This window comes from Suillus subalutaceus (genome assembly GCF_016647625.1).
Source record: "Suillus subalutaceus strain FC151 chromosome Unknown DFJ58scaffold_8, whole genome shotgun sequence".
Taxonomy (NCBI): Eukaryota; Fungi; Basidiomycota; class Agaricomycetes; order Boletales; family Suillaceae; genus Suillus; species Suillus subalutaceus.
Window position 1 is genome coordinate 150,216 of NW_024540257.1, and position 270,468 is coordinate 420,683.

The 270,468-nt window shown below is 46.0% G+C and overlaps 63 protein-coding genes and 4 non-coding genes across 67 annotated transcripts; 33 read left to right on the plus strand and 34 right to left on the minus strand.

Moving 5' to 3' along the window:
- Positions 1-11,134: 11,134 nt before the first annotated feature.
- On the minus strand, positions 11,135-11,206 carry DFJ58DRAFT_t32. Its single transcript has one exon. It is a non-coding gene; the product is annotated as a tRNA-Ser (tRNA).
- A 171-nt stretch (positions 11,207-11,377) lies between these two features.
- DFJ58DRAFT_t31 lies at positions 11,378-11,449 on the minus strand. Its single transcript has one exon. It is a non-coding gene; the product is annotated as a tRNA-Ser (tRNA).
- A 626-nt stretch (positions 11,450-12,075) lies between these two features.
- On the minus strand, positions 12,076-13,118 carry DFJ58DRAFT_762266 (uncharacterized protein). Its single transcript, XM_041388536.1, has 3 exons — positions 12,988-13,118; positions 12,574-12,628; positions 12,076-12,524 (listed from the first exon to the last, which is right to left on the minus strand). The coding sequence occupies exons 1-3, from the start codon at positions 13,009-13,011 to the stop codon at positions 12,193-12,195; spliced, it is 411 nt and encodes a 136-aa protein (XP_041249295.1). The 5' UTR covers positions 13,012-13,118; the 3' UTR covers positions 12,076-12,192.
- Positions 13,119-13,693: 575 nt separating this feature from the next.
- Positions 13,694-16,189, plus strand: DFJ58DRAFT_762267 (histidine phosphatase superfamily; the record flags this gene model as incomplete). Its single annotated transcript, XM_041388537.1, has 11 exons — positions 13,694-14,064; positions 14,119-14,420; positions 14,477-14,570; positions 14,677-14,727; positions 14,807-14,923; positions 14,974-15,040; positions 15,128-15,396; positions 15,444-15,461; positions 15,518-15,714; positions 15,772-15,901; positions 16,051-16,189. The coding sequence occupies 11 exons, from the start codon at positions 13,694-13,696 to the stop codon at positions 16,184-16,186; spliced, it is 1,752 nt and encodes a 583-aa protein (XP_041249296.1).
- A 1,311-nt stretch (positions 16,190-17,500) lies between these two features.
- On the plus strand, positions 17,501-18,319 carry DFJ58DRAFT_837078 (uncharacterized protein; the record flags this gene model as incomplete). The annotated part of the gene is made up of 2 exons (XM_041392336.1): positions 17,501-17,929; positions 17,993-18,319. 2 exons carry the CDS (start codon positions 17,501-17,503, stop codon positions 18,317-18,319), a joined length of 756 nt encoding a protein of 251 aa, XP_041249297.1.
- An 11,874-nt stretch (positions 18,320-30,193) lies between these two features.
- Positions 30,194-31,558, plus strand: DFJ58DRAFT_837080 (uncharacterized protein; the record flags this gene model as incomplete). The annotated part of the gene is made up of 5 exons (XM_041392337.1): positions 30,194-30,421; positions 30,483-30,631; positions 30,708-30,962; positions 31,086-31,321; positions 31,479-31,558. The coding sequence occupies 5 exons, from the start codon at positions 30,194-30,196 to the stop codon at positions 31,556-31,558; spliced, it is 948 nt and encodes a 315-aa protein (XP_041249298.1).
- A 15,394-nt stretch (positions 31,559-46,952) lies between these two features.
- Positions 46,953-47,317, plus strand: DFJ58DRAFT_722505 (uncharacterized protein; the record flags this gene model as incomplete). Its single annotated transcript, XM_041384892.1, has 2 exons — positions 46,953-47,150; positions 47,210-47,317. The coding sequence occupies 2 exons, from the start codon at positions 46,953-46,955 to the stop codon at positions 47,315-47,317; spliced, it is 306 nt and encodes a 101-aa protein (XP_041249299.1).
- Positions 47,318-47,817: 500 nt separating this feature from the next.
- DFJ58DRAFT_762270 (uncharacterized protein) lies at positions 47,818-50,358 on the minus strand. The gene is made up of 3 exons (XM_041388538.1): positions 50,228-50,358; positions 49,867-50,156; positions 47,818-49,813 (listed from the first exon to the last, which is right to left on the minus strand). The coding sequence occupies exons 2-3, from the start codon at positions 49,872-49,874 to the stop codon at positions 48,028-48,030; spliced, it is 1,794 nt and encodes a 597-aa protein (XP_041249300.1). The 5' UTR covers positions 49,875-50,156; positions 50,228-50,358; the 3' UTR covers positions 47,818-48,027.
- Positions 50,359-50,877: 519 nt separating this feature from the next.
- Positions 50,878-52,870, plus strand: DFJ58DRAFT_469446 (uncharacterized protein). Its single transcript, XM_041380529.1, has 3 exons — positions 50,878-51,374; positions 51,441-52,357; positions 52,412-52,870. The coding sequence occupies exons 1-3, from the start codon at positions 51,002-51,004 to the stop codon at positions 52,775-52,777; spliced, it is 1,656 nt and encodes a 551-aa protein (XP_041249301.1). The 5' UTR covers positions 50,878-51,001; the 3' UTR covers positions 52,778-52,870.
- A 1-nt stretch (position 52,871) lies between these two features.
- On the minus strand, positions 52,872-54,048 carry DFJ58DRAFT_469452 (peroxiredoxin). Its single transcript, XM_041380530.1, has 5 exons — positions 53,916-54,048; positions 53,830-53,853; positions 53,684-53,769; positions 53,433-53,631; positions 52,872-53,375 (listed from the first exon to the last, which is right to left on the minus strand). The coding sequence occupies exons 1-5, from the start codon at positions 54,014-54,016 to the stop codon at positions 53,087-53,089; spliced, it is 699 nt and encodes a 232-aa protein (XP_041249302.1). The 5' UTR covers positions 54,017-54,048; the 3' UTR covers positions 52,872-53,086.
- A 614-nt stretch (positions 54,049-54,662) lies between these two features.
- DFJ58DRAFT_762287 (uncharacterized protein) lies at positions 54,663-56,918 on the plus strand. Its single transcript, XM_041388539.1, is given in 15 exon segments — positions 54,663-54,685; positions 54,799-54,826; positions 54,839-54,952; positions 54,963-55,078; positions 55,132-55,153; positions 55,179-55,329; positions 55,383-55,443; positions 55,486-55,570; positions 55,617-55,871; positions 55,924-55,941; positions 55,992-56,165; positions 56,220-56,309; positions 56,363-56,413; positions 56,465-56,480; positions 56,602-56,918. The coding sequence occupies 12 exon segments, from the start codon at positions 55,035-55,037 to the stop codon at positions 56,811-56,813; spliced, it is 1,179 nt and encodes a 392-aa protein (XP_041249303.1). The 5' UTR covers positions 54,663-54,685; positions 54,799-54,826; positions 54,839-54,952; positions 54,963-55,034; the 3' UTR covers positions 56,814-56,918.
- A 1,591-nt stretch (positions 56,919-58,509) lies between these two features.
- Positions 58,510-60,180, plus strand: DFJ58DRAFT_652377 (uncharacterized protein; the record flags this gene model as incomplete). The annotated part of the gene is made up of 6 exons (XM_041381680.1): positions 58,510-58,726; positions 58,876-59,264; positions 59,367-59,547; positions 59,593-59,681; positions 59,734-59,784; positions 59,836-60,180. Coding segments are annotated over 6 exons (1,272 nt in total), but the record flags the coding sequence as incomplete, so codon positions are not given.
- A 6,246-nt stretch (positions 60,181-66,426) lies between these two features.
- Positions 66,427-66,980, plus strand: DFJ58DRAFT_722514 (uncharacterized protein; the record flags this gene model as incomplete). The annotated part of the gene is made up of 4 exons (XM_041384893.1): positions 66,427-66,449; positions 66,502-66,645; positions 66,707-66,828; positions 66,892-66,980. The coding sequence occupies 4 exons, from the start codon at positions 66,427-66,429 to the stop codon at positions 66,978-66,980; spliced, it is 378 nt and encodes a 125-aa protein (XP_041249305.1).
- Positions 66,981-67,132: 152 nt separating this feature from the next.
- DFJ58DRAFT_713747 (uncharacterized protein) lies at positions 67,133-71,262 on the minus strand (the record flags this gene model as incomplete). Its single annotated transcript, XM_041383944.1, has 11 exons — positions 67,133-67,473; positions 67,541-68,072; positions 68,103-68,470; positions 68,520-68,780; positions 68,808-68,916; positions 68,945-69,120; positions 69,383-69,387; positions 70,639-70,736; positions 70,802-70,902; positions 70,940-71,123; positions 71,176-71,262. 11 exons carry the CDS (start codon positions 71,260-71,262, stop codon positions 67,133-67,135), a joined length of 2,262 nt encoding a protein of 753 aa, XP_041249306.1.
- Positions 71,263-72,817: 1,555 nt separating this feature from the next.
- DFJ58DRAFT_762305 (uncharacterized protein) lies at positions 72,818-74,174 on the plus strand. Its single transcript, XM_041388540.1, has 6 exons — positions 72,818-72,852; positions 72,903-73,217; positions 73,268-73,432; positions 73,485-73,652; positions 73,719-73,894; positions 73,949-74,174. Exons 1-6 carry the CDS (start codon positions 72,838-72,840, stop codon positions 74,082-74,084), a joined length of 975 nt encoding a protein of 324 aa, XP_041249307.1. The 5' UTR covers positions 72,818-72,837; the 3' UTR covers positions 74,085-74,174.
- Positions 74,175-75,679: 1,505 nt separating this feature from the next.
- DFJ58DRAFT_903909 (FAD binding domain-containing protein) lies at positions 75,680-77,898 on the minus strand (the record flags this gene model as incomplete). Its single annotated transcript, XM_041394887.1, has 12 exons — positions 75,680-75,921; positions 75,960-76,371; positions 76,420-76,446; positions 76,497-76,521; positions 76,635-76,694; positions 76,747-76,923; positions 76,970-77,004; positions 77,059-77,165; positions 77,219-77,420; positions 77,473-77,628; positions 77,694-77,813; positions 77,869-77,898. 12 exons carry the CDS (start codon positions 77,896-77,898, stop codon positions 75,680-75,682), a joined length of 1,593 nt encoding a protein of 530 aa, XP_041249308.1.
- A 560-nt stretch (positions 77,899-78,458) lies between these two features.
- Positions 78,459-80,353, minus strand: DFJ58DRAFT_762326 (peptidase family M48-domain-containing protein). The gene is made up of 9 exons (XM_041388541.1): positions 79,993-80,353; positions 79,874-79,940; positions 79,515-79,821; positions 79,387-79,461; positions 79,323-79,337; positions 79,115-79,270; positions 79,005-79,065; positions 78,861-78,954; positions 78,459-78,810 (listed from the first exon to the last, which is right to left on the minus strand). Exons 1-9 carry the CDS (start codon positions 80,274-80,276, stop codon positions 78,697-78,699), a joined length of 1,173 nt encoding a protein of 390 aa, XP_041249309.1. The 5' UTR covers positions 80,277-80,353; the 3' UTR covers positions 78,459-78,696.
- A 331-nt stretch (positions 80,354-80,684) lies between these two features.
- Positions 80,685-80,775, plus strand: DFJ58DRAFT_t28. Its single transcript has one exon. It is a non-coding gene; the product is annotated as a tRNA-Glu (tRNA).
- Positions 80,776-81,603: 828 nt separating this feature from the next.
- On the plus strand, positions 81,604-82,678 carry DFJ58DRAFT_762342 (uncharacterized protein). The gene is made up of 5 exons (XM_041388542.1): positions 81,604-81,635; positions 81,694-81,806; positions 81,873-82,052; positions 82,102-82,196; positions 82,257-82,678. Exons 2-5 carry the CDS (start codon positions 81,770-81,772, stop codon positions 82,398-82,400), a joined length of 456 nt encoding a protein of 151 aa, XP_041249310.1. The 5' UTR covers positions 81,604-81,635; positions 81,694-81,769; the 3' UTR covers positions 82,401-82,678.
- Positions 82,679-84,572: 1,894 nt separating this feature from the next.
- On the plus strand, positions 84,573-89,031 carry DFJ58DRAFT_741943 (WD40-repeat-containing domain protein). Its single transcript, XM_041387167.1, has 12 exons — positions 84,573-85,286; positions 85,338-85,416; positions 85,466-85,580; positions 85,626-85,920; positions 85,970-85,991; positions 86,047-86,490; positions 86,540-87,313; positions 87,368-87,854; positions 87,910-88,084; positions 88,138-88,477; positions 88,532-88,589; positions 88,639-89,031. The coding sequence occupies exons 1-11, from the start codon at positions 84,744-84,746 to the stop codon at positions 88,546-88,548; spliced, it is 3,291 nt and encodes a 1,096-aa protein (XP_041249311.1). The 5' UTR covers positions 84,573-84,743; the 3' UTR covers positions 88,549-88,589; positions 88,639-89,031.
- Positions 89,032-96,482: 7,451 nt separating this feature from the next.
- Positions 96,483-98,623, minus strand: DFJ58DRAFT_722522 (uncharacterized protein; the record flags this gene model as incomplete). Its single annotated transcript, XM_041384894.1, has 5 exons — positions 96,483-96,575; positions 96,627-97,283; positions 97,334-97,667; positions 97,991-98,292; positions 98,348-98,623. The coding sequence occupies 5 exons, from the start codon at positions 98,621-98,623 to the stop codon at positions 96,483-96,485; spliced, it is 1,662 nt and encodes a 553-aa protein (XP_041249312.1).
- Positions 98,624-101,078: 2,455 nt separating this feature from the next.
- Positions 101,079-101,270, minus strand: DFJ58DRAFT_608796 (uncharacterized protein; the record flags this gene model as incomplete). The annotated part of the gene is made up of 1 exon (XM_041380853.1): positions 101,079-101,270. A coding segment is annotated over one exon (192 nt), but the record flags the coding sequence as incomplete, so codon positions are not given.
- Positions 101,271-101,894: 624 nt separating this feature from the next.
- On the minus strand, positions 101,895-102,405 carry DFJ58DRAFT_722524 (uncharacterized protein; the record flags this gene model as incomplete). Its single annotated transcript, XM_041384895.1, has 2 exons — positions 101,895-102,124; positions 102,192-102,405. 2 exons carry the CDS (start codon positions 102,403-102,405, stop codon positions 101,895-101,897), a joined length of 444 nt encoding a protein of 147 aa, XP_041249314.1.
- A 2,357-nt stretch (positions 102,406-104,762) lies between these two features.
- DFJ58DRAFT_762353 (uncharacterized protein) lies at positions 104,763-106,301 on the minus strand (the record flags this gene model as incomplete). Its single annotated transcript, XM_041388543.1, has 6 exons — positions 104,763-104,920; positions 104,942-105,338; positions 105,360-105,537; positions 105,625-105,693; positions 105,721-105,749; positions 106,113-106,301. Coding segments are annotated over 6 exons (888 nt in total), but the record flags the coding sequence as incomplete, so codon positions are not given.
- A 1,735-nt stretch (positions 106,302-108,036) lies between these two features.
- Positions 108,037-109,116, plus strand: DFJ58DRAFT_722527 (uncharacterized protein; the record flags this gene model as incomplete). Its single annotated transcript, XM_041384896.1, has 3 exons — positions 108,037-108,382; positions 108,433-108,496; positions 108,567-109,116. 3 exons carry the CDS (start codon positions 108,037-108,039, stop codon positions 109,114-109,116), a joined length of 960 nt encoding a protein of 319 aa, XP_041249316.1.
- A 7,562-nt stretch (positions 109,117-116,678) lies between these two features.
- On the plus strand, positions 116,679-118,005 carry DFJ58DRAFT_713751 (farnesyl-pyrophosphate synthetase; the record flags this gene model as incomplete). The annotated part of the gene is made up of 4 exons (XM_041383945.1): positions 116,679-116,798; positions 116,872-117,015; positions 117,077-117,298; positions 117,358-118,005. The coding sequence occupies 4 exons, from the start codon at positions 116,679-116,681 to the stop codon at positions 118,003-118,005; spliced, it is 1,134 nt and encodes a 377-aa protein (XP_041249317.1).
- A 160-nt stretch (positions 118,006-118,165) lies between these two features.
- DFJ58DRAFT_469801 (uncharacterized protein) lies at positions 118,166-119,699 on the minus strand. The gene is made up of 5 exons (XM_041380531.1): positions 119,415-119,699; positions 119,213-119,356; positions 118,632-119,073; positions 118,501-118,578; positions 118,166-118,440 (listed from the first exon to the last, which is right to left on the minus strand). Exons 1-5 carry the CDS (start codon positions 119,650-119,652, stop codon positions 118,326-118,328), a joined length of 1,017 nt encoding a protein of 338 aa, XP_041249318.1. The 5' UTR covers positions 119,653-119,699; the 3' UTR covers positions 118,166-118,325.
- Positions 119,700-123,125: 3,426 nt separating this feature from the next.
- On the minus strand, positions 123,126-124,401 carry DFJ58DRAFT_762392 (NAD(P)-binding protein). The gene is made up of 7 exons (XM_041388544.1): positions 124,327-124,401; positions 124,294-124,295; positions 123,825-124,269; positions 123,764-123,771; positions 123,655-123,713; positions 123,288-123,600; positions 123,126-123,243 (listed from the first exon to the last, which is right to left on the minus strand). Exons 1-6 carry the CDS (start codon positions 124,347-124,349, stop codon positions 123,289-123,291), a joined length of 849 nt encoding a protein of 282 aa, XP_041249319.1. The 5' UTR covers positions 124,350-124,401; the 3' UTR covers positions 123,126-123,243; position 123,288.
- Positions 124,402-126,258: 1,857 nt separating this feature from the next.
- Positions 126,259-126,329, plus strand: DFJ58DRAFT_t29. The gene has a single exon. It is a non-coding gene; the product is annotated as a tRNA-Gly (tRNA).
- Positions 126,330-126,355: 26 nt separating this feature from the next.
- DFJ58DRAFT_762397 (uncharacterized protein) lies at positions 126,356-127,142 on the plus strand. The gene is made up of 4 exons (XM_041388545.1): positions 126,356-126,689; positions 126,725-126,784; positions 126,852-126,938; positions 126,993-127,142. Exons 1-4 carry the CDS (start codon positions 126,648-126,650, stop codon positions 127,044-127,046), a joined length of 243 nt encoding a protein of 80 aa, XP_041249320.1. The 5' UTR covers positions 126,356-126,647; the 3' UTR covers positions 127,047-127,142.
- A 414-nt stretch (positions 127,143-127,556) lies between these two features.
- On the minus strand, positions 127,557-130,478 carry DFJ58DRAFT_890428 (permease for cytosine/purines, uracil, thiamine, allantoin-domain-containing protein; the record flags this gene model as incomplete). Its single annotated transcript, XM_041394733.1, has 16 exons — positions 127,557-127,831; positions 127,892-128,034; positions 128,081-128,183; positions 128,234-128,358; positions 128,478-128,561; positions 128,624-128,689; positions 128,742-128,861; positions 128,914-128,944; positions 128,997-129,049; positions 129,114-129,152; positions 129,205-129,300; positions 129,358-129,396; positions 129,505-129,558; positions 129,753-129,896; positions 130,054-130,101; positions 130,156-130,478. 16 exons carry the CDS (start codon positions 130,476-130,478, stop codon positions 127,686-127,688), a joined length of 1,614 nt encoding a protein of 537 aa, XP_041249321.1. The 3' UTR covers positions 127,557-127,685.
- Positions 130,479-131,856: 1,378 nt separating this feature from the next.
- DFJ58DRAFT_722534 (permease for cytosine/purines, uracil, thiamine, allantoin-domain-containing protein) lies at positions 131,857-134,651 on the minus strand (the record flags this gene model as incomplete). Its single annotated transcript, XM_041384897.1, has 22 exons — positions 131,857-132,002; positions 132,063-132,205; positions 132,252-132,354; positions 132,405-132,529; positions 132,589-132,600; positions 132,648-132,731; positions 132,781-132,793; positions 132,849-132,865; positions 132,914-133,033; positions 133,086-133,116; positions 133,209-133,324; positions 133,377-133,472; positions 133,530-133,622; positions 133,676-133,729; positions 133,784-133,796; positions 133,847-133,871; positions 133,923-133,930; positions 133,993-134,027; positions 134,079-134,087; positions 134,141-134,176; positions 134,227-134,274; positions 134,329-134,651. 22 exons carry the CDS (start codon positions 134,649-134,651, stop codon positions 131,857-131,859), a joined length of 1,650 nt encoding a protein of 549 aa, XP_041249322.1.
- A 522-nt stretch (positions 134,652-135,173) lies between these two features.
- Positions 135,174-138,291, minus strand: DFJ58DRAFT_713755 (isoprenoid synthase domain-containing protein; the record flags this gene model as incomplete). Its single annotated transcript, XM_041383946.1, has 5 exons — positions 135,174-135,829; positions 135,890-136,093; positions 136,151-136,289; positions 138,104-138,154; positions 138,247-138,291. 5 exons carry the CDS (start codon positions 138,289-138,291, stop codon positions 135,174-135,176), a joined length of 1,095 nt encoding a protein of 364 aa, XP_041249323.1.
- Positions 138,292-138,784: 493 nt separating this feature from the next.
- DFJ58DRAFT_762435 (uncharacterized protein) lies at positions 138,785-140,159 on the minus strand (the record flags this gene model as incomplete). Its single annotated transcript, XM_041388546.1, has 6 exons — positions 140,053-140,159; positions 139,907-139,953; positions 139,735-139,845; positions 139,289-139,680; positions 139,109-139,235; positions 138,785-139,056 (listed from the first exon to the last, which is right to left on the minus strand). Coding segments are annotated over exons 3-6 (863 nt in total), but the record flags the coding sequence as incomplete, so codon positions are not given.
- Positions 140,160-140,862: 703 nt separating this feature from the next.
- Positions 140,863-141,936, plus strand: DFJ58DRAFT_837105 (uncharacterized protein; the record flags this gene model as incomplete). The annotated part of the gene is made up of 5 exons (XM_041392338.1): positions 140,863-140,894; positions 140,971-141,105; positions 141,379-141,565; positions 141,621-141,716; positions 141,811-141,936. The coding sequence occupies 5 exons, from the start codon at positions 140,863-140,865 to the stop codon at positions 141,934-141,936; spliced, it is 576 nt and encodes a 191-aa protein (XP_041249325.1).
- Positions 141,937-142,247: 311 nt separating this feature from the next.
- On the minus strand, positions 142,248-143,421 carry DFJ58DRAFT_741954 (uncharacterized protein; the record flags this gene model as incomplete). The annotated part of the gene is made up of 4 exons (XM_041387168.1): positions 142,248-143,073; positions 143,129-143,206; positions 143,261-143,349; positions 143,413-143,421. The coding sequence occupies 4 exons, from the start codon at positions 143,419-143,421 to the stop codon at positions 142,248-142,250; spliced, it is 1,002 nt and encodes a 333-aa protein (XP_041249326.1).
- Positions 143,422-144,497: 1,076 nt separating this feature from the next.
- DFJ58DRAFT_696765 (uncharacterized protein) lies at positions 144,498-146,022 on the minus strand (the record flags this gene model as incomplete). The annotated part of the gene is made up of 4 exons (XM_041383488.1): positions 145,801-146,022; positions 145,538-145,747; positions 145,088-145,477; positions 144,498-145,037 (listed from the first exon to the last, which is right to left on the minus strand). The coding sequence occupies exons 2-4, from the start codon at positions 145,556-145,558 to the stop codon at positions 144,498-144,500; spliced, it is 951 nt and encodes a 316-aa protein (XP_041249327.1). The 5' UTR covers positions 145,559-145,747; positions 145,801-146,022.
- Positions 146,023-147,923: 1,901 nt separating this feature from the next.
- On the minus strand, positions 147,924-149,585 carry DFJ58DRAFT_762454 (uncharacterized protein; the record flags this gene model as incomplete). The annotated part of the gene is made up of 2 exons (XM_041388547.1): positions 148,247-149,585; positions 147,924-148,195 (listed from the first exon to the last, which is right to left on the minus strand). Coding segments are annotated over exons 1-2 (1,111 nt in total), but the record flags the coding sequence as incomplete, so codon positions are not given.
- Positions 149,586-151,155: 1,570 nt separating this feature from the next.
- On the plus strand, positions 151,156-152,378 carry DFJ58DRAFT_762457 (proteasome endopeptidase complex beta subunit). The gene is made up of 6 exons (XM_041388548.1): positions 151,156-151,224; positions 151,277-151,374; positions 151,434-151,510; positions 151,563-151,839; positions 151,890-152,091; positions 152,146-152,378. Exons 1-6 carry the CDS (start codon positions 151,192-151,194, stop codon positions 152,257-152,259), a joined length of 801 nt encoding a protein of 266 aa, XP_041249329.1. The 5' UTR covers positions 151,156-151,191; the 3' UTR covers positions 152,260-152,378.
- A 1,014-nt stretch (positions 152,379-153,392) lies between these two features.
- On the minus strand, positions 153,393-155,625 carry DFJ58DRAFT_762462 (uncharacterized protein). The gene is made up of 6 exons (XM_041388549.1): positions 155,386-155,625; positions 155,150-155,333; positions 155,020-155,097; positions 154,723-154,965; positions 154,636-154,651; positions 153,393-154,567 (listed from the first exon to the last, which is right to left on the minus strand). Exons 1-6 carry the CDS (start codon positions 155,488-155,490, stop codon positions 153,583-153,585), a joined length of 1,611 nt encoding a protein of 536 aa, XP_041249330.1. The 5' UTR covers positions 155,491-155,625; the 3' UTR covers positions 153,393-153,582.
- Positions 155,626-156,576: 951 nt separating this feature from the next.
- DFJ58DRAFT_762475 (Redoxin-domain-containing protein) lies at positions 156,577-157,564 on the minus strand. The gene is made up of 5 exons (XM_041388550.1): positions 157,301-157,564; positions 157,143-157,246; positions 157,023-157,057; positions 156,865-156,959; positions 156,577-156,814 (listed from the first exon to the last, which is right to left on the minus strand). The coding sequence occupies exons 1-5, from the start codon at positions 157,463-157,465 to the stop codon at positions 156,707-156,709; spliced, it is 507 nt and encodes a 168-aa protein (XP_041249331.1). The 5' UTR covers positions 157,466-157,564; the 3' UTR covers positions 156,577-156,706.
- A 562-nt stretch (positions 157,565-158,126) lies between these two features.
- On the minus strand, positions 158,127-159,059 carry DFJ58DRAFT_762476 (emp24/gp25L/p24 family/GOLD-domain-containing protein). Its single transcript, XM_041388551.1, has 6 exons — positions 158,881-159,059; positions 158,817-158,828; positions 158,454-158,770; positions 158,347-158,397; positions 158,241-158,294; positions 158,127-158,193 (listed from the first exon to the last, which is right to left on the minus strand). Exons 1-6 carry the CDS (start codon positions 159,025-159,027, stop codon positions 158,133-158,135), a joined length of 642 nt encoding a protein of 213 aa, XP_041249332.1. The 5' UTR covers positions 159,028-159,059; the 3' UTR covers positions 158,127-158,132.
- Positions 159,060-159,631: 572 nt separating this feature from the next.
- Positions 159,632-160,629, plus strand: DFJ58DRAFT_470279 (uncharacterized protein). The gene has a single exon (XM_041380532.1). The coding sequence runs from the start codon at positions 159,888-159,890 to the stop codon at positions 160,518-160,520; it is 633 nt and encodes a 210-aa protein (XP_041249333.1). The 5' UTR covers positions 159,632-159,887; the 3' UTR covers positions 160,521-160,629.
- On the plus strand, positions 160,604-161,330 carry DFJ58DRAFT_652299 (uncharacterized protein; the record flags this gene model as incomplete). The annotated part of the gene is made up of 5 exons (XM_041381674.1): positions 160,604-160,770; positions 160,869-160,891; positions 160,945-161,108; positions 161,158-161,174; positions 161,225-161,330. Coding segments are annotated over 5 exons (477 nt in total), but the record flags the coding sequence as incomplete, so codon positions are not given.
- A 1,844-nt stretch (positions 161,331-163,174) lies between these two features.
- On the plus strand, positions 163,175-164,080 carry DFJ58DRAFT_677477 (transcription factor e(y)2-domain-containing protein). The gene is made up of 4 exons (XM_041383144.1): positions 163,175-163,566; positions 163,622-163,692; positions 163,756-163,824; positions 163,883-164,080. Exons 1-4 carry the CDS (start codon positions 163,487-163,489, stop codon positions 163,957-163,959), a joined length of 297 nt encoding a protein of 98 aa, XP_041249335.1. The 5' UTR covers positions 163,175-163,486; the 3' UTR covers positions 163,960-164,080.
- A 1,522-nt stretch (positions 164,081-165,602) lies between these two features.
- On the plus strand, positions 165,603-166,829 carry DFJ58DRAFT_652409 (kinase-like domain-containing protein; the record flags this gene model as incomplete). Its single annotated transcript, XM_041381685.1, has 4 exons — positions 165,603-165,663; positions 165,728-166,002; positions 166,182-166,413; positions 166,468-166,829. The coding sequence occupies 4 exons, from the start codon at positions 165,603-165,605 to the stop codon at positions 166,827-166,829; spliced, it is 930 nt and encodes a 309-aa protein (XP_041249336.1).
- Positions 166,830-167,455: 626 nt separating this feature from the next.
- DFJ58DRAFT_762492 (MRG-domain-containing protein) lies at positions 167,456-169,030 on the plus strand. The gene is made up of 7 exons (XM_041388552.1): positions 167,456-167,679; positions 167,734-167,956; positions 168,029-168,127; positions 168,178-168,263; positions 168,326-168,537; positions 168,594-168,678; positions 168,729-169,030. Exons 1-7 carry the CDS (start codon positions 167,519-167,521, stop codon positions 168,811-168,813), a joined length of 951 nt encoding a protein of 316 aa, XP_041249337.1. The 5' UTR covers positions 167,456-167,518; the 3' UTR covers positions 168,814-169,030.
- Positions 169,031-171,282: 2,252 nt separating this feature from the next.
- On the plus strand, positions 171,283-172,165 carry DFJ58DRAFT_470410 (HSP20-like chaperone). The gene is made up of 3 exons (XM_041380533.1): positions 171,283-171,564; positions 171,620-171,842; positions 171,895-172,165. Exons 1-3 carry the CDS (start codon positions 171,443-171,445, stop codon positions 172,021-172,023), a joined length of 474 nt encoding a protein of 157 aa, XP_041249338.1. The 5' UTR covers positions 171,283-171,442; the 3' UTR covers positions 172,024-172,165.
- DFJ58DRAFT_890462 (uncharacterized protein) lies at positions 172,057-173,272 on the plus strand (the record flags this gene model as incomplete). The annotated part of the gene is made up of 5 exons (XM_041394734.1): positions 172,057-172,423; positions 172,483-172,561; positions 172,611-172,699; positions 172,758-172,963; positions 173,023-173,272. Exons 1-5 carry the CDS (start codon positions 172,265-172,267, stop codon positions 173,270-173,272), a joined length of 783 nt encoding a protein of 260 aa, XP_041249339.1. The 5' UTR covers positions 172,057-172,264.
- Positions 173,273-174,398: 1,126 nt separating this feature from the next.
- On the minus strand, positions 174,399-176,978 carry DFJ58DRAFT_762503 (Aldehyde/histidinol dehydrogenase). Its single transcript, XM_041388553.1, has 16 exons — positions 176,726-176,978; positions 176,567-176,670; positions 176,338-176,511; positions 175,994-176,291; positions 175,872-175,944; positions 175,781-175,821; positions 175,660-175,722; positions 175,511-175,610; positions 175,410-175,464; positions 175,317-175,363; positions 175,247-175,263; positions 175,165-175,200; positions 174,980-175,116; positions 174,844-174,920; positions 174,621-174,793; positions 174,399-174,439 (listed from the first exon to the last, which is right to left on the minus strand). The coding sequence occupies exons 1-15, from the start codon at positions 176,909-176,911 to the stop codon at positions 174,738-174,740; spliced, it is 1,464 nt and encodes a 487-aa protein (XP_041249340.1). The 5' UTR covers positions 176,912-176,978; the 3' UTR covers positions 174,399-174,439; positions 174,621-174,737.
- A 131-nt stretch (positions 176,979-177,109) lies between these two features.
- Positions 177,110-180,028, plus strand: DFJ58DRAFT_677493 (glycogen synthase). Its single transcript, XM_041383145.1, has 6 exons — positions 177,110-177,632; positions 177,685-178,164; positions 178,214-178,816; positions 178,865-179,299; positions 179,352-179,428; positions 179,480-180,028. The coding sequence occupies exons 1-6, from the start codon at positions 177,129-177,131 to the stop codon at positions 179,640-179,642; spliced, it is 2,262 nt and encodes a 753-aa protein (XP_041249341.1). The 5' UTR covers positions 177,110-177,128; the 3' UTR covers positions 179,643-180,028.
- Positions 179,982-181,609, plus strand: DFJ58DRAFT_762514 (integral membrane protein DUF92-domain-containing protein). The gene is made up of 5 exons (XM_041388554.1): positions 179,982-180,337; positions 180,393-180,672; positions 180,736-181,015; positions 181,067-181,216; positions 181,264-181,609. The coding sequence occupies exons 1-5, from the start codon at positions 180,145-180,147 to the stop codon at positions 181,330-181,332; spliced, it is 972 nt and encodes a 323-aa protein (XP_041249342.1). The 5' UTR covers positions 179,982-180,144; the 3' UTR covers positions 181,333-181,609.
- Positions 181,610-182,877: 1,268 nt separating this feature from the next.
- On the plus strand, positions 182,878-184,642 carry DFJ58DRAFT_762523 (uncharacterized protein). Its single transcript, XM_041388555.1, has 9 exons — positions 182,878-183,052; positions 183,103-183,166; positions 183,218-183,334; positions 183,387-183,490; positions 183,549-183,707; positions 183,834-184,034; positions 184,118-184,137; positions 184,199-184,265; positions 184,397-184,642. Exons 1-9 carry the CDS (start codon positions 183,049-183,051, stop codon positions 184,525-184,527), a joined length of 867 nt encoding a protein of 288 aa, XP_041249343.1. The 5' UTR covers positions 182,878-183,048; the 3' UTR covers positions 184,528-184,642.
- Positions 184,643-185,272: 630 nt separating this feature from the next.
- DFJ58DRAFT_837119 (uncharacterized protein) lies at positions 185,273-186,774 on the minus strand (the record flags this gene model as incomplete). Its single annotated transcript, XM_041392339.1, has 9 exons — positions 185,273-185,691; positions 185,854-185,988; positions 186,019-186,043; positions 186,093-186,301; positions 186,350-186,489; positions 186,529-186,533; positions 186,568-186,584; positions 186,633-186,659; positions 186,753-186,774. 9 exons carry the CDS (start codon positions 186,772-186,774, stop codon positions 185,273-185,275), a joined length of 999 nt encoding a protein of 332 aa, XP_041249344.1.
- Positions 186,775-187,884: 1,110 nt separating this feature from the next.
- On the minus strand, positions 187,885-188,575 carry DFJ58DRAFT_837120 (uncharacterized protein; the record flags this gene model as incomplete). Its single annotated transcript, XM_041392340.1, has 2 exons — positions 187,885-188,062; positions 188,094-188,575. 2 exons carry the CDS (start codon positions 188,573-188,575, stop codon positions 187,885-187,887), a joined length of 660 nt encoding a protein of 219 aa, XP_041249345.1.
- An 891-nt stretch (positions 188,576-189,466) lies between these two features.
- On the minus strand, positions 189,467-190,181 carry DFJ58DRAFT_722554 (uncharacterized protein; the record flags this gene model as incomplete). Its single annotated transcript, XM_041384898.1, has 3 exons — positions 189,467-189,544; positions 189,605-190,032; positions 190,079-190,181. 3 exons carry the CDS (start codon positions 190,179-190,181, stop codon positions 189,467-189,469), a joined length of 609 nt encoding a protein of 202 aa, XP_041249346.1.
- An 898-nt stretch (positions 190,182-191,079) lies between these two features.
- On the plus strand, positions 191,080-191,451 carry DFJ58DRAFT_652397 (uncharacterized protein; the record flags this gene model as incomplete). Its single annotated transcript, XM_041381684.1, has 1 exon — positions 191,080-191,451. A coding segment is annotated over one exon (372 nt), but the record flags the coding sequence as incomplete, so codon positions are not given.
- Positions 191,452-192,216: 765 nt separating this feature from the next.
- DFJ58DRAFT_722556 (uncharacterized protein) lies at positions 192,217-193,258 on the minus strand (the record flags this gene model as incomplete). The annotated part of the gene is made up of 5 exons (XM_041384899.1): positions 192,217-192,361; positions 192,454-192,763; positions 192,813-192,905; positions 193,045-193,174; positions 193,220-193,258. 5 exons carry the CDS (start codon positions 193,256-193,258, stop codon positions 192,217-192,219), a joined length of 717 nt encoding a protein of 238 aa, XP_041249348.1.
- Positions 193,259-193,306: 48 nt separating this feature from the next.
- Positions 193,307-197,126, plus strand: DFJ58DRAFT_713769 (uncharacterized protein; the record flags this gene model as incomplete). The annotated part of the gene is made up of 9 exons (XM_041383947.1): positions 193,307-193,385; positions 193,768-193,973; positions 194,023-194,247; positions 194,448-194,614; positions 194,665-195,041; positions 195,093-195,248; positions 195,439-195,690; positions 195,746-195,820; positions 196,816-197,126. The coding sequence occupies 9 exons, from the start codon at positions 193,307-193,309 to the stop codon at positions 197,124-197,126; spliced, it is 1,848 nt and encodes a 615-aa protein (XP_041249349.1).
- A 1,213-nt stretch (positions 197,127-198,339) lies between these two features.
- On the minus strand, positions 198,340-199,868 carry DFJ58DRAFT_837125 (uncharacterized protein; the record flags this gene model as incomplete). The annotated part of the gene is made up of 6 exons (XM_041392341.1): positions 198,340-198,446; positions 198,582-198,609; positions 199,036-199,228; positions 199,465-199,636; positions 199,729-199,788; positions 199,835-199,868. 6 exons carry the CDS (start codon positions 199,866-199,868, stop codon positions 198,340-198,342), a joined length of 594 nt encoding a protein of 197 aa, XP_041249350.1.
- A 464-nt stretch (positions 199,869-200,332) lies between these two features.
- DFJ58DRAFT_722558 (uncharacterized protein) lies at positions 200,333-201,103 on the minus strand (the record flags this gene model as incomplete). The annotated part of the gene is made up of 2 exons (XM_041384900.1): positions 200,333-200,680; positions 200,741-201,103. The coding sequence occupies 2 exons, from the start codon at positions 201,101-201,103 to the stop codon at positions 200,333-200,335; spliced, it is 711 nt and encodes a 236-aa protein (XP_041249351.1).
- Positions 201,104-203,393: 2,290 nt separating this feature from the next.
- Positions 203,394-206,888, minus strand: DFJ58DRAFT_837127 (uncharacterized protein; the record flags this gene model as incomplete). Its single annotated transcript, XM_041392342.1, has 12 exons — positions 203,394-203,874; positions 203,947-204,248; positions 204,307-204,535; positions 204,583-204,796; positions 205,051-205,181; positions 205,748-205,913; positions 205,974-205,995; positions 206,089-206,279; positions 206,350-206,371; positions 206,409-206,551; positions 206,612-206,677; positions 206,732-206,888. The coding sequence occupies 12 exons, from the start codon at positions 206,886-206,888 to the stop codon at positions 203,394-203,396; spliced, it is 2,124 nt and encodes a 707-aa protein (XP_041249352.1).
- A 2,572-nt stretch (positions 206,889-209,460) lies between these two features.
- On the minus strand, positions 209,461-210,779 carry DFJ58DRAFT_722561 (uncharacterized protein; the record flags this gene model as incomplete). The annotated part of the gene is made up of 2 exons (XM_041384901.1): positions 209,461-209,946; positions 210,447-210,779. The coding sequence occupies 2 exons, from the start codon at positions 210,777-210,779 to the stop codon at positions 209,461-209,463; spliced, it is 819 nt and encodes a 272-aa protein (XP_041249353.1).
- Positions 210,780-224,310: 13,531 nt separating this feature from the next.
- DFJ58DRAFT_652380 (uncharacterized protein) lies at positions 224,311-224,717 on the minus strand (the record flags this gene model as incomplete). The annotated part of the gene is made up of 2 exons (XM_041381681.1): positions 224,311-224,514; positions 224,565-224,717. 2 exons carry the CDS (start codon positions 224,715-224,717, stop codon positions 224,311-224,313), a joined length of 357 nt encoding a protein of 118 aa, XP_041249354.1.
- Positions 224,718-231,908: 7,191 nt separating this feature from the next.
- Positions 231,909-233,661, plus strand: DFJ58DRAFT_837130 (uncharacterized protein; the record flags this gene model as incomplete). Its single annotated transcript, XM_041392343.1, has 6 exons — positions 231,909-231,950; positions 232,083-232,615; positions 232,646-232,892; positions 232,996-233,278; positions 233,338-233,354; positions 233,431-233,661. The coding sequence occupies 6 exons, from the start codon at positions 231,909-231,911 to the stop codon at positions 233,659-233,661; spliced, it is 1,353 nt and encodes a 450-aa protein (XP_041249355.1).
- Positions 233,662-250,333: 16,672 nt separating this feature from the next.
- DFJ58DRAFT_652329 (uncharacterized protein) lies at positions 250,334-250,606 on the plus strand (the record flags this gene model as incomplete). Its single annotated transcript, XM_041381676.1, has 2 exons — positions 250,334-250,426; positions 250,475-250,606. Coding segments are annotated over 2 exons (225 nt in total), but the record flags the coding sequence as incomplete, so codon positions are not given.
- A 2,511-nt stretch (positions 250,607-253,117) lies between these two features.
- DFJ58DRAFT_837134 (uncharacterized protein) lies at positions 253,118-255,577 on the plus strand (the record flags this gene model as incomplete). Its single annotated transcript, XM_041392344.1, has 10 exons — positions 253,118-253,169; positions 253,375-253,418; positions 253,444-253,674; positions 253,795-253,930; positions 254,006-254,076; positions 254,296-254,442; positions 254,847-255,012; positions 255,152-255,204; positions 255,253-255,351; positions 255,398-255,577. 10 exons carry the CDS (start codon positions 253,118-253,120, stop codon positions 255,575-255,577), a joined length of 1,179 nt encoding a protein of 392 aa, XP_041249357.1.
- Between the last annotated feature and the right edge of the window lie 14,891 nt (positions 255,578-270,468).

Below are 270,468 nucleotides of genomic sequence, written 5' to 3' on the forward strand. Positions count from 1 at the left end.
ACTGAGAACACACCTGTGCAAGTTTCTGCCCTTCGGATAACGCAAGGAGGCAAGACCGCAAGCCTTTTAAGCACCATTGCCTTTCAAGCCAGGAGAGAAGGTGGCGATCCCAAAAGACCTTGAATGCACGGTTAAGCCTGTCGTCCGTTGGACTTGGAGCTCGCGAGAGATGGAAGACCCAGTTTGGCATGCGTACTTCAGGGCGTCAGAAGATGATCGACTTTTATCCCGTGCTTCGTTTGTGAAAATCGTGAACGCAGTCATAGCGTGAATGACCTCCATATCTGGTACAGTACTTACACTTTTTCATAATGTATAGCGACGGGAGCTGCCTTTTCGCTATACAATATGAGAGATATACACTACCAAATAATTCCCACGGCAGAGGGGTCAACCAAGATTGGGGGTGTCGATGTGCGCTACTTGGCAACACATGTCCAGAAATCAATACATTCAGTGAGAGCCAGTTCGGCAACTCGATGTTGGGGTGTATTTGCCATGTTGCACATCTGGCGCAATGTGAGTTGCACCGGCATGCTTCCGGCATATAGTCGGAGCTTGAATGTAATCCTAGGTTAGACGACTGTATCCCTGGGCTCGTGAATCCTTCATAGTACTATGGAGTCCCTACCCGAAGTCTTTCCAGGGCTTCGTCTTCAAAACCGGTCTCAGGTTCATCATAAAATCATACAGTATGTAGTACTTCTACTCAGCATTCTCATCCATGCCTCCGGCAGTCTTGTAGCATCTATGTACCCAAGGGACCCACAACCCTACCATACATCAGCGCTTTCTGGTGAAGCATGGGTGGTCGAATTACTCACTGGTCATCCGGAGCGCATTCGTTGTGAGCTTGGAGTGCATGCCCATGTCTTTGCAGAGCTCATATCAGAACTCTGTACCCTTGGGTATTCCGACTCCAAGTTTGTCTCTCTAGAGGAGCAACTCGCCATTTTCCTGTATGCCGCTGTCACAGGCCTGTCAATCAGGCATATTGGTGAAAGATTTCAGCGTTCCAATGAGACAATATCTCGGTAAGTGTCATATTTTCATGGACTGGACTCATTTGTCACGCTATATCTAGATACTTTCGAAGGATGCTCGTAATTCTATCAACCCCGCCATTCTATTCAAAATACGTCCACCTCCCATCAGATGAAGCAGTTTCTCGCAAAATTCGCCAGAATCCCAAATTCTGGCCGTTTTTTAAGGACGCCATTGGGGCGCTTGATGGGAGCCATATCCATGCTACACCTCCTGCACTTGAACGTGCTGCCTACCGCGATCGCAAAGGTCTCGTCTCTCAAAACTGCCTGTTCGCATGCGACTTCGACATGAATTTTACCTATGTCCTTACCGGTTGGGAGGGATCCGCCACAGATGCATGTGTTTTTGAGGACGCGTCTACCAAAGTCCTTAAGATCTCCCAAGAAAAATACTTTCTAGCTGATGCTGGTTACCCTCTACGCCGTGGACTCCTGATACCATACCGTAATGTCCGCTACCATCTCGCTGAGTGGGGATGAGCGAGTGTAAGGTAAGACAGTCCATATTCTTTGGAACGCACACTAACATTGATAGTAGGCCGTGCAATAAAGAGGAGCTATTCAATCTTCGCCATGCCATGGCAAGGAACGTCATTGAACGTGTCTTCGGCGTCTTAAAGCATCGCTTCCGCATCCTCATCCTCGCACCAAGGTATAACTTAAACATTCAAGCGCAGATTCCAGCTGCTCTATGTACAATTCACAACTTTATACGCCTGCACGACCCACAGGAGGGTCCTATCCCAGATACTAACTCAGATGGGGATCCGGCTGAGGATGAGACTGACCCACATGAGGCAGTGGTACCAGAGGAAGAAACGGCGGATATTGAAATGAGCCGCTTGCGTGACAACATCGCTGAAGACATGTGGGCTCAATATGGGCAAGTTTTGCATGAACAAGTACTAGCAGATGGTGATGACTTAGATGAAGAGGACTTACTTGGCCTGGATGGTGATGACAACGCAGACGAGGATGAGGGCGCAGATGCAAACAATGATATTCATGTATAGTTCTTACACGTGTATTAGAACCCAATGCTACATGATTGTGGACTCGAAAATGATGGTGGGACAACAAACAACAAAGCAGACAGAAAACAGCGCGACAATCACAGAACATACAGCCTAAGATACATTGTACAAGTAAGGGACGAGATGTGAAAGTGATACCTACTTCGCTGCATGAGCCTCAAGAAGCGCCTTGATATAAGAGCGGCGTGGTCCCAGTGGGCTTTGCACATAAATCTCCATCGCCCGCTCATTGCTTGTAAAAATTAGTAACAGTCGGCCTAAGTCCTCTGCAGGCACCTCCGCATCTTCGGTTTGCATAAGGATCATGGCGCGATCAAGAGCGGTTGCAACCAAGGGGGGAGGGGGTGGAGGAGGTGGTAGTGGTGGTGCAGGCGCAGGCGCTGCAGTGACGGCTTTTTCGAGAATGTCACCAATGCGGTTGATGGAACCCTGCATGCCAACAACAGCAGTGGCAGGTGAAACCTTCAACCCTCGTGCTGCACTGGTCATCATTGCGACCGCACTGTCACCGTGACGTCCAGATCGCGATTTTTTTGCAGGAGGGGGTGCTGATACCAAGGTAGAGGACGGCAAGGGACCAGAAAATGACGGATAGCTGGATAGGTGAGTTGATGATTCTATGTTGCACGATGCATCATCATGAGTGCGTTTTCCAGTGCCAATACTGGATGCAACAGTGGAAGGAGGCAAGATGGGAAGACGAGAAGCATTGAAGTTGGTATCGCGAGGCAGTTCCATGGTAGCAGCAACAGGGTCATTACTGGCACTGGCAGCTGATGCGATGATGGTTGCAGCAGCAGCAGTAGTGATGACATGCTCTGCACCAGGCTCAACATCATCGTCAGCCAGTACTGGAGCTGCAGCAGCAGCCGGATGAAATGCGTGAGTTCCCTGAGCGCCAGTGCCATTTGGGAAGATCTCAGCTAGTTTGTCGTAGTATATCCACCCGCTGTTGGCAAATGGCCGCATTGAAGCGCGGGACGTCTATTTAATATATTAGATTACAGTAGATAGCTTTGAACAGGGGACGTACACTTGATGTGACGTGAATAAACTAGCTTGCGGAGGTGAGGGTCGAGCCAGTCCATTGTGGTGCTAGTCAGAGCCAGTTCGGCAACTCGATGTTGGGGCATATTTGCCATGTTGCACATCTGGCGCAATGTGAGTTGCACCGGCATGCTCCCAGCATATACCTTTGGTCAGTCGGAGCTCGAACCTTCCCTATCTACTGACTAGCACCACAATGGACTGGCTCGACCCTCACCTCCGCAAGCTAGTTTATTCACGTCACATCAAGTGTACGTCCCCTGTTCAAAGCTATCTACTGTAATCTAATATATTAAATAGACGTCCCGCGCTTCAATGCGGCCATTTGCCAACAGCGGGTGGATATACTACGACAAACTAGCTGAGATCTTCCCAAATGGCACTGGCGCTCAGGGAACTCACGCATTTCATCCGGCTGCTGCTGCAGCTCCAGTACTGGCTGACGATGATGTTGAGCCTGGTGCAGAGCATGTCATCACTACTGCTGCTGCTGCAACCATCATCGCATCAGCTGCCAGTGCCAGTAATGACCCTGTTGCTGCTACCATGGAACTGCCTCGCGATACCAACTTCAATGCTTCTCGTCTTCCCATCTTGCCTCCTTCCACTGTTGCATCCAGTATTGGCACTGGAAAACGCACTCATGATGATGCATCGTGCAACATAGAATCATCAACTCACCTATCCAGCTATCCGTCATTTTTCTGGTCCCTTGCCGTCCTCTACCTTGGTATCAGCACCCCCTCCTGCAAAAAAATCGCGATCTGGACGTCACGGTGACAGTGCGGTCGCAATGATGACCAGTGCAGCACGAGGGTTGAAGGTTTCACCTGCCACTGCTGTTGTTGGCATGCAGGGTTCCATCAACCGCATTGGTGACATTCTCGAAAAAGCCGTCACTGCAGCGCCTGCGCCTGCACCACCACTACCACCTCCTCCACCCCCTCCCCCCTTGGTTGCAACCGCTCTTGATCGCGCCATGATCCTTATGCAAACCGAAGATGCGGAGGTGCCTGCAGAGGACTTAGGCCGACTGTTACTAATTTTTACAAGCAATGAGCGGGCGATGGAGATTTATGTGCAAAGCCCACTGGGACCACGCCGCTCTTATATCAAGGCGCTTCTTGAGGCTCATGCAGCGAAGTAGGTATCACTTTCACATCTCGTCCCTTACTTGTACAATGTATCTTAGGCTGTATGTTCTGTGATTGTCGCGCTGTTTTCTGTCTGCTTTGTTGTTTGTTGTCCCACCATCATTTTCGAGTCCACAATCATGTAGCATTGGGTTCTAATACACGTGTAAGAACTATACATGAATATCATTGTTTGCATCTGCGCCCTCATCCTCGTCTGCGTTGTCATCACCATCCAGGCCAAGTAAGTCCTCTTCATCTAAGTCATCACCATCTGCTAGTACTTGTTCATGCAAAACTTGCCCATATTGAGCCCACATGTCTTCAGCGATGTTGTCACGCAAGCGGCTCATTTCAATATCCGCCGTTTCTTCCTCTGGTACCACTGCCTCATGTGGGTCAGTCTCATCCTCAGCCGGATCCCCATCTGAGTTAGTATCTGGGATAGGACCCTCCTGTGGGTCGTGCAGGCGTATAAAGTTGTGAATTGTACATAGAGCAGCTGGAATCTGCGCTTGAATGTTTAAGTTATACCTTGGTGCGAGGATGAGGATGCGGAAGCGATGCTTTAAGACGCCGAAGACACGTTCAATGACGTTCCTTGCCATGGCATGGCGAAGATTGAATAGCTCCTCTTTATTGCACGGCCTACTATCAATGTTAGTGTGCGTTCCAAAGAATATGGACTGTCTTACCTTACACTCGCTCATCCCCACTCAGCGAGATGGTAGCGGACATTACGGTATGGTATCAGGAGTCCACGGCGTAGAGGGTAACCAGCATCAGCTAGAAAGTATTTTTCTTGGGAGATCTTAAGGACTTTGGTAGACGCGTCCTCAAAAACACATGCATCTGTGGCGGATCCCTCCCAACCGGTAAGGACATAGGTAAAATTCATGTCGAAGTCGCATGCGAACAGGCAGTTTTGAGAGACGAGACCTTTGCGATCGCGGTAGGCAGCACGTTCAAGTGCAGGAGGTGTAGCATGGATATGGCTCCCATCAAGCGCCCCAATGGCGTCCTTAAAAAACGGCCAGAATTTGGGATTCTGGCGAATTTTGCGAGAAACTGCTTCATCTGATGGGAGGTGGACGTATTTTGAATAGAATGGCGGGGTTGATAGAATTACGAGCATCCTTCGAAAGTATCTAGATATAGCGTGACAAATGAGTCCAGTCCATGAAAATATGACACTTACCGAGATATTGTCTCATTGGAACGCTGAAATCTTTCACCAATATGCCTGATTGACAGGCCTGTGACAGCGGCATACAGGAAAATGGCGAGTTGCTCCTCTAGAGAGACAAACTTGGAGTCGGAATACCCAAGGGTACAGAGTTCTGATATGAGCTCTGCAAAGACATGGGCATGCACTCCAAGCTCACAACGAATGCGCTCCGGATGACCAGTGAGTAATTCGACCACCCATGCTTCACCAGAAAGCGCTGATGTATGGTAGGGTTGTGGGTCCCTTGGGTACATAGATGCTACAAGACTGCCGGAGGCATGGATGAGAATGCTGAGTAGAAGTACTACATACTGTATGATTTTATGATGAACCTGAGACCGGTTTTGAAGACGAAGCCCTGGAAAGACTTCGGGTAGGGACTCCATAGTACTATGAAGGATTCACGAGCCCAGGGATACAGTCGTCTAACCTAGGATTACATTCAAGCTCCGACTATATGCCGGAAGCATGCCGGTGCAACTCACATTGCGCCAGATGTGCAACATGGCAAATACACCCCAACATCGAGTTGCCGAACTGGCTCTAACTAACTACTCTCGTAACTCTGATCTCGTAGCCTCGATCCTAAGAGCTTGTCATTCCAGAATTAATCTAATGTAGCCTGCTTTGGATTCTGCAATTCCTCACACCGTAGTGTTGCTCAGAATGTACGGAGTTTGTGAATAAGATCAAGTGAAAATTCAGCGCCAGCTTGCGCAATACATGCAACCTCGAGCTACTTAATATTACGATCGTGCTGCATGGGTGAGTCTGAATGTTCATCGATGTATGCAAGACCCATCAGCCAGTCAATCAAGGTAAGATTCTTGCACCCACTAGTATCAGAAAGCTTCGTGGATATTGCCACAGGACCATCTTTCTGGTGAAGTGTATTTGGTTTCTACTTGTATGGGTGGGTTTTAGACGTGGCTGGCGTTTCTTAGGGCTGCGCACCATTGGAACTAGAATGTCTATAAAATTGTTCATCTTACAACTTTGTTATGAATCAGCTTCCGGCAACTCAGTAGTAGTCCTACTCGGTACAAACCATATCTCATAGTGTATATCGGACCTCCAAAGGTTATACATTATACATTATACAATTTTTTGGGCGTCTACCCGCATACCACGATGGGAGCTGCCAAAACTCGATACAAGATGAGATTTATACATTACTAACGTATGCATTATGAAAAAGTGTACTGTAGCAGCCGATCTTGTGGGAATGCAGAGGTAGAATGGTCCTGGGGCCTTAACGCCAGAAACACCGGAAACATCAAGAACTCTGGTAAGCTCTGAAACTCCTGGATTGCTTGAAAAGCTGGCGGTAAAGGCAATTGTGGGATGATTGCGCACTCGCTGATTGTTTCCAGCGTATTCGAGAAGTCTTCCACTGCAAGCCAGACAGACGCCGCAGGGGTCAACTGCCATGCTTGTCCATGTGATGTCTTGAGCCACCCTCGTCCACTCTGGGTCTGCAACCACTCTCGTCCACCCATGGTCTGCAGCCACTCTCGCCCACTCTGGGTCAGCAGCCACTCTTGCCCACTCTTGGTCTGCAGCCACTCTCGCCCACTCTGGGTCAGCAGCCACTCTTGCCCACTCTTGGTCTGCAACCATTCTTGGCCACGCTTGGTCTGCAGCCCATCTGGGGTCCGCAGCCACTCTCGTCCGCCCGGAGCATGCAGCCATTCTCGCCCTCCTGGGGTCAGGAACCACTCTTCCGCACTCAGGGTCAGTAACCACTCTTGCCCACTCTGGGTCAGTAGCCACTCTTGCCCATGAAAGGTGTGCAACCATGCATGCCCGATCGGAGTCTGCAGTCCATTTAGGGTCTGCAGGCGGTCGCGCTCACTCTGGGTCTCCAGCTACTCCTGCCCACCCTGTGTCTCCAGCCACTTCCTCCCGCCCTGTGTCTTCAACCACTCCACTCGGCTCTGTGTCCCCAGCCATTCCCTTCCGCTCTGTGTCTGCAACCAGTTCCTCCCACCCTGTGTCTGCAACCACTCCCTCCCGCCCTGTGTCTGCAACCACACCCTCCCGCTCTGTATCTCCAACCACTTCCTCCCGCTCTGCATCTCCAACCACTCCCACCCGCTCTGTGTCTCCAACCACTCCCACCCGGTCAGCGTCTCCAACCACTCCCTCCCATTCTGCGTCTCCAGCTACTTCCTCCCGTTCTGTGTCTCCAACCACTCCCTCCAGTTCTGTGTCTCCAGCAACCCCTCCCTGCTCTGAGTCTGTGCCAGCTCTTGCCCGCTCTGAGTTTCCGACGAACCAACTGGAATGTTAAGCATCCGCTGCCGAATCTTCTGAGTCTTCTGCTGAATCTTCCGAGTCCGCAACCATCTTAGCCCCCAATGGCTCTGCCGCCATTTCTGCCCACTTGTGGTCTGCCGCCACTCTCGCCCACTCTTGGTGCCCAACCATTTTCGTCCGCTCCTGGTGTCCAGCCATTCTCTGCCGCTCTGGGTCTCCAGCCACTCTCGCCCACTCTTGGTGTCCAACCATTGTCGTCCGCTCCAGGTGCCCAGCCATTCTCGGCTGCTCTGGGTCTCCAGCTACTCTCGCCCATTTCTCTTCAGCCACTTTCACCCAGGCATGGTCTGCAGCCATTCACGGCTACTCGGGGTCTGCAGCCATTCACAGCCACTCTGGCTCTGCAGCCACTCTTGTCCCCTCTGTGTCTGCAGCCATTTTCGGCCACTCAGTGTCTGTTGCAGCCACACACGTCCAGTAGAGGTCCGGAGCCACTCCTCCCCGCGTCGGCTCTGCAACCACTCTCCTCCAGTCTTGGTATGCAGCCACTTTCCACCGGTCTGGGTCTGCAACCATTCTCGCCCCCTCGGAGTCTCCAGCCAGCCTTGCTCGCTGATCGTCTCCAGCCAGTCTCGCCCGTTCCAGGTCTCCAATGGCATGTGCTCGCCAGGGCCATCAGTAACTTGTCGTTGTCTCTGAGTCCACAGCCACCCTCGCCCACTCTGCAGCCAACCTTTCCCTCTCTCAGTCTCCAACCAAGTGTCCCCTGAGTGAGTCTCCAACCAATGCCTCCCGCCACAGGTCTCCAACCAGTCTTCTCCCTTCTGTGTCCGCAGATAGTCTTCCCCACCTTGGGTCTGCAGCCATGCACGTCCATCCAAAGTCTCTAACCAGGACCGCAAACCCGACCCGCGAGCTCCCCGAAGCCATAACAGGCCCGTAAGAACATGCAGCGGCTCCGGTGGCTCAACTATGAAGGCCAACGATTGTTGCAAGTTCTGGGGGGCGTGGAGTTCCATAGGCTGATTCTGTGACTTCAATTCTAAGAGCGCATCTATGAGGGCAGTGCATTCTGGAATGTCTTGGATCATCAAGCGGAAAGAGGAATGAGCGAGTAGGGAATGTGGTGCTGTCATGGGTTGTAATCCAAGGAGGTTGCAGTTTGAGAAGTCTGAAACATAGTCTCGCATGGACGAGTGGTAGATATTCACGGGCTGGCTGCTGTTGGCGGGAATATACATGAAGGATCGTAGCTGTACCAGTGTGGTCGCGACATCGCTGCCTTGACCAGGGCCAAGGAGTTTTGAAATCTGTGAGATCGGCAGAGGATCTGCAAGGGTAGCAACAACTGACAAGTGCTGGTATGCCCGGTTGAGGTCCGAACAGGTGGAGAGGATACAGTTGTATAACTTGTACACTTCCGTTCCAGGTAGCAGATCATTTGTTAGCTCGAGCATGAGCTCAAGGCCATCCTGGGGGTCATCATATCCATCATCGACAAACTTCATCATCGTAGATGCCACGATGAAACGTCTGCCAGCTCGATTCGCCAGCCGCGCAAGTTTATCCGCTGTGGGCTGCGGGAAATCAGGATGGCGACTTCGCAACTCTATGAAGGAGTGCCGTAAGAATATACAGATATCATTGTCAACATCTTCGCCGTCTAACGAGATGGTACCAGCAACGCCCTCCCCAGAAGTGATCACCGGTATCTCATGCACCAGTGCGCGCATCTCTTCTTTTGAATGGCTTTACGGATATGCTCTTCCAAGCGACTTGTGAGTAGAATGTGGATCACGGGAAGCTCAGGATCACGAAGAGCTTCTCCGAGAAGGGAGATGAGATCGGCGACGGTTTCAGGTTTGCATTCATCGAGGGCATCGACAACAAACACCGGAGGCGGACACTCGCGCAGCCTGGATTTCAGGTGAGAGAGAGGTTGGCGACATAACGCATTCATCTGGTCGCGAAGAGACTTGCTGGGGTCTAGAACCGCAGGATTCTCGCGGATAGCTCTGTTCACGTCCTTCTTGATGCTGGGAAAATTGGTCGCAAGCTGGTAAGCAAGGGTCGCAAAGAAATGACCGATCGTGCTGCGGTTCCTGTGCTTGCGCGAGAAAAAGAATGTCCCCGCGAGCCTTGTTTCGATTTTCGTCTCCTCTGTCATTTTCAGACCTTTCATCCTCTCAGCTACAGTGAATGCCACAGCAGACTTTCCAACGCCTGCCGTGCCGTGCAGCCAAATGATTTGACTCTGTTTTGCTCGTCCAATGATCCGTGGATAAATTTAAGAAGGTCTACTCGGTCCCTTCAAAACATTTTGGATGAGGCTGGCGTTCAAGGGAGTCATATTCAGCACATAGGACAGCGATCTGAGACAGGTTCTCCCAAGTTCCTTCGGCCATTGCTAGAAGCTCGCCAGGCACTGTCAGTTAGGTCAGAGTGAGAGTTGATAAGGGAAGGAGATATTTACGTTGAACCCAGTCACTTATTTACAGAGGTTGATGATAGAATGTGACGCAAAATGTGAGTTAGGATGGAGCAAGTCGGGGAAGCACTAGTCAAGTTCAACGGTGTAATTAGAAATCATGATTGGTGATGGCTATCTCGGAGTGGACGACATACGGCGATGTTAATTGGACAATCAAATCCTAAGCTCAAACTTCGATCTTTCAAGTCCGGAGGAAGTCGTGAAACGATACTTGGGTATCAGCCTGCTCAGCAAGTGCGTTCACAGTTCAACTGGGCGGCAGCAAAAAGACCGAGTAATGGAGATAGCAACGTAAAAAGAATGTTTGAGATAGAATGGATAATCAACTGCGGTGCTATTCCAACTTGCTGGATGGTGGTTGAATGCAGTCGAGTTGAAAGGCTGAGCAGGCGCTTGTCTCAATTCAAGGTTGCTGTGCAAGGTTACCTTTGCACCACGGGTTATTTAAGTAACCAAAATTTGACAAGGTTATAGTTGAACGTACCAGTATCACTCTACCATATACGAACTATCGCTGTTGAATACTTCCAGGATATCTATAACCTCGGATGCGGCTGAAGCTGAAGTTGCACCTTGACCGGTGACCTCTCTCACTGTGCAACGCAAGTGTCACCACACGCCGCCACCTGCCAGGATAGTTTTCTGACCCAGTCAGCTCGATGATCATTGATCAGTGCTTATATTTGCCCATCATGAGAACGATCGAAATGAACACAATGAGATTGGTGGGTAAAACTGTGTCGGCTATGTATACAAGTTGAAGCGAACATGTCAAGCAGTTGTCTGCCATGGTCAGGGGTCTTTGAATGTCGTCACTCGTGTGACACATGTCACAGACGTACTAGTTCGAAGTTATTTGAAATTGAAGGAGCCGAATATATTAAACACCAAAATCATGGCAGGACCAGGATTTGAACCTAGGCCTTCCCAACTCCGGGGGGACGTCTTAACCACTAGACTATCCAGCCATTACAGTTTCCCTCACTGCATCCAATGTGTGGATTACATCATATTCCAACACACCCCCTTAATCCACACAGGGATTACAAGGTACCATTTTTTGGGTTCAGCGGAAGTTGTGCCTATTTCTAAGGTCACATCCGTCAACAGGGCTCATAACCTATTAAACACCAAAATCATGGCAGGACCAGGATTTGAACCTAGGCCTTCCCAACTCCAGGGGGATGTCTTAACCACTAGACTATCCAGCCGTTACAGTTTCCCTCACTGCATCCAATGTGTGGATTACATCATATTCCAACATATTAATGCTAGACACTAGACACTGCGTTAGCCCTCAGTCGTGATGGAACAGACTGTATTATAATATACCTAGACACTGCGTTAGCCTAGCATAAGTGTCCATTAGTGTCTAGGTATGGTTCGGATATGCGAAGAGCTCACCCTCAGTTGTGATGGAACAGACTGAGGGGAGAAGACGAAGCAAGAAGGTCTATATACAATGGTTCGTATTCCAGTCGTTCAACTCCGCTGCCGTAGGCTTATCATGTCGGCACTAACAGAATAAGGCCCGACTGATCATGATCAGTGCTGTCCAAATATGAATAAAATAATCTCGACGGCGTATTTTATTCTAATCATATTATATTCTCTATCCGCCCCGAGATATTTAATGATAGCATTATTGTATTCATATTGTATTCATATGTATTCGTATCTAATCATATTTAATGGATAGAAACATCATCGAGGTACTGAATTCCGTCGCCGAGGCCAAGCTTCAACAACTCCTTCATAATGACAGCGGCGGAAGCAGTCTCTGCAGTCATTGAAGAGCATGAATCGGAAAGTGTGTGTTTGCTACTAGAAAACAGGCGCTCGACAGCGACACTGACGGTGGGAATAGCAAGAACATCACGAGCAATGCACGACAGGATAGGAAATGTCGTCTCGTGTTGCTGCGAAGACAACAGTCAGACATTTTTGTTAGGAATTATGTGAGAAGGTTACTCACCTTCCACCACTGAAGCGGATTGGTCATTTGTTCAGGTGAACAAGGGTAGAGACCACTTAAATAGATGTCTACTTCTTTCTGCGCTGTAGAGGAACCACCACTAGACATGGTCAAAGCTGCAATGAGGGCAGACTTCGATGGTGAGGCTGGGGCTGATGCAGGAGTAGCGGCTGATTTTCTTATAGTGCCGTCGTCGGTCTCATAAGTCCCATAAAGGTGTTCGAGCAAGATCTGAGCACGACTGCCGAGATTCCCAGTAGGCCATAAGTTCTTGTCTTCGAAGTATGCAACTCGTATGCATGGATGCAAAACTAGTACTAGGATGAGCTTGATGACACGTAAGACAATAAAAACACTTACCGGCACCTAGCAAAGGGTAATCAGATTCCAAGGCTTTGTCCATGTGGTGCCAAAGCTTCTCAAGGCCAGCTTGCAAAGCCTGTGCGAGTCCATATGCTCGCCACTTCTTCAGAACTGAACCCTGATAGGACAACTATAAATGATCCAGTCCAAGTGAACGATGGTAGTAAACATACACTTCATAGATTAGACTTAACAATGCTTCTACCCAAGCTTGTACAAGAGTCAGGCCATTGTTTGCTTCAATCCCAGGAACTCGAGCAAAATGTGACGTAAAGCTGTGGGCAAGTTGTAAGCCGTACTTGCCACATACAATGAGCTTCTTTTTCTCGTCATCATTACGTTGAAAGGCTCATTCCCATGAGCGATTGAAAGAGTAAAATGGCCCCTCTTCCTCATCAACTCCAAAATCACAAAGATGCATAGCAAGAGGGCCATCTTCTGTTCCTTCTGGCATAGTCAATGGCAGGCCTGTAATTGCATGTTGAAGGTCAAGAAGTAACCGTGAAAGCTGATCCACGCTGCCAAATATGGCCATGTTTGTGATTCGAAGCGCAGTCAGACTCACAGCATTCCACTTACAGATTTTGGTGGGTGGGAAATCTTTAGATAAACTGTACAGTTCATCCCCGACACTTATGCATAATGCATTTCGTTCATGGGCTATCCAATACATATGTTAGTACCGTATTCAGAATATGGATAAATACACCAACCATAATGTATTGTATTCATAATATATTGTAACATATTCACTCGTATTCCTCAGGACCGAGAATACAGGGCCAAGGTATTATATTCAGAGTATTCGAATATATTCATAATAATATTCAATCATATTCTATATTGTGGCCAGCACTGATCATGATAGCCTAACCCAGAAACCGTGTTTGAAACTGAAGACTTTTCCAAATCCTACAGAATGTCATGCACTAGAACGGTACCGTACAAATGAATTATTTCACGCATAATAGTACTAACTTCATAAAGAAGCAAAACGAGGAAGGAAGCGAGGAGATGGCGTGAGGCTGTCCCAACCAATTGGCAAAATAGTTCACTACTTCATAGAAGAAGATGGTCAAACACCTCATAAAACCATCCGCCAAGTTGAAGGAGGAATATGGCCTTCTTCATAACTGAGCACATACAGGCGCAGGATTCCGAGTTACGATGCGACCTGACTCTCCCAGTGTTTACACCCGAAGTTAAGAGAATGGGCGGCCAGAGTCGAGTTTACCTCGGCGATCCGACATCGACTTTCTCATACCCTGGCAGTGCACGGTGGTCACTGTTCTTGCGCGTTGGTGCTGCCTTCTTTGCAGGATTCTTTGTATGTCTGGCTGTGGTTGCGCAATATGTCTCATCAAACCAATCATGCTTGTCATTTTCACTTTTCACTGCTTTACTGCCTACGCACGTGGGAGCACCCGAATGGCATGAATACCCTCTGGCCGAGCCCACCAACGTGTTTCCCTCCATGTTTCCCTCCAAGTATGTTTCTCTCCAGCTGCCGTTGTTTTCAAGATTGGAGCTGTAGTTGTGTAGTGTTGGCCATCCAGGTCCAACACAAGCAGGTGCCGAGCCTGGTGTAGCTGCTACAGCTCCTTCCTATCCTTTGCATTCTGGTGTAGTGCACCTTGTATCCCCTACACGTTTTTCTCAGGACAATGCGAAGGCCAGAACGAAGGACTTCAATATTTTCCGTAGCTGGGGAAGCTTATCTCCATGGTACTCCATCCAACGTGGAAAATTTGGTATTGATTCTGGTCCAGAAGCCCCCGATACCTGCAATATCACTGGCGTCCATCTTCTACATCGTCACGGTGCACGATACCCAGCTGACTACTGTGAGTCGATCACATCTAGATTTTAAGTAGCTTCTGAGAGAGGGTTTGTGCAATAGCTAGCGGTACTGGGCCGGGTAGGTTTGCCTCGAAGTTAAACAGGAATGCAGAAAATGTCACAGCTACTGGGCTTCTTTCATTTTTGGACGACTGGTGAGGTAGCCTAGAAAATGAACAAGGTAGCTGATGTCTGATCCCATTTCCACAGGACATACAAGTTAGTAAGCGAAGGTAATGGCTGTACGTTAACAGACAGCAGCTCCAATGCTCAATTATTGTCAGGATTGACGCCTTTTGGGAGGTCTCAGTTGTGTAAGAGAATTATTATGTCTTATAGCAGCAGATTGTGATATTCATATAGATGATCTTGGCGTGTCGATGCGCATGAGATACGGGTTTCTTCTAAAGGTTTATTTTATGTCTCCCTGCTTTGTTCTTCGATTTGACTATATCATTCAGAATTTCAGCGAAACAAATACGTTGCCTGTGTTCAGAACGGCATCCAAGTAAGTATTTCAAGAGTCAATAATTCGCATCCTGAAGATGACGTATGAAGAACTCGGGTGTTAAACTCTGCGCAAAATTTTGCTCTTGGATTTTTTTGGTTACCCTCTCGAGGGCCAGTATCAACAACAGATCATGATCAAGGCCAAAGGTGTAAGTCATCTGAACTATTCTAAGATACCTGACTAACAATGCGTGCATGTCAGTTAAACAATACTCTTGCCCCTCAACGATCTTGTACCAATAGTGACAATCCCAATCGGGGCTACCGCAGCCAACCACATGTTAATGCGTGGAAAGCAGTGTATCTCAGGGATACCGTTCTGCATTTGCAGCAATACTTCGATGGGTTTGTATTGGATGTTGAAGATGTTTATGCCATGCAAGAATTGTGCGCGTATGAGTCGGTCGCTCTTGGTTATTCCAAGTTCTGCGAACTCTTCACAGAGAAGGAGTGGGAAGGCTTCGATTATTCGTGAGAGATCTTTTCTATACTGTTTGCACGCCGCTGATCTTGACCAGACATGATCTTAACTTTTGGTGCATCCTTTCCTTCGCTTGCCACTGAAAGTCGAAAATTCTGACAAAATATATAGGTACAATGTGGCTTGGGGCTCACCTGTTGGTAGGGCAGAAGGAATTGGCTATGTGCAAGAGCTCGTGTCTCGTCTCACTCAGACGCCGATTGAAACGCACAATAGTTCCACCAATGCGACACTTCATAACACTGTCACTTTCCCCTTTGGACACAGCCTTTATGTGGATGCAACACATAAAACTGTGGTATTAAGTGGTCAGCTTGTTGTTAGTTTTGAGCTTGGGAAACGTCCTGATCTTCGTTCATTGACAGTCCTTACCGCATTGAACCTTTCGAGCTTTGCGGCAATGCGACCATTGCCCAGCGATCATATTCCAGAATATCGCATGTTTAGGACAAGAGAGCTTGCTCCATTCGCAAACAATGTACAGTTCCAGCATAAGTAATCCCACGATCCTTCTAAATTACTTCTGATTTTTTTTTCATCCTCAGTCCTATCGTGCTCTACGGAACACGACCCACAAATTCGTGTGATCGTTAATGACGGTGTTGCACCGCTGACGAATCTAAAAGGGTGTCAAGATCATCCAGATGGGATGTGCTCGATCCATGCTTTGTTGACGCGCAGAAAGAGAACATTCGGAATACGGACTGGGACTTTGCTTGTAATGCCGATTTGACGATCCCTGATGGATGGGAAACTACCACGGGCTACCCTCCTCTTTAGATTGTTGGGGCAACTCAACCTCGCGTTAGGGTGCACCCCATGCAGCCTGCGTTGGGTCAAATTTATTACTCAGGTCACTGTCTCGCGAGGTATAATCTGCATAGAGAATTTTCCATCTCCATCTTGTGTCTGTACCTGCTAGTATGTTTTACTAAATGTTGGCGTCTAAATCATGTTGTCTGTGCATGGTACCTGTGTTAGTTATCCCATTTTGATTTATCTCTATCCACATGTCTGACTCACTGAGACTCCTCGGAGACTTGCAGAGATGAAATGGATTGAACAATTTGAACATATTGCAGGCTCCGCGACTGACAATCAAAAGTAAATGGTGTAACTCTGGTACCTCAGTATCTGGTGTGGTTGAGGGTATCTTAATTAAGCTCCGTGTTCCGCTCTCCCCATGGCGCGGGATACACAATACAAGGCATGTATTTGTGGCTAATTCATGTTGTGTACTGATGAGAAATGACACAAGAAGTACTGTGGTTGGCCAGCAGTGTACATAAAAGAAGTGATGAATCTGGATTCCAAAGAGTGCCAAAATTTCAGGCCAGACTGGAATTTATATTTTGTGGGTGTACAAATGACATCATAGTGACTCGGAGTCTGTACACTTGTTCAATAACTTGGAATGCATGAATCGAAGTGAACTTGCATTTCTGCTGTATACCTAAGCCTTCTCAATGTATCATGCTGCTCCTGAAAGCTGAAAAACCTTGCAACACTGCCAACACACTGCTTAAATAGCTAGATAATGTGGGCACCAATCAGTAAAACTAAAACAGCCTGTACAGAGCCTCTAGTGTTGCCATGGCTCTGGCTTATTACTGGTTTGAGCCGTGGACCGAACCATGAGATAACACATGACTTTAGCTTATATAATTTACAGTTCGGCTTGGCTCAAATGCCGACAGTTAATTGGGTTTAATTTTATTTATACTAAGCTAATGGGTCGCGTGATTCTCAGTGTCATTGCGAACGACATGAACCTTGTTTGAGTTTGACTCAAATATTCTCCACTTAGTGGGCATGATTTGAGCTGGTTGTTGGCAGCCGCGACCAGTGTGTTTTCACATGTTGGGGATTTGTTAATCCCTGTTTCATGCTCCATTACTCCTATAGTGGAGTAGGGCTTGCTTAGCGGGCGACTCAGGTTAGCTTTGGTTTGTCCTCTTTCTAACCTTTCCTGTTGCTTCGCTAGGTGAGCTATTTGTTAGATTGTGTTGTATACCTCTTTCTAACCTTTCATGTCACTTTGCCAGTTAGTTTTTGAGCAATCTCACAACTTCGTTATCATCAGAATTCTTCTTCATGTCTGAAAATGGAGAAACCTCTCAAACAGCTACCTCAACAGAACAAACCACAGAATGTTCCACAGATCTCAACTGCATTGAACAATGCAACGAGCTCATTAATCAACATCGACTTGGACACAGTGGCAAAGCCATCACCATACTTGATATCAGAGAAAGTCTTCTCCAGTCCCCCGCTGTTAGGAGTGGACGGAACATTAATGAAGCCCTTGATGTCTTCATTGGAATGCTCGACAGTATCAATGCTTCCAGAGCACAAGCTTCAGAACAAGGACACCAAAGTAGCGGGACTTTCGAGGAAGAGGAAACTCATCGAGAGGATAGGGGAAGCGACAATGTTGAAGAAACAGAAGTGGGACGAAAGCAGACCAGAGTTGTCACTGATTCAGAGGATGAAGATGAACCCAGTTCAAAGCAAGCCAAGACTGTTGATTCCAGCAAATTTCCCTAGACTGAAAGACGGACAACAGCGCTTGCCTCTTTACCTCAGGATATCAGAGAAACCTATCAACAACTCGAAAACTTTGCCACTGATCCAAAAGGTGTTGTCAATGACATCCTGTCAACTCCAGGGTGCCCACCCTTCCCACCTAGTGAATGGCTCAACATTGTTCATTGGAAGTATGTTGACCTCGCCAAAGTCCTCGACTCAGCTCACATGACTGAGCTGGATCCAAAAAAGACCCATGTCATTGACAACAAGATTGAGCTTGCCTTGCGAGTCTTGAAGTCATCAGCAGGAATCAAAACATCCTCTGACCATAATATCGCCTTCTCCATGTATATTGAAGCAATCTCCTTTGTCTTCCCTCAGTGAAGGGATGAATTCACACAATATAACACCTACCTTAGTCGGCTCTTCCATGCCATGGAAATCCACCTCCACTCCTGCGTCATTGAATTTGACTGATCCATTAGAAACCAAGTGGCCATGCAAAGAAACCTACGCCTCACTGATTATTCCCAATTTGAGCACCTCAGAACGACCTTCCTCACCTCCTTTGGCATTGGTGCCAATTCCACCTCATCTGCATCTAGTTCCAGGGGAAGATCAAATTGGAGGGATGGATATGGAGGAAGGGATGATCCCTGTCATAAATGGAATAGAAGAACCTGCCAGAAATCAGATGGTGAATGTAGGTTCTCTCACTACTATGATTGGAGAGGATGTTGTGGCCCCCATTGAAAATCGGAATGCCCGGATAAAGGAGGGGCTAAATGAGAGTATCGTGCAGGGACAAAGATTTAGGCACAAAGGAGTTTGGGGAAGTGGAATCTCCTGCTGTAGCCATACTGCCCTCTGGACAGAGACTGTGGTTCCAATGCCTCAGCCACCTGCATGTGAGTTCTTGAACCATGGAGCTTTGGATACCATCCAGCGCCATCCCTCTTTGTTTAGAGTCTCTACGCCTATTAAAGTTGACGTTTTCGAATCTCTACTCTTGGACCATCCAAACCAACCTTTTGTTTGTTCGGTCTGCACTGGACTTAGAGAAGGTTTTTGGCCTTTTGCCGATTCTCATCCTGAGGAATGGCCGCTCATCTATGACAACTCTGATCGACCTCCCAAGACTGAGGATGAAAAAGAGTTTCTATGCGCGCAGATTGAGAAGGAGGTTGAAGTTGGACATTACTCTCAGGCATTTGGACCAGATCTGCTTCCTGGCATGTATAGCATGCCTATCCATGCTGTACCAAAACCAGGAACTAACAAGCATTGACTGGTTACCGATCATAGTGCTGGGAAACATGCCCTTAATGCCATGATCTCTCATGATGACATTGCTGGCGTCACTTTGGATAATGTGCATGATTTGGCTAATGGTCTGCAGGTGTTTAAACACTGGAGACCTCATGCTAAACTTAATCTTTGGAAGGTAGACGTGTTGGAAGCTTACTGACATATGCCTATGCACCCATTGTGGCAGATAAAGCAAATCGTGAGTTTTCAAGGTCGTCGATATGTTGATCAAAGAAACATGTTTGGAGGTCGAGCTTCTCAGCGGATCTATCACATGTTCATGTCTCTAGTCATATGGATCGTGATCTTCAAGATTCTTATTAATTTCCTGTACATCTACGTCGACGACTCTTTCTTGTTTGAAGATAAACGCAGTCTTGAGCTTTATGCTCTGTACAGGAAACTCCTTCCATCGAATCTTGTCAAGCTTCTTCGACTCTGGGATGCTATCAGTCTACCTCATGAAGAGCGAAAACAGATCTTTGGCCTCAAACTTCCTATTATCAGTTTTGATGTTGACCCTAACTTAATGTGCGCCCGCATGTCGGTTGACTCTTGTACTCGTCTTATTCAAGAGTTGGTTGATTTTGCACAATGAGGGTCATGAAGGTCTCTTCATGATTTTTCAGCATTTAGCCAGCTGGCTGAACTGGGCTCTCAATGTCTATCCACTGCTTAGGCCTGGATTATTGGCTCTCTACGCTAAGACCTTGGGCAAACCAGTTTCAAAAGCTCTTATTTGGGTTAATTGGGATGTCATTTGAGGATTAACTTGGGTCATACATCATCTTCATTCTGCCGAAGGCGTCTTCTTCTTCAAATCTGTCTCATGGAACTTTGCGTATCTTCCAGATGATGTGTTGAAAGTTTACACCGATTCATCCGGGGTTGGCTTTGTATTGATTCCCTTCCCTCAATATAGGTTTCCAGTCACCCTTGCCTGGGTCAGCACTGATTGGAACTATTTTTTATCATGAAGCCTTAGCTGTTACAGGAGCTTTACTTGATTCTGTTGTGCATCTTCGTCCTAATTAGCAAGTCGCTATATTCACCGACAATCTTAACACAGTGTCCATGTTCAATTCTCTCGCAGCCTTACCTCCTTATAACTGGCTCCTTATGGCTTCTGTAGATGCCATCCTTGCGGCTCAGGTCGATTTTCGAGTGTTCTTCATCTCTGGCATTGACAACGTGGTGGCTGATCACTTGTCTTGTTGGAAAAACACTGAAGTGCAGTCTGCCTCTCCTGGATTGATAATCCATCCTTTTTCACCCCCTCAGAATACACTGGGGGCAGCTGAAAAATGATTACTATATCATCTCAGGCCAGGCAGCCTTTACGGGATGCTTGGTCGTTGGAGCACTTTATCCATGAGTGCACAATCTTGTTAGGTTTGGTCTTGGATAACAGTACTTGCCGGGCATATTCCTCGCACTGAAACTCCTATCTCACCTTCTGTAATCAACATCATCTACCAATCGATCCTACTCCTGACATGCTTTCATACTATGTGACATTTATGTTGCATCATAGTCAGCCTCGCTCTGTCAAAGCCTACCTCTCGGGAATAGTCAACCAACTCGAGTCCCATTTCCCTCATGTGCATCAGTCTCGGCACTCTACCCTTGTAAAACATACTTTGCAAGGAGCACTTCGAAGTCTTGGCCGCCCCATCATATGCAAACAGCCTATTATTCGTGATGATTTAGCTCGCGTATTGCACATTTTACCACATCCTTTGACTCACAATGACTTATTGTGGGTTACTCAACTTCATTGTGGTTTCTACAGTCTTCTTTGTTTAGGAGAATTAGTAGCGGCTGACAACCGTTTGATGAGAGACTTTATGAAGTTCTCTCTTCGTACCTCAGTCTGTGTTTCAGACACTGACTTTGGTTTTCTGATTCAGCAGGACAAGATGGACATGTGGTACAAAGGAAATAAGGTGTTGATCCAACAGGTGCTAGTTGGTTCTGACCCTCTTCCTCTCTTTATGCATTTCCTTGCCTCTTGTGACTCAAAATTTCCATTACATCCTTACCTTTGGTTGAGGAGTGATGGCAGTCCGCCTACATGTTCTTGGTTCATCCAAAAGCTTCGGATGTTTTTTCCCGACTTAATTTCAAGGCATTCTATGCAGGCAGGAGGTGCAACTTCTCTGGCGGCAGCTGGAGTTTCTCCAGAACATATCCATGCTGTAGGACACTGGAATTTGGGGATGTGGGAGCACTATGTGTGTAAAAAATCCGACGCTGTTGCAAGCATTCTTTTTTCATGGTCATACCATGCACGACCCACCTTTTGCAAATGTGTAGTTCTGTTCCATGCATATCGAGCCCCTTCAGTGACAAATCCCGTATTATACGGGTCACCCGACCTACATAATATCCCGTGTAATACGGGCCAGCGGATTATGGGCCGATGTTATGTATATACCCGATGTTGACGGGTGGGCCGGGAGGAATATTATTTCCGATGGAGACGGGTGGGCCCATCTATGCTGATGTTATATATATCATCGATGATAGCAGATGGGCCGGGAGAAATATTATTATGGAGATGGGTGGGCCCATGTGGGTAATATGTAGAGTAGGATTGACATATATTATAGACCTGAGGAGAGATGTATAGCAAATAGTATTATATAGACGGGTGGGCCGACGTATCAGTATTATTTTGTAGACAGATGGGCCGAGGGAGCGGTGAAATATTTATTAGATAGACGGGTGGGCCGACGTAGGGAAATATTAGATAGACGGGTGAGCCAAGGGTGGGGTGAATTATTTGTTACATAGACGGGTGGGCCGATGTGGGGTAATATTAGATAGACGGGTGGGCCGAGGGTGAGGTGAATTATTTATTACATAGACAGGTGGGCCGACGTGGGGTCATATTAGATAGACGGGTGGGCCGAAGTGCAGAATTTTACATAGACGGGTGGGCCGACATCGGGTAATATCAAGTACCAAGTACTAAAACCCAAAACCCAAAACCCAAAACCTGAAACCTGAAACCCGAGCCCTGAACACCCAGACTCGGGACTCAAGAGACTCAAAACTCAAAATTCAAAACCCAACTGGAAAGTCATACATTTTTACGAGTTAAGAAAATTCAAATTTAAGATGATATACATTTTTGTCATCTGGAAATACCGAGTACCGAGTACCGAGACCTGATACCCAAGACCCGAGATTCGGCACTCGGTAGTCAGTGAAATGAGTACAGAAATACATAAGATACTACACATTAGTTTCAAATTTTGACTTGTGAATCACAAGTCTTGAGTCTCAAGACTCGAATCACTGAGTACTGACTACCAAGTACCAAGTACCGAGTGCTGAGTGCCGAGTGCTGAGTGCTGAGTGCCGAGTGCCGAGTGCTGAGTGCTGAGTGCCGAGTGCCGAGTGCTGAGTGCCGAGTGCCGAGTGCCGAGTGCCGAGTGCCGAGTGCCGAGTGCCAAGTGCCAAGTGCCGAGTGCCAAGTGCCAAGTGCCCTGAGGCTTCCGGGTATTAAAACACAGATAGCCCTCGCTCTCAGGGGGTCATCAGAATTTAGATCACCTCAAACAGATGTGATTTGGGTGAGATATGAGCAAAATACTATATACCGGGTGAATTTCAGCATTGGAAGTTTGATGCTTTCGATGTTTTTGATGTCGGGTCTTGATGCTTTCGGGCATTAACATGTAGATAGCCCTCAATCTCAGGGGTGTGGCAAAATTTAGATTGTCTGAAACAGATATAATTTGAGTGAGATATATGCAAAATACCACACACTGACTACCGAGAGCTGAGTACCAAGTGCCGAGTGCCGAGTGCTGAGTGCCGAGTTCCGAGTTCCGAGTTCCGAGTGCCAAGTACCCCCGATGCTTTCGGGTATTAACACCCAGATAGCCCACGCTCTCAGGTGCCTGTCAGAATTTAGATCATCTCAAATGGATGTGATTTGAGTGAGATATGAGCAAAATACTATATACCAGTTGAATTTTGGCATCAGAAGTTCGATGCTTTCGATGTTTTTGATGTCGGCTCTCGATGCTTTCAGGCATTGACATGCAGATAGCCCTAGATCTCAGGGATTCATCAGAATTTAGATAGTCTTAAATAGATATGATTTGAGTGAGATATATGCACAATCCAAGATACAGGGTGAATGAGTCCCAAGTGTTGAGTGCCAAGTGCTCAGTTCTGAGTTCCGAGTGCCGAGTGCTGAGTGCCGAGTGCTGAGTGCCCCGATGCGTTCGGGCATTCAATCACTGTCAGGAGGTGTTCCCTCATCCACCTCAGTGCCATCAGTGTTGCAATCAAGCTTTCTGCCGTGTGCTGAGTGCCGAGTGCCAAGTTCTGAGTTTCGAGTGCCCCGATGCTTTCGGGTATTAACACCCAGATAGCCCTCGCTCTCAGGGGCCTGTCAGAATTTAGATCATCTCAAACAGATGTGATTTGAGTGAGATATGAGCAAAATACTATATACCGGGTGAATTTCAGCATTGGAAGTTTGATGCTTTCGATGTTTTTGATGTCGGGTCTTGATGCTTTCGGGCATTAACATGTAGATAGCCCTCGATCTCAGGGGTGTGGCAAAATTTAGATTGTCTGAAACAGATATAATTTGAGTGAGATATATGCAAAATACCACACACTGACTACCGAGTGCTGAGTACCAAGTGCCAAGTGCAGAGAACTGAGTTCCGAGTTCCGAGTGCTGAGTGCTGAGTGCCGAGTGACCCGATGCTTTCGGGTATTAAAAGCCCTCGCTCTCATGGGCCCGTCAGAATTTAGATCATCTCAAACGGATGTGATTTGAGTGAGATATGAACAAAATACTATATACCGGGTGAATTTTGGCATCAGAAGTTCAATGCTTTCGATGTTTTTGATGTCTGGTCTTGATGCTTTCGAGCATTAATATGTAGATAGCCCTTGATTTCAGGGGTGTGGCAGAACTCACATTGTCTCAAACAGATATAATTTGAGTGAGATATTTGCAAAATACTATGTATATACTGACTACCGAGTGCTGAGTGCCGAGTTCTGAGTTCTGAGTTCCGAGTGCCAAGTGCCGAGTGCCGAGTTCCGAGTGCCCCGATGCTTTCGGGTATTAACACCCAGATCGCCCTCACTCTCAAGGGCCTGTCAGAATTTAGATCATCTCAAACGGATGTGATTTGAGCAAGATATGAACAAAATACTATATACCGGTGTAGAGACTCGATCCTGAGTAGCCTCACAATGGCATATATTGCACTGTAGGTCGAGTCTACAATACTATGCATGCAACGCGACACTAGCGCGATAAACGCGACGTTCGCACGACGCGTGCGACATAGGCGACACTTTCGCGACATAGGCGACACTTGCGCGACTTGCGCGCGCTTTAGGCGAATTTTCCTGCGCCTAAGCGCTATAGGGCGCCTGACTTCCCACTGTGTTTTCCCATGTCCAACCAAGTTCCCAGGTATGCATTTCTCCATTTATCATTTATTTCAACATCGTACCATGTTTATTTTCACTTGGTACACATTTTTCATTACACATTTTTTTTACTTTACACAACACACATTACCACGGACCACCATGATCATAGACAGTCACCATCTCCGAGTTTTTATTATGTTTTGAATAAATCATCGCAAGCCCTAGTAGCAGTTAGCTCTAGTGGCCATATCCGCATCAGTTGTCTTATCAGCGTCTCAGTACACGTCTTAACATCTCACTATCGCTCGCATACCGCTTTCACCCAGTTCCGCTTTTCGACGCGCGACTATCCCGCGCTTCGCGCGCCTATAGCGCCTTTGTTCCCGCGCTTTCGCCTTATCACGCGCTTTGCGCATTCCCCCTAGAGTTGACCAGTGGATATTTGCTTTCTCCGCTTCCCCTAAGGGACGAACATATCGCACTCATATTTTCCTCCCTTCAACAATTATATCAGCTGCACCCTCAGCTGAGTTGAAGATCCTTCATCGGTAGTCGGGACTCAATGGTCGATTGTCGGGATTTGATAGTCAGGGCTCGGATATTGGTACACTTCACTTGATTTTCGGTAGTTGGAACTTGGCATTTGGCATTTGGTAGGCTTGGATGATGTTGGCTTTCAAAGATCTATTATCATATATTGCTCAATGAAATACCAGACGATCAGAAGTGTGCTGGACATCACATATTCATTTGTCGAGACCCAAGTCTCAGAACTCGGTACACTTCGCTCGAGTTTCCACTTCACCCCTTTGCAAGGCTCCATGCCATACTACATCATTAGATGACTTTGAATTATTACCTCCATGATATACAACTAGCTGAGCTCCATCATGTCTACAATTATCATTCTCCTGGGCCCACCCGTTTATATTATATACCCCTACGTCGGCCTACCCGTCTATGCAATATATGTCTACCATTGGCCCACCCGTATATAATAAATCTTTCACCGCTCCCTCGGCCCACTCGTCTACAAAATAATACCAATACGTCGGCCCACCCGTCTACAAAATAATATTAATTCGTCGGCCCACCCGTCTAATATGATATATATCTGGGCCCACCTGTCTATGTGATAACAAGCACCCTTGATATACCCGGCTATTTGATACATATCTACCTTGGTATACCCATCTACATAATATCCAACTACCTCGGCCGATCCGTCTATTGAAAATTCATGTCCATCGGCCCACCCATCTACTTTACATATTCCCCACCTGGGCCAACCCGTCTCCATCGGGAATAATAACACTCCCAGCCCATCCGTCACAGTCGAGGATATATCTACCTTCGGCCCATGGTCCGCTGGCCCGTATCATACGGGATATTATGCACGTCCGTTCACTCGTATAATACGGAGATATGTTACTGCAATATGTGGCATATCTGTATTTATATCTCTTTATTTTTCTTTCTTTTCTTTTCTGTTATCCCTCCCATATCCCTCCCCATTTAATAGTCATTATAGCGGCCGTTCCTTCCATTTCCTTTAGTTTTTCGTTTGTCTGGGGCTCAGATATGTACTTATCTGTGACATCATACTATTAGTCATCATTAACAGCTGGCTCCTCGGCATGTTGAGGAGCCAATTTTGGCTTCACCGGTGTTTGTATGCCTCCCTAAATCCTGCGAGGCCCGTCAGGTCAATTTAAGGCTTAGAACCAGCTTAAATATATATTGACAAAAATGTATTAGAAATTAGAGTTATCACTCAAGAGCCAAAAATGGTGTTCATTGCACAAACTCTGCATCTACAACTAATGGACAACTAGTAATAATTCCCCAAGATGATGTGAGTGATTCTTTTAACATTTGATGAAAACTAAAATAAAGGTTAGCTATACGTCAGTGCTATTCATGCACAAAATTGCGAGAGCAAGCCAGGTTACAGAAGGCTGAGGAGTGCTGCATGCAAAGAATCCAAAGAGAAGCTGAGGGACAACGAAGAGCTGAGATGGCTGCTCAAAGGCAAACAGGAGGGGAAAGAGTGCAAACACCAAGGAGATCGAGGTGGCCATGTTGGTTATTGAAAATGCTAGGTCACGATGGGCAGGAGTAGATGTCGAAATTGCATGGATGATTGAACTGTTACATTACATTTTATCAATAAGTGTTAAACTTATGTGCAGGGTATGTACTATGGATGCCTATGGGGGTGAGTGTGTTCACATGCTGTGAACAAACGGTGGCCAATGCCGGGTGGGCAATGACTTTGAGCAGCATGGCTTGAACTCAAAGAAGGGTCGACACACTTGCACCTGTAGACGGTGGGGAACAATTTCGATCAACATGACTATTAACATACTCACAGCTGTGAACAATGGGAAATGACTTCAAGCAGCATGGCTCGAAGTCAAAGGAGGATCGATACACCCACAGACTGTGAACGGTGGGCAATGACTTCTATCAGTATGGCTCAAGCACAAAGTAGGATCGACACACTTGCACCTGCAGACAGTCGGGAATGATTTTGATCGACATAGAAGGAGGATTGACACTTGCATCTGTGGACAGTGGGGAATGACTTCAATCAGCATAGCTCAAAGTTAAAGGAGGATCAACACACCCACAGACTGCAAATGGTAGGCAATGACTTCTATCAGTATGGTTTGAGCATGAAGTAGGATCGACACACTCACAGCTGCAAAGGCAGATAATGACTTCGAGCAGCATGGCTCGAGCTCAAAGACACTCAGCTACAAAAACTCCTTGTTGGTATTAGTGGAAGCAGGTACATTGACATAAACTTCAATCTGCAGGAAAGGACATTAGTATGTGTGTTCAGATGATATAGGTGCAAATTAGCTGATACTTAATCCATCTCAATGGTCACACATCCTCACCATCCTCGATGCTATCTGCAACCTGTTTTGTTTAGAGACGACAACCAAAGAGTACCTTGGGAAATGGACTATGTCATGTCAGCTGTATGGGATACATCAGGAAGATGCATTCAAGAGAAGAAATAATTTAAAAATTGAAGTCAATCTAATGATGAACACGATGCTGGAAAGATAATAAAAAGGACAACCACTAAGACAAGGTAGTGGTAAGCAAGAAGCAAGAAACAAAAGACCAGAACCGACAAAGATGAGAATGATCAATGTAATATGCCATAGATGATAGCAGTATCTTCAATGTCATCACACTCCTGGACTGCAATAGCATTGAGAAGAGCATCATGTACAGAACTGTCGTGTTAAGAGTGAAAAACCCATTGGAGTTGGATGCTGTATCATGTAACAGTATATATTCCATGTCTTGCTGTGAGGCCGCCCATCCTTTGATAAAGTTAAGTCTCTCCTTTTTCAGGATCAACTTAATGATCTGCAATGCTTCCATCAGGACTGGGCTGAGGCGATTCCTTTTCTTGGTGTACATCTCGCTACTCAATGAGAACACCCATTCGCATGGAACAGTGGATGCCTATATCAGGAGGTAGTCCATAGCAACAGTGTAGACAGTTGGAAACATGCTCTGAGATGCCTGGTTAAAAAGCAGTCAAAAGGTATTATGTGAAGTATAAAAGAGGAAGGTGGATAATGATGAAAAAAATGTTATGAGTGAAAACAGGATAGGAAAAGCAAATACAACAGTATGACGAAATGGGTGCACAACATGGATGCATTCAACATTGGAAAGACACCAGGAGGCAGCAGCATGGAAATAGTTTGAGTATAAAACAAACTTGCTACAAAGGTGGCAGCAGGACATTGCTCAGAAGGGGTATCACAACTAGCAATTTGTCAAGACTTACAAGTGTAGTCACCATGAGTTGACCAGGGCCTTGTTCAACACTATCTTATCAGAAACAGCTCAGTGACTCAGATGAAATGAGATTTTGAGATACATATTAAATGTAAGCACCATCAATCAGGTGCAATAAGCAAGTTGATGTGTTTTGATGGCTCAGTGCATTGATGACTGAAATAAAAACAAACAAGCATTGAGAGCTGGTATTAAATGAGAATGGTAACAGCAGATGAGAATAAGCAGGCAAAAACAGATGAGAATGAGAACAATGATGAGTAAGCTAGATCACTAGTGAGTGCAGTGATATGAATCAGAAATTCAACCAAGGCAGTTGAGGGTGAGGCAAGTATAGAGTGCTAGTTGTGGACAATATTGTCAAACTATGAAAATTTACAATGTCATATGCAAAAACAGTGACCATGATTATTGTATCTTGAGAATTTTGTCCAAGTCCAAAACTCAGCATGAGTTAATGTTTAATGTTCAACATCAATGTCTAATGCTAATTCAATTATCTCACATCAAACCTTACTCCTCTCCTCTTCTTTTCAGGACCACACTAGCAATCTCCACTGACATAATCTTACTGTGCAGTATCTGTGCAGGCAGTGCTGTTTGATACTGCTGCTTCTACACTCCACAGATTCCTTATATAGTTTCACTTACCTTGTTACTATAGGCACTGGTTTGGACACTTTTTCATGATTTGAATCTCTGAGCCTGGGACTGCAGATATTAGTGCTTTGATGTCAGCAGTACTGAAGAGCATTTTATATGGTGAATATCACAATGGTTTTGTCTGTTTCATACTCGCCAAATTAGGCTCACCTCTCCAGACTTTCAGTACTTGTGTTCATAGGTACAATCTGGGCTTTGACTAATCTTCCTGTCTCTATCTTCAGTCCCTATCAATTCATATGCATTACAATGAAACGCATCTGTTGAAAATGAATTAGTATGCATGTGCTAGTCTGCATCACCATTCTTCATCATAGATTCTTGCAGCAGCAGTGAGTGTGGTCTCAAATTGTTGATTTACAAGGTAAAACAATAGCATATCTTCACATTATCTTCATCTGAGTCAGAAAGGCCTTTGTTTATGGAGGCCAGAACAATGTGAACAACCTCCATTGCATAGGCAGATTTTTTTGTCTAAAGCTTCTATATTGTTTTTGCCTACAGCAGTCATGGGAATCAATAGCTCTGGTAATGAAGCAACAAAAGTTATCACATGCAAGAGCCTAACTTGGACTGAAATTATATGCAGGCCAAATGAATGAATTGAAGATTACTCATGTACATTTTGGCTGTTCTTTGATCAGTAGGACTCTTGATCATAAGGTGCAGTATTGCTTCCTTAAGAATGTTAAATGATTCCCTAGAAATGTAGCTATTGTTAGCAGGAGTTGGACTTTTTGTGGCCTTGACTATGATAAGTCAAGTTTTGATAGTCAATTTAAGCAAGATGCACTGGCAGCAAATGGTACTCACATAAGAGCCCGTTCAGCAACTGGTGTTTGAGCAAAGTTTGTGTTTATGTATGGGAATGCGTTGGAGCGGCACAGAAGCTGTTTGCAACGGAGTTTCAATAACTATTACCTCCCAATTATGACGACTCCTTGCAAGGTCCAAGGTCGAATCAGCCCTTATCGGTGAAGGCAGATTGTCTCAGCTGCAGCTTCTATTGTCCTTTATACCCAGCTCCAACTCTTCTTGATGACTCAGAAGAAAAGCACGAAACCCAAAGCCCAGTGGAGTGAGGAGGAGGTTGATGTCCTCCTGACCTACCTTCAATCACAGGTGGCAAAGATCGCTGTGACAACTTTCAAAGATGAGACCTTCAATGAAGCAGCACAGAAGATCACAGAACATCATGCTAAAAAGGGACTTCAGAATCAAGGTGCAGCAAAGGACATGGCACAGTGCAGGGGAAAATGGCGATCAGTGCGTCTTTTGTATCATACTCCCTAGTTGAATCACTAACTGATTATTAATACCCCTACAGCTGAAGGAAGTCTACACCGCCATTGACACATATCGCAGGAGTCAATCTGGATGTCACTGGGACAATATCAATGGCGCTAATATTCGGGGGACTCAGAAGCAGAGGAACTCCAGTGGAACCAGTATATCAAAGCTAGCAATTCAAACAAGGTATGTTTGTGGCTCGGGGGGTAGCTGCCTACAACCCAGCTTCCTTGGCCACAACTGCTGCTAATGCCAAGGCCAGTGGATCCTCATCGTTAGCGATACAGCCATCAGAGAGTCTTAGCGCCTCTGGACTTGAAGCCGCTGTTGTGCCGCAAGTCGGATGGGACCAGATCAAGTCAGCTGCTGGAAGTTCCATGAATATGCCCCCTCCCCCCTCTTCTGTCACACCCTCTACTACCAGTAAACGCACACATTCTGATATGGTCTCGTCCGCCAGTGCCACTCAAAGTATGGCATCGCCCATGGCTCCACCCAATGTCGACAAAAAGCCGAGGTTGTCGACGCACAGTAGCAGTAATATCACAAGGAGTCGCAAGAGTTCCAAGGCTGCAAAGGATGCTGCCAGCACTGCCATCTTCATGAACCTCTAAGGTTCCCTCAACCGCCTCACTGACAGCCTTCACATGTCAGCATCCAACACAGATGAAAATGAAACTCGGGTGTCGGAGGAAAGGGTGCAGGCAATGAACTTCATGCAGGAAGAGGATGACATCTCAGATGATGAGCAGATCACACTCATGAATGTATTCTCCAGGAGCCCGTCAATATGTAGCATCTATTTGGCTGCAAAGCCTGAGAAACGGGTCCGCTACTTAAAGCCTGTTCTTGCTCAGGCTGCCAGGGGGGAATTTGGTGTGTTTTAAATTGTTGTTTTTACTCTTGCATGTTACTTTTTTGTCTTCTTACTTGTCCATTTCTCACTTCTTGCATCACGTTACATAGCCGTCACTATTCAATATGCAGTGCATCTTCGTTTGTAGCTCTATGTACATTACAAGTGTTATTCTAGAGATCTGCGTCATTGTCGTCCTTGCTCCCATAATACTCGTCGATGTCCTTGATATCCTCAGGATCCTCGTCAAGGTCTAATGAGTGAGCTACGTCTACTAAATCGTGCTCGTATAGTATGTTCTGATAATCATCCCACATCGCAGTTGCCATGCGATCACGAAACACATTTGCATCTACGTCATCACCGACAATTTCATCGTCATCAGGAACAACATCACTGGGTTGTCCCTGATGGGTAGGATTGTTGTTGAATATAGCCCTGTGAGGGAGAGGTGCTTCATGCGGGTCGTGAATGCGGATATAATTGTGGAGGGTGCATAATGCTGCGGGAATGCGAGCCTGAATTGTTATCTTGTACTCTGGAGATACTAAGAGAATGCGAAAGCACCGCTTCACGACACCAAAACTACACTCGATAACATTATGAGCAGACACGTGACGAAGGTTAAAGAGTCCTTCCTTATTAACAGGTCTAAAAATTGTATTATTAGAGCCACACTACATAGAGAATAAAAGTCGTACCTGACGCTAGCACAACCCCACTCAGCTAGATGGTACCAAACACCATGGTAAGGAACTAAAAGTTGTTGGGATGAGGGGAAACCAAGGTCCGCAAGAAGGTATTTCCCAGGTGGAAGATCCAAGCCATCATGTTTGGCTACACCCCAGAGCCGTGCATCTGTTGCAGACCCTTCCCATCCAGTTAGCATGAAGATAAACTCAAGGTCGAAGTTACAGGCAAAGAGGCAGTTTTGCGATACAAAGCCTTTGCGGTTATAGTATAGATGGCGAGTGGCTGAGGGAGGAAATGTGTGGATGTGGCTCCCGTCGATCACTCCAACAGCATCACAGAAGTACGGCCAACATTTAGGGTTGTCACAAATTGCACTTGAGACTGGTGCATCAGCAGTGGGAAGGTAGACGTACTCCGTGTAAAAAGGGTGGGATGAAAGTATGTCTAGCATCTTGCGGAAGTATCTACAAAAGTGTTAGTATCAGACCGAGTGGGAAATATACTAAGATCGAAATATGTACTTAGAAATTGTGGCATTTGACCACTGGAATCGTTCAGCGACATGCCTGACAGTCAATCCTGTCACACATGTGTAGAGGAATATAGATAGTTAATCTTCAAGTGAGACGTAATGTGAATCACCATGACCAAGGGCGTGAAGGTCTTGTACCAAGTTCTCAAAGACATGGAGATTGATGCCAAGTTCACACTGAATGCAATCTGGGTGGCCGAGAATAAGTTCCATCACCCACTCTTGCCCTGTCAGGGCTGAGGTGTGATATGGCTCAGGATCATCGGGAGTATTGTCCATGAAGACCTGCATTGTAGCAGTAAATAGTACACTGAGGATAAGTGCAACATAACAAATAATGCACTGGTGAAGTGCAACATGGTGAAATTGTGTGGAGTGCGTCTGTGTCTATGGTTGAATGAGCGGAACTACAAGTTGCTGCTGTAGGGCATTCATAGCTTGTTATCACAATCAATGTAATCGCTCACCGATTACTTTCAGACTCAGCTTGAATCTTGGTTACACCGTGCTGATTCGCAAATGCAAACTTTGCTCAAACACTGGTTGCTGAATGGGCTCTAAGTGTGTGGAGTAGTCATAAATAAATCTGGCCAGGCTGATAAGCCCCAGATCACTGGCACATCTGTTAATATCCCTTGCAACAGCATGACAACCAGCCTAAGTGCCACTTGACATACATATATATTAAGATATAACCCAAAATATGTGTAGATACAAGGGCTGATGGGCTTGGTGGTGGGTCCAGCTGCAAGAGATGAAATTTAGAGATGGGAGGGATTGTAGTAGGCAGGATAGGGGGAATAGATGCAGAAATTTCCATGGCAGCAAACCAGTTGATTGATCTTATTGCACTGAGTATAGCAGCTATAATATTTGGTTTGAACTTCTGACACTTTAATATCACCATGTCCATAGAAGGGCCTCATAGGTTCCAGCCAGCAATTTCTCTGTGACTAAGGAGGTTTTTGGCATCAACAATTTCTCAATGAGATTGATCTGCAGTCTGCGGGGTCTTGATGCAGAGTATGAGTTGCTGAAAGACTTGGACCCTGTATGCAACTTGAGGATAGTAATATCATATTGGAAGGCTCCTGGGCTGTCCCTTAATCAGGCCCTTTATGATCATCAGCATGCTATTATTCTCTGACCATGACTTCTCTAACAAGTGGGCCAAAGATATACATAGATTTGCCACTTTCTACTCTTCTGGCTATTGGCCTTGAAGTATCTGAGTCAGAACTGCAGATATGGTAGGAAATTAATGAGATATTTACAGCTGATCCTTGAGAAGTACCCATGTGATTACACAATGTCACGATTAATATCTATTATATCAATATCATCCAATGAAGCCACTAACTCCTGACTTATTACATCAGTAATTCACTGATTACTTATTGAGCATTATTTTACTTAATTGCTCCTGATTTTAATCAACAAGATTTTTGAGTCAACTTAAACATTGCTTTTTCTACTTGTGAGAAAGTGGTTCAAGCATGTAAATAAGTTCATGTGTGAAATTCAAAAAGTTGAATTTAAGTGTTATGAGCAAATACAAAGTCTGAAATGTGATTTCAAAGGAGTGATGACCTATATATTTGTTAACATAAAAATGGCAGAGAACATCATAGGTCTGATGGTGCTGATGTTGTGGAGGAACAAGTTGAGCACCATATACAGGAATAAGGTGTACAGCACGGTAGATTGAATCAATATGAATAATGGAAATATAAGGTGTGTTATTGGCATTATGAGCGGGCTGTACAATCCACATTTCAGTGTCATTGTTTGGCAAGTCTCTGATGGTATCAAACCACCACACAACTGCACATGAGTATACTCTAGCCTTGTAAGTAAATGAAAAAAGACAGTACTTATGCAACATTCATACTCCTCATACCATCAAGATCCGGATTTTTGTTGACAAAGATGCAATAAAACCAAGGGTGCTTGTTTCTCCATATCAGACATGTATGAATATACTCATGGTGCATGCCCCCAATACCACTAGGATCACTTGGTGCAAAAAATCATAAAGTTGATGATGGACTCACTAATGTTGAAGCACCTATGGAGTTAGCTAAAACACCTCATGAATAATATAACACCTGTCTCTGTAAAACCACACTAACACATGCTTTAGAATGTAACCATGCTTACACTGTTGCTGCATTAGCACTTGAATTGACAATCCCACATCTCCTGAATATTCTGCAACACTTTCTCTTTAGTCAACTCAACCCCAATGATTTCTGTGACTCCTCACTTTTTGTCACCAATTTAACAGCAAAATCAATGTTTTCAACTCAGCATATTTGTTATCATTGTCATCCACCATGGTATTGACAGCCTAAGCATTGGCAACCAGACAAACTTGTTCATCTGGTGCTGTGAGATTAAGTGTGTGCAGTCATTTTATTTGAGTATCAGCAAGAGTGCAATGATAGTATAGTATTATACTTACCTACTTTGAGGGTGGCTGCAGAAAGGCATGTACTATTGAGCATCATGCATTGAGTAAAATCAGCATACAATGCTGCAAGTTTGTTGAGGCATTGATTTATGACCAATATCTGGCTAAGTGCCTTATACCAGCTGAAGCACCTCCACAGCTCCTTCACCACTTTGATATGCTTAGCTTCAGTGATTGAAGAGTACAGATCATTTGGGGCCCCAAAAGGTCAAATAAGGAGTAGGTAGTATTAAAGGAAATACTGGCAAGGGAGTGAGAATGTAGGAACCACATTGAGTGTTTGAAAATTTTTCTGGTACTGATAAAATTGGTCAAGTGCCTCTTGTATTTGCTCAAGAGTATTCTCTGTGATTACACTATATCAGACAAGATAACAAACTCAAGAATGTCTAAATTATATCTGCAGGGATATACCCCTTAATGGTGGATAAGTATACTTATAACAATATGTCAGTAAGATATTAGTAGTCTGATACATGAAAAATACCTTAATCAGGGCTTTTGAGTCATCGCATGCCCACTGCTTAAAGCCTCAGCCTTGTGAGAAGTGCCAAAGACCAACAAAGGCTGGAACAGTCATGATTCTAGACAAAACTAATTAGATAGGTATACCTATGACTAAAATGAACCACTTACCTTCAATTGATATGGTCTCTGATGTGATTAGCATCTTTCTTCAAGTGTATCTAGTATAGGTACTTCTCAATCCAATCCACCAGATGATCTTTGAACATCCCTTTAATGAGCTGGTGAAGGTTATTGGGGACAATTAGTTCATGGATATTAGCCCAAGTAAAATTATTTATAAAGGGCTGATATAAAGTGTTAAGGTGTTGTGAAAACATAGTGCAAAAGATAGGGCTTACAATGAGTTCACCAATAATGCCATATTCATTCCATAAGGCATTAAGATACCCTCCTTGACAAGTGCACCTGTATGGTGATGACAGCGCCAAGCAGCTGGCTCATCTAGATTGACACATGAAACAAACATCTGTATCATAATCAGTTTAGGTAGTTGACTAAAAAGATGAACAAGTACATACTTTGGATGTCAACCACATACAATGCACATCAATAAGACTTGCTCCTCATAGTCAGCAATATATGGTCCAAGACCATAGATAGCATGGTGGAAATGTCCATCACTGAAATGTGCAACTTTGTACTTGGTGATACCAGAATGAAGTGTTTCAAGAAATTTGGAGAGCAAGCAGCAAGACAATTGCTAGTAAAACTTTTGGAACCTCACATCACTAGTCACATGCTCCTTTATTGCTATCTCAGATAAGCAAACAGTGCATTTAGGCTCTGTTTGGACAGTGAAATTCAACCTAGAATTCAAAAAGAAATTCAAAATCAGAATTCAACTCAGGTATCATGTGACCTGCTCACATGACCTTCGGCACAGAAAGCTTACATGATGGATCACACTATGAGGAAATGCTTACGTGGCATAGGCCATATCATGATAACAGAGATCTATTGAGAATCCACAGTGTTGCCCTCATCAATATGGAGGGCTATGAGTACTCAGTGCAGAATTGGCACAAAGAAGACCTCCATTGACGCTGAATCTCATTCATCATCACCTGCATTGTTGCACAAGTATACAATCTGTTATTTCTAACTTCCACTCCCTGTATCCCACATCATACATCAATTTTGACCAGTGAAGCATGGATTTATGAGCTCAGTGCAGGTCACCCCAACAGAATCTGTGTCATATCCCATATTCCGGACCTACGTCCAATGATGTTCCCACGCCTTCCGGATGCACGTTCAGACCTCCATACCCTTATTCATGACTCCATATCCTTATCCATGTCTTCAGTCCTCCAGTCCACTATCGGTTCAGATCCATACACCTTTGTACATCCATATATCCATACCTCTGGACCTCTGCAGCTAAGCCTGCTTCATCCACCCTTGATCCTATCGGATCCGAGCTCATTCCATCTCGGACTTTACCTTCCCTAGACTACCAGTGTCATGCATGGTATGGGAACCATACCATGACATACATAGACAGGAAGTAATCACAGGAGAGTATACTAAAGGTATACTTCATTGTATTACAGGCTTGGTTTCATTTATGACAAATTTACTTGTACTTATATTTTCAGTTTGTTGGTTTCCTTCAGTTTCTTTCTCTTTCTTTTCTAAGGCTTATTCAGCCATCAATTTACTCAGTGAGCCACAAATATGTTACTTAGTGTGCCATGTGACTGGCAATATGCTGATTTGTAAGGATCCTTCATGATTTGTCATGCAGTTTCCATATGTTTCTGTCTGTTTCCATGTCTTTCAGACACAGATCCTTCAGTGAGCCATCAGATATGTTTGTAAGCATGTCATGTGACTGGCAATAGGCTGATTTGTAAGGATTTGTCATGATTTGTCATGCTTTGTAATAGTATTTACTATTTATGTATATTAGATTGATAAGCAGCTGATTCAGCACTGCCAAATGGCATGGTTAGTAAGCCAGTGACTTACTAATGCTGTGATGAGTCATGCTTAGTAAGGGGGGCCTCAAAAGGGTATAAAAGGAGCCCATCTTGCACCTAGTAATGATAACTTCCCACTTTCCACTCTTCTCTCAAACCGTGTGAGACCCAGTAAGATTCTGAAAGTGCAGGCCAAATAGGTTGCCTTGAAGTAAGATCTAAGACATTTCTACTACTAGTTATATACTACCTAAACTAGAGGTTGACTATATAACACTGAGAAACTTCATATCACTGAAACCATGAGAAAGACAAGAAGAGGACACGTCAGTAAATCCTCCCAAGAACTCACACATTATCTACCACGAAAACTAGAAAAGTCATAGACCGTGTACTTAAGGACTGGCAAGTAGTCTTATCCCTGTATAGTTGTGTTGTCACTATATACGCATTCCATATAAGACCCTTAAGTAGTAAGACACCGGTCTATATCCATGATCCTTATCCTAGTTCCGTCTTTACCTAGATCTCCGGATCCACTCATCTGACATCCAGACACTTCATCCAATATCTCTAGACCTCCGGATCTGACCTATACTCATATCCAAAGCTCAAACCTTAAATCAGCGTCTATCTCCTTATGGTAATCCCCTTGACTCCAGACTTCGGTTATCTGTGTTTCCGTCTTGCTTATTGATCCTTGTACTCTGTTCATCTCCGAGTTCATTTACTTATGTTCCGCTCATACTTACCAATATGTTTCCACATGCTCATACATAGCATTTGTGTTCAGCTTACTGATCCTCTCGGATCCCTTCCAGTATATAAACCTCTGTACAACTCCTGTAAAGTTTCCTTAGTTCGAATATCATATTAGACTTCACTCATTCTTGTCTTGGACTTTGGTCTGTCTTAGTGTCCTTAGGCCTAGGGAATCCTTCCCTAGGCCGACTTTCTGGTCCTCCAGATTTATCCTTCCATCTACATCCATGCTTAGGGATTGACTCCCTAAGCCAGAGTTTTGCCTTTCCAGCACTTCCTGTCTTTCTGAGACTTCTGTCTACTTCCTGTCAACTCCGTCTCTACTTAAGTGTAGTCTACCTCTGTTTGTTTCTACTCCGGACCTTGTCCATAGTAGCCTTTCTCCTCCTGTCCTAATCCTATCCGCTCCTCCGGTCCTCCTAACCTTTGGACCTTCGGACATCGTAACCTTCGGACGTCATAACCTTTGGACAACGAAACCTTTGGACAACGAAACCTTCGGACAATGTAACCTTCAGATGTTGTACCCTCTGGACGTCTTAACCTTCGGACCTCTGGATGTCCTGTCCTTCGGACCACTCCTCCTATCCTATCCTGCTTTAGACTCTGTCCCTTGCAGCCTATCCTCTATGTGTTTCTATCTAGGGAACTTACCTTGGGAAGTCTTACCTTTGGATCTAATACAGTGGATGAAACTCCTCCAGAGTCTCCTATACTCCTCCGGAAGTTTTTCACACTCATCCGGAAGTCCTCTAGCACTCTACTAGAGTAGCCAGCCTCTGGAAGTCCTTCGGACTTCGTCAGATTCCATCTGGACTCCATTCTGAAATTAAGGGCACGAACTCGGGTAAGGGGCACAGCGCATGAGCTGAGGCCAAGCCCTTCGGATCTGTCAACCCTTGAGCTACGGTCTTAACAATCTGCCACAACCTCAGCATTAATTTAGAAGTATTTGAAGCCTTGGTCTGTATTCTCAAGCAATACGGTATACATCAGTCTCATAATGGTGTCTCTATAGAAGAACAGCTGGGGATATTTTTGTACACTTGTGTGACAGGACTTTCGACTCGCCATCTTGGTGAGCAGTGTGACAATCATATTGGTGCTAGGCATGTATACCTGCATAAGTGTTCAATGGGTGGACCAAAGTTATCCCTCATATTATTCACCACTCCCCTATCAGCAGTCTTCACTTGTCTCAGCCATAACCCTTGTCCGACGCTATTCTGCACTTTCCCGCACTATGTGCGCACATTCCTGCAGCACTACTCATGTTCCCACGACTTATCCTACACTATTCCCGCACTTATAGCACTGTCAGAACTACCAGCAATGTGTTTTAGGCCCATTAGCACATGTCCGCTCTATCTAGCACTTGTTCCTGCGCTTAGCGCTTATCCAGCACACTGTTCTCATGCTCTAGTATCCACTTGGAACGTCGGAATCCATCCATTGTCCATCCTACCTCATTGGTATGTAATTTGCCTTGCCTTGAGTTTGTAACAAGTGCTACAGTCTTATTACATGTACATCCTATTCCTTCTGAGTCTGAGATGGTATAGTTTACTAGTATAAGAAGCCTATGGTGACTACTTTGACATTACTTCCCTTCTACTGTAATTCCTTTCCCTTAGGTTTTACTAGAAGTAGTCACCTGTCACAACCCTTTTAACGAATTAACGCAGGGGCGGAGACTAGGACTCAAACAAAGGTTATCTAACAAAGAAGAAAGGATAGCAGGGACGTCTTAGGATTGCTAGCAGTAAGCTAATACAAAAGAGGTTTGAACTGGAGAACTACTGACTACAATGAGCTACCTATATACATATATTGAAGCGGAGACTGAATCTGAATCTGAACTAACTAGCCAATCATTAAATAGGAAAGGGAATCGTACGATGTTCTAAATATAATTACACTATGATGTCATAGAACGTGTGATAGCAGTGCAAGGGTTCTTGAAGGTTCTAGAGTCATGTGACTTGATTGCTTGAGTAAGGAAGTCGAAATCAGGGATATCGGATATAGAAGTAGTAGGCGCTAACGGAATAGAGAAGTTCGGGTTAGGGTTTGGAAAGGTTATAGGTACAGACGCTGACTGAGCGCTAACAACAGGCGCTTGTGACGGGTGCTTAATGGGTGTCTTACGAGTATTTAGGAAAGAATAATGGTTTGTATTTGGAACTCGTGACATTACCCCCTCTCTAGGATGAGCATCATCGCGAATGTAGGATGGTCGGATGTTTTTCTCTCTCCACTGTTTGAATGCATCCGTATCTAGAATAGATCCAAGAATTCGTTTGGATTTGGCAGCCGTGGGATTCTTCTTATGGAATTCCGCAATGAGAATCGGGGAGTTTTTAACGTTTTCTTCTGGCTCCCATGTCGACTCTTCTATCGGATATCCTTCCCATTTTACTCGGTATTGCACTTTTCCTCGGAACTGTCGGCTATCTAGTACTTCTTCTACGACAAATTCTTCCTGATCGTCAACAATGTCTGGAGGTGGTCGGGTGGGTTGAGAATGAGGGATCATTTGAGATGCGTAATATGGAGTAAGCAATTCTACATGGAAAACCGGGTGAATCTTATAGCTTTCTGGTAATTTCAATTTATAGTTCACTTCGCCGGTCTTCTCTAGTATTTCAAAGGGCCCAAGACGACGATCTGACAGTTTTTGACTTGGACGACGTTGTTTAATATTCTTTGCGTCTAGCCAGACTTTGTCTCCCTTTTGATACTGAGGTGCGTCTTTAACTCCTCGGTCATAGAAGTGTTTCATGCGTTCATTAACCATCTTTAGAGTGTTTTCCGCATCATCTCTTGCTTCTCTCATTTGATCGGCTCTCTCATCGGCAGCGGGAATAAGGGATGTAGAGTTCGGTGATACTGTGAATTCGGGATTATATCCATAAAGGACTTTGAACGGACTATGACCGGTTACTGTGACTGCATTGTTATGTGAAAACTCTGCTATTGGCAGCCAAGATACCCAATCATTTTGTCTATACGAGGTAAACATGCGCAAGTACTGTTCGACTTCTTGGTTTACGCGTTCTGTTTGTCCGTCTGTTCTGGGATGATAGGAGGTCGAGGCAGACCATTTCGTTCCTAATCTTTTCGATACTTGTCCCATAAACTTCGAGATAAACTGTGTTCCTCTATCCGAAATCACTTTCTTTGGTGTACCGTGATGTTTCCATACGTTCTTTAGAAATAGCTCGGCAATTCCTTTCGAGTCTACATCTTTGGTGGTGGGAATGAAATGTGATTGTTTCGAAAATCGATCAACGACAACGAATATACTGTCACATCCTTCACTCTTCGGCAAGTCCACTATCAGGTCACATGAGATCGTTTGCCAAGGTCCTTCTGGAACTTCATTTGGCTGTAAAGGTCCCGTTGGTTTACTGGGGAACACTTTTGTCTGTTTGCATCGATCGCAACCGTCTACGTAATCATGGACATACTTCGTCATTAAAGGCCACCAATAGTTTCTGGAAATTAATTCTAAGGTTTTGGCACGTCCAGGGTGTCCAGCCGGTGGAGAGTCGTGAAACAACTCCAATATCTCTCGGCGGATCTCTTTATCATTTGGAACGTATACCAGTCCTCGGAACAACACCAATCCGTCCTCAACATTCCATTCTTCGATTCCTCTGCGCAATTGTACCGGTGCTACTTTTAGCGTTTCTAGCGCTTTCATTACTTCGGGCTCTCGTTCTGTGCTCTTTCTTATCTTTTTCATGAGCGAACTTTCTCCTTCTATGAGAATTTGGCCTCGTTTAGCAGCTTTGATCTTGAAAAATTCCGGTTTTAACAAAATGCGGTCAGAATTATCGTTTTCTACCCCCCCTCTGTGGTCTTCTCTCCGAGATAGATGGTCGGCTTTGTCATTGACTACACCAGGCTTGTGTTGGAGCGTAAATTCGTACTCCGCCAGGAACAAACTCCATCTGGCTTGCCTTCTTGTCAATTTTTGACTCGTCATAAAGTACTCGAGGTTCTTGTGATCTGTCCAGATCTCCACATGTTGGGGTTTTCCCTGCACATAGTGCCTCCACTCTTCTAACGCACGAATGATTGCTAATAACTCTTTGTCGTGGATGTCGTAATTTCTTTCTGCATCATTCATCGACTTTGAGTAATAAGCCACTGGGTGCCATAGGCCATCTTCCATCAGTTGAGATAGAACTGCTCCTGTTGCGTAATCTGAAGCATCGGTTTCTATTTTCATTTTCTTCTCAACATCTGGCATTACTAAGACGGGAGCTTCTGTAAAACGCTTCTTTAACTCATCGAAGGCGTTTTGCTGTCTCTCTGTCCAATCCCATTTGGCATCTTTTCTTAGCAAATCATTCATTGGTCTGGCAATGTCTGAGAACCCAAGTATAAATCTTCGATAGAAGTTGGCAAAACCCATGAATGCTTGTATTTCTTTTACGCATTTGGGAACAGGCCATTTCAATACTCCTTCTACCTTGACGGGGGTCCATGGACACACTGCCTTTTTCCACAATCAACCCAAGGAACTCGACTTTAGACTGCTCGAAGCTACATTTCTCAGGCTTCAAGAACAGGTCGTTCTCTTTTAATCGTTTGAGTACTTCTCGCACGACTTTCTGGTGTTGCTCTCTACTTCCATTCGTAAAGACCAAGATGTCATCGATATAAACGACCACTGTTTTGCCGTCTATTAAATCTCTGAATATTTCATTCATCATGGTCTGGAAGGTTGCTGGAGAGTTCGTCAACCCAAAATACATTACAGTTGGTTCGTGGTGACCAAAAGGCGTTTTGAAAGCTGCCTTCCATTCGTCTCCTTCTTTCATCCGAATATTATTATACCCCCATTGTACATCCATCTTGGAGTACATCGTGGCACCAGTAAGGGCATCAATCAGGTCTTGAGATCTCGGTAGCGGATACGCGTTTTTAACCGTCTTCTCATTAAGCCTTCTATAGTCCATAACAGGTCTTAGTTTGCCATCTTTTTTGGCCACAAAGAAGAAAGGTGCTGCAACTGGAGATTGTGAATCTCTAATACGTCCTAGTGCAGTCTCGGCTTTTAACCAATCTTTCAAAGTGTCCATTTCCTTCGGTGACAAGGGGTAAGGTTTCGCGTTCGGAGGAAGATCATTGTCGTCCTTAAGATCCACAGCATGATCCCATTTCTTTCTTTCAGGGAATCGTTTGGACTCTTCTTCTGAGAACACTCCCAGGTAATCGTGAAGCCAGTCTGGAACCATTTCTTCCACAGACTTCTTTTTCTTCGTAGCTTCTTCTGCTACCTTCTGCTCCGTGGCAACCGAGGCTTTATATCTAATCCATCTTTCAGGACTATCCTCGTCTTCTACCTCTTCACAGGTCGCCTTCTTCATCTCCATGTCTTCATCGTCATCCTCTTCTGTGGGAATCAGATCCGGAACTACATCTGTCTGTTTTTGTGTTTTTCTGTTTTCTCTATTTTTTTGTCTTTGTTCTTTTTTCGTAATACATTTAAGCGGACATCTAGATAGTGAAAACTGTCCTGCATTCCAGTCTATTTCTGGATTGTGATATCTTAACCAGTCAATGCCGATAATAACGTCATCGTTTCCTAAGTCTGTAACCATGAAGGCTGCTTTGTCTTCTACATGATCACCGATCTTTAGACTTAGTTCGGCGAAATGAGTCATTGATCCAGCGGCATTTAAAGAACCATCTATGTTCTTTACCGGAATAGGCCTTAATAATTTACGGCATATTACATCATTCTTCTTTACAAACTTTTCGTTGATAAATAATGTTGATGCACCGCAGTCCACAAGTGCTTTTACGTCTGCTTGTCGATTCTTTCCTTTCAAGGTAATCGGAATGTAAAAATGCTCTGATTTCGATCGCAAATATACTTCTGTTACATCCGAGAACGTAGATAAGATGGAGAAACGATTGTTCGGGTCCAAGTCCGCAGACTCTAACTCAGACCTCTCTAAAAACCCTTATCTCCTTTGGCTTTCACATAGTCTTTAAACCATTGGGGCATCGAGTCTTCTTTTGGCACTTCAGTAGCCTTCACTTGCGCTTTTGGAGCGCCTTTGCAGTTTCTTGCCATATGGCCTTCTTCACCACAACGGTAGCAGTTGAAAGAACCAGTCTTTCCTTGAGGTTTGGGAGCTCCTCTCTGCTTGTTGGCGTCGACGTCCATGGCGTTACTGTCTCTGGGACCAGCCCTTGGTTCGAAGTTTCTTGCGGCCCTGTTAGGGGTCCAAAAAGAAGTTTTCTTCTTCTCCGCATCTAACTCCTCGAAGTTTCGTCCTATTTGGATCGCATGCTCTATCAATTTCTGCATGTTATCTTTGTCCTTGTAGGCGATATGAGCGAGTTGCAATTTGACACGGTCTTGCAGTCCTGCTCTATACTTCTGTCGTAAGTCATAGTCAGAGAATCTGGTGTGTGCAGCTTTTTGTTTGAAAGTAGCTGTATACTCTGGGACGGTAGAGGATCCTTGTCTTAAGGAATCCAATTCCCGAACTGCCTTGCCTTCAAGGTCTTCTTGTGCCCACATGGCGGTGAAGTCTTCATCTAACTTCTTCATAGTGAGAGTTCCAGTGGCATGTTCTTCAATGTAGGACTGCGCCCATTTAGCAGCAGATCCCTTCATGAACGAAAGCATGTCACAACCCTTTTAACGAATTAACGCAGGGGCGGAGACTAGGACTCAAACAAAGGTTATCTAACAAAGAAGAAAGGATAGCAGGGACGTCTTAGGATTGCTAGCAGTAAGCTAATACAAAAGAGGTTTGAACTGGAGAACTACTGACTACAATGAGCTACCTATATACATATATTGAAGCGGAGACTGAATCTGAATCTGAACTAACTAGCCAATCATTAAATAGGAAAGGGAATCGTACGATGTTCTAAATATAATTACACTATGATGTCATAGAACGTGTGATAGCAGTGCAAGGGTTCTTGAAGGTTCTAGAGTCACGTGACTTGATTGCTTGAGTAAGGAAGTCGAAATCAGGGATATCGGATATAGAAGTAGTAGGCGCTAACGGAATAGAGAAGTTCGGGTTAGGGTTTGGAAAGGTTATAGGTACAGACGCTGACTGAGCGCTAACAACAGGCGCTTGTGACGGGCGCTTAATGGGTGTCTTACGAGTATTTAGGAAAGAATAATGGTTTGTATTTGGAACTCGTGACATCACCCCTTTAGTTGCGCTCTATAGCCCCTATTGACTTTCCTTACCCTTGCAATCAATACCTTTGATCTCACTCACTATCCATTACCCCCCTTTGACTCAGTGTCCGCTTTCTTGACTTCTGCTCTTTCCCGCACATTAGCGCTCTATCTTGCGATGCGCTATTCCCACGCTTTAGCACTCTTTCGATCTTGAGTTGTCCTTAGTAGCATTTCCCTCAGGTCGAATGTTCTTGCTTTATTGTTTGCAAGTATAGCAGCATAGGCAGAGCCTAGACATATACTGGCTAAGTATTTTTACAAGTGCCTAGTCAGGTTGTGTTTTTCACAGTGGTTCCAGCGCTCCCCCAATACCATTGCCAAGTGAATACTCAGTATGTCAGCTCATTGGTATCCCTCTCAAATGTTTCATGTAGGTACTTCAACCATCATGGGAGTAAACTTAAGGAACAGAAGAATGTAAAACTTACGAACACCAGCTTCAATGTTAGATGGCATGCATGCAAAGCATCATACAGCCTGACCCAAGAAGTCAGTATGCCTGTTTTACTCAAAGAGTCCAACAAACATTACCTGGGGGATCTATGCTGCAGATAATGAGATCTCTCAAGTCCACACAGTCTCTCCATTCTGGAATCGCTGCACTCTCAGTGCGGGACACCCCATTGCTCGCCTTCTGGTGGCAACCAGTCCAGAATCGCCTTTCCAAAGAGCCTATATGACACCTCAAACTCTAACAAGAGACTCTCTTGCTCAGTCTCTTTGCTTTCTGCCTTTCCAAGTGTACAAACAAAGTGACCGTCCGGGTAACAAGGAGTAATTCCCCTACGGTCGATATTTTGTTTCCAACGAGTGACAGTGCTTGGCACGCATGTAGCCAGATGTCAAGGCTGGAGTAGCAAACAATGTTTGAAGCCCGATTGATGTAGCATTACTTGAGGTGAGACTTGTAGTAGATATGACAAACACATCTATGTCAAAAGCACATATGAACCTGCTAAATATAAAAGTAGGATAGGAACATATGCTCTCCAGTTGTGCTTAACAATGCCGACCACTCATGTATACTAACTAACTAACCCTAACAGGATGTATACTAACCACTAACCCTAATTCAAAGTCCAACAATTATCTAAGGTTACCGTTTTGGGTAGAGGTGCATGTGCGAGGGGGTCATGTGCATGTGCATGTGCAGTGTGCAGTGTGCAGTGTGCAGTGTGCGGTGTGCGGTGTGCGGTGTGCGGTGTGCAATGTGTGCACCCAACTTTGAGTGTCCCTATTAATTGATTTTGCAATGAAAAGGAATTTACTTTCATGCCCCACGATGGCTTCAGCTTTTCCTTGGAAAGTTTTTACACCTCAGGTGTATTGACTCATCCTGATGATACTCAGTTGAAGCTGCTAGTCGTGTCTACTAATAGACTTGTGACCAGTCTGATGTATGTCCTTTGAGAGTGGGAAATCTTGACATAGTCAGACTGGTCAATCTCAGAGAAATTTGGCAGGCGAAGCACGGAGTTTGAAAATTGCAGGTGCCGTTTGTGCCGACACCATGTCGTTGTCCATACAGTTCCAGCAAGTACTCAAAGCCTTCACAAACCTTGATTTCATCTTGAAAGAGTCCAAACATGTGATTCTCCGAGCAGCAACAGGCTCTGGAAAGACACTCTGCATGATTTTACCATTGCTTCTCTCCTCCAAGATGATGGCTATCATGGTTACACCTCTAAAATCACTTCAAAAAGATCATGTACGCTGAATATTTGAATACTACTCTCATCACATGGAATTTGCACTTCTGGATTACAGGTCAAGGAGTTTGAGGAGTATGGGATTTGTTCGATCACAATTTGTTTTGTCAACCGCATCGGTTTTTTCTTCATTGATGAAGCACACTTCATTTCCACTGCTGGATAAACTCAACCAGGCAAGAAGGTTCCATTCCGTGCAGCCATGCTAGGCTTGTCTGAGATGGTGTTCAGCAGGAGGTCCATGGCTGTCATCCGCATGCCACGGAGTATCTTCAGCAATGAGAGAATTTTTTCCTCTGTGTCGAGGGCCGTGAGGGTCCACTGTCCATGCTAAAGATTCAGATGGTGGAGCATACTGCAGTGGTGGTGGATAATATGGAGCAAATGGTATCATTTGCAGGATCCTATTTCAATTTTAGTGCTGCAGCACAAATCGAGAAAGATGCGGTACTCTACGAACAAAAGTTTCTGTGCGATTGATAGTCAACTGTAAAGTCTATGTCACAGACTATGTGGCACGCCGCACTATTACTTCGACCGGCACAACCGGCACTTGCACATTTTCAAACTCCGTGCTTCGCCTGCCAAATCTCTCCGAGATCGACCAGCCTGGCTACGCCACTCGACTTGTCCGTGGTTATATAAGCCAGGCTGGTATCGAGCCTAGGTCTACTAGTAGGTAGGTGAACCGGTGTTCGCTCCTTTCCTAAGCATGCGAATCCTCACCGGTGCCTCCGGTCCATGCTTGGTCCTGGACTCGAAGGCGGTGCTGTCACTCTTTTTCAAACCCTGTAGATATATATTATTTCTAGCAAATACTCCAAAGCGCAGCACTCTACACTATGATCTACACAGTAGTAGTAGTTTATATTTTCACTACCGAATACTAAATCTCTTTCGTGCGATCGAGCCAGTCTTAACTTCGTGGCTGATAGCTATTCCGAATCTTCTCCATGTCTTTCCTTCATCATCGCTTGCCAATAAAAGCCAGAACCACCAGTTGGGAACTTCATCAAACGACCAACTCTGCTCCCCAAAGGTTGCTAATACAACTTCGCCCCGTCTCTCTTTCGCTTTCTGATTCAAAAACGCCAATCTTTCCTTGCGCTCCTTATCTGCGATCTGCTGTCGAAAGGTAGGCGGACCAAAGTGGGAAGGTTCGCGCCCGCTATTGGAAGGTTCCAATATCCCCCCGACAATATATATTCCGGTTTGAGGCGGCCTTTGGCGGAAGAGCTCAGCATAGCGTGGCATGAGGTGGATATCGATATTGAGATCATCGTGCTCTACAGCAATCGACGCGAAACTCAAGTTTATGGCAACTTTCTCCACTTCGAGATAGTGCATAGACATGTGAAGTATGCCCTCAGGGTCAACATGAGGCGAGATTTCGGCATGCGGCGTAACGCCAAAGATATCCTTTGGCTGCCAGCCAAAGCCCGCAGGCAGCCACGAGATGCCGAGACCGGGTTCATCCCTCTCGTAGATTTCATGCTGGAGCGTAAGTAAAGCAGATAAATCCCCGTCTCGAACTCTCAAGTAGGCAAATATGGCGAGAATGATTCCTGGTGAAAGTTGATAATCCACCGGAAGCGAGTGGCGAATTTTTGGGGGGAATAGGCCGAGAATACCGTAGACGTTGTCATGAAGGAATGCGCAGTCTCGCTTGCGACAGTACTGCAAACAGAGTTCAGGTGACATTGGGCGATCCCAATCTGATATTGGGAGAGAAATGGGAAATTCATCGCTCGTTATGCTGAGAAGGAGACGTGAGCGTGACGAAACCGAGTCGCTAGTCTTGAACATTTCGTTGGCGTCGATTCGGATGTTTCTAGCGCGGACTACAACTTTTCTGGCCAAGTACGTCTCCTGGAAGACCCAGACCCGTTTGGCATGATACCCCTTCATCCAAGTTATAATCCTGCGCCAAGCTTGTTCACTTCTGGATTCTGACCCTGTGTCATCTTCGGGAGGGTCTTTGGCGGTAGCATAGCGCCGGCGTAGCGCTTCGGATACAGCAACGCAGCAAGCTGCATTGCTGTAGTAGTCGCTCATCCTTGGTATCTCGTGCGCGACATCTTCTGGATCTGCTTGGTTGACGCAAATGCTGTCCATCCAGACATACTCAAGACCCATCAACAAAGCTTCCCTGGCAGCAAGGAAAAATATCTCTTGTAGATATTCCCGAGATAGCCCTGCCGGCACTTCCGACGGACAATGCAAACGATCCAACTCCCTTTCCTCTGCATCAACTGCCTGAACGATGTTTGGATGCATGAGACAAGTCAGACGGAACCAATTGTCGAATGTGGGTGCCTGGGGTATGTCATCCCACAAACCACAATAGTGTTCTGGACTCGGAGCGTCCGAAAATCTGTCTGGATTCCAAAGGTAGGATGCAATGACATAGCGCTTCGTGGTATCATTCTGGATGGTTTCAACTTGTCCCGTGAAGATGTTGATCAACCTTGTGGGGACATGCCTAGGGGCTGATAATGCATCTGTATTCTGATCTAGTGTATCGAACTTTTGCATCGCGTTGACCCAGGCTACCCGAGCCCGGTCGGGTTTAGCAATGGATGACGGGCCATCCGAGTTCCTTGATGATCTGAGTATAACTTGAAAGAGGGTTCGTAACCAGCGAAATGCTGCCAACAAGTAGCTAGAAGCAGGATGAGTTGACTCGACTCTCCCGGACGGGTTCATATGATATACCTTAGCATTTGGGAAGTAAGCTCATCCAAATGCGTACTAGTGGGTTCAAGTTGAAGCCAAAACGATCGAATCGAGAGACTGAGATTGCCGGAGGATAATATAAATTGGGGTAGTAGAAGTAGTACGGTATTGCTCACTGCAGCTAGTCAGCTTCAAGTTGGCCACGAGTTGGTGTTCCGCCGGCAGGCCACATCATACAACGTGGCTACTGGTTGGCAGTCCCAGATTGGCAGGAAGGTTTGATTACTACGTCACGGTCTACGTCGACGACTTGAGTGTAGACTGTCTGACTCATGTACGGAGTTTTGAGTAAAGAAGGTTAATTTATTGATGTTGCTTCTCCAAGTCATCTAACGCTTACTTCAAGTATTGCAGGCGCAAGGACGCCCACCCGTAGCCGATGCGGAGAGAACAAGATTAAGTTAAAATAATTGGACCAGCCAAACGATGTCTAAAGGAAGGAACTAGAAGCAATTTCAAAGCAAATGATTACGTCGGACCTCACATTGACCTAAGTATTTGTTTACATAAATATCCGAATTTTGATCCATTTTCCTCTGGATGACGCAGTGTTGGTAAAAATATCCCAGGCTGTCCCAGAAGTAATTTAATAAAATAACAGAAGAAGAATTCGAGTCTTCGTACACATACTATGTGAAATCCATTGCTTGACCATCCAATATAATCCTGACAAGAAGGAAGGAATGGTACATGATATGTCGAAAGACTTGTGCAATTCGGACCAAAGTTGCACCCGTCTCCAGCTGGTGCGGTGATCATCCGAGAACGTATCGTAAATGATGTCATGGAAAGCAAGTAGTACTATTGAACAGCTAGTCGAACTGGAGTTATGACCGTGAAAGCGTGCTACTAGCCGGCTCTGAGTTTAAGCTTGATTCAAGGTTCTCGACATCAACGTTGTCAACGTTCGCATACATACATAGTATGATTTATGAGCAATATATGACTCTTGTATACGGCAGCACCTGAGAACGACTTTATACTTTTCCCGCAGCTTCTTTGTTCTGGACAGGATGAAGGTTTTTTCAAAATACTCTAGTATGGCTATCAACCTTCCATCAACAAGTCCCACTTTTTTTCGTTTGATAAGCTCTTCAGGTCTCAACGTTCAATCATGTACTTCCTCTCTCGACGCTCTGCGGAGCCATCAAGGCCATCTTCTGATCTGGACATAGCTGGAGGGAGAAGCGCTGCAGCAGATACTAGTACTGTTCCCCAGGAGAAATCTCCAAGTCGTGTTCTTAAACGCGTCACCACCCTCTTCAACCCTCGCAAACGAACTTTGTCCAAAAACACCAGCCCCGCGGGCGCCCATGGAGCAGTTGGATTCATTCATGATGCCGCTGCAGCATATCCCCGATCCTCTAGTGATTCCTCCATTCCATCACCAGACGAAATTAGGAGACCCAGCGGCCTGGGACGCAGGGCCAGTTTAATGGAGTCTTTACAATCACCCAGCGATCTAGACCGGTCAAATGAAAATGGAGGTGAGGCAAGAGTGTTCAAGTCTTTGCCCGTTTTATTGAAGAATCTATCACAATCATTTCGTGCAGAATTGTTTGCAGAACACGCAACATATACAGGCGTTGCTATCCAGAGCCTTCCTGTGGAGCTATTGGAGGCAATTCTGTCTTTCTTGCCCAAGTTCGATTTACCCCGTATTGCCCTGGTTTCGGCTCAACTCTGCGACGTGTCACGTAACACATTATATCGGATACTCGACTTCCAATCGATATCAGAGCCACAAGTTGAAAAGCTTTGTCGAACCCTTGCCACCCATCCGTCTCTCGCTGCAAGGGTCCAATCTTTCTCATGTCACTTTTGGCCAGCGACGACGTCATCTGACGGACATCTTATACCCTCTCTTGATCTCACGACCGCATTGCATAATATGTCGAACTTGGAATCTCTTACCCTACGGACATTTGTTCCAGTATTTTCCCAGTCGCCTTCTCTTTCTTTCCGATTGAAGACACTCGTCATCCTGGATGACACAATCTCTGTGGAACAAATCATCGACATTCTACATTTCCTCAGAAATCAATCCTCCCTACAATATCTAGCCTTCCCTAACGTCGTCGAGAACCCATTCTTACCCGAATCTTCCTTCCATCAACACATATTCGCATCTGGTCTCGCACGAGAAACTATATTGCCATCACTCTCTCAACTACATGCTCCTCCACGACTCATGATGGCAATATGCTCCTTACTGGGACAAGCACTCCAAACTGTTGTTTTGGATATCACCACCACGCTGTATACGGGGTTGCGGCCTGCCGCCCTCCTCCGTGCAATTCAGGGTGTCTCCAAACTGGATGTGGTCTTCACTCACGAGGTGGACAAACGAACAGTTGAAAAATTCCTAGGTGCTGCCGGTGGAATACTGTCAGGTAGTGGTGCTGCCAACAGCCGCGGCCTCACCGTTTTAGAGGTGGAAGTGCTTTGGATGGATGATGACACCGCCGAAGTCAGTAATATTTTCTAAATTCAAGAATCGTTGATTTTGACGCTTTGCTCGAAGATACTATATGGCATTATTGATGCAGTCATCTCGCGGTTTAATGGCTTGCGCACGCTCAAGCTCACTACACCATTTCGTTCTAGGCAGTCACAATTGTTGACGCCCCCATTGTCTGCGTCCCTTCAGCTGTCCGTGTCATCTCATAGTCCCACAACGCCCTCATTTGGCCTTTCTTCGATGCTGATTACTTCACCTGTGGGCGTTGTCCTATCAAGCGAGTTTGTGAGCTCGGGCACGGAGAGGACACATGCCAAAATGTGGACGAAAGCTTGCTCTACGCTGAGTGATATTCAATTTTGTTTTCCGGATCCATCGTCGGAGGCAGACGTTGGGTTGTGTGGAATCTGGTTTAACAGGAAAGAATGACAGTCGAGCATTGGCCCTCTCCCAGGATACAGTAGAGTAGAAGTTTATCTATCCGCCCTTGCCCAGCGCTTCCGCCCCTCTGTTGATATGTTTTATATCTAATTTTCATTTCGTCGAGCTTAATGAACTTTTGGACTTTGAAAGTCAAGTGTTACCACGACAGGATATAAGTATGTATAGTGATGGTGATATGCAAGATATATGTATGCAAAAAATTATATGGCTAGATATCAAGAGTCTACCTTGGTGTTCTAATAGCACGAGAAGTGTTGACCGTAATCACATCTAGCTGTCATGTAAACCCATCTATCAATCCGTGCGAAGACGTTTCTTGGCACTTCCGTTCGCATGACCATTGATGGCCGAATCATCCACTGTCGAGAAGTAATCCATAGATCCTTTGGGGTCCGGCTTGATGGTTTTATCACCCTCAGTCCAGCCCAAAGGGCAAACCTCTCCATTTGCCTCCTGCAAAAGATGTAATGAAACGTTACGACATCCAAAGAAAGAAAAACATACCACAAATTGGAAGGCCTGGAGAAGACGGATAGTTTCTTCCACAGATCGACCGACAGGCAGATCATTAATGGTGATTTGCCTGTTTAAAAACCGCCGGTTACCAAACTAGTCCCCTCAGGGTTTACAGAGAACCCACCTAACGATACCCTTGGGGTCAATGATGAACAAACCACGCAGAGCAATGCCTTCCTCCTCGATGAGGACACCATAGTCCTTGGATATAGTCATGTTCCTGTCCGCAATCAAAGGTAGCCTGAGGTCAGGCCCAATGCCGCCCTGCTTCCTCGGTTGCTGCGCCCATGCAAAATGGGAATACTGGGAATCCGTGGAAACACCTATAAAACCATCAGAACGCGTCTAATAGACCAAAAAAAAACCCGAACTAACCGAGAACGGATGCATTCAGCGCTTTGAATTGAGGAAGCGCATCATTGAAAGCCAATATCTCAGTTGGGCAAACGAATGTGAAATCCCTGTTAGTGTTTGACAGCAATGGTGAGAATGTGACGCTTGAGGAGAAAGATGATCCTTACATGGGATAGAAGAAAAGAATTACCCTTGCAGGTGATACTAATGTTAGCCACTCCTCTCACGGATGTCTGGTGCATGAGACGCGTACCATTGGCCTAGGTATTCGGACAAGGAGGTCTCCTTGAATTCACCCTCTACAACTGCGGTAGCTGTGAAGGCTGGTGCTGGGCGCTGAACGAAGACGGCCATTGTTGTGAGGCTGGGTTGTGAATTCAGAAAAGAGGCGAATTGTTCAAGTGATGTGTGAAGATTTTAAATCCACTTAACCGACGCGTTATGTGTCTTTGTTTGGCTAGTCCATGGACCCATTAAACGCGTCCGGACTCGTCTAAGGTCTGCTGCGTGTACCTGCACATGCTTGCACACCACTCAACAAGACTATTGTGAATCTGTCATACGTCAGGAAAGCTTCGTCGAAACGACGACGAAGTGCGAAGTTCCTACTGACGAGTTCTGATCATGGTACCCCTGTTATCATTCGTATCTTTCTCGGTTCCACTTCAAACCCTAAGCAAACAAAGTCCGGACACCCTCACGTCATTCATAATTCATAATGAAAAGACCCCAGATTCCATCTTCGCTTCAAGTTAACGTTGCAGTCATCCCGCACTCCCGCTACTTCGTTGACGTCTCTTGAGATGGTGCTGAAGTTTGTCTTTGTTAGTAGATTCCTGTTGCACACTGCAAAATACTCACCGTGATCGATCAACAGGCAGTACAATATCCACGATTAAAGGACTATGGCCATGGCATGTATCCGTGATGTCCGTTATCTTCCGTTCTGGTATGTGTTTACAGCATTTCTCTTTATGCGCACTCGAGCAAGGACATCGAGGCGACGCAGGTATTTTGCAGGCATGATTTACATAGGCAAGCACACTCTTGAATCGATATTGAGTACAATCGCATTTATGTGTCTGATAAGTCCAGTTCAAATAGGGCCCTGGCAATGTGCCTGCATCACATGCGCCCATCACGCGATGAGGGCAATTGGAATCTGATTCAGAAACCGAGAAGTATATAAAGCAATCGGACTATGTACTAACCACTTAAGTAGCAAGGTCATTTACCGTCGCACCGAAGACCCGCAAGGAGAACTTACATAACTCAAGTAGCGCGACCGGGCGGCATCACTGTTCAGGACCGGGGTGATGGGAGTTGCGTAGCTACTCAGCTATGCTACTCCAATTCGACTAACGCACGTCCAATGTTGCTCTCATCCTCCACTCCCAAGTTTCGAGTAGCAATCTGGTGAATCGGATAATCTTCTCACAAACGGAATGCAGACTAAACTCCCTATGCAGTGGTGCAGGCATAGGAGGGCTTGTCCTTCGCTATCACGATTGGCAAGTTTGCTGGGCGTGATATCCACATAGACTTATACGAAGCGCATGATGCCATCACTACCGCTGGTGCTGGGATTTCAGTCTCGCGACGCACGGCGGAGGTCATGGTGGAACTCGGATTGTATGAAAAATTCCCCCACACTTCCTCTAGTTATGGTCCGTTTCGAGAACCTATGTCGCAATCGCGTTTAACCTGATCGTTTCAACAGATATGAGATTAAGGAAGTCTAATGCCCCAAACGGTGGTTTTGATGTCTTCAGAACATGTTTGTAAACTCCATTATTTCGAATTGGGGGTAGGAAGATGACAAGACTCTCCACAGTTGGACAGGGATCCAAAATGCATCGCAGGGATCTCCTTGACATTCTCAAGCAAAGCATCCCGTCCTCATGCACTGTCCACCTTAATAAACGACTTACTAAATATGAAAAGCAATCACCAGGATCCACTCATCCTCTACTTCGCTGATGACAGCACCTCGACCGCCGACGTGTTAGTAGGGGCAGACGGTATCCGCTCATCAGTGCGGAAGACATTCTTCGAAGCACTAGGCCCAGACACCGTAGACCCAAGCAAGATAAGACACTACAGTCATCCATCTTGGACCGGAACAGCTTGTCTATCGCTAGCGTCTTTCCAGCGGAGAAGCTCTCGAAATTGGATCCAAAGTAACGTAGCTTTGAATAATTTCATTATAGTAAGTCCTCAGAAAGCGGTCACGATTGTCAGGAATAACCTTCATTTCGCAGTTCTGCGGGAAGGGAAAGGTAATTTATCACAATCAACTGGTCACTGCTCGCTGACGAACGCTTACAAGCACATCGCCTCGTATCCGGTTTCGCAAGGAACGCAGATCAATGTCGCAGCATATGCTTCTGATGAACAGAAAGCTGGCACACCTTTTGAAGGCCGTTGGGTTTCAGATGTATCGCTAGAAGAGGTTGAGGAAGCATTTCAGGACTTCGAGCCTGATGCTAAGCGCCTTCTGAACGTAATTTGGGCCGAGTCGTTTATGCTATCTTCGACTTATGAGTATTTTTCGCAGTGTTTCGAAAAACCCTCAAGATGGGCGCTTCACGTGGTAAATGAATTGCCGTTAGTCACTTGCGACAGAGTTGCGCTGATAGGTGACGCGGTGGGTTTCTGTTTAGCTGCCACGACAATCCTTTGACTAGATCGCGTACATAGGCCCATGCCATGACGCCCTCCTGTGGCGCTGGAGCTGGTCAGGCAATCGAGGTATGGCATGTTCATTCAGCAGACCATGCAAACTCATCTATTTGTATGAAGGATGCTTTTGTGCTTGGTCGCCTTCTTGCACACCCACTCACAACTATTGAATAACGTGCCCGTCGCGCTGAAAGCATACCAGGACGTTCCGTCCTCCCGTTCGCTCAATTCGTAGCACGTGAATCGGAACGTAACAGGAAAGATGTTCGATTTTCACGCACCTGGTTATTATGATGGGACAGATCGAGGCAACGAACGAGAGGAGATGGAGATTCTGAAAGAGAAGATCGTAGACCAGTGGAATTGGGAAAGTAAAGGTGAAGGTGGTGCTGTTGCTGAATGGGAAAAGGCAGAAAGGCAGCTGCAGGAGGGTTCGTACAATGGAGGGTATGAGAACGGTACATCATGATCACTGTATACTAGCAATGAGTTTTTTGCATGCGAGTTGCATAAACGCACATTCGACCGAGGAAGGTTAGTAGACCAGTAAGCTTGTTTGATGATCAACTTGTCATGTCAACATCTGTAGCATCAGCAAGTCACCGGATTCCTTAATGACCCCTTATCCCGCCTTATCGGCCTTAATGTGCATAATAAGAAACATTTAAGAAAGCTTGCCAGGCTGCAAATGGTACTTGACCTTTTTCCTGATGATACTGAAGCTTCCAGCAGTGGCAAAAGGATTGTCTAAGAATCTAGTTAGAAGTTAGATGATATTCCCAAGTACTAACATACCTCTACACATGTCTATATACACCCAGTTTTGCGCGGTGCGAGGACAGAGGAGGACGAGCTGCACGACGGGAAAATGTCACACTTTGGCGGGGGTCACGGGCGTGTCACACCACGTGACCACTGACCCTATCCGACTTAACATTTTTGACGCTCAAAAAGCTGCGTCGTTTTGAGGGTTCCGGACGGACAGACCTTATAGGGAGCTTCAGCGTGCCTATAGTGACCTTGTTGGTACAAGGTAATCTTCTGATCATGATACCCTCTCATCATTCGTATCTTTCTCGGTTCCACTTCAAAACCTGAGCACACAATTGAAGTCCGGACACCCTCCGTAGTACGTCATTCATAATGCAAAGACCCCATATTCCATCTTCGCCATCTTCGCTTCAAGTTATTAAATACATCATAAGATTATATATTGTGGATTAATGTTGCAATCATCCCCCACCCCCGCTACTGTCTTTTCGTTAACGTCTCTCCTTCGTTACTTGAGATGGTGCTGAAGTGTGTCTTTTTTTTTTTTTTTTGTTCCGATTTCTGTCCTATTGAGAGTTATACTCTATGGAGGACAATACTGTCTAGTCTAAGGGACTCCCTGCGTCCCTGTCGCAACTCTGAGCACGCGAATGCCCTGGTGTGGAGCGTGCCCCCACCAGTCCGCCGTTCCCGCCGGCCGTTTTAGACGCGCTGCTCGTTGGAGGTGAGATGACTCTAAGTTCGTACGTGATAATGACTATCGATATAAAAACAGAAGCGCGTACTGAAGTGTGTCTTTGTCAGTAGATTCCTGGTGCACACTGCAAATGCTCACCGTGATCGATCAACAGGGAAAACAATCTCCACGATTAAAGAACCATGACCATGGCATGTATCCGTGATGTCCGTTATCTTCCATTCTGGTATGTGTTTGCAGCATTTCTCTTTATGCGCACTCGAGCAAGGACATCGAGGCGACGCAGGTATTTTGCAGGCATGATTTACATAGGCAGGCACGGGCACAATCGCATTTATGTGTCTGATAAGTCCAGTTCAAATAGGACCCAGGCAATGTGCCTGCATATGCGCCCATCACGCGATGAGGGCATTTGGAATCTGATTCAGAAACCGAGAAGTATATAAAGCAACCGGACTATGTACTACTAACCACTTAAGTAGCAAGGTTATTTACCCTCGCAACGAAGACCCGCGAGGAGCAAGTTCAGGACCGGGGTGACAGGAGTCGCGTAGCTACTCAGCCATGCTAATCCAATTCGACTAACGCACGTCCAATGTTGCTCTCATCCTCCACTCCCAAACTTCAAGTAGCAATCTGGTGAGTCGGGACTCGGGATAATCTCTCACAAACGGAACGCAGACTAAACTTTCTATGCAGTGGTGCAGGCATAGGAGGGCTTATCCTCGCTATCACGATTGGCAAGTTTGCTGGGCGTGATATCCACATAGACTTATACGAAGCGCATGATGTCATCACGACCGTTGGGGCTGGGATTGTAGTCTCGCAACGTACGGCGGAGGTTATGGTAGAACTCGGATTGTATGAAAAATTCCCCCACCCTCCTCTAGTTATGGTCTGTTTCGAGAACCTATGTCGCAACCGCGTTTAACCTGATCCGTTCCAACAGGTCTCTGATTAAGGAAGTCTAATGCCCCAAACGGTGGTTTTGATGTCTTCAAAACGTGTCTGTGAACGCCATTATTTCGAACTGGGTGTAGGAAGATGACAAGACCTCTCACAGTGAGACCGGGATCCAATATGCATCGCAAGGATCTCCTTGACATTCTCACGCAAAGCATTCCGTCCTCGTGCACTGTCCAATTTAATAAACGGCTTACCAAATATGAAAAGCAATCACCAGGATCACTCATCCTCTACTTCGCTGACGACAGCACCTCGACCGCCGACGTGTTAGTAGGGGCAGACGGTATCCGCTCATCAGTGCGGAAGACATTCTTCGAAGCACTAAGCCCAGACACCGTAGACCCAAGCAAGATAAGACACTACAGTCATCCATCTTGGACCGGAACACTTGTCTATCGTAGCGTCTTTCCAGCGGAGAAGCTCTCGAAATTGGATCCAAATAACGTAGCTTTGAAGAATTTCATTATAGTAAGTCCTCAGAAAGCGGTCACGATTGTCGGGAATAACTTTCAATTCGCAGTTCTGCGGGAAGGGAAAGGTAATTTATCACAATCAACTGGTCCCTGCTTGCTGACGAACACTTAAAAGCACATGGTCTCATATCCGGTTTCGCAAGGAACGCAGATCAATGTCGCAGCATATGCTTCTGATGAACAGAAAGCTGGCACACCTTTTGAAGGCCGTTGGGTTTCAGATGTATCGCTAGAAGAGGTTGAGGAAGCATTTCAGGACTTCGAGCCTGATGCTAAGTGCCTTCTGAACGTAATTTGTGCCCACGTTTATGCTATCCTCGACCTATGTGTATTTTTTGCAGTGTTTCGAAAACCCTCAAGATGGGCGCTTCACGTGGTAAATGAATTGCCGTTAGTCACTTGCGACAGAGTTGCGCTGATAGGTGACGCGGTGGGTTTCTCTTTACTGCCACGACAATCCTTTGACTATATCGCGTACATAGGCCCATGCCATGATGCCCCACTGTGGCGCTGGAGCTGGTCAGGCAATCGAGGTATGGCATGTTCATTCAGCAGACCATGCAAACTCATCTCTTTGTATGAAGGATGCTTTTGTACTTGGTCGCCTTCTTGCACACCCACTCACAACATCGGATAACGTGCCCGTCGCGCTGAAAGCATACCAGGACGTCCGCCTCCCGTTCGCTCAATTCGCAGCACGTGAATCGAAACGTGCAGGAAAGATGTTCGATTTTCGTGCACCTGGTTATTATGATGGGACAGATCGAGGCAACGAACGAGAGGAGATGGAGATTCTGAAAGAGAAGATCGTAGACCTATGGGATTGGGAAAGTAAAGGTGAAGGTGGTGCTGTTGCTGAATGGGAAAAGGCAGAAAGGCAACTGCGGGAGGGTTCGTACAATGTAGGATATGAGCTCATCCTTTTATGATGTCACCTAGAAGTATCAAATTTACACCGTCACGGTTGACATTGCGGTAAGCCTGCTCATTGCCGTTCATGGTAGCCGGACATGCAAGCCATATATCTTCGGGTATAAAGCTTGCAGGACGGTATAAGGCCGGCAGCGCGAATTTATTAGTGGAAGCTGCAATGGATGTTTGCAGTGAGCGTGTTGCGGGCCCACATCCTAACCTGTTCGGACGACGAAGAGGATCTTTGTCTTTTGTCTGCCGGCATTTCCCGTGTTGTCGATCGATCGTTGCCTTTTCCGTTTTGTGTGATTGGTACACTTTCTTCCATTGGTATACCTCCCAGCGCACTAGGATTCGGAGGATAGCTGGGATTGTTGGAGTATGGGTTTCCGTTCTCGTATTGATTAACATTACATTAGGGTATTAGACAACCTCGCCATCTCGTACCACATGCGACGCGCTTGGCGCCTGCATGGTAGCATCCTTCTCCGGTCATTCTTGCTCCGTCTCTTGCACAGTACAAATATCTTGTCGTCTCACTGTTAGCGTCCCTCAGTTGTTGTCCCCAACACTGAGGTACGCGTCTCACTTATCTTGCTAGTTTCACACTTACTTAGATCTATCTCAGCGTGTTCTTCCAACAGGTATATAGATCGTCAATATAGTTGTTGTCCCCAACACTGAGCGTGTTCTTCCAACAGGTTATGAGCCACGTGTTCTAAACGACACGAAATCTGGAAGACTACTGAAGTCCCTCTCGTTGAAACAACTCAAATATTCAGTTCTACTCCTTCTCTGACGCGTCGTCCTAATAATGGGGAAATACGACCACATCCCAGAGTTGACCGGAGCGGACAATTACATTCCCTGGGAGATGCAGGCGCAGCTCGTCTTAACGAACGATGACCTCTGGTGTCACATAACTGAAAATGCAAATCCGGGCGACATCCTTGGAACGGCCTTGTTCTTGCCTGTCGCAGCTACTCCAGCTACTCCTACTGATGCCGAGAAGGCAGCTATGCGAGCCTGGCTTATCAATGACTCTAAGGCTAAGACAATCATCCTCTGTAAACTCGCACCGAGCATTCATCTTCTCATTCCTCGCAACACTTCTGTCACAGCGCGTGAAGCCTGGAAAATTCTTAAGGATCACTTCCATCGTAACGACGTCAGTTCTCAATTTGTCATTCGAAGACACATTGAGGCACTTCGCATGAAAGATGCGCAGGATGCAAACAACTACGTCGGTCAACACACCAGTTGCCGTGATCGTCTTATCAGCATGGGTGCTTCCTATTCTGATGAGGAAGCGGTATTCAATATCCTTACTGGGCTGCCTTCATCCTTCAGCGTGGCAACTGTTCCGCACGCAACTCGAGCAACGCATGCATGACAGCTTCTCTGCTACTGTCGTCAGTTCTGCTGCTCACTGGCAGTGGGAACCCCATTACTGCTTCATTCCAAACGAGCGCACTCACGTTCGAAAGCTGCACAGCACGCATCACTGCAGAAGCCTCACTGCATGGTCAACATCCATCCTACAAACGCATCTGGTCCTGGATCCGAGTACGCCAACTCTGCATCAACTACATCCGCCTCCAATGTCAATTCTATCACAGGGCTGAGGAAGCACAAGAACAACCCCCAGGGAGTCTTTTGCTTGACGACCGGGTGTGGACGCAGGAGATCATGACAAGGAGCATTGCTATCGTGAGGGTGGAGGTATGGCAGGACAGGCGCCCTGGCAGAAGAAGAACGAGAAGAAGAAGGAAACTACAGCAGTTGCGACGAGCACACCTCCCACTCCTTCTACGACATCGTCAGTCTCACCTCCTCCCATTGCTGCATACGCCACACATACGCGTGACCTATCCTGCGCGAGCATTGAAGAGTTGCTCGATGAGGTCCCTGATGATGATGTCTCTGCAACCGCTCGTGCGCTATCCACCATTCTTGACTCCGGCACCACCAGCACTCTCATCAGCGATCAAGCCATGTTCTGGACTTACTCCACCCAGGATCCCATCATTGTCAAGACAGTGAATCATGGGTCTCTTCACACATCTGGTCGCGGTGACTGTGTCGCATGGCTCAAGATAGGTGGTACTCGTCATTGAGTACGGTTCACTAACTGTCTTCATGCACCTGGGGTGATATTGAACCTTCTCTCAGTGGGGTGGATGCTAGCTAAGGGATGGGACTGTAACTTCCGGGGTGACCCTGCTCGCTGTGACCTTGTGTACAAAGGAATGGCCCTCGGCACTGTTCCAATGTCAGGTCGACTCTTCTATGTAGACCTTGAGTTAATTCCCCCTCCCCAGTCAACCCCTCTGCTATCTGAACCGTCTGAACTCTCTGCATTTGCGCAGTGTTCCGCTAACCTATGATCTCTGGCACGCTCGCATGGGTCACACAGGTGGACAGTCGGTCCGTTGCCCTCCCTCACATTGCTGAAGGTTTCTCCCTCGACTCTGATGCAGCCATGACACGCTGCGAGTCGTGCATCATTGGCAAACATCCCAGGCAGCCGCATCCACCTTCACAATTGCCTCCAGCCTCTCGTTTCCTTGAGCTAATTCACTCAGACGTCTGTGGCCCCATCCCCAGTTGTCACTCCGCATCACAAACACTATTTCATCATATTCCTCGAACGACCACACTGGGCTTCTGGCACTTCAACTTCTCGTCACCAAGGACCAGGCTTCTGGACGCATGGCAGAGTGTTCGTGCAAAGTGGGAAACACATTCTGGTTTGCGGGTCGTCGCATTCCGCTCAGACAACGGTGGTGAATTTCTCAACGAGGCGTTTACAGCAGAACTCAAGGCAGCTGGGATCGAGCGTCAACTCTCCGCACCTTATGCTCACCAGCAGAACGGAAAGGCTGAACGTGTGCTCCGCACAATTGAAGGGCGAATGTATGCGATGCTGAATCATGCACGGCTTCCAAGGAATCTTTGGGGAGAGGCAGCGCTAACAGCAGCATATCTATTTAATCGCACTGAGTCTCGTGCACTACCTGCTGGTAAAACACCATACGAAATGCTACACAAAGTAAAGCCCGACCTTTCGCATATTCGCGTCTTTGGTGCGCGATGCTTCGCTCGTATCCCCACTGAACTCCAGCAGAAACTGGGTCCTAAATCCCTGCGAGGCCATCTTCATGGGCTATGCACCAGATGGACGTGCCTGGCGTTGTCGTGACAAGGCGACCGGGAGCTTCTTCAACTCACGCGATGTCATCTTTGATGAGACGTTCACCGGTCACCCATTTCCAACTGCCGGTGAGGACTCAGATGATGAAGACACAGCAGTGGTTCCTGCTGTGCCTCCTGCACCTTCCACCACTCCAACGCAATCCTCAACCTCTCCAACTCCTCCATTGCCCATTAAGGCACGTCGTTCGGAGCGTGTTCGCTTACCAACTGCGCGTGGGCAGATATTCCAGGAGCAGCTGGCATCAGACCGAGAGAGATTGGCGCGCCAACGTGAGGTGCGTCAAGCACGCATTCAGGGGGTGCCTCTCGAGGGGGTGAATGCTGAGCGTGACGCTGACGTGGTTGATGACATGGCCACTAACCCTGACACCATTGTCCCTGACGAAGATGAAGTCAACTATCCCCGTGTGCTTGCCAGCCTTATTGCCACTGAATTCGCGTGTGTTACCATCCGCAGTGACACTCGAAGGAATCCACTCACTCCAGACTACAACATGAGGATCCCGCCCTCCACATTCGACGAAGCCATGCAACGTTCGGACTGCAACGACTGGCTCAATGCCATGCGCAAGGAGATTAACCTCATGTCGGAGATGGAATGTTTACGAGTTGGTGGAGCTTCCAGCGGGACGAAAGGCGATTGGGTGTAGATGGGTTCTGGAGTTTAAGGAGGACGGAAAGGGTGGGCCTGTGCACAAGGCACATCTCGTTGTGCAAGGTTTTTCGCAGGTGCCTGGCATCGACTTCGGCAAAACTGTTTGCACCAGTCGCACGACCATCTTCCATTCGTCTCCTTTCCGCACATGCAGCAGCTCATGACTGGGAAATCGACAGCTTTGATGCGAAGCATGCCTTCCTGTGGGGGAAGCTGCGTGAAGACGTTTACATGCGCCAGCCACCCGGCTTTGAGAATGGGGCAAGTCTGGTGTGCCACCTTCTCTCTTCGCTCTACGGGCTGAAACAAGCTGCATACGATTGGTATGAGCGTTTACGGGCGGTGCTCATCCGTTTGGGGTTCCTCCGATGCGACGCTGACTATGCCGTCTTCGTGTATGACCACAGTCAACGATGAGGGGGTGCATGTCATATGCATTATTGCATGGCACGTTGATGACGGCCTTGCTGGGCTGCAACAACCGCAAATTCCTTGATTGGATCAAGGGTTGCATTGCTGAGCATTTCGGAATTGCTGACTTGGGTCCCGTTGTCAAGCACTTAGGTGTTCAGTACGTCCGTTCGCGTGCTACTCGAGAGCTATGGATGCACCAGCAGGAATATATCACTTACCTTCTTCGAAGAACACGGCCTTCATCAGTGTAACCCCGTCTCACTTCCTATGGACCCTGCATTCCCTTTTGGACTGCGACACTGACGTTCATCCTCACATCGACAATCTCCCGTCAGAATATCGCAAACTCATTGGGGAATTACTCTACCTTGTGATGTACACCCTGCCCAGACATCGCCCATGCCGTTATGAAGCTGTCACAACACAATTCCTCCCCTGAACTTCGTCACTATGCAGCCGCAAAGCGAGTCCTTCGCTATCTCTCTGGCACACTGTCCTATCGCAGTACACTACGGCGAGAAAGAATGCAGACACCACCATTCACGGGTTTAGCGACGCAGACTGGGCCACATGCCCTGATGATCGCATCTCCATCACCGGCTACGTCTGGTATTACCATGGTGGCCCCATCTCACATGCTGCGAAGAAGCAGTCAACGCAGGCATTGTCGTCCGTGGAGTCAGAGTACATGGCGTTAACAGCGGCCATCCAGGATGGTCTCTGGATCAAGTCATTCTGTGAATGCGTAAAGATCACCTTCACGCTGCCTCTCAAGCTTTACGCTGGACAATACAGGCGCTATAGCACTATCCACTGAGGCAGCCAACCACATCCGCACTAAACACATCGACTTACGCTACCATTTCATCCGCAAACACATCGAAGCTGGCACCTTCCTACCCGTCTGGGTTTCCACCCATCGCAATAGTGCCGACATCTTCACCAAGGTTCTTCCACGTCCTACATTCATTGCGCATCGTGCTGGCCTAGCACTCGTGGCGGGTTGAGGGGGTGTGTTGGAGTATGGGTTTCCGTTCTCGTATTGATTAACATTACATTAGGGTATTAGACAACCTCGCCATCTCGTACCACATGCGACTGCGCTTGGCGCCGCATGGTAGCATCCTTCTCCGGTCATTCTTGCTCCGTCTCTTGCACAGTACAAATATCTTGTCGTCTCACTGTTAGCGTCCCTCAGTTGTTGTCCCCAACACTGAGGTACGCGTCTCACTTATCTTGCTAGTTTCACACTTACTTAGATCTATCTCAGCGTGTTCTTCCAACAGGTATATAGATCGTCAATATAGTTGTTGTCCCCAACACTGAGCGTGTTCTTCCAACAGGGATCACATCAAACGCAGACGACGTCATAGGCAAGGTGTGTGACTGAGGCCTAAACTATGTGTGAAACCATAGAACAGTTTGCAGAGTTACTATACGAAGTGATTAGTAGGATGATTTGATACAAAGTTCTGACTTACTCGAGGTCAATAAATGACTACAGGATAGAGTCTGGGGGTCTTTTCATTAATGTCACATGATGAATGCCGTGAGGGTGTTCGAACTTTGTTGGCTCGAAGAAACCGAGTAAGATCCGACTGATATATAACAGGGTACCATGAACTCTCGCTCAATTGTCACTGTAATTGGAATTTGGCACCCTTCTTCCAAGCATATAAGTATCTGATGCAACCCATCAACCGGTACGATCCATGGACTCACAACGTGGCGCAGACTGCATCTGCTGGTGGTCGGTTAATGGTTCCGCTACCAATCCTATATCAGGAAAATGCGAAATCCCTGTAGGCAGCCATTTCCTATGTACGCGTATTTAGATCACGCGCTCCTAAATAAGACTCTGTAGGTTCTGTAGGCGGCTCAACTCAGCATTCAACTCTGTAGGACCTGTAGACACAATTTTTTTTCTCCAGTATGCGTCCTTTTTCCTTGGACACATTGGACCACATTACTAACTTCAATGGCAGGCAAATCTCTCAAGCGGTGCGACCTTATCTAACTTCTCAAACTGGTCACTTGCTGACAACTCCAACAGCCCATGTCCCACCAAGTATCAGACAGCCAACTCCGAGTCAGACTTGGACACCCATGCCAACGACATCATACCCAGCACACCCTCTGCCAGTGAGGCTCTCCAAGTCAACGCTAACATGCCCCAGGACGAGACCAAGGCCAAATGGTAAGAGACATCAAATTATATATGAATGCTGACATGTGCTTATTTCGAGTCACCGTGACAGTCCGCGTCTTCGCCGGTGGGCTAGCATCCAACTAGAAAAGCAGCAGAAGGAAGATGCACTCAACTTGCAATGGGCCCGGGAGCGAGCGGATGCGGAAGAGGAACAACGCCGACGGGATAACGGTGAGTATTGTTGTTGTTGACCTAGTTGCACATACCTACTGAATAATGGTCCATCCTTGTTAGAAATTGTTGAGGTGACAGTTGGATACCTTCGACAACTTATTGAACACCGTTGGGATACTGAGAAGTCACTCACTGAGGCCAACCGTTGAGCTCAGTTACTCAAGATCAACACCTTCCGCCGACGGTTGACTGAGACCACCAATTCACATGAGGAAAATAAGGCTGAGGGTGATACAACCATTTGCACACAAGTTTTATAAACCTTCATAATGCAGAATTAATCAAAAGGATACATATCATATCAGGCGGTTCGGAATTTGTAGAAGCTGTACATGTCTATCCAAGGATTAAGGTAGAATGTCTTGCATGCATCCAAGATGAAATCCCGCCTCCACGTTTGGTCGACATGTGTGCCGAACTTAGGTATAAGATGACAACTCCGAGAAATTTGACTGATGGGGATCACCTCAGTGCGAGGAGCTTGACCCACATAAGAACGCGAGACTGTGTGCAGCTGCAACAATGCATCGCATGCCCGGAAGGGATTGAACCATTCAACGAGTGCAAGGTGGAAAGGCTGTCCAGTAGTGCGCAGGTGCATTGGTAAGTCAAATATCAGGTGGACTTGCGCAACTTGAAGACCTATGACAAGTGTCCAAGACCATATCAATGCAAAACCCTACTAGTAAGTTTCAGTGAACTTGCTCACCTTCCAATGCAGTCCCCTGAGTGTGTACATTAGTAGTACCTTCTGTTTGCACCAGGACTGTATCAAATTGTCCTGGCGAACCAGCTGACCGACCAGAAGGAGGGGTGTAAGGCACTGCACGGATGCGGTCCATGGACTTCGACATATGGACTGCACGCAAGTGTGGATAAGGGATTGACAGACGCCGGTAAGCATCAAACCTGTCCCAACGACAGACTGACAACGGTACTTGTGGGGGTGGTGGATTTTGGGGTGGTGGAGTTCGATTCAGGTATTGGGTGAGTGCAGTAAAGAAATTGACCGCCCCAAATGTCTGGGCAATATAATCAACTGCTAGAGCGCGCAATGGAGGACGGACTGCCAGGACATGAGATAAAGGTGTATCACCCTCACTTGGCGGCTGTGGCTCGGGTACATCTGCATTCAGCGCTATGCCACCTTCAACATCGTCAACATCGCCATCGGCTTCCTCATCATCCATCTTTCTCTGCAACCTCCAGTCCATGTAAGCCACGAATTGGTCCACTGCTTCCTGTCATGCTGACCACTTCGTCATCTGCACAACATAGTCTTTTTTGTTTGTTGCTCGATACACATTTTTTGCAAAGTCAATGTGGAGGCGTTCGGGGAATTCAGTGTTGAATCCATCTGCGGAGCCACGAGACTTGATCGACACCACGTAATGTTGCATTGAGTGCATTTTTGGAATATTGAAGTCATTACGCACCCCCAGATCCATGAATATATGCTTGTGATCGTGAAATTCGCGCAGCGCGGACTCTAGGGCATCAAGAGACTGAGATGTATGGGCGTGGAATTGTGTGTAGTATATAAAATCGAGGACGACACGTGCTGCTTGAATAACTGTTGGTTGAACCGCCCCAGCTAACACACCCATGAAGACTCGTTGCATCTCCCGATGCTCTGTCCCTGTCCATTGACATACAAGGGAGATGCCCTGCGAAGAAGTGGCGGAGACCTGGATAATTGGACATCTTTTGGTAACATTCGTCAATCTCTTTTTCTCCTGCGATTTCGGTGCACCATTTCAACAGGTGATCATGAAACACGCCCTTGTGCAATTGGTGCAGAATATCAGGTGTGATCATGCCAAAGATATCGGAGTAAGGAAGATCTGCCCAGAATGGACAATACACAGGGCGCAGCCCCTCACGTGTGTAGGCGGGTACCCTGCGACCTGTTCGCTTGTGTTCCAGCATAGTCAAGGTGCACACTTCATCTCATAGGAGTGAAGCCAGAGGTTCACCACGGCTGTCTCTGTGAACACGACACTTAGGACAGAAACTTTCTTTCGTGCAGGTAATGAGACACTGTTCTGGATGGTCGGCAACATAGGCAGTGAGGATCAGGGTGCACTCGACAAACTCTCCCATCAGCACATACCATCTCTACACCCTCCTTGCCAGCTTCAATCAGGGGCTGTAGAAGCCTCCACATACATTCATGAAACAGCTGATACCCTGCAATGGACCGAGTTCCTTTGCTAAAGCAGTCAAGCTTTGTTGCTGGGAGGTAGCCAAGCAAAATGGCTCCATGCATCCGTGGACGACGGCGTTGTCCTGCATGATTTGGGAATCATGCATGGACATGACTACTAGGTATCCCCCTAAAAGACAAAGTCTGTTAGCTTAGTCCTCAGACTAGTCAACCCATACCTTGGTATCAAACCTTGGTCCAATAGTTTCAGTTTTCCCTCAGTGATTCATGAATCCACCATGTTTTGAAGAAAAGTCATATGTGAGATGGGAATCACATAATGACCTAGTTGATATGAGAAGCAAAATGAAGGTTAAGGTATTGCCTTTCATTTGGCTTATTCACTTTGGCTAGAGAAACCCATAGAGAAAAGTTCAAAGCCTAACAAAAACCTATCTAAAAAGCCCGCATATTGTGTACTATTATTTGTTCCATTATTTCTGAGTTGTTTTCTCTAGTGTTTCTTTACTTTACTTTTCTATTAGGATGCTCTGACTAATCAGATGCTTCATAAAATTGTACCTACAGGGTATGATGTCATAATGATGTCATAGGACTTCACCTACACTCCTGCAGGTATTTTGGTTGAAAGATATGATGTCATGTTCCATGGAATTTGCTAGAACATTCCGATGACTCATAATGACTCATAGTGACTCATAGTGACTCAGAATGATGTCATTATCCCACCATGAATATTCTGGAATGTTCTTTTGCACCTGCTAGAACATTCTGCTCCAGTTTTTGGAATATTCTTCTCACATTCTGAAGTCATTACATCACCTTTTTACTTACATAATATTCCCACACAAAATGTATATAAGGAGAGCCCATTCTCCCCCCAAAAAAATAGATCTCCCACTTGTTGCATTCAAGACCTCCCTCTTGAGCAAATTGAACTCTCACCTAAGAAGCTTCAATCTGAACAAATTGCTGCTTACAAAGCCCATTTCCTTTGTAAGAACTGTCCAGGCAAGTGCAGGGAAAGTGTTTCCCTTGAGATTACGTAAGTTTCTCGCGATAGAAACCCAGTTTTGTGAGACCAGTGTTCTCACCACGTAGTGTTTACTGACCAACACGAGCTTTGGTCAACGTTGTTATTTGTGAGACCAGCGTTCTCACCAGGTATTTGTATACTGACCAACACGAGCTTTGGTCATTGTTGTTATTTGTCATTGTTTTCTATTTGTCATTTGTTGTTATTTGTGAGACCAGCATTCTCACCAGGTATTTGTATATTGACCAACACGAGCTTTGGTCCACGTAGTCACATTTGAGACCAGCTTCTCAACAGTTAACCGTATATTCAGGAAACCAGTTCAAGTGTCTAGACAGTATATCCTAGACAATCCCATAGTTTCAATCAGAGATAATAAAGCTCCAGCTAAGTTAATCTAACTGATTGGTTTAGCAAGCCTCCCAAGAACTCACACGTTATCTACCACGAAAGAAGAAAAGTCGTAGACCGTGTTAATCGAGGACTGGCAAGAAGTCGTATCCAGTGTAATTGTGGTGTCATTACATTCTTACACGTTTTCATATAAGACCCTCAGTTATTAAGACAGTGTGTGGCCTTTTCTATATTCCCAATGGTCAAATACACTGGCCATGCAGATTTGTCGCCTCTAAACTGTGAGAGGCTTGTTTTATCGGACGCAAGGATGACTGGTGCTATTGTTGCTCCTTTCGGCAGCTTGCCCTGCCATGAGGACAACGAACATTAGTAAGTAACAGCACAGCTTTGGTCCGGTTCAACTCTCTAACCTGCATGTCCCACCACCAGTCCCCTGACCACATTTCATCATAAATTCGGCTATTACCTCCCCTGTCCTCAAATGCATGCTCAGGTGCGTAAGCCATCATATCTTTGAATGTTGGATTGCCGATGAGTTCAGCGAATACAGTCCACCAAGTCGCGCCGCCAGAGTTCTAATTCAGCTGACGACATCTCACCATCCATGGCAATAATGTCTCCTGCCACCTTGATGAGGTCACAGTGCCATTCAGGTCCTTTTGTAGGCAGTGCGTCAATTTTTTTCAAGAAGGAGCGGTTATTTGGGTATGTAACCTGGGCACGATTTCGAACCTGCATGAATGTGAGTTCGATGATGATTGTCTTCAAATGGCATGATCCTTACAATAGGAAGCTTTAGAAATTCGTCGGTTTGGTTTTGCCTGACATTTTGGATCAACCACCTAGCTAATTCCCATTCCTCCTCGTACATTGAAAGGGCCCCAAACACTCTCTGCCATTTGCTTCTTGGTTATCCTTAATGGCGTCAAACTTGGTGGGCACAATGTCTTTGGCAGGATCACATGGTGCACCAGCTAACATCTCATCAGGGTACTCTTCAACCCAGCGCCGTGTCCCAACAGGACCAGGGTCATCGGTGACCTCTTCGATCTGGACACTGCAACTCTGAACATGGTCTTGATCGAACTCTGACCGAACCTGGATGTGGAGGTGAGTACGTTTCTTCGTTTGTATTGTCCTCAACTGGTGGTCTAGCATCATGCAGATCTTCATCATCTTCAAGATAGAAATTGTCCTCGACTGGTGCTGCAAACCCGCCACCAAGGTCAAACACATTGATGCTGAAGTTTTTGAGGCGATCCTGCCATTTCTGGTGGCAGGTAAGTGAATTCGCGATGTGCTTGTTCAGACCTGATGTAGTAGGGAGCCAGTGACCACAATCTTTGCAAGCTGGCATTATTGGGCTGATTTGACATGGTCTTCTGACTTGGGCATTCAAAAGGTATGATCTTTAGCATGTGTTTAAGATTTCGGAGAGTGGTTGACAGGTCTGACATCCCGGTCTGCGCGTATATCGGGTGGCATTGGAGGTCTTTTTTTTTGTCTTCAACCACCATTTCAGACTCCACTGATGCACTCTCTGTGTTTTTTAATGGCACGTCGCAGGAATACCGGTGAACAGCCGGCCAGTGAAATGCCAACAATGCGTGTACAACGTCGCCAGTCGCAGCACATCCAAGAAAATTGCCCAAGGTCAGTTGATTTAAGTTTGCTCAGTCGGCACCAAGAACTTAAGATGACATGTTGCAGAGGACCAAACTCACGCACAAGACCTCAGGAAGACTCAAAAGTATGCAACTCAAGGTCTCCGCCAGAGACAGGCTCTCGAAGAGGTCAACGACTTCGCACCTTTGGACCCGGAGTCAGAAGATGCAGAAGATGATGGCGACATTGCCAATGGCAATGATGATGAGCCGTTGACTACAGATTCAGTAAGTCTGCAGATCCATGGTCAAGATTTTCATTAACATGCCTCCATGACAGTTCACTTTTACAGCAGTGCCTCTCCGTGGTATGACGAAATCAGGCCCGTGCTCTCACTTACCCTGCACAAGCTACCAGAACGTCTGTGGGACATGCAGACCAAGAAAACCGTCAGGTCTCACGTATTCCACCTAGACTGACTCCACGGACACATCATGTCCCCCCCAGCATCCCTTCAGCATATTTGAACACACCTGTGGTGCCTTGGGTCCAGCCGCAACAAGTGATCGATCCTCAATTGCTTACTGGCGACTTGGAGGAGGAGGCAGGGCCACGTATGGTAAATGTTTCAGCTCCAACTAGGGCCATAATACTAATGTGCGTCATGCAGGAAAGTTCTTGAAGTGAAAGTTCGAGCAAATATGTTCAACAGACAAGATTTGAACACCGTTTTGCAACGGCAGGGCCACGCAGTAGCCAAGTCACACATGATACTCCAACGCCATTCAGAGGAGTGCCGCCGAGCTTGAGGGGTGAAGGATCTTCAAGTTCGGTCGAGTCCATGGTGGCACAACAGGTGAATGATCTTTATTGGACTAGGGATTCAACTGATAAAATCAAACACAGCCAGTTGAATTGATGGCCGCTCTGGGGGCTGTGAAGCGCCCGGCTCCGCCACTCACAGAGGTAGAAGGCCTCCAGGTGGTTCAGAAGGTCAAAATTGGTGATGGCGGCAGTCGTGGCCGCATTCGATGTGCTGACTTTGATCGTCTCTATTCATCCATCATACATCTTGCGGTGGGACACTACCAAGCTATTCTCGCTAACTCGACAATCTATCCAGGTGATGTTGAGAGTCGCAACTGGTCAGGCGAAGCATGGGCTGCATCGTGTTGGGCAAATGGAGTGAGAATTGATTATGATGAGGACGCTTACAAATTGGTACTGGTCTGATGCCTATGACCTATGTCATGCTGACCCGCTGCTATTAGATAACTTCACGAGGCTCTATTCTGCGGAGCGAACTTAAAACTGTCATGCGGCCTCTTGTTATGACAGAGTTTGGCTTCAGTGATGATAAAACACCTGAAGCCACATCCCTCAATGCAGTGCTGGTAAAGTCACTCCTTGAAAACCGTAAGAATTTCACCTATAAGGTAAGGTGCAGGTGTTTTTTGGAGGCCGACATGATGCTAATTGCTGCTATAGGATCGGAAGGAGGGCAAGGGAGTGTTCGAGGCTGAGATTATACAAAAGGGCATGATTAAATGGTGCTACGAGAAGAAGAACTCACTTGGGGTCAAGTTCCCTGCCTATTTCATGGATGCGAGCACTGGCGGCGTGAGCTTTGGCATCATCGTGGCAATCCTTACAGCTGTAAGTAATGGATCAGTCATCATAGTAGTAGTCGGAGCTGACAACAACCAACTGTATGATGTATAGGTCGAGGCCTGCGTCATGGAATGGACCACCGGGACAAGGACTGAAACAAAATTTTACAAGGAGCAGTATGCGACGGTGTTCAACACATACCTGACCCTCCTCATCAACTTTCACGAAGGTACAAAACACGCTGGTATTATCCCAAGGATTTGCAAAAAGCTGTTGAAGGTTGCACGGTAAGTAGTAATACACTGATATTTGACATGACAGTACTAACGACAACTCACCAGACACCACGGAAATGTCGCCAACGAGCCTATCCCAAGTGCTGCTACTCAACACTTCACAGTCGACGAGTTCGCGGCGGCGGCAGCTGAGTGGGATAATCGCAGCGGAGCTGACTCAGAGGATGATATGATGTGGTAGTGGCTAACTGGTTGTGCGAGCATTAGTACTAGTACTGTTCATGTTTCGTGGCTCCCGGAAAATAAAAATGCCGTACTATTGTTTTTCCTAGTGTCCTCCAGGCCTACTGACCACTGGATCCTACGGCGTGCCTATTCTATACATGAGTGTCCTACTCGCTACCTACATATCCGGGACTTACCTACCAGGCTACCAAACCGACAGAGACTATATAGGCTCGCTTAGGCACTGTGCTTTTTCCTGATGTATGACTTTTGATAGAGCTTGTAGGTTCTCCTACCTTGACATCCCCTGATGTATATGTAAACCGCCCTTTTGAAGAGCAGAAGACTCAGCTCGATCACTTAGAAACAACCCTATATCTCTTTCCCAATAGCCGCTCCATCTCCCCGACGTCATCCACTCCCCCATCTTCGTCTAGCGCGTCCCTCACGTCTCCATTCCAATTCACATTCCCTGCTGATGGTCCGATCACACAAGATCGCGCAGAATTTGATTATCCCGGGCACTCCAATACCCGCAGTATTGATTTAATCTTACACGGTCGCACTGCAGATATTTCACTTCCAAGTGCGGGCAGTGATGGCGTGCGTTACAGACTCGGGGCCCGTCGCGCGAATTCTGATCCAAGTCCACTCCTACGCTCCCTTCCTCAGTTATCTGGAAGCGGGAACGACCCTCATCATGAGCGGGGGAGTAGCGAAGATGAAACCACCCCCTATCCGAAGCTGCGACCTCGTAGAGGACGTTCTCGAGAGTCGAGGTCACCTTCCCCCGGTGCACCTCCGATCTCGGGCACGCTAGAGGTTATCAAAGCTCAAGCTTTTGGAGCACTCCGTCGAACTCGTACCAAGACCAAAAAAACGGAATGGGCGTACTTAGTGGCTAGCTCGAAGCGTCCCCGCCTTCACCACGACGATTCCGACATGCAAATATGACGCAGATATAAATGTACTCTGTAACAATTACCAGTTCACACATTTGATCCCTAGGGATTGTATCATTCTTCTCGTCACCAGTGGACTATGTAACCACGATTATTCGTACAGGAATTTAAGATCCCAGTTACTTACTGTATTGCACTTACTCCATACAAGCGCTCCATTCACCCTTGGACGTTTCCTACTGTGAATTACAAGATGTCTGCACACTACGTTTGCTGTTGTCTTTTTCTCTTCCTCTCTTGCAAATAGCGTTCGAATGTATCGCCGACATCGCACTCTTGAAAGTGCGGTGTATAGCTGCCCGTGTGCGAACGAATCCGTGCGCAGGTCAAGCATGGCTTTCTCTAGTGTCAGCCTTTGACATCCGTTGAATGTCGTCGCATAAGCAGGTCGCAGGGGAAACTGTTTACGATTTACGGTCCAGCTTAAACGCGCTGGATTGAACCTGGTCAAAGAATAGGAGTATAGTTAGGAGAGAAGTGAGCGCTCCCAGTGAAAACTGGACGCGCAAAATTTCAGTACATATCGATGTGTGGTTCTCTGTCGTATCGCTTTCATTTTCAGTTACAGACGATACGCTACGTTGCATGAGGTATACAGGAATGAGTTGTGCCTGTAAAAGTCGTAAGTAAAGAATGAATATTCGGGCCACTACGCATCCAAAAATATTTTCGAGAAATACTTCTTTACGCCTTCTGCACCATGAACGATCGCCCCAACCACTCCATCCGGCCGAATCACAAACACCTTCGTCTGGTCAGCTTCCACGAGGTAAGCCGAATAAGCATAGCCCTCCCGATCAACAAGAACGAGGTCAGCAGGAGATGCGACAAGCGTCACTGATGCTGATGATGGAAGAACGACTGCCGATCGCACGATATTTTGTCGTATGCCTCCAGGACACCCAAGATCGGGGTGGCATCAGTGAGACCCGGCGCAAATACGAGCACTGTGTGGTACCAGGGTCTGTACAAACCAAAAAGCGTTATCTTATCAGGCTCTGCGCGCCCCACCTGCAACATGTTGGGCGCATCGGGCGCCCTGTCCCCAGCTTCCAGATGTCCCTCGTCAAGCATTCCGTATGCGTTGATAGGCCTCCCCTCGACTGAAGTCACAAATTCATCGAGTACGATGGTGCTGAATCGACAGTTGATGCCGAGCATGTGAAGGATGGGACTTCGTCCGACTGAGGGGTCTCCAGACGATATTGTCTTGTCGAGAATCGAGGTGGTCACCCCGAGCATCTCGGAGATCACAGGCAGACGCTCGGCGCTGTATGTCTCGAGAAGAGATTTGTCGGCGAGCCCTTTCTGAACGAGCGCAAGTTTCCATGCTAGATTGAACTGGTGCACGGTCAGTGGTAACACACATGCTACATCTACCCGACTCACTGCATCTTGTACGCCCGAATTGAGTCCCTGTTCATAGACAAATGAGCGGGTATTAGCAACAATCGGATCAACCATACCTGACCACCAGTTGGGCTGTGGACGCTTTGATATGTGTTAGCAGCGATTTGCGAAGAAGGCATTCAAAGATAGACATACTGAGCAGCATCTACGACAACATGCATGAGCATAGCTACACACGTCTCAAACAGAACCACTTACCGCCCGCAACGAAGACTCGACCTTCGCTAAACTTATTCACCATCCGGATATTGGCCCTGAAACAAACCGATGAACGTGGATCGACACGGATAAAAATACAAAACGCACCGGAAGTCGCTCATCCAAACTACCTTGGTGAACGTAATCTCCGTTGGTATTAACGACGCGATGGTCTCGAAAACAAGCTCTTCGCTCTCAGCGATCTTCGTCAGATCTAGTTCGTTGCCGTAGAGGAAAAATTGCCAGCCGTCTTCGCCAACTTCGTCTGTTGGACGCAATGAGAGGCTGCATATTGTCAATATACAGGTCTCCAGGCCTCAACTGAACATACCCTCGCTCGTTAAAGTTTCCAAACCCGTGCGAATGCTTTAAGACTGCATTAGCACAGCTTTTCATCGAATACGTAGAAAACGGACGTACCACTCTATCGAGGCCAACGCCCTTCAAATGGATATCCCCGGTCACAACTCGGATATCATCTCTAGTCGAGCCCAAAAATGTGAGCCCAAGTTGCTTGCGCACGACGCCTGCAAAACCACCTTCAGTCTCGTTTAATCCGATGCATTTAACTGCGTCTTACTTTTAGCACCATCAGCGCCGATGATCCATTTGGTATCAACAATCTCTGATATGCCGTTCTTTGCTAAAATAGCGGTGATGCCCTCATCGGACTGTTCGAACGAGCGCAGTTCGGTGCCCATCTCGACAGAACAAGAGAACTTCTCTAGATGGCGTCGCAGAATCACATCTAGGAGCTGTTGACCCATCAATTTGAGGCTGTGCTAAAAAAACCGAATCAGCATGAAGGTTTGATCAAGCGACTATGTTGCCCACGAATGGTATTGCTGGGGTAGGTTCCATTTGCGGGGCCAATGGGTCTTTCAAAGGTTCCAGCGTGCCGGACTTGTATGAACAGGTGGGAGGGGCTGGTTTTCCCAGACCATTAACTTCTGAAACGTCCAGGAAGTTGTAGAGTTCGAGGGGGCGCGGCTACATAGAGAGAATGCATTCAGTGAGACCACGGGGCGATACGACAAGTGGATGTTGTGACAAACCCATATTCCAGCACCACGCTGTCCGATGCGATGGTGGGGGTCTTTATCGATGATACGAACTGAGATATCATTTTGGAGGAGCGTCAACGCTGCTACCAGACCCACCGGCCCAGCGCCTACCTAACAAGGAATTTAGCTAGCTGCAAACATGTGTCAAAGAAAGATCATCACTTACTATTAACACGGGAGGATGGACAGAATTCATGTGTAGCGCTTATACTGACCGAGGATCACTTAGTTTGATGATTTGGATCAGCATCTCGAGGGAAGCAGGTCGTTATAACATAGGGGTGATGCCGACCAGACCGGGAACTGCGTACGTCGATAATGATGTGTCGTTCAGCTGCGTACTTACAAAACAACTTCTCCTTGCCGATGACTTAGACGTCACTCTCGTACGTACTCAATGATGTCCTCGAGCTAGTTACCGGCACCCGTCCCAGTCAGCGTATTATGTAATTCCTAGATCTCCCCGACTCCCTTTCCCGTTCCTCTTCATTCGTAAGAGACGTAAGTTACACGTCTCATCAGATGATTTGTCAAAACGCTCACCAGATACATGATGCTGACTGGACGGCCCGCTTAGATTTTCATGCCATCAGACGTTTGCTGACAAGCGAAATGTAAGCTAGCGCGGTATTGGGTTTGTGTTGGCCAAAACGGCCAGAATATTGTGCTCATGAGCAGGGTTTGAAGTCGAACCGAGAAAGGTCCGAATGATAACACGGCACTGGGGTTCTACTGTGTTGTAAACACTCTAAAGGATAGTGGATTTTCCTGCAATAGCTCGAATTCCTATGATCCGGGGGTTCGGAAGGGACAGAATTTCTGCTTGAAGAAATATAGCAGACGTGAACACTTCAAAGATGCGGTTTGTTTTCTAATAGCAACACTAATTTGTACCTCTTATTCAAGTCCACTCTCCAGATCGCAAAAATAAAAAATAAGCAGCGAGAGAACCCGAATGTAATCACAAACAGAAATCTTAACTCTGGTGGATAATCTACGACCATCTAGGAGCTAACTCCCTGAACCGGCTCATAGAGTCCTGTAGACCTGCGCATTGAGGGCTGCTGGCTTGTACGGAGTAGGCCTCTGGTATCAGTTCCTCAAGATGCTAACGGAAAAATAAGACCATGAAGCTCAAAGTGGAAACACTACACTGACTTTGATTCTCCGTTCTGCACCAGGGTGCGTACGCAAGAATTCTAGACTCGTTGCTCCATGCGCCTTTTCATATTGTGCGAGTCGCGTATGCATTCTGTATTGTCACGCACATAAGTCAGACAACGGAAAACCCATATCACTCACTCCACAGCAGCCTGGGGGTCAAAACATGCCCTTGCACTGAGCTGCATGCCGATAGTATCGGCTACGTCCCTACATCAGTATTTCCATGTTTATAACTGGAAGAAACACACCCTCGTATTCCTGAGTCCGCGAATTGGGTAGCTCCAGTAGCAGCGTGCTTATGAGGTGGGTGATTCCAAAATCGAACCCGAAGACTGTTTGCAGAAGAACTGCTAGCGCTAGGAATACTTTAGAGGACGAATAGCGTTCAGAAGCATGTCGAGCAACTAGTAAAGGGGTATTTAGAATGTACCCGCATGTTGTATCATGCAATCATACCCACGTGGGCCATCTCTGCCGAATCATTTGAGTTGTGCAGAATATCCTGGGCAGAATCGCGTACCATGTCCAAGGACAGCAGCCAAACCCTGTTCATCCTTGCATATAGGTAATATTCCGGTGAAAACCACGATATTTCCTGTGGCCACATATATGTAAAGGTTCACTTGCAGAGGCAGCTCGAGAGCGAACCAAAGGTGGCCATGGCGTTCACAACGGATGGATCATTCACAACAAGCAAATTCCATTCTTTACCTCCGCTTTCTGGGGTAGACGACTCCCCGGAAGGCCTTCCAGTGGTGAATGAGTCTTCGCTCCAGAAGTCATCTAGTGCTTCCACTAGTGACCGGCGAGGCTCGCTAGAACGCAAGTGGCCAAGATCCGATGATTCAAGAATACGATTAACAACTCGTTGAACGTGTTGTGTCACAGGATGATTGGAAGGCAGTATCTTGCCTCGGAATTCAGCCAAGAGCTCGTCGTATGCTGCCTGTGCAAGCTGCAAGGGGGGAATATAAGAGTTTGTTCCTTCAAGCTAAGCTTGCTCTCACCTTTGTCTCATACTTGGGGCTGATATCCATAAATCGCCACCTACCTGTTTCAGGGACTTTTTCTAAACTTGAGGGCTAAAGTGAGACAAGGCATCACAAGTAGTGCACTGAACACGCACTGCACGACATAATATGCTCCTCCGACTGCAACAAGTGCAATAGCAAACTTCATGCGATTGTCTATCACCTCTCCCGATGGGTGGCGGTGTTTTTCGGATGGAAAGCGCGTATACTGAGCATGTCGAGGAGATGATGTTGAGAGTTGGCGCAAGGGAATTGAACGAAGGCTAGATGTCGGTAGTCGAGCCCGCAGGTAATTTCCAACAAGGACTGGTAGGCCCCGAGTATCACGCGACGCCCGCAGGATAGGTGCTGCTGTCGTCCACATACGAGCAGGGAGCATGACGAATATTAATGGCAAGATGAATCTCCAAGCTTTTCTAACATATATAAGGTGCACCGGCGGTTCGTGTCCATCCCGTCATTGCTGACGCATGCTCCCGGCGGCTCGGTATCGTCCACTGCATGCTGTGCAGCGCTGACGCATGCTCTGATCCTTCTCCTTTTTGCAACCATTACTTTTCATGGATCCGCAAGCTCATCCTTACCTGTCCAAAACAGCTTTGCATTGTTGATTGTCCAAGTCCAACTGCTCAAAAATCTCGAGAACCATTTTATCCCACGTATCATGTTTTCTTTTCATCCTCACCGCTCTTTTTGTACATAAAATAAATTGCAAGCTCAGTGGAAGTTCGTCTACTTGCATATAGGACTAACGGCTACCATTGTTGACAAGACTCTTGTTACTGGATCGGATATGGTGTAATGGTTAACATTACCGCCTCTCATCAATTGGAATCTTTGGTTCGCGGTAGCTCGGGGTTCGATTCCCCGTATCCGAATTTTTATATATTTCCATTGCAGTTATAAATCCGTTTGTTCTGGGTTATTTTCGAACCTGTTGTTTGATACGTGACTTACTTTTTCTTTAAATGCACGGTCTAACTACGTGGACGTCGGAATCCTCAGACAATCCCCGGATATCACTCTTGCGAAGTACTAAATGCCATATTGATGTAGAAGCTTGAACGTTAACCTGCATCACTTTATAGCCAAGACCACATTAGTGTCATGGCTTGTCGACATGGCTCCGCTCAAAATCACATCATCCTAAAAGTCGCGCCTTGGAACCCATGGGGTACGGTAGCATCCCGAATAACCCTGGAGAGCGATAGGTGTCCAAGTAATATTATCTCCCGAATCCACGAAAGTAAGTACTACTGTGCCAGCTCCAAGATTGTTCCCAATTTGTATACTATTTGTTCAATACTGAAAGACTTTGAACCCGGATTGTGTTCTACTTGGCCAGATACGCGTGGAGCATGTGCAACAAATTGGGAGACTACGGTCGTTTCTGAAGATCTTCAACTGTACGTATCCTTGGTTCTAATTGAACATAATGTCCATTTCGATTGACTTTACTGCCATAACTAGGTGCGCATGCACTCGCGTTAAGCCCTACATATACTATAAGCAATACGGAATTAGAGGCTCCGGTGAGTTATTTCGTTTTTACCGGTTTCCCTTGTCTCACCTAGCTAGTGCTATGTCCTATGAGGATGGTAAATACGTTGAATTCGCACACACGGTCTTGAGGCCTGCCCCAAAAATCTGTACATCACAAAACTGCAAGTGACTGAAGAGTCGGTAGGAGCGGATGATAGTATTGACAGTGAGCATCCGCAGTCTTATTTATCCTCTTGTAAGTTCGTAACTTGGGAATTTCATGCTATATAATTCATGCTGCATCTTTCCCCCAGGTCTGGCTAGCGCCCGAAGAGAGTACTTTAGCATTACATCGTGCTCAGCTGGTATGATCCCACTTATGATGCGAATATGCCTGTCAGTGTGAGTACCCGAGTTACACAAATCGGTTGGTAGAGTCGTGACACTATCATAGGTACTGGGCTGCACTAACATATTCTGATGCGCTATCAAGTAATATTACCACTTGGTTCATCGATCGTGACAATAGCACTATTTGACATGCACTATGGTCAGGCATCAACAATACTACGCCAGAACTTTAGCTGGAGTCGAGTCGACCCTACCATATTTGCGAGCGACGAGGACATGATGCAGGCGGTCATCAATGAACAGGTTTGGTTGGCTCTTGTCGGTGAGTCACCTCTTTGTACATTGCATCTTTGACCATTCATCTTTCCCAGTCGAGACGAACGCTACTGATAAACTGTCTGACGCAAGGAAGACCGGAAACAGTACTTTCAACTCCACTTCCTTGCTCACTGTTCACTATGCTCAGGTGTGCAGTCCAAACCCACGCGTGCTACATACGGCTAATCGTATATCTAATAATCTATAGGCTCGTCAAGAAATCGCGGTTGGCACTTATGTACTTGATTATGGCAATCTCCCGCAACCTCCTTGGAGAGATTACGTCGTCTCTTGCTGCTACTTCTGCACAGCAATATTCCACGTAAATTTATGGGCAAGGTCGGACCAATGAAATACCCTTGCAACTAATTTGCACAAGCCCCGCAAACAATTTCTCCTGGCATCGGATAGACCAGACTTCCGGTGATTTCCACGCACGCGTGAAAAATTTCTGGCGGTCTCTAGGCACTGTACCCGCACCCTTGTGGGGTTTACCGTGGGTACTATCTAAAGACTTGTAGTTATAAATGCAAAAACAATATCGAAACAAATTGTACCTATTCAAGTTGCACAGGCACACAACAAGGAGCGAAGCACGCAAAAGCAAAACAAACAAACATTTCTTCCCAATGCACAGAGTCTTGGTACTCAAATTTGCTTGCACAACTCTGGAAACCTCACTCATCTACCTCCTTCCTTTTCGATGGATGGTGTGCGTGACTAGGGGGCTTTACCTCCACAAAAATGACGGGGCGAGCTTGGGCGGCGATAACAAAGGTAGTAACGAAGTTGATTGATGTACGTCCTACAGGATAGTACTGGGGTTGACAGCGTAGCCCAGTGCGAACGCGCAGAACAGCATCTGCAGCAAGAAGTCGTGGGCTTCATACGTATCTTCTCGGTGTTATCGTTTGGGTATGATGAGAGAAAAGCTATCTTGTACGGATCATACAACATATATTTTCTCTCATCAGTATGGTCTGGGGAGACGTGGGTGATAACACGATATACGTCCCGCAAGATGTACGAGTGCTTTTGCGATTACAGTTTACGCTGACGAAAACAATGCAGGATACGCACAATAGATGAATAAGAGCTGGGCGCAAACGAATGCTGATGGCTTTCGCACTCAACACGTCTGAAGGGCTTCAGTTGGATTCAGATAACTTGGGTATCCAGCAGGAGAATGAGGAGATCGGACTTACCTGGGTTGGGTTTAAGAGCAAGAGCGAGTTGCAAATGAATAGAACAGTATTTTTGGCTCGCTGAGTCCCTCGCTCCTCAAGTTGAAGTTTGAAAGAGAACCCCTTTCAAACCACCCTCATATAGATACTTAGTATTAGTCAACTTATATGTCGTGAGAAAACTGACTCGTTTGAGTATTGCCTTGGTTCGTACCAAACGTTCACTTCCCACTCTGGTCTCTGACAGCGTTTGTTACGCATGAGAAGACACCGTGGATAGTGCCTTTCGAGTCAGTCTCGCCAAGGTTACGCTAAATCTGATGCTGCAGTTAGAGATGCATACGTTCAATCTTCAGCCATTCAAGTGGGTCGTCCTTGTTGCCTCTGATGCGACCTGAAGCCGCAAGCGGCTCCAGAGCCGCTTCAACGATTCGGAGCGATTCACGATTCCATTCGGTTCTGACGCTCAAAAATCGACAATCGATGTCCGAATCGGTGCGTGAATCGACGTGTTTGACTCCCTAGGACTCCCTCTATTTGCATATGTTTTATCATAGAGTCCTCTCAGTGTTTCGATAACTGTGGTCACAGGTACTTTATGGTAGCTTGCCCATTGCCATTCCTTGATGAAGCTCACCGCCATACAGGTCGAAGCCAATGTGTATCGGCGAGCTCTTGTCCAGGAACATCTCCGGCTTTCCTCCTACCTCCAACTCCGCTTTGCTGTGTTATTAATGACCTATTATACGTTCTCGTAAGTTTGACTTTTGGGCTTCTGATGAATGCAAAGTATGCGTGACAATCTTCAGTGGCTGTTTCACACTGACTTCTTGGGCTTCTTCCTCATGTGGATATATGTTTGCCTAGGTACAAATCCGTTTGGACTGGTAGCGCGCAGCACGTTTCGGATGAGTATCTGAGACGAATCTAGATCAGTGGTCAGGCTGTAGGCCGCGAGCGTGTCACTGGCTGTGCACGGAAGTGTATCGAGATTCGAGTGGTTCATGGGATCTGGAATTTTAACGCGGTTTTCGTGGGTTGCTACGTGTAACGGGAAGGTGTCATGGTCGCACGCGGAGGGGCGTGAGCGATGTGTGCGCCCCCGAACTTTGAGCGTCCCTGATGAAGTGAACTCATCCAGGTCAGAATCATCGTTGTCTGCTCTGAGCTATTATTCGGCATGCAAAGCAGTCTTTGAAAATAGAAGACTGCTAGGTATTACTCTCGTCGAGGATGGTCATGGGGTGAAGTACAAGTTTAGTTTACGTGGTTCATGATGGTACCAATGTGGATAAGATTAGATTACATCGCATACACGCAGCAGCACCGTGTGGGAGGTACGGCACGCAAGTTGATCAGGCACCAAACACATTCAACAATACCCGTCATCTCACTCTCCTCATCGTCGACGACAGCGTTCAACCACAGTTCGTCGGCGTATTGCGTCCTTCAGAGACAGTTGTATACCATACTACTTGTATACCTGTATGTAAATTTGTATTTTCCTTCACATGGCACCTCCCAAGCGTAGGGTATCATATGTGATACCTCCACCCACGGACGACGTTCCACGGCTTAGGCTACCGCCACTTGAAGTCCTCCGCAATGGTTCAATACGCCCACTCCTCATACCCTCTCAGACACCACTGGCCAACTCCAAGAGCATTTCGGAGAATTCTCATCCAAGGCATCGACTGGGCGTCATGTCCCTTGCGCTCGACACAACCACGCGTCTTGAAGGTCGGAACACACCGGAAGGCATCCTCTATACTGGGGGAAGGGATGGATTAATCATATCATGGGATTTGAGACTTCCGTTCAGGCGGAGATATGATAGCAGGCACCGCAGAGACCGGTTAGACAGGTGGGAAATGTTGACGGGGATGGGAGATGAGACACTTGCTGAGGAGGCTGAGGAAGACGAACGACGAGATGGTGATGTGCTAGGAGATGTCAAGGAGGGTGGGGGACGAAAACGAAGAGGCAGCACAACGGACCAGTTACCGTACGAACTTCAGTGGCAGTTGGACACCGATGCGTTGACGTCGGGATCGGTGAGACACAATGTTTATTATGTTGCGTGTAACTGGAAGCATTTCTTGTAGCCTTCTAGCTTCCGTCAGTGCGCGCAGACCCACACAGACTGGGTAAACGATCTCTTGCTCTGTAATTACAATCAGACAGGTAAGCACACGGGAATGCAGTGGCGCGTCAACGGGCTGACCATAAGCAGTTGTTTCTGCATCGTCTGATGGAACCATCAAGGCCTGGCATCCCCATGCCAGTTCTCCCAGTGACCCCTCTGCAATAGGGACTCACGCCGATTATGCGCGCTGTCTTGCTCTTTGGTATGCATTCCTTGAATATAATGGTTCACGCTGACATGTATTTAGTCGTGAACAGAATTGGATAGCTTCTGGCTCATTTGACCGGACCATTAAACTCTGGGATCTTACCCGAGCATCGATAACGCCCGAACCATTCCTTACCCTTAACCCACCTGATGCTACCGCGCCCAAAGCCTCTGTATATGCAATAGCCTCCGACCCGTACGGACACGCCATCGCAAGTGGATCTCCGGAACGTGTCGTCAGGATGTGGGACCCGCGCTCGGGAAAGAGGACAGGGAAGCTGGTCGGTCACACGGACAATATCAGAGCCATTCTTATTTCAGAGGATGCGCGATATGTAAGTTACGAATACTTCAACAATGATTTGTTCTGATGAGTTCGGCCAGCTCCTCACAGGTTCTGCAGACGGTGTGTAACTCATCATAATCCTCCGAATATTTTTCCTGAATATTTATATTACTAGCATCCATCAAGCTATGGTCATTGTCGTCTCAGCGATGCCTACATACGTTTGCATACCACACAGATTCTGTTTGGTCTCTACATTCGACGCATCCCTCGCTTGAGGTGTTCTACTCTGGCGACAAGTCGGGTATGGTATGCAAAGTCGATGTGGAGGGATGTGGAGACGTTTCGGACGGTGCCTGCATTACCGTTGCGCGGGAAACTTCTGTCGAAGTCGGGGAAGGTATCAATAAAATCGTGACCGCGGATGACGGTCTTCTTTGGACCGCCTCCGGTAAATCGAGCATCAGTCGTTGGAGGCTGCCGAAACCCGTACCGAAACGAGTCTTAGATGAAGAAAGAGAAATCATTGCTGATAGCTCCATTGCTACGATCTCGAGGAGACAAGTTTCCCTTGGACGTGAATCTATGCAATGGTCTGCACCACCGTCAATACATCAAGGTGCACTTTCAATTTTATGTTAAATTTTCAATACTGAGCTATCGACTAGTTCGTAGGGATGACGCGACAGCAGCCTACCCCGGTGTTCCGCTCACATCTTTTGTACGACTCACCTCTCCCGATGGTCCTTTCTCCCCTTCTTCATTCGCTCTACGTGGACGCGATCCCGAGGTTGCAACACTATACTCTGCAGCATCCATCGCCTCCGTTCCGGGAGGACGTCCGCCACTCCATACTGCCTTTCACCATTCTTCGACCCTCATGCCCCCCAACACTCTCCGGAGCATGAAGAGTGAGGTCTCGATGGCGCCCACCGATGTTGATGCAGTGCAGGACCATCGAACAGCATATGAAGCTCGGGAATTCGCTGCTGATGCTGAGCCTTTAAACGCAAACCCAGATGCGATGATAGCAGGCTCTCCTGGCCTCGTGCGAGCTATCTTGCTGAACGATCGAATGCATGCGTTAACGGTAGATACGACCGGCGAGGTCGCCGTGTGGGATGTCGTGCGAGGAGTTTGCAGAGGTTGGTTTGCCCGTGAAGAGGTTCGTGCTGCGAGTAGATCCTGCAGTACTTCCAGCAGTGGGCCTCGTCGTGACAACGGGAGTGTGACAGGGGGTGACAAAGAACGGAGTCCTCGTGAGGCGCTTGAGGCAGTCCGAGAGCGCATTGAGGGTGATGCTGTTAGTTCGCCTTGGTCGTCTGTGGACACGAAAACCGGTGTCCTCACTGTGCATATCAACGAGCGCTGTTTCGATTCCGAGATATATGCAGACGAAGCTGGCTTCGATTATGACAGGCATTTTAGCGATGAACTCCGGTGTAAGGATATCCTTCTTCGTGTCAAGTGACATCTGATCCCAACACGCACTTCAGTTAACATTGGCAGGTGGGTCCTACGAAATTTGTTCCTCGGCTTTATTCGCGAGGAGCAACGCATTCGTCGTAAACGCGACACCCATGGTTCCGAGACCGGTCACTCAGCTATGCAGCGCACTGCGGCCCCACCATCACTGGAACTGAACGGGAACTCTTCTAGTTCCACACTGCGGCATTCCTTCGAGTCTTCGACAAGGCCGCCGCGAGTTCTTGTTAGTAGTGCGGTCGTCATGTCAACCACTTGTTTGCCCGCTGTCCTTCCTTCACTTCCCACTTTAACCCGACCCAGCCCTCTTCTTACTCCGATGATACCGCTCGTTCCGCTAAAATCTCCTCCACCGTTATCCATTGTCCCTCAATTGCCCCCGAACGATACCACCCCTGGTCCTCGACCAATACGCACGCAAGGCCTTGATCCAGTGGCTTCGCCCCACAGCGCGTCTCAGGACCTGGATTATTTCACCCCCCCATCCCCATACACGGCGTCCGTCTACGGGAAGCACCGCGCTGTCAGACGCCGGTGATTTTTCTGCATGGAGTGGTCCTCCGAGTGTCGCAACACCGACACCAAATACTCCTGGCGGCAGCGGGTTCATGGGGCGTCTGAAGAGCCTTGGTAAAGGCACTGTGAGAAAAACGACCAGCGACATATTGCCGGGTTCACCTATATCTAGCCCTTCTGGCAATCTGGCCGATGTGCCAACCGCTCTAGAGGTAAATTTGGTGAACATGAAGATTTGTGTTTGTCTGACTATTGCTTTGTCCAGGCACCTACAGAAACCGTTGAAAAATCGCCTGTACAGGCACTCCTCGCAAACCCTATTTCACCTCCCACATCCAGCGATGCTCCCACTCTGATGTTGCCTTCGGCAATGACAATTTTAATATCTGACGAAGTATATCCCGGGTGGAGAACGGTTTATAGGGGCAGCGTGTCAACTACATGGGCCGACGTGTACAAGTTGGAGTCGACGATACCTTTGTGGCTTGCTGAATACCTGCTATTTAACAAAATTAACACCCCACCTCCTGTAAGGTATCTTTTGTATTGTTACCCTGGCCAGGCACAGAACAGGGACATGAGCCACTCCCCGAGTTGCTCAACACGTTAGTGAATTTCATTCATCACGCGCCGTGTATTCTAAACGTGTTCTTCAAAAGGTCACAGTCCAAATTAACATCGAGCAAGTTCCTCAGAGTACGCAAGCTAACCCATCATGTAAGTTAATCCCCTGTGTGGGCGATGCAATAGTTGATATCGCATACAGGTTCAAGAAAAATTGGACAGGATATCCAGCAGTCCTACATTGCCACATCATCCACCGCATGACGATAATCACAACCCGCATGATCGTGTTCGGGGTGAAGACCTGTACGAAATTCTCTGCAATGACTCTGTTCTGCCGCTGGATATGACTCTGGCTGCTGTGCGGCATTATTTCTGGCGTCAGGCTGGCGAGCTGGTGATGCACTATCGTTCTAAAATTCGGACACAAGTACTTGTGCCTTCACAAAATATGTAATTTTCTGTAGAAAATACTTATGTATGTGATACGAGATTACTGCGCCCAGTTGTTAGAACGCTCTCAATGCCTTTCTCTTTCGAATTTCTTACTGCTCTGTTTAACTCGTCCGAATTTTTTTGGTTCCCTGGAATTGCATCACTTCAAGGTACAAGCAGTTATTAATCACCGTCCAAAATCTTTTCAAACTGCGTGTACACTATGATGTTGTTGACAGTTAATTGATCATATCTTAACTATAGTTAGTACCGGAAGCACTAAACCAGCAACTACAATATTGTTAGAGGACTCAAATTTGGTCTATTTGCACGATGAATTTTTAGGCAGGAAAGGCAGCAACTTGAAAATGGTCAATATTTATGGATTTTAGGGTGTTGTTTCAATTTTTGGTGGTGGAGTTTCACTGTGCTGTGTACTATTGATAAAGGTCGACGGTCCTTCCCCGACTCTACGAAGTAGGAAGGGTTTTGTAGGATACGAAAATTCAGGCACCTGTTGCTCGACTTTACACAGTGTGAACTTCCTTCCTTTTATGTCCAACTGTCCTTTGTCCGTCAACATTCTAGAATGAGAATCACGTTCTCAAGCGTTTGGCATTCTGCACGCCAGGTGCCGAAAAAGATAGCGGGTTTGGCCACTTGTGCTGGCGCTACCAGCTTATAGAAGGAACGGTGGGAAATGACGCAGACGCGGGACTTAAGACGGAAGAAAAGATAAAATTTTGGATCACATTCGCGGAGTCGGGGACATGGTGCGCACGCACCGCTACGATAATTTATTTTTTTTGGACAAGCGAGTCTATTATGTAGCCACTGACACTGTCTAGTTCTACATAAACGCTTATAGCGGTGCCTAAACTAGGTACCGGTCTGAGGGGAAAATGCTCTTACGCACTCCCTACCTTGGTAGGGGTGTGTGGGACTCTGTGAACTTCCTAGGTTGCCTCGGTCTGCGGGGGCCGGAGAAGCTTAATACCCACTAAAACCTCGAGTGATGTCGCCCAGTTGTGGGGGGGGTGGTTTTCTCGCGATATTACTTTTATCCATGTTGATTTGATGAGGTTCGTGAATTTTATGTTTCTTTTTGTCTTGCTGGCTAGCATTCTGTCTAGTTGTAGTCTGTTGTCGATTGTTTTAAACCATCTTCTCGTTATCTGTTCGTCGTTTTGGGTCACACCTTGTATGACACGTTCGCATCTCAGGACCCATATTAGGTAAGCTGATTCGGAGATGAGAATTCTTAGTAGTCTTGATAGTCCTTTTGTCGTTCCTGTTCTTCTCCTTTCTTCGTCATCGTCATCGTTTGGTGCTTGTTGTATGTTTATCGTTCCGCAACCTAGGATTGTTCCTAGTGATATGTTCGGCCATGGGGTGTCATTTTGGGGCCATATTTGACTGGCTAGGTGCCATATTACTGTCAGAGGGGATTGGTTGCAGTCAGTGAGTATGTGTTCTAATGATTCTATGTCTTCCCTGCAGGTTGGGCAGCGGCTCCTATGTTCAAGGTTTGGGATGTTTGTCCAGAATTCTCCAATTTTTAGTGAGTCGTGTAGAGCTCAGTATGTAAAGACCTGAAATTTTCTCGATAGGTCTTTGTTCTTTCTGCTCATCCATATGGTGCTGTCCGTTTCTAGGTTATTTGATATGTTTTTTATGGCATGTCTGGTTCGGTCGAGAAGGCCAAGTGTTGAGCATTTGTATTCGGTGTTTGCGGACTGACATTATTTGTTTATATGCTGATGCTTGTGTTAACTTGGTGAGTCTCACTCCTTTAATGTCAAAATTTGGTGGTATAGATGTGTCTAGTTGGTCTGGGGTGTCTTTCTTGGCTCCTGATCCGGCAAGTTTATCTGCTTCTTTCGTTTCCTTTGTTACCGTTGTGTCCTTTTATCCATCTGAAGGTCGTCGTTGCTGACCTTTTTCTCAGGTGGTATGCTGTTGCTTTAAAGAGTTCGCTATTCGTTACGTCTATCCATCCTCGATCTTCCCAATCTTTAAGGTGGCTTGTCAGCCCTTCTATAGCGTATTGTGAGTCTGTTATGATTGTTACTGGGGTTAGCGGGTTAATGTCTTGTATTCCTATTAGTATGGCTGTGATTTCTCCTGCTTGGTTGGATTGTGTCTTTCCAGGGGATTCGTACTGATCTGTTATTTGGGTGATTTACTCCAAGCCAGACTCCACTTCCGCATCTTGCGTCTTCCTTTCCGTTATTTATGCAGGAGCCGTCAGTATATATTTTGGTTGGTGGTGTTTGTATGCCCCTCCCTCTCCCTGGTCTTTGGAGGCGGTGGGCTGGTGTTTGTGGGGTTTCATTTTTTCGCTAAAGATTCTGAAGCATTCTGCTAGGTCAGTTTTTTCGGTGACCGATGGGTCGAAGACTATGTCTCCTCTGTGTTGGGTCAGGGCCCTTGAGTTTTTTTCTAGTCAGTGATGGGTTAGCATGAGGTTGTCGTTTGGTGGGGTGTTTAGTGGGCTGAATATCGGGGTGAGTTTTGTCAGTATTGATGACGCTGCTATCATGCATTTTTGTGGGTTTTTGCACCCTGCTAACCGATCATCTATGCATAGGGTGCAGATACATTTGCCTTTTGTTTGGTGTCGTCTCTCATTTAGTGTTCTTCCGTTTAGTTTTATGAGGTCTTTTACTGATCTTATTCTGTGGATGCATTGTAGGCATGAATCTCTCAGCTTTTTGTATGTCTTTGGTGGCGCTCCAAGATGCAGCCATGCTGGGAGTTGTTTTTTCAGTGGTTGCGATAACTTTACTGGTGCGAAGCTCATGTTGTACGTCTTAGCTGTTTTTAACATGATAGTTATCTCTTTTGGTAGCCGATTTGCGCGTGGTCCTCGTGTTGGAGGATTCCATGACATGAGGATTGCATTTATGTCGTTCATGTTCTTTATCCCCTCAGGCCTTAGTGTGTTGATTAGTGCATCGGAGACATATGCCCACGCGGGGCGGTTGGGTGAGATATTGACATAAGTTTTTAACCATGTTAAGCTAATTGCTTTATTTCTAGCCACGATGTCTAATATCTCTAGGCCCCCTTTGGCTTTCGGTCTTTGGAGGCGTTTTAAGCTAATTGGTGTGGATTTTGTGTTATCCCATATGAAGTTTCTTATGATTTTTGTGATTGCTGATTCGATTTGCTTTGGCATGCCTTGGGCTTTTGTTAGGAATTGCGTCATTCCTCCCACAAACATTTGGATGATCAGGTGTTTTCCAGTCTAGTGTTGGGTGTCCTTTGTTCCATTGTTGGAGGGTAGCTTCTATTTTGTCCAGAATTGGTTCCCATGGAGTTGTGTCTTCCAATTCGTTTCCTATCCATGCTCCTAATGACCTTACAGGTGTTCCGTCTTGTGCTATTCTCACGGCGGTGTCCCAAGGATTGTCTTCCTCGTTTATCTTTCTGGTTGCTATTGTCGCCGTTCTATGTTGTTTGGATCCGATCGGTAGTATTTCTGTTTTTTTCCAGGTTGAACTTTGCGCCTGATGCTAAACACCAGTTTTTGAGGATGTCCTGGAGGTCCTTGTATTTGTCTCCTTTTCTCAGGTATACTGTGGTGTCGTCCGCATATAAATTGACTATTATTCTGTTAGTGAGGCCAGGTATGTTATATTCTTGTAGTTTTGTTGAATTTTGCAGGGTACATGCTAACGGTTCTATTGCTAGATCGAAGAGTAGGCAGGACAAGGGGTCCCCTTGTCTGACACCTCTTGTTACTTTGAATGGGTTACTCATGAATCCGTTTATAGCTACTTTCGTGTGTGCATTTTCATATAGTGTTCGGATAGTGTTGATGAATCTTGCCGGTAAGTTGAATTTTGTTAGTGTATCAATCAAGTAGTCATGGTTTATTTTGTCGTAGGCTTTCTCCTGGTCTAGTGCGATGATCACGCTGTCCTCCTCCATGACGTCTGCGTACGCCGTCATCATTTGTGAAAGCCGGATTGGATTGAAGATTGATCTTTGTGGTATAAATCCACTTTGGTCGGGGTGGATCATGTTTCTTATTTCCTTTGCGAGTTGCATTGCTAGTGTCTTGGTGAGTAGTTTGTAGTCCGTGTTTAATAGCGTGATTGGGCGGTAATTTTCTATTTCAGATTTGTCTTTTTTCTTATATAATGGGCACATCCATCCTAGTGCGAAGTTTGATTCCTTCGATGTCCCATGGGTTTGTATATCGTTTAGTACTATGGTCAGGGTTTTTATGATGTCGAAGCCTGGTTCATCAGTTTCTTGTTTTCTTTTGTTCGTTTCATATAATATTTTCCATGCTTCGTATGGTATTCCGTCTATTCCGGTTGCGCTGCCTGCTTTTGACGAGTATAAAGCTTCTCTTACATTGGATTCTAGGATAGGTTCGCTTAAGGGACCGGATGGTGCGTTTAGTTTTTGTCCTTCTGGGATTTCGTTGAGGGACTCTCTTTTAGCATTGTTTCTTCTGTTGATCTCTTCCGAGTGGGTGTGTACGTTTTGTAGGTTCTCATGGTAGGTTCTTGCTATTTCCGCCATTTCTTTAGATTTATGAGTGAGTTTGTTTGTTTGTGGGTTTCATAATCGGTGAATGATGTCTCTTGGTTTTTTTGGGTTGTTTACCTTTGTCCAGTATTTACTTATCGTTTCGCCTTTTAAAGACCATTGGGCTTGTGCTTTCAGGTGCGTGCTTTTGTGCTTCTTCCTCTCAAGGTGTTCAATTTCGTTTTCTAGAATTATTTTGTTTTGGTCGTCGGTCTATTGAAGAGTCAATATCTGGTGCATTTGAGGTCTTTTGGATGTCTTTCTGTAGTTGTTTGATTTTGTTGTTGATTTTCGCTAGGTGGGCTTTCGTTGTTTGTTTTACTAGATTGTTCATATTGATTTTGAATTCTTCCCATAGGTAGAGAGGGTTCTCGGTTTCTGAGCGGTTTTCCTGGGTATGGTTGTTCTTTCTATGTCGTCTTGTAGCTTAATGCCTAATTTTTCAAATTTTTTTATTAATGTTTTGTCCGATAGTATGCTTAATGGCCACGTCCATCTCCCTTTGCCTATGTGTGGTAGGCCTGGTGGGGCGAATCTTACTAGAGTGATATTGTGATCTGTTGGTATTGGGCAAAGGTATGTTTTCCAATCTGAGACACTGTCTGAGTGAGAGGGTGATGTGTATATTCTGTCTAGGCGGGACATGGAGTTGTTGTTGCTTGTGAATGTGAAGAGCCTTGTAGTCGGGTGAGTGTGTCTCCAGGTATCCTGTATGTTCATGCTCAGTTCTGAATTCTCTTAGTGCCTCTACGGCGCATTCTGTGTCAAATCTTGCCGGGGCTTGGTCCAGTGGGTCTTCGGTAACGTTGAAGTCCCCCATCATAAAATCTATTGGTCCTAGTCCTTGGCTTGGCCAAAGCTGTCTTAATCGTGTTCCAGAAGTGTGGATGTTCAGAGTGGTTGTTTGGGGCGTATATTAAGTATTCTTATTATTTTTTCATTATGCCAGTTGATTGTTAGGGCGATGGCTCTTCCAGGGATTATAACAGTCATTTTTGTGTCGTTGATGTTTACTTTCTCTTTGTTGATGACAAAGGCCACCCCTGCTGAGCTGCCTGGGCGGTTGGGTTCTTGGGAGTTGAGCACGAGTAAGCGTCTCGAGAATAGTGATTCTATTTGTTTTTCATGTTCATCAGACAGGTGGGTTTCTTGTATGCACAGTATCCCTATCTTATTGTCTCTTACGGTTTTGTTTATTATAGGCCATTTTGAGGTTGTGCTAGTTCCTAGTGTTGGGGAGGCTCTCCCTTTTACATTTAGGGATGCTAAGGTGATGTTCGCGCGGGTACATTGTTCTTGTTCGTGTATGTTGTTTGTTGATTCGCGGGTGTCTGTTGTGTTAGGTTGCGGTTTGTGTTTTCCTCCCTGGGGGGGTTTTGTGGTGCTGACCTGGGTCAGGGAGCTGCGCTTGTGGTTGGGGTGTTTCCTTAATTGTTGTTGTTTCTTGGGGGGCTTGTGGCTCGTTGTGTGGGGTTGTAGGTGTGTTGCGTGGGGGGACGAGTGTTTTGTCCGTTCCTGGTTGGGAACTGTTCCTGCTCGCAGCAGGCGATTCCACTTCCAAAAACCCGCGAGTGGTCATCAGGCGGCCTCCCAGTGGTCCGAGGTGGGCCACCTTCGCGCTCGGGGGAGCGAGTACCTAGACCGGTGTCTTAATAACCGAGGGTCTTATATAAATACGTGTAAGAATGTAATGACACCACAATTACACTGGATAAGACTTCTTGCCAGTCCTCGATTAACACGGTCTACGACTTTTCTTCTTTCATGGTAGATAATGTGTGAGTTCTTGGGAGGCTCGCTAAACCAATCAGTCAGATTAACTTAGCCGGAGCTTTATTATCTCTGATTGAAACTATGGGATTGTCTAGGATATACCGTCTAGACACTTGAACTGGTTTCCTGAATATACGGTTAACTGTTGAGAAGCTGGTCTCAAATGTGACTACGTGGACCAAAGCTCGTGTTGGTCAATATACAAATACCTGGTGAGAACGCTGGTCTCACAAATAACAACAATAACCAAAGCTTGTGTTGGTCAGTATACAAATACCTGGTGAGAACGCTGGTCTCACAAATAACAACGTTGACCAAAGCTCGTGTTGGTCAGTAAACACTACGTGGTGAGAACACTGGTCTCACAAAACTGGGTTTCTATCGCGAGAAACTTACGTAATCTCAAGGGAAACACTTTCCCTGCACTTGCCTGGACAGTTCTTACAAAGGAAATGGGCTTTGTAAGCAGCAATTTGTTCAGACTGAAGCTTCTTAGGTGAGAGTTCAATTTGCTCAAGAGGGAGGTCTTGAATGCAACAAGTGGGAGATCTATTTTTTTGGGGGGAGAATGGGCTCTCCTTATATACATTTTGTGTGGGAATATTATGTAAGTAAAAAGGTGATGTAATGACTTCAGAATGTGAGAAGAATATTCCAAAAACTGGAGCAGAATGTTCTAGCAGGTGCAAAAGAACATATGTCGAGGATTTTACGCGGTTTTACGGTCACGTGATGCGTCCACGTGACCTTCGGGCTCCGCTGGATTCTCCATCCTCCTTGAACTTCCTTCATTGCGACGCGCGTCGTTTCTCGTCGTTGCCAGTGGTTGTTCTCGTTTTCAAACGCTCTCGACCCTCCGAGCGCTCGGCTCGAACGGATTGGACGAACGATAAAATAATATACATGAATCCGACTATTTAAAACAACGTTATAACAAAGCAAATCGACGGATACAAAGGGCAAAGACAGTCAGACTACAACAGCCGCAGGTGTGACTGAAAACGATCTAGGGATACAATTGTTGAGTTGCGGGGACAAACCTGAGCACTGCAGGGAGTGACAGGTGCGTGAAAATACAATGCGAAAAACATCGAAACGAGGGGGGGAAATGAGAGTGTATGTGAATGTGTGTGGTTCGTGAATCGTGGATGTGGGGGTAATAGCCTTCAGCGGGAGGAGGATGCTTGGACTTCTGGGCGGCCGTTCTTGCTTGCTCGACCATGGTGATTTCTCCGCGTCCCTCACGCTGGCGCTGGATGGCAGTTGAAAAGTGGATTGACACCACGGGTGGCCTCAGGGTATGCTTCCAGAAAAACTTGATGGTCCCGCTGCAGCCTGTTTAGAGGAAGTGTTTGAGTTGCAAACAGTCGGGTGCCGCTTCTGAACCTGCCGAAATGGCGTGAAGGCCACTCACCGGTAGAACTCGATAGCAATCACCTTGCGGATGTTCCGCTTCACGCCAGTGATTGTACGCATAGGGCCAGTGTACCACTCCTCCGGCCAATCTTTCAGTGCCTTGCCGCCAATGGATGCTGCAGGATCCTCCCACTGCTTTACAGCAGCTAGCCATGCCTCTTGTCCACGTGGGAGGTCAGGGATTCCGACGCCGGGGATGGGAGCCGTCTTTTTTGCTGCACCGCGGCTATGCTGACGGTGGTCAGAGGGAGGCACCTGCAGCACGGGTATGATGCGAGGAAAGGGAGAAGAAGTTGAGGCTACAGGAACCGGGCTGGGTATCGAAGAAGTTTCTGTGCTGCTCAGCAAAGAGGGTGGATGGGTGGCCTGATGGCACATGGTTGGTTGGACCGAGATTGGAGGTTGTGAAGGTGACGGCAAGAGTGAGGGATAAGGGGATGAGGCCGGAGAAAGAGTTAGTTTGTCTAGGACTTCCTCGACTTTACCAGACAGGCGGTTCAGTTCGCGATCAAATGACATCTTGAGTTCGCGTGTTTCCGCTGCGGTGATGGGTGCTGTCAAAATGTGGTCGCCGTTGAAGCTTTTGTTGCCTTCCCGAGGAATTGGGCACAGCGCGTCCCGGTGATTTTTCTTGTATCGGGTGAGCTCGTCCAGAAGGTACTGTATCAGCGTATCGACCTGTCCAAGTTGGGAATCAGTTCACATTACAGATTAGCAGGCCAACTCACGCTTTCGCCTTCAGCCCACGCACCCCACCAACGTATCGTAGATAGTGACCAGCGCTCTCCGAGGGGTGCGAACATAAACCGATACCTCGCACCACCTCGGCGGAAGCAATGGCTAGTGTACCTGACTGTCAGCCCAGCCTTGGCACAAATCCAGGTCAGTGTCTTCATGACAGCGTCGTAGGACAGCTCGTCGGAAGGGTAGACGACACCATTTGCACCGACACGCGGAAAGATGTACTCTTCAGGTTGCAAGGGCCGTTGGAGAAGTACCTCCTCCAGGAAACTCACCCAAGCTCGCAGGTGTGTGAACATACAGATTTCGGGGGTCTTCAGGCTGAGCATAGACCTCAGTACTCATGACCTGGTAGTCACAGAGTCAGCGCCCTCATCCAGCAACCCAATCAAAAAATAGATACCTTCGAGTGCGCTGTCAATTTCCCCCTTCCTGCTGCCAGCATTTACAGGTTGACAAGGCTCACGAGGTTCGAAGGGAATGCCATAGGGCAGGGCGTCCCTGGCAGTTGCCAAACAATGTCTTTCCGCTTGATTTTCGTCAGTTCAAAATTCCTGTGGTAAATGAGTGCATGCATCAGTCCAGTCAGTCTGAGTCCCTGAGGCGATGAGGGCAAAGCGGCCCGAATTCAAAACCTAGCGTACCAGTGTCCAGATCGTGATTCCTGCTTGTCGAGAATGCGCGCACCATGAGGTGCCAGCTGGGCCAGAATCACGTCAGCCACGTCAAGGGTTGACCTGCCTTCAACGGACTGGCGAATGTGGCTGACAATTCCATCTGGACACTGGCTATAGGACCAGGCCATGAGTTTCTGCATGTCCTCGATGGTCATGGCCGATGCGTGATTTCTGCTTCCACCTTCGGCACCCTCGTTGTTCTTGAGGACTTCCATCATATCCTGTGCAGCCGTGGACAAGGCTGGGTTTCCTGTGACCACCCCAGTGCCCTTGTCACAGTGATAGGAAACCACGGTAAGTCTCGCCCTTGCTGTAGTATTCCACGTGGAGTCCTGAGGCCTTGAACGCATGCACAGAAATAGACGAGATGTATGCATTCTTCCACATATCCTTGAATGCGGAGAAGATGCCCCATGTTGTGCTCAAACTCCGTCCCTCCATCAATCCCTTCTGGACAAGGAACAGCTCGAGTGCCGATGCCGAGTATCTGTTAGGGATGATGTCGAACGCGCGACTGTATGCATCGATATCGGACTCGCCATCAGCCTGAGAGTGAGTGCCCTCTGCTTGGGCAGTTCTCTTCTGCTCAACAACGTCCATCGAGAAACCGTCGGCCCCGTTCAAGATGGCCTGGTGTACTGCGATTGAGTCCCTTTTGCCTTCAGCAGTGTTTGTCGTGCTTCTTTGCGCTGTTCCTGAAGAGCTGAGGCCAGAGGCAGTAGCTGCCTTCCGTCCTGGTTTATTTACGACCTGCCGCAATTTTCTTTGTTGTGCCCCATGCCATCTGTTTAAAGTACAATAGAGTATAGAGTATGAATAGGATAAATACGATTCGAGCGGATGAGAAGGAGGTGTTGTACGAGCAGGGTGTCACACTCTAGATGTGAATTATAGGAGTCAGTACATATAGAAGTTCAAACACTTAAAGGGGTTTCTGGCTGCATCTTCGCCTTTTTCCACAGCATCAAACAGCAGTGCCGGTTTGCATTCGTCACATCGTATGAACTACACACTGACACACACCTCTCTACAGCCACAATGCTCCAGCTCACATTCTTCAAAGACAGCACGAGAGGACAACAGCCCAGCAGCCATTCTACTACAACAGCTTCAGGTGCTTCCACCACTCATAGTGACGTACATGAGGGCGACATCGCACACTTTGTCCCAGGTTGGCTTCGACGCCTTTGTCCAATCGCTTGCGGTCCAGCAAGGGTTTCAGGCGGATGTCATCAGAACCTGTTTACAAGTACCTCTCAAGCTATGAGAAAACGGTCGAGGGCATTGAGGCGATGAGGGATGGCAGCCGAGGTGCACGCCGTTGCTGAGATTCTAAGCAGGACAGAGGATGACGACGTTGAGGACGACAGCATTATGGATGATAGCGTCAAGGAAGACAGTGTCAAATCGGAGGAGGAATAGGTGTATTGCCAAAGGGCCGTAACTTAAGAGAGTCCCTATTTACGTGGAAGCCCATCTGTAGCAAGAGATCGTACGAGGAGAGCAGTTACGAAGAGAGCAGTTATGAGGAAAGCACGAAGGAGGAGAGCGTGGAGGAGAGTGTGAAGGAGGAGAGCGTGAAGGAGGAAAATAACGATTAAGAGAACAAGGATATCAAGCAAGAGCAGCAGTGTATTGAGGATTGACAGGCAATGGTAATAAACATAGGGCACGACAGCAGTCTCATTAGCAAGTTGTTGGCAAGCCTGAGCGCCAGTTAAAGCAGCAGACTCAGGTAGTAAGACTTCGCCTCCAGGGACGTGAGGGGCATACAGCTTCCATCTGTGAGTAGTTGTCATTGTCTGATGGTACCCCCCAGCGATTATGGTCATTATGACTGGGCATGTTCCCAAACCCCATCACACATCCTTTGGTCATGTAATCTGTCCACGCCATAGTCACAATGAGGCGGACTATAATTGACCGCTGGAGAGCGACGTGAGGGCAATCTGTGCTTTGCTCAGTGTGAAGAAGAGAAGGAGGACCAGGGAACGGGAGCTGGTCAGGTGAATGAGATGACAATGAAGAAATATCATGTTCCCTTCCATAGACACGACCGTCATATATATCTCGTGCTGGAATATAGGTGTCATGAGCAGGCCTATAAGGGTCCCATGGAAGGTCCCAGGCAGGGGGATGACGGTTGCCTTCTCTACTATAGGAAGGAGGCCAATGATTAGGTATTTGAGCACCACCCCTCTTGCGAGATTGGTATAATGAGGCCTGGGCCTGCTGTTGCGCTGGTCATCCTCCTGAATGCGCCTCTCGTCATCTTCGGATCTCTCATAAACCGAAGGATGCCTTCTGTCCATCATAGGACTAATTCTGAGTAGAGGGACCAGGCGCATCTGGACCATTTGTTTTCTTCTTGAAAGGAAACTTGACCTTGGTCTCGAACTTGGAAGGAGCTGGCTTGGGTGGTAGGGGAATTACTGTTGGGCACGGAGAAGGTGGCATCCCCTGAATACGCATGCTCGTGACAGTGGATGGATACCAGTTCAGACTTTTGGGAGGGGGAGGGTGCTAAGCCCGAATCGGGTGACAGCGAGTGGGATATGAGACTTGAACTCGGATACAAAGGATGAGAATCAGGCTCCGCTTGAGCGACTTAAACTGAAAGAAGTCGTGTTAGGTATAGAAAAATATGAACAGAACCATAAACGTACCGAGCATTAACCTCCATGACACAGTATTCCTTGGAATTGGGGTTGAGTGCATACTGAATGTTACACTCGCCGACAACACCGAGATGCCTGATGACCTTGATAGTAGTGCTGCGAAGCATGTGGTATTCGTCATCCAGAAGAGTTTGAGATGGTGCAACAACAATCGAATTGCCAGTGTGTGTACTGAGAGGGTACCGAGAGGATCAAAGTTCTCCATATTGCAGCAAACTGATCGTATTCTAAGAGCATATGCACTCAACTTCAGAACGCACAACAAAGCAGAAATGAACCTACATGAGCGCCATCACGAGCAACTTCGTATTCGAGTTCCTTCCAGCCCTTCATACTCTGCTCAATGGAAAAATCCATAATCGACGACAGGCACTGTCTGGCGTTGGAGAGGGATAGTAGTCGGTGTTGCCTTGAGTGAAAACTTCTGTTGGTAAATCCTGTCCAGCGGGTGGAGTGAACCTAAACAGTTGGCCAGAGGGCAGAGTCAGGGTATCTGTCATTGGATTAAATGATAGTGAGCCAGAGAATGCCATAGCCATCACAATTGTAGGCAACGCGAGAAAGTTCATGGTTAGTTGATTTCCATCATTGCGAGACTTGAAGTTCCTGCATCATTGAAAATAAGTGACATCACGGGTTGAATGAACTCCAGACTTGCCATTGGACCAGTCAAAGCAGCGGGCCTTCGCATTTTTCGTGTTCAGCTGGAGAGAAGTATTTCCTCCTGTGAATGGCGATATCATCTCCAGCGCAACCTTGACCTGGACTGGCCGTGCTAAGAACTGACTTTCAATCTGAGGATGCTACCATCAGCAACTATCTACAATTGATTTCTTTATAATGTACCTGTATTAAAAGCCAGTCAGGGTACAGCTCCGGATCAAATCCCTTGCATTCTTCATTCTCCAATTTCTTGAAGAACTCAACCCAGTTTTTATTAGCGGCAAAGACCAACAGCCTTTGCGAGTGCTGCAGTTGGAGAAGTATCTGCGACAGGCGAATGAGAGCCATACACCATGCCTTTCCCCATATCTCATATCATCGACGCGCAAGATGAATGCTTCGACACTGAATGTGCCTTTTCTTTGGTCTGGGGGTGGAGGACTATTTGCTGAAGTAGGAGTAGGAGGAGGTTGCGAGCACACACCATATAATCGCCCATGTTTCTCCTTGCCATTATCCGAAACATCAATTTAATGCGAGTAACCTCCGCTTGTGACATCCCATGTGTGAGGCCAGCCTGTAGAAGGTTCGTGAGAGGGAGGTGTAGGCTCTGGCACACAAGAATCACCATATCCTTGGTTCGCTTGCATCGACCGCTGCAATGAATCACGGTATATTCCAGGCGTGAACATATCCAGGTTAACGCTGCTAAAAGGATGAGATCTCATATATGTGTAATCATTAGACACCTGTGGTCGTTCTGAAGACATGTGTGGTGGAGAGTGGAGAGTGTGAGTGACCAGCACGCAAGGTGTGAAGAGGCTGACGTGAGTAGCCGATGAACATACTGGTAGATGCACGCATTGCTTCTTCAAGCAACAGCGCAATGTCATCACGCCCTGGCAGATCAAATGGGAGACCAGAGTAGGGGGACAAAGAACTGCAGCGTGATGCAGAGCAGTCAAGCTGGCTAATGGCGAAAATGTCAACAACTGGGTGAGGTGGAACCGATGTACTCGCCTTTATCAGCACAGGTAGCATCAGGTCCTTGTGCAATCAGCAGCCGAACACACTCTTCACGCTCGACATCTCTTTCCAAAGCATGCAAAACGCGCCATAAGGTATAAGTAATGGCAGGTTGAGAATTCTGAACAGAAGTACGGGAGGCCGGGCGCCATATTCCTGCTTAAATGCTGAGTGAAACGGGTGAGGATCAGAGCCTGCATGACAATATGAACTCCAGACTCGCCATTGGACCAGTCAAAGCAGCGGGCCGTCGCATTTTCGTCAATTGTAACATATAATCAATGGCGCCTGCAGATGGGAGCACGCTGGGAGCTGGCGGCAGCGGCAAAGTGGACAAAATCAGCGAGATGTCGCGTCGTCGAGACTTCAATAGATAATACGAAGCGAGATCTTAACAGTGCGAGCTCCACCTATTTACACCGTTCGCCACCCTGACACACCAAAGGCAGTTACTAGGTGAGGAGGGTAGAGCTGCGAGCACCATTTCAGACTCTCGTACCTAAGCCAGTAATGAACAAGACCGCCGGAATTCTTCGTCGAGGGCTGAACACAGCTGATAGTGCAGGATTGAAAGAGCAACGTGATTGTATAATGTGACAAACAGTCACGCTGCCTGGTTAGGGCAGCACCCCTGGTCTGAGAGCAGTGAGGTGCGTTGTAAGTATGAAAAGAGGACGTATAACATACCTCTGGGAGTATTCAGAGTAGCATATATGGTGGTGAAAATGCAAGGCTACAGTTAAAGCAAATTTTGAGGGAAAGAACCAGAAATGCAATTTTTCGCCACGCTGCGCGCCACATTTTACAAGAAAAGAACGGAAAAAGTGGTGGTAAAGTGCCCGCCACACTTATTTTACCATAAAATCTTGGGATTTTACGGGTGGCTGAGAGCTCCGGCGGCAGAATTTTACATGGATAGGGCGGGCAGGCGCATGAGCTCATTTTCGCCATACAATTGAGCAAATTTAAACATGTATATTGCATGGGTGTACGTATATACAGCTTGTACATTATGGAAACAGAAAAGAACATAAACCATGCCGTCTTTCTGCATGTGCGCACGCGAAATTTCGACGGAATCGCGTCGCAACAACCGTGACAGCACGAGGTTGATGGACGCGACACGACGACACGAGGGGCCCGGCGAACTCCGTCAGACAGTAGTTTTCTATGCTTACGAGTGGTCCTCAGGTGCAGGTACAGGTGCGGTGCATCCTGCAATGCGAAGACGACGGAACGGGAGCTGCAGACCTGCGCGTTGAGTGTCGGGTTGCTGATGTGTCAGCGAAGTCACGTGCTTTGGCGTTTTACACGCCTGTGGTAAAATGAGGCAATAAAACCAACTTTCCAGAATATTCATGGTGGGATAATGACATCATTCTGAGTCACTATGAGTCACTATGAGTCATTATGAGTCATTGGAATGTTCTAGCAAATTCCATGGAACATGACATCATTATGACATCATACCCTGTAGGTACAATCTTATGAAGCATCTGATTAGTCAGAGCATCCTAATAGAAAAGTAAAGTAAAGAAACACTAGAGAAAACAACTCAGAAATAATGGAACAAATAATAGTACACAATATGTGGGCTTTTTAGATAGGTTTTTGTTAGGCTTTGAACTTTTCTCTATGGGTTTCTCTAGCCAAAGTGAATAAGCCAAATGAAAGGCAATACCTTAACCTTCATTTTGCTTCTCATATCAACTAGGTCATTATGTGATTCCCATCTCACATATGACTTTCTTCAAAACATGGTGGATTCATGAATCACCGAGGGAAAACTGAAACTATTGGACCAAGGTTTGATACCAAGGTATGGGTTGACTAGTCTGAGGACTAAGCTAACAGACTTTGTCTTTTAGGGGGATACCTAGTAGTCATGTCCATGCATGATTCCCAAATCATGCAGGACACCGGTGAAAAAAACCGTACTGTGGGGGGTTTAGGTGTGAGTTTTGGGTGATTGGGCTACTAAGCTACTGTATGATCATGTTGTAACTTAGAATTGACGTATCCTGGCCAATTGGCAGTGGACTATGTTAGCATTTTCGAGTGATATTAATGCCCAGGACGTTAATATTATCTACTAATGAGAACTTGAGCCTCTCGGCACGGCTCGTCCGAACCTAAATAGGTATCCGTGTTCTGGCATGCACCATGCTGGTCGAGATGACCTACGCTTTCCTGTCTCGTTCGCACGATCAGTATATTTGGGCATTTGGTCTATTGATGACTATTCGAGTCTCGATCGAAGTTGTCTGGCTATCCGACGGCTCATGTATTCATTAGGTTCCGGGCCTAAGTTAGAGTCGTTGTGGCGGGGTGTTGTTTTGTGTTTTGGTTGATAGTGACTGTGGTTGGGACAAGGGTGATGTGAGTAAATTGACTGGGTAGTTCGAGGTACATAGTATGGACTGAGGGGGCTATGTAGTACGAGGTGTGGATTAAGTATGTGCGATATCTTCGGATGGTGGAAGCTGACGGCTCATGATATGTGCTTAGGCGTTGCGTCCAGGCCTTCCGCCTCTAAATCTTCCGGTTTGACGAGGTATGCTGGCCACGTTTCGGTTCCCTGATTTTGGGCCATTCCAGAGCGGGACGAGCGGGAACGGGCAGAGTCCTCTTGGGTGAGTGAGGGAGTGACATATTTGGCAGGGGAAGAGGGGAGTTGTTGACCCACAGCCGTCGAGGCCTGTGGGGTATTTGAGGGCATGTAGGAGGCTTCTCAAGTTCGTCCAGGTTTTCGCGTCATTGGTAGGGCTGGTGGCAAATATATTAAAGCGTGGCACTGAGAGGCCTCCTGTGATCTTGAAGTGGAGGAGCTCGGCGCGTGCGGACTCGATAAAGTCTCGCGCGGCCTTGTATATTAGCTCGTCGTCGGGTAGCCCGCATTTTGAGAGGCAGTCTTCGATTTGGTGCCTGATCTCGTCTTGAGACCAGACCTCAACCACGGTTTGACGGACGGCGTCTGCATCGAGTGTGGTGAAGCCGGAGAGGCAGAAGAGAAGTTCTGGAGGATGGGCACAGTTGAATGGTAGGGCTTCAAATGTTATATCCATCGTTGACCAGATTCTTTGGTTTAGGATTAGATTCATGGTCTCTTCTGATACCTTGTGGACTAAGAATCCAGTTGGTAGGTCTCTAGAGCCCTTGCCACCCTGGGGTTGGGGGGGGGGAGACACGGACAGGAGGGGCGTCTTGATTAACGAATTCAGCTATGGTTGTAACGCTAGCCCAGATGCGTTCTGCGATGATTGTGGCTTGTTCAGCGACGTCTTTTCCGGAGTAGTCAAAGACCTGGATCATGAATTTGGGATGCCCGACCTGGAACCAGGCGAGGAGGACCTTGGTTTCTAAGTGGTCGAAAATTTGAGCCGAGTGGGACATGTGCACTTTGGGAAAGCCCCCATTTGGGGTGGGGGTGAACTGGGGAAGGGTCATGCGGTTGTTGAGGCCGCTTTGGCTTAGTACCGATCTGTTCGTTTCCGCTAACTCCAGGTGAGCCAGAATTGCTTGTTCTTCAGTGGTTTGTGCGTGTCCGGAGTTTGGGCTTGGAGGGTTGCTCATTACTTGGTCATCTGTAGGGTTGCCCGGGGCATGGATAGAGTTCCCTAGGTCACTGTGAGTGCCTTCGTTGTTTTTTGGGCCCGACCTTATAACGCTGAGTTCTCGGTAAACGAGGAGGTCGGGATTCAGAGGGTTTACACGTTCTACACGTGGAATAGGGGTGGGTGTGTTTGGGGGGAGCGAGGGGTGCGAGGGGAAGGTGGGTCGGGGATCGTGTCTAGGAGGTCTAAGGCGCGTTCCATGTTATCATCTTCTGGGAGGGTGTTCGGCGGAAAGTATTTTGGTCCAGCCCGAGGGGTTTGGGATGTGGGACGGGGTGTGATGGGGTATGGCGGGAGGCTTGTGACATGGTTTTGAGGGAGGTGGGTTCCTTGTCTTTCATCTCTGGGTGGACGAGGGTTTGGGTGGTTTGCGAGGGGATTTATAGTCTACTTTCAAGCGCAGATTCGTGGTGGGGGGCATTTCATGATTCAGCTGTTGGGGGTCGGGGGCTCCATCGTGGCCAGGTTCATCTTGGTTTTGGCGATAAGCTAGTGCCTATTAAGTTTTATGAGTGGTAGTTTGTTCACAGGAGGATTTTGGCGGGGGTGTTGGTTTTGGGTTTGTTGCAGTGTTCCTTGTTGTAATTTACGTCTGGGCGCTGTTTTACTTCCGTTTTACCTTGTTTTTGATGGTTGGTTGCTTTACCTTGACGTTCTAGAGATGCGAGGGTGTGATTTGTTTACGTTGTGGTAAAGGTGCGTCGCAGGTACTCGTGTGCTTAGCTTTCCGTGTGTTTCTTAGAGGTTTATTGGTGTCATTTGGGGGTCGTGTTCACGTATGTGGTACTTGGGTTATGTTTTTTAATGAGTTCTAGGTGTTTTTATATGTGTTATGGCCAGTTGTTGTTCTGTGAGCCGTTGTAGCTCGACCTTGCCAGCAATTTTTCATGCGTGGGAAGTTCTGTCCATGGTGGTGGTACAGAGTCAAGGGCCACCCCGCTACGATAATTAATAGGCGGCGGCGTCGAAGCGTTCGCATGCAGTTGGTTGGTGAGTTGAAGGGGTGAATGAGTGGAGGCCAGAACGTGATAGCGGCGACGCAAAACCACTGGACCGTAAAATCAACTCGGAAGCCCGATGGCGTCATTCTTCCTTTGAACAGTGCATGCGCTCCCTTCGAGGATGACGGAAAGAGCGGCAAACAGGGCAAACACTTTGAAACAGAAGCACGACAAGAGGCACGACACGAAGTGCAATGCTCACGTGGTCAAGAATGCGATGGCAAAGCCGCCAGCGCCAGTGACTCCCTTGGAAAGATGTTCTAGCTTGCATCGAGTTCAAGAGAAAGACAAACAGGACTCGGAAGAAATCGATTACACCGCCGCACTCTTCGCATATAGTGATTGCCTATGTTCCTACCAAACCAGAATATCTGGTAGTGGATCATCTTAAAGCTGAAGATCCGGTGCCAGGTTCTTCGCAGACCGGGCCAGCAACACAACCTGCGTCCGACACTGCACGTAAGTTATTGCATTCTTGATTCTAAGATCAAACTAAATCGGCCGAGCAGCAGTTATATCTTCCGGCCTGACTGCTGCCCACTGGCCCAGCCTTCCCAGGGCGGGTCCAGCTCAAAGCGCAAGGCTGCGGAAACTTTGCAATCCGCTGCGAAAAAAAATCCAAGATCTACCCCAACGAGCCAGATGTGACCGTCCAGACGGGTATGTATTATCTGATTAATCTTGTCGTCGTCGGTGTGTTCATTCGTCTGTCGAATCGGTTGCGCTCTTACTACAGCTTTTTTAGACGATGTGATCTGGATCTGGTATTATGATCGCCAGGGCACTATCCAAAGCTCGGGCATCAACTTCATTCAAGATCTCCCGCGATTCATGGTGCTGTTGTATGCCTTGCAATCCGTTGAGCTTCACGATTTGGGCCGAAACAAGGACTTCCTCCCTGTTCGAGTTGAGGGGAAACAGTGCCATGAATTCAAAGTCAAGGATGAAAACTTGGAGAGGTAAACCTGCTGCTTCACACCAGCCACGACGAACGAGTGATGCACTACGGAGTATAAGGACGGGCCACCGATATGGTCCCCGTCACTAGCAAAGCACTTGCGAAGAAATACGGCAACTTCCCGGACGGGATGGTGGCGAAGATATTTTTGGGAGAGGCGAGTCGTACTAGCGAGCCGGAAATCTTGGACAAGGTTAAGGAGATCGCAAAGGTGCACAACATCATAAAAGATCATATTTCCAAGCTGCTTTGGCACCACACGTTCACGAATCCCACGTCCGCCATCCGAGAAGTGCTCGGCGTTCCACAGCCCATCACAAGCAGTCGCGTGTTCTACATTCTCGTATTCCGCAAGCTCCTCCCCATCACGAAACTTCACATCAATGAGCTTTTCGACGTGTGGTATCAGTGTATCCTATGTACGTGTTTTCGTCGCATTTACGAGGCTCGTCGTTGACATGGCGTGCAGGCCACCGTACGCTGTGGAAGGAAGGGGTCTATCATCGAGATGTCAGCCCTGGAAACTTGATGTGGTATTGGAAAGATGGTAAGCGGATGGGTGTCTTAAACGACTACGATCTGTCCTTGTTGGCAGATGATCAGGGTCATCGGGGGCAACAAGCGCACGGACGTGGTACCGTTCATGGCGCTCGATCTTCTCTCCGCAAAGGCCCAACTAGGCGAAGTCAAACACCTATATTGCCATGATCTGGAGTCATTTATGGGGGTCTATATCTGGATTTGCTTGCGTTACAGGACGGGAGTCCTACCAGCGGAATTACGCCCATTAGATGAGTGGATGAGACTAAATCCTGTGACATGCGGCGAGAAGAAATATCTTTTCCTAGGCCATCTGCGAGTTCACTACTCCTCGGACATTGATTCACGTATATGGGTTTTCCTTGTGGAGTGTGTGGAGGTCCTTCGAGACGATGTCAACCATCGATCTACTCGCCTCGACCAGCTAATGGCCCGAGGAGCAGCCGAGCAGTCCAACAATGAGCAATTGGAAGATATCGATAGTTTTCTACGCATGTTTCCAGACCTGCCGAACTCACTGAGCTCAGCAGCTCTTCCCAGTGATTTCTTACTTACACAATATTCTAAGCCGGGGTGTACGGATCACGCTATAGGGACGGCGCGCGCCCGTTGAACTAGACATCGGAACATCCATATATCGGATGCAGTGTTAGGAGGTCGGCATGGCTCCTCGGGGAGTAACAGCTGCGTGAGATCTGAGGACTGGTCACCCTTGCAATTCAGAGTTTCTATCTGCAGTTCGGAGCGGCAATTGTGCGTTTCAATTTGAATCCTAGTCGTGTCCGAGTCTACGCGTCTTCTTCACTGTCGGAGGACGATTATGGCGCTGCACGAGTATTGACTGACAGGCAATCAATCTGTGCGATCTAGTCCTCGACCTGCTTGCGTCCCACCCTGAGCTAACTCTCGGACCAGCCCAACATCATTGTCACCGACTCTAGAACCAGGCGAAGCTGGAATTACGTTCTTACGTTACGCTGCACGTACTATTACCTTGCTTTGGGAGCCGGTGTATTTCGGAACAGTAACAGGGCATTCATCACACGCCATCCTGACGAGTGTCCACAGCAAGTCAGCACTGGGCTAAAACAACTTCATCCATACGATTTTGTTACGCTTGAAATTGGGGTCCATCGCCGGCGCGCTTCGTTTCTTTGCCTAGTTCATTACCGTCGAACACACTTCTGGACTGTGACACCAAAACATTGTTTCACGCCTGCAACCTTTTTTACAATTTACCCCGGCTCCAAGTTACGGCTGAGATCTTGGTATTGTAATCAATGTCTTCGTATATTGCCCCTCGAGATAACCTACTACATAGTACCCCCGGGTTTATCATCCATTCCACTTCGTCAACCCCCGTCAACGAGTGAGATGGATCAATGTTGGTAACTCCATTTTGCACCATCTCTCGCTCTCTAACCTCATCGACAGTCGCTCAATCATCTGAAAGAACTGGGTGGAGCTCTCCCGGGTCACTGTCAAGGGTGCTGAATATGACTCTCGCGAACCGCCAGCCCCACCCAAAGTGTTTGAAAGAGACCCGGGTGGGCCTTCTCAATCACATCCACGAAATATTAGATAAACGAGAGAAGAATCAGCTCATTTGGCTGCATGGCACAGCAGGCGTTGGAAAGTCTGGCCGTTGCGTTCACTGTAGCTGAAAGGATGAGAGGCCTAAAAGTCGCAGAGCATACGAATGTGGAAACGCGGCTCGCTGGGGACCTTCTTTTTCTCGCGCAAGCACACCGAACGCTGCACGACTGGATATTCTTTGCAACGCTAGTCTACCAGCTTGCAAGCAATTTCCCCAGCATTCGGGAGGATGTGAACAAATCCATCCATGACAATCCCGCTCTTCTAGACCCCAACAAGTCTCTCCGCGACCAGATGGAGATACTCTTTCTCCAGCCTCTCCGTAGGCTTTACTTCAGATTGCGTGGGTGCCACCCTTTGACTTTCGTTCTTGATGCCCTGGATGAATGCACATCCGAACCAGAGCTTGTCGATCTGATCCTTTCCCTTGCTCGGGCTCTTCGTGAACCTAATCTTCCCGTGACCCACATTCTGCTGACGAGTCGCTCGGAATCGCATATCTGTAGAGCCATGCAGGCAGAGAGGGGTGCGCTCGTTGGTGTGCGAGATACCAGTGACAATTTCAGGGGAGGGCGTGGCTACCATCATCTCATTAGACGGCGCTGATGTCGACAATGACATCTGTATTTTTTTGCAGCATTCATTCAGAGAGCTGGAGAGTCGCTATCCTGATTTCCCACAGCCATCGAGGGATCAATTCGAGCGGCTAGCCAGCCGAGCTGGCAGACGTTTCATCGTGGCGTCCACTATGATGAAGTTTATCGATGAAGGAGACAATGATCCCCACGATCGGCTTCAACTCATGCTCGAACTTACGAGCAAGCTGCTACCAGGAACGGAGGTGTACAAGTTGTACGACTCTATCCTCTCCACGTGTGCCGACCCCAAGCGGGCATATCTGCATTTGTCCATCGTTGCTGCTCTCACAGATCCTCTACCTCTCTCACAAATCTCGACACTGCTTGCCCTGGTTTGGGCAAGGATGTGGAGAAAACACTGAAACAACTACGGTCTGTCATGGATATTCCCCCGGACGGCACACTCCCCGTGAATATCTATCACTCCTCCATTCGTGATTATGTTTCCGACTCTTCAAACTGCAGCCTTCCTCAAGTACACGACATGCCATCACCTCACTGCCTACTCGCACGTTCCTCTTTCCGCCTGATGGTGAAAAAGCTACCAGAAAGCACTGCCCTTCTCGATGCACTCTCGAAATTGAAGACGCACAGCCAAACTATGCAACCCCACGACCCCCAGAGATTAAAAGACTCATTAGCCTTCCTCGTCCAGCCACTGATGCCACTCTCAGTTCTCATCAGTCTTCTATGGCTCAGGGGAGATCGCAGTTCAGATTTACGATCATGGCTAGAGTCTCTGGATGGGTGCGCCTGGCTGCAGACGGAAGGAGGGAAAGACTGGTTGCAGACGCGAGGAGGGGAAGATTGGTTGCAGACACAAGTAGGGAAAGACTGGCTGCAGAGCCGCGGAGGGCAAGATTGGCTGCAGGCTTGGGGAGGAGACTGGCTGCAGACGCAAGGAGGGGATGTCTGGCTGCAGACTCAAGCAGGGGAAGACTGGCTGCGAACGCGAGGAGGGCAAGACTGGTTACATACCCAAGGAGGGCAAGACTGGCTGCAGACCCCGTGCGGGTACCACTGGCTGCAGGCCCCCCAAGGCGTCCAAGACTGGCTGCAGGCCCTGCACGGGCGGGACTGGCTGCACACCCAGGGTGGGAAAGACTGGTTGCAGACACAGAGAGGACGAAGCTGGCTGCACACCCATGACGGACGAGACTGGCTGCAGACCCAGTACGGGAAATACTGGCTGCAGACCCAGGGAGGCCGAGACTTGCTGCAGACCCAGGGTTTTCAATACTGGCTGCAGACTCAACGAGGGCAAGACTGGCTGCAGACCTCGCGCGGGCAACAATGGCTGCTGATCCCGAGCGGGCAAGACTGGCTACAGACCCAAGACGGGGCGCGACTGGCTGCAGACCCCGCACGGGTGTGACTGGCTGCAGACCCCACGCGGGGGCGATTGGTTGCGGACCCAGGGCGCACAAGAGTGGCTGCAGACCCGGGGCGGGCAGGAATGGCTATCCACACACGGAGGGCGAGAGTGGCTGCATACCCGTGGCGGACGAGAGTGGCTGCGGACCCGGCGCATACATGAATGGCTGCAGACCCGGGATGGGCAGGAGTGGCTCCAGACGCAAGGAGGGGAAAGAGTGGTTGCAGACGCAAGGAGGGGAAAGACTGGCTGCAGGCCTTGAGAGGGGAAGACTGGCTGCAGAGCCCTGGCGGGCGGGCTTGGCTGCGAACTCAGGGAGGGCAAGACTGGTTGCTGAGGTCGGGCGGGCGGGCCTGGCTGCGAACTCGGGGAGGGCAAGACTGGCTGCTGACTCCGCGCGGGTACCACTGGCTGCAGGCCCAAGGCGGGCAAGACTGGCTGAAGACCTCGCACGGGCGGGACTGGCTGCAGACCCAGGGCAGGCAAGGCTGGTTGCAGACAGAGGGAGGACGAGACTGGCTGCACACCGATTATGGGCGAGACTGGATGCAGACCCAGGACGGGAAATACTGGCTGCAGACCCAGGGAGGGCGAGACTGGTTGCAGACCCAAGGCGGTCGGGACTGGCTGGAGATCCAGGAGGAGGGACAACACTGGCTGCAGACCTCGTGTGCGCGACAGTGGCTGGAGACCCCGGATGGGCCATACTGGCTGCAAACCCCGGGCGGGCAATGCTGGCTGCAAACTCAAGGTGGACGAGACTGGCTACAGACCCCGCGTGGGCGGGACTGGCTTCAGACCCTATGCGGACGAGACTGGCTGCAGACGCCCCGCGGCCAAGCGTGGCAGTCGACTCCTGCAGCATCTGTCTGGGTGACCATGGAAGAATTCTCAAGCACGTTGGAAGCAATCAGCAAGTTTATAATCATCCCCGAATGTCCTTTACCCCCAGCTTTTCAAGTCATCCAGGAGTTCAAGAACTTGCCAGATTTCTTGATGTTTCCAGCTTTCCTCGCATTAAGGCACCAACATCATCCCACCTCTGCACTACCACCAGCTCATTTTACGCCAAACATGGAGATTGTCCATGCTGTGAATGCCTTTGAGAGATTCGCCAACGAAGCACAGGAACGAAATAGATCAGATAACCATGCTCTCAAGTACGCCTGTCAAAACTGGGCCGTCCATCTCTCACGAGCTCCGAATCCATGGATAACGAGCTCGATCATATATTTAATACTTTCTGGAATTGCCATCTGCTCTCCTGGCTTGAAAGGAAGTGGTTTTTGAAAGGCTTGCGATCTTGCCTGGTTCTTGTATCTGAAGGGCAGAAATTTGCACACGTGCGTTTCCGCGATTCATTAGGAAAGTCCCAGATACTGACTGTATGGCTTATCCTCAGCGTGGACTTTCTCATGTGCAGCCTAACAAAATACTGCCAACCATCGGTCCTGACCTCCAAAAGTTGAGAATGCAAACATCAGTACCTGCTTCTACCTCCGAAATGGTCGATGACGCAACCATCAACTCTTACTTGGAGCTCGGAACTCATCGTGGCGCCACACGAACGTAAATCTCCACCACACATCAAACCGACTTCGCCCTATCTCCCCTCTACTCATCTTGAACCCTCCTCGCGAACTGTCCCTTGTCCGAAGCTCGAACCTGTTGTGTCTCAACGCTGGCATGACCAAAAAAGCGCACATCAGATGACCTTGGGGTCGATAGCCATCCCTCATTCCAATCTGTCGCCGCCCCTATCCCCACAAAACGCCCGAAACGAGACAGCCCAATGCATGACAAGAATGCTATCAAGTAACACAGTATATTGGTAGGATGTCATTTGGTTTTCTCGCATTTGACCCTGACAACGTGATACAGTCGTTATTCAACACAATACCTCTCAGCGCCGATCTATAATTGAATGCTGACCTTTATGCCTGTGCGCTGTTCAAAAGCCTGTTCACGCTACCGATCGAGTGGTTTCATGGCTGTGAAATTCAGCATCTATTTATCTCACCTTACCAGCAAGCAGTTGTAAATGGTCATTTCATAGAGTAATAGCGGAGGAACAAAGCAATACTCAGTACAAGCTATTGAAGCGGAAAAACTAAATGCTATCCGAGACACAATCGGAATATGGATGTACGAGTAATCCAAGGCAACACTTGATGGAATCTAAAATTCATTGGTCCCGCTGCTGGTAATCTTTCTGTCAGTAAATCTTTTGTACAGTCCATGTAAAAGATCAGACGTAGGTATATATGCTTCCCGTTCGAGGATTGGGCGTATTTGATATTATTGATGTGTGAAAAGAAAACTTCTTGAGCGAGTTCAGCGTGCTACGTAACTACGAAACAAGCTACGAAGACTGTCAGACGATGTCAACGGCGACTCAACGCACACGTCGATGTTGCCTCTTTATGTCGCAGGACCAACCTTCAATCGAAGGAACTTGCGATTCTGTCGCGCGCGCCGCGTTCCTCGTAATCGAATTCGTGCCTTGGCTGAAGCCCTTCGCCCTGCGTTTAAACACCGAATAAGTTATATACTAGTACTTACAACGAAACTTGGAATCAAAACGAATGTATCCCAGATTTTCCCACTTCGTGCAGTGTGTTCATCACATCGAATATTTCCCGTGCTACATATTGCTGCTAGTCGACACATGCACGCGCTCCTGAAAAGGGATTGAAGTCATCCCGATTGCTGCGTCGTTGTCGGCCACGAGTTTAGCGTGATGTTCTCGAACGCTGAGGATTAGGCGCGATCCCAGTACAATTGTGATTGGAATGGCTGTGAATGGTGGGTGCTTGGATAAGTTAGAATTTGGACTGCACTGATTTTGTGCTGCCAGCAAATCCCTTGGTGCGTTAGTAGCATTGGGCTTAGCTCGGATCCCGACGGTGTCGAATCTACCGCCGAAAGAGTTGCCAGCAGCGCAGTATTTCGTTCCCAGAAGACAAGGCAAGCAGTAAAGAAGTAGGCGTATGGGCAGGGGCTGCGTCCGGCTCTTGCCGCCGTAGTCGTACAATCGGCGCGCACATAAATGGTGGTGGTGCTGGCCACACGAAGTTTTGTGTCTTCGATTGCGTGGCCTTCTTCTTCGTCCGCGTTTGGGAGGTCCAATGTAAACCTCAGGAAAATCGGCAGATCTGGTGAGAAGTTTTGCCTTGTTTTTGTGGCCAGGATGGGGCTTCGGAGTTAGTGAGTTCGGTTTGATTTATTTGGATGTGATGTCCTGGCTAGTTCAAAGCGTCAGAAATGGGATTTCTGGATAGTTTAGTCTGATAGCACTATTGGTCACCTCTCGGAAGCAAAGACCACTTCGAGGGCATCAAGGCCTATGCCAAGCGTTGTAATTGTACCAGTGACAGTCACGCTGTCTGACTCGTCCGCTGTGAGCACCCACGACATCAGCCCCGGCGCAACGGCCACTCCTCGCGGTTGGGCTGCTTGCGATACTGAAACAGACGCCACGCTCGATTGTGAAAAGTCTACAGGGGCTGGCATAATTTGCGGCTCCAACCGGTCCAGCACGTAGATAGCAAAGTCCCTGGAATTATCCAAGAGAAGCTCTGGGCTGCAAAGCGATGGGTTCCATGGAATAAAGGTTATATGAGAACACATACCTTGAGTTGCAGATAGCATTGAAATATGCTTTAAGCGGTGCAAAGCCGTGCTGCGCATTTGCGGTAATGGAGATGGGTAAAGAGTAAGTAACCTGTACAGAGATGGGGTCTAGGCAAGAATGGGTTGAAGAGAGCTGTTGACTGTGTAAAGCACTCGCGCTAATACAGGTCAATTATGGGGAGCACCAGACCAACCGGTGCAATGAATACATCCAATGTTTGACTTTTATTAACAAACGTGAGGACTATTTATATACCTGTGATGTGATAATATTAAAGTTCGACGGTCCTTAGTAGGCGGCGGCGTCGAAGCGTTCGCATGGTTGGTTGGTTGGGGGTGAATGAGTGGAGGTGTTTGTGATCTGAACATTGGCTGTTAACAGTGGGCGCTTGGATAGTTTAGTCGGAACATACATATGAGTGTTAGGAGGTCGGCGTGGCTCCTCGGGGTCTTGCCATTGAACTTTAAATGGAACCGAAGAGAGGACAGCTGGTCAGCCTTGCAATTCAAAGATTCTATCAGTTCGGCAATTGAGCGTTTCAAATTTGAATGCTAGTCGTGTCCGAGTCTACCCGTCTTCTTCACTGTCAGACAGTCTGAGCTAGCGCGTTCGGGACCCAGGCAAATCAATTTAAGTCATCGATCTCGATTCTCCGTAAAAATCAAAAGTGGTCTCATTCTTGACCTCCGGTCAAATAATATAAAGATCTGGCCACTCCTAAGTAATGTTTATCCACCCTTGTCATATCTGTAACCATACTTAACCAACACCCAAGGATATATCATTTTGTACCAGTACTCTTCTTGCTTTTAGCTTTCATCGTCACCCAGAAATACCGTACCCTAGACACGGTCTCCCTAGCCTTCAAAAGCTCGTCGATACCAAGCCCAATCTTATCGCCAACTACTATACATTCGACCCACGCAGACAAAATGTCGAAAGCAGACAAGCGTAACAAGTTCCTCGCCGTATTCGAGCGCATCCGCGAGGAACTTATTGCCCATATGAAATCAGAGAAAATGCCAGAGGACGCTGTGACGTGGTTCAACGAGGTAAGCGATTATTCGCATGCTCTATCAATAGTGATGCTGATATGATCACCCACCTCGTTGGATCTTCTCCTAGAGTCTCATTTACAACGTTCCAGGAGGAAAACTCAATCGCGGCATATCCGTTGTCGATACCGTCACTATACTTCTCAACCGACATCTAACTGATGACGAGTACTTCAAAGCCGCCCTGACTCGGATTGGTGCATCGAACTCGTACGTTTCAGCTTTATCGGCTTCTTCCACTATGCTCAGCCAATAGCACCCTCTGATAATTATAGCTACAAGCCTTCTTCCTCGTCTCCGATGACATGATGGATGGTTCCATTTCGCGGCGCGGTCAACCTTGTTGGTACCGCGTCCATGATGTCAAGGGCCTCGGAAAAGTCCACAATGTTGCCATCAACGATTCGTTCATGCTCGAGGGTGCAATTTACCACCTCCTGAAAACCCACTTCAGGCGAGAGAGCTACTATGTAGATCTGTTGGAGCTGTTCCAAGAGGTATGCCTCTCGTAATCACTTCTGCCACGTTCATACCTTCTGACATGGACGTGCTGCAGGTCACGTACAAAACCGAAATGGGCCAGCTCGTCGATTTGATCACTGCCCCAGAAGATAACATCGATATTCGCAAATACAACCTTGACAAACATACCTTCATTGTGCGGTATAAGACCGCATTCTACTCTTTCTACCTCAGCGTCGCGCTCGCCATGCGTATGTGTGGTGTTCCAGACGTGTACGAGCTCAACGGAAAGACCATCGAGCCGTACAAAGAGGCAGACCGCATTCTCATTCCTATGGGCGAGTTCTTCCAGGTGCAAGACGATTACCTAGACTACCACGGCACCGAGGCAGAAATTGGCAAAATTGGCACGGACATCGTCGATGGCAAATGTTCCTGGTGTGTGTGCACAGCACTCACGTATGGTACCGAAGCGCAGAAACAGCTCTTGTATGAGAACTATGGGAAGAAGGGCGCAGATCAGGCTGTGCGGGAGCAAGCTGTGAAGGACATGTACAACGACGAGCAGGGGCTGAACATTCCCAGACGCTATGAGGAGTATCAGAAGAAGGCGGTGGCGGAGATCAATGCGATGATTGATCAGGTCCCTGAACCTGCTGCGCACGAGGTGGTCAAGGGTAACAGGTTGAGACGCGACGCGTTCCGCGCCTTCTTGAGCAAGATCACTGATCGCAAAGCGTAGAAAAGGAGTGCATGCAGACATCAATCACTGTAATTGTTGCTTGGTTTATATCCGCTGTTTGTATTAGACTACTGGAATCATTGGATCGCGGACATGACTACAAGTCATCGCATAGATGATTCGTCTAGTATCGCAAACCAACACCCGCATCGCTAAGATAATTGTGGCTTGTGAGAGACGTACATCATAGGATAAGTGTTCTACTCTGCACATTTCAGCAGCCTGGACAGGTATAATGTCTTAAACACGCATAGGCAATGTCAAAATCACGATAACGATAGCAAAACATCAATACAATAGAGATCTAGCACACTGGAGCCTCAGTGCACATGTTGCGGTGGGTACGCAGCTGGCACATGGTGCGCTTGCGATGGTAGGCTCTGGCGAGCTCGCCGCTGTGGGGGAAGGACATGTGTGACAGCTGCTGCTTCTTCTCTAGATAACAACAGAACCCAATTAACGAAAATCAGACAGTACAGACATGAACAAACGCACCCAAAGACAGTCCTGATCAATTCATCCAGCATTGCTTCCTTCTTTGCCTTTTCCTCCTTCGCCTGTGCCCTCGTGACCCTAAATAGTATGATGTCAATGCCGCGAGAACTATCCACATCAATTCAGCACACCTGAGTTCCTCGATGAGCGCCGCATGCGTCTCAAGCGCATAGCGCATTTTCGCTTTCTGAATTACATACATGACGAGTGCAGGACTGCGACCCATGATCAAGCCAGTCCTAGGATCCAAGAGCTTCTGCAAATGCGGTGGAAGTCCATCGTCCTCTCCATCATCATCGTCTTCCTCGTCTTCCTCACGCGCGAGTCCCGAAAAGTAATCTCCTCCACCCCCGAGGCCGTTATCAAGCTCAGAAGGGGTCTGCGGTTCGAGTTTGAAGGTGTTGAAGGCGGAGTGTTCGGGCGCAGGTGCGGTTTGGGGGTGGGAGGGTGAGGTAGATCGTTTGCGTTTGCGTGTCCCTGAGGAGCCCCTACCGGAGGGTGGAGGGGGCATGTTATGCTGTAGTCGCATGTGTTTTGCCAACGCGTCGGAGCGAGTGAAGGACTTGTCGCATTCTGGGAATATTTAAGTGGGTGGAGAAAAAGATTAGTCAACCAGACAATGAGGATTGGCACATGGAGGTAAATTATAAGAGTTGAAACAAAATACAGGTGATGTTCGTTTACTTTAGATGGGATTGAGGACACTACTCACCTGGCCGGGAACAAATGAAGGGCTTCTCGCCGGTATGCGAGCGGATATGGGATATAAGGGCGAATCGCGAAGTCTGTGCGAGCCCACGACGGTTGCATGTCGCCCACTCGCAGGTATAGTTCGACTTGTGCACGCCAATATGGGCTGTAACACACACTCACACATGATGTTTAGTTTCGACGATATTAGGGCATGGACGCACTGTTGTGAATGTGTTCTATGAGACTGGGGAGGTGACTGAAGATAACACCGCAGTCGTCCCAGAGGCATGTCATCGTGTCCGCCCCTGCTGCTTCCCCATGCTCAGGTCCCGGCGAACCCGCCCGGCTCGCGCTTGGTTGAACATCGGGTGCTTCGTCTGAGGAGTCATCTAGTGGTGCGGAACTCTGTGAGAATATGGGAGATGGCGAGCGGCCGTAGGCCCCGTACGCGTACGACATCGTCGACGAAAAGATGTGAGTGTTTGCTGGTCGGCATGATGATGAGCTGTTTACTTAGTTGGACTTGCCGAATTCGGTGCGTAGGGCAATTCCCGGGCGACCTTGATGGAGGGAAGACTTGCTTCCTTATGAATTTATTTATTAATGGTCTGACGCTTTCTCTCAATTAGCCTCAAGCACCGGTGTTATGAAGTTTTTTTCCTATGATTCAACCACAGGGACGACAGCTGCAGGACCGTGCGCCACCCGTCGGCCCTCCCATTTCCTCCCCTCAAAACGTGGACGTTCATGCTCTTTGTTGCCTGCCAGTTTCAATTTCTGCATCATCTTACATCAAGTTATATACTATGACTTTTAGCAATAGCCAATGCCTCACTGCGCACAACTGAGCTGCCAGTACTCAATCTCTCAAGCTATCGCAACTTTATGACTCATTCAATACAACTTGAGTTTTCACGTTCACCTGCCATGTGCGAGTTCCAATTTCCGCTGCATGCAGCCAACGCCTCGCACTCGAGCCATCTTTTGTTTCAATACAGCTCTTTGACTGATCTGCAACGTACGTAGACCCGGATGCTACTGTTGTAGGACAAGATAGACGACAAAATACTAATTGATACATAAAACAGATCAGATCTTCTCCAGAGTTTCCTTTTACACTTGTATAACTAAAATAAATACTACGACGGACCCTCGACCGAATATCTCCTCCGTGCAGAGTACTTGGTAAGCATGTTTTACACAGCACTGCTAGTTGTTACATGTACGCGCTTCTGGAAGACAATCGAATTCATGCGATTTTCATTTTCTGCGTCAGAATCGGCCGCGTGCTTGGCCTGACATTCTCGGACGCTAAGGATGAGGCGTGGTCCCAGCACAAACATCTGCACGACCGATAAAATTTGAAAAGTACCATAGAGTGTCTCAACTCCTAGAGAAATTGAATTAATCTACAGAAATGATGAGCAGTGATTACAAGTAGATGTCAGCGACAGGTCGGCGCACCAAGAAGCCCTCGAGAGAGATCACCAACTAACTCGAGGCAAGAGACACAAGCAAAGCTAGCACGTGCGGAATTTGAGCAGAAAAAGATAGCCCCATTCACATTGCAAGCTCACCTCGCAAAATAAAGCACGTGGGACTTCATTAGCACTCTGAAGTAGTCCCCAATGGTCGATCCAGTTGACGAGCGGAGTCGTCGCAGCTCATGGAAACGTGTCGTAGCAATGTTGACTGAAAGATACAATGCGAGGATCTCCCAAACAGTGTTGAGCATCCAAACCATTGAGTCCAGAAGCGGGAAATCCCATTCATATTCAAAAGTGCACATAGACATGCCAGAGAGTACTACCTCCTCTGGTGTTTGTCCAATGAGTTGTGTTCTTCAAGTCAACAAGTAAAGCTAACCTCCAACAATAAGCTTGAGTTCTATTGCCGTGATTACTCCACAGGCGATGTTAACAGCCAGGAAGATAATAACAAGCATGATAAGCATGATTCTAGATCTCTGATACATGGCATGCAACCGAGCAATCATGATGACTTGCATCGTGTTTCAGTCGAGTCAATATCACTGAGGTATTGCAACTCACCGTCCAACACGGCAATTACGACCACACTTGTTCCATTTGTTGCGTAGTTCATAATATTGCCTGAAACACCCAATTAATGATCACCCTCGTACTATGATCAAACACTCCGACTCACACCTATTGTGTCATTATGTCGAGCCAAGTTCAATGGTCAGGATCTCACTGACCCCTACATAAGAGTGTATTCATTAGACGGGAATGATATGGTTGTGGAATACTCACTGCATCTGTCAGCGAGACCATTGTCACATATGCTGTGTGCCGCCGGTCAGAAAAATCGAACACAGTACATATGAGACATACGTAGAACGCTGATACTGTTAAGAGAGATTGCTATTAGCACAGTACCAATTTTCTGACCTCGATACATACACAGAATATGGTATTCCAATATAGCGTATCTAGAACATTTTGGAGTCAGCACAACCGCTAACTACGCACAGCATAACACGAGGTACGAACAACCAGGTACAGCACAGTCATGACAGACCAGCGTTGTCTCTGTTGCGAATTCATTGTATTCTCCTGTTTTTCTTCTGATATGGGACTCTGTCACTCACCCAGATCAGTTCAACCTATGACACCATCCTTAGCAAGTCGGCTACTCCGGTAATAGCACCGACCTACCTCTTGTCCGAATGTTAGCACTGGAAATATCATGAATATATCAGCAGTTTTCGAACACTGTCCTGCTCACCCCAATCATATACCACTACGACGCCGGCAGCAACTGCAAAACCGCAAGTCAATGTTAGATCGAGACATATTGATGCGACGAACCCAACCAATAGCTGTAAAAAATACTTGAATTGATGATCGGTCACTGACTGGGATCATTTGAGACTACGGTCATATTCGAGGGATGGGTATGAACGAGTGGGGGACGTTGGAGGTGTATAGCATAGCATTCGTGCTAGATATATATCCACCGTTCAGAGCTTGATATCGTCAAAATCGGCATGGTTGTGATCATCACGAATATCTATGCTCAAAGTTTAATTACATAAGGCCTTTGATTGGTTGAAGCAAGTATTACAATACGAAATCAAGTGAAAGTGGAACAAGGGCGATTGTCAAGATGATATATCTGATAATATGAGTAACTTCCTGCACTGGCAGCGTTTAGAATTCCAGATATGCGTCCCAAACCTTGTGTGCCGAGGAGCCGCTGTCAAACGTAAGCAATTTCCAACTCCGTACATCAAACACACCCTTCCAGATCATAATTAGTCCTACACCCGTTGTGCCTTCGGCACAGGAAGCAAAAGGAGCGCTCCTTTTCAGCTTCCCGGCCTTGGCTGCATCCTAATACTCACTGTGCCTTCGGCACAGGAAGGCAAAGGAGCGCTTCGTGCTTCCCCATGCTCAGGCCTCAGGTCCCGGCGAACCTGTTCGGCTCGCGCTTGTTTGAACACTGGGTGTTTCGTCTGCTGAGGAGTCATCTAGTGGTACGGAACTCTGTGAGAATATGGGAGATGGCGAGCGGCCGTAGGCCTCGTACGCGTACGACATTGTCGACGAAAAGAGGTGAGTGTTTGCTGGTCGGCATGATGATGATCTATTTACTTAGTTAAATTCGGTGCGTAGGGCAATTCCCGGGCGACCTTGATGGAAGGAAGACTTCCTTCCTTATAAATCTATCAATGGTTTATTTTATTTGACATTTCTGCATCCAATTGTTCACGTTAATCCAACGCTTTGTTTTTGTATTTTACAGAAGCTCCATACCAATGTACACGGAACCGCTTTCACAGTTTGCACTTTGAACAAGTATCACAGATTTTTCCGAGTAACCTAGACCATGACTTTGTCACCGAGTCTGCTTCCGGTCGACCAGCCAAATCCCGCTTTCTGGACGCCGATCAGTGTTTTATCTGGCATGTCTGGTTTCGAAGACGAATAACTTGAAGTGCTTATTCTCTGACAGTGAGAGGCAGCAGTCTCTACACAGGGGAAAATCGAACATTTGTTGCATAAATGTATACGAAACGCATTCGAAAGTAGCAAAACCGCTGGCTATAAGCACAGTGTACACTGCATGGATTTAATGGTAAAGATCTTCAGACCAACTTTCAAATTTATTCACGTCCTCAGTCAGGCTCTTGATTTTATCCCTTGTTGAAACAACGACATTTCTGTGCAGTGGCAGGCGCATAGGAACATCATCAAGGTGGGTCAACTTCTCAATGGCCACCACTGCCTTGTCTGAATCTCCATCGATATTGCCCGACGCCACGATTTGCCGAGCCCGGGAACCGGGCAAGTCAGGATTGGCGTACGCAGGGTGCTGTGGAGTCAGGCGTTGATTCTCTTTGAATATCTTGGTACGGAATGGACCTGGCTCGATTATTGTGACCTTGGGGAAATGAAAGGTTGGCGAGTCTTTAAACGTCAAGCATCCTTGAATTACCTTTATGTTCCACGCAGGATCAAGTTCGTTTGCCAAGGACTCGCTCAGGCCCTCCAGAGCTAGATAATTTGATAAGTATCTCCACTCTCAAAAAATTGATTAGACCTGCCAAATTTTCTGTCGCGATGCTATGACTTAAAACAGTATGCCATATAATTTAGAACACTCACGATGCACTGTAGAAAGCGACTGCAGGGCCGCCTACCAATCCCAACCTTGACGAGACCTGCAACAGTCTCCCACCAATTGGCTTGTTCACTTCTCGGAAGAACTTCACCGCCTCCTTGCTCACATGCATAGCACCCCAGAAATTTACTTCGAACATCTGGCGGGCCTCTTCCTCGCTCACGGACTCTAACTCTCCTGTTACAGCTTGACCTGCATTATTAAACACGACATCAATCCTTCCAAAAGCTTCATTTGCTCTTGCAAACGCAGCTGATACTTCCGCGCTGTTCGTCACGTCAAGCTGAATGATTAAGAACTGGGAGGATGGGAATTGTGCTGATAAATCTGATAGAGCGTCAGGATGGCGAAGAGTCGCTATGACTTTATCGCCCTTGTTGAGCAATAGCTCAGTCATTGATCTCCCGAACCCTGACGATGCACCAGTAACTGGATGTGAGATATCAGTATTCATGGCGAGTCCAATAAATTCGCTTTCACCCACTAAACCAAACCTTTGGGTCTGCCATTTCTCCAGTAGGGCTCTCAAAGAATAGGAGGAAAGAAAGGGGCGTAAGATGTCTCCGCAGTTTGTGCGCTAAATAATGCAGTAAGCACAATGAGGCGCAATGGCGTATGTATGGCGTATGTGGTTCGTTAAGCTGTCCAGGCTCGATGTGGCTAGGCTGATTTCTAAGACCTATGCTTAGGTTGGCTTCTAATCATCCGAGTCGATCAGCTGAATTTGCCAACTTGGAGTCAGACGAACCCAGGAATATCATGATCATCAAAGGGCACAAGTTCAATGGTCACACATGGAACGAGTCAGCACTGCTAAGCTAGCATGTCTGAAGCAGTCGGGGTATATAGGATCGCCAAATTCTCGTGCTGTATGCTCACAATCAATACGATCATGACAGCAATTAATGAAACGAACGGGAGTGGTTCGCTGGGGCTGTTGTTGAAACAGATAAATGACACGACTCTAGCATGCTGATATTGCCTCAAAGGGTAGTAAGTATCTATGCGGATCGCCAGGTTTGTTGTTGAAACAGATAAATAGTATGACCCTACCGACATTGGGCTAACATACTCCTTTCTAATCTAATTTGAAGGTCTTGGTGCCGTTCAATTTTGTTGACCGAGCATGTTTGCAGGTGTCCTCCTGACTGGCGTCTGGCATCCCGTCGCCGGTTGTACAATCGCTTACAGCGATATCACTATGAATCTTACCGCCACTTTTATTTGTTTAGTGTGTACCCATTTTTTGGTCTTGCGCCTTTCGGCATATCAGTTCGCCTGGGCACCTACTAGACATGCCATGATGTTGTTCTCTGACGGGTTGATGTACTTTTTCATCGCGTATGTTTATTTATTTTCCTGCTATCGCGAATACCAACCTTCCTGTTTCAGATTTGTGTTCGACTTGCTGCTGCAATATTAATGATGGTGCTTGACTTAAACGCCATCACGAGTGTTATTTTAATGCCCAGGTCCAAGCCGCTGTTGCTTCAGCAGTGAGTTTCTTCCACACTCCTTTTCTAGCTACACTATGAATATAAGTCACGGCGCTTCGTGTTGTCAGGCGACTGACTAATTTCCAGACTTCAGCGCCAGAGATCATGTAATTGTATCTATTATACACAGACACGTTGACGCCGCTACAATTTTTACTCCTCGGCAGCTCCAGGTTGCCTCGAAATACCTCGAATATTGCACTCAAGAACACCGATGGGGGTCTTTACAATGCAGTCACCACGCCAAATGTCACTGGCGTTGAGGTGAGTAATGCTCGCACGTAGTCCCTTTCTACCCTCATTGGTAGTCACTGCAGATGAACATCTTTACACACGCGGCGAACAGTGACCTTGAGCAATATTCATGGTGCGTCGCACCACGTCCTACCAGCAGGGACCATAAAGGAATTCAGGTGATTTGACGCAAGACCGCATCGCCTGGACGTCTTCGATAGACCAGGCAGTCTCGTGAGATACTTTTGAATTGTATTTTTAACGGATCAATTTTTGGTTCTTCGACAAATTGTCTGTCTCAAGTGGTTGCAATGAGGTATTCTTGAAGCGAATTTGCAAGGAATCTTACTATGTATTTTTCAATATATTGCGCAACCACATTGCAACGTGCCGTACCATTACCGTACCATTATTGCAGCGGCATTTCTGTGGCGATTTCACTATTATTTAAACTCGTTTCAGAGGTCATTTTGCCTCTGAAACTTGAAATGCCTTGCAAGGCGTTGAAATCCAAGTTAGGATTTTCTAACACATAACTATCCTCCGGGCTCCCCGGTACAGGTGACTGAAGATATTCTCAAACACGCAGGCCTTACCTTTTTTTTGAAGAAACGACCGTAATGTTAACGTTGATAATTCATCGACATCACTGATGCCGTCATAATAGCCGAGGATCTGATGCGAACATGCATTAATGGGGTAGTGGTAACCTGGGTCGTTGCCATCGACCCGCCGGGGGTTCGATTCCCTCTTAATGCAGTGGCAGTTTGGCTTTGTTTTTGCCGCTCGGGATGGTTTGTTAACCTCTATTTTTCTTCAGTGATAGACTATAACAATTCGCTGCGTGCTGAATCCGAAGCTCTTCCATAGGTTGGTTGGAGGCTCTTGGAGATCGGTTCTTTCGAAGGTCGAATCCATGGGTGATGTCACATCTTACCATGATCTTCGAGAAGTTTGCCTGATTGAATGACATCTCGGGTATAGCTCGGGCGCGAACCAACTATACCATATTTCTACCTGTCATCCTGAAAATATGACCTGAAAATCTATTTCCCTCACTTTGTTGTACATCACGCCATGTTCACCCATCTACTGGTGTTGCTTTGCGCATCTGCCTTTGTAATTGCGACACCCAAGTTGTGGTCGTTGGCGAGGACGTGGGAGGCTGCACGTTGGGGTTCCCAGTATGTTGTGTGTCTACCAGCGATGATTATGTACGTTTTGGATTCTAGCTTCAAAGGAGCACACGGACTAACTTGACCTGCGCTCGACGTTGCATAGAGCGAAGGTACGAGGTGCCAGAACGTTCCCAATGTGAACGCATGTAGTAAAACGGCTCAAACGACCACCACACTCTGCTGCGAGGACGTGCGTATTTCAATTTCCACCTGCGTTGCTGGCATTTGCTCATCATCGATGTAGGTTAGCAGCGTGAATCTGAACGGAACAGCAACGGATTGCACTGCCTACGAGTAGTTCTATAGTATATGCCTGCTTTGTTCGTAAAATTTCTGCACCGTGCAGTGGTTGCAAGCAAATAATTTGCAGATCACCAGTAAGAATGCAAATCACTAGTAGGCGTAGCTGATTGCTGCCAGTGCTAAGAGATCCTCCTGAGCAGTTTTTTCCCACCAATCTTCTTTGCTTTGTGCACCCAGTGTAGAAAACGAGGGGGTTGCGTCCTACACTTGGATTTGACGGTACCATACCAGTGAGATTTCAAAATTTCGGAACACGGTAACAAGAGTCATTGGTTACGCTAACCTTACCTAACCACACCCTCACAGTGCCTCACTCGAGCTGCTGTGTAGATCTTACTAACAATGTGTTTACAGTTCCATTCGTGAAGGTGTGAGAGCAGAATTATCATCGTGTCCGTTCGATGCCCGTTCTCTGGTACTCTTGAAACACCAACGCGTGTTCAGACAACTTACCATCGACAAATCACTCCGTCGCTTGCAGGACTCATTGGCATTGTAATGCCCACCACTGAAGGACTTGTCAACTTGGGTCCCAGTCCTCAATACCTTGTTGCGGATCGACATGAGGGTCATTGTGTCTTTGAACATCGTAGGATAGTGGGCCTTGCAGAATAAACCACGATCTATGCCAGTACTACACTGGTTCCCCCTTCTCCTCGGTCTCCAAGTCACCCTCCACTTCAAAACTACTTTCCTCATGATACGACACCCCAATACCCACATTTCCCGGGGGTGAGACCCAACAAATCACCGAGAACGTGACGAATGATATCAAAAGACCTGCGGAGTCGCCGAATTTCATTGAATATTTAAGATACCGTTTCATAGCAGCAAACCTACCGACAAAGAACGCAATATGGAAAATGCGCACCCACACATTCCACGCAGTCGCGTCAAGGGTTGTCATGATTAGCCCTGGCATGGTTGGGAAGACCCCAAGCACCCAGGCGAGTGGGGCACGCCAGTGGACGCCATTGCGGTACCTTGGCAGAAGTGAGATGAAGAATATGCCCTGTGATGTTTGCGCACCAGTAAATAGAACGTTTGTCGCCGATGTAGCAGTCCTCGAGCTTGATCACGCATCTCCTTACTACGAAGTAGTCGGCGAGAAGAATCCCAGAAAAGGGAGCAACTAAATAGGAACAGTTTACGCGTGATGCATAAGACTTCCTTGACACGTACAGAATATTCCGAAGCCAGATATCACGGTCAGAAAGGTTGAAGCATTAGACAGGTATTGCCAAGGGTTCGAAGCCAGCCCCAGAAAGGCGAGCAAGTAAGCACCCCTCCTGATGTTGATATAGCGTCTACGGGAAAACGTCTGTCGACCTGTGCATTCGGAGTACAAGAAATGTAAAATACGAACGGCACGACACCCCTGCTCGTGTGTTAGGTAGATGCTAAGACATGGGAGCAAGGGACGTACGAAAGATCCATTCCAGCGCTCACAGAGTTGAGAACAATGCTAATGCCGAGCTGGGCACATACACAGCCGAGTCCGGCAAAGAAACTGAAGTGGGTCAGAGAAGGAGCTAGAGTACATTAACGTGTCACGTACATCGCAGCACGAACTGTCCGATAGAGAATTGAGTACCAACACTTACTGCAAGATCGTCCTTACCTCTTGGGGAGTCATTACTAAAAAAGCGAGTTAAGCTATGCCCCAGCAGGTGAACCACCCCCCACTTACTAGTAATCTTGCAGAGTTGCGAGAAGCAGGAAAGGCTCCCAAATCAGGCTCCCTACAATTTCTTGGGCGCATGACGTGACAATAATGCCGATCGTGGCACACACAATGATGCAAAATGGCCTGGGAGTAATCAGTCAGGTTAGACCAAGGTAAATATGGGTCGTGGACGTACGCGGCGATGAACTGAGATAGCGTAGGCGCATCTGAATGGACGTATCAGCCTGATAAACAAGAATGCGATAGCGTTGGACAGACATGGCCGGTTGGCATAGCGAGTCCAGTCGCTTTGACCGAGGGTCCCACCACCCCTTTTCACCATAGCCATAGCATATATTAGATGCGCGTGCAAGCGGTGAAAGGACAGTCTCGCACCATGCGCCGAGAATCGCGGTGATACCGAATAACATGGCCCTATTGCATTGTTTATCAAAATATCTAATTTTATCTTGAGTTATGAGCTCACCATCCTGTTCCACCGTGGACGGGACTGGCTTGCTCCCGAAACAATGGACCACCAGAATGCGTGTTCGAGACCGCCCAAGCAAGAAGTCCGATCAGGCTACATTGTAAATTAAGTGTAGCGCATGCGTGGAATTAGAATGGTGACGGTGCTTACGTGCCGCAAAACATGACAGACGAGACGATGAATGGTCCTCTGGAGTCGCTCAGGAGGGATGCGCATGGTTACGATGAAGAACACATAGTAGATGCTGCATACGACATGTCAGATTTAATGGATTCGTGAAGAGAGGATGTATCGGACATTACGCCTATGAGGTCCTTGGTAAACAAGGTTCCTCCCGCTAACGTCTGTTTCCTACGTTATTGTGCGTGGGTGGCGAAAAAAACTTTACAAGTTGAGTGTACTCACATGTGGGCAAATCCTTGAACAAGATAAAATAAGCATTGCTCAATCTGAAAGGAAGGTTGCGCACCAGGAATTATAGCGCCGATCGTTACCTATTCAAATGCGTGGAATGAAGTAAGATGCGCGAAGACTTGAGCACGTACCGCAACGGCTGCACGAAATAGCGCAGTTTATCAGCAACGGAACGAATAATACAAGTAAAAAGTAAGTTACCTTGTCCACCCCAGTAGGCCTGGAGGCCATCCCAGCTAAATATACATATCTGCTTTCGGCACTTGAAAAAGAAGCTCGAGACTTACAAGATGGTCCTTGAATTGTGAAATCAAGCAATGTACTACAATATGTTTAGCGCATCACTCACACAAAAGCACGAACAATAACAGGAAAATAGGCGCCTCTGCAAGAGGAATCAATACAATGTACCGCTGTCAGTTGCATACTCACCGCATGCCCCAGCTGAACCTGCACGCTACAGTAAAGCCTATGTGGTGTCTTTAAGCCGTCAGCATTTCGATGGAACTCGTCCCGTAACCACAGTATCCCCACCTCTCTCCCATCCACCCGCAGGCGACAGAAAGCACTCCAACGATGAGACCTCCGATGACGAGGGACACGATAGCCTGCCGCGCATCTAGGCCGTACGCGAGTAATGTGCTGCCCGCGGCATACCCTGAAATGCAGAGACCAGAGATGCACCAGTAGATGAAGTAGGACCATATCTTATACGTGCGGCGCTCTTTGGGCATGGGGATGAGGTCCCGGTTGACCCATGGTGTGTTGGGCACTCCAGGATCGGTGGGTACCTCAATGTACTGGAGGAACTTGCGCCATCGAGACTGATGTAGGCTTTCTTCCTTTGAGTTGGTCATTGCGGGTGGTGAGTCGATAATACTCAGTATCAATGTCTCAACGCTGAGCTCCTTGGAGACGAGTGATCCGAAGAAAGGCACGAATTCAGGTCCTCATTCCGCAGAGAATATGCCGGGGTGACGTTACAGTGACTCCATGCCGTTGGTCTCCCAAAAGCTCTCTGGGAATTGACGAATTTCGTATTGGCTCCATACTACTTACAGTCGCGGACCAGCAATCTCGACAACTTTATTTTTGGCTCGGGAAATTCTTTTGGTATCAAACTGAGTGCGGGGATGAATTCAGAGAGTCAAATAACCTCTAAAACCGGTGTCGTTTGAATTTTCCCACGCGTTTTTGGGCTGACCAAATTTCAGCAACTTATGCATGCGCTGTCTATGGTATCGCTTCTATTGACATCATGGCACGCTGCGAGACTTGACGGTGCCATTTTTGCTTCTGAACTGCTCATTTCCCGTGAGATACACATCACCAGACTGTCCCCGTAATTGCGACACCCGACGTTGTAGTCGTTGGCGAGGACGTGTGAGGTTGCACGTCGGGGTTCCCGGTTACCCGGTATGTTGTGCTGCTACCAGCTGTGGTTATGTGCGTTTTGGATTCTGGCTTCGAGAGGAAGGGGGCACATGAACTAACTTGACCTGCGCTCGACGTTGCATAGAGCGAAGGTACGAGGTCCCCAATGTGAATGCATATAGTAACTCGAGCCAATTGAGTCAATCGACGACCACACTCTGCTGTGAGGACGTGCGTATCTCAATTCCCACTTAGTATGTTGCTGGTATCTGCTGGATCCTGATCATCCATGTAGGTCATCACTGTGAATTTGAACGGAACAGCAACGGATTGCACTGCCTACTAGTTCTAGACTATATCCCTGCTTTGTTCGTAAAAGTTCTGCATCGTGAAGTGGTTGCAAGCAAATGATTTGCAGGAATGCAGATCACTAGGCGTAGCTGATTTCTGCTAAGAGATCTGTTATTTCCTACCAATTTCCTTCCTTCGCTTTGTACACCCAATGCATAAAACGAGGGGGTTGCGTCCCACACTTGCATTTGACGGTGAGATTTCAAAATTTCGGAACACGGTAACAAATCACTGGCTACCCTAACCTTACCTAGCCACACCCCCACTTGAGCTACTATGTAGATCTTACTAGCAATGTGTGTTTACAGTTCCATTCGTGAAGGTGAGAGCAGAATGGTGAAGTGATGTCGGATCGATGCTCGTTTTTCGTGGTAGTAATGCCCATCACTAAAGGACTTGTCAACTTGGGTCGCAGTCCTCAGCCTACAACACCTTGTTGTGGATCGACATGAGGGCCATTGTGTCTTTGAACATCGTAGCATAGTGGGCCTTACAGAATCTATACCAGTCCTAAACTAGTTCCTTCTTCTCCTCGGTCTCCGGGTCGCCTTCCTCTTCAAAACTACTTTCTTCATGATACGACACTCCAACACCCACATTTCCCGGGGGTGAGACCCAACAAATCACCGAGAACGTGACGAATGATATCAAAAGACCTGCGGAGATGCCAAATTTTATTAAATATTTAAGATACCATTTCAGAGCGGCAAACCTACCGACGAAGAACGCAATATGGAAAATGCGCACCCACACATTCCACGCAGTCGCGTCAAGGGTTGTCATGATTAGCCCAGGCACGGTTGGGAAGACCCCAAGCACCCAGGCGAGTGGGGCACGCCAGTGGACGCCATTGCGGTACCTGGGCAGAAGTGAGATGAAGAATATGCTTTGTGATGTTTGCGCACCAGTAGATGGAGCGTTTGTCGCCGATGTAGCAGTCCTCGAGCTTGATCACGCATCTCCTTACTACGAAGTAGTCGGCGAGAAGAATCCCAGAAAAGGGAGCAACTAAATAGGAACAGTTTACGCGTGATGCATAAGACTTCCTTGACACGTACAGAATATTCCGAAGCCAGATATCACGGTCAGGAAAGTTGAAGCCTTAGACAGGTATTGCCAAGGGTTCGAAGCCAACCCCAGAAAGGTAAGCAGGTAAGCGCCCCTCCTGATGTTGATATAGCGTCTACGGAAGAATGTCTGTTAATCTGTGCACTCGGGGTACAAGGAACGAAAAATACGAACGGTACGACACCGCTGTCTGTGTGTTAGGTAGATGTTAAGGTATGGGAGTAAGGGCGTACGAAAGATCCATTCCGGCGCTCACAGAGTTGAAAACGATGTTAATGCCGACCTGGGCACATGCACAGCCGAGTCCGGCAAAGAAACTGAAGTGCGGTCAGAGAAGGAGCTAGAACACATTAACGTGTCACGTACATCGCAACACGAACTGTCCGTATCGATAGAGAATTGAGCACCCACACTTACTGCGAGATCGTCCTTACCTCTTGGGGAGTCATTACTGAAGAAATGAGTTAAGCTATGCCCCAGCGGATGAACCCCCACTTACTAGTAATCTTGCAGAGTTGCGAGAAGCAGGAAAGGCTCCCAAATCAGGCTCCCTACAATTTCTTGGGCGCATGACGTGACAATAATGCCGATCGTGGCACACACAATGATGCAAAATGGCCTGGGAGTAATCAGTCAGGTCAAACTAAGATGAATATGGGTTGTGGACGTACGCGGCGATGAGCTGAGATAGCGTGGGCGCATCTGAATGGACGTGTTAGTCCGATAAACAAGAATGTTATAGCGTTGGACAGACAAGGCCGGTTGGCATAGCGCGTCCAGTCGCTTTGACCAACGGTCGCACCACTCCTTTTTATCATAGCCATTGCATATATTAGATGCGCGTGCAAGCGGTGAAAGGACAGTCTCGCACCATGCGCCGAGAATCGCGGTGATACCGAATAACATGGCCCTATCGCATTGTTTATCAAAATATCTAATTTTATCTCAAGTCATGTTCTCACCATCCTGTTCCACCGTGAACGGGACTGGCTTGCTCCCGAAACAATGGACCACCAGAATGCGTGTTCGAGACCGCCCAAGCAAGAAGTCCGATCAGGCTACATTGTAAATTAAGTGCAGCGCATGCGTGGAATTAGAATGGTAACAGTGCTTACGTGCCGCAAAACATGACAGACGAGACGATGAATGGCCTCTGGAGCCGCTCAGGGGGGATGCGCATGATTGCGATGAAGATCACGTAGTAAATGCTGTATACGGGATGTTAGATTTAATGAATTCGTGAAGAGAGGATGTATCGGACATCATGCCTATGAAGTCCTTGGTAAACAAGGTTCCTCCCGCTAACGTCTGTTTCCTAAGTCATTGTGCGTGAGTGGCGAAAAAGACTTGACAAGTTGAGTGTACTCACATGTGGGCAAATCCTAAAACAAGATAAAATAAGCATTGCTCAATCTGAAAGAAGGTTGCGCACCAGGAATTATAGCGCCGATCGTTACCTATTCAGATGCATGGGATGAAGTAAGATGCGCGAAGACTTGAGCACGTACCGCAACAGCTGCACGAAATAGCGCAGTTTATCAGCAACGGAACAAAGAACACAAGTAGAAAGTAGGTTACCTTGTCCACCCCAGTAGGCCTGGAGGCCGTCCCAGCTAAATGCGCATATCTGATTTCGGTACTTGAAAAAGAAACTCGAGACTTACAAGATGATCCTTGAATTACGAGATCAAGTAATGTAACACAATATGTTTAGCGCACCACTCACACAAAAGCACGAAAGATAACAGGAAAATAGGCGCCTCTGCAAGAGGAATCAACACAATGTACCGCTGTCAGGTGTTGCATACTCACCGCACGCCCCAGCTGAACCTGCACGCTACAGTAAAGCCTATGTGGTGTCTTTGAGCAGTCAGCATTTCGATGGAACCCGTACTGTAACCACAGCATCCTCACCTCTCTCCCATCCACCCGCAGGCGACACAAAGCACTCCAAGAAGCAGACCTCCGATGACGAGGGACACGATAGCCTGCCGCGCATCTAGGCCGTACGCGAGTAATGTGCTGCCCGTGGTATACCCTGCAGTGCAGAAACCAGAGATGCACCAGTAGATGAAGTAGGACCATATCTTATACGTGCGGCGCTCTTTGGGCATGGGGATGAGGTCTCGGTTGACCCATGGTGTGTTGGGCACTCCAGGATCGGTGGGTACCTCAATGTACTGGAGGAACTTGCGCCATCGAGACTGATGCAAACCTGCATCCTCTGAGTTGGTCATCGCGGGTGGTAAGTCGGTAATACTCAGTATCAACGTCTCAACGCTGGTGATCAAGTGTTACTACTTGAGCTCCTTGGAGACGAGTGATCCGAAGAAAGGCACGAAATCAGCCCCCCATTCTGCACAGAATATGCCGGGGTAACGTTCAACAGTGACTCCATGTGGGTGGTCTCCAAAGAGTTCGTCCGGACCTCCCGGAAATTGGAATTAATGAATTTCGTATTGGCTCCATACTTAGGACTGATTATGAATTAATATCACAATCGATGATTGGGCCATATCTCACAAGCAGAGTCGAAGATGTGCGTAAGAAACTTGAACCAGTCAAAGTGATGTCGTTGGACAGCAGTCCGGTGGATTAACGAAACCCGCCCAAATGGTTTTTGTTGTTTATCTTTGTATTTCCTCCTAGCGCCGCTCGGTTATAAGATATTCGATCAAGCCAACTTGCAAACATTCGTAGGCATGCTAGCAATTGATAAGGATGGTTTTTCTTCTCACACCTCCGAGGCATATGTAGTCCTACGCCGTACGATCAGTAATCTTGCTCAGGAAGGCCCGGAACACGTCCCGCCTCAGCCTATCACCCCTCAACTCATCCTGCACATCAGGCTCTGGTACCAACTCGATCATCCCATTAATCTCTGCCACTGTGTTCTTCGAATACTCCTCGTAGCGCTTTGGAATGTTCAACCCCTCATCGTCGTTGTACATGTCCTTCACAGCTTGCTCCCTCATAGCCTGTTCGGGACCCTTCTTGCCGTAGTTCTCGAACAGGAATTGTTTTTGCATGTCGGTACCGTGGGTGAGTGCTGTGCACACACACCAGGAGCACTTGCCATCAATGATGTCCGTACCAATTTTCCCGATCTGTGCCTCGGTGCCATGGTAGTCGAGGTAGTCGTCTTGCACCTGGAAGAACTCGCCCATGGGAATGAGAATGCGGTTGGCTTCTTTGTATGGTTCGACGGTCTTTCCGTTTAGCTCGTATACGTCTGGGACACCACACATACGCATGGCGAGCGCGACACTGAGGTAGAAAGAGTAGTAGGCTGTTTTGTACCGCACAATAAAGGCATGTTTGGGGAGGGTGTATTTGCCTATGTTGATGTTATCCTCGGGGGCAGTGATTTGGTCAACGAGCTGACCCATCTCGGTCTTGTAAGTTACCTGGGTGACTAGGGTAAGAGAGGCTATGTGAGGTGCAATGAAAGGGTGTCGTGTGTACCTCCTGGAACAATTCAACAAATCAACATAATAACTCTCACGTCTGAAGTGGTTCTTGAGGATGTGGTAGATGGCGCCCTCGAGCATGCATGAGTCGTTTACAGCAATGTTGTGTACCTTTCCGAGCCCCTTGACATTAGAGACACGATACCAGCACGGTTGGCCACGGCGCGAAATGGAGCCGTCCATGATGTCATCGGAAACAAGGAAGAATGCTTGAAGCTATCAGGGAGTGACTATGGATATTTCAGAATGGACAACGGAGAACATACAAGCTCGAATACACCATCCGAGGAGGGCAGCTTTGAAGTATTCGTCGTCAGTTGGAGGGCGGTTTAGGAGAATCGTGACGGTGTCAACGACGGATACGCCACGGTTGAGTTTACCTCCAGGGACATTGTAGATTAGGTTCTAATACGATGATAGTCGAAACAGATAAATTGCCGCAGGTGGTGTAGCCAAGTGAGAAGATCCGGTATGTGATAGCATTGATGACAATCCCAACGAAGACATGAACATCGATATTCAATGGAACGCATTATAACGATCACCTCGTTGAACCACGCAATGGCATCTTCAAGGCATCTTCTCGGACTTCATATGCGCAACCAGCTTCTTCCCGGATGCCCTCAAAGATGGCGAGAAACTTGTTTCGTGTGTTTGCATGCGACATCGTGTACGAATAAGTAGCAATGGGATCGAACGTGACGTTGATGTATAGGGTGAAAAAGTAGGGATCGATAAACGCTTGGATATCTCCACTATTAGTACCTGATTGAGATGAGACCATTCTCAATTTTGACAACTTGCTGTGCGGAACGCTATGAACTACGTTCTATGCTCATGATGACACTGCCCCGCGCTAGATGCACGAATGACAAATCACCCAGCAATCAGGAGATTTGCATGCTTGTGGTGTGTCGGCCGACCACCCGAACCTAGGAAGGGTCAAACGTGTCAGCTCATATATACACTTGAATCACGAGTCTTAACTGAGACGAATGATATCACGGGACCGGTGAAATCGGGTCTTCCTTCGCCCAAACCAAACTAGATGTGTGGCATTTTACTGCACCTTTGAGTCAGTGTTGACTGGCTGCGAGGTCACATTCGAACAATGCGAAATGGACATGCAGGGTGTCACAGACATTGATTGCTGCTGCCTCATTGCATCCTAGGCAAGAAGAGTGAGATGAAATAGTGAGACCGCACTGACAGGAAATTAAGTGAGCACCTACGGAAGGCCAAACAGTATTAGATACCGATAAGCAGGAAATTCTTCTTCAAGATTCAAGAACACGTGGTGAACGTTAACAGTAATATGTATCACGATGCAAGTAGAACTAAGCCTAAAATCGACAGCGTCAAGTTGGGCCAGACGCGGTTGTGACGCGCCTGTGACGCGGCGCTGTCACAAATCCTAGACTCAGGTTCGTACTAGTACTGGTCATGTTCAAACACTTGAACTTATTTATGCATTCCAAACACTTTGTATCCTCGTTAATGATCAAACTGTTTCGAACATACGAACATATGTCCATGTGCGTACAGGCCCTGGAGTGTTGCATTCACTTTTCACCATAAGTATTTACAATGCCTGTCCTCCGCGTTCGTACTAAGTACTCGGGATTCGGAATGTAGTGTGCATCTTGTGTTTGTCTTGTATTACCTCTAATTATTGATACAATGTTGGTTTTCAGGCGCATATTTGTCTCGACACCATCCTTGTCAATTCCGATGCAGCTTCTCTACTTCATACTACCGTACCATGTCAAGCCATGACAAGCCTCATTCAGGCACTCATACCACGAGAAGTTCTGCCCAACATCTTCGCAGTCTCTCTACTAATGTCAACCTCCACACTTACCCATGCTGCGTCAAGGCCCACTTGCATGCCGCGTCAAACCTCATACATGCCGCCTCATTGCCTCGTTGGTTCCGCGTCACAGATACCACATGCCGCGTCAAACCCCACCCTGCGCGTCAGCACTTGAACTGTCCTGTAACTCAGGTATATTAGAGCAACGAGATCTCGTGGACGAACTCTGGCAGGACCAAACTAAGAGGCGTGAGATTCGCGTGAGTGACATTGACTGGTTATGTTTGTAGTCCTCTTAACATGAAGTGATCTGTAGCTCGGAGAACAGGTCCACTCTTGGGATATTTATCGTGAAGAAGACTTGAATCAAAACTTTATGTTAGCACAAGCATCAAAAGAATTGGACGTCATTCAATGGCTGCATATTGCCGCTTCGGAAGTTCCTCAACAGTCCTGACTTGAACCAGTGTGGTGTGGAGGTATGTCCCGTGATAAACTACATATTGCACTCGAAGAAGAACCTAGATGGTGTGGGTGCATACAGCATACCATTTCGTTGCGATATCTCATCTCGCGAGTGCGTAAAAATCGCATGTTGGTTCTCTGAGAACAGTCCTGGTGCTTCCAGTCAAGTCGAAAATGGCTCGGTGGCATGCCTTTGGTGCACGCTTTCACTTGCTCATTGAAAGGCCTGTGATTTCAAAAAACGCGTCCAAGCTCAGAAATGGGAATGGAACAATAACGGGCTGTTGAAGATGGCTTGGGCTGATCTCATGATAAGCTATCCTGCCGACAGCTTCATGGCCGACCTCGAGTGTCTGACCACACTAGAAACAAGGATGTTCGAGAATTCTGAAGCAAGACCTGCAGGCAACCAGCAGTGGGGTCCGCAGAAGCGGTAAATTAGGTAGCAAAATGAAGTCCAGTCTATCGATATAAAGTAGCTGTAAAAATGCGTGTAAGTATGATGGGATATATAATCTACGCAGCTGACTACGAATGTATCCTTCGATAGCCAGTTGCATCTAAGAAAGTTACTAAAGTACTGATTATCGCAGAAGATACTACCAACAGGAGCTAAATATGCCTCGTCAACAAATACCAGATAGTAAACAAGGACTGCGAATGAGAGCTAAACAAGAACGAATTTTTCGGTGAATTTTTGCCAAGAATCCACACCAGAACTGCGGCAAATAGACAGCTTCCCATAATGTATGGGTTTTCGATGAAGGCCAACATAACCAGCATATGACAAGTTGTCAATATGATCTTCGTTTTGAGTATGGAACCGAGAAGGACGGGTATAGTGGGGACGCCGGTCTTCATATCATCTTCGAAATCACGGACATCAGTCATGATCTATTAGACATGGTCAGGATTCAAATCACGTGATAGTATATTGTCTACTTACTGCATGGCATGAGCGGTTGACGGTCGACCAGACTATTAGTTGAACAACACTCCATGGAGACGGTAGCGTGTTAGTTAGATTTCCTGATCCCGACAACACGGAGAGGACCACAGTGTAGATGCCACATCTGAAGAACATTAGTTTACGCGTGCATCATTCAAGGCAAACACGCAGACGTACCCTCGAATGATGCCATTAAATATGGCTTTCATGCCAGGGATGCGTTTGATGACCAGGACAGGCGCAGACGTAGAAGGCTGGTGCTTGTCTCCGCCAAACCTCCCAATAAGACGCCTCGAGATCAGCGTAAACTTCTTGAAGCTGATCGGAGTGGTCCAGAGCAAGGCGGGGGCGACGAACGCTGCTGTGGTGAGGAGCGTCGAAATTGGACACTGAGATAGTGCCAATGCAAGGAGCGCAGCGCTGGCGGCGAGGAAGGTTCGTGCATATATAAACCAAGAGGCGAGGCGTGGTTTGTTGGCGTTATTGCGGTCCGACGATAATTCCTCCTCTTTGTCCTTAAGGTGGTCAGCACCCATGGCAAGGATATCCGACGTGACACAGATAGTTATCTGCAAAGGCAATTACATCGGCAATATTATCTAGTATCAAATTGATGAGCGTACCGGTCTCCAGTCGATGCTTCCGTTGGCGGACATAACAAAGGACATCAGGGTTGACAGGACCAAGCTGTTCATCGATATTACGATGGGTCGCAAGAAGAGCTCATCTGCAAGCTTCGTGATTGTGAGGATTGACATGTGGATTGAGACTGGAGAGCAGGCAAATGCTACTCACCCCCGCTTTTTATACTGATGCAACCGCGTTCCGTCACTCGAAATACTTGGCACGGATGAATTCATATCATCTTATCTGTACGAGATTAGAATCAACGTTCAAACCTGTGTTCTTTTTCAGCAATCGCGCCGCTCGGCTTTTGCAGCTTTTGCCTTGCTTAAGTTTTTGGGCCGGGCCACTGAAAGCGGTGCGAGAAGTTGCACAAAAAGTTCTATAGTAGTCCGGCTTGGGTGGTTCGAATTCACAGACGGTGCCCTACAACAGCCTGAGTTGGTCAATGGGACTACTTGAAGGCAGTATCGACACACACCCAAGTACTCGTATGCTGTGCAGCACTCACAATCGAAAATTTCGCTTGTTTTCGGATTCCTCAGGCGGCCGTCATGCAAAGTGGCGTTGAACGTTCTGGTTGCCTGTCGACCATCTTCGCTTCATGAGTGAGAAGAACAAAACTAGATCTACCTGGCTAACACTCCGTCGATGTCGTAGATTTGTTCTTGGGAGATGGTTTTGACGCTCAGTAACACCGAGGTTCACCGCGAGTCCGAGTTATAAGTATATATTTGTGTCACGTCAGGCAGTACATGATGAGGGAGTCATTTAAAATTTTAGCAGATATCTTCCATTGCTCGACATTGGACAATCACTGCCATTTCCAAGCCACCTGTGATGACGTTCGTACCTATTATTAGAGTCTATACTTGGCGAGGAGAGTTCGGTAATCGTAACTGTCTGATTGTGGTGAAACGATAGCATTGCAGTGAGTTTCATTGTCATTCCGGTTTGTCCATGTGGTACAACGCTTCCGAACGCGCATTTTCTAGCCGAGCGAGATAAGGCGGTATATATGCACTGCGACTCACTGGCGCCTTGATAAGGAGGCGGTGATGGGCCGGTATATGAAAGTTGCAGGTGGTACTGAACCTTGAATCCTTCCGAATTGGGCGCTAGCCACAATGACGCCCAAGAATGCCCAAGAAACGCTTGGGTAGGCGTCTAATAATGAGCCCAGAAGCGCACAAGGTTTTACTGATATTTCGTTACCGATACAACCCTACACGTAGTGTTGTCGGCGATACTATGCCATTGCGCCGCGCCAGTTTTACCACCCTCAGAAAACTTCGTAATACTAACAACTACTCCTATCATGACTACCGGCGTGCAATCGCTACTGGCCAGCTGAAGATGATGTACAACAGGTGGGATCTGACTTGGAGGATGGTTTGTCTTGGGATGTGCAGTCCAGTGCGCCAAACGCCAGTTGTGCCAGCACTTGGCTAAAACTCAGCCCAGAGTAGTTTTGCCCTACAGACTACACGGTCAGGGCACAGTCTGCATTCACTGACGCAGGAGTAACTAAGCACGCGATCGGGGCAACGAGATGCTGATGGATGTTTGCGTCGTGCGAGAGCATCATGGCTGTCTATTCGTGCTATGCCTATGGCTGTGAGTGTTGCCTTTATTTTTATTAGGGGTACTACTACTAGTTCACGCTCTTCATTCCATTCGCTTAGAGGCGCTGCAGCACGATCTCTTGAGGAACCCATCGTAGTTGCAGGCCATACGTGGTGTCACCTCGGATCTGTTCTATTTCACAGTTGGGTCCGGGGGGACGAACCAATCAACGCCGATGTTGACGATGAATTGCTGGGACGTGGTGTAAGTATCTACAAACACTCAGATCTGGGTCGCTTTATTGATGCATTCACTGCAGACCTTGTTTCCGAATCAAGATATGGGTGCAGTCGACACCATGATCGAGAGGGGCATGGTGATGATGCGGGACCATCTTGCAGCTGTCTGCCACAAGGTAGCTCCGGGCAGTGACATTTCTGCTCTGCGAGACTCCAGTATTACTTTCCGTCCCGGGTGGAATCATCTGTTGCGTAATCTAATACATGCAGTCGACTACACCACCTATGACCGGTACCGCTCGTGGTGTCATTCGTCCCCCTGAAGCACCTCTGCTTTCGATCACCAGGCGCGCTCGCAACCAGGCAAGTCTTGAAACCGGGGAGTCTCATGTGTGAATCGTGACAGTACTGGCCGGTCATGTGGTGTCAAGGGCTCCTAATCTTACACAACACCATGCTCAATTCGTACTCCATAGACATCCTCGTCCTGCTCTACTGTCGACATCACAATCTAACCGTGAGAACGTGTTACATTGATAAAAGGGGCCTTTAGACAAAACATCGTAAAGAAGTGATAAATGATATACAAATGGGTGGGAGGGTGTCTAGAATCCAGACATAAACGAACGAAAAAAACAAAACGAGAAAACAACACCAAGCACGAAAAAAGTACACATATAATTCTCAAGTCTTGAGATCATGCAAGATTAAAAACCTCCATATTCAGACCACAGGATCTCTGAAGGGCGCCTCTGCATCAATTCAGGACACATGCATCCCTCAGTCCACCCATTGGAATCCCTCGCGGGTCCGGTATACATGGTATAGTCGTCCGCGGTATCTGCTGAGTCGTAGAAGACTCCCAACGATGGGTTGTAGACAGGTGGGGGAGGCTGATATGGAGTGGGTTGGGGTTTGTATGGGGTGGGGTAGAATTGCATGTGTCGGGGCGGGATCGGTTGCGATTGCGGTTGCAGCTGTAGTTGCATGGGCTGCGATTGCACGGCTCGGTGTGGTATGGGTTGTGGTTGCGGTTGCATGGTTTGGTGTGGGACGGGTTGTGGTTGCATGGGTTGGTGTGGTACGGGCTGCGGTTGCATGGGTTGGTGTGGTATGGGTTGTGGTTGCATGGGTTGCCATTGCACGGGCTGCGGTTGCATGGGTTGGTGTGGTATGAGTTGTGGTTGCATGGGTTGGGGTGGTATGGGTGGTTGTTGCATGGGTTGTGGTTGCACGACCTGCGGTTGCATGGGTTGGAGTGGTACGGGTGGTTGTTGCATGAGTTGTGGTTGCACGCCCTGCGGTTGCATGGGTTGGAGGTTGTATTGGTAGAATGTATCAGGGGGAGGGGGCTGTACCGGGGGCTGGGACGATGACTTGGTCTCGCCTGACCCTTTGACGGATGCAGAACCACGACCGCGCGCCAGAGGAACATACCCATGTTGTTTCTTGCGGTGGCGCGTGAAAAGAGCAGGGTCGTGAGTCTTGTAGTCACAACCATCGTTAGGACAGACGTAGCGTTTCTCGCCCGTACTAAAATAAAATCATTCATCAGTGGAATCGATAACGGCGATGAATGGGCACGTACTGTTTAGCAGAATGGATGTCGTAGCTATTTCTCACCATTGTCGCAAAGTCGCACCCGGGCCAGGTGCAGGTGTACCCCCTGCGTGAGCAAATGTGAGTGACATGAGCTGTATACTAGAGGAGAAATACGTACCTTGCTGAGTGTGCGGCTTTATGTCTCTTGAAGTCCACGAACTTGGTAAAAGTTTCGTTGCAGCCAGGTTCAACAGAGCAGGTGTAGAGCTAAATATTTCAAGCGTCAGTCTTCAAGTTAGTGCATGAAGCATGCGCGTAATTAGGGCTTACCTTAGACATGATTGGTTATAGAAGAATATGAGTGGGGAATAGTACTTTATTCTGTGTGAGGTGAATGCGTGATTCAACTTGGGGTCTGGGTAGGTATTGTGGGAGGTATATAAACGATTCCCGGTGGTGGTCGTGCCATTGTGTTTTGTGGTGGATAGAAGCACGCGGAGTTGTGCTCGCAGTGGACAGACGCTTGTGGAATTCGTATAGGGACGCTTTGTGGAGGTTATTAGTGGGCGTGGACCATGTAACACGTAAGTGCATTGTCCTTCAATCAACCACATCCGTTTGAAGGCGAATCCATTATCTGTTACAGCATCGAGTGAACACCAGGATCGAGGTATTTTCTAGAGATAAGTTATATCGATGGAGGTCAACTCGATGTGGAGAGTTGAGTAAAGACTGACATTGATGTCGAAATTCAGTCGAATTACTTGATATCGAAGTCCGACAGGGTTTTGGAGGTCTTTGTAGTGGTGACCAGCCTGGGCCCTGCATCGGGCATTCACTCGACCAATCCCTTAAGTCGCTGGGTGCTTTGCATATCCAAGCGTAGTGCTTTGAGGGTTCCGTCATTGCAAGTATGACCGGGTGAGAATTGTCAATTTCAGCGGTGAGATGGTGGAAAAAATGAGATCGGACGCGTGATTATAGTCCATAGGTCAGTAGATTTGTGTCTGTTACTATTAATGCTAGACAGTACCGTGTTGACAGAGCAAAGAGGGGACTTGCCGAGTCTGTGGTTGTCATCCTTGTATGAATGTAAGTACGGATGAATATCTGGAACGTACCGTACTGACTCCAAGTATGCCCCTTGAAGCTTGAAGTTGCACATTTCACACGAAACCCAACGAAATATGCCTAAGTTGGGCATTAACTCGCAGAGACAGTGGTGTTTGAGGGACACCAGCGACTCATTGTGAGGTACAAACATTGAAAAAGTCAAATTTCAGCACTCACCGTTAGAACAAATTGATCACTCACAACCGTACTAGTGATGAGATGAAGATCCGCGGTGTCGGATTCGTAACAAAACCAATGATAAAGTTACAAAGAAAAGAACCTACCCAGCGCATTATTATTATTCAGTACTCAGCCGGAAACATTTCTGTCCTTGCTTTACCGAGGACAGGATCTCCATTGCCCAATAACAGCGCTAACTCCTTCGCATCGCATCCTCTTTGTCTCGCCGTCTCTTCGACCCTACGCACAATCTCTCTGCTAGAAAGTGCATTATCCTTTTCTGATTTATAGTCCTCGACTTCCACAACATCGACTCCCATCCCTCCTAACAGCTCACCCAAAGGATATGCACCTGCAAGCTCCCAATCGAGGACAGCTTGTACCTGCGTACCATGCATGATGACATTCCGACCGTGAAAGCCTCCATGCACGAGCACAAATAGTTCGTCTTCAGCGACGAAGCTTGTCTCTAGCTGACGCTTCTCAGCTCGTAGCTGTTGCACAAAATCTTCGAGAGAGGTGATTTCGAAAAGATCGGAATCGATATCGGACGGGGGGGCATGGGTATAGTAGTATATCTCTTTGTCGTAGCAAGCGAGAATGTATTCCTTTGCGGTTTTGTATGGACCGATGGGGTAGCATCTATTGGAATGAAATTTGCTCTATCCGAATGTAATAAATCAAATCAGAGAGATTAATGCAAGAGGCTCACACGTCCCTTGAAGAACTTGCTTCCCTCTATGGTGGGTCCAAGGGTGTAGCTTATAGGACTGGCAAACCCGCCTATAGCACTGAAACGCGTCTCCGCCATATCAACAATTATCTCAGCGATCTTCAGGGCAACTGAATGCTTCTTCGTCTCGGTATAGCGATTCCATATAGTACTCAAAGGTTCGCCATCGATATGTTCTTGAGCGATGAATGGGTTCAGCCCGTTAGCGCTAAATGCGTATATCTTGGGGACTGGAATATCGGGACAACGTGCAGATATCAAGGAAATGGAAGCGACCTCATTTAATATCTGATGAGGCAGGAGAGTATCTGGTTTCGGAATACGTAAAGCGAAAGACCTGGATCTTGTGGAGTCGCCCAAGCCTGATAGCTATTCATAATGGGAAGAATTTAGCTCGACAACAACTGGCAATGTGGCTCAAGGACTTGCCCAAGATATAAAAAACTTCATTATAGCCCCCTTCACCAAGCTTCCTGTCCACTACAACATCTGATGTAGGTATGTCACCTCCAAGACCAATGATGGCACTGCTCGCATCTTTGAGGGTGTGCTGCTGCCTGCAGTACTAGGTTTTCTGGGATGGACATTACAGCAATCTTGCTGCTTCGTAAAAAAACAGGCGTAGTCACAGACTTTGCACTGGTGGTGGGTTGAAAGACGCTTTTAAAATTAAGTATCGCTGTGACACTCACCAATTCTTCGACTCCAACTTGAATTTACGCACGATTTTCAGATCAAGCATGTACACCATCCGCTTTTTTGTGCACTTCGACTTGTATTTCCTGCATTGTGAAACACACTTGACGATTTAAATGCCTTGTACGAATAGTCTTGTGGATATAAGCCGAGAACAACCTGTGCAAGAGTGTCAGCATCACAATTTAAAGATTTGTCGCCTTAGCACTAAGTTTGTCACGTGCCACAGTGATCGACAGCACATTCGAAATTCGAATTGTATCTCCAGCATAGCATGGACTAAACATTTTGAATAGATGCAATCAGCCAGAATCACTGCCTCCTGAGTACTGTCCCCCGGCATGACCAAGTTGCGCTCGAATTTGGGGTGCGATTTATGCGCGGGAGTACCAAATTTATTGCTTACTGTCAGCTGGATTGGATTGGAATGCGGCTGGCAGCCGTCATCACAAGCATCGTCATGCACGTCAGCCTCTTGTGTGCGAGTGTAGAGCGTATAAGAATCCTGCCTTCTCTGTTTTCCCGCCATCTCGCTCTCTTCCCTGTTCCACCACATTCTTAGTAGTCATTACCGTTTCCCTTTTCACCATATGATCATTTCCCCTTCGCATCACTGCAGCGAGGCTGCCATTGGGTATGTATCAGTCCGCCTCAGTCGTTGGACCTATCGATGCATCTACTAGCTTCTCTATTGAGTGCCCGCCCGCTAAAGTATTAGCTCTCCGCACTATCATCCACTCTCAAGGAGCCTGACTATGTGGTACGCCTTGAAGGTGGATATTGCCCGCTGACATTCCCTTATATTCCAGCTGGTGAATAACGATGAATTATCTCGCTTTTATTGTAGTTTGACCACTATTTCGCTATGGTTGGTGAGTTCTTTTTTGGTTGAAGGGTTAACATGTGCGGTGGCCGCAGGAGCATGCCTGATGCATGGTACAGCGTGCGTCTGCCGTGGGTGTTATGCAGCAGGTGTGAGCCTGAGGCTGGCGTTTGTGATGGGGTAGTTAGTTGCTCGGGTTGCAAGGTGAGTGAGTTTTGCCTGCTTGTCTATCTGCTGCCTTCGTCTCGCTCGCGTGCCGCTTCATTCTTTTGGCCAAAAGTTTTCTTCGCTTCTTACCTCGATCAAGTACTCTTCTGCGGTTCCATGCTCGAAGGATTGTGCATCAGTCGCTTCCGCTTACGTGAAGTTCCGTCTTTCGCTGCTCGCCGCCCACTGCGCCCGTCGCTACTGTAGTGTGCACGCTCGCTTTTTCTGGTCGTTCACTCCATTCTCGCCATTCGATGTTATCGTCGTTCCAACCCGCCGCATTTCAGTCTTTCGCATCTTCTTCTTTGTATTTTATCTTCTTGCTTTTGCGCTGACATTACAGTTTTTTGAGCTCACCTAGCGGATTCAAGGTGCGTCTATGGTATGTGTTGTAGTAGCCTGCAACACATGTCTATAGATGTACCTTGACTCGGAAGTCTGGGCGTAATCTTTTGTCAGTGGTTAGTGGACTGCGTGGATTGCCACCTATTACCATGGAACTAGAGAACAGAGTGGTCATTTCACATTGGCCTTTTTCTTGCTCGCCATCGTTTCATCTCGTGACATGCTGCGTCACTGTTAGTAGATCCGAGCTATACTAGTAATCTTGTATATACGCGTGTAGACATACCTTGGATTTTGTTCTTCCTCCTTTTGACATTGATGATTGGCACGGTTTGACTGAATTCAACCTTACGATCAATCATAAATTATAATTGCACACCGAACCCTGAATTGATTGTACGAAAAGCAGAGGTAGCGCAGTCGCTAATATACAATCGTAATAAACCGCTACACACACTAATGATGACCTCCGTGACACGCCTGAATTTGAAGTAATTGGAAATATCAAGGCAAGTGTAGCAGCTCTGGTAAGGAAAGCATCCTCAAGGTCTCGCGACCGTACCACGTACGAAGGTGCACTCCAGCTGAGCCGCTTGACAGTCTGGGACTTGCGGTAGACTCCTGCAACCAGAACCTTTACTAAGGTCGAATCGCAGGGGGACAATAGTGCGAGTCCGGAATGAGTTGAAAAAGTCGAAGATTGCGGGTGCCAAATTTACTTATAGGTTGGTTTAGGGCCGGTTGTGATGACTTCCGAATTGGACCAAGGTATAACATTAAGTATGGGTATATGACAGAATCGGCGTAGTAAATCAGTGTGAGTAATAAGTAGTGCTCGTAAGAAACATTCAGACACTATGCTACGCAAAGCGGTTCCAGTTGGGTGGTTGGATTGGCTTCAAGTTCAAATCGAAGGTACACATGTCCGGCTTAGGTAAGGGTCATTGAGAATGACATCTACACAGTCGAGGGCCAGACCTGGCACGTCCAACTTCTTGCTGCAAAGGGGGTAGACGCTAACGAGCAACATTAACCGACGGTAAAAGAAGAAAAAATGAGAAACTTACTAGTCAGCTGTCTTTGCACCCGAGCAGGACAGGCCTACGGGGCCAGTAACAGAGGTGTCCACATTTACGGTCTGGAGCAGCTTCGGGATGGAACTGTCACCCGACTGCAAAACCTTCTTGCAGTAGGTCAAGGTGTAGTCAGAGTCACACGACTCAGCGCGACGCGCCAGAGATGGTGGCTTGACATTGGGAGGCGAGGCACGTTCCAGGCCCTTTGCAGCATTGGTTGCAAGCGAATTCAAGTCTTTGTGAGCTTTAGTTACGGCTATCTTGCCGGCATCCCCAACTGCAGACTGTATGCGAGATACGTCGGGGTCCTTGGGCGTTGCGTTGTTAGGTTGAGTGCGAGCGTACGAGGAAATGGATGCTGGACTACTGGGGGGCTTGGGTGTGGAGGCATCGGGTGTCTCCAACTTATCCTTCTCCAACTTGTCTACGCTCTTATGCGGCGGCGAGGGAATGATGCTGCGAAGAATCTTGGGCAATTCGTCAGCGGGATTCTTGAGCACTGAGGCGGTGGAGGCATCAACCTCGGGGAGCTCGTCTGTGACAAGAGACCCATCCTGAGGGACGGCAGGGACGCTGAGAGTACCCTTGGGAACTGTGGGTTCCTTCTCCTTCTCTACTTGGGGAAGCTGGAAGGAAGGATGGGCTACTTCGCGAACCTCATGTACATCAGCGATGCCGGCGTGGTTTGTGGATGGTGTTTTGACGTCAAGAACGCCGGAGATACTGGCGCCGAGGTCGTGGATGCGATGTAGGGTACTAGGACCCTTGGTAATGGAGCCGGTGGGAAGGGCAACTGCGAAAGCAGCAGAGATGACGATCAAGAGAACGGACTTGTTGAACATATTAAACGAGTGTGGGTGGGTCGCGATATGAGGTAGTAACGAAGACGAAGGAAGTTCGACTAGGTGTGCACCAGGCCAAGGTAAGGTTTTTATATGCACGCATAATGTTCGGTACGGTGGTTGTGTATGACACAAACCTTCAGAAAACAAGAATGGGATCAGCGCGGGTTCCATTTAAATGACGTATGTACATAACTTCCTTGACCAATCGGTTAATATTGTGGAGGTGGTGATTAAGCGCCAGATGCGGCTTGATTTGAGCATCAACTTTCGTGCGAAGCACCCATCGAGGCGCTGTGAGGCGATGGGCGGGGCCAGGTTTTGCACTATATGGACGATTTGAAGGTATCACTTGAAGGATTCAAGTTCGCACCGGTGGATTAGTACGTGATGTCTCAGAGCTGATACGTAAAAGACGGCATTCTTGCAATTCGTAGGTTATTGACATATCGAACAAAAAGTACTAGCGTAACATGACGCACCTTGACCACACTGTCGTACGACCGCCGAGAACGACGGGGGCTTCAGGACAGCGGTGCGAAAGTCGTCCTACACCTAATACATGTGTACTTGAGCGATATGAATTAACGATTTAATCTTTGAGCTCGGTGCCGTGCTAGTAGCAGAGAAGCCTATTCATTGATAACAATAAGTGATCGGGATCACAACCGCTGGCGCCAGCGAATACTAAGACATCCTACGCATATAATCCAACGTGTGCAACATATCGCGAGCAGTATGGAATATGAGTTCGAAGTTCATCAGCTGGCCAGATACATCCACATCCGTCGCATTTCTCCGTATCTTCATCCTGAAGGGAAAATTCATCATCGAGTCTCATGCCTCCTATACCTTGCAGCAACTTGTCACAGGAATTTGGTTGGGTCAAAGTGATGAGTTTTTGCCGTAAGGGTATAAGAGTCTGTAATCTGTCAGTCAGGGAAGTAGCAGTGAGGCCTCGGTAACAGATACGCGCCTGACTGAGCTCTGGCAAAGAGGCCATCATAAACATGCATTGGTACTGGTTGGAGTCTTGCGACAGTCGATTTACCACGAGCCCGCCAATGATCATGTAAACGATGTTTGACAACGCCGTGATGTGTGTTCCACTTAACTTACCACGGGCGAATGTTGAATATATCCCTGCCTGCATGCTGGTTACTATCAGATAAGTGAGTGGGTCACGGTAGTATGCAAGACGTGTTGCGGGTCTACATGGTAGGCAACCATTAGACCTCAGGACAAGCGTGGGCGCATGTGTCATTATAGCCATCGACCCATATCCCGGCTTAATAAGGTCGAGGTACCGAGCCTGAAACTCCAGCATAAATATCAGGCCAGTTTGCAGGTAAGCTGGCTCCAAGGGAACTTGTCACGTTTGTTGTAGGTTTTTGAATGCAGGTTGACTACCTCGGTATTAGCCTCTAATGGGCCTCGCACGATTCACGGAGGCGTACGCACGCCAGTATAGCCAAAATCGATCCCTCAATTCACAGAGGGATCAGCTGCAAATTACAGACTAGTAGTAAAATGCGACAAAAGGTAGCAAGGCCTCCAAACAAAATTAAAACTGAAGGGATGAACGCTCTACAGTATACCAAGTAGGAGGGTGTGGTGGGTGATCAAAAACTAGCTAGCGAGGCGACGAGAAAGGTCAGAAAGAGCTTTCAACGAAATATAAAAGACTAGCTTACCCAGCGAGGCGACGGGAAAGGTTAGAAAGAGGGCAAGCTCAAACTAACTCGGAGTCGCCCGCTAGGTAAGCCTAGCTCCACCATAGGAGGACGGAGCCTGAAAAAAGGATATGGCTAATCCTTGAAGACAACGTGAAAGGCGCACTGACCATGGCAAACAGGATCAAACGCCAAACACGCCCACTAAGAGTGGTATTTGAGTCAGACTCAAACAAAAAATACGTCGCCCGTAACGACGCTAGTTATCACGCGACCCATTAGCTTAGTGTAAATAAAATTAAACCCTAATTAATAATAGCGCTCGCCGCTGGAGCCTGGGACGCATGCCTTTCTAGACCTGCTGACATAATGATGTCGCGTCTGGCTTGCGCGTCGATTAACCTGTTCTACCAACTCCACCATGGACCACTTTCCAACTAACTGGGGTCGTCCAGTAAGTACCGTGGATTGGAGCTAGAGTACACCACTGAATCCTGATATTGCAGAGAAACGACGCATTTGATGCATATGCTACCTACCCCATTCACCAGCGACCATATAATGGTCCAAAGGATACTTTCGCTGATGGCGTACAGCGAACACAGTAAGTCTGTTCAATTACTGCTCTTCCTTTCTATCAACAAGATCCGACTCGATATGTAGACAACCTATTGTAACCGGAACGAGCGTGCTTGCAATCAAGTACAAGGATGGTGTCATGATGGCCGCTGACAACCTCGGTACTTTCACTTCCAACTCATTCCGTCCATCGGCTCACGTGTTATCTAACAGCATCATACGGGTCCCTCGCTCGATTCAAGGATGTGCAGCGTCTGCACCAAGTCGGCAACTATACTGTCATCGGTGCGGGAGGCGACATGTCAGACTTCCAGTACATTCAGTATATCCTTGAGGAACTATCCATCGATGAGATATCAGCACAGGATGGACACGAACTTGGTCCTGTTGAGATCCATGAATACATGTCACAGCTCATGTACGCGCGTCGGTCCAAGATGAACCCGCTCTGGAATTCTCTGCTTATTGGTGGATTCAAGGACGGCAAGAGGTAAGGATGTGCTACGTTGTTCTTGATCAGGAGTCAATTATTATTCAAAGGTTTTTGTCGTACGTTGATCTGTTGGGTACGACGTATTCTGCTTCGACACTTGCTACCGGGTACGGCGCTTTCATTGCCCAACCATTGTTGCGTAAGGCCGTCGAAGGAAGGGAAGATGTCATTACTGAAGAGGAAGCACGAAAGATCCTAGAGGATAGTATGCGCGTGCTATTTTACAGAGATGCCCGAAGTTTGAATAAGGTACATTTTCAAAGTCACTATCGTTCTCACCTGATTAACCGACTTCTCCTTCAGTTCCAAATTGCTACGATCTCTAGCGCAGGCGTGTCCATCAGTGACTCGAAGCAACTTGAGACTGCATGGTCTTTCGCAGAAAACATCAGGGGTTATGGTGCCCAGACACAGTAGCTTGTATACGTGTATTCTTAAGTCTAATTCATCATTCTTCTAAATCTACGAGACATGCAAAGTCCAGTAATGTCCTGCAGCGCCAACCTGAGGTTACGCTGTTGCCTCTCCTTCATTGCAGAAACTGAAGGTTTGAAGGTTTTTCAACGGTCCTGTCACGTTTGAATTCATCCACTTTCCAGATTGGGTCGCTGACATCTCATTTAAATACATGGATGAGTTGCCAGAGGACGGTACCTACCATAGGGTACCCCCGAGCAGTCCAGAACAAATGCACTTCCCCGACTACGCTGCTTGCCTGTGTCACTATCGAGTTCAGGTTGCCAGCCAACCCTAAAGGAACTGAAGTGCACGCGCATGACATAGCATTTCCCTGCTCCATCTCCAATGACCAACCATTACAATTCGTTTCTGTGGATAAAAAAATGCGAAAGGACGAGCTCGTGTTTGAATATGAGCACGCCGCGAATACCGAAGAAATGGACGCAAGGACGGCAGAAGTGTGAACTTCGTGATATTCTATAGGAGCATCTTTAGTGAATCATTGGACACCTCTATATTCTTACTGCCGCTGGGTGTTGATACGGGTGGTTGATCTGGGACTTTCTCAACGTGACGGGCTAAAATAAGGGCGGCTCGGGCAATGTCCTTTAATGCCCCTCGGCATCAACCTTCTTGATTACCCATTAGGCTGGAGCGGAAGATGCTTCAAGTTGCATCATGCTTCAGCGAGATGAAGTATCCTATGTGTGACTGTCGGCTGTGCATGTGAGTACTTGAGTCTTCAGCTCAACACTTACATGTTTTCCACATATCGCACACCGTCATGTTCTAGGAGGAAAGTCCCAAAAATCGTACATTTAGTACAACACAGACACCGAAAGTGTTGCTGTTGAAAGGCGCAGGCCGACTCCCAGCAAAGCGAGCCGTTCACGCGACACATCCTTTGCATGTGCAAGTTACGGCCGGTCTTGATGCAGGTCTTCACAGACCTTTAGGTCCTGGATTGCCCGGAGGGTTGTGTCGAATGATTGACATTCTCTGTCAATGCAATTGCAAATATAAAAACTACCTGGAGTGAGATCGAATTTGTATCGATCCGCAAATTCAATCTCTATCAGCAAAATCAATAAAAAGTCTTCACGATACACGTTGATTCACATTGAACTACCAATTTCTATCAACAGTTATCGATATACGACCGACCCCTATTTTGCTTGTTCTCACTGGGAATCATCCATTACCTTCGTGTGAATGGCAGACGAAGCTCTTTGCCCATTACCAATAATGAAATCAAAGTGTTTCTATTGTTATCCTCATACACTACTTGTCAAGTGGTCCGAGCTTATGGTATGGCGGCGGCGGATCCCCTCTATCACGGTGCTGGTAAACTGGATCAAGCACTCCACGATCTGTACGCGCGACATTCGACGCAGAGTAGTAATGTCGCAGGTGGTTCGTGTGGCGCATATCTGATGTCGAGCGGGGTACAGTTGCGTGGTGTTGGCGGGAAGGTGGTGCTATATCGTCACGAGGAATGTCCCCTGTCGAACGTGAAGGATGGAGTATGCGTTCATGCCTCTCGGTGCGAGAGCGGGGAGTGAATCGTTTGGCCTCTTGTGCAAGTGCAGAGCGCTGCGGAGACAGAGGTGAATTTACAGGACGGTGGCTGTTATTAGCAGAGCGTATGGAGGAAATTGACTGCTGCTGGCGGGGGTTTCGCGAGGGGCCAGCTTGTGGAGATTGAGTAACGTACGAACTAGATGGGTTGCGTGGTGGTCGTGGAGGGGGATCTTCAGGACGCAAAGACGTATTGGATGGCTGGCGGGAAGCAGTTGGGACCGGCAACGGGCGTGTATGGGTGCGTAAAGGAGAGGGCTTTGGACCGACGGGTGAGTGTGTGGAGGATGCCTCCGTTGGAGACGCCATCCAATTATTCCGCCAGGAGATGTCAATGACGGACAAAGGAACCGAAACATTCACCCGCGGCACAGATGCATTAGTGCTTGACGCAGGGTTGGCGGTCTCAAATGGCCGCGGCCGCGCATCTTGCCCGGCAATCAACCCTCGCTTCCTACGTCGGAACTTTACCACAGCAAAGCACAGGGCAGCAAGGATCATAGTGCCACCAATTGATGCGCACACAGCAACGATGATCGTGTCTTGATGGCTTAACCTTACACTGCCATTCGATCGTGTGGCAAGGATCACTCTGTCGGCCCGCCTCCCCCGATTCCCAATCTCACAAGATACTCCACTAGCATCGACGACTTCTACAAATTCGGTCGCATGCCCAAATACGCCAGACCTGTGAAAGAGACAATATTAGCATAGGTTTGCTGGTGGGACCTAACGAAGGCGGAGGAGACCACTCACGAATCACGCACGGCAGCTTTGACGGGAACAAAACGCACAGGCTTACCCTCAGTCAACAATCTCAGGTTGCCGAGGACTCCGACGCACCTATAGTAGGTCCTCTTAGTGCGGTGCCGCTATTTATAAATGAAATCAGGCCAGACTCTTGGGGCGCAGCGAAGTCCTGCAAAAAGGGGGCTCCGGGAGATGCGAGCATGATGGTGTATGGTGGGACTCCGCCTGAGATGGACATCTGCCAGGAGTCGCAAGGCTCGACATGGGAGCTATTCGTTATAATTATTGGAGCAACTGCAGATGTGGGAAGTGCGGGAAGACAGTCTGAGGATCCTGCTGCGAATATATCTCAGTGTGTTCCTGTGGATATTTGCAGGAGAAAGGGCCCACATGCAACCGTGAAGACTGTGGGGAGCACCCCACCTGAATTTCCCAAGGAGTCGACGAGGGCGAGGAGTAGCTGGGACCCTGTATAATGCTGCTCTGTAATTTATTCCAACTTAGGGCCGGTTGTACGAACCTGCTGGGTGTTTCACCCGCCACAGACCATCTTCGTGGATTTGCGTAGCAGTCACCGCCCCACTAGCTTCAAAGGCAAAAAGGGTGTATGGAGAATGTCCAATATCGTTGTAGTTTCCCGACGACGAAGAAAGCGAGATGTGCAGGCCATCACAGACGGTCAGACTGTGTACTCGCTCAAATTCCTGATTGAAGTGATTAAAAAATAACATATGAGAAAGAACAACCACGACTTACGTGATTCATTAAATCCCAGGAAAAACTTCGGCTACCCTCCGCAAGGCCTAGGAGTGCATGAAAGAAAACACATATCGCTAGGCCTTGAAGAAGCAGCAAGACCATGACTTTTAGGAGATAACAAGCTCCAAGGACCAGCCTGAAAGGGCCTCCAGCTCCGCTCAAGGGTACCAATCAAGAGACGCCCGCGTCTTCCAATTAGAAGTTTGGTAAGGAAAGGAAAGGAAACTTGAACAGGAACTGAGAAGTTTCATAAGTATCTCGGACCTCGGTAATTGCCACGCGATAAATACCAAGATATTTCTGATCACCGAGACGTTCCGAGACTGCGTGCATGTGCCGGCCAATTGTGGCTGGAGCGATGCTGTTGTAGTGTTCAGCACAGGTGTCTTGAAGAGGCCTTGTACAAAATTCACCGCCCCTCTGATCGGCTGGGGCTATTGTGGGCAATAATCGAGCGATTCTCATTGGCGTAGACTGCGTAAGTAGATCATTAAGGCAGTATAACGGATCAAATGGGCTCACGAGTTGTTTAGAACCCTGGCAGTTCCTGGTAAGATGCGAGCAATTCTGACAAGGATTTCTTTCGGCACAACTCGGTTCGAATGGAGCAGTACTAGGTTGCAAGTACTGAGCACTATGCGCATTGCACAGCCCGGTGGGCGGTACACAAACCCGTGCCAGTCACAGGTAGTGGCAGTGCAGACAATAGTATTTCACGGATATCACCAGCACGTGACTGACGCATACTTCTACTTAGTACGCACCAAAGTGCATCATATTGACTGCCAACCTGAAGAGTATTGTGATCTCTCGCTGTTCATACGTTTACAATTTTATCCTATGACCGTTATTTCGCCCTTGCGGTTCAAACTTCAAGCTTCAATCAGGCCTTGAAATGTATGTAACCTAGATGGCTAAATATATCTCGTTTCATTCGGAAATCTAAGCTGTACACAGAAACGCATCGAATCGTCTCGTGAGTAACACTAACTACCATGACACTGACTGGCGCAGTTGAAGCCTGCATGGTTCGGAAGCATTGTCTGTAGAGAATTAAGTGGGCACATTCGCCTATGATTGAATATTTAGAACAACGTGCCGGAAGATCACGAATGGATTCTCATCCGTGTCCACTCTGTACACGTAACGGTTGGCATGAGAGTATCAGATCTATCAGTGAAACTTTCTTGAGGTACGGTATGAGCGGGTTTGCTTGTCTTCAACATATCAAGCTTTTAAGTGGTGAATGTATCCCACTCCGAAATTGCAAGATATCATACATGTAGTAGTATACTTCTCTGCATCTCCATGGTACAGTTTAGAGCTGAGCGATCACAACGTTCGCAGCGGTGGAAGTGATATTCGCAGGCTGCTCTTCCACTGCGATGAAGTCGACCTTCCCGTCTTGAGTTACAATGACGTAGCGCTAAAAGAGATTTAGTACGTCACGAAATCTTGAGGAAAGAACGATATAACCTTGGATCTAGGTGAACCTAAAAGGCCAGAAGCATCGAAGAGGAGTCCCACGCTAGAGGTAAACTCCCCTTTATCATCCGCAATGAAACGGACGCCTGAATCACATCACAGTGCGATGAAGAAATGATCCTGTGATAGAAATGCATAAAAACTCCTACCTGTGCCCTGTGGAGCAAGTTTTTCTTTCCAAGCCCTGCGAATAGGGTGATTGAGTATATGCGCTCGGATATGCACATATGCGCTCACTTTACCACGAATGCATCATTCACAGCAACAACAGTAGATGTTTTTCACGTCCCTTAGCTTTGAACTTGTCGTAGTCTGCAATGTACTGCGGGACCTGGGAGCTACACGGCGGTGTGAACGCCCCGGGAACGCCAAGCTGTTATTGCAATAACATGAGCGTCTGGCGCAAAGTTGACATGGGGCCACGTACAATGATATTCTTTCCAGAGAGATCAAGCGTAATAGAGCGCTCAGGATCTTCTTCTTTTACGGGCTTCTGGGGGATTGGCTCGCCTGCTTCGATCTGCGCAGCGCTGAGCATCGCGGCAGCGGCAGAGTGCGCAGCTTGTGCGACATTTGTAAGAATGGAAGCCATGGCGATCGATTCAGATGAGATATGTAGGTGATTGAGGAAAGCTGAGGAGATGTTGGGATAGACCTAGGGGTTGACGCGATAATATCTCCATAGTCCCCTTATATGGGCAATCGAAGCTCCAAATAACATTACGTAAGCAAGATATAAGTCATTCCCACTGCACCTCCTGATAGTTGTGGTGAGCGGAACGTGCACAATATTGCTAGTAAAGAGGTTCCCCTGAGTCATATGTGCTTCACACGATGAGCTTGACCGCTATTTTCCTAAGTAGAGGGTCTTCCGTCTATAAAAGTTCCACGAGCATGGAGTTAGGGATTCCGCTTGCCCTGAACATGAGAGGCGTAAATTGATTCAACAGGTTATAATCAAGTTGGATCGTGGCATCCACGAGTACAGGTGAGGTGCGACCGTGTCCTAGTGCTCAGGTCTAGAGCTGATACGCATGCGTCGCTGCGTGTATCCACCAATACAGATCGTAAGAGCGTGATTACTTACACCCTTTGCATCAGAGCTCAGTGGAATTTGATCAGATGTTAACACTGGCACTGGTCAGAGCAATCGTATTAACCAGGTCGGGCCAACCAAAACGTGATACTGCTTGAGGCCCAATGTGGAATCGCGGCGGAAAGTAATGGTGGTATATAAACACAGATGCCGGCACACGAAACTATACTTTGTACCGACGACCTGTTTTCGTAAAGAAGGTTTGAAGGATATACACCTGAAGGCTAAATATCATTCAGTTGTGGTCGGATTACGCCTAGGTTGCACTTACACGGCCATGCCCACAATGCCCAAACCCTCCAGAACCATATACCAGAACAGGCGACTATACTGCTTGTGAGTGACCCGGTCACATAAAAGTGAGAATATCCACCGACTTTTGTGTCGACCTGACCAAGGAGAACCCTCTGTTCTCCCGTGTATGGAAACTTGGGAAGAAAGGTCGGTACGCATGATGATAACTCGAGACAATAGTTAAACATACTATTTTTGAGTACGCTTGATGTTCAAAAGCAGCGAGTTCAACCGGAATGTGCTCTCCTCCAGTGCACTGGTGTGATCTGCCATCTGTCCTGGCTTGGCAGGTGCTTCCCTGCGAGGTTCACTCTCCACCATGATGTCGAAGTCAACTAACTTCACCGTGAGAGTCGACATGTCATTCTCGAAGCAGAACGAGTACTCTCCAACGGTATTGGCAGTCAAAACGTAGTCGCCTTGCCTCTCGCTTTTACCGTCAAGTATGACCTTCTCATTGGGATCCTTAACGTCGAAGTCTATGTCGAACGATCCTCCAGATTGAACCTAGTTTCAATGAGTATATGAGCTGACACAATGCCGCGTGACGTACTGCAAAGTAAAACTTCAAGCGGAACGTTCAGTATATCTCAACAAACATGAGCATTCGTGCTCACCCCAATCTTTTCCCCTGCTTTGTCTGCATCAACATAGAAACATAAACGCTCATTTGCAGCAATGGCAGTGGTCAACGCTGAGCTTCTTGCTGAAGGAAGAAGTGATAGGAAGAGAAAGCAGTTATACAGAAGAAGTAAGAGAATCATTGTTGGAAAGCATGTATTAGTTTGCGTTTGGCTTGCGTGCTTGTGATGGTGACCTTGCCGGTGTGCCGGTATCGAATTACGGACTCCGCGAACTCCGAGTCGTCAGAAGTCAAATTGGTCTTGCAGAACGGTTTTGACTTGGTTCTGACCTTCGTTAAGATACATATATCGCTTTGTCTTCCCCATCTATAAGTATTACTGACAGTGACCAAGCTGCTGTGACCTGTCCGCCTGGTGTGTACCATTATCATTGCGATAGTTTGACCTATTCAGTGGTGTCAAAACGAATTCACTGACGAATATTCATATACTTGGGATCTTATTTCAGAAATGTTTTGCGAAGTCGATGGGTTTCATTACTCCGATTGCCTCGAGTTGCCCTCGAGTAATCCTCCTACAAGTCCAGCGCGACTCCAATTCCAGCGTGACAAATATGCATACGCTATGACTATATGCTCCGATGCTCCCCCTGTATCCACGGCGATGCGACACTTCATCACAGGGTTCTATCCCTCCCAGTTCAGGACAAGACATCCTGTTTCAATTTCCTCGAGTTGAAAGTTTTTTTCGATCTATATCAATGCCATCTACTCCTTTACGCCGGCATGGCATGTCGGCTTCTTCGCCAGGCTTTCAGCAATTGTCTCGTGTGTATTCTGCACCTCACACTGAATCCTGGGTAGAACAACAGTTGTCCTCTTCGCCAAGTCCCCTTCCAAAGATCCCTCCTCTACTTGGCTGCGGCCTATCACCTTCAATTCTTAATGCTGAAGGAACGCCATTCGATCGACATTTCAACTTGTCACAATCGTGGCATAGCTCCGATCCAGATATGTCTCCCATAGCTAGAAGGATGTCTGATGACAATACCACTGCGTTCTCCACGTGAAAGCGCACGCCAATCTAATCAGTCTTCTGGAGGATCCTGTGTTCCAAGTCCGTGGTCGCTGATGGAGAAAATTCCTTCGTTACATTCCTTCGGTCATCCTACCTTCTCTCCGGACTTCACTTCGAGTCCTGTCATGCATGCTAGCGAACGGTCTTGGTCTCCTGTGTCCTCTCTCTCTGCGCTCACTCCCCTTTCGTCTCCCGAGCGTCCCCTAAGCAATAATGTTTCTGGTGGTTTATCTTGCGCTTCTTCATTATGCTCACCCATTTTTGGACAAAACTCAACTACTGCGCGACATTCAAAAGACAACCGCGAGCTAGATTCTACTTCTCGACGCTCGCTTCGTACTGCTAGTCGTGCGGTTCTTGCGCGGAGTCCCAAGCACCCCCTTCCGGACGATCATGACGAGAAACAGCCGTCATTCCGGACAAAACGCACACGCACCTCTGGCGGCCCCACTGCTGTCGACCTTTACCTCTCAGACTCAGGAGCCCAAATCTCTCGGCATACCGTCTCAGCGTCGCCTTCCCTCAGAGGTTTCTCGTCACCCCGATTTTCCTTTATTCTATCGGCGTTATCCTATAAGCTCATTTCTACAACTTGATTCTGAGGAGTAAGTTATTTCTTGACTGCTACCTGGCGCTCATCGTGCGCAGAGCTTCCCTTTTCAATTGCTCCAAACACCCTGGCGGTATCTGTAACCCTCCACGCGATCCACGAGATCTGTATACTCCCCGCTTTGTCAAAGGTAAAGGTAGGTCCAAGATAGGGCTGTGTCCGATCTGCATCGAAAGCCCTTTGCGTGGTGGACGGGGACAAAAATTATGGTTATCAACAAAATTCTCTGCGTTCAAGTGGTCGCTTACTTTTCCCTCGCAACCTATACGATTATGCTAACGTTTTTGTCCAGAGAATTTTAGTCTCTTTCATGATTTCACTTAACTTTTTTTAGCTATCATATGCAGTTCGCGCACGGTAAGGGAAATTTGAATGACTCTTCACCCACTGATTTTTTCTCGCATTCTAAGGAGTGTCAGCGACAACCGGACGTCCATTCTCACCACCGCTGTCATACAGGACAAGTAGTCGCCGCCACCCCCTCAAACTTGAGCGATCGGAGATTCTCGAAGGAAGGTGTCATAAATGCAAGAAGTGGGTCCCCGTCGAAAGTATCAAAGATTGCGAGGTGAAGGTATGAAATCAGAATGATGTCTCGTGACATTTCTCATGGTCGCCATTAGGTCAAGGAACTGTTCTGGTAGGGCACATGCGAGGCATGGCTAGCAATAGACTCACTTCTACTTCTAGGTGGAAACATGCTGCAACCTGCCACCAAGGATCCCAGGTTCCAGGGGACGACGACTTCTACGAACAAGACGATGTATTCCGTCGCTTAGAAGAACTCGGACTCTGAAAGTATCGCCATTCTCTTCTTGTTCTGGAATATGGACTGCGCTGGACTTTCAACTGTATGTATATCACGATCGCTATGTGGACATCATTGTACACACGTGCTGTATTTTGTTATGGCTTGTAGCTACAGTGCCGACAAGCTAATCTGAATGTATTTTTTGACACTACCACTGCGCGATGTGTGATATCATCTTTTGGTTTGGCGGAGCCATGGACAATATTTTCATTTCGTCGTTCCTTGGTCTTGGTCTTGGACGCCTACCCTGATCAGATACTCTTCGGTAACAGTTTTAAGTTTAAGTGTTCATCTCTCTAGTCGTCTGTCGTTCGCCTGAGCTATGGATTTATGTATCTGGACTCATACCAGTGTAGAAGAACTCCGAGATTCTACTATCAATCATCTTTCTTATCCTACGCACTCGTCCAATCTTATGGCTGTTAGAAAGCCTAGACAGCGTCCAGCGACGCGTCTCGACAGGACAATGTACAACGGTGCGCCTATTGTTTCCTTGTTCTCCGACTCTTGACATTGTCTGCTCTCATGACATGTTTATTGATTGTCCCCACTGAATCATTTGTTTGCTACATGGCCAGCGTTGATTTTCTTACTTATAGCTGCAAGTCATTGCTAAATTGCTGGGTGAGACATGCCTCAAAGAACTTTTGGCTCCTCTTGAATTCACCTTGCCTTACCTATTATTGAGTCACTAAAGGCTAGATTCCTTTCAGTGCATCTACCACTGGAGATGCCATGGACTCTGTCATCTCCTAAGTCTTGCTATCCTCCAGGTACCGCCATCAAAGCACCCCTTGAAGCCCACTGCTCACACAATGCATGTTTTTGGACACAATGACAGAGTGAAACATATTCATAGTAACACACTGCCTTCCGGCCTAGGTTTGCTTCGCCAAGCCTTTCTTGGCAATCAACAGTGCCAGACTTCGAAGCTCTCTAGGCCCATTATGCTTGCCAGCATCTGCACGCCGAGGCATGCACGAATATAAGTGTGGAGAATCCAGTCCAAACCGCAAACGAGCTGTTATTGGCTTCCGCAGGGCGAATAAAGCGACCTGGGAAATGCCACCGTACGTATAAGGCGTCGACATTCATCCGAATGAAACTTTGATGAGCGACAGTCGCAATGATTACCAGGTGTCGAGGGCCTGATGGATTTCCATACAAGGGTGAATCTTGCATTCAATCCAATATGACTCCAGAATCTTCCAACAATTCTACGAAGCGCGTCGTGATGGTGACGTACCGGAACAAGATCTTGGTAAACCTCGCATGTTTGAGATGGCATCCATGCCATCGAAGAAAACGTCCGATCCTGTCGACGTTGTGACTGCACATCAAGATCTTCCCTCCGCTAATCATCACCTCACATGTCGAGATGTGTGCAAGGCTGCAATTACAGATGAGGTCAACGTGCCTTCAGAAGTCACCCGAACTCTTGAATCCACGCAGGTCACTGGGACCTGATGCGCGAGCTTTTTGGTGATGGAGAAGCCGACAGGAACAGTATTCTTGATGTCCTTGTGTATCCGAGTCGAGTGAGCGAGCAATGTTTTTGTACCTCGTAGTGTTCTCTATCCAATGTAAACAGTTTCGGCGAAGTGCTGGCCACAGCTCGCTCAAGTCATTGGACTCTATCCAGATCTATCCCATGAAGTCTGAGGAATGCTATTTTGCGGCCCATCGGAAAGATTCCAGAAGGACGTAAATTTTCATTGTATTGATATCTCACATAGTGAGAAACCATTATCCTGAGCAATGATTACATGGACGAAAAGTGTGCTCGAAGCTTTTCCAGTAAGACGCCGCCAATACGTCGCGACTTTTACTACGCGTTCGCACACGTGACTTTGATTGTTTCGCGTAAGCTTGCGAAGTTCTTCTGGGTCTTCTCGCCTCTAGGCTCTAGACAGCTCTAGACCTCCTCGAAATCCGCACGTACGCACGACACACTTGACTTGTTTTGTTGGATTGAGTGTTGCATTGCTCCGGTCGTAACCAAGGACTTCGCATCCTGTAGTAGTCCAAAATCTTCAGGCGGGTCACGCGATCTCCAGTGACGGTTAAACCCCTTCACTTGGGTTTGGTGCTCATGGTGGATTACTGTACTCTATTGAAACATCAGGCTTTGAGGAACTGTCATGTCCAAATCAACCTCTGAGGTTGAAATGCTTTATGTAGAAGTTCACCGTCGAATGATCGAGAATGGAGAGTGGGATCGGTGAGTGTTTGTCCGGTATCTCTCATAGCTACTGAAAACACATTTCACAACCTAGAATATTGCATCTCCTGTCCTCTAAGCTGTCGGAAAGCGGATGGACAGACGACCTTCTGCACCGCGCCAAAGGTATGCATGCCTGTCCTGTTGTTGCTTGATACCTAATCCTAAAGCTCATATGCAACCGATTAGAAAACAGTAGAACTATGGATCCGCTTTCCCTTCAGACAATCTTGCAGGAATTGTTATCGCATGCGCAAAGTGCTAATCTCCACTCGATCATTTGCCAGCGTCACTGACCCCTTCCATCATCCCCTAGCAAGCGTACCTCTCTCCGTGAAACGGGAGATCACAACTCTTATCAAGCAGTTCGTGAAGGAGCAATTCGAGAAGTAGCAAATACACCTTGCATGACCACCTCCATTTATTCCATACAAAACCGCTCATGTAACTCTGTTCGCAATCGTAAGTTAAATGAAATGACTTTTGGACGGTTGGTCCAGGGTATTCGAAAGCTACATGCCCCAACATTTTCCTGCGGTAACCGTAATTGAATTTCTTCTCCGAGAAGTACCGCCCATTATTAATTTGATATAAGTGCCATGATGCTATGCCTTCTAGCGTCTTGGCATTGCATCTGAGTACTGAGTGCTTACCCGTGTATGCTAACAGATAGCTCCGCACTAACAACTTTTGGAAACGCTCGGGAAGAACGCATACGACCAGTTTACCAGTTATATAACAAGTACTCCTAGGACTCCATCATGTATTATGTGCCAGCGAATGTTCTCATTCTTCGTTGTTTTGATGCTCCCAGCTCCCCTGCAGGTTTTTTTATGAACCTCGTGTTCATATTCATGGGCACTTTGGGTCGATAAACATGTTTTCGAGTTGTTATCACCAGACTTGTAACGAGTTGAGTTACAAAACCCAGCAGAACTCCCATAAATTCCTGTTTCTGCATCCCAACAGTTCGACGTTATGCAAGGACCTTCTCCCTCTCGATGATTACGGTGCCAAATCACATCTGGGCGCGTAGTGCCCACCAGTCCGTCCCATATTCAAGGACACGCATGTAGAATTTGTTGAGTACGCTTACAGGGAAGCGGTATCGCATGTCGAAAGAATGATCCGAAGTTCACGCATTACCGCGAGATTAATGCTCGCTCCTGCCAAACGGACAACGGGTGAGTTGCCATTCTTTGCGATCTTTCGCTGGACTGTCAAGAATAAGGATGTCTTATATTTGGACGTGAGTATATATCCTGCGCCCTTATGGCTGCTTGTTGAGAAGGATGCCCGCTTTTATCAAGACCATCTCGAAATTGGGCGCCTATGTGATCAGATCGGGTACCACAAGCTTTGGGACGATAGCTTGGCTTGCCGTCGTTCAACCAAGTGGCACTACACATGTTTGAGTGGAGCAAAGGACCGACTTTTTGGAGCACTGGAGTCCCACTACTCAGATGTACGTCATGCTGTTCAGAGATACGGCTGGCCGATCAAGGGTATCGGACGAAGAGCGTTCTAGGAGAGGCGTCAGGCCTAGGTGTCGCTCTTTATTATTAACCACCTTCTTGTTTCTGATGGTTAAAAATTAAAATGGTGTCACCGTAATATGATGTGCACGCAAGGCGGTGATTAAAAGCTATGGAGATTCATCATAGGCTGTCTCATAGCGTCTCACTCACCGGATGTGCAACATTAATTGAGAGAGCTGAGCTACACAAAAGTATGCTAGTGCTCACGTAGGTCCTCTCTGCGGATTTAGAGTGTTGGACACGGAGACGCGTCGCGACGCGGTCTCGTGATTTCCAATTCAGGAAGGACTGTGGAGGTCATGGCCGAAATGCCGAATGACATAATCATCTACAAACTGAACTTTCAATTGAATACGCCACTTCCAGGTCTCTCTGCCCCACATTCATTGCGCGTATTTATAGGGCAGCTTGAGGACAGCTATCATCTTGAGGTGCTAATTACCTTACTCCCCGTTCTTGACGCCGTCGAGCTCAGTATCTTTCTTCCAGGAAGTTTTCATGGATTTCATGCTCGGTGGAAAGTACAGACTTGAAGAGGAAATCGCCATTGGAGGATGTGGTAACTCTCACTCTCTCTGCTCATCTCCTGCTGGTCCCCCTGATTCCATATCATGTCCAAATAGGCACAGTGTTCCTTGGAGTTCATACAGTCGCAGGAAAGGAAGTTGCAATTAAATTAGAACCAGCCATAGCACGCAACAGTCCCCTCAAGCAGGAGTCCAAGGTCTACAAGACTCTCATGGGTGGCCCTGGGGTGCCATGGATCATGTGGTCGGGAAAGCACGGCGATTACAATGTCATGGTGATCGATTTGTTGGGTCCATCCCTTGAAGACCTCTTCAAGATGTGCAATCGTCACTTCACAATGAAGACCGTACTCCAGCTTGCGGATCAATTAGTGAGTCTTCTTTCTTATCTGTGACATCCCCTCAGGCGAGGTGTATGTCTTATCCACTGTTCCGCGTCCTGCATCTACACGTTGTGGTCCAGAGCATCTTTTATGATGCCAAGCTGTGTTGGACTTTCCTTTTCTCGCCTTTTTCTCTCAGCATTGCTGATGCCTTCCCAACAACCTAGCTATCGCGCCTAGAGTTCATCCACTCACGTGATTTCGTCCACCGCGACGTCAAACCTGCCAACTTCGTAATGGGGACAGACCGCGCAGAACATCTGGTCAATGTGATCGATTTTGGGCTCGCCAAAAAATTTCGAGACCCAAAGACAAGCGCCCATATCCCGTATCGACAAGACGACCATCATGGTGTGGGTACATCCCTCTTTGCATCTATCAACGCGCATCGCGGCATCGGTGAGTTTTAGTTGGCTATCAGAGTGGCCATAATTGACCTATGGCTTGGTAAAGAGTGCTCTCGGCGTGATGATTTAGAATCCCTTGCTTACATGTTGGTTTACTTTCTGCGAGGCACGTTACCATGGCGGAAAATCAAAGGCACTACAGTCGCTGAGACGTGGGATGCTATACGAGACAAGAAGCTCGAGGCTTTATCAGTTCTCAGCGTGGGTCTTCCTGTGGAGTTCGAAATTTTCTTCAACTATGCAAGAGGTCTCGAGTTTGAAGACCTTCCAGACTACGTAGGACTCCGAGATTTGTTCAAAGGGCTGGCGAAAAAAATGAAGATAGAGTATGATGAGGTTTACGATTGGACACTACCCTCGAGGCGGACGACGAAGAGATTCTGTGAAGCGTGTAATGCGCGACGGTAACGAGACACGAAGACGGGGATGGTTCTATCCTAGCCGTAAGTACATACTCATTTTATGAAACCCGAGCGGTCAATCAACACGTTCATTTGTTTGTTGATCAGACCTTCGAGCAGAACACGTGCGGCACTCATGAGTTCGCATGACGAAACTCTTCGATCACATGCAGCCGCTGTTACGTCCTCGTTTGTGAGGCACTTATTATGACGCCGGCCTGATACTGGCCAGGCTTTCTCTAAGTGGCCGACAGCGATTGTTCGGCAAGCTTAGGTTCGTCTCAGTATGGCCCGGCCGTTATCAGGACGTCTTGTGCTGAACAGTTTCCTCACAGAATTTTCCATGCTAATGTTGCGCGCGTTCATCTCTGCTTCGAATCGGAAGCACAGCTCGAGGCTACAATACTTCTGCAGTGCGGAGTTGCATGGGTGATTCAGAGATGGGGTTTTGTTCTTGAAGGTCCTCTTTATGTCTTACGTTGTTTGGTTTCTATGGGTATCTCATACTTTACTGCTTGCTGTCGTCCCCGCTATGCCATACTTTTAGATCACCTGAGTACCTTACCGCTCGCTGCTTAGTGATTACTTGTGTCGAAAAATGTGCAAATTCTAAGGATAGGCACCTCTGGGACATCTTACATAAACACCTGACCTTTCAAACCACCAAACACGAACGTCCTGTAGGCTGTGCGGCGAATGTCTTTATCGTTCACAGTCGGCGAGCGCATCTTATGCTATCATGGACCCCTCGTCTACGAGGCTAAGATACTAAAAGCAGAGACGTGGGACGAAACCAACACTAAGCTCTCCACGGTTGGCCCCCATTTCTTCGTGCACTATAAGGGGTGGAAGCAGACGTGCGTTGTCCTTTGTATTTGTGTTTGACTCATTTTTTTCTCACCGCTGGCTAGGTGGGATGAATGGGTACCTATCACACGGCTGCTCAAGTTTAATGACACGAATGTGCAGCTGCAGAAAGCACTAATGGCACAGGCCAGCGCGGCTGCGTCTACTTCGGGGTTGTCCTCAAAAGGGAAGGCTCATGGCGGGGGTACGATGAAAGACAGTAGCTCTTCGCGCGGTGGCGGGCTTGGGCGTAAGGATGGTAGAGGAACAAAGAGAGGGAGAGAGGAGGTGCGTTTTTTATATACAAATCTGTCTCAAGATGTATTCTGTGTGGCGGCGCTGATGTCATTTTTATATAAGGATGATAGCAGCAAGAAGCCGGAGATGAAACTCAATGTCCCAGAGGTGCTGAAAGTACTGCTCGTGGATGACTGGGAGGCGATCACAAAGAACAGTCAGGTAGGATCGTATTGCTTTTTCGCCTGAGTTGGATATTGACGACCCGAAAGCTGGTATCTGTACCACGACGCCCAACAGTTGTTGAGATCCTCCAGGAGTTCAAAGATTATGTGATAGGGCTCGGGAAAAGCACAACGTTAGCTCCTTTATCGGGAATACTCAATATTCTGCTGACTCGAGCGCCAACCTGTCTTCTAGCCTTCGTGAGCCTGAACTCGTCCTCCCAACAATAATTTCAGGGTTGCAAGTCTACTTTGATCGCTCGCTCGGCGCAAACCTTCTCTATCGTTTTGAGCGTCCACAATACGCTGAGATCCGCAAGCAGTATGTCACGGGCCCCAAGGTGCAGGTTGGCCAGGAGAAAGATATGAGCGCCATATACGGGGCAGAACACTTGCTTAGGATGCTTGGTGCGATCTTATCCACATGAAGTGCTGAGCGTCAACTGATGAGTTCCTCGGCTTAGTGAGTCTACCACAGATGGTCGCCAGTTCTACGATGGACGCGGAGAGCGTCGGACTAGTGAGGGATTATGTCAACGAGCTGCTAACGTGCGTCGTTTCGCCCTTCTGTTGTATCTATTTGCTGATGTCTGGCGAAGGTTTATGATGAATGACCGCAGTCGGCTGTTTTTGACAGAGTACGAAAGCTCAAGTTTGCAATATCAAAACATCTCTCGATCATAATTCATCAACGTTGTTACTGTGTACATATCATTACTCACGATCTTAATCGCCTACGTTAGCCTTCGATCGGAATTTACGCCAATTGTGAGGTGTCTGCTGGTCCACAGCTATATCAGCTCGATAAGCAGAATATGATGACTCGATGACATTGGCTAGCTAATCGCTTAAAGAACATGGCTCTGCTACCTTTTCCTCTTGATTAGACTGCATCTCCGAGACCAGTCGACCATGTACGTAGCCGCCACTTCTCATTTACTTCGTTCAGACACTGCTACCAAGTCCCACACAGCGCTCAGCCTGAGATTTCTCCATGTTAACTCATGTACCATCTTTACCACGTTTGTCGTTTCGTCGCCTTCTCTCCAGCCAATCGCTCACCATGCATGTCATGCTTGGCGCGCCCCTATATCCTGCTCGACGATGTCACTCCTTTGCCTGACCCTCGTGATGGACACCAAGTCCAAAGTCTTCGGTGATAGCACGTCCGTTACTGACTCGCTTCCTTTGTACCACGCAATTTCTACGTTGCCTTAGCAGCAAATTCCGTCCGATACACGCAATCAGTATCTTCCTTTCTACAATCCAAGCAGAAACTTCGAGCCACGGTTCTATTTCGCATCTGTGACGTCACTGACGTGTCTCCCCTTGCAATCACGCCCCTTCTTCTGCCACGCCAATTGCCGAGTTCTCCAACCTCCTGCCAGGACCCGATATCGAAGAACACACGGCGCTGTGTTGGGCAGTGCATGCATGACGGTAAACGACTACACATTGTTTTGCAGCTGAATTTGGGAACAGAAGGATGTCGTAAGTGAATGGTACATAACGTCCCGAGAGAGCATTGATCAATTCATCATGCATCAGCCGAAGATATGTCTTTGAGACACCTAGACTGTACGCGAGATGAGCTTCAAGTACATGAAGGGGGTGGATTGAACAACGATCACTTCGCTGCTTGTTTCGGCATCAAAATGCTCCGGAGACGCCTGCGCACTTACACACAGAATTTGTTGTCAGGGGTATGCAATCCATGACTTTTAGCCTGTTCCTCATGCTGATACAAACTTGCTCATTCTTGTAGGGTGTTTGGGTTTTATACGAGGGCGGAGCGGATTTGGCGCGCTGTTTATAGTCTTACTGAGAACAGCCTTCCGGTGCATACAAACACGGTCCTCTACACATTCTTCATCGTGCAAGCTAGTACCTGATAGGTGGTTTATTTTTTCAACTCGTTCGAATCCTACACGTATGTAGGTTTCCATCATCTCTGAGCGACTATCCTTTGTTTACTGGCTAATATGTAGATCTTACAGTTAGTCGGACACCAAACTCAGCAAGATCTCCAAAGTAGTTTGGAAATGGTTGTATGATGGACGAGTAAGTTTTCTAACTCCAACGTTCTCAGTTCGATCAGTTTAGCAGGATGTGTTCCCCTGTGCTCGCAAAGTTGTTTTTATCCATCGACGTGTATTTTGACATCACCTCAAACTAACTGTCTTGCTGTAGCAACACCATATATGTGGATTCTGATGGTAGCATATATAGAAAGCTCGAGATGACGGTAGAAATACCACCATGCCAGCTCAGGCCAGTCAATCTATCCCTTCGATTCAGACATCTGCTCAGGGTGTTCCATTCAATATAGCTGATCATGGTACATTGGTACTTATGCTGTGATGACGAAAGCAAGCAATGGTCCAACATCGATGAGCTAGCGACACGGTACAAGAATATGTATTTGACAGCTCTCTGACAAGTAGGAAAGAGGAGGAAAGTCACAAGCAAGGAAAATATTCAAACTAATTCCGCGTCATGCTTGCCGTGTAGTTTCGTTTCGTCGTGATCATAGCTGTTGTTTCTCTAGTGAGTAGATCAGTAATTCATTTGGGTCCATACGAACTTGATATCAGATTCGCTCTTTGTCATGGAGAAAGACCAAGGATTCTACAGCGCTACCGACAAACACCTCGTGAATCGTGAGATTTCATGACTTCAACGTGGCCAAACATGATCTAGGCTAGTAGTGCAGCAACAATGAGCCTAAAATATGATTACAGGTACATGAAAGTAAACATTCCCGGACTAAACGGAGCCTCTCAATACTATCATCACATAATTCAGTCCCTTGGATATTTCCGTCTATCGCGAGTCGCAGGGTCCCGTGGTAGTGCTGAAAGACTTTTGGGCCGGCGAATCTGGCAATCTGAGTCGAAATGATGATTTAGTGGCAGACATGATCGCGAGATGCTACTGACAAACTTTAAATGATCCCATCGTGCAACACACGTCGAGAAGACAGCTAAAAGCATTTCGGGAAATCATACATGTTTTCAGTGCGTGTCCATTCCTTCAGCACTCGATATTCACTTTGCACAGCGACTAGTCGCGCAGATTTGTGATCTGAGTTCCTCGCGTCGTTTTTTCTGGGGATAAGGTTAAACCCGGACGATCGGCTTGGCCAATGCGATCATGGGTGCAACCTGATCAATAGCCCAAGCAAGTTACAGGAGCAACGCCCGGAGGTCAACGTTCAACAGGGGCGACATATAAGACGGTCGTCAATTGCGGAAGCCAGCGTACCGCTGTTTCCACACTCATATCATCACACTGAGTCTTGTCTTTCCTAAATATGGCCCTCACACAATTTCTGTACGACCCATTCACTGAATTTGATCGTCTTTTTGACGACGCGTTTACTTCACGTTTCCGGCCCGACTCCGACGAGGCTCGTCCTACAACAATCCGCCCTAAGTGCGTGCTGCCTGTACGGGAACGATGATTTGTTCTAACATCTTTGAATACGCAGGATGAATCTCGTTGAGACAAAAGACAACCAGGTCGTGGCGAGGTTCGAACTCCCCGGCGTAGAACGGGGGAAGGTTGACATTGAAGTGCATAATAACCGCCTGACCATCTCGGGCGAGAAGAAAACCGAGACTCAAACTGACGAGGCCCGGGGTCGTTTTGTGGTGCGCGAGCGCTCTTTCGGACGCTTTGCTCGGACTCTGCAGCTCCCTGAGGGAACTAAGGTACGATCACACTTCACGATGAACGAGCTCGTTGCTGATATAACATACTAAGCCTGAACAAGTCCAGGCGCATATGGAGCACGGAATCCTTCAGGTCACCTTCCCGAAGGCGCCTCCGGAACAGGAGACTAAAGTTATCCCTATCGAAGGACCGCACAAGGAGAAAGGTAGCAAGAAATAAATTAAGATTGGAGCAATCGAGTCTGGAGATCCAGTCATGTACTTTTAGCTTTCTCTACTGGAATGTTTATGCGTCGCTTTCCAACTCTGCATCAGTAGTAGCTCTAGGGATCGGAAATGTGTGTGGCCGTAGCCTGAGCAATGAACCTATCAGTATTGGCTCAGCATTTTTTCTCACGGGGAGACCAATACTTGAAATCGTGGATTGATGAAGGCTGGTTTGAAGACACTTGAACGTGGAGATGGAGCTAGGAACGAACTTTGCTGCAAAGCTCGAGCCATTCCTTCTCATCTCAAAGTCAGCCAAGGGTGCAGCAGCAGCGAAACTTATTCAGGACGCCACTTCAGCCCAAGGCGTGTTTGTCTTTGCCGAGCTCCTTGAGCTCCCTAATATTCAGGAGGTATGTCATGTCGTATGGCATTCCTGGTTACTGCTCCTTATCTACATTTCGCGAAACAGCTGGCAAACAACGAGCAGCATGCTCCTTTCTTCTCCCTGCTGCAGGTATTCTCATATCGAACGTACAAAGATTACCTTGGTGTGTAGATCATCGTCTCATACTATTATCCGTGCTGATTGTCATACAGCGAACAAGGACTCGCTACCTCAACTAAACCAAGCTCAAATTATCAAGCTCAAGCACCTGTCTATCGTATCACTTGCCACCAGCAGACGCGTACGTCCAGGCATACTTTAACAGTTAGTCCACCAACACTATAACATTACCATTTCAGATTCTCCCATACTCTCTCCTCCTACAAGAGCTGCAAATGCCCACGATACGCGACCTCGAAGACCTCATAATCGATGCGATATATCTCGACATCCTCCGCGGGAAGCTCGACCAGAAGGAGCAGCAACTTGAGATTGAGTACACGATGGGACGAGATCTCGAGCCTGGAAAGGCAGAGGCAGTAGCTTGCGGCTCTGAAGACATGGTGTTTTATTCCAGTTTTTATTCCACCTCCTCTTGTCCGGACTAATCATGGTCTTTTGTAGGGCTTCGACAACCGTTTCTGTCCTTTCCGCGTTAGACAACAAGCTCACGCAGATCGCTTCTTACAGTGCAGCTGTTGCAGTGGATAATGAAGAGCACGATAGGGCATATAATGCTATTCTCAAAGATGTGTCCAAGGACACGAAAAAGCGGGGACCATTGACAGCTAGTGGGAATATCATGCGAGGTGGCGTCGATTTGGCAGATGCGATGGATGTGGATGAAGAGCCGAGAATGAAAGGACGGAAGTAAGTTCTATTTCCTTCGTTTTCGTTTTCACTCTTGCCTGCTACAATCTTTCCAACGAATCCTCAAGCCGTCCAACTTACTGTGCGTTGTACTGAGTACTGACGGATCTCTCACAGGGGTATGGCGGTGGATGCAATGATAAAGCAGCAAAGAAAGCGCAACCGATTCTAATCCTAGGTCTAGATACGTGCACTGCAGTGTATATCACAAGCGTAGCATTCACAATTCACACTGTACTATTAACTCATACGTGCTGCACATTTATATTATCTAACTGAGTGCTAGGGCGGGCAAGACCAAACACATTGGGAATGAGCGTACATGAAGTTGGACGCAGATCTGATATGTACTTCAGAAGTTCTCCTAGGGGTTGACCGGGCCCTGCTACTCGCTTGCCATATCTCCAAAGAACCGAACTACCAGCACTATGATTGTGCCCCACATTCCAAAGCGGCATCTGGTTTTAGACCACACGGTTGTGTACCAGGACCCTGAGATGAAGCAAGGTGCTGGGAGACGCTAGAGGATTTCTTCCGCGGAGCCTTAGAAAGAAAACACCACTACGAGTCATACACGGGTTTCTCGAGTAGCAGATATCGCGAGCTATACGTATGGCTTGACGTGTGACTCTAAAGCACTGCGTTCTTTCCTAAAATTTAACTGAGCTTATATTCTAAGAGTCTGCTCCAGTGTGACCAGGTCGGGGTGTTGTCAGGCTGCCGTTCATGGCCGCAGGAGTGATAGCTTGGGGAGTGGAGGATTGGTGGGAAGGCCTTAGCTAGCATCGCGAGTTCGCATCTGTTCCTTGCACCACATTAAATTTTGTATGCAGCGCGAAGATCCCGCGTGCCACATGATAATATCCATGCGAATCAGGACGACCGAGCCTCAGGCTGAAGATCCCTTTGAATCTGGACCTGAGTGTCACCACAAGCTGGCAAGACATAGAAGGAATCACACGCCTCTTTCACATCCTCTGAGTTTAACAAGGACGATCATATCGGTCTCATGGATGACAGTATGAATGGCAGGCATATTGATGGCAATAAACTGGCGTGCGAATATCTTACGTCAGCAGCTGCAAAGTTCATAAAATTTGTTGTCGGTTGGTTGGTTGTTTCTCAACTTTCTTGTTCCAAACTTCTTGGTTGATGGGTTGAGCTCACAGGTGAGATTTTATACCTTCAACCGACTTTTTATTGTGATGATTGTATTGCTGTGCACCAGACCGAGTGTCCGCACGTTGGAGATAATTTCCCTGGCCCTCTATTTACGCTTGAGGGTCCTGATCCACTATTTTTTTGCATCTATCGTATGCGTTGATCATAACTGACAATACTTGCCCATAGGTATCCAGAATACACTGTTGATTCAGGAATTGGGATATTCATTACACTTCTTGTTGTACCGATACCTATCTCAATAGCACACGCCACAATGTTAATATCATGATCGTCCCACAATCTGATCATGTTGTATTTATCCGCATGTTGATGGATTTCGCCCTTGTGAGTTGGTCGTATCCTGTGGCTGTATTAGTGGCCTCAACGCGAGCTGTGACAATGGGAACGCACCGAATTTGCTGAGACTGACGCCACGTCCACTGTTCTTGATCCCCGTCCAGGCCAAGGCTGGGTCAAGTGAATCGCATCTTGAAGCATGGAAATTAGTGTGGTGTATTGCCAGTAATCCTGGATGACGAATCCTCACCTATTGAGAAAGATTGTTCCAGCTTGCACTTGGTCTGCGAGGGTGCTGAAGTCATCCAATGACTTGGTCCAGATGGAAGCAGTAAGACCGTATTCCGAGTCGTTCATGAGTTCAATTGCTTCTGCATCAGATGAGACCTGCTGAAGCTTATTGCCCATCCTTAAAGATAGCACTGATCAAATCACCTTCTGGATGCCGATGATGGGTCCGAACGTCTCTTCCTGCATCAAATCAGACACGACTTTGTATGATAGAGGAAGGATTGACCTTCATGACGTCCATCGCTGTTGTCAGAACCTCAGAACAGTATCAAAGGATGTGGATATAACAAGCTCACTGTGATTCACATCAACTAAGACTTGGGGCGCAACAAAGGCAGTGCCTCTGAAGATGCTGAATACCCATTTCTGTCATACAGACCTTGACTCACGGTACTGCCTTTAAATACAGGTTCTCGGGTATTAGTGCTTTCGCGCCCGTTTGCACTACGATATGATCAGCCAGTAGCAGTACGATTTGCAGAACGCTTGCCTGCACTAGAAACCTTCTGGCGAATTCTCTCTGCACTAGCAATACTAATCACCGGACCAATGGTCGTCTGCTTGTTCGTAGGATCTCCCAGTATGAGTTTCTAGACTTACGTTCAAGTTACATCAAGATATTCCACGGTCACGACTTGCCTTGGTTTCGTTGACATATTCATCCACGAAATTGTCATACACGGACTCGTGAACGTAGATTCGCTGTTCAACGTTCAACTGAGGTAAGTCATGCCTCGACGTTGAAAGTAATGTTTCTTACTTCGATTGCACAGCAACTTTGCCCAGCGTTGTACATTGCACCTACGTGCATCGGTGAGAAAGCGGCATAGTTGTACATTTTATCGACTTACCATCAACTAGTTGTATTACTGCATCTTTCAGGTCTGCATCTGCGCGAACATATGCCGGGTCCTTTCCTCCGAGCTAGACTTTGGCTTAGCGACTCAGTACTTGCGATGGTTAAATACGGCACCTCCAAACCAACGCCCTTGAATCCATCAGCAGTAACAGCTGCCGTTTCAATGGCTTTCCCTCCTGCCACGCTGCCTGTAAACACGACAAAATCGACTAGCTTATGCTGCACGACATATCGAGTAAGTGGCGGCGAGAGATGCACGACTTGTATGAGATCGGTTGGAAATCCAGCGTTATTCAAGGCTTCCTTGAATCGCACGGCTGTGAGAGGCGTTTGGGGAGAAGGTTTTAAAATAACAGCGTTTCCAGCAATGAGCGCCGGAAGTACAGAATTGATCATAACAAGATACGGGTAGCTGGAACAGATGAATCTCGAGTATCTTCAAGATTGAATATACTCACTTCCATGGAGCGATGACGAAAATGACACCGAGGGGAACACGTTTGATTGAGCGACTAAAGCCAGGTTGATTATCTGAAAAGGTTATGTCTGAGAGACACGATTCAGCAATGTCGACCATGTAGGTTGCGCGCTGTAGAAATCCTCTAAACTCCCCCCAACACTGATCGGTGGGCCTATGTGCACTCCGAATCAGTACGTTGGCAATATTTTACGCGTAATGACATGCACCTGCCCATCTGATGACACAGCTCTTCAGCAAGGTTATGGTGTCCAAGGGGACCATGATCATATGTTGCTGGTGCTTCTCGATTCGCAAGAGCAGAAAATTTCTCCTAGAAGGCATGTAATGCAGCTCTGCAAGTACCAATTTATCAAGAGCACACGAACAATGAATTTGAGACCTTTCGCGATACGCTCGCCCAGTGTAGTCTTGATCCACTCTTTTTGAGACTGTGCTGCACTTTCGAGAGTGCGGTCTAGATCACTAGAAGTAGGATATGTTTCTACATGGTATGCCTGACCATTGTGAGGTGAGATAGTTGTCTGAACATGGTGATCGAATGAGCTGGACATAGTAGCAGATGATCTAGTTAGTATGAATAGACGGCGCGTCTCTTGGTCAATATTTTTTTGCCAAGATCATATCTAAACCTATCTAAACCCGTTAAGTTAATCTGTCTACTGACTCCACTGGGAAGGTTGATAAGGGTCACGTGGGTATGAGGTCAGTCCTATAAGACGTAGCTCAAAATCATTTGCTCGGCTTTGGATATTTGAATCACCCAATAATATGGCCAGCTCCATCTCCACAGATGTCGTGCCTCCCAAATCGCTCACCATCGCCATGCCTGACGATCCCGTGAAGCGTGATGTCCAGAACCCAATCCTCTTCGAGTGTGCTTGGGAGGTTGCTAACAAGGTTGGAGGCATATACACAGTCATCAAGACCAAGGTCCCCGTGACCGTGCAGACGTACGGTGATCGTTACACCCTCATTGGTCCCCTCATTTACAAGACAGCTCCTATGGAGGTTGAAACGCAAGAGCCCACAGATCCAGCTTTAGTCGCAACACTCCAGTCCATGAGAGCACAGGGTGTGAAATGCCTTTATGGCCGATGGCTCATAGAGGGTGCTCCACGTGTCCTACTCTTCGATACGGGCAGCCAATATCACCGTCTTGATGAGTGGAAGGCCGATCTTTGGAATCTTGCAGGCATCCCATCACCCCCCAATGACCACGAGACAAACGAGACCATCGTCTTTGGTTATCTTGTAGCATGGTTTCTTGGCGAGGTATGTGGTTAATCTACTCCAACTGATTCAATCCCTACTTATCAACGCTCAGTATGTTGCACACAAAGCTTATACAGCTGTAGTCGCCCACTTCCACGAATGGCAGGCAGGACTTGCTATCCCCCTCGCCCGCAAACGCCACATCGATGTTACCACCGTTTTTACAACACACGCAACCCTGCTTGGTCGCTATCTCTGTGCTGGAAGCGTCGACTTCTACAATAACCTATCCTACTTTGACGTTGACCACGAAGCTGGCAAGCGTGGCATATATCACCGCTACTGCATCGAACGTGCTGCTGCACACTGCGCGGATGTTTTCACGACCGTCAGCGGAATTACTGCATGGGAGAGTGAGCATCTCTTGAAAAGGAAACCGGATGGTGTCCTTCCAAATGGCTTGAACGTGGTCAAATTCCAGGCAATGCATGAGTTCCAGAATCTGCATGCGACTTCCAAGGAGAAAATCAATGAGTTCGTTCGTGGGCATTTCTATGGTCACTACGATTTCGATCTCGAAAACACCATTTATGTACGTCGTGCCCCTCTTCTGTATTACTCTAACCGATCACATCCTCTAGATGTTCACAGCCGGTCGGTATGAGTACCGTAACAAGGGTGTCGATATGTTCATCGAGTCCCTTGCTCGTCTCAATCACCGCCTCCAGCAGAGTCAGAGCAAGACCACAGTCATCGCATTCATCATCATGCCCGCTACTACCAATAGTTATACTATTGAGGCCCTTAAGGGTCAAGCCGTTATGAAACAGCTGCGCGATACCGTTACCGAGGTACAAGCCCGTGTTGGCGCACGACTGTTTGAGCACGCCGCGCGGTTCCACGGCGAGGGTCGCACGGTGGTCGCGCCAGAGGACCTCCTAAGCGCAGAGGACCAAGTCCTATTGAAACGTCGCATCTTTGCACTCAAACGACACACTCTTCCCCCGATCGTTACACACAACATGGCGGACGACTCGAACGACCCGATTCTCAATCAGCTACGTCGCGTACGTCTCTTCAACACATCGGGAGACCGCGTTAAGGTCATCTTTCATCCCGAATTTTTGAACTCAAATAACCCGATCCTGGGTCTCGATTACGAGGAATTCGTGCGAGGTTGCCATCTGGGCGTATTTCCAAGTTACTACGAACCATGGGGATACACTCCCGCGGAATGCACCGTGGTACGTTGTGTATTCTTTGTATCGTGCGATTCGAGCTCATTCGAGTAGATGGGTATCCCTAGTGTTACAACAAACCTCTCCGGATTCGGGTGCTTTATGGAGGATTCGATCCATAATCCCTCTGACGAGGGTATCTACATCATCGACCGACGCACCACCTCCATTGATGATAGCGTCAACGCGCTCACGAACTCGATGTTCGACTTTGTCAAGAAAACGCGGCGTCAGCGGATCAACCAGCGAAACCGCGTCGAACGGCTCTCGCCACTTTTAGATTGGAAGAATTTGGGCCTTGAGTACGAGAAGGCCCGGATGCTTGCGCTTCGGAGGGCTTACCCTGATGCATTCATTGGCGCCGACGAGGACAACGGGGAAGATGTGGAGTGGGGCTTTGGAGAATTCCCAGTTTCTGTCCAAGCAAGTCCGAGGCTCAGAATTTCGGGACTCGCGACACCAGGTGATCTTGGGACACTTACAGAGGAGGTAGGCATCTTTTGTCATGAGGGTGAGTTGGGATGTATTGATTGTGGCATAGATGCAACGCTTGGAAACCAGCGATTACATGGGCCATTGGCCGCGTACAGGGGAAGATGATGAGGACGAATACCCCTTGTAAGTGCTTTCTAACCTACTGGTGTTTTACTCATGTGTTCTTGTACCCAGCCCTCTCGTCATGAAAGTGCGCTCGCGAGCGTCGTCCGTGATGTCCGGGGCAAGCACTCCTGGGGGTGGGACATTCAAGAGCCTCAGCGAGCACGATCTCCAAAAGGCGGACGCTGTACTCAGCCAGGTGAACGGAGTGTCTACCGCCTCTGCAATTGCATAGGTGACACATCTCTGGCTGAGTATACAACCCGAATCTAGGCTCTGTGATATCGAATGACTCAAGCTTGGTTGTTGGCTTGGTGCTAGGATTCAGAAGCCTTCATGTCACGAATGCACGCATGCTCTTATCTTCTCTAAATACCCCGGTTTTTGACTTCCAAGAAATCTGGTTACATGTTTTCTGGTCATCTTCATGTCATGATATATGTTCAGCTATCGAGATTGGTACTCATTTGCTTTTATGTCTTATGCTTCTAAATTGTACGTACGTCTTAACCAGATATGTTGCATATCCGGACTCCATACGCATTATGGACTCTTTATGTATCCAAAATACTTTCTTGATTGCAATCGAGCACAGATCTTACATTGGATCTATTCTTCATCATCACTGCCAGAAATGCGACGCCGAGATATCGGTAGCAACGTAAGGTCTTTATGTAATGGGAACATATGTATGATGCTCGCGAACTGCTCGGACGAGTCCTCGTTTGTTGACCATCATGGCACCCATCCCTTTGATACCGTTGACTATTGCCACTCTGCTCAGTGTACATGGACTGCGCTCGCGATCACTCTCCTTCTCCGGTGCGGTGACCGCCTTCGTAGTTGGCTTCAGCATTCTTGCAGTGCCTGTGCGGACCATTGGGATAACTCTCATTGTGTTCTACTTGATCGGGTCCAGAGCCACCAAATGTAAGTGTCAACCTAAATGAGTGATTCCACTGGCATGTCTTTTAACAATAATTAGACGGCAAGAAGCGGAAAGCTCAGCTTGAAGATGACTATCAAGACGCTGGCTACCGATCTGGCGCCCAAGTTCTCTGCAACTCGTTCACCGCGTTACTTGCGAGTGGAATATGGTGTCTTGCCTTTGCGCCTGACATGTTGCCGTGGAGTCTAGTCAAATCTTACACTCACTCTGCTTCAGCATTGCTGGAGAGTGTGCCATACCAAGATGGCCAATGGTGCCCACTGGACGCAACGGTATCAAGTGGATTGAGTCGCGCGCTGATCTTTATGGCGCTTGGGTAAGCTCCGCCCTTCTACTTGATGGATCTTGTTCATTAGCCTATAAATAGTCGTACCACCAGCCACTTTGCCTGCTGCCTGGGAGATACTCTCGCGTCAGAACTCGGTATCCTCTCTTCCCGCCCGCCAATCCTTATCACGACGCTAAAAACGGTTCCACCCGGTACAAACGGTGGTGTCTCACTCGGCGGGACACTCGCCAGCTTATTTGGCGGTTTGTCCATGGGCGTAACAATGTTCGTTTCACTCATTGTAGAGAATGAACACTGCAGGAGCAGTTGGATGACTATTCTTCCGTCACTCGTATTCTGGGGTGGTGTAGCGGGTGCTGGCGGGAGCTTGGTAGGATTTAACTTATCACAATTGTGCCGTATATTAATGCGATAACACTAGCTGGATTCGTTCCTCGGAGCGACCGTACAGCGCACACGCTACTCAGTTGACAAAAAGATCATTCTTACCGGCCATTCGGCGGAACCTGATCGCGGGAGGAAAGACACTGTCAAAGTTATTAGCGGACTCAATTTATTGACAAACAATCAGGCAAGCTAATTTTATCCTATTCTGTCTTGATGCTAATTGTCCCACAGGTCAACCTGCTGTCATCGATAGGGACTGCGCTTGTTGTCGCAAGATTTGCCTCAACGTCAGAGACATGATCATTTCTGTGCTTCAATTTCACCTGTAGAACTCTCTGATCGCAGCTGTATGCCTCCAACCATGCCACCATTCAATTTTTCTCTTGACAGGAATCATAGGAGATACTATAAAGTATTCGAGTCAGTCCGGGTTCTTTGTGCAGTGACATTGGCTCGAATATGAGACTGGTTGCAGTGTGCATTCTTAGACTTTTCTTTGCAGGTTCCTCATCTGGAGGACTACTCTGATGTACGGATGCTTAAGCTAGAAGATAATAGCTCCGGCCGCGGTAAATTGGGTGATGAGGCACACGCTGGCCATTGTGATGACCTAATAGATCTGCTGAGTATAGATTGCAGGAACAGCATAGATACTCAAGTAAGATTCGTAATTATGTGTGAGCTAAGACAATAGTTCATACCAAGTACTAACGGGCTTGCATAGATAAATCGGATTGCATCAGCAAAGTATAAGGACTAGGTGCCTGTTCTCTGCGCAAATACGATGCCAGGACTGACATGCAGATGAATATCAATACCATCGCTTAGACTGCACTGCAAGGTCAAACTGATACATCACACATGCATTAAGCTGGCCAAAAACGTGGAGAGAAGCAGCATTGTGATTGAAGCTTGAAGCCGTATCATTGTGGTTACGAAAGCCTCGATCCCACTGGTGGGCAAGTGCCAACGCGACGCACTTGTCTATTTAAAACCTCGACCTCTGGATGGCGAGCGACCCGCATGCGTGGATGGTTGACGCCCATTAATATTGACTGTTACTGCGACGCACGTGTCTGAAATAGCAAAACTTGAAACCCCTAGTGATCAACACGTGTGTCTACAACAAGAATTCAGACCCCATGGGCGAGTGACAAGCCGCATGTGTCTGTATTGTCCACAAGAAGACTTTGGTAAAGGGCGTACCAGTGTCAGCGACGTGCATGATGCACATATGACGTTGCGGGGTATCACACGTAGATGGGATTACCGCAAGGCACTAGTTCACTACTTGATGCGATCATATCGCTTTGCAGCCGTTCACGGTAGTACCGGCCAGGGCCAGTGGCAGCTGCCAAACCCGGCATTTTCCTTAAGATTTCTTGTGCGCTGAATATGATGTAGCTTTAGTATGCGTGGATATTGCTTTATGACAATAGATAAACGTGGCACTACCTGAGGGCCTGAGGTGCAATGAAAAGTCACCATCAAATGCACTTCTTTCACGAAGCTGAGAGGATATGGCCGTTCGGGCTAGTTCCGAGGGGTGAACTGCCGCGGTTAGAGCTAAGTATCACCATTCTAATGACTCAGTGCTAATTAACATGCTCCTGAGACTCGGATTCGGACGAATCTGCAACCGAGAATTTTAAACATGTGTGCACTTAGAGTATTAGCTGACAAGGTTTAACGTTCGGAAGACGCTGCTGCAGGAGATTGATAGTTGTCGGAATAGGTTCCGGAAACGGAATTATGTAACATATCTGATAGCGATTAGGACTCAGGACATGTGATAGCGTGTGATCCATAAATATATTGTTTGAGCACATGGCCAAGACACTGCCAGTGAACGAAGGCTTCCAGATTCACCCATTGAATCTTCGGAATGAACCCCAGCTGGCCGTAGCACCGCCGGCTAGCATTATGCTTAAAGATAAAAACATATCAAAGTTACAGACGCTTTGTTGAATCCTGCCTCCATCTTTGTATCACTAGCAAGTACTATAGATTGCCATTATGCGTCTGCTCACGTTCCTTCTAATTATGCTCGATGTGCTTACCTCTCTGCAGGTCTTATCATCCGCGACGACCCTGCCACTGTCGGCGACTATGTGGCCAACTACATTGCCAAACGGTAGTATCCTCGTCCATATTTCCTCGCCCATGACTCATTCCTTTCCCCTAGCATTAATGAATTTGCACCGACCGCTGGCAAACCTTTCGTGCTAGGACTCCCAACTGGCTCCTCTCCTATCCCAACTTACAAAGCTCTCATCAACAAAGTCAAGGAAGGTAGCCTATCGTGAGTGCTGAACAATACATTTGAAGTTGCGTTTATCCATTCATGACTCCAGGTTCAAGCACGTTGTCACTTTCAACATGGACGAGTATGTCGGCCTTCCTCGCGACCACTCAGAGTCCTATCACACATTCATGTTCCGCGAGTTTTTCTCCCATAGTCCGTCTAGCCCGCTCGCTCTCGCTGAAAGAATCCTGTACTAATTTCATAAACGCAGTCGATATTCCTCCTTCCCAAGTGAATTTACTAGATGGGAACGCTGAAGACTTGGTCGCGGAATGCAACGCATACGAGTCCCGCATCAAGCAGTATGGTGGTATCGAGCTCTTCCTGGGTGGTATCGGCGAGGATGGTCATATCGCATTTAACGAACCCGGTATGTCTCGTTCCTTTCGCCACTTCACTCCCTTTGACGTTGTATCACCTGTGACTTCCCTACCGTATCATTGTTCTATCTTCTTTTCACGTTCATCAACTGAATAAATGCTCTTTCCTATCAAAGGCTCGTCCCTCGCCTCCCGGACTCGCATCAAGACACTCGCTTACGACACCATCCTCGCCAACGCCCGATTCTTCAACAACAACATTGCTGCTGTCCCCCGTATGGCCCTTACAGTCGGTGTTGCCACAGTACTTGAAGCCAGGGAAGTCGTGGTTGTGGTCACGGGCCAGAGGAAGAGCTTGGCTCTTAGTAAGGCTATTGGTAAGTCATGGTTTCAGGCTATCTTCGGGTTCATTCATTGGTATTCTGGTTTCAACTTTTTCGTGGTGTGCACTCACTTGCAGAGGACGGCGTAAACCACCTTGTGAGTAGGCCGTTTTTTTAGTACCTTGCAAAAACTCACGTTGACGTGACTCTCAATGTAGTGGACTCTTTCTGCGCTGCAGCTCCACCCTTGGGCATTGATTGTAGTCGATGAGGATGCTACAGCTGGTGCGTGCTGTCGTTCTGATACATACAACTTTCGGTTGACATACAGACGCTGTCCTGTCACCCCTCACTTGAATCCCACTTTTCTTGTCCACCATTCTGAATGAAACAAAAACTACGGAACCACGATTCAGAGCTGCATGTCAAAACAGTCAAATATTTCAAGTCAATTGAACGCGTGCAAGACGAGGTGGAGCAACGGCAGGCAGAGCTGAAGGCCAGAGGTCGGACAGAGCATCAGGGGCAGGTTGGTAGTATGGAGTGATGTTGTCTGTCCATACTGTGAATTATCGTAACGACGCTCGGCCGCGCCAGTCCCCGATACATTTGTATTTGTATAGAATTTCGTGCAAATTTTGACCATGAAATATCAAACCAAACATGCATCGCGAACATTCAGGGCCGTTTTGGCTGCCAGCTATCTGGTCAATGTATACTATAGCCAACAGGGTCTCTGGTATAGTGTTTGAACCGCCAATGGTGCGCCGGGCATGTTGGCAGGTACACCTATGACTGCCACGTAACCCTTGTAATTAGAGGTGGATGTTGGTTGCCTGGGCGCCTCTAAGTACAGGTAGATACAGCAATATAGCGCTTGGATGGATAATTGCTGGGTATTTAGCGTGGGTACTTAGCAAAAATCAACAGTAGTCGGTACTAATTAGGCACTAGGTACCTCGGCAATGTCCCGGCATGCTATTAATATCATTCCCACTGGCAATGTGACGTTCCTGGCCTCGACGACGTTCGGCAAGTCCCGTAAACCTTTCGTCCTCACTGTCTACCACAGCGAGCTCGCATATCAGCCTTTCCCTTCACCGTTTCACATCGGATCTTTTTGCAGATGAACATGCGGCGTTATATAAACTAATCTATAGGCATAATACACCTATTTAAAGTGACATGAGCAACTGTAAGAAAACTACGACTCTTTGGGGTCACTGCTGGACCCCTCCTCATCACTGTCTTTGATGAATTCAGCACTTGTGGGTTGGATTCTCTTCTGCCTCTCAGGCTGCTTGCCCCCTGCGTGATTTCTGAGTCCTCTTAGAATCACCCTTGGCCATGGTGCCGTCTGTAGCACCTTCAGCAGCAGGTGCTTTGCACTTATGTGTCTTGCCTGTATCTGAGCACTTCTTGCGCACCATGCCGATCACCTCGCCTGCATCTGAGCGTCGTTGAATATCCATGTGGAGGTCCTCGAGTTCACGCTGGGTGAGCTTCTTCCAATGGCATGCACCAGTCACCAAAGCATCACGAAGAGTGCGTACTTCAAGGATGGTGTGCATATGGGATGGTGCGATGAAAGGGAGGCCCTCTGGCCAGCCATCTAACTTGACTCCGTAGACCAGTACAATAGCCTTCTCGTAGTTCTGATAATTCATCTGCAGGTCCATTTTGCCTGTTGCGCGTCCTAATGAGACGTCAGCTGAAATGAATGCGAACAAATACAAGAAAAACATATGAAGTTTGCTCATCATTATCAGCAGCAGCTTGCTTTTGCAGGGAGGGGAGATCTTCGCATTCGCATATATCTAGTTATGTATGCGATGAAACTAGTCAATAAGTGGAGAAGGAGCAAAGAACTCACTCTTCTTTTGATTGCACACCCACTCTTCAAACTGACACGCAACATCGTCAAGCGCTAAACTCATCTGATCCTCCCAGAATTCATGCACATTGTCCGTCACGATCCATGTCAACTGAACTTGATCGTTGACGTGTCCTCAAACCATCAGGACAGTCACGTACACACCGGCTCGATCACGGAGTGCATGAAGCTAGACAAAGTTGTTAGTCATGTGTACATACCACGCAAAACATACTTACCTCCTTTGAGATCCGATCCATCACTGCGACTGCGTCTCGAGCTGCCGAGACATTGTTCGCGCAAGCTCCACTCATCTTGAGGGCACGGTACTCGTTTAACTGGTTGATGTAGTATTGTTCCTCCTTGGCCGACAATTGCTTATACGCAGGGTCACTATCAATGATATTCTGAATATCTTCTAGGCTGTACTTGTCTCCACTAGGGCGACCTTAAGTCCATCGTTAGATTATGTACCCTTCGTATGTAACCTACGTACCTTCGTTGAGTTCCTTGGACTTGACATGCACAATGCATATGCATTGCACGCGATGTTCTCGATGGTAGTACATTTTGAGACCAAAAATATCCTTCACTTGCTTGTCGGAGACATCGTGAGTGACCGCAAGCTCGTGAAGTCTGTTAGATTGATCTTGAACAAACGACGTTGACACGCACGAAACCTGTTTCGTACATGATCATGGACACATAACATACTCTCGTACAACCTAATACTGCCAATAAAGGCAGTTCTAATTTCTTATGGCTTTATTACAATTTACTATAATTTTCTTGAAGGTTTTTCATAGCTACATGAATTAATCATTCATATTACGTACTTAGCACAGTCAATAAACTGTGTTAAAACCCTTATCCTTTCATTAGTAAGCACATTCCCGCACCTTTCGGGATTTTCTTGTACATTTTCCCACCTAATGAGCCATATTCATGTTAACATCTTAACATCTCAACATCTGCGCAGTCATCATCTGAGCAGTGTCAATCTTCTTATGTAATCTACATTTTGTTTAATGATTAGTCATAGTTTCTGGACAGTTCCAAAATAGCAGTAACCTCTAAGTGAACATTTGGACACTGAGTCATAGTGAGTCACACGGAGTCATTATGAGTCATTTCCGTTATGACTCATGCCAAGTCATTATGAGTCACTATTCCATATTTAGTAGTTGCATAGCCACCTGTAGAGTAGTATATAAAGGGACATAGTTTCCCTCTTTGAATAATAAGATCCCTTTTTAGAGAGTTTGCGTATCTCTCAGAAAGTTTCTCACCCCTTAATACATATCTGTGTGAATACTGAGTGAATATTAGTTTATTCCCTCCACTCTTTTGTCACTGTTTCCCACGACATGCTGACTACCTGAGGCCACCTCTAAGTCACATTAAATTACTCTAGCTAGTGCACGGTTACTAGTCGTCCAGTGTAGTTTCACTGCAATTCTCTTTACGACACAGGAAATCAATTCTGTGGGGAGAAATCCACGTACTTTAACGATTGAGGACAATAAACAGGACTTATACTTTAGTCAACAATATTAAGAGCTTGGCCACTTAAGATTACATCAAGAAGGTGTATTCTAGTCTGGACTGCGTCATTACTCATTGTGAGATCCTGAGCAGCAGAAAGGTTGGTTCCAAAGCCACGTATTTGATTGATTCAACTGTATCCGACTCCTAGTTTGATCTCCCCTGATTGTGAGAATAAGGAGTATCCCAGAGATATTGCTCTGACTCACCACGTATCACTGTAATTCACGTAACTTTCCGTAATCTGTGTACTGTCGCATCATTATCCCTGAAGAACCCTAAGTACTGCATCAAGCCAGTTAATGGGCATTGTTCCTGAGATTTCCAAATATCTCACCCCTTTTAGTCATTGGTAAATTTGCTCAAGGAGAACGCAATCTATATTTGCATCCCCACAAACGACCACATTATCAACCGTTGGTATTTGTCTGAACCATTGACCGTGGAGGATAAGTGAAATTTGGTGTTTTTATTGCCTTTCACATCCTAGTTAGACAATGTGATGGCATCTTGAAGCTTTTTCCTCTTCTCTACCTTTTGTGCCATTTTAATCACATGGGATTCTCGCTCGGCAATTGTGAGAGGTCGATGGGTGACGCGCATTCGTGCAGGTATCACAGGGCAAATGGGATTTCGAGCAGCCCATGAGGAGCTGTCTCCTTTTCTCCATGATACGGTCAGTCAATGATACTGACGCAGGAACAGGGAGAGGGCTGTGACAGGGAGATGAAGATGTTTCTCGGCCCAGGGAGCTGGTATCAACGGCAGTGGTGGAAGAAGTTTTGGGGACTTGGACTGGAGTCATGGCTGCGGCAGTAGGATCACCTCCTGCACCTGGGAGGCTGGGGAGAGTTGCAGTGCCCTCCCCTTTGTCCGTGAGCAATGACGAAATATTTTTGGGCAGGTCTGTCAGCATTGATGCCATTGCAGCCATGACCGCCGGGTCATTCCAGTTGATTCTGGAGCCGAACTCCTCAATGGGTGGAGGTGGAAAGAATGAGTATGGAAGTTGATGAGGAGTGAGGCTGAACTCCTCCTCGTTGGGTGCAGGCGGTAAGAACGAATATGAGAGTCGATGGGGAGGAATAGTGTTGTACTCATCATTAATAATACCGCCAGCGTTGTGTTCCAAGCCCTCGAAATTGAATGAGGGCAGTTGGTGGTGAAATTTTGACATGAGTCGTGCTATTGAGTCAGGGTGTGCCGAGCATTTTGCCCTCGTCCTGAACCCGCAAAAATTTAAATTATTTGCTCATCAAATTAATCAAACATCAAACATACCAATCTTGAAGGTCAGTGTTAAGACCGTACTCAAGTAGTATCGGATCCGAAGGGCTTCGGCCTCAGCTCGTGCGCTGTGCCCCTTTCCCGAGTCTTGCCCCTTATTTCAGAGAGCTAAAGTATCGCGTCTAGTGAAACGGATAAGTATTGCAATGGATCCGTTAAGACTTCCGGATATCGAACGTATAGAGTAACGGCCAATCCGGATCGGATCCGGACTAGAAACTAACGGGTGAGGACTGTCCGAAGACAGAGGCGGATATGTAGACTATAGGAATCTATCCTAAGTCTCGGAGTAGACAAAAGTAGCGTACTCAAGTCCGGATGGATAACGGAGGGACTCAGAGTCCAGACGGAATGAGTGCAATCTAAGATGATATTCGAACTGATCTACTACAGCGCATATACAAAGGTTTATATACTACGGATAGCTAACGGAATGATCAATAAGCAAAGGTGCGAGGCTATGTACGAAAGTATAAGCAAAGTCTAAGTGGAGCGTATTGGTAAGTTGGATGGATCACGAATCATGAACCGGGAATGAAGTACAAGTAAAAGCGGATTCGTAAGTGTAGCGGATCAGTAAGCATAGCGGATCAGTAAGCATAGCGGATCAGTAAGCAAAGCGGAAGTAAAGGATAACCGGTATACCGGTGTACAGGAATACCGAAAGGAGATGAACGATAGTTAGAGTTATATGAACAGGAAATGAAATAAGAATCAAAGCGGATCTGTGGACCGGACGATGTATATGTTCATCGGATCTGGATCGGATCTGAGATCCAGATCATCGGATCTGTAACCGGATATATGGTATATGACAGTCAGCGACTTGGAGTCTGTTGACAAGCGCATCACGTGAGACCTAAGGAAAACCCCCCTGTGTGAGTCGTGCCCAAAATTCATCACAGAAAGCACAACATACCTGTAATGGCGCATCTAGATAGTCAGATTCCGGCTCTTTGGTGCAAAAGATCTCCACAGGGAATGTGCAACCAGGAATGGTGAAGATTGGGCACCCAAAGAAGCACCCACGCAGGTGGATTCGCATGACTGGCGCATCTGGATGGTTGGATTCTGGCTCTTTGGTGTAAAGGATCTCTACGTGGTATGTGCGACAGGGCATGGTGAAGATTGGGCACCTGAAGAAGTACCCGTGCAGGTGGATTTGCATGACGGTGATTAATAGCGCGTCTGGGTTTGGGCACCCGAAGAAGTACCTGCGCAGGTGGATTTGCATGACGGTGATTAATGGCACATCTGGGTAGTGGTATACAAGGTACATGCGACCAGGAATGACGAAGACTGGGCACCTGAAGAAGTACTTCGAGAGTTTCTCAGCATCCAAAGTTGCTGAGGTGACGATTAGCTTTACAACTCTGCAAGACGTCGGACTAACCTGGTGGGAGCGTGGTTGGTTGAGGTTGGTTGAAGAAAGTAGTGACTTGGTCACTGTTGAAGAAGGTAGGTAGGAGGGTAGGAGGGTGTTGAGAACTTACCATTGATGGGGGCCAGGTGTGACACGCTGACTCAGAACAACGGTTGATTTAGGCAGCCACATGCCCAGCCATGCACACTGACCACTACAGAAATGACAGCCGATTTGGGCAAGCGACCACTACAAAAACAACAGCCAATTGGGGCAACCACGTGCCCAGCCGCAGCCATGCGCAAAGCCTGCAGGATACAAGCGAAATAAGTGTGAGTGCAAAGTACTGAACACAATTACATACCTGACTGCTGCTGACAAATTCAACATCTTCATGGAGTGTGTAAAGTGAGTAAAATAAGTGATGAAGAAAAGACTCATCATGCTGCGTGTACTAAGGTGAGAAGCCCCTTAGTTCGTCTAATTCAGAATTCCCCATACAGATTGATTCACGCTGATCTTCAAATTTCAAATCTCACCAGCACCAGTGACTAATGAACTAGTGACTTTTGACAAGTCACGCTCGATCATATCCTGCTCTGATGACACGCAGAGAAACGCAGCAGCAAGCATCCGCACATTGGCTTGCAAAGCCAGGGCAAGTCTTACGATGACCTATCCCATAAATCTTACTGAAAACTACATACTAGTGTACGAGCTGTACAAAATGAAAAGGCACACATACAGATGGCAAGGTGAGTATTTCTGTCGACATCAATTTCCAATTATCTAATCGGACATTGCAGGAAGCGCGCGAGGTAAGTCGTCTTGCAGCTTTGTAGACATTCCTGATGTTGAACTTCACAAAGCGTTGCTACAGAACTGTACCACAATTCAGACAATCAGCATGAGCCTGAGCACCTCGTTGGTAAGTACTCGTACTTAATCCTGCTTCAAAATACTGATTTTAATTATAATTTACAGGTAGTAATGAATCCTCCGACGACAACGTCCTCCAGCGGGTTGAACGGACCACTGTCGAAGATGTCCGCATTGCCATCAGCGATTGGCAGTTTAACTGGGGTCCAGAAAATATGTGGGAAAAGCAGTTTAATGACTGCTTGTGTGCGCAACAAGAGTGTAACTCAACCTTCCGTTTGGTGGACACATTCTTTAGCATTTGTGAAGACCATGTGCAGTCAGGGCGGGAGATACTCAGTGACCTAAGGAAAATTGCTGTTGGATATTGCAGGAATGGCAGGGTAATGAAGGATAAGTTTATTCAGATATATGACATGCTCACTGTCATCTTATCAGAGGTGAGGTTCTTTGAAGTCAAACTTGATGAATATGCTCCCTCCATACCTGCTTCGAGGCTCTCATCTGTACGTTACTATGAATGAGCTTAATAGACATACTACAATCCAATAAACATTATCCATCAAAATCCTGGGTGTGATTCATAATTGAAATGGCATAACCTGTAAGACTTATGCTGAAATGATGAGTAGCAAACATGGTGAACAGGATGGCGAACAAGTTTGCTATATTACACAAAACACTACTGGGAAGCAAGATATAGATGTAATTAATCACACCAACCTGTCTGACGGCATGGGGATAGCCTATTTGTTCATATATGAAAGGTCTGGTGCTTCAATTTGTGATGTGGAAGCACAGACATAGTACTCACTGGTTTGATGCTCACAAACTCGTTGAACTTGTTGCGTCACTTAAAGTGGCAACTGGATCACCGTGCTTCAAAAGTGTCAATGCTGTACTATTACTTCGACTACCTTTGACTACTGATCTAAAACACAAAAGAAACATTCAAGTAACAGTTACTCAAGCAGGCACACTCAGAATAATGAATTAATGCGAATCTTAATGCTCATTCAAGTGTAGTGTATGCGTATAGGGGACTTGATCTACTCAGAACTCAGATTGCAGATCAACAGATCAATACACATTTTTATTTTGCTTGTAATAGAGTCAATGGTTGGACGCAACAACTATGTATATAAAAACTACGTATATCCAGTCTAGTACCGCGTGACCTGGCTCATCTGTTCTGACAGGTCCTCAACATGTGTCCAGATACTATCCTCGCTGGAAGTTGCAGACAAGGCAGGTGATGCAGAGAGAATGGTATGAGGGACATGGGGTGGTCAGAAATGACCACCTACATGGGGACGCGCTTTCACCGCGCCTTCCTCATATTTCCTCATATACAGGCGCAAAGCATCTGCCCAAGTCTCTTGCTTGACCTGAATGGCTCCGCTGATGCCCAGAGTATGTTCACCGACATCAAGCCTAAAATAGTTAGACACATAGTTAGTAAATTGAGTGGAAATGAAATGAAAAGTGATGTACCAGTGAAAGAAAATTCCTACCTCCTGACCCACCGTAACGACCCAATAAGCATCAGGTTTTCGCCGGGATACAGCACACGCAGCTCGCTAGGATGAGGGATGGGTGGGACGTAAGGAGCAATGTGCTCCGTGACATCTGTGAGGGCATCTGTAAGAGGGCCACCAAGATCTGATCTTTGATCAGATCCTGGTGTGGAAGGTGGCAACAGGATGCTGGATTGGTGCGAAGAATTTAATAGTATAGGCGGGGGTGCACGAGGACGAGGGTTAGAAAAGGTGATGTGTTCCTCATCGGTGATAGTTGTACACTGCTTGCTGTATGTGATAGTCTCGAAGGGAAGATCTATATTAAAAGTCAGCTGGCTTGAGTTCAGGTATAAAAAATCACGCACCTGATACAGTCATTGCCTGTAAGAGTTCCTCTAACCCATGACATCTACCTGAGGTGGTCGAAGAACTTGTGGAAGAACTGTCGTCCGAGACATCTAAGATCAGCAGCTTAGACAGAATGCAAGGTCAGTGGTCATGTGAATCAATTGTCGCGCTTCAAGCTTTCAAGTTTGTTGATTAATAATATATGCGTCAGAACATGCTAACAAAATCCTGAAATCGAACGCGACTCACCACTCAAAAGGTAAGGCAAATCAAAGCTGATCGCAACCAGCACAGTTTCCAAGTGCATGCGAATGAGGTTTATGGGCCAAAGGCACTTGCGACTCGTGCCGTCAAGGCCTGTGAAGAGCAGCGTGCCCGACTGCAAGGTTAGTTTTATTTCTATTAGCCAATTTCAAAGACTTACAGTTTTACTTCTACAGCGATGTCCCCTGAGGAGCGCCATAGGCTCGAGGCACTTGCCCAGTAACAGGCAGGTAGCAACACTTTTGACATGGATGATGACGATGACAACGCGGACTTCGGCAATATATTGGATGGCACTCACACAATTGAGATCAGCCATGCGGGAGGTGAGTTTGAGGATCTTGCAAGAGAGGTATACGGGGACTTTTGGACATCGTAAGTCTCCTGTTTGAAGGCTAACATATTCACTAACCTTGCATTGATAGAAAATCTGCAAGCAAACAAAAATGCTGCGTGGATCACCAGACTTGCAGGGATCACATTAAGTGCTGTGTTGATGCCTTTGATCAACAAATGTTTGGACTTACTGATGCCTACCTTAAATGGAATAACGAGCATGCTCAGCACAGGCTTAGAAGCTTCTTAGAGGTTTATAGGACTCACTGGTTGCATGTGGATTCTAACTCAGGCTCTTGGGATGTTCAAGTTGTTGATATTTATTGTAAGTTTCATTTCCGGATTGCATCCATTGGCTAACATATAATTTAGACGCTGAGAAGGTCTCGGTAACTATCGCTTCAACCGACCACTTTGTCACATCTGCTCTTGTCCGCCATGGCATCATCCCTTGCTCCCCAATATCACCATCTGTCACTATTTCTATAGATGCTTTGGAACTGTACCGTGTGGCTTGGTTGTGGAACCCTCACTTTTCTATTCAAGCATTTGTGAAGTCCATTTGTGACTTGCATGGTGTAAGTCTGTTTTGCATGTTATATTGGCATCGCTCACTTTTCACTCAAGACTGTCTTTCATAGGTACTTGCCACGCCAAGTTTCGATATCATTTGACCTCTATCTGCAATTGCGGACTCGTGTGGACTCTCTCATCAATACCGTGATCCATCGCAATTCTCCTGACTGGCGTTTGAGGAACGCTTGCCCCTGCTGCACATATGAGTTGCAAAATGAGCCTACAATGACTTTCCGCCTGCTCTATGCCATGGATGGCAACAACTCACTCAAGAGGGTCTCGCGATGACTGATAGGCGCTGATGGGGATTATTTGGGGCCATCAATAGAACTTCCTACTACACAACGGGTGTGCAACAATCGTTATCTTTCTCGGGAGTATGTTAATATGTACACAAGTCCAGCCCAAAGTGAGGAGTATTCAGTAAGACCATGCTTTCATTTTCAGAAATTATGTACATTGACAACTATCTACAGGTAGAGCATTCTGACGAGGAGAACCTGTGCGCTGGGCGATGGAAGAATATGGTCGATGAGAAGATGAAGAGATCATGGGGGGTTTATGATGAAACAGGCATTTTCCTTGCTGTCTGTCGTCATGGTTTTTGTTTGCTGATCGCCGACATGGTCCAAAGTGGTGAACTGTAAGTCGGACTTCGTATCTTTCAAATTTGTACTGACATTTTCATTACAGTGCTAAGCATCCGCTTTCCATTGTCGCCAAGCTGCTTGATGCCTTCGGCACAGATCTGGGCAGCAGGTATGATATTGGATGTCAATTTAAAACCACCCTTGACAATAGCGTATTAGGTCCGCTCGCTCACTCTCTTAATCATACTTGTTTGGTTGGAGCCTTCCATGGACACGCACACAAATGCCTCTGCCAGTTGTATCATCTCGCAACATACATATCTGGTCTTGGACTTGAGGACCTCGAAACTTGTGAATGCACCTTCTCGAAATCCAACGCTCTAGCATCAACACTTTGTTATGCCAGTGTGTTTCACCGTCAGCAGCTCATCGCAGTGTATTTTGAGCATAATGATGAGTATGAAGTCTATCCCAGTCTTGGTAAGTTTTTTCGTGACTTAGTTCAAATGCAACAGTCTGATTCGACCTTAGGAAACTTTCTATATAATAACTACAAGCAGGCGCTGGACATTCTCTCAGACAGTGAGATCAACCTCAAGAAGCTCATGCAAGACATCCATATCCCGGACGAGTCTGTGTTTGAATGGTGGTTGCAAGAAGAAAGGGATTACCTGCATGGCCTGCGCAGTGAGCCAGAGCACTAGACGTTGCAGATGGAGTATTGGCAGAAGTTAGTGAACCTCGCTGCTAGCCAGTAAGTCTTTCTTTCACTGACTCTACGGGTACTAACATTTTCTTGGGGCCAGGAATAACCTTGACAGCGCAAGATCTATCTGGGCATCTGCAACACCATCAAGCACTTTGTTTGGCACGACAGACGCTGCCGCAACTCACAGAATGGAGACGGCCTGCAGACATACCCTTGAACTCTTCAAAAAGGATCTAGCAACTGTGCAAGAACTTGAGAACAAACTTGACATCGTGCAGCGGTGGGTCCCTGAAGATTTTGAGTGGCAAAATGCTGGACGGTTGGTTGCTAAAAGAAGATACCAACGTGCTCTCGATACTTTAGAAGGATTAGTTGTCGCTCGCATCTTTGAGTTGACAAAAATGAATCACTCTGGTACAGGTGACTGTTATTCTACTTAACTGTGGCTTCTTTACCTGACGGTCCCTTCATCCAGGCTACAAATTGCGAAAGCACATCGCAAATGCGTTGCAGACTCGCTCTGCAGCCATTCACACAGCTCTCGACTGGTGTGACAATCATACCAGCGCTAGGCGCATATGAGTGTCATAGGCATATTTTGCCTTGCCTAGAGGAAAAGAGTAAGGCGCTAGTCACCAGCACTATTCAACTCCCAAGCTATCTGCTTTGGAACCACTTTTCTCCCATAGCGCACTACCCAGTCCAACACCTAGGTATTCCGTCCTCCCATGTCCTGCCTATGTCCACCTACCTCCGCTGGTGCGTTATTTTTCCTTAAATGTCGCTACTCATCAGTTGCAGGTCTTATTACATGTATCCTCGTGTTCCGCAGCGCTGCATGTTTTATTACCTGTTGCTACATCGTGCCCTCGCCAGTGTTGCTACTATACTCGCCTACGCAATTCCGAACTCTTATGCAGTATGATAAAATGACCCGTCGCACATACAGTACAGTACTTCCCTTCCCTGGACCTTTGCTGGTGTTGGAGTCACTTTAGTCGCTATATCCTAGTCTTGGTGCAATCGATTCCGCTCTTGCCAATCTCTCTGATCACGTGTCACTTGACTTGTTTTAAGTGTGTGTCACTAAAGTTCCCTCTTAAGTTTGACTTTCACAACGTCAGGATCGCTATTGGTAGTTGAGCTATAATCTAGTCGCTATCAGGCATTTCACTTGCACTGTCTTACCTTATTCCTCACTTTTGCTTCCTTTGATCTCTTCTCGCTGTCGCTAGTCGGACGTCGCATAGCACTATCGCATAAAACAACTTGCATAGCGCTACTCACTTATAACACACGTTTCTCTGTCGGAACTCACTTGTCGCTAGTCACTGATTGCTACAGCGCTACTCATCAGTTTTTGGTCTTAGGTCGCTATAGGTTATTAGTCCTTCACACTATTGCTACCCTTGCATATTAGAAGGGAGTTGCTTCAATAGCAGTCCTCTTGGGTCGAATACTACACTCGCGCCTATTTGGATAAGTAGCACTAGTTTCTAACCAGCCTAGTCACTATTACTCTTTCACACCAGTATAATACAGCAGCACTTGCACTCACTCCACCTCGTCGAACTCTTAAATGGGACAAGGTAATTGAATACGCGTTCCTGGCCAACTTTGACCTACTGCAAGACGCTCGGGAAGATGTGTCAGAGCATCCATGGGTGACACCAGCTGCTCGACAAGCAATGGACCTGTACTTCAAGATGTGTCGTGCCAAGGAGGAGATACTTCGTGTCAACGTCAAGATTCGACATCTTGTAACGTACATTCGAGATGAGGACCACTACTTATGTGCTTGTGAAGCACAAATGCTGCTCTCAGAACCTGCACTTGCTTATCAGATTGGTGCTTGACGTCTGATACGCGGTAGGGCCAATGGCCACCTTTTGCAGCATCTGGCACAGATTGCTGAACTCCCCGGATTCAGCGGTTGTGTGGTCCCTGGAGAAAGCTCCAAATTGTCTCCTGGGGATAGCACCAGCACAGCGCAGATTGTCATTCCAGCTCACATCCACATGCACGATAACATCACTCAATCACTCACTATTCCATCTCATACAGATGTCCTAGAGGTTCAGGATGAACTGGAGGAGGAAGAGGAAGATTCTGAAGCGGTAGAAGCGGCTGCACAAGCCCTACATGATGTTTTGCAAGTGTCCCGCGGACTGATTCATTTGTACTTTGGCATGTTTGGGAGGGGGAGGGAGAGCATGTCCTTAGGAGGGGTTCCAAGGCATTTGTGACATATATTTCAATAGAATTGTATACATTATGCTTACCATGACATTGTGTAAAAAATCTGACGCGAAACGGTGAAGGGAAGGGCTGATATGTGAGCTCACTGTGGTAGACAGCGAGGCCGAAGGTTTACAGGACTTGCCGAACATCGTCAGGGCCAGGAACGTCACATTGCCAGTGGGAATGATATTAATAGCATGCCGGGACATTGCCGAGGTACCTAGTGCCTAATTAGTACCGACTACTGTTGATTTTTGCTAAGTACCCACGCTAAATACCCAGCAATTATCCATCCAAGCGCTATATTGCTGTATCTACCTGTACTTAGAGGCGCCCAGGCAACCAACATCCACCTCTAATTACAAGGGTTACGTGGCAGTCACAGGTGGGCAGGTATATCTGGTGGCTAGCCAGTGGCCTATGGCTAGTTGCCAAATGTATATCCAATTTTGCATCTACTACAATATCACACCTGAGGCTAGATGGAGGCAGTCAAACTATAGGTGTGGGTATTGACAGAATATTAATTAAAATTAATTAAATTAAATAAGGAGAGGGAGGAGAGGGAAAACATTCCTTAGACACACGAAACGTTAAACCATCGCTATGATAAAAAGATGCTGGTTCGCAATAGCTACAATGGTGAAAGCTAAATGAGAGCAGTGAAGCAATCTAACCAAGTCATTTATTGAATGCCCTAAGTCGAAAATGAATCAACATGAAACAATGTGTGAAGACTCATCACAAAACATACTGGTTCGAGAGGTAATGTGCATTTATTGACAGCCCATCTTCCTGCACACTGAGTACTTGACAGTTGCGGCACTTTCATGGCTTGTTTGTGCGCTTGCCAGGTCCATTAACACCTTCTGAACTTCCTGTTGTAGTAGGGTGGTTGTCTGCCTTCCGTTTGCGCTCGCGTGATGATCCTGCAACTGAGGGATGCACGTGCATAGTGTCAGCATAAAGATAGTGGACTGCTGACCACTGCAGGGCATGGTCAGCAAGTAGCTTGCCAATCTGCCATGAGTTGACCTCATTGATGTCAACACATGGGTGATAAAACTAACTAAAAGCGGTATGTACTGCACTCAGCCGCTATCCAAAGGAAGGATGAGAGAACGACTTTATTCACCTAAGTAAAAGCAGTGTATACTGCACTACTACATAGCCAGATATAAAGTAAACATTAATGACAGTAAGTGCATACCTCAGCCACTATCCAAAGGAAGGATGAGAGAATGACTGAGGGAAAAATACACGACAAGGGTCCATTATATGATAGGAACGAGCTCGCTAAGATACCATGAGGCTCGCTTAAGAAATCCCTAACCTCTCTGCTATTATGTGTACACCTGAGCGCCTCTGAAGCGCACTCAAGCACGTGCGTGCCAAGTGCGCACACAGCAAATGCGAAAGTGCGCTTAAGCATGATGGAGCACCTCAGGCAGCACTTCTCGGTGCCTATAAAGGGTCTAAGAGACCCAGTTTCTATGTTATGGGAAACTAGTCTCTAAGACCCACCCTCCCGCCATCTAATAATAGTACATGCTCTCGCATTCCCTCGCAGGCCTCCAGCACCTCCTTACGAGCCTCCAGGGCCACTCCCATGTAGGCCTTCAGGATACCTCCAATGCTGTCAATCCTTCCAGACGCTATTCCGATGCCACACCCACTGCTATCTACTGTACTATCACTACCGCCCATCGTGCCTCCACTACCACCCGAGTCATATCTCCACATGCACTGTCACACGTTGTGCCCCCACTGCTGTGCTCATTCAATTTGTTCGTATACTTCCTCCACCAACACGAGCACTATTCAACATATTGCTTTTCTTGGGTCAGCTTGGTAGTTTTGCAGGTATGTTTCAATAGCTTTGCTCTAAGTACGTGATTATATCATTCCCAAGTTCTTAGTACACTAATTGGTATCCTGCACATCATCTCGCACCACTCTTGTACATCCGTTGCATCCTCAGATGCATCCTCTTGTATCATGGCACATCCTCTCGCATCCTCTTGTACCTCCAATGCACCCTCCAGTGCACCCTCTCGTGTCCTCTCATACTCCCAATGCACCCTCCAGTGCACCCTCCCATGTCCTCTCATATCTCCAATCCACCCTTTCGTATGTCCAGTGCACCCTCACACCAACTATTGTATGTTTTCTTGTCTAACGCCTGGCCTTCCCCTCATACCATCTTGATGTAATCACTTGCCTTCTTGCCTATCGTGGTCCCTTCATCAGTGTTGCCTATGTCCTGCTCTTCATGCTCTGTTCTTGACCGAGACATAACAACATACAATAATCCATCACTCACTGTGTCTTTTTGGTGCTGCTAATAATACACACATTTTGTGACTTTATGAGTGATCTCTTTCAGCCAAATTTCAGTCAAATATAAATGGTGCTCAGCTAACTACATTAACAGCCATGTTGTTCAGTGGTCAGGTGCATCAAGTGGAGAAGAAACGGTTGGCATTATTACATACAGGATTAAACATAGTCTGAAAAAAACACCAATGTACATATCAGAGCTGGTGCTTAGAGGTGCGGAAGAGGGTGGAAGAGGCTATGCAGAGGTGTGTGGAGGTCATGCAGGAGCCTCTACTAGGAGGTATGAGTAGGAGCACCACAGAGGGCCAAGAGGAGCAGCAGGAGCTTCAAGACTGATAACAGAGCTCACAGGAGGGTAGACTACAGAGAGGCATGAGAGAGGTTCTATTATCCTCAGAGGTCTCGTGCTCACACAAGAGGGTAGGTCTCAGAGAGGTTTAGTACACCTACGAGAGGGTAGGTCTCAGAGACTAGTTACGCTCTACAAGGAAACTGGGTCTCTTAGACCATGGGAATGGGCAAAAGTGCTGCCAAGGGTGTGATGGAGTGTGTTGAGAAGCACGAAGTGTGATGAAGTGCCTATGTACATAATGAAGGCACAGAGTGCGCAGTCAAGGCTGAACTCATCTGGTTTTGTCAATGGGCTGGCTGCCAGCAAGTCGTGCAGGGTTGTGGGGAGTGCTGTGGGTGCTTTGATGGTGACATTGGTTGGGGCAGAGCAGATGAGAGCACGAATGCGCCAACTCGCTTCAGTGTTGAGCGAAATCGTGTTTTGCTCATTGCAAAAATCTGTCCATGTCTTGTAGTATGTCTTGAGGTGTTCTGGGAGCTTTTCAAATGTCAGCAAGTCATCATTGCAAATTGTGCAAACACAACACAAAAACCATACCTTATAGAAAATATTATGACCATCAGCATGTCCAGCCCAAACGACTGCGAGAGCTGTCCAGTTCGGTTGCTGGTTGGAATCTGAAAATAATGGGGACGACTGGATGAGGAGCTGGAAAAGGTCACGTTCCTTGTGTGTGTGGCCAGGCAAAATTGCCACGAGCGTGCCCTGGGACTCTGCAATGAACTTGTGCCAAATGTTCTGCTTGCATGCAAAGACTTCATTGAACTCCAACATTCCGAGTGGTTTGAAAAACACGGGCAAAAACTGGATCATGCTGAAAGTCTTGTGTGCGAGCTCGTAGTCATTGCTGTTCACCCAACCACACCGAAAGTTACTGCTTTCAGGAACTAGTGCATCCATTGTTAAGGTCAGCAGTCAAGAAATATGATTCTTTAGGGGGATATTAAAGTGTCCAACATATGCTTTGCCAGTGCAGTTCATGTTGCCAACCTGCAACTGTACATGTGAGTGTGCATTTTGAATTAAATGAATGAATGACAGACCATCATATTGTGACAAACAGCATAGTCAAGTAGCACATTAATAGCATGACGAGGCAATGTATTAAATGATGTGTAGCGCCATATGAGATTCTGGTGAACGCCACCTTTGACACTGTTGGTGCCACGGCAACAGCGATACAACATCAGGCCATGCTGATCTTTCCCGATCTCAAAGTAAAGGTCAACATCTGCAGGATCTGAGTAGTATTCAAGCTGTACATTTTCCATGACGTGTTTTGCAATTTCCCAAGCACAGTCATTGAAAAGTGGTTGTCCCGTCATTGCATCCTTGATTGGACCATAGGTTCTGATGACATCGGCAACACGGGGCAGGAGAATTTCAGGTGGAGGTACATGACACCGGACATGTGACAGCACCCACTCAGGTTTTGACAAAAGCTAGGCATTGTATGTTGTCCCGAAGTCCTTCAGTACTGCTTCCATGGCAGACTTGTCCTCCACGACTGGTATGAAAAATGCTGCACTGAGTGCTCGTGCAAACGGCCGTCTGAGCCCATGGTGGTGAGCGATCGGGAATTGATTGTAGCAATGAAAATTATCGTATAGAATACATGAATGAATGATAGAGTCGTTCCTTACTGCAACATTCACGTAGGGCTCCATGACCCCCACAAGTGCAACTTCTGCAGCTGGATCTCGCAAGGAGCCCTTGATAGTCTGTTCAGGTGTCATATCCCATATTCCGGACCTTTGTCCGATGATGTTCCCACGCCTTCCGGATGCACATCCGGACCTCCATACCCTTATCCATGACTCCATACCCTTATCCATGCCTTCAGTCCTCCAGTCCACTATCAGTTTGGATCTGTACACCTTCGTACATCCATATATCAATACCTTCGGACCTCCGCAGCTAAGCCTGCTTCATCCACCCTTGGTCCTATCGGATCCGAGCTCATTCCATCTCGGACTCTACCTTCCCTAGACTACCGGTCTATATCCATGATCCATATCCTAGTCTCGTATTCACCTAGATCTCCGGATCCGCTCATCTGATATCCAGACACTTCATCCGATATCTCTAGACCTCCGGATCCGACCTATACTCATATCCGAAGCCCAAACCTTAATTCAGTGTCTATCTCCTTATGGTAATCCCCTTGACTCCAGACTTCGGTTATCTCAGTTTCCGTCTTGCTTATTGATCCTTGTACTCTGTTCATATCCGAGTTCATTTACTTATGTTCCGTTCATACTTACTAATATGTTTCCACATGCTCGTACATAGCATTTGTGTTCGGTTTACCGATCCTCTCGGATCCCTTCCAGTATATAAAGGTCTGTACAACTCCTGTAAAGTTTCCTTAGTTTGAATATCATCTTAGACTTTGCTCTTCCACATTAGACTTCACTCATTCTTGTCTCGGACTTTGGTCCATCTGAGTTCTGCCTTTCCATCAAGGCCTAGGGATGGATTCCCTAGGCCGGAAATCCAGACCTTCGGATTTGCCCCCTATGTCTCTGTTCTGAAGTCTAGGGATTGATTCCCTAGACCGAAGTTATGCCTTTCCGGCACTTCCTGTCTTTCCGAGACTTCTGTCTAAACCCCATCTATCCGACTCTACCATAGTGTAGTCTACCTCTGTTTGTTTCTACTCCGGACCTTGTCCATAGTAGCCTTTCCCCTCCTTTCCTAATCCTGTTCACTCATCCGGTCCTCATAAACCTTCGGACCTTCGGACATTGTAACCTTCAGACGTCGTAACCTTTGGACGACATAACCTTCGGACGACGTACCCTTCGGATGTCTTAACCTTCGGACCTCCGGACGTCCTGTCCTTTGGACCACTCCTCCTATCCTATCCTGCTTTGGACTCTGTCCCTTGCAGCCTATCCTTTATGTATTTCTATCTAGGGAACTTACCTTGGGAAGTCTTACCTTCGGATCTAATACAGTGGATGAAACTCCTCCGGAAGTTTCTCGCACTCATCTGGAAGTCCTCTAGCACTCTACTAGAGTAGCCAGCCTCTGGAAGTCCTTCGGACTTCGTCGGATTCCATCTGGACTTCATTCTGAAATTAAGGGCACGTACTTGGGTAAGGGGCACAGCGCACGAGCTGAGGCCAAGCCCTTCGGATCCGTTAACCCTTGAGCTACGGTCTTAACATCAGGGCTGGTCTCCGAATCACCAATCACACTCATCCTCATTCAGGACAAGAGTGCTCATCAGAGGGCTGCTGCTAACAATATATCCTGCATCCAAGACTCCAGACTCGGGATCCTGGTGGTCACCAAGGGTTTCTGTGCATGAACCAGATGATGGACCATCAGAGCCTTCGTCGTGAGTTGAGGGGCAGATGTGAAGGTTTTGGATATCAGCAACAATAGAAAATGGAGTACTGCTGAATGATGCGAGTGATTTTGCCTGCTTTGCTTTCTGTAGGTGAGCAGGAAGCAGGAAAGATGGCACAAGCACTTTAGAAACTGTCATCACGACTCGTTTCGGTGACACGTCAACACCATTGAGGGCAGGAGGACGTTTGAGGGCCACAATTCCTGTGAGCCACCTCCTGTCCATCAGGTGCCAGGAGTGCAATTGCAGTCCCACTAGGGGTGGTGGCCACAACAGGCTGAGCAATGTCCATTCCCACAAGCTGTAAATGCACCTGGGAAGACAGCATAGACATTGAGCACAGCATAGATTGATGTACTCCTGGGGGAGCACTGCATCAGCCCACCAAGGGCTAACACAGACTTGGGGGTCCTTTGGTAGGTGCCTGCCAAGAAGTATTCTAACAAGTTTAGCAAGCTCCACAGTCCTCTTCACAGTAGCACCACGCTCCTTAGCCATTGCTCCCAGTTCCACGTGTCCTGCAAACGGTTCATCTGATGCTGTGCCATGATACATCCCGCAGTCATTCTGCAGCCGCTTGAAGTCAGCTCTGACTGAAACACCAACTTTCTTGAATAGTGATGAATACAAAAACACGAGGAGGGAGTGTGTGAGCTTGATGACACCATTTTCAAGAAACAGAGCAGTCTGGATGTGTGTGCAAACATGTAAGGAACCAGACATCACAGGAAAATTTGCCACTGACCTTAATTAGATAGACAGTATTTTGATATGCCACTTGAATCAAGTCAACTGGACCGTGGATTCTGGTCTCCAAATTGACCAGCCATTCCATGTCGAATGCAACCATAATGTTTGGGTTTGTCATCGTTCGGTGGTTCATGATGACATCAAAGCGGTGATTGACTTGATGGGTGTTGCTCAGCTCGACAATGGTCCATGATCCATGAGAAAATTCAAGCAGGGGAAGGGAACTATGTGGGAGGATGGGGACAACATCTTTCAAGAGGGACAGGAACACTTGCTCGAGTTCATTTTGTCTGTGCGGACATTATCGGTGAAAACAGCCTGGACCTCTGGATGTCCAAACTTCACCAGTGACTCGCTGATTTCATGCAGATTGGGCATGTATTGATCATGTCCCTTCGTCATCATGAAGAGCATGGACCAAATCTCAGAGTACTCGTTCACCACAGTATGTATGAAGTGCAGTGAATAAGGGAGCACTGCCCACCCTACCGAGCCGTTTGATAATCTGCTCGCTCAATACATGTCAGAGACAGGGCAGATACTGTATGATAAAACTAGGCACCTTCAAGCTATGGTCAATTGCGAGCACTCTCGCTGGGAGCATGGCAATACACTGTTTCATCTCCATCAATCGCTGTTCGATAATCATGTCATAAAAGTGACAGAGGTATCCTGCACTTGGTACAAATCCAGCATAGCCATTTCAGTCACTGAACGAGCCAAATGCTTGCTTGCAAACCCAAAACTGTTTTGGACAACTTTTGTAGCTGGTCGTGCACGAGCTCCAGGTATTGAAGGTGAAGATTGTCGAAGTTTTTGTAGTGGAATGACTGCAACACCTGCATGAATGGCACTGGTCCTATCCCTGCCCTGATCAAGGAGTGCAAAAGCAAAACAAGGCTATTTGAGAGGCCACTGCAGTAAGTCAATTGGAAGGGGAATTGCATGGCCACTGGTGCAGGAAGAACATTGAGAATTGCGAAGCTCCAGCTTCGATATGTCTTGCAGCATCCAGGGTGGACACAGTTATAGCAGTACCCAATGATAAAGACATTCTGAAATACATCAACCACACATCGAGGCTTGCCAATCCATCCGAGCCGCTGAAGAAAAACTGGCTTTCCTTGGTTTGTCAGCTCGTTGTTTGCTTTGCATTGAGGGCAGGGAATGCGGTCACCCAGCAAACAGTATGGGAGCCAAACAAAGAAGGCTGGTTGATGGAATATTGAGGGCTCGTCGGCAATGTTGGGTTGTGTCAGCAAATCAGAAAGGGTGAAGCATCCCCAACCCAGAGTCGCTGCTGCTCATAGCACTTGGGCATGGCTGGTGTTCAGGTACTCTGCTTGATTTCTTTTTTCAACATCGTCTCTACAACTTTATAGGACTTGCTAAGCCAAAGTGGTATTGTTGACCTCAATGAAGATCTGCCTACAGACCCAGATGTCGAAGTCCCCCTTCCATGCTCCGTGTCTTCATCCTCCCCTCCATCATCAGGAATGGGGCAAAACTTGTCTTCCAGGGATGCTTCCTCATCCTGATCACTTTCAGTGTCGTCACGAGGGGCAGGCACTTCGAGATCAGAGCTATACGGGTTCTCAGGAACTGAAGTTCAAATAATGTGTGAGCACGGACACCACAGAAGCAGCTACAGCAAAGACGTACCATCAATAAGACCCATTGCACTCTACAGCTCAACTGTTGGTGATGGTGGCAGTGCAGGTGCATTTGCATTGTGCCTCCACGGCTGCTGCTGAGGCATCCTGCTACTCATAGCTACCGACTCTGCAGGTGGATCAGCCTCGTGTATAGTAGTGGCTGGTCCAGACTCAGAGAAGTCCTGTGGCTGGTGGGTTAAAGTTTGAGGCGAAATGCTAGCAGCAGGCTCGGATTGCTGTTCTTGGGCATCAGTACTGATGGGCAAAATGTGCGGTGTTCGCACAATGGTTGAGGCAGTAGGTGCCTCCAACACTTTGGGAGGCAAATATTAGCATGATAGTAGAGCACCAGAGATAACGGTTAGTAGACATTAGATACTCACCTAGGTTGGCACCCTGCATGGCCTGTTCAAAATGCAAGGGTTGTCTGCTTCAAAGGTACCTCGCTGCAGGCTGCAGAACAAGGCACAATTGGAAGTGTGGGAGGGATGGTGTGAACCCTCACAGGAGGATCAAGGTTTTCGAACACCTCCGAGTCCAAATCCACATCAATTGCAAGGGCTCTGCATGATGTCGGAGTGGATTCTGAGAAGCAGGGTGGCATGAATGAGAGGTCATCATTAGTTGATAGATTTTATGACTCACCTTTGCCACAATGTTGAACCTTGTCATTGCACGGTGTTTGCATGGCGCTATGTGAGGTGTTTGGTACTGATTTTCTTCATTAGTCAAGATGCTTGAGGAACAATACAAAACAATTCTCACCTGGAGTAGTACTCTCTGCATCATTGTGTCCATTATGCTGTTTTCGAGGGGGCTGTCCATCATTGCGTGGCCTGCCAACATGTCCTGCACCTGGTTGATTATTGCTTCCTCTTGGTCTTCCACACCCTCGCTTGATGGGTGGTGCTGTCGGCTTCATGCGAATATGATCTGCATGACGTCCTGGGAAAGAAGTATGATGAGATGCTCATAAGAGGAACTGGATGTTGAAGGCCAGATGCTTTGCACTGAGTGGTCCGTCCCGGCCCGCGTTAGGTTAGGTTTCAAACTCCAGTTAGGACCTAATGGCCCACACCTATAGTTTGACTGCCAAGACGGAATCTGTCTGTGGGACAGATTGGTATCATATCAGCAGAAATATTTTGCATTGGTAATAGAATCTGTACCACAGTAGTATTGATATCAAATTTTACATATGTTTGTGATATGACATTTAGGCAAATTGGGGGACAATATCCTAAATCTGATGGCATCTCATATCCAAACTTTGAAATAAAATCTGTTTTGCTCTAAAATACATGTCATATATAGAATTTGAGCATGAATATGGTGGCTGATCAATTTTAATTACAAATTTTAAATATGAACCCTATACATATTTGGTGTGGAGCTTTCTTATTGGTCAGTCACCGAACAAATTCAGAATAACACAAACTGGATCTGCACATACAAAATATCATTGTCATAATTTCAATATGAGCATGGATCTGGTGTGAAAACAAAGGCTTCCTTTCAAATTCTAAATACTGTTGTCTATATATTCTGCATTTGGAGATAAATCTGGTAGGCAATCAATTTTGACCACAAATTTTACATTTATGTGTTATTTGTTCAGGTTCAACATTGAACAATAGATGTAAAATACTTTACAAATATGTTCTGCATATTACCCTCCAGCCAATCCAGCAATGTCTCTGGTGTCACTCACCTCAACCCCACATAATTTGGACCTTATTAGATCATAGCAGCGGCTCGCTGCCAATCCCCGACTCCCTGTACTGGTGTCTTATTACTTAAGGGTCTTATATACGATGCATATATAGTGACAACACAACTATACAGGATAAGACTTCTTGCCAGTCCTTAATGTTCTGTCTGGACACGAATTTCACTTGAGAAATTCAAATCAAAATTCACCTTCAGCGTCATGTGACTCTGCTCCCACGACCTTCGGAAGTCACCTGGGCATATGCTCTGCTATCATGATAACCAGGGGATATATGATATCCATCCAGCGCACTGACTCAGTACAACACCCATAATGGACATCTCACTACAGCAATGGCATGCAGATGTCCGTTGACGCCGACTTACTTTCATCTTCATGTGCATTGCTACATAAGTTGTGTATCTGTACCAATTATTATTCCTATCTACAAATGCATGTATTCCATACCACACATCAGCCTTGACTGGTGAAGCATGGATTTATGAGCTTATGACAGGTCACCCTGATAGAATCCACCACAATCTTGGGGTTAACCTTGAAGTCTTTGAAGTGCTGGTGAAGATTTTGCAACAAAATGGTATCCAAGTGTCTCGCAACGGCATATCAGTAGAGGAACAACTGGCAATTTTTTTGTATGCCTGTGTAACTGGGCTTTCAACTCGCCATCTCGGTGAGCGATTTCAGCATTCCCCTGATACCATTGCCAGGTGGGTACTCAGCCTTTGTCTGAGTCATATCAATATCCTACTGAATTATGTTGTGCTAGGTACTTTAAGCACTTGCTTAACTTTTTCTCGGACGACCTATTCTATTCCTCGCAAGTCCGCTTACCCGACGATTGAGACTCCCCTATCCTCCAAAATTCTGGACGACCCTTGATTTTGCTTTTTGATGAATGTATCAGTGCCGTAGATGGCACACACATCCAGATCTTCGCCTCAGCCAACCAGCATGCCACCATGTGCAACCGCAAAGGATTTTTATCCCAAAACTGTCTCTTTGCAGTGCGACCACGATTTTTTATTTATATACTCACTTTGCAGCTGGGATGGCTCTGTTGCCGATGGTGCACTCTGGAATGATGTGCGCGCCCATGATTTTGCCTTGCCCCCAGGCAGATATCTACTTGCGGATGCTGGCTTTGGGACATGTGATGCACTGTTAGTGCCATACCGTGGTGTCTGTTACCACCTGAATGAGTGGCATCAGGCCAATCAGCAGTAATGTTTTTTTTTTTCATTTCAATACTTTATTTTCTAACACATGTCTAGGCTGCGGACCCCAGAGGAGTTATTCAACCACTGACACGCATCTCTTTGCAACATCATTGAACGCATCTTTAGAGTGATGAAGCACCAATGGCGCATTCTTCAGGTGCCGCCGGAGTATCATATGGACATCCAAGCACGTGTCCCCGATGCACTCTGTGCTTTGCACAACTTTGTTTGCAGATACGACCCTGCCATTTTTGATGAAGAAGCTGATGATCTGTTGGAATATGACTCTGAGGGAGGAGGGGGTGAGCTGAATGAACTTGGTGATGGCCCAGCAGATACTTTGGAGAGGCGGAGAGCTGATGATCATTGTGATCAGATTGCTAGGGAGATGTGGGAAGATTATCTTGCAGTGCGTGCGGCACGAGGTGACCCAGTTAATTGAAGTTATACTACTAGTGTGTGCGCTCTGTATCTCGACAATTAATTCAATTGTTTGCATGTATCATAGCATTTGACAAGTATGTGAAAGAAGTATATGAAGCAAGTTAATCAACAGTATCGATGTGCATGGCACGAGTTTCACCAAGCCTCCTCTTCACCCAATTGGCCCTCAGATTGTCGCCCTTCAAGTATAAAAACACCATGGCCTGATCTTTGTCCCTCACAAACAACTGTGTCATGTCCAACTTGTCGTCATCAGACATGTATGTGGCATCACTGATGACTTGAATGGCACGCGCAAAGTCAGAAGCAGGTGCAACAGGGGCCACAAGAACTGGGGGTACACTAAGATGCTTGCTCACGGCCTCCATTGCAGTAACAAGCAATGTCATTGCTGCACTACCCTCCAGCTGGGCTCTGGCAGTTGCAGATGGTGGGCGAGAGCGCTTTCCCGATGGAGCATCGCCATCAGAACCCAGTGCAGCTGGCCTTGCGCTTGTTAATGCTGAGTGTGGGCTTGTCGATGGGCGAGAGCGCTTTCCTGATGGAGCATCGACATCAGAACCCAGTGTGCTGGCCTTGCACTTGCCCTGGCTGGCACTTGTCAATGCTGAGGGTGGGCTTGTTGAAGGAATGCGTGATGACGTGGCAGGGGATATGTGGAAGTAGATGATGCAGGAAAATGGCCCATGTCTGCAGAAATCTCGTCAGGTGGCTATAGATAGCTCACGGAGGTGGAGTTCTGCAGGAGGGTGAGTGCTAGTGGAAGGTATCATGGAAGGTGGGGGCATGCTGGTAGTAGATGCGGTAGAGCTGGTGTGATTTTTTTCTGATGGCGACAGATGTGAATTCCTTTGTCTTTTATGCCGACTGTCAGCAAGTCAAAGATCTCAAAATGTTCGAATCCTTTGTTCTTGAATTGTCTGGCATTCAGATTTGACTTGAAAAAAAAGATTAGGATCCAGAGCAGTGATGGGGAGCACAGTACTCACTTTGACATATCCAGCCCAAGCGCTAGTGGTGTCCTTATCTATGGTTGCCCCCCCCCCCCCACTCCTGTCCATGTGAATCTTGATGACAATCCACCAACTTTAAGTGCTTGAGCGGCGAGATAAGCCTTCTTGAGAGCTGAAAACTTTGACTTGCAGGCTGAAATTGTTTTGTCCCCACCCTTCTGGTTTTTGAAGTGCTTTGCAAGGTATGCAGAAGCTTCTGTATAGGTTCTCTTGGGGAAGGTGGCACCATCTGTGCCAGACCTGTTATCATAGAGGTATCTAAGGAAGGCAGTCTCCTCTTCCAGTCTCCAATAAGTGGCCTCTTTACGGCCAGATACAGATTGCAGTTGAGGCTCTGTGGCACCACCGGTGGAGTCTCCAGAGTGATGAGAGTGAAGAGAGCGACGAGAGTGGTCAGAATCCGACATATAGTCCATGCATATGATGATAGTATGATAATGAGTGCCAATCTCATTCTGAAGGTCGTGGGAGTAGAGTCACATGATGCCAAAGGTGAATTTCAATTTGAATTTCTCAAGTGAAATTCGTTTCCAGACAGAACCTAAGTACATGGTCTACGACTTTTCTAGTTTTCGTGGTAGATAACATGCTGAGTTCTTGGGAGGAATGTCTTTCAATATTCTCCTTCTTGTTCCTTGGTTAGTTTAAACCTCATGGTCTCGAAATACTGAGTGTGAAGTTTGTATGTGTTTTGGCAAGTGTGTGCCCATGGATTCATGAAGTCTGTCTCGTGATTCGTGTCTCCCTTTCTGAAAAAGAGAGAGGAAAATAGTGCTGATGGACTTTAGCTAGGTAGCTGTACTTTGTTATATAGTCAACTTCTGTAAGGTAGTATATAACCTGAATATATGTTTCTTATTCTAAACTTCAAGGCTGCTGAATGGCCTGCACTTAGATCTTACTGGTTCTCACACGGTTTGAGAAAAGAGTTAAAGTGGGAAGCTTGAATTGCATGAGTGAAAATGGGCTCCTTATATACCTTTTGGGAGGCCATCTTACTAAGCATGATTCATCACATAGATTGGTAAGAATCTGCTTACAAACTTGTGTTGAGTCAGCTTGTTTATTAATGTACATACAAAACGAAGTATAGTATTACAAAGAATGAAAAATGAAAAGCATGAGTTATCACATGGATTGGTAAGAATGTGCTTACAAACCAAGTCCTTAGGTGTGCTGAATCAGCCTTATGACAAAGTGGATTACAAATACAGTTGCAAGTTTTACAAAGCATGACGAATCATGACCAAATATGATGAGTCAAGTTGAATCCTTACAAATCAGAGTATTTCCCAGTCACATGACATGATTACTAACATGTTTGGTGGCTTGAGGAAAAGTCTGGTGGCTATGTAAATGTGCCTAGAAAAATAGAAAGAGATAGAATCTCATGGAACAAAATAGAAATACATAGAAAAAATAGGAGTGAAGTTTGAAAGTGAAAATACTAGCTAAGAAATGAATGAAAAATGATAAGGTAACTTGGTGATAGGAATCAGTCAGGTGTCTTCTACCTTCCCTGTCACTGCTGTTGTGTATATGTCATGGTATGAATCACATACTATGCATGACACCGGTTGATTACTTTTTTTGAATACATTCTCACAATGTGTGCAATACATTCATTTCTTTGTTTGCTTCAGACTGCAGCACAACTGGGTCCTTCCTAAATTTATGTTCAAATATCAGTCTCACCATTACCCATTGTTCATCTGGTGAAGAGGTGCACCTGGTGTCTGACCTCTCTTGATTATCTGATGTATCTCTCCGCTTGGCTCCAACAACAATTCATTAGATAGCAAAGATAACTCAGCACATATCAATGAGAAGCAAGTAGGGAACTGCATGGGTATTAGAGGCCATACCTGCACCTGTACCCGGTGAAAACCTGTACCCACTCTGATAGGAACAGGTTTTTGGCAGGTACAATGAGCACTGACCCATACCTGCACTCACACAGGGTTTACCCATGGGTACCATACACAAATAATAAATTTATTAGACACTGAAACCATGAATAAGCAAGAACAGGAGAGAACAAGCACAAACAAGTGAGCATAAATGAGTGCAAACAAGCGCGAATGAGCGCAAACAAATGAGCCTGAATGAGTGTTGATGGCAAAGCAAAAGTGAGGAGAGGAGTGCTGAGGAGTGTTGAGGAGTGTTGAGGAGTGTCATGGTGTCTAAGGAAATGAGGCCAGTTGATGCAGTGAAGCAGCATAAAATGAACAATACATGCACCTTTGCAGCTTAGAGCAAGACACCCACAATCCCTTCAAAGTCCACCTCGATTGCACCCAATACCATCGACCTCCAGTAGACCACATCTTGAGATGGTGGCTGCGACTGCGTGGTTACTCATTTAGAAGAAAGAAAAATAACATTGTTAGAAATGGGAGGGGGGGTGCAAAAGTAGGTACTTACTCCTCCTCCTTCCTTAGAGAAAGACCTCCACAATCACTCCAAGTTCACACCAGCTCAAACAATCAGACACTTTGTCTGTAGGGACTTGAAGATAGGCATTGTGTTGAAGAAGATGGAGGGACATTGTTGCAGTGTTCCCCAATAAATGATGGATGACTATGGGCTCGAACAACAAGACATTTTGTCTGTGGGACTTGAAGATAGTTGTTGTGTTGAGGAGGTGTTGTGTTGAAGACGATTAAGGGACATTTCCAGGGTAGTATGTTCAAGGAATTCAGCTTCTTCTTTGGAGATACATTCCTATTTCTAAATACATGAAAGATGGGAGTAGAGAAGAGATGGGAATATTGTTTAGACCAAGGTAACACTTTGACTAAGAAGTCCTTCTTTTTGAGGTGGTTGGCCACAAATTGAGTGACAGTTCCTGTAGAGTATTGAGTTAAATGCTATACAATCCCAAAAAAACAAACTTACTTTGAACATAAAACAAGTATATCTTTGCTTCAATGTGAATCTTTGAAGAGGTAGGCATATTACCAGTTGTCACATATGCAGATGACCCTCATGCAAGTGGAAGTAATAATGAGCATTACAATACTGAGGGCATGCAGAGATGGCAGGGCATTGATAGAGACAAGCCCGAGGTGTGCATTGTATCACTGCACTAAGTTAATGGTTAGACTAGCCTCCTTACCTTTTCTACAGATTCATGCAGTCATAAATAAGGTCAATAACAGGACAATTGGCCCTGACATCAGCATATGACTTGATGTGTTCATCACTGAAAACCAAGGTCAAGGCTGCCATGGCTATGGCACAGCCAACTAAGGAGATAGCATATTGTAGATGTGAGCTAAAGCTAGAAAAGCTAACTTTTGAGCAGGATCACTGTTCTTATGTTGTTAATGAAGTTAGAGCATCTTGGGATGCAGATAGAGTACAGTGGAATGCTCAATGCAAGCAGTGAGACAATTCTTATCCTGAGGTTAAAATGGATCTTAAGAATCTCAAATCTGGTGAAATTATGGTTAACATAGAGGAAGGAGAAGTATGCTAGTGGTCTAGTCCTGTACATTGCTCATATATGATACTGTTTCTAATAATAAGGTAAGAAACTGCTTCTACAAACTTGTACTGAAGGACTGGCAACTGCATAACACTTTTGATGTGTGATGATGAGCTAACCATAAGCTACCAATCTTCAACCATCAGGTCTTCGTCCTCATCCTCTCCTGCTTTGAGATCAAGGAAAATACTCCTATGCTAGAGTATGTAAGCATATAGATATGGATATGTGCTGAGAACTTCCTAGATAGCTAGGATTATAAATTGATTTCCTAGAGGATTTGGCAAGTACTTCATTTTCTAAAGTCTGAAGTTCATGAGGTGCAAGTTCATTATCTGCATCTCCTGAAAATCTTCCATGGCCTCCAACCAATTATCCACAATATATTAGTCACCCAAGTAATTGTTTATCACATTTAGTGTCTTGCTATAGCTGGTGGTATTAGATGTTAAGAAGGACTTGAAGATGTCCCATGCGTAAGGATCTGCCAATGGTGACCCGAGTCCCAAATCAGTTGTGTCGAGATCAGTCAGGGCATTATGGAATATGTAAGACACTAGTGTACAGGTCCACAGGGCTTTGTTAGCTGAATAATAGTAGTAGTAATGTAGTATAGTCTGAATCATTTAATAGCATATCTTAATTATAGAATGAAGATGTGGGATAAGGATTACTAATATTGCAGGAAAAAAAATCTATTGAGACTTATAAGCTCTATTGTGATTGGCTGGTCATAATAATCTTGTGTACAGTGCCTTTTCAATTAGCATATATATAGAAGGGACCATAGGTAGCTCAGATGTTATAGGTGCTTGACTCATGGATGAAGATGTTAAGGAAGAGGTAAATGATAATGGTGAAAATGATGATGACATCTCTTCCTCCAGAACTCTAATAATGACAAATTGACTTTGTATTTCTTGCTCAATTTTTAGAAGCTGTCCTGAGGTCTGTTACTAGCATTAGTACTTGAGCTAAGGACATCAACTCTTATCATGAGTGCTACCTGCTATCCAGCATAGGATCCAGCATAGGTAAAAAATGGACATTGAAATGACTTTTATATATACTCCAGCAGAGCCTCAATATAAGCTTGCTGTAACACATACTTCTTACCATTGCAGAACATCATTAGATCTCTAAGATTCTGTCATAAAGAACTAATGATGTCCTACAAGCCCAGCTTGGTCATAGTCAAGAGACCAGTAATCACATGTATGCCTGAGCACATCAAAATTACTCTTAACTGACTAACTTAATAGCTCACCAAACCATGTTGTTTTGCAACCTCTGGCAGAAACCACTAGGCATTGGAGGGGAAGTTTCAAATGAAGAAGTAGCCCTTTCCCTCTAGCAATTATATTCTCAACAGTGGTCTTCCTCTAGGAAGACCTTTTCATTGCTGTGGAAAACACCTTCTGTAGTCTCTATTTTGATTCTCAGAATCATCTTGTCAATATAGAGTATTGCTTGGCCCAGCTAAACAACACTATCATCAATTGTACAAGAATTACTGCTGTTGACAGCTGCTCCTTAAGAGGTCCTATCTTAACTACAACAACATTTTAACTTGAATGCTAGTCTTAGGACTGGGTGACATGCTAGCCAAGGCAATTACTAAGGAAGACAAATCCATAGCTTTGCTGATGTCCTGGGCCATAGCTATGGTAGTACATCAATTGCTCAGATTATTGAACCAAAGGTATGTAGAAAGTGTTACTAGATTTAGTAGCCTGACATATATGGTAGCAAGTAACAGCAGATAGCAGCTTCATAGAGAAATATCACACACTACTAGGTACATTGTCTTGAACTACAGTTCCAGCTAGGTTGTCTCAATAACCATTGCATAGCACCATTAAGGTGATACATGGCTTAAGGGAAAATAGATCCCTACACTCACTCCTAGCTTTTAGCTTGTCAAGCACCTATGCATATTTAAAAGAATCCTTTCAAAGCTTAGCAGCTTCCTTTTCAAACTTTTTGATGGTATGCTTGTTGATAATAGATCAAATAACTAGTAGTGATAGATTTACCTGAAAATCCTTTATTAATCAGACAATCTGACTACTACATATATCTAAGGAATACCTCAGCTGCCAACATATAGATATAGTAAGTCATAGTTTGTAGTCTCATTGAGTTGAACATGCAAGCCTTTCTCCTAGCTTGTTGATATCATTATCATTCAAAGAGAGTCATAGAACTCACTTCAATAAGTTATTGCCTTTCATGGCATATGGCATCTTAAAGCATAGCTAGTCTTTATCAGTAAGCATATAAGTACATGCTGGACGAGTGTGTTTAAGGTGGCAGTTAGGTGAGTTATATTGGAGTGGTTCTATTATGAATAAGGCTACAGTTTATCTGATTTTGTGGTACATGTTGAATATAATTGAGAATTGATGAGACAAGTCCCAGTGGAATTCCACCTGTGGGACTTTAGTATTGAGTATTGGCAGACTTGAAGCTGACTTGTTAAGACCGTTGTAGAGACTCGATCCTGAGTAGCCTCACAATGGCATATATTGCACTGTAGGTCGAGTCTACAATACTATGCATGCAACGCGACACTAGCGCGATAAATGCGACGTTCGCGCGACGCGCGCGACTTAGGTGACACTTCCGCGACTTAGGCGACACTTCCGCGACATAGGCGGACACTTGCGCGACTTGCGCGCGCTGTAGAGACTCGATCCTGAGTAGCCTCACAATGGCATATATTGCACTGTAGGTCGAGTCTACAATACTATGCATGCAACGCGACACTAGCGCGATAAACGCGACGTTCGCACGACGCGCGCGACATAGGCGACACTTTCGCGACATAGGCAAACACTTGCGCGACTTGCGCGCGCTTTAGGCGAATTTTCCCGCACCTAAGCGCCATAGGGCGCCTGACTTCCCACTGTGTTTTCCCATGTCCAACCAAGTTCCCAGGTATGCATTTCTCCATTTATCATTTATTTCAACATCGTACCATGTTTATTTTCACTTGGTACACATTTTTCATTACACATTTTTACTTTACACAACACACATTACCAGGGACCACCATCATCATAGACAGTCACCATCTCCGAGTTTTTATTATGTTTTGAATAAATCATCGCAAGCCCTAGTAGCAGTTAGCTCTAGTGGCCATATCCGCATCAGTTGTCTTATCAGCGTCTCAGTACACGTCTTAACATCTCACTATCACTCGCATACCACTTTCACCCAGTTCCGCTTTTCGACGCGCGCCTATAGCGCCTTTGTTTCCGCGCTTTCGCCTTATCACGCGCTTTGCGCATTCCCCTAGAGTTGACCAGTGGATATTTGCTTTCTCCGCTTCCCCTAAGGGACGAACATATCGCACTCATATTTTCCTCCCTTCAACAATTATATCAGCTGCACCCTCAGCTGAGTTGAAGATCCTTCACCGTACTCAAATCATATCGGATCCGAAGGGCTTTGGCCTCAGCTCGTGTGCTGTGCCCCTTTCCCGAGTCTTGCCCCTTATTTCAGAGTGCTAGAGTATCGCGTCTAGTGAGATGGATAAGTATTGTAACGGATCCGTTAAGGCTTCCAGATATCAGACGTATAGTGTAACGGCTAATCCGGATCAGATCCGAACTAGAAACTAATGGATGAGGACTGTCCAAAGACAGAGGCGAAGATATAGACTATAGGAATCAATCCTAAGTCTCAGAGTAGACAAGAGTATTGTACTCGAGTCTGGATGGATAACGGAGGGACTTAGAGTCCAGACAGAATGAGTGCAATCTAAGATGATATTTGAACTGATCTACTACAGTGCATGTACAAGGGTTTATATACTACGGATAACTAACGGAATGATCAATAAGCAAAGGCACGAGGCTATGTACGAAGTATAAGCAAAGTATGTGCACAGCGTATTGGTAAGTCGGATGGATCACGAATCATGAACCAGGAATGAAGTACAAGTTAAAGCAGATCAGTAAGTGTAGTGGATCAGTAAGCATAGCGGAAGTAAAGGATAACCGGTATACCGGTGTACATAAATACCGAAAGGAGATGAACAATAGTTAGAGTTATATGAACAGGACATTAGATAAGAATCAGATCGGATCTGTGGACTGGACGATGGATATGTCCATCAGATCTGTACCTGGATATATGGTATATGACACTGACTGTATCCCATATAAATCACACATGATTTTGACAAACACTTAAATGGATAGATGAGGGCTCCTAAGGTATGCTATACAATAACATTCATAGGCTTCTAACATTATGCCAACAATTGGTGATATTGGAGAGCAAGGCATAATGCCTTGGCAAACCAGTGCTGAATCCCTGGATGATATATTGAGCAGCAGTTTCTTAGCAACTATATAATCAATCACATTATAGTAAGATCAACATGGAAGCCAACCAGTCACATACAAAAGGCATCTACCACTATCATTGGCCACTGGCCACCATCAAACTTATATTTGAATTTTGAAGGTGCAAGGTGTTATAATTTGAATTCAGTTTGTGCATAGGGGTGCCAGGGTGTACAAAGTTGCTTTGAACCCTGTCAGTAACCAGTGCATCATACAGACCTTGGCCAGGGCATACAAAGTTGCTTTGAACCCTGAGCCACCCTGTAATTCATTCAGTATGGCATCTTGCTCTTCAACTGGATTCACTGTTAGCATCATCAGTATCTTGATGTTTGTGATTGTCTTGCTACTGCTTTCATTCTGGGTGGCCCCCACGTCCATCATTGTCTACCTTTTTACACCTCACTGGCCTTAATCTGGATGCAATTCCATCCTTGAAACTGCTATAAGGCTAAAATGATTTCAACATTCCAATTCCCTCTTTCTTGGAGCTTTTCATCGAATGCACAATGGCTCCATTCTTCATTTTTCATTAACTTTATTAGGGTCTGTTTGGATAGACATTTTTCCTGAGTTCAACTTCGCAAAATTGCTTTGTCATGTACTATGTAATCACTGAGTTTCAATACAGATGTCACGCTGATAAGGGACATATGATACAGCCTTGCTGCTAACACTCATTGACACCATGCATCCAGGTGATCCTAACCATGACATTGACTCCCTGGACCCACAAGACCCATCAGATGAGAATACCATCCGTGATCATACTGACGATTTTGATGGTTCTACCATAGTCAACACAGATCAGTTGGCTGTGTTCCATCTGGAGATGTACAAGAAGTTGTTTTGGGGCGTCTCTCGTGTGGCAATTGGTGTTGTGCAGGAGGCCTCCTGGTCGGTTGACCTTTACAGAGGGTCACATTACGACAAGCAACCTTATCACACTTCCACTTTGATGGGACTTGAATGGGTCAATGAACTACTCACAGGACACCCAGATTGTATACGGTGTGAACTTGGTGTACGCCTCCACATATTTAATGTACTACTATCTCTACTTTGTGATTCGGGTTGGAAGAATTCCAACTATATAGCACTAGAGGAGCAGCTTGCAATATTTCTTTATGCAAGTGCAACTGGCCTCTCCACTCGTCACCTTGGTGAACGATTTCAACACTCAAACGACACAATATCCAAGTGTGTTGATCCCAGCGCTTGTCGAAAGATTTACTAATTTTTTCAAGGTACTTCAAACGCATACTGAACGCCTTTGCATCGCCCCCTATTTATCAATCATATGTTCATCTACCAAGCACAGACAATCCAACCCCTCTCAAAGTCCTCCAGAACCCAAAATATTTTCCCTATTTTGCTGATGCCATTGGTGCTATAGACAGCACCCATATCGCATGTCACCCTGGCAGTGATCAGCATGATGCTGCTCACAATTGCAAGGGCAGCTTAACTCAGAACTGCCTGATTGCCTGTACCTTCAACATGTCCTTTCTTTATGTCTTGAGCGGTTGGGAGGGGTCAGCAGCTGACGCCCGTATATATTACAACACTTGTATTAAGGACTTCAATATCCCTCCCAGAAAATACTACCTTGCTGATGCTGGATTCGGCGCATGCGACAAATTACTTGGACCATATCATGGTGTGCGCTATCATCTAGCTGAATGGGGCAGGGGCCATCTTGCATAAGTGCTTCTGCTTCAATTTTCTGATCTTACTGATGTTTTTCAGGCCTTGCAATCATCAAGAAATATTCAATTTACACCACACCATGCTCTGAAATGTGATCGAGTGGATATTTGGTGTGCTCAAGAACCGCTTTCGCATTCTTTCCAACCTACCTTTCTACCCTATGAGCATCCAAGCTCGTATCCCCCTGCATTGTGCCTAGTGCACAATATCATCTGGATCCAAGACCCAGATGACATGATAGACTACCGGCAAGTCAACAATGATGCTGTTGGGCCTGAGCGTGACAGTGGGACACTTGCTGAAGGACCTCCCTCTGAAGAGGCGTGTACTCGCGCACATGAGTGCCGTGATGCTATTGCTCATCTCATGTGGGATGATTACCTCAGGGTAAGGGAGGAGAGAGGTCTATCAGATGTGGAGGAAGATATCTAGATAATTTTGAAAGTGCTGCTCGCGCAAAGTATCTCATCAAATTCAAGTCTATGCATGTATTACATTGAGTGGTATGAAAGAAATTGTGGTGCGAAATTTGAGAACAAGTCAAGAAACTATACTTTGCTAAGAAAAGCTTGTGAAGGCTGTCCTTCTTGATTGCAAGGTACGAATCGGTGATGGCAACATCAGACTAAAAATGTTAAATGATTGTGATTACCTCGTTGTCCTCTAGACCCTCCTCTTGCACCCGTATAATAGCCTTCTGCTTCCACAGTGGAATGGGTTCAATGGCAAGCACAAGATTCTGAGTGGTGTGCTCTTGCAGGGCAGTTGTCACATGGTCAAAAGAAGAGCTGAGAACCTGAATGTCCGATGTGACAATCATATTGGCACTAGGCATGTATACCTGCATAAGTCTTCAATAGGTGGACCAAAGTTATCCCTCATATTATTCACTACTCCCCTATCAGCAGTCTTCACTTGCCTCAGCCATAACCCTTGTCCGAAGCTATTCTGCACTTTCCCGCACTATGTGCGCACATTCCCGCAGCGCAATTCATGCTCCCGCGACTTATCCGACGCTATTCCCGCGCTTATAGCGCTATCAGAACTACCAGCAATGTGTCTATAGGAGCATTAGTGCATGTCTGCTCTATCTAGCGCTGACACGCACGAAACCTGTCTCGCACATGGTCATGGTAAATTTATGACACATGCTAGTCCTTACTATAGCCTATACACTTCCCCTGAATTTTCTATACCTTACTTCAATTTACTTTAGACATTTCTAAGCATGTATCATCAAGATACGACTTAGCGGTTCAAACTAAATACTTAACGTACCCTTTATCTTTTCTATAATTCTTTATTTTATTTACCCCTATGCCAAACATATGTACACACACATTCTATGCACACTTTATTTACATCTATGTACTCAAGGCAGTGGTGCCAACCAAACCAAGTTGAACTAGTTGGAATGGATTGGTAATCAATGCACAGCAATAAGGCAGTGCTAGAAGGACCTGGAACACAGCCTTTGCTGAGTAATCTAGAACATTCTATGAGTATCTTACTAATCATTCCGTAACATTCCATGACATTCTATAAGATTCTATTGCTCTTTCTCAAACATTCTGGAATATTCTATAGTACATTAGTAATCAGTAGCACAGCCACTAGTCTAGTAGTATATAAGGGGCTCATTTTCCCCTCTTGTGAAGAAATCAATTTCATTTCCAAGTATTATCAGAGTGAGACAAAGTTTATAGGAGAACACAGGGGAACATTCTTTCACCCCTAAGATTCTTAGCCCCTACTATTTGAGTGAACATTCAAGTGATTATTAGGAGAAAATATTAGTTTATTTGCTCCACCCCTTTTGACATTATCCTTCACACATTCTTCAGAAGTATTTGGCCACATACTTGAGCCATCTTTGATTACATAATCATCCTTTATTCTAGTTCTCTTTTAGACACAGGAAAAGTTCTGTGGGGAGAATTATACATATTATTCATCAATTAGGGTAGACACAAATAAGACCTACAATCTGTCAACGAATATTAAGAGCTTGGCCACTTAAGACTACATCAAGAAGGTGTACTCTATTCTGGACTGCGTCATTACTCATTGTAAGATCCTGAGCAGCAGAGAGTTGGTTTTGAGGCCACATATTGGGATGATCCCGCTAGTGAATTTGTTCTCCATTGCTGAGTATAAGTAAGAGATATCCAAGAGTGATATATATTAAAGTTCAAGCTCATTGCATACAGCTGCAACATATTATTCTGAAGTTTATAGCACTACCTTGTGCTACTATTGGTTTTCTATCATTTATTGCCCTTTTACATCACTAGCGTTCACTTGAAAAGTTCAACACATCTCGTCCCCCACAAACGACCACGTTATCAACCATTGGTAATTGTCTGAACCATTGACCGTGGAGGATAGTGAAATTTGGAGAGTTTTCTTGCTGTTAAGACCGTACTCAAGTAGTATCGGATCCGAAGGGCTTCGGCCTCAGCTCGTGCGCTGTGCCCCTTTCCCGAGTCTTGCCCCTTATTTCAGAGAGCTAAAGTATCGCGTCTAGTGAAACGGATAAGTATTGCAATGGATCCGTTAAGACTTCCGGATATCGAACGTATAGAGTAACGGCCAATCCGGATCGGATCCGGACTAGAAACTAACGGGTGAGGACTGTCCGAAGACAGAGGCGGATATGTAGACTATAGGAATCTATCCTAAGTCTCGGAGTAGACAAGAGTAGCGTACTCAAGTCCGGAAGGATAACGGAGGGACTCAGAGTCCAGACGGAATGAGTGCAATCTAAGATGATATTCGAACTGATCTACTACAGCGCATATACAAAGGTTTATATACTACGGATAGCTAACGGAATGATCAATAAGCAAAGGTGCGAGGCTATGTACGAAAGTATAAGCAAAGTCTAAGCGGAGCGTATTGGTAAGTTGGATGGATCACGAATCATGAACCGGGAATGATGTACATGTAAAAGCGGATTCGTAAGTGTAGCGGATCAGTAAGCAAAGCGGAAGTAAAGGATAACCGGTATACCGGTGTACAGGAATACCGAAAGGAGATGAACGATAGTCAGAGTTATATGAACAGGAAATGAAATAAGAATCAAAGCGGATCTGTGGACCGGACGATGGATATGTTCATCGGATCTGGATCGGATCTGAGATCCAGATCATCAGATCTGTAACCAGATATATGGTATATGACACTTGCCTTTCACATCCTAGTAAGACAGTGCTTGTTCCCGCGCTTAGCGCTTATCCAGCACGCTGTTCTCGTGCTCTAGGATCCACCCGAAACATCGGAATCCATATATTGTCCATCCTACCTCATTGGTATGTAATTTGCCTTGCCTCAAGTTTGTAAAAAGTGCTACAGTCTTATTACATGTATATCCTATCCCTTCCAAGTCCAATATGGTAAAGTTACTAGTATAAGAAGCCTATGGTGATTACTTTGACATTACTTCCCTTCGACTGTAATTCCTTCCCCTTAGGTTTTACTTAGAAGTAGTCACCTTTAGCTGCACTCTATAGCCCCTATTGGTTTCCCTATACCTGAACACTTTACCTTGACTTCCCCTTACCCTTGCAATCAATACCTTTGACCTCACTCGCTATCCACTACACTCCTTAGACTCCCTACCTATACCAACGCATTAGCGCTCCGCTACCGACGCATTAGTGACCCGATAGCGACCATCTACCGACCTGCACTTCCGCTTTTCTCACGCCATAGCGCTCTATACTTGCAACATACTTTCCCACAGACTAGCGCAGTAGCTTGCGACGCGATTTCCCGTGCTCTAGCGCACTTTCGGGTCTTTCTATCTTAAGTTGTCCTTAGTAGCTTTTCCCTTGGGTTGTACCTTTACAAGTGCCTAATCAGGTTGTATTTTTCACACCGAGCCCATTTGCTGGATGGCTTGAGGCATCGTGGAGCACGCAGACTTGACAGACTTCCCCAATGCTGATGGGCTGCTCTGAGACTTGGAAGAATTTGGTGGGCGAACGAGTGTTCACATAGTGTCATCACCCTCATTCTTGCATTTGCCCTTACCCTTACTGGCAGGTGAAGGACGATGGGCAGCCAGAGTGGGTGCAATAGAAGATGTGCCAGGTGTGGAGGGAGTGAATTTCAGTTGGCGTGATGCATCGAAGAAGGAGGGGGGTGGCATCATCATGGTGTCACTGTCTAGTTGGGAGTCTTCACTGCCGGTGGCATTCTCGAGGTCTTCCAGCGCCTGTGACTGCTCCAGCGCATCAAGGTCATGGAAGCTCGTACCAGGCGTGGTAGTCGTGCCGGTCTCTGAGTTGGGAGCATTTTGCATGAGTGGATGGTATGCGTTCTCACCTGCAGCCATTGAGGGAAAGATCTTGCAAAGCTTGTCATAGGGAGGCCAGCCCTTCAATCTATAATGCCTTGCGGGGGGGGGGAATGCCTATATTGCAACAATGTTATTAGCAGTAGTGAATAATAGTAGGTACTTACCCTAACGAGATCAGCCCATACCATCTCAGATGCAGGGGTGATATCAGCACCGTGCTCTGTGCTCCATGCGATACCTGAATAGCGCACTACCCTATCAACAACATGAAAGGTGCTGCGCAACTGAAGTCTTGTTGGTATCTGAGCACATATTGGGGTGAAAAACAACGCACCCGACCCCATTTCTGCGAACAAGCATCCGCTGGCTTCACCGCACCAATTGTAGTGCATGAAGCCATTTCCTGGGCCACCAGGCCCCAGAAAGTCCTGTCAAAGTTGACTCCATCACCGCCCTTCGCTTTGTGGGTGCCAATGCACTCAATCATTTGCATTTCATCTTCAGGCGTCCAGTGGCATTGTTGATTAGCGTGAGTCTCTTGGCTCCCCAATTCAGTAGCTTTCTCTGCAGCGGCGCTTTTTTTCTTGCCCATTATACTAGGTGCTGATAGTTGAATATAACCACCCTTACTTGACCTCACAGAACAAGTCAAATGAGGACAGCAGGTGGCAGTAGACTTAGAAGAGCGAGTTACAGGCATACCGCATATCTATACCAGCGAAGACTGGTGTGTACTGATTATCAATGGTATGATAGGGATGGTCACACAGGTCACACAGCTACAAAGTATGACAAAGCAATTCTGCGAAGTTGAACTTGGGAAAAATGTCTATCCAAACAGACCCTTAGTCTCTTTACAGTGCAGATAATTAAAGAAATTCTCGAAGCTCTTTATGATTTTTCTAGGCTGCATAGAAGGTATACTTCACTCATCACTGATTGAAAGCAACATTTCTCTATAGGACACAATCATGCTGCATACAATTGTCATGTCAAACACTACTGGCACTGTCATGATTATCTCTGATGTATGTATTAGTCAATGATCATTTGCTCATATAAACATTTACAATCTTCAAATGTCTTCAAAAATACCTTTTGCCAGGTCACCAAACTCCCCACCAGTATGCTGATGGGAAGTGCATTGGAACCATCTCATATCTCACCAAAAGTAAAGCCTTGGGAATCTTTATTAATGTTAGGGTGAAAAGCGGAGGGATCTCTAAGAGTTTTAATAGCTTGATACCTATTGATTGTCATTGCTTTGAACCAGGTATCTGTTCTAATCTTTTCATATATGTAACATTGAGCATGCAGAGATGACTTGTGGAAAAATTTCTTGCCACTCTTTACAGGTGGATGCTTGCTAAACTAATACCCTATGCTTGAGTATTTTTAATACACAGCAGGAGGAAAGTTCATTCATATTCCACAATGAACCAATATGGTGGATGGACCACAAGGAGAGGTTGGTGTGAATTCATTGATTCAGATATTCTGAATTCCACATAAATGATGTTTTATTTTTCAGATCACCCAGCTCCCAGTCAAATATATATCCATATATTACCAATGAAAGTCTGGATTGATGACTTAAGCCTGGAAGAAATAATCTGTTGTGACTAATCAGTGTTATAGCCACTACCCGCTTCCATTTATTCCCTGGTCACTGTATTGACTGATTTACCAATTCCTTAAGCTTCTCATATCTGCCATGTTGTGCTCTCCTTACCATCTATTGTCTCCTGCTGTGATAATTATGTCCAAGACTTGCACCAGTTACTTGAGGCCATGACTATATTAGGTATATCTATCACATTTAACACATTAGCTATATGTTCATGCTCTAGAATAGGTTCAGCATTGGACACAGTTACCTAGAGGCACAAGACTATCAAAGAGACAATAATCTTATCCAAAGGTTGCACATGAACTCATTACACACCAATCAGACAACATCAGTTTCTGCACTATCTGCTAGCTCGCACACTTGTAACTTCCTTCCTTCATCATCAGATATACAATTTTTCGCCAGTATAAGTGTTGCACTTCCCACACTGTCAGCCATGCAGCTACCCTCTGATAATATCATCAAATACAATAAAAGAAGAGTGTAAGCAGTCCCAATTCCAGGTAGCCCTTTTTGGCTATCCCTATCTCCAGCATTTCCCTTCTTGTCCTCTAACTCAAATGACCTGTGGTTGCAGATGAATGATTTGTCAGAGACTATGACCCACTGTGAAATTTAGATATGTTTGTACTTCTCTGTGTGTATATTGTAATATTTTGCCAATGCAATCCATATGATGGTCAGCTAACCTGACAGTCTAACTATGCTCTCCATGCCCATTGTTAGTCTGACTATATAGATGATATATGATCATTATCATATGATAAAGATACACTAACCATTCATCAATATATATTTATGAAAGAATTTATAATATATTTCACATATTTTCAGCATAAGGTACTCCTTTTATTGGAAAGAATATTTTAACTCTGTTCAACATTTTCATGGTGTAACTCAATATATACTTATGTTAAAATTTCACGATATGTTTTAGATATAATACACAATTTTTTATTTGTAAAATGTACTGCTTGATTGTAAAGATATTCTGACTTCATTTGCAAATAAGATGAGCCATCTTATGATGATATGTACCCAGTGTGAGTTCTTCCATTAATACTAAATCAGTGATTCATTTTTGACTAGATCACTCAGATAGAGTACTTTATGTTGAAGATTCCAAGTTCATTCCTATAAACAACTATGCCTACAATTGAGCTGTCTAAAGTAGAATGATGAAGTTAGTACATGGAACACAATGAAAGTGTAAACTTATATGTAAGAGGAGTGCATCACACATTTGCATACACTTCCTCTAACTGTGTTGCATCCTAAAGAGAAATGGAATCTAAGAGAGCACATAAAGAAACAGAAAAGAAACATACAATAGTCTTTTCTAATATATGTTTTGCTAGCAGAGTGGCAATTGCTCACTTGTGCAATCCAATTTTTCAACTTTACATAGTGGTAGAATTGAAACTCTAATTAAAAACACCTACCCACTTCAACTCCAATATCTCCTATGCCAAGCCGAACTCTTGGATATTTTTCCTGGTATATTTGGATATTTGGAATTGTTGACCCTTCATTAGATGAAAAGGATATTTCTAGAACCTCACATATGGTGCATGGAGATGAGTTCCTTGGAAAGCTTCCTTTTGGATCTTGATGATAAATCAATTTTGTTGAGACTGGTACTTTTACATTCCAATGCTGCTAGACAAACAAATGTATAAGCTTGGTTTCATTTTAACAGCTCTACTTGTACTTATATTGTCAGTATGATAGTTTTTTATTAGTATTTCTTTTAGACTTATTTAGTCATTAAATCCCTCAGTAAGCCACCAGATGTGTTTGTAAGCATGTTATGTGACTCATGGATCTGTTTGCCACTTGTGGAAGCATAACAATAAACCAATGATCATGCATACATTGTAGTTGATTTTTGTACTCCTACCTGCTGTAAGATGTTACTAGCCCTAAGTTTTACACTTAGAGTGAGCCCATCTAGATAAGCTTCCAAGCATTTATTAGGCTGGTACACTTTGTTTAAGTTATCTGAGTCATCTGAGTCATCAGACAAAGTAGTGGAGTCTGTAGGTTCACCATCTGATGAGGTAGAGTCAGCAGATTTGCTATCATTGTTGTTTATATTAATATCATCTGCAGGCATAATATTGAAATTGATAGGTGGTGAAACAGGTGGTGACCTATTCTGTGGTAGCATATGTAATGAGATAACATCTATTAAATTGGGTCAAACTCAGATAAGTTGACCTTAGCCTTCCATTTTGATATATTGCTAGATGTAGGAGTGTCCATAGAGTCACCATCATCAGCCACTTTCACCTATATATGATGTTAATTAATAGAATATATAACAATTTGATTTATCTCTTGATTATCTAAGATAGTATTCTTCCTCTTTTGAGAGAAATGTTTAAGGCTCAAAGGACACAGGAGAATGCAAAAAGTTTGCATCTCAGCACAAAACAGGCACATTATTGACAAAAAAACAAGGGTTAGAACAGTTCTTGGACATGCCAGATACCTTGCATGGTTCTTCCAACAACTCTAGTCCTCAACAATCACCCTTGTCCAAGTCCCATTCAGTTCCTGCAGTGGACATTCAAAAATGGAAGCATCAAGCACCAAATAAGAGCAGAGGGGTGTGGGAAAAGATTCTGGATGTTGCTGGATATCGGTTTGGGAATTTGGACTGAATAAGAGTGAATTAGAAACATTATTGAAGATGGATGTGGGGCTAGGGGTAGGTACTATGGTGTCTTTAGCACTGAGTGTAGCATGCAGTGTGTTGTTTGTGAATTTCAAACTTAGCTGGAAATTGGTGGAAATATTGTCCTGAATTGCCAATAGTCTAGGAAATGCATGAGCCAAAGAATTTTTGAACATAGAAATATGTAAGCTACCAAGAGGGTATAAATAGTAGCTAAATGGTGTCTAAGAATTGCACTGAGGATCCTCCTCTTTTATAAATAAATCAGTATCTACTTTTGCAAATGCTAATTTATTTCCACTGACAATATTTTCTCCTTTCATTAATTGTATATTACAAGTTAAGGGTACATTCTGGACTAGTCCGTATGAATATCCCCAAAATGACTTGACAAGGTTTTATAAGTAACTCTCATGTTGTGTTCATGGATAATTGCTGTGGTAATCAGTAGTAATTAGCTAGAATCCCAACTCAGCCAGCAAGATATATTATCTATGAAAGAGTATGAAGATGGCTAATTAATGTAGGGCATCCAAAAGATGTGGAGTTTGAGGGAAAGACATTGAGTCTGAGCATATCCTTCAGTTGCAGCAGTTGGAAGTTGATTAAGTGTGGGAATGACATAGCATGAAGCTGAGTCTTAAAGCATGTTGGAGGTATACATTCTAAAAGGATAGGTGAAGATATCACTGAAGATACACTCAGAGCTATATAATTACCTTACATCATGTCATTCTATATAATATGCCTATAGTAGAAAGCTCTGATTCTTGTAATTAAGCTTCTTCTCTATCTGTAGCACTATCACCTATTTCCCACACTATTCTGCCTCCTATTAAGTACTATCCACCCATTATATTTCCATTGCTATTAGGAAGAACATGAAAGTGCCTCTTGTGTTTTGCATATACATCCAAGGCTTAAGAAATACACTAAGATGATGAAAGCTAGAGGGGAATCTATTATAGGACTTCTCAGAAATAATTATATGAGTGACCCTAGATGTCTCACTAAAGATATTCATTTATGATAGCAAAGTTGGCAGTTTTTGATTCAGTGAGGGAGTAATGTTACAACAACTGCCATCATTCTCTGTCTTGCTATATAGCACATAACTCATATCTTTTTTCTTCATTATATGACTCTATTGTTTTTTATTAGATACTTTCTAATTAAATGATACAACATTATACCATGCCATGCCTTTTTCATGAGTCAACTGTTGTTATAGCCAGTATAGACTTGCCATAAAGTATCAGTTATATGATTATTCACCTCTACAGTATGCTTTCCTATGCATTTATCTCTATATATACTTACAGTATCATTCCTCACATTTCTAACTATTTATATGACTTCCTAACCTTCCTACAATGTCCCTAGGTCAAGTTATTCCTTACCTTTGGATTGTGGCTTGTCTGTTTACATTTGTTTACCAAACATCACCCATATCCTAGAGTCCAGTGCTCCCTGGCTCTTTGGCAACTTACTCTAGACTCTAGTCTTGATCATCTCTGGTCACTTATTAGCCTCTAGAAGCAGTCTACTTCATTCTCATCTTAACATAAAGCTGTCTCTATTGTACCTATATAAACACAATGGTTAACAGCCTATAACTCTTAAGTTAGTTCTATGCAATCTAGTGTCTTAACTTGCATCTTTAAACCTGATTCTCCCATCTCAAACTGTTTTCTCTGATTGTGCTTATGATGACTCAGATAGCACCCAAGATCCAACCTTTACAATCATGTGAGAAAACTATACATGTTGATACCACATCCAGATATTACATAGTAATGATTAATGTTCTCCACTTTACTCATCATGCCAGAACTCACAATGAGGAGCTCTTCAGAGTGGATCAGCAGAATATTCTGTCAGATACCAACTAGCCTTGGTTTGTTTGTTCAACTTTTTATTGCCTCAAAGGTCTATTTACAATATCAACACTCTAGACATTCCCAAGCCACTCCACCATCCACACCTCCCACATCAGTCACACCTAGCTGCTCTCATATAACAAATGCTATTCCTTACTTTAGTCTTTGAACATCCCCTGAATTTTCTATACCTTACTTCAATTTACTTTGGACATTTCTGAGCATGTATAACTTAACTGCAGCTTAGCGGTCCAATTTAAATACTTATCTTACACCTAATCTTTTTAATAAACCCTTTATTTTTCGTTGAGTACATGACAAATATGTGCACAAGTATGCTGTGCAACTTTATTTATATCTATGTACTCAAGGCAGTGGTATCAACCAAACCAGGTTGACAATGTAAACAAATAGCTTGGAATGGATTGGTAACCAATGCACAGCAATTAGGCAGTGCTAGAGGGACCTAAAATATAGCCTTTCCTAAGTAATCTAGCACATTCTATAAGTATCTTTACTAATCACTCTATGACATTCCAGAACATTCTATAGTCCTTTCTTAATAGTTCTAATACATTCTAGAGTATTCTATAATACATAAGTAATCAGTAGCACAGCCACTAATTTAGTAGTATATAAGGGGCTCATTTTCCCCTCTTGTGAGGCAATCAATTTTATTCTCAAGTATCAATCTACCAATCAGAGTGTGACAAAGTTTATAGAGGAACATGGGGGAACATTATTTTGCCCCTAAGATTCTTAGCTCTGACTATTTGAGTGAACATTCAAGTGATTATTAGGAGAAATATCAGGTTATTTGCTCTACTATTTTGACATTATTCTTCACATATTCTTCCAAAGTATCTGGCCACACACTTGAGCCATCTTTAATTACATAATCATCCTTCACTCTAGTTCTCTTTAGATACAGGAAAAGTTCTGTAGGGTGAATTATACATATTATTCACCAATGAGGAAAGATGCAAATAAGACCTACAATCTGTCAATGAATATTAAGAGCTTGGCCACTTAAGACTACATCAAGAAGGTGTACTCTATTCTGGACTGCATCGTTACTCATTGTGAGATCCTGAGTAGCAGTTGGTTTCGAGGCCACATATTGGGATGATCCTGCTAGTGAATTTGTTCTCCATTGCTGAGTAAGATAGACAACATGCAAATCCAATGAATGTCAAGTGCTTAGTGTTACAGATTTGTGACAAAAACTAAATAAAAAAAATAATAATTAACAATGTAGTAAAGAAACAAATGCTTACACTGGTAGACGTAGAATATAGCAATGCACCATCAAGTGTTTTCAGAACTAACGAAAGTTGTGAGATGAAAGAGAAATGAAAATTTTGGTGTTCTGACTAGGTTTGCAGAACATAAGGTGAAAGTCTGAAAGCAATATAGCCCCGTTGCCTTGTTGCTGTGCATGCCATCTCATCCTCTGTGTAATGGGCCATAAGACCAAAGGTCAAAACAATGGAGTCAAAACCTCACAGCATGGAGAATGATGAGAATGTTGTGAGTAACTCAACTTTAATGTTAAGATTAGAGTCTCATGGTGTCACATAGCATATAGATGCATCCTCCAAACCTACAATTGTAACCTGGTTCAGAGAATGATTCACGAGAGACTCTCCATACACACCACAGACTGAAACTCATTTCCGATGTGAAGCAGCTACATTTTTCGAGCTGGTAGCTGTCAATAGTAGTAGTGAGACACCTGTAATGTCAATATTGGGAGCCTCTCAACACTCCAATAAATACTCTGTGACATGCAAGGAGATCAAGGATGAAGAAGACATCATTGCTATTCGAGGAGTGCACTGGCGCGAACAGAAGCAGCCAGATACTTCTTTTATTCTTCAAGAAATCTTGGAACAGGCTGATGAAATGTGTTGTGATGCCGACGAAGAAGTACTACCAAAATGTAGCAATGATGAAATGAATGCTGAGAGTGAGGATGAGGACATGAGTGGAGTCGAAGTTGATGCTGCCACTGGAGAGACATCAGCATATGACTACAGCTTCAAGCTGAGAGTGCCGCCTGGCATTAATGATGCTCACAAATCTCTGCAGGACTTGAAGCTTCTGTTGAAACTGCCCCATGATAAAAAGCTTGCTGGTAGTGTCATCCTTTCTCCTGTCCTGAAGGAGAGGCTAACACAGGTGAAAAACTTCCTGTAGTTATACACTGACACTCATGATGATAGAACAACACACCCCGCAAACTCAGTCAGCCAGGCAGCAGATCAAGCTGCGCAAAATGTGGGAAAAGCCCAAGGGGTCCATCTTCCATGGTGCCTTCAAACCTGGGCAAAGGCATACATCAAGAATTGGACAGCACTTCCTCACTATAAACAGCCACAGAAGTACTCACATGTTAATGATGAAGACTTTGCTGCAGAGTTAAAACTACACCTTCAGAGCATCGGGAAATATGTTCATGAACAGGATCTGGTTGATTATCTGAGCATTCCGGAGAATCAGGCCTGGCTTGGCATATAAGCCAATTTGCTTGAAGACAGCTTAGTGGTGGATGGTGAGGATGGGTTATCGGTAGATGAAGGAGCCTCATTGTCAATATTCTGATGGCCATGAGCAGGAGGATATAGTGCATTATTGCCATAATTTTTTCATTCCTGCATGGGCTTGTTATCAAGCTTGCACATACAAATGGAAACAAGATGACCTCACCATCAAAGACACTGGTGCATGCCCAGATCCTTTTGGCTATCATGTAGTTGTCTGGTTTCATGATGAATCCACTTTCTATGTGAATGATTGGAGGAAAAACCATTGGGTCCACATGATGGAGAGTGCTGTCCCACAGCCAAAAGGAGAGGGTTCTTCATTGGTGGCTGCCGATTTTGTGTCTGCGGATTATGGCTGTTTGCATTCCAAGGATGGCCAGGAGAGCATGTGAGTTTTGTTTAGGGCGGGAAAGGCATGAGATTGGTATTTCACCAACAAAAATATTGTGGCACATGCTGCCAAGGCTATGGATATCCTGGAGAAGAATTATTCTGATGAGGATCATGTCCTTGTCTTTGACAATGCAACCACTCACCTGAAACGCGCAGATGATGCATTATCTGCACGAAAAATGCCAAAATGTCTGTCCACAACATGGGGTGTATCCATCACCAAGAAAAGTGATGATGGGAGACCTATTATTGGCACAGATGGCAAACCAGTCAAAGAAAAAATATGGATGAAGGACGCATAATTGCCGAATGGAGAATTACAGCCCCTCTACTTCCCAGATGGACACGAGAAGGCTGGTTGCTTCAAGGGGATGGCCCAGATCCTGGTCAAACATGGCTATACAAATGCACCTCATCTCCTTGCTGAGTGTCAAGAATTCAAATGTCCCAGTGGAAAATCTGACTGCTGCTGCCAGCAGCTGATGTATACTCAGCCTGATTTTGCACATGTGGAATCTAATCTTGAGGCCATGTGTCATGCACGAGGACTTAATATAATCTTCCTGCCAAAGTATCACTGTGAACTTAATTTTATAGAGCAGTATTGGGGATTTGCAAAACACCTGTATCAGAAAACAGATCACTCTTCATCAGAGGCTGTTCTGGAGTGCAATGTTATTGAGTCATTAGATTCAGTTCTGCTGATGTCAATGTGACAGTAAGTGTTTATTTAATCTTATTTTCAATGCAAAGACTTACAATTGGATATAGTTTCTCAATCTGATCTTCGAGATTTATTGATGCATACACAAAGGGCCTTAATGGGACACAACCAGCATGGGCAATCAAAAGATATTGTGGGCACCATATACTTCTAGAGAGCATCATGAAGGAGTTTAATGATTTTCACCCCTCTGAGTCTGTGACATCTGCCTGACAGGCCTTGCATATACTAACTGTATTATTTACTATATATTTTCTACTCAATTAGTACTTGCACATAATGTACTTACATATCTACTACTTGTCAATGTTGCTCATCATCAATCCAAACCTCAACTAATGTTCGGCACATTCGGCAAGAGGTTATCTGCACAGTGTCACAGCACAGTCACATCACATGACATTTGTTGGATTTGCATGTTGTCTACCTTATAAGTAAGAGATATCCAAGAGGGATATAGTGTAGCTCTAGTTCATTGCATACAGCTGCAACATATCATTCTGAAGGATATAGCACTACCTTGTGCTACTATTGGTTTCTATTGTTCTTTGCCCCTTTGACATTACTAGTATTCACTTGAAAAGTTCTAACACATCTCATCCCCCACAAATGACCACATTATCAATTGTTGGTAATTGTCTGAATCATTGATCATGGAGGATAGTGAAATCTGGTGATTTTCTTGCCTTTCACATCCTAGTAAGACAGCATATAAAGACCAATTCTGTAATTGGTAATTCTGGAGTGAAGTACTCCCGCTTTCATTATACAATATACCAATGTAACAATGAGCTTGATTTGCCTTCAAAGAAAGTGAGAACACTGAAAACAGCCATATGTCACAATCTCAATGATACACTCAAGTCCAATACTCATAATTCAAAGTGGAATTACCCCTGCACTCCAGGTTCTGAGACCTCAAACTATCTCAATGAGCAAATGCTTAGACTTTCCTGTATTACTCACTGGGCTATTGCCACTTGTCTCAGATATCAGTACCTACACTCACAAACTAGACCTTATAAAGCCTATCCATGAAGATGAGACCAAGCTAATACAAACAGAATTGAAAACTGTTGATCATTAAATTAAAACAATCTGAAACATGCTTTGCAAGGGGAGAGTAGTGGCAATAGGGCACAGGGGGTATGGTTTTGACTCTGGTGACCATGAACTATGTTGGCCTAGTGATTTCTCTAACAATGAATCCATATGCATGCTTGCTTCGAGATCTGATGGGAGCTATTCAGAGTTAGATGAATAATTTGATGGTATTCTGCTATTATTTCATCTGTCCATAATATATAATGTAGTATGTGCCTTGTGAAACAATTATGCCAACAGCTTTACTCAAGTGTTCTGTTTCATAAGAGCCTAAAATAAGATTACATGGTGTCATAGCTAGGTGATTAACTTGAAGCCCTAGATTTTCAATTCAATTGAGATGATGGCTTCAAGTTTACCATGACCTTAACACTAGTATTCAAATGGAGCCTTTGTAAATAGAAAGATAGCTGACACATTAGACAATATGGATCTATCACTATTTTTAATATACTCTGGATGAGTTCAGATGACTGATGAATATTCTATCCCTACATTATGCACAATGTCATATACTAAAGCCCACAGATCTAGTACCTTTCAACTATCTATTCTACCAACAATAAGGTATCTTAACTTTGAGAGCAGGCAAGAGAAAGTATAGATAGCTGCAATAGGGCTTAGTAAGACCAAGATATTCTAGCCTACAGGCAACCATCTGAAGTTCATTTTATCAAACAGGACTGATGGATTTGTTAATGAAGAAGGAAATGGTAAAGAAGATAGCTATACTCTGAATATGGTCAAATGTTAATAACCAAGATTCACTGTCTATTAATTTGGAGGTGAATCCTCACTAGCAGCATACTAGCTAAGGAATCCTAGTTTCAGAGATGTGGGCTGCTCAGAACACTATTAAGTTCATCATGTAGGATAATCAGCTTTGTAACAGGTACTTTAGTATGAACTCAAATGACATTTAAAGTTCCATAACAGGATGCATGAGAACAGTTGATCAAAGCAGTAGGGAGATTTAAAGAACATTTTTCTTTTCTGCTCCACCAGATCCCTGGAATGCCTAGACAAGGATCCAAAGAAATATCATGTACCTTTTTAACTGCTTTACATGTATTAGTGATTGCAACAAACCCTCCTGACACACTGGCCAGGACAAACTGATACTGCATTTCTTGACATCCATTAGAAAACATCCTCTGAGTATGAGAAACTGGTAGATATCTAAATGACTTTTACAAATTCTTCAGCAGCTTACCTTGGAGCAACTTCCTGGATGGGTCAGTCTTAATATGAACTCCCTGAGGCCTACCAGGCATTGCAGAACATTAGTCCCTTTATTAAAGACTATCAATTCTTCTTGACCACCATCCCCTTCCTTTGAATGTGATTTCAAAGACTTAGATAGGGCAGTCACCTATTTTCAGACAGCTCTTGCTGCTAATGGCTCTACTACACCTTTGACTTTTTCACTCCCTTCAGCAAGCACATGTCTCCTGCCTCTTACTCTACCAGCACCTCCTTCAATTATAAGAAAACCCTCTCCTCTTTTGCTGGAGGAACATCTTATTCAAGGACATCAATAAGAAAATTGTTAAGAACATTGAAGGTAAAAACAGTTTAAGGGCAGGATGTACTGGCTGGAAATAATCCTGCTTTGAGCAACTGCAGGTTTTGTTTTGGAGATCTAGGACAATAATACCAGAATATGCTATGTGTAAATACTCCAGTGGAATGAATAATGGTTAGGGCAGTGGTCAGTGGAAGTGAGTCAGTAGTGATACATACTTCAGTACCCTTGCCATGCTTATATATAGTCTTATCCATATCCTCCTATTTCTAGGAGCCTTTAGATTATAGATATGGTTGTTTCCAATGACCCAGAATGTATTACAAAAGTACTTTCCATTCCACCATTGTATCTTATGTAATCCTTCTTCACTCTGACAAAACTTGTAGAGCCCTTGATTGGCTAAATTTTCTGACTCTAGGATAACATCCAGGAATGAGTCACAGTAAATGAGATATTTGTGAATGAAATTATTCTGAGTCTTGAATTAAATGTTTGACTTAGTCATGATAATATTTATATTTAATCAGATGAACCTGCCTTAGTTTGAGATCTTAGATTGTCTGTATATAACATAAAATCTCTGTGAACCTCTTTGTTAAGTTCTAAAATGCTATCTAGTTCATGATGATGATGTTTAATTCTGTTCTGTGGGCTGGAGGCAGGTGAAAGCCATTCTGAAGTCTTATAGCAAGATTAGCACATAATTCCACCCATATTAGTTTTCTCCTTTTCCTAGCAATCATTTTGAGAAACAAACTGAACATTCAAGTCCTCACTTAGGATAATTGACCTTTATCTTAAAAAGAGAAAGTATTGACTTGAGACAAGATTTTTTCTTACCAGACATGATAGTATAATGTGCACTCTGGCCAGAGAATGTGAAATTGTATTAACTAGTGCTAGTATCATTAAAAAAAAATTAAGAATCCCAATTTGCTCCACTCTGAGATGACCATAATATCTTCCTAGATCTTCCTAGATTTCTCTCCTCAGATGCTTCTATGATCTATAGCACAACTTTCCAATAATTGTAACAAGTCCATCTGAACTGGAAATGCTGGCTTGGACACTCCTACACATTCATGAATCTTATCCTTTATAAAATATGCAACAGCAAATCTTTCTTCAATTTTCCTAGTACCCACTGAGTGCTCCAAAACCTTTCCACTAATCTAAGCAATGGTTCAGGAAAGAAATAATAAGGTTCATATCTTGCCTGAAATAAATACCAATGTTCTAGGGAAGTAATCAAGCTCCATCTTGAGATCTTTAATAGAATGAGTTACATCATGCCCAATGCCTAAACTGGCTAGATGGTTATAATTGGATGGGGCCCCACCACTTAAATAGTTCAGGATTAATGATAACTGTTATGGCATTGAAGACAAAAGACAAATTCTGTGCCAGAGATAGCCTTTAGCCAATGTTGAATCAATTTTGTGAAATAGGATGCTAATGGCACTAAGGGAGTTTGAAGCCTTTAAATCACTGACCATATGAGAAATTTAATGTCAATAAAACCCTTAAAAAATCAAGTTATCTCATGTCTTCGCATAAAATAAGTGAGGGACATAGTGACCAATCCTGCTGCAAATTTTCCTCCTCCCTTGGGCACCAGAAAGCTTTTTCAATGCCAGGAGTGTTTCTTCTCAACAACTGATTCAGCAACTGGAATGTATTTTAGTAGATAATTCAAAGGTGGATAGCAGTCTAGGATCATGAGTATTTTGGCCAGCAAACTCCAGAATGTTTGTATCCAGCTGAAAAATTAGAGGTAGCACACTCCATAGTACCACTTAGTTTACCTGGGCCTGCCAATGATACAGTATATTTTGCATTGTCGTTTATACTAAGTGCAAAAAGAATAACATAAGATATATCTGTAAATAATATATTAACAAAACACTAAGAAGTACAGGATACACATAGACAGAGAAATACTTGGATCAAAAATGGAATGTGTGCCACATGTATTGATAGACATGGCAATGGCAGTGACTCAATTTGGGAATAAAACTTTAAGTGTGAATCAGAGATGTCTGGGTGTTCAGTTCCTGAGAAAAACAACATATGATTTTTCATATGGTGAAATCATCAATTCTAGATCTAGCACATTGGTTGATACTGGATTAGGAAATGTCAAATATGTTCCATTGGCTTACTTGATTAGGCCTACTTTTCTCAGTTTATCAAGATCAGCTTAATAATAACTCAAATGGTGTGTGATTGTTCAATAGAGCATGCCTGATGTTCTAATGGTTCCGACATCAATTGGAACACTGGATTATTCCCTGGAGAGTTTCAATTCCACTATTCACATCTTTTAGACTAGTTCTGTGTTCCATGTCTGTGGGTAACTGTCATATACCATATTTCTGGGTACAGATCCGAAGATCTGGATCTCAGATCCGATCCAGATCCGATGGACATATCCGTCGTCCTGTCCACAGATCTGATCTGATCCTTATTTCATATCCTGTTCATATAACTCTAACTATCGTTCATCTCCTTTCGGCATTCCTGTACACCGGTATACCGGTTATCCTTTACTTCTGTTATGCTTACTGATCCGCTACACTTACTGATCTGCTTTAGCTTATACTTCATTCCTGGTTATGATTCGTTATCCATCCGACTTACCGATATGCTGTACACATACTTTGCTTATACTTCGTACATAGCCTCGCGTTCTTGCTTATTGATCATTCCGTTAGTTATCCGTAGTATATAAACCCTTGTACATGCGCTGTAGTAGATCAGTTCGAATATCATCTTAGATTGCACTCATTCTGCCTGGACTCTAAGTCCCTCCGTTATCCATCCGGACTTGAGTACGATACTCTTGTCTACTCCGAGACTTAGGATTGATTCCTATAGTCTATATATCCATCTCTGTCTTCGGACAGTCCACACCCGTTAGTTCTAGTTCGGATCTGATCCGGATTAGCCGTTACTCTATACATTCGATATCCGGAAGCCTTAACGGATCCATTACAATACTTATCCGTCTCACTAGACACGATACTCTAGCACTCTGAAATAAGGGGCAAGACTTGGGAAAGGGGCACAGCGCACGAGCTGAGGCCAAAGCCCTTTGGATCCAATATGATTTGAGTACGGTCTTAACAGTAACCCTAACCCCTTTTGATACATCCAGGTATGTAGTATATTTATTTTACTACCAGATTCATATATAGCTTTAACTCTGCATCCATTGATTTCTGTATCAATGTAAATTAAATCCCTACATGTTCTGGACTTCTGATTCTGTGTAAGAAATGTTTCCATGATGGCCTGGTCTTTATTGGATTTGGGTCTGATTAGATCTATTAAACTACTAGATAGATCTCTAAATACAGCTAAGATTTCCTGTGCTGATAACTTTATTTGGCTATTTAAAATTCAGTCTATCAATAGCCAAGGGTCTATCTTGGCTGACAGTTCAGATTTTCTAGGTATGTGTTTTGGTTCTTTCCAAGGTGTGGGAACTAGCACTTTGGGCTTTTTGCCCAAAGCCCTTATATTATTCTGACCTTGTTTCTGCCCCACATCCCTATAATTGTTTCTCTCTTTCATCCTCACTGCTGGGCCATCCTCCATGATTTTGTTATTGACATCTTTATTGTAGCACAGCCACTGAATAGCAATAGCCTTATAACACACCTCTTTTTTCTACTGTTTTGTGAATATCCTTAGGCAGTGCTGGTGCATAGCACCATGTTTCTTTTTCTTTCTTTGGTGAGTCATTTGCTACTGCTATTACTTCTAATTTCTTTACCTCTGTAGGGTTGAATGTTCTTACAGAGGGTACTCCAGGTCCTGGGCATCTTCTTTTCAGCTCTTCTAGTGTTTTTTCTTTGTTAGTGTCCTTATTTTCCTGCTAGTACTCTGGTGTCTTCTCTGTATCTACTAACTCTTCTATTTTGCTGGTAGATTTCTAGTTTCAGGGCTTAAAAGTATAGCAATGTATAACTCAGATCATCAATAGATAGATTGTTTAACTGCTATATTAAGTCTTCTATCTGGTCTGGTTCTTTTGACTTTGACTTCTTAGCTTCCTTTGCCTTTAATTCTTGCTGCTTTACTTCCTCATTTAAACTACTATCTGAGTCATAGTCCTTAGTTTTTGACATCTCCTGATGTGATTCCTTCTTCTTTCAGTTGAAATATTCACATAGTTTTTCATCTAAGCTATCTTCAAACTTCACCTTAGGCTTACTGGATCTTAATCTTGTCTTAGTAAGCTTTTTAGACTTTGCTTTGCATTTAGACTTGAAATTGTCCTCAGACCCAGAGTTGCTCTTGTTTTCTAAATCACCATCAGAATAACTAGATGTATCTGTTTCACCTTCTGATGTTTTGGAGTCTGAGTATGCATGTTTTATCTCAAATCAATATCATTGCAAGCAAGTCTCTATAGCTGCTACTATCACTATAGGTGAATAAGAAGTTGTTTAATCACATAAAGGGTCTCTGGTGATAAGATTACCTTCTATCTTATTCTATAGGTCTTTATGAATCCCTTTTCATAGGTATGTAGCATGGTCATTCTTGCTGATTTTGTTGTGTGCTTTAAAGCCATTCTCTAATAATAGTGAATTTACACACATAAATTCTGATAGTGTTCTGATTGGATTGGCTTCTTATTCTGAGTGACTACAAACCTTACTAAGTCCTTTGGCTTATATCACTTAGTATAATGATCTGTATCAAAGTTATTAAGTAAATCAGCCTTAAGCTAAGCTTAGCTATGGTTGTTGAAGCTTTCTAGTATTTTGATTAGGTCAGCAACACTGGTTAAACAATATTAAACAATGTTTTTACAAAGATCTCTTGATAAGATCACCTGATATTGCTAACAAAGCTTCTCATAATGTTTAATGAATTTTTTAACTTGAGTATATTTATTCTTGAACTTAGATGGTGCATTCTTCATGCCTGGATAGGGGAGTATTAGAGGACCTTGAGGTAAAATAGATTCTGAGGTAGTTGCAGTGGTGTTGGTCATAGTAGGTACTGATGTGAGTCTTAAGGCAGCAGCAATAGTAGTGCCTATAATAAAAACTGTGGGTATAGTCTGACTGGTGGATGTAGCAGGTACTGGTGCAGATGAGCTGGTAGCTGGTATAAAGTTTGTGGTCTCTGAAACAAAAGGCTGCATTATCAAAGATACAAGCATTCCAGTATTGTTGCAGTTATTATCTACAATTTTTGCAACCATGATAGAGTACTGTCATGGGTCTATTCAGTTGCCTGTAATATAGTGCAGGAAAAGCAAAGCATCAGAGAACATTTTAATTTGTTAACTGCAGTATAATGATCTTTAATATTACTTATGCTTCAGCTTGAAGACACAGATATTCTGTGGGATCTTGCTTGGTACCTAAATTTGACTGGGGAAAAAACCTACTGTCAAATACACTCTCTTTTGATGAGGTAAATAAGCTATACCTTAGTTCAAGTTCAGTATTTGCACTCTTTCAGAATATGGGTAAGGAAGGTTATACTACCCTGGGAAATCATTAATGATGTCAACACATTTTTGTGCTAAATAGATCAACTTGGAGTAAATCCCACTAGCAGTGTATTGGACCACTATGTGGTTAGAGTAGGGACAACTCTTACTGTAAATTCAACAAGGTGGAGATGGCACCTTTAGCTAGTGTATTTAGCTGGAATTATTTCTAAATATATCAGAGCTACATATTTTAAAAGCCATCCCCTTGCATTTGCCCTCTCATGAACAACCAACCAATCACCTTAGGCGTGTAAAGTCTGGCTTAGCGAGAGCTTTTATGAAAATGTCTGCGATGTTCTCCTTCAACCGTACATAGTGCAGTTTTCAGTTGTCAAAGCGATACTCATTCGTGGATAGAGTGGTAGGCCATATCAATGTGTTTAACATGGGCGTGGAATGAATTGTCCTTGGTGAGGATGATGGCTCCGTTGTTGTCACACATAAGGGGGGAGGCTGATGACTGAGTGAATCCTAGCTCATGGAGAACAGTGCGGACCCATTTTATCTCTTTTCTGGCCTCTGCTGCAGCAACATACTCAGCTTTGCATGTTGAGAGAGCTACAGTTTTCTGTTGTTGCACACTCCATGTGACAATGCTTCCTCTGAGTGAACAGCAATATCCATGTACTGAGCGGCGCATTGTGACAATCATACCAGCGCTGGGCGCGTATGAATGTCATAGGCATATTTTGACTGGCCTAGAAGAAAAGAGTAAGGTGCTAGTCACCAGCGCTATTCAGCTCCCAAGCTATCCGCTTTGGAACCACTTTTCTCCCATAGCGTGCTACCCGGTCCGACATCTAGGTGTTCCGCCCTCCCATGTCCTGCCTATGTCCACCTACCTCCGCTGGTGCATTATATTTCCTTAAATGTCGCTACTCATCAGTCACAGGTCTTATTACATGTGTCCTCATGCTCCGCAGCGCTGCATGTTCTATTACCTGTCGCTACATCGTGCCCTCGCCAGTGTCGCTACTATACTCGCCTACGCATCCCGAACCCCTACACAGTATGATAAAATGACCTGTCCTACATACAGTACAGTACTTCCCTTCCCCAGACCTTTGCTGGTGTCGGAGTCACTTTAGTCGCTATATCCTAGTTTTGGTGCAATCAATTCTGCTCTTGCCAAATTCTCTGATCGTGTTGTGGGTATCACAACCTGGCAGGCACATATAAGAAAAGTGCTCAGCCAGTATAAGTGAGTCTCAGCTCTGCCTAGCTGCTATACTCGCAGAATGCAAGAACGTTTGACCCTAAAGGGGAAGCAAGGAAAGCAAGGATCCACGGAATGATGCTGAACAACCCTGGTGAATGGTGGTGAAAGCGTGAGAAATGCGCTGAAGGCGCGCGCGGGAAAGCGGAATGCGAAAGTGCGCGGAGCGCGGGAAGGTAGTGCAAGTGGTGCACAAGTGTAGACGACGGATACTGAGACTGATAAGGGGAAAGTGTGGATCTAGACGGATACTGATAGTGCCCACTAGCTATAGACTGATGCTAGGGCCTCAAAACGATGATGGACACATGCATTGCATGGAACTAACTGGTGATAGATACTGAGTGGTAGGAAGGTAAGGTAGGAAGGTAAGGTGGAATAGTTGGGTGTAAAACGAACATGAGAGTATGTAAGTTCTACCTAAGCGCTCTCCCAGGGCTCGGAGCCGAGTAGGGAGCGCTCTAAGTATGTAAATGAGGTAAGGTGATGTAAAGTAAGGGTGCATAACGAAATGGGAAGTGTAATATGCTAAATATGGTCAGATAACGAAAAGGGACATACCGAGGGACTGGTTGGACGATGGATGGATGCTCCTGGATGCTGTGCAACATAGTGCACTTAAGCGCAAGAAAGCGCGCAAGGTGCGCATGCGGGAATACTGCGCATTGTGCGGGAAAGTGTCGCGCCTATGGCGCGTTCCACGGGAAAGTGGTGCACTCTATAGGGAATGACTAGAGGGTGATGGTGCAAGTTGTGCCGTGAAGGCCAGTCATCAGAATTTGTAATATGAGCCCATATGTGCCTGCAGAAACGCGAGTCTCTACAGTGTGTCGCTTGACTTGCTTTGAGTGCGCGTCGCTAAAGTTTCCTCATAAAGTTTGATTTTCGCAACGTCAGGATCGCTGTTGGTAGTCGAGCTATAATCTAGTCGCTATCGGGCATTCCACTTGCACTATCATACCTTATTCCTCGCTTTCCCTTCTTTTGATTTCTTCTCGCTGTCGCTAGTCGGACGTCGCATAGCGCTATCGCATAGGACAACTTGCATAGCGCTCCTCACTTATATGCACATTTCTCTGTCGGAACTCACTTGTCGCTAGTCGCTGATTGCTACAACGCTACTCATTGGTTTTTTGGTCTTAGGTCGCTATAGGTTATTAGCCCTTCGCATCATCGCTACCCTTGCATATTTGAAGGGAGTTGCTTCAATAGCAGTCCTCTTGGGTTGAATACTACACTCGCGCCTATTTGGATAAGTAGCACTAGTTTCTAACCAGCCTAGTCACTATTACTCTTTCACAGCGTGTCAATGCAGCTCACAAGGTCACTATCTGTGTATGCGAGCAGGCGTGCAGTATGTTTGCCACCGAGGGTAAGATGTTGATCGCGCGTGCCCTTGAGGTATCTGACCACACGTTTAGCACTTCCCAGTGCACACGCCCATAGCTGTCAAGGAACTTGCAGAGCTGTTGTACAGCATAGGCTATGTTGGGTCTGTACCAATCGCAAGGTACATGAGGGAGCCAACAAGGGAACAATAAAGTGTTCAAGCCATGAGGTCGCATTCGGCGTCGTTGCGAGGAGAATGATTGCAATGGGATAGACGTAGTCCGGGATCCATAGGGATCAGCACAGGAACAGCATCTGTTAGGCCAAATTGAGTGATAATGCGGTCAATAAGTGCTGTTTGGGAGAGTGCAATGGTGCGTGTTGTGCAATCACGTTTGATGGAGATACCTAGACAGAAACACGCCTCACCCAGCTCGGAGACTTCCCATTTGGTGCGAAGTTCGGCTTTGAAATCCACTAGAACGGCATTTGAGCTCCCAACAGTGAAGAAGTCGTCAACATGAATAGCGACGAGGAGGACACCAGTGTCAGACTTCTGGAAGTATATGCAATGCTCACTCTTCAGACGCTTGAAGCCCCAGGACAACATCGCCTCATTTAGTGTCCGGTTCCAGGCTAAGCCGCCCTGCTTCATCCCATATAAGCCTTTCTGCAGCTCCCATACATGATCCTCAAAGCCTGGTTCCACGAAACCTTCAGGTTGGTCCATGTAGCATACTTTGTCAGAGTCAAGCAGCCCATAAAGAAATGTGGTCTTGATATCAAGCTGTTCGGTCTCCCAATCAAGAGCAGCACTGAGCTGAGCTAGAATTTAGAAGGATTCCAGCTGAGCAGTGGGTGTAGAGGTCTTAGTGTAATCCTGTCCCCAAATGGCTGAATAGCCACAACAGACATAGCGGGCCCCCCATTTTCATCACACTTTAGTTTGAATATGGGGTGTCCTTTCATGATTTTTCAGCCCACAGGTACTGAGGTGCAAGGGACAAGCTTATAGACACCTAGATTATGGAGTGAGTCAAATTCCTCGCGCATGGCTTTGGTCCAGTCTTTAGCATTTGCCAAGGCCATGGCCTCAGCATAAGTGGTGGGATCATTGGGGTGCTCGGTGTCGAAACTGTCTGGTAAGGCAGCAAAGACTTCAGTGAGATAGGCAATCTCGGCTTCGAGATCTGCAAGGTCAGGGTCAGCGAGATCTGCAGATAGGGCGTGATCCAACGAGGGAGTGGCAGAAATGCTATCTAGTGCCTGCAAGCGTTCAGCAACAGCTGAAGAAGCCAAAATCGCACGCTGAGTGGCAGGGATATATTTGGTACCTTCCGTGGCACATCGACATTCGGAGGGGACAGGTACATGGGCAGATTAGCAAATAGGAGGGGGAACAGAGGAATTTGGAGTGGGGATGATCATAGGTGGGGGAGAGTTGGGGATGGGAATGGTGTTTTTGGTAGGGGGTGGTGCATCTGGGCGAGTTGGGGCAGGTGGGTTCTCGATGAGGCGGCCAGGATGAAGGGGAGTGAAGTCATTATTATGAGATTCAATGAAAGATACATGATATGATACAAAAACCTTGTGTGACTCACGGTGGTAACACCTATATGCCTTAGAGTTGAGCGAGTACCCGATTAGGACGCACTCAACCAAACAATTAAATATCTTGGGGTTGTGTCGGTTTTGAACAAGGACAACAGCCTGACAACCAATTTCACGCAGGTGCAATAGGTCTGGCTTATGAGTGTACGAGTGAACCAGACCTCATATGGTGTGCGGCCGTGCTGTGAGGCAACAGGGGTTCAGTTAGATAGGTAGTTAGCTGTAAGCATGAACTTGTCCCAGCGGTTTGGTGGGATACTACACGCTGAGCGCATGGCCTGTGCTTTGCCCATAAGAGTCCAGTGGAGGTGTTCAACACACCCGTTTTGTGCTGAGGTGTAGGGGGCAGTAAATTGATGCTGTGTCCCATGCGAGAGGAGCCACTCCTGCACGGATGCAGTCTTGAGTTCCCCGTTGTCCGAGCAATAGATACCGACCTTAGAGCTGGTCTCAAGTTCACGTGCACGCTCCCAAGCCTGTAGCGCAGGGAAGGCATCAGCTTTTGATGCTAGAGGGATTGTCCAAGAATAAGACAAGAAGTCGTCAATAATGTCCATAATGTATCTATGCCCATTTGCAGAAACAGTGTCTGGATGCTCCATTAAGTCAACATGTACAATGCCTAGCTTACGCATCACCCACTCCCCTTCCCTGACCTTCAGGGCGTGAGTCCTTAAAGTATTGGTGGAGATTTTTCTGTCAGCTTACATGGCATTCAGGTCAAAAGCACTACCAACTCACTCTTATGGCCTGTTAACCAAAGGGCACTCATGAAACTAGTCTTCAAGTTTGCTAACCTAATGATTTCAATCCTGATTTTGACCAGACTGGAATGGCCATTATTATGCCAAGCAGACTTTCTAATGTATAGGAAAAGTACAAGGGCACAAACCGTGGAATAGGTCAATTAGAATTGGAATTACAAAGGGAGGAAGTAGATAATATTCCTGACATTTAACTATATAGCCTAGTATACAACACTGCTAGCACATAATCACATATGCAAATGTTCAAATGTCTTGCCTTTGGGAGCTCAGCCCCAGTAGAAACCATGTATGGTGTGAGATGACAGAATACAATTATTTAGTGTTTGCACTGTACTCAATATGATGAGATAAGGCAGATAATGAAAAACACACATTGATCACATTGCATTGTCTCATTTTGCATTGTATCAGCTTGAACATGCTTGTAACTTTCCTTTGTCTTGCATTGCATTGCACATAACTTTGTGTTTTGCTTGTTTTTGACTCACTTTGCTCACACACCTTCATATTACACATTACAATTGCAAGTAACTCATATGCAAAGCAATGCAAAGGTAAGCTAACTACTACTGGAAGCTTTCTGTCATTGCTTCAGACTTACTGTTAACTACAGTAACACTTCTGACGTGCACCATACACTTGGGGATCTGGGCCCTGTTGGCCCCACTACACAGTGTGCAGCTACTATCAGTAATTGATGTTGAGCAGGCTCATCATGAGCTTGTAAAGTGAGGCAGTCTCCATCATGGCAATGTTTACACAGGCTGACACAAGTATGTACATATAGAGAAAAATGAGGCAGCAGGGAGTACCAGTGCTATGCAACATTCAGAGTGGCTTATGAGGGTGCTGATGAAGATGATGAGGCTTGAGACAATGAAAATTAGAGCCAAACATATACTTTAATACATTTTTAAAAACTTGAATCATTTGCATGATTCCTCATCAAGAGACAACTGAAGTTGATGTTTAAGCTCCTGCACAGCCTGAAAGGACTTGTCCATCTGAGAACAATCATAAAAGTGTGCCTCTTCCTCTTGTGTGAAGAACTTACAATAAATTAAGTCTGGAGGGGGTAGACTTGGTGTTGCAAACTACTTCTAGTCAAGCCTTGGAACAATAGTTTTAGGTGTATTGGGCTCAGATCCCGGTTTTGTGATACTGCCATTGCTAGGAAGAGTCTTTGAGGGCATTGCATACTGTTCTGGTTCATTTAACTCCAGCTCTGTGATGCTGTCATTGCCAGGAATAGTTTTAGATGGAAGAGGAGCTACATTGTCCGATTCCAGTTCTGTGATGCTGTCAATTGGAAGAGTTTTAGACAGGAGAGGTGCTATATCATTGAAGCTTTTAAATCCCAATTCAGTGTATCTAGAAATAGTGCAGTCAAATAATGTACTTACATATCATCAATCCAATCTCATAGCACCTCCTTTTGTGTGGCCACTGGTTTCAGCTCAGACTGAGTAAGAATATGCTGCATAAGAAATTGACAGGCAGGACTGTTGGTCCAGAATTCTCAATCCAGCATAATATCATCAGACCAAGTCAAATGAGGAATACTATGGGAGTGGCCACTGTCGGTCTAGTCCTCACTGCATAAACTAAGTGTGTGAGTCCATGATTTACCATCAGTTAATCTCACCTTCTAGGCTCTTTCTGAAGATAGCTATCTAGTTCAGAGTCTGCTGGTAATTCCAAGAAAAATTGCACAACATCACTGGCAGGAAGGTCCATAAGAAAAGAGGAGGCTTAATTTGAGTACTTAGAAGATTTGAAGTGATTCGGACATAGCTAAAAGGCACTACATTGGTAGCTACAACTTCATTCTAGTGGCTTTTCATACCACCATCATGTCAGTATTATCCCCATCCTTACTAGGGCTTTCTTGTCATCATCTCATTTGTTAGATCATTTCTTGCAGCATTCAAAGAATTATCCACAACATAATAATGTAAGTGTTGTATTTCATGCTTAATAGGCTCAGAATATGTTAATAGGGGTGGATATATGTGCACAAAGGGTGGGTATATGCACACACCAAGTGCCAGCACTCTCTCTGGAACTCAAATTCAGCAACTTCAGGAATGGCTTGCAGTATATGAATTGCAATGCATCAAGTTACAGTGTGAAATTACAAGACTCACAGGAGAATGCAATACTATCAAGTACATCAACAACTCTTTTTTTAAAATCATTTCATGTGGTTTAATATACTGACAATCAGTTTAGACAATCATTTCACACCCTTATTCAAGTTCTTAAATTACCAAAAGATACAGACCCTCTCGAGTCCAGTATTGGCGGCATCATGGCAAGTAACTTGCATCAATCCCACTCCAACCATGCTTCTCACCTAAAATTATGATTTTGGTGCTGATCTGACTATGATGCATGGCTCAATTCTGCAGTAGTCTCTCACATCAAGCAAGGCACTGCTCCATACCTCAAGGAAAAAGACAGTAATCACACCACAAATGCTACACTCAAGTCTATTTACTGGACATGTCGCACAGCATGGGCAGAGCTTGTTGTGAAGAAACTCACACCACCAACATGGGCAAGACAATGTGCTTTTGGTCAGTCCCTGATGCAGAGTGTCATGGAGAAGAAATTCCCATTGTTTTGGTTTGAAGCGGATGGATGGAAGTTAATGCTACTGTGTACAGCTAACCATCCCAACTGGCAGAAGTGCCACCTCAATCAGGACAGGACCTGGAAGAACCCAGATAAGACTGCTGCCAAACGTGAGGCTATGGATGAGGACAACAATACATGCACTTCGACACCAAGCCCATTGTTAAGAAGTCAAAGGGTAAGAAATGTGAATGTAGTATGGATGACTCCAATGCTTTACAACTTACCAACAAGCATCAAAAAGGTCTGTGTTATTATTACTGCTATGCTCATCTGACTTTTGTAGTGTCAGTGACTCCTTTATTCAAACATCACCCTGGCTCTTTCATCAATATCTGCTTTGAACTGGCGAAAGTAAGGGAGACCAAATTCTACTAGGTCAGAAAGTATCTTCCATGAATTGAAGTGATCCTGGTGTGACAGACCAGCAGTGTCCGGTGAGTCAGGGTATAGATTCAGTAAGTCTTTCCATCCCCTCTGTGGTTCAATAATTGAAGGATCTGCTTGTAGATTGAGTGGAGACTTTGACCAGGGTACCATATCCTTGTCAATCCAACTGGGAAAGAAGGAAAATTTAGAGCTGTTGGTTGGTGTGTTGAGCTGAATAATCTCTTTACAAAGGCAAGCTCTGCAGTGCATGGTGCATTCTTGAAGATCTGATGATCCACAACTTGGATATAGGTTATCAATGGAGGAAAAGGGTCTAATCATACTATTGACTGCATTATCCTTGAATCTCCCTTGGTTCAGGTGTACCAAAACTTGCACAGAACATTTGAGCGCAACTTTCTCCATACACTCCTCACCAATTGACATGTGAAAAGAAACATGGCACAAACATTTAAAGAACTCTATATGTACATGACTGGGCATTTCCCACATGAAATTATATTGTGACATCATAGTAAGTATTGTATCCAAGATGTCATGAACAAGGCATATGAACAATTGTATAAGAGCAATACTGAAATAGAGGCAGAGGCAGCAGCAATAGAAGACCACCCAACAATGGAAGATGTAGTAGTCGAGTTGGGGGTATAGCCTTATGTTACATTTTCTTTGTCTACTATGCAAGACTGCGATGGGTGCAATAAACATATGTGACTGTGCTCTGTATTAAAGATATAGTTAAAATTTTAAGTGACACACTGAAGTGAAATTAAACATACTATTGTGACCCTCCATATGGCATGCACTACAATGGGTCTGCGTTTATGGAGGAGCCTGAGGACAGCATCGATAACATTGTCATTGGATGACCATGACAGTGTGCAGGATTGAAGTGGTGTAGCGTCAAGAAGGGATGCTGTAACAGGTAGTAGGATGATATGATGTATGATTGCGATCACCTTGATATCAAACTGGTCAACACCAGACCACCTTGTCTTTTTATGAAGGTCTTCAATGGTTATAATCTTCTTCTCATATGTGCAGTCCACAATGCAGTCCAGCAAGGAGTCAGGCATCATTATGCCAGGTCCATAATCAATAATGTTACATTCTCCATAAATTCTTCATGCAGATGACTCCCACCAATCTTCCAGTGAGTTGTGGAGCTCAATCTGTTTTAGTTGCATGGTGTGTTTAGTGAGACAAGAATGATGAGGGACTCTAAGGGAGGGTGTGACTGTAGTAGTAGTGTCAATAAACAAGAATGTGTTTGGATGGTGGATGTCGCAGCAGGTCTCGGGTAGTACTAGTGTACAATGCAAACAGCCATCTGGCTGTGCCAGATCACATGCAAGGTGAACTGATTCTGTAATAGGAAGACAGTGGTGAGTAATTTCAATTTGTAATAGGTAATCTTCTCACCTGCCAATGACTCATTGTTGAAGTGAACGTAGAATACTTTCTGTTGACACTGAATTGTGCTTCATAGATGGGCATTGATCAAGCAGTTCATTGCGGGGTCCAGTTCCTTGGTTTTTTTCTATGCGGTCCAACTTGCAGTCTTCTCCTCCTCTTTTGACTGCAGCATTTCACGTAATTGCTCGTCTTCTCCCAATACACCTACTTTGTCACAGTTGGTACCCCATTACAACACTCTGACTTCCACTATCTCCCCCGCACTCCAAATTTACATTCTCTTCATGATCCTTATTGTCCTCTTCAGATGTTGGGCTTTCATCAAGCTGGGAAGATACCATTGTATGGACTACATGCTGACATTTTGTAAGAAGAGTACTGCCAGTGACTATGTTAGTTGTTTTGTTTTCTTGACTCTTGATGCAGGCGCCTTTCCTTCCAGACATCATCAAAGTGCTCCTTCTCAGCCAATAGGATGCTGCCACAATGTTGACAGTTTGCATGTCACCCTCCACTGGACAACAAGTTTGATATTGAGTACATCCATTCCCTACTCCAAGTCGCCAGTTACACTGAAAGATTGATATATAGACTGAACACTTATCATGCCAAATGATTCAGTTCTGCATAGTCCCCATATCTCACCAGAAATAAGGTGTGAGTTTGTTTTCCATGTACTCTGTTGTCATGTTACCTAATGTGACTATCTACATTATATTTTATTAGATTTTCTCACCCTTGCATTTGAGCTCTGCAAGGCTGGTATGAGTTTTGCTGCTGTGGCTGACAATGTTTACAAATGTTTCCTTCTAGCTGCTGCTGAGAGGTTGAAGGAATATAGTTGGGTTGAGTTTGAATTAACACGTACAGTAAGTAATATTTTCCCATAGCCCTAGTAGACCACCTTCAATCTCGAAGCAAGTGGATCGGAAGGAGCCTACAGTAAATCATGAGTTCACTTCTTACCTACTTATGGCCAACTTTTTTGTACGACACAGTGGAATGTCATGTGTAATTGATCTACTGTTAGAGTTAGTTGATCCTTTCTTGAATACATGCTTAGTTCAGCCAGTTTTCTCTGTTTGTCTCCTAAGTGTTATCAAAGTCGACTCTTATCGTATGAATGTTCTATGAATGCCATATATTTTTAAACTCGAATACTAAGCTTTACCCCTACCCAAATCCCCACTACAGTCATTGACTAGGAGGACTGATCACCCTCCAAACCTTCAATCCCTCATCCATGGAATCTGATAACAAAGTTAACCCCAGACAAAAGCTAGGAGGACTCACTTGACGGGAAAACCTAAGGACTCCCCCTTCATCCGTCAGAAGGACAACGAGGTGCAGGACAAGTGGACTCATGCCTCAAATGATTTCAGGCCAACTTCTTGACACTTGAGTCAGAGTTGGACCACAAGAGTGACTCTGCAAATACAAAATGAGTGAAATGTTTCACTCAGAGTGAATACCAAGCGAAACTTAACCTATCAAAATATCAGCAGAGTTTTCTTGAAAATGAACTTCCCTTCACCTATAATGGTGAAGCTAATGCTACAATGTTTAGAAAGTGGGTTAGGGAGGTTAGAGATTGGAAGGACAGAGCCAGACTGACTTCCAACCAATCACTCTGAATGCTTGGGAAATACCTTGGGGGACAGGCCTATCAATTCTTTGAATGAGACATCTTGGATCTCCAGAAGAACTACTCAATGACCAAGTTCTTTGAGCAACTGTTCGATTATGTGTTTCCCCCTGACTTTAGAATGCTTTAGCATCAGAGATTCCTGGACTGCAAGCAGGATGGTATACATACTGTGTGAGACTACCTACAATACCTACAGGACCTTGCTGATACTCCTGGAGACATCAGTGAACACAAGATTGTTCAACAGTTCTGGATGAACTGCAAGCCTTACATTAAGGTGTCCCTAGTTGACGAGGACTATGAATCAAACTCTATTAGTCTCATGACCATTGAGAAGAAGGCATTATGCACTGAGTGTGCTTTCTTGGAGAACTTGCAGAACCCAAATATACTCCTAGCCCTGAACCCAACGGTGGCTGCCAGTATTGTGAGCCATAGTCAACAATCTGGAAGATGTGACAGGAATGAGTCCCGATCCCACAGATTGAGTAGGAGAGACCGTATCTCATCTATATCAGCTAACACCATCCATCCCTCCATTGTAAAGCCTGCTAAGGCTGGTAGTAGACATACACATGGACCAGCCCAATCAAACTCATCTAGGATGTTGAGGGATGTCTATAAGAAGAGTGCCAACATCATTAAATGGCTAAGGAATAACAATCAGTGCTTTGAATTTGAATGTGAACAAAAGGGTCACTTAGCTAAGGACTGTCCTAAGCAACACAAGCTTCCCTACTGGCCTGTAAATTAAACAGGCAGCATCTACGTCAGCACTGTTGGAGTCTCAGATGCCGCTATCTGTCATGCTGCCATCGAAGAGGGAATAGTGAGTGGGCTTTACAGGATGGCTGTTAACATATTAGACTCTACTGAATTAGATAGCGAGGACCACTCACACATCATCAAGAAGACCCTGGCTACTCTGAGGATAGGAGTTCCACTTCTGATGGATGAAATGGATGATCTACTCCATTATCCCTATGTAATGGATAGGTTCACACTGGAGAACTGAGGAGGGCCTAACACATACTTGCTCTCTGATAAGCACAATTACAATTCCTACATTGTCTACTTCAACCAACTGAAGGACAAAATGTTTGATGCAGTTGCGTGGTTGACAGATTTGAAACTGCAAAACTATGAAGACCTTGTCATTAAGGGCTCCACTTTCAAGCTAACATGGTGTGGTAAAGTAATTGAAGGTACTCACCAGGGCATGCCAAATGATGCCTCTACCACCATAACCACAGATACAGTGACCGTTGAAAGTGCTGTGGTGAAAGAAATAGTAGCCAGCTAGTTATACCAACAAACCTACTAAATCCTAATGGGTGTGAGTGCAGTACATCAACCCAAGGGGACTGCTATTGAAGCACTTCCTTCTAATAGTGCAAGGGAAGAGAAGGGAAGGAGTTATGATCTGTGACCAAGATGTTCTGACCGACCGAAGGTCCAAGTCCGAGTCCAGAAGTGTTCAATGCAAGATACCCAATACAAGTAGAAAGGTCCAATGCTGAGGGGAGCGGCAGGTAAGGCTAGGCTGAGGTAAGGAGAGTCTAGGTATAACTAGGTATAATGAGATAAAACTAGGTATAGGTTGCCAAGTCAAAACTTCCAGTAGCAGTCCAAGTCTTACAAGGCCTAGGTATAGAAACCTTGAATAACACACACTTAGAGTGGTTAAGACACGTCCAAGATGAAAAGCAAAAGATCAATTGCACAAATCAAAGACTAGCTAAGGTGACTCCTACAATGGTAGCAGGTATGTCTAGAGAAGGGAAGTAAAGTATAATATAAGACTTGGGTCCTATTTATCTAACTGTATGAACGTCCAGAATCACACAGGCAAGAGTAGTAGTGAGATGCAGGGTATTCGGTTCTGTATGTAATGAGGCTTGCAGGTGCTGCGGCCATGGGAATACATGTAATAATGCCTGCTGTTCATTCAGTAATGGTAAGATAAGCTTCAAATGCACCAATGGAGATAGGTGGACATGGGTAGGACATGGGAGGATTCGGTACTGGCGGGATGGAACAGTCGGCCAAATTGCGTGATGACCGAATGGCGGGTAAGGGACGATGCAGACAATCCTGGCTAACTGTGAGTGGCCGAGGCAATAGGTCTGAATCAGCTGAGTCGAACATAGTCTGCTGCAACAATGGAAAAGTCGGATGAGTTGAGGCTCTGCAAGGAAGTGATGGGTGGATGTGATGTGGCTTCTAGGAGGCTTGACCTCTATAGCAAAAAGAGGTTCTGTGAGGCCAGCCCAAGTGTGAACACCACAGCACCTTGGAAAGGCTCAAAGATGAGTGCCCCAAACTTCTGATGTGTGAGTCCTCCTCAGATGAGGATGATGAAGGATTGCATGATGACATCATTACCAGTCTTGACCTGGCTTCAGAAATGGCTAATGAGAGCATGAGCCTGGAACAAATATACTGTGGGGATCTTGCACTGTGTTGCAGGACGTCCATTCCCCACATTGTAATGCAGCTCACCCCAAGTCCTCTTGTAGAATCCTACCAAGGGCCCTAGTGGTAGTCATCCTCATCAATGACCACTCATGCCAAGCCCTGCTTGACTCCAGATCACTGACAGATTTCCTGTCAACCACTGTCATTGACCAACTGAAACTAAAACTTGACTTACTAGATAAGCTAATTCCCTTACAACTCGCAGTACCGGGATCATGAAGTGTGGTTAAGGCAAGCACAACCATTTTTTTGGCTCCTATATCAGTATGTTTATGGACATTTGCCTGGATGATATCATCATTTACTTGGACAGTGCTGAAGACCACGTTAAACACGTGAAACTTGTGATTGATACCCTGCGGACGAGTAGTGTAACAGCTAATCTGGACAGAGTCTGAACAAGAAAACTATCGTAGGTAGACTGTCCAAAGACAGAGGCAGAGATATAGACTATAGGAGTCAATCCTAAGTCTTGGAATAGACAAGAGTTGAAGTAACTCAAGTCTGGACGGAAGACGGAAGACGGAAGACGGAAGACGGAAGACGGAAGACGGAAGACGGAAGACGGAAGACGGAAGACGGAAGACGGAAGACGGAAGACGGAAGACGGAAGACGGAAGACGGAAGACGGAAGATGGACAGAGGAGGACTTGAAGTCTGGGGCAAGAATGAGTATAATCTAAGATGATATTTGAACTGAGGTGTTATGAAGTTATATGGGAGTTTATATACTATAGGTACCTAACAGAATAATCAATTAGCAATGTCCAGGGCTATATACGAAGCATATGCAAAGTCTATTGGTAAGTAGGATTGATCACCAATCATTAATTGGAGATGAACATAGTGGCAAAGGTGAGTAATTGAGAACTCTAGCGGTGTCCTCTGACTTAAAGGTCTTATGTACAACACATATATAGTGACCGCACAACTATATAGAATAAGACTTCTTGCCAGTCCTTAAGTACACAGTCTACAACTTTTCTAGTTTTTGTGGTAGATAATGTGTGAGTTCTTGGGAGGGTTTACTTAAAGATGTCCCCTTCTTGTTTTCTCTCTGTAGGTTTGCTTTGAGGCCTTTGTCATTTGGAAAGGTTTGTTTCACCCTATGAAAGTTTGCCTCAATGTGAAGTAGTTCTCTTAGCTTGTGTGTCCCTTCCTGTAAAAGAGAGAGGTTATGTGTTTAGATAAAGTTTAGTTTAAGTTTAGTGGGTTAGTTTGTTATATAGTCAACCCCTATAAGGTAGTATATAACTCAGATAGATATTTCTTAGTCTTTCTTCAAGGCACCAGTTTTGCCTGCACTTTATTTCTTAGGTAATCTCACCTGTTTTGAGAACAGGGATGAAAGTGGGAAGTCTAGATTCACAGTGGCAAAATGGGCTCCTTTTACACCTTTTTGGAGGCCATCTTACTAAGCATGATTCAGCACATGGATTAGTAAGAACATTTTTACAAATTGATCCTTTTAGTGTGTTGAGTCAGCTTATTTACTAACTAGCTTATTAATACAATGTGATCTTACAAAGAAAGATGAATAAAAGACATGAGTCATCCCATGGATTGGTAAGAACATGCTTACAAACCAATCTTTTGAGTGAGCTGAATCAGCCTTCTTACTAAGTGGATTATAAATACACTTGCAAGTCTTACAAATCCTGACAAATCATGACAAAAACATGATGAATCAAGTTGAATCCTTATCAATCAGATTATTAACCAGTCACATGACAAGCTTACAAACATGCTTTGTGGCTGGAGAGGAAGTCTGATGGTTAAATATGCTTAGAAAAATGGGAAGAGATAGACTCTCATGGAACAAGATAGAAATACATGGAAAAATAGAAGTGAAGTTAGAAAGTGAAAATACTAGCTAATGAACAAGGAGAAAATGATGGGGTAACTTGCTGATAGGATACAGTCTGTTGTATTATACCTTCCTTATTACTCCTGCTGTGTATATGTCATGGTATGAGTCACATACCATGCATAACATCCACCTGGCATGAGAAATCGCAACTGTCCTCAGTTGAGGTGTGTATCATGTAGGTTAATTTAGTCTCTCTCTTCTCCATCTGTTCTCTGAATCTGCAAGGTGAAAGTATTCCTCCAGAATCCTAAAAAACTCAAAATATACTCTGCATGTTGGACATAATTGAAATAATACTTCCTGGTGACTTCTGTCCCAGTAGTATAACATTTGTCTATAGTGGATACTGATGTCGTGAAATATGACATCCTCATGGAGCTTATTACAATCATCCAGAAGAATATCAAAGAAACTAGAAATTTCATTCTGCCATCCTGCTTGATATGTGTGGTCTTTACCGTTCATGTTCAATAAAAATAAATTATAATGTCACTTATCCTGTGAGAGGGAAGAAGAATTGGAGTCAGATGATAATAAATTTTCCTTAGAGTGTTGAGCGTCAACAAGGGTATCAGCAATTTTGCGTAAGGCAGGATCACTTCAGCTGATATATGGAATTAGTCTAAAGGCAGCTACACCACGTCTAGACAGAGTTCCATTCATTTCTTTTAATATGTAAGAGCCTCCTTTTGTTTGTCTCTCAACAACAAAGGGTCCTAAGTATCGAGGTTTTGTTTTGTAACTTGATTCTTTTTCAATCTGGGTATTACAGACCAAGACAAAATCACCAGAATCAAATGATTTCTTATGCATCCTTAGGTGATATTTCTGTTCAAACTGAACCTTGGACTTGAATCTTGCCTTTTCAAGGTCTTCATGGCCTGTCTCAAATCTTCAGATCTTCTTTCGATTTGACAGATTTGTAGTGTAAGGAAATCAACGAGATGTATATTCTCATGAAATCCTTCCATAAGGAATGTAGCTTCACTAAGGTCAAAGAGTAGAATGGGATGTACTCCATGTAGGAGGTAAAATGGTGAGAATTCAGTTGCACGGCTTGTGGTGATATTTTCAGCAAAGAGTGTAATGCTGGTGGTTGGGGTGATCTTAACACTGACATTTATTTGTTAAAGACAGCAGTGTGATGCTCTGTTCTGTCATGTCTTGTCCTAAAATCAGGTTGAGGAGAGCATGACATCAGTTGATTTCTGGTAATCCTTTAGTAAGTTCTTCAACATGTGATGGCACTAGTCAACTTACCCATTCCAGACAGCCTCACACAAAAGACTGTCCAAGTGTGCTGTGGTGTGAGAGCATTAGAGTCAAGGATTACCTTTGAGAGAACTTTAAGAGGAAAAGCTTATGAAAGATGAATTTATAGACAAGATAGATGACCATGGTGCATTGACATTGACATTTCTTCTATTGCCTAAAGCTTCACTTAGGGTGAGTGCAAGGGCATCAGCCTTTGCAGGATGCTTTATATACTTCCTGACACACCAAGTACTTATTGATACCTGTATGATACCTCAATACGGACTTATTACATAGGTTTTGTGCTACCTAGTGATATTGTCTGGTTGTATTCCCTCATCTATTATTTATGCCCTAGGCCTCTTAAGCTTCACTAGCTATATGATATTTATGACATCTTTAACTGCATTAAGTTTTACTTTGTGATCTAAGGATTCACCATCTACCTAGCAGTGTTTCCAATGTGGAGTATTATAGTCCCCTCATAACAGAATCCCAGGTTGGCTTATATTTATGTGAGTAGCCTGTTTTAAGTATAACTTCATAGTAATCAGTCATTAATAGACCTGTTGCCAGGCATGGTCAGGCACATCACAAAGATCATCATCCTTCAATCAGGCATTCTCAATCCTATTTCCCACAATGACTAGTATCCTCTGGAACAAATTGATGAGTTCTTCTCTTAAATCCAGTGGTCAGTGTCAGTCAGATGATTACCTCCATTGATCACCAATGTTAAGACCGTACTCAAGTAGTATCGGATCCGAAGGGCTTTGGCCTCAGCTCGTGCGCTGTGCCCCTTTCCCGAGTCTTGCCCCTTATTTCAGAGTACTAGAGTATCACGTATATTGAGACAGATAAGTCTCGTAACAGATCCATTATGGCTTCCGGATATCAAATGTATAGAGTAACGGCTAATCCGGATCGGATCCGAACTAGAACTAACGGGTGTGGACTGTCCGAAGACAGAGATGGATATATAGACTATAGGAATCAATCCTAAGTCTCGGAGTAGACAAGAGTATCGTACTCAAGTCCGGACGGATAACAGAGGGACTTAGAGTCCAGACAGAATGAGTGCAATCTAAGATGATATTCAAACTGATCTACTACAGCGCATGTACAAGGGTTTATATACTACAGATAACTAACGGAATGATCAATAAGCAATGGTGCGAGGCTATGTACAAAGTATAAGCAAAGTATGTGTACAGCGTACTGGTAAGTCGGACAGATAACGTATCATAACCAGAAGTCTAAGCTAAAGCAGATCAGTAAGTGTAGCGGATCAGTAAGCATAACAGAAGTAAAGGATAACCGGTATACCGGTGTACAGGAATGCTGAAAGGAGATGAACGATAGTTAGAGTTATATGAACAGAACATGAAAACAAGGATTAGATTCGGATCTGTGGATTGGACGACGGATATGTCCATCGGATCTGGATCAGATCTGAGATCCGGATCTTCGGATCTGTACCCAGGAATATGGTATATGACAACCAATCATGAAACAGAGATGAAATGTATGTGTAATAAATCAGTAAGACAAATGGAAGTACAAATAACCAGAGTACTGGCAGTCAAAGAATTACCAAAAGGAGATAGACACTGTACTAAGGTTATATAAACAGGAAATAAATAGTGAACTAGATCGGATCAGTGGACTGGACGACAGGAGGGAACAATGGATCTGGATCGGATCTGAGATCCAGATGTCCAGACCTGGACCAGAAGTATGTATATGACAACAACACTAAGCTTGGGTTAGGTTAGGGCAATGATCATATCAGGATCATGGTGCTGACAGGACGTCCCAACATCTAACCCATAAGTGAGTGGGCACCCTATAAGATCACAAATACCACTCATATCAGGCACTGGAAATGTTCCTGTATCAACTTAAGAAAGCTAGAAGCCAAGGAGTTGATCCAGGTGGTCCTTGATCCACTGCAGGGGTTGGTGGTATCTGTACCTCTTGTAAAACTGGAAATGCTGGCTGAGAGTCCAGGCATGGCAACTGGAACACTTGTACAACATAGGCTCCTGCAATCCAACAGCATTAACCTGGATTTAGATCACTTGACCAAACTTACCATGATACAGTACAGGTGTTGAAAGCATGGTGATGGTTTAAGAGTGAAAGTTGATGTTTCAGTTACATAAAACCCACTTTGTATTTATTTCTGGTGATTCCCCTTGCTACGATAGACCTCTGGTTCATCACCTGACTGCAGTGTGACATTTCACTAAGTTCACCTATAGCTCGCTGTACATGAAGTGTAATTGAAAATGGTTCTATGATTATGTGTGCAGAGTATGTAGCAATACACCCATATAATTGTTAAGAGTTAAATTGAGACAATGAGGAACGGGTAAACATTACAGTGATCAAAAAGCTTAAATGTGCAAAACAAGTGACATCAGGGCGCATACCAAGACAGGTGAGATGGAAATGAAGAAGATCAACGTTGTTGCTGACAGATGCTTTACAATGAACTTGATTTCATCAATGTTAGGTTATTGCTGGAGATCACATGCGAAGTCAGGGGCTTTCTCACAATCTTCTTTCCGAAATTCCACTGCAAACTGAATTTCATCGAACAGTGTTGGGGTTATTCAAAGTGAGTCTATCATAAACTTCTGGTGTCATCAAAAGAGGCTGATCTTGAACAGAATGTTCTTGCTGCTCTTGTGGCTGTTCCTCCAGAAGTTATTTGATGGTAAGCCATTTTGACTTTAGTTTTCTTGTTAAGTATTGATCCTTTCAAATCAGATTCTCCACACCCTCACTTAGGTGGCTGTCAAAGCAATGTCCAGTCATCGTATGCTTCTGGAGACAATAATGACAGAGTTGGCAGGGGCAATGCCAAAAATGTCTCATAGTAAACCAACTAAGCAATATTATGTAGAGATGTTGGACTATATACCCTTCATACCTGATACCAGTCAATGGAAATGCTCTACACTACTATATATGTTAAGATGGGAATGAATTAGGCTGCTTCTAAAGGCTAATAAGTGACCAAATATGATCAGAACTAGAGTCCAGAGTAAGTTGCCAATGTATTGGAGTATAGTAAGAGTGTACAGTACCTAGAGTCCAGAGTAAGTTGCCAAAGAGGCAGGGAGCACTGGACTCTAGGATATGGGTGATGTTTGGTAAACACATGTAAACAGACAAGCCACAATCCAAAGGTAAGGAATAACTCGGCCTAGGGACATCCTAGGGAGGTCAGGAAGTCATGTAAATACTCAGAGAAATGTGAGGAATGATACTGTAAGTATATAGAGATAAAACACATAGGAAAGCGTACTGTAGAGGTGGGGACAAAGGTGGAGGAGATTACCTGTCTGTCCACCTCATCGCACAGCCAGTAGAAGCACAGGTCCAGTGGCTTCATGCGTCCATGGTGCTCTGGGTGCTTGGCTACAGAGATAGCAGACTGGTTATCTATCCTAAGGACAGATGAAGCCCTCGCTGGGAAACCCATTTCCAACAGCAGTTGCGCATCCACTTGATCGCCTTACCTGCCTCGACTGCAGCAATGTACTCTGCCTCAGTAGTGGACAGAGCAATGACTCCCTGGAGCTTGGAGCTCCAGGAGACTGCACCAGTACCTATCTTGACAATATAACCACCAGTAGAGCACCCAGTGTCCTTGCATCCACCATGATCAGCGTCGGAAAAGGTACAGAACAACTCAGTAGAGTGGGCCTTGGTCGATGGAGCCCTTGATGTAGCGAAGGAGGTGTTTGACAGCCTGCCAGTGGGCTATGCCTGGGTTCGAGTTTGAACCTGGCAAGAACACCGACAGTGTAGGCAATGTCAGGATGAGTGGTGGTGGCTAGATACATAAGAGCGCCAACAGCAGCAAGATAGGGCACACCACGCATGAAAGACACCTCAGCAGACGGAGTGGTGACAGGCTTGCAATCAGGCATGCCAAAGCGCTCGAGGATGTCAAGTGAGTACTGACACTGGGAGAGAGATCTATCATGATGCCCAGGAGTTGGGTGGTAGGACCAAGATCGCGAAGTTTGTAGTACTGAGAGAGTTGGGAGATGATTTTGTCAATGGCAGTGAGAGATTTCGATGCAAAGGTCATATTGTCAACAATGACAGGAAGGATGATGCGGTCGTCACTCGAGAGTAGACATAGATTGCTGCATCAGAGTACGTCTGCCTGAACCCAAGAGACTTGAGCACAGCTCTCATCATCTTGTTCCAGCGATTGCCTCCTTGCTTGGTGCCATAGATGAACTTGTCTAGGAGACAGACAAGTCTCTTAGGATCACCCTCAGCAAAGCCTTTGCATTGCTCCATGTAGACCTCACAGTCCATCTCTCCATTGAGATAAGCATGAGACACGTCCACAGAGCGAAGATGGAGATCGTGAATGGCAGCCATAGCAAGGACAATGTGGATGGTGGGCATACGTACAGTGGGAGCAAATAATCTCGAGGTAGTCAAAGCCAGGGCGCTGATTATAGCCCTTGGCCACAAGGCGTCCCTTGTAGCGCACAATGGAGCCATCAGCATTGCACTTGACTTTGAACACCCACCTCGAAATCCTCAGGCCTTTCGACGAGCCTCCAAGTCCCATTGCTCTGTATCAGGAAGACGCAGGGCTTCTCCAAAGGACATTGGCTCAGCTGAGGTGGCCACCGAGTAGCACACCTCAAAGCCTGCATCAGCATCCTCCATCTCATCATCCACTTCATCATTTAACTGCGCATTAGAGAGCTTCCACCACTCGCAAGGAGGGCGACGAGCTCATGCTGGCAGTCTGGGACCAATGCCAATTGGTGAAGCGGGCAGAGGAGGAGGTGGGGCAGCTGGTACAACAGGTGCGTGTGCAGGAAGCTGAGGAGGCGCTGGATCAGGCCTTAAGGCGCCAGGCATATCTCCAGGATGAACATCTTGGACAACTGGGTCAACTGCATGCTGAATAGGCAATACAGGAGGCGCTGGAAGCGATGGCAGGTGGAACTGGTGGACCTGGCAGATGCCTCTCCCCCCCATGAGTCAGTGCCTCATCAGAGTCGACATCATCATCATCATCAGAGTCTGGAATCACCCTAGACTCGACGGTGAGCAAGGCAGGGGGTGGAAGCACAGCAGTAGGTCTCTTAGACAGAAGTAGATACCTCTCGTCGAAGTCAGCACACTCTGAGATGACAGTGTGCTTGGAGGTGGGGTTATAGAACTTCTAGCCCTTGTAACCATCTGGATAACCAATGAATACGCACTTTTCCATATGGGACTCGAGCGCAGAGCGCTTGTCCTTCTGCACATGCACATAGGCAGTGCACCCCCACACTCTAAAGTGTGAGACGTCAGGTTTACACCGATGCCACAGCTCATAAGGCGTGGCATTATCCACTGCATCAGTGGGGCACCTGTTCCAGACATGAACCAAAGCTGCAAGACACTCACCCCAGAAGGCCTTCAGAAGACCAGACTCATCCAACATGGTGGTGATGTGCTCAACTAACACCCTATTGGTGCGCTCTGCAACACCATTCTGCTGGGGGCGAGCCCTGACGGTGTGCTGGCGCACGGTGCCACTCCGGGTAGTGAAGTCAAGGAAAGCATTGGACATGTACTCACCACCTTTGTCGTCCCTCAGAGTCTTGAGGCGTCGCTCAGATTGGTTCTCAGCATAAGTGTTGAACGTCTTGAAAGCTTCAAAGACGTCCGACTTGGCCCTGATGGGCAGGACAAAGCGGTAATGTGAGTACATATTTTGGTATATACCTTAGATTTTTCTCCTGCAGAGCACACGCAAACCCTTGTTCAAGTTCAAATTTCTGTTTCATACATCATCATATGATTCATGTGTGAGGGATAGAACTACGCTAGGTATACGAGGGTGCAGGATCGTCTCGAAGCATCTCAACATCTATTCCATAGTCCACATCATATTCTCCACCCGCATGACTGAACTCTAAGCCCTCCTCCCCAGGGGGTGCTGTGTGTGGGAGCATCTCGGAAACGCCATAGTCTGTAATCATATACTCTACCATATTGCGATCCTCTGTTGACATTTCTAAAAAAAACTGTGAAGACTACCTTGAAAACTCAGAAGAGGACTGCTAACCTTGAATTTCAGCCCAACGCATAGCATCTGCGTCAGCTACACACTGAGACTGCTTGTTTGGTGACGACGCTCTCTGAATGAATGGGATATGACTGATTTGGAGAGGGCATTGAACAGGCCTGGTACAGCCTGTTCCACGAGGCGTGGTGTACTGACGCTGTTCTGGCCACTGTAGGCGATGCTATAAAGGTAAGGAGCAAGGGGCATGAGAATTGCTCTTGCTCAAACAGGGCCTCATTGAAAACAGACCTGAAACGGAAGCTGCCGGAATGAAAGGAAAGACAAGACACCTTTGAGGCTGAGAGAACCAGTGCCATGGGACATGGTTATACAATGCCTTTGCATGTGTGACCTGTGCAACCTCAAGAGCAATATAGCACCTCAGAGTCATATGAGAGAGAATCCAAGCACAGAATTGTCTGTGATGAACAGAGTTACCAGAGACATGCTCTGGTTGGAAAGCATTGTGGTTAAAAACGTGCTCAAGGGTATTGGATCCAAAGGGCTCAGCCTCAGCTCATATGCTGTGCCCCTTACCCGAGTATTGCCCTTGACTTCAGAAGGCTGAAGTACCATGTTCAGAAGAACAGATGAGTGGCGGAAAGGCTAATCTGGATGAAGTCCAAGACTAGAAACAGAACAGAGGAAGACTGCCTAAGGTAGAGCTGGAGATAAGTTGAAGGAATCAATCCTAAGACCGGAGGTGAATGAGAGACAACTCAAGTTCGTATGGAGACAGGAATGAGCATAATCTAAGATGATATTTGACCTGAGTATAGAGAGTCTATTGGTAAGTCTAACGGATCAAAGGAAATGAAGTTCGGATATGAATACATAGGATGGATCAATAAGCAAAGCAGGAGGAAAGATAACCAGTGGACCAGAGAAGGTAACATCCAAAAGGGAATCAATGCTGATTTAAGGTTCTGACTTCAGGGATGAGTTGTGGACCAGTATAACTGTGTTGTGGACTGGATGGTGGATCAGTGGATGAGATCGCAGATTAGTGGACTGGATATTGGATTAGTGAACTGGATTGGGGGTCAATTTGAGCTGATACTGCAGATGGATCTGGCCCAGATAGTGTTCAAACTTGTGGATTCTGACAGAGAGATATGGAAGACCGATGCATAGATCACATAGAGTCGACAAATGGTGTGGACTGGATATTCAGTATGTGTTTCATCATGAATTGATAGCTACAAAGAATGTCACTATGGAACATATTAATATACTGAAGGCAGAAGTCACTGCAGAGGCTACTGCAGTGGAAGGCAATAAAGGGTATGGTAGTCTTTTCTCACTTACTGATTGCTCACTTTGTTCCAGTAACACCGTCTAGGCTATTGAGTTTTAGGACACTCTGCTCATTGCTCATGTATGGGTTCCTTCTGTGTGGCTTTTTGTTAACTCACTCTGGACTCTAGGTACTGCATACTCTTACTATATTTAATATATTTGGCAACTTACTCTTGACTCTAGTCCTCATCATCCTTGGTCACTTATTGGCTTCTAGATGTGACCCAAGACATTCCTATTTTAACACAAGGCATAAGAGATGTTGAAGTTATTGAAGTCTTTTACCTCCAAAGTGACCAGATGGAGTTGATAGACTGTAAATAATGTGGCAACACATGTCTATTTCAGACCCACTAACCACATTTAACCAGGTGCAATGTGTTATTTTGGTGTTCATTGAAATCTTATATGCACTATTTGTTGTTTGTTGTTGTTGTTGTTGTTGTTGTTATATCTCCATTAACAGTGTCTTCACACTGTATTGCTACAAGAAGTCTCAGAGTTATGTAATGAATGTCAGTCTGTAATAGATGGTAAAGAAAAATTATACTAAATTCTAAGTATGTAATAAATGCACACATTAATTAAGTACTAGATTCAGGAAAGTTTAATTATCCCCCTTGGACCTATCAGCTAATGACAGTAAAACAGCTCATAAGAAAGAGTTAACTAGTCAGTCAGATACCACATCTGTCCTTCCTAGCAAATATTTTATAGTAAATGAACAGCAAACATATAATTGTCAGTAGTGTTAGAAATACACCCTTATCACATAACAATTTCCTACATGACTAACATGTCTTTAGCTCAGCTTATTACATATTATAGTTACCCTCCTGTGCACACTAGTCTCCCTGTGTTGCTACTTTGCTTTTACATGCTCCCAAATACCTTCTGAACACTGGTTCTCATATTCATCCACCTGGACATGGGCATGTTCATTACTGGTGACTCTGGTATCAATCCTACTCATTATTGGTAACACTGCACTCTTATGACTATATTAGAGAAACAGTGCCATGGCTAATAGTAGACTTGGTGAGAGAAGACTGCATTGAAGAGACACATCAGGTAGGAGAGCTACTGGTGCATTCCTTAAATACTATATTGCAAATCCTATCCAGTCCTAGGGCTTTGTATCCACTGAGTCAAGTGACAGCATAGCTGATTTGATCTTGTCAGTATCTAAAGGAACAGAATCAGCAACAGGGGGAGGAGGACAGAAGGACTTAGCAATCAGGTGGCTCTTGTTGTTGTTGGTGATAGCTTCAACAATGGTACCACCAGGTCTGGTTGAGGTGAGGGTTGGTCCTTGCACTTTCCCCATTATGGGACTCAAAGGAAATGTAGTGGTTTGCTGTCCATATGTCCATTCCCTTCGATATCTTCAAGCCACTCTATCTAGTGTTGTTCCTTAGTGGAGGTAATCTCTTTGACATAAAGGTTCTTCATGACTTTGAGTTCCTCATGGCAGAGAGAGGCCTCTCATCTGATATGAAAGCCTGCTAAGTTTTGTGACCTGATTTCATAGTCCAGTGAGGTATCAGGTCCACTAATGCTTTACCTTTGCCTTTTGTGGAAAGATGGAGGATTTAAAATGTGATACAATTTCACTAGATTCAATCATCATATTCTGGAATTGAAGCAATGTGAATCCTGATGAGAGGTCAATATGTATCAACACATGTTGATAGAAATTAGTAGTCCTTATCTTTTTTTCTTAATGTTCTTGGATCAAACATGTAGTGAACTGGATAAAGTAATTGAGACTCTTGATACACGGAACATTTGAAAAACACAAAAGAAAATTAACATTGTTGTAAACCGTTATTTGAAAGATAACAAATGGAAAATTTAGCATTCTCCTTGAGGAAAATGACCAATATTCTATGTATAGAAAATCTTTGATATATTAATTTTTTCAATGTTTTGATAGGTAAAATACAGGGAAATTGTATCTTCTAATTGAATGTTTTTTGGATGTTTAGTGGAGGGACATGAGTAAATACCTACAGTGAAAAGATTCATTGAGTTTTGTATGATACATGATGAAAAATTTTAAAGGTAAGTGAATATAGTTCTCATATGTATAGGTGATCAAAATATTGTCCTGGAATAAAAACTTATAACATTCTAGGAAAATAGCATGATGCCAGCCTAAAAGCAACAGCAAAGTCTGCTTTTTGATACCACATCACTGAGTTTCTTCAAACACCATGGCACACACAACTGATATGATTAAACATAATTTGTAAGATGATAGAATTGAGGAATCAAAAGCAGTATTCATACAACTCTGTCATCTGTTTCTGTCCTTCACCCATGAATCTGTTAGTCTGTCTGAATGCAATACTAAAGAACCTCTGAAACCATAGAAGTGAAGGTTAAAGTGAGTGATTTTCTAAGATGGAAAAATCAAAAACATCACCCAGCACAATATGAAAGACAAGTCCAGTCTCATACTGGACAAACTGTCTATCACTAAACTGACCAAAGGGAATAATACAATAAACTACATCATTTTCAGCATCCAAATGACTGGTGGTGTTGCACTGGATGTTAAGTGCTAGGCCAGTAAAGGGTGCAGTGAGCATACAAAGTTACATTGTGTTAAGACCGTACTCAAGTAGTATCGGATCTGAAGGGCTTCGGCCTCAGCTCGTGCGCTGTGCCCCTTTCCCGAGTCTTGCCCCTTATTTCAGAGAGCTAAAGTATCGCGTCTAGTGAGACGGATAAGTATTGTAACGGATAAGTCTTGTATCGCAACGGATCCGTTAAGACTTCCGGATATCGAACGTATAGAGTAACGGCTAATCCGGATCGGATCCGGACTAGAAACTAACGGGTGAGGACTGTCCGAGTGACAGAGGCGGATATGTAGACTATAGGAATCTATCCTAAGTCTCGGAGTAGACAAGAGTAGCGTACTCAAGTCCGGACGGATAACAGGGGGACTTAGAGTCCAGACGGAATGAGTGCAATCTAAGATGATATTTGAACTGATCTACTACAGCGCATATACAAAGGTTTATATACTACGGATAGCTAACGGAGTGATCAATAAGCAAAGGTGCGAGGCTATGTACGAAAGTATAAGCAAAGTCTAAGTGAAGCGTATTGGTAAGTCGGATGGATCACGAATCATGAACCGGGAATGAAGTACAAGTAAAAGCGGATTCGTAAGTGTAGCGGATCAGTAAGCAAAGCAGAAGTAAAGGATAACCGGTATACCGGTGTACAGGAATACCGAAAGGAGATGAACGATGGTTAGAGTTATATGAACAGGAAATGAAATAAGAATCAAAGCGGATCTGTGGACCGGACGACGGATATGTTCATCGGATCTGGATCGGATCTGAGATCCGGATCATCGGATCTGTAACCGGATATATGGTATATGACACATTGGAAGTACAGATCAGGAAGATATTTTTCCATCATCTGTGTGATTATTTTGCATATATCTTTGAGAATCTCTGTTAGAATAGATTACTCCTCCAGATTGGTGTGCATAGTACTGGACACATAGGGAATCCTATGCATATGATTGATCTGGAATTTACACCTCTTGTGTTGTAAGACTGAGCAGTTATTTAAATAACATTACAAGGTTACTTGCATTTGGGAGAACAAAGAATCTTGCAAAAGGTGGATATAATATAATGTATCACCTTGCTTTGATGAACAAGCTGGCTGTTCATCCCTAATAATGGTGTCCCAAACAATGGCAATCTTGATATATTTAAAAGACAGCAGAAAGACACAGCTCACCAGCACAAGCAATGAAAGCTAGATGCTGTCCTTGCTTTGACATATTGGAGACTAATCCCTTGGATAACCCCATATTTTTCTCCAGCTGGCAAAACTAGCTGTAGACAATAGTTTAAAACTGAATAACATACTGAAGTCAATAGATAGGCAATGGTACTATAACAAAGAGTGTACAAGGCCAAATGAAAGCCAGCTAGATGTTGTCTGACATATAGATAAAGGAGAGATATTGGTTATGCTCATCATTAGTCTGACACTTGTGGATTAGCTTTTTCAAAGTGAGATCTTTTGTAGAGGTGGATTGATAGTGACACATGTTTGCTTCTGAATAACAGAGGAGATATATCAGTTTCCAATGGTGCAGTGAGCTTACCACTGCACTCTCATGCATCTGGAAGGATAAGAATATGGTGGATGTTTGATTACAGTTTGACTTCCCGAGATGC

Excerpts from the sequence above, each read along its gene's own strand:
- DFJ58DRAFT_762266 (XM_041388536.1), bottom strand. The coding sequence starts at position 13,011 with ATGGCCCTCTTGCTATGCATCTTT. Across the intron at positions 12,629-12,987 it reads CCCTCTTGCTATGCATCTTT|CTTTGGCACCACATGGACAA; the intron begins GTGATTTTGGAG and ends GGCCTTGAGAAG. Across the intron at positions 12,525-12,573 it reads TTACCCTTTGCTAGGTGCCG|TTTTGCATCCATGCATACGA; the intron begins GTAAGTGTTTTT and ends TCCTAGTACTAG.
- DFJ58DRAFT_469446 (XM_041380529.1), top strand. The coding sequence starts at position 51,002 with ATGTACTTCCTCTCTCGACGCTCTGCGGAGCCATCAAGGCCATCTTCT. Across the intron at positions 51,375-51,440 it reads CCGGTCAAATGAAAATGGAG|AATTGTTTGCAGAACACGCA; the intron begins GTGAGGCAAGAG and ends CATTTCGTGCAG. Across the intron at positions 52,358-52,411 it reads TGGATGATGACACCGCCGAA|ATACTATATGGCATTATTGA; the intron begins GTCAGTAATATT and ends CTTTGCTCGAAG.
- DFJ58DRAFT_469452 (XM_041380530.1), bottom strand. The coding sequence starts at position 54,016 with ATGGCCGTCTTCGTTCAGCGCCCAGCACCAGCCTTCACAGCTACCGCA. Across the intron at positions 53,770-53,829 it reads ATTCTTTTCTTCTATCCCAT|GGATTTCACATTCGTTTGCC; the intron begins GTAAGGATCATC and ends AAACACTAACAG. Across the intron at positions 53,632-53,683 it reads GCTGAATGCATCCGTTCTCG|GTGTTTCCACGGATTCCCAG; the intron begins GTTAGTTCGGGT and ends ATGGTTTTATAG.
- DFJ58DRAFT_762287 (XM_041388539.1), top strand. The coding sequence starts at position 55,035 with ATGTTGCTCTCATCCTCCACTCCCAAGTTTCGAGTAGCAATCTG. Across the intron at positions 56,166-56,219 it reads ATGCTAAGCGCCTTCTGAAC|TGTTTCGAAAAACCCTCAAG; the intron begins GTAATTTGGGCC and ends TATTTTTCGCAG. Across the intron at positions 56,310-56,362 it reads TTGCGCTGATAGGTGACGCG|GCCCATGCCATGACGCCCTC; the intron begins GTGGGTTTCTGT and ends TCGCGTACATAG.
- DFJ58DRAFT_762305 (XM_041388540.1), top strand. Across the intron at positions 73,433-73,484 it reads GTAAGAATTTCACCTATAAG|GATCGGAAGGAGGGCAAGGG; the intron begins GTAAGGTGCAGG and ends TTGCTGCTATAG. Across the intron at positions 73,653-73,718 it reads TCGTGGCAATCCTTACAGCT|GTCGAGGCCTGCGTCATGGA; the intron begins GTAAGTAATGGA and ends TATGATGTATAG.
- DFJ58DRAFT_762326 (XM_041388541.1), bottom strand. The coding sequence starts at position 80,276 with ATGCTCCCTGCTCGTATGTGGACGACAGCAGCACCTATCCTGCGGGCG. Across the intron at positions 79,941-79,992 it reads GGAGCATATTATGTCGTGCA|TTTAGAAAAAGTCCCTGAAA; the intron begins GTGCGTGTTCAG and ends TTAGCCCTCAAG. Across the intron at positions 79,462-79,514 it reads GAACGCCATGGCCACCTTTG|GAAATATCGTGGTTTTCACC; the intron begins GTTCGCTCTCGA and ends ATGTGGCCACAG.
- DFJ58DRAFT_762342 (XM_041388542.1), top strand. The coding sequence starts at position 81,770 with ATGCCTGTCAGTGTGAGTACCCGAGTTACACAAATCG. Across the intron at positions 81,807-81,872 it reads TACCCGAGTTACACAAATCG|TAATATTACCACTTGGTTCA; the intron begins GTTGGTAGAGTC and ends TGCGCTATCAAG. Across the intron at positions 82,197-82,256 it reads TCACTGTTCACTATGCTCAG|GCTCGTCAAGAAATCGCGGT; the intron begins GTGTGCAGTCCA and ends AATAATCTATAG.
- DFJ58DRAFT_741943 (XM_041387167.1), top strand. The coding sequence starts at position 84,744 with ATGGCACCTCCCAAGCGTAGGGTATCATATGTGATACCTCCACCCACG. Across the intron at positions 85,921-85,969 it reads TTTCAGAGGATGCGCGATAT|CTCCTCACAGGTTCTGCAGA; the intron begins GTAAGTTACGAA and ends GAGTTCGGCCAG. Across the intron at positions 87,855-87,909 it reads CCCCCATCCCCATACACGGC|TGGTCCTCCGAGTGTCGCAA; the intron begins GTCCGTCTACGG and ends TTCTGCATGGAG.
- DFJ58DRAFT_469801 (XM_041380531.1), bottom strand. The coding sequence starts at position 119,652 with ATGTCGTACGCGTACGGGGCCTACGGCCGCTCGCCATCTCCCATATTC. Across the intron at positions 119,357-119,414 it reads CATAGAACACATTCACAACA|CCCATATTGGCGTGCACAAG; the intron begins GTGCGTCCATGC and ends TGTGTGTTACAG. Across the intron at positions 118,441-118,500 it reads TTGATCAGGACTGTCTTTGG|AGAAGAAGCAGCAGCTGTCA; the intron begins GTGCGTTTGTTC and ends GTTGTTATCTAG.
- DFJ58DRAFT_762392 (XM_041388544.1), bottom strand. The coding sequence starts at position 124,349 with ATGGCAGACCCAAAGGTTTGGTT. Across the intron at positions 123,601-123,654 it reads ATCCTGCGTGGAACATAAAG|GTCACAATAATCGAGCCAGG; the intron begins GTAATTCAAGGA and ends CATTTCCCCAAG.
- DFJ58DRAFT_762397 (XM_041388545.1), top strand. The coding sequence starts at position 126,648 with ATGTTCACCCATCTACTGGTGTTGCTTTGCGCATCTGCCTTT. Across the intron at positions 126,690-126,724 it reads TGCTTTGCGCATCTGCCTTT|GACGTGGGAGGCTGCACGTT; the intron begins GTAATTGCGACA and ends GTCGTTGGCGAG. Across the intron at positions 126,785-126,851 it reads TGTCTACCAGCGATGATTAT|AGCGAAGGTACGAGGTGCCA; the intron begins GTACGTTTTGGA and ends GACGTTGCATAG.
- DFJ58DRAFT_762457 (XM_041388548.1), top strand. The coding sequence starts at position 151,192 with ATGGACCACTTTCCAACTAACTGGGGTCGTCCA. Across the intron at positions 151,511-151,562 it reads GATGGCCGCTGACAACCTCG|CATCATACGGGTCCCTCGCT; the intron begins GTACTTTCACTT and ends GTTATCTAACAG. Across the intron at positions 151,840-151,889 it reads GGATTCAAGGACGGCAAGAG|GTTTTTGTCGTACGTTGATC; the intron begins GTAAGGATGTGC and ends TATTATTCAAAG.
- DFJ58DRAFT_762462 (XM_041388549.1), bottom strand. The coding sequence starts at position 155,490 with ATGGTCTTGCTGCTTCTTCAAGGCCTAGCGATATGTGTTTTCTTTCAT. Across the intron at positions 155,334-155,385 it reads CCTGGGATTTAATGAATCAC|GAATTTGAGCGAGTACACAG; the intron begins GTAAGTCGTGGT and ends CACTTCAATCAG. Across the intron at positions 154,966-155,019 it reads CACAGTCTTCACGGTTGCAT|CAGGATCCTCAGACTGTCTT; the intron begins GTGGGCCCTTTC and ends ATATATTCGCAG.
- DFJ58DRAFT_762475 (XM_041388550.1), bottom strand. The coding sequence starts at position 157,465 with ATGGCTTCCATTCTTACAAATGTCGCACAAGCTGCGCACTCTGCCGCT. Across the intron at positions 157,247-157,300 it reads TCTCTGGAAAGAATATCATT|CTTGGCGTTCCCGGGGCGTT; the intron begins GTACGTGGCCCC and ends TTGCAATAACAG. Across the intron at positions 156,960-157,022 it reads ACTTGCTCCACAGGGCACAG|GCGTCCGTTTCATTGCGGAT; the intron begins GTAGGAGTTTTT and ends GATGTGATTCAG.
- DFJ58DRAFT_762476 (XM_041388551.1), bottom strand. The coding sequence starts at position 159,027 with ATGATTCTCTTACTTCTTCTGTATAACTGCTTTCTCTTCCTATCACTT. Across the intron at positions 158,295-158,346 it reads TTGGTCAGGTCGACACAAAA|TCGCCTGTTCTGGTATATGG; the intron begins GTCGGTGGATAT and ends CAAGCAGTATAG. Across the intron at positions 158,194-158,240 it reads GGCATTGTGGGCATGGCCGT|CCTTCAGGTGTATATCCTTC; the intron begins GTAAGTGCAACC and ends AATGATATTTAG.
- DFJ58DRAFT_470279 (XM_041380532.1), top strand. The coding sequence starts at position 159,888 with ATGACAATACCACTGCGTTCTCCACGTGAAAGCGCACGCCAATCTAAT.
- DFJ58DRAFT_677477 (XM_041383144.1), top strand. The coding sequence starts at position 163,487 with ATGTCCAAATCAACCTCTGAGGTTGAAATGCTTTATGTAGAAGTTCAC. Across the intron at positions 163,567-163,621 it reads GAGAATGGAGAGTGGGATCG|AATATTGCATCTCCTGTCCT; the intron begins GTGAGTGTTTGT and ends TTCACAACCTAG. Across the intron at positions 163,825-163,882 it reads ATTGTTATCGCATGCGCAAA|CAAGCGTACCTCTCTCCGTG; the intron begins GTGCTAATCTCC and ends ATCATCCCCTAG.
- DFJ58DRAFT_762492 (XM_041388552.1), top strand. The coding sequence starts at position 167,519 with ATGTCTTTATCGTTCACAGTCGGCGAGCGCATCTTATGCTATCATGGA. Across the intron at positions 167,957-168,028 it reads CAAAGAGAGGGAGAGAGGAG|GATGATAGCAGCAAGAAGCC; the intron begins GTGCGTTTTTTA and ends TTTTTATATAAG. Across the intron at positions 168,538-168,593 it reads ACACTTGCTTAGGATGCTTG|TGAGTCTACCACAGATGGTC; the intron begins GTGCGATCTTAT and ends TCCTCGGCTTAG.
- DFJ58DRAFT_470410 (XM_041380533.1), top strand. The coding sequence starts at position 171,443 with ATGGCCCTCACACAATTTCTGTACGACCCATTCACTGAATTTGATCGT. Across the intron at positions 171,565-171,619 it reads CCTACAACAATCCGCCCTAA|GATGAATCTCGTTGAGACAA; the intron begins GTGCGTGCTGCC and ends TTGAATACGCAG. Across the intron at positions 171,843-171,894 it reads AGCTCCCTGAGGGAACTAAG|CCTGAACAAGTCCAGGCGCA; the intron begins GTACGATCACAC and ends TAACATACTAAG.
- DFJ58DRAFT_762503 (XM_041388553.1), bottom strand. The coding sequence starts at position 176,911 with ATGTCCAGCTCATTCGATCACCATGTTCAGACAACTATCTCACCTCAC. Across the intron at positions 175,822-175,871 it reads AGTAATACAACTAGTTGATG|GTGCAATGTACAACGCTGGG; the intron begins GTAAGTCGATAA and ends CGATGCACGTAG. Across the intron at positions 175,723-175,780 it reads AAAGTTGCTGTGCAATCGAA|CGAATCTACGTTCACGAGTC; the intron begins GTAAGAAACATT and ends AACGTTGAACAG.
- DFJ58DRAFT_677493 (XM_041383145.1), top strand. The coding sequence starts at position 177,129 with ATGGCCAGCTCCATCTCCACAGATGTCGTGCCTCCCAAATCGCTCACC. Across the intron at positions 177,633-177,684 it reads TAGCATGGTTTCTTGGCGAG|TATGTTGCACACAAAGCTTA; the intron begins GTATGTGGTTAA and ends ATCAACGCTCAG. Across the intron at positions 178,817-178,864 it reads CTCCCGCGGAATGCACCGTG|ATGGGTATCCCTAGTGTTAC; the intron begins GTACGTTGTGTA and ends TCATTCGAGTAG.
- DFJ58DRAFT_762514 (XM_041388554.1), top strand. The coding sequence starts at position 180,145 with ATGGCACCCATCCCTTTGATACCGTTGACTATTGCCACTCTGCTCAGT. Across the intron at positions 180,673-180,735 it reads CTGATCTTTATGGCGCTTGG|CCACTTTGCCTGCTGCCTGG; the intron begins GTAAGCTCCGCC and ends TCGTACCACCAG. Across the intron at positions 181,016-181,066 it reads CGGGTGCTGGCGGGAGCTTG|CTGGATTCGTTCCTCGGAGC; the intron begins GTAGGATTTAAC and ends CGATAACACTAG.
- DFJ58DRAFT_762523 (XM_041388555.1), top strand. Across the intron at positions 183,167-183,217 it reads GCCAACTACATTGCCAAACG|CATTAATGAATTTGCACCGA; the intron begins GTAGTATCCTCG and ends CCTTTCCCCTAG. Across the intron at positions 184,266-184,396 it reads CGATGAGGATGCTACAGCTG|AGCTGCATGTCAAAACAGTC; the intron begins GTGCGTGCTGTC and ends ACCACGATTCAG.